General features: G+C 38.1%; 2 protein-coding genes, 2 long non-coding RNA genes and 2 pseudogenes across 19 annotated transcripts, besides 8 other annotated features; 4 read left to right on the top strand and 2 right to left on the bottom strand.

Annotated features, from left to right (window-relative positions):
- Positions 1–21,686: 21,686 nt before the first annotated feature.
- On the bottom strand, positions 21,687–27,613 carry LOC105374246 (uncharacterized). Its single transcript, XR_924771.2, has 2 exons — positions 26,933–27,613; positions 21,687–21,861 (listed from the first exon to the last, which is right to left on the bottom strand). It is a non-coding gene; the product is annotated as an uncharacterized LOC105374246 (long non-coding RNA).
- Positions 22,502–70,346, top strand: DCUN1D1 (defective in cullin neddylation 1 domain containing 1). 11 transcript variants are annotated; one of them, XM_011512915.3, is made up of 8 exons: positions 22,502–22,599; positions 27,485–27,585; positions 42,667–42,883; positions 44,371–44,539; positions 47,064–47,194; positions 60,788–60,870; positions 61,086–61,182; positions 67,881–70,262. In XM_011512915.3, exons 3-8 carry the CDS (start codon positions 42,709–42,711, stop codon positions 68,021–68,023), a joined length of 798 nt encoding a protein of 265 aa, XP_011511217.1. In that variant the 5' UTR covers positions 22,502–22,599; positions 27,485–27,585; positions 42,667–42,708; the 3' UTR covers positions 68,024–70,262. The 11 variants fall into 11 exon arrangements, with proteins under 11 accessions (XP_011511217.1, XP_047304296.1, NP_001295030.1 ...); XM_047448340.1 differs by having other exon boundaries at positions 22,502–22,628; XM_047448338.1 differs by lacking the exons at positions 22,502–22,599; positions 27,485–27,585 and adding an exon at positions 27,882–27,933 and having other exon boundaries at positions 67,881–68,061; positions 68,167–70,262.
- Positions 27,594–28,033: a silencer, noted in NCBI's record as "silent region_14935". NCBI's record gives its function as "represses an Ori minimal core promoter by ATAC-STARR-seq in GM12878 lymphoblastoid cells {active_cell/tissue: GM12878}" and the evidence as "EXISTENCE:reporter gene assay evidence [ECO:0000049][PMID:35858748]".
- Positions 28,094–28,213: a silencer, noted in NCBI's record as "silent region_14934". NCBI's record gives its function as "represses an Ori minimal core promoter by ATAC-STARR-seq in GM12878 lymphoblastoid cells {active_cell/tissue: GM12878}" and the evidence as "EXISTENCE:reporter gene assay evidence [ECO:0000049][PMID:35858748]".
- On the top strand, positions 52,827–53,382 carry C9orf85P2 (C9orf85 pseudogene 2; annotated as a pseudogene).
- Positions 82,872–82,931: an enhancer, noted in NCBI's record as "active region_20883". NCBI's record gives its function as "activates an Ori minimal core promoter by ATAC-STARR-seq in GM12878 lymphoblastoid cells {active_cell/tissue: GM12878}" and the evidence as "EXISTENCE:reporter gene assay evidence [ECO:0000049][PMID:35858748]".
- ATP11B (ATPase phospholipid transporting 11B (putative)) lies at positions 86,791–214,916 on the bottom strand. 6 transcript variants are annotated; one of them, XM_011512593.3, is made up of 31 exons: positions 214,634–214,916; positions 188,044–188,160; positions 180,211–180,300; positions 178,668–178,748; positions 172,278–172,385; positions 171,950–172,078; positions 171,246–171,349; positions 166,298–166,345; positions 162,898–162,962; positions 159,863–159,944; positions 150,392–150,542; positions 149,061–149,258; positions 142,722–142,964; positions 141,977–142,152; positions 140,976–141,044; positions 139,269–139,342; positions 139,089–139,192; positions 135,883–136,064; positions 134,405–134,608; positions 128,771–128,924; positions 127,439–127,541; positions 123,522–123,667; positions 122,410–122,469; positions 120,707–120,834; positions 118,872–119,010; positions 111,655–111,720; positions 111,014–111,117; positions 109,648–109,813; positions 105,854–105,939; positions 102,501–102,626; positions 94,495–94,559 (listed from the first exon to the last, which is right to left on the bottom strand). In XM_011512593.3, exons 1-30 carry the CDS (start codon positions 214,658–214,660, stop codon positions 102,542–102,544), a joined length of 3,489 nt encoding a protein of 1,162 aa, XP_011510895.1. In that variant the 5' UTR covers positions 214,661–214,916; the 3' UTR covers positions 94,495–94,559; positions 102,501–102,541. The 6 variants fall into 6 exon arrangements, with proteins under 6 accessions (XP_047303740.1, NP_055431.1, XP_011510899.1 ...); XM_047447784.1 differs by lacking the exon at positions 102,501–102,626 and having other exon boundaries at positions 86,791–94,559; NM_014616.3 differs by lacking the exons at positions 102,501–102,626; positions 105,854–105,939 and adding an exon at positions 86,791–90,397 and having other exon boundaries at positions 94,426–94,559.
- Positions 94,239–94,378: a silencer, noted in NCBI's record as "silent region_14933". NCBI's record gives its function as "represses an Ori minimal core promoter by ATAC-STARR-seq in GM12878 lymphoblastoid cells {active_cell/tissue: GM12878}" and the evidence as "EXISTENCE:reporter gene assay evidence [ECO:0000049][PMID:35858748]".
- On the top strand, positions 163,800–164,847 carry EIF3EP4 (EIF3E pseudogene 4; annotated as a pseudogene).
- Positions 205,705–205,999: a silencer, noted in NCBI's record as "tiled region #857; HepG2 Repressive non-DNase unmatched - State 23:Low". NCBI's record gives its function as "represses a minimal TATA promoter and a strong SV40 promoter by Sharpr-MPRA in HepG2 cells {active_cell/tissue: HepG2}" and the evidence as "EXISTENCE:reporter gene assay evidence [ECO:0000049][PMID:27701403]".
- Positions 208,547–209,047: an enhancer, noted in NCBI's record as "H3K4me1 hESC enhancer chr3:182517161-182517661 (GRCh37/hg19 assembly coordinates)". NCBI's record gives its function as "activates a minimal SCP1, AML or CMV promoter by ChIP-STARR-seq in naive H9 embryonic stem cells {active_cell/tissue: H9 hESC(naive)}" and the evidence as "EXISTENCE:reporter gene assay evidence [ECO:0000049][PMID:30033119]".
- Positions 209,048–209,548: an enhancer, noted in NCBI's record as "H3K4me1 hESC enhancer chr3:182516660-182517160 (GRCh37/hg19 assembly coordinates)". NCBI's record gives its function as "activates a minimal SCP1, AML or CMV promoter by ChIP-STARR-seq in naive H9 embryonic stem cells {active_cell/tissue: H9 hESC(naive)}" and the evidence as "EXISTENCE:reporter gene assay evidence [ECO:0000049][PMID:30033119]".
- Positions 214,332–215,081: a silencer, noted in NCBI's record as "silent region_14932". NCBI's record gives its function as "represses an Ori minimal core promoter by ATAC-STARR-seq in GM12878 lymphoblastoid cells {active_cell/tissue: GM12878}" and the evidence as "EXISTENCE:reporter gene assay evidence [ECO:0000049][PMID:35858748]".
- Positions 215,056–225,821, top strand: ATP11B-DT (ATP11B divergent transcript). The gene is made up of 3 exons (NR_187316.1): positions 215,056–215,340; positions 219,994–220,270; positions 223,555–225,821. It is a non-coding gene; the product is annotated as an ATP11B divergent transcript (long non-coding RNA).
- Positions 225,822–251,302: the final 25,481 nt, after the last annotated feature.

Genomic DNA, 251,302 nt, shown 5'->3' with positions numbered 1-251,302 from the left:
GCTGGTCTTGAACTCTTGGGCTCAAGCGATCCTCCCATCTCGGACTCCCAAAGTGTTGAGATTACAGGCGTGAGCCGTTGTGCCTGGCCTTTTTATGATTTCTTGATTCACAGGGAGAAATGTACCTCTCACTCAAATCAGAATATTTATATTGCTCTGGCTTGCGTGTTTCCCCCGGGGTGAAAAGAGGATGGAAGCCAAATTATAATGACGAGGTTCCTTGATGAGAAGGGGCCCGAATAAAAGGAATACGGTGTATGGTTTGGTTCTGCAGAGGATACGACAATTTGATAACATCTCTCTCTGCAAAAGGAACGCATACGGGGGCTACAGGTTGAAGACACACGCTAGGAGTTCTCTCCCCTCAGATTTCCCATCTTCCTCCTTCACTTGCTCATCTCCATTTTGTTGACATATTCTTTCTTTAGATGTATTAATACCATTAGCCTGTTTTCCCTAAAATTCCCTGATGACAGGAATTACCTGGAGTGCTTGCCAAAAGTAGATTTCTGAATTAGAATCTCTAAGGGAAAGGCCTGGCATTCTGTAGACTCAACAAATGCCCCAAGTTGTTTTGACCAGGAAGGTTTGGGAACAATGAGTTGGTCTAGTGCATCTGAAAATTTCACATTCCTACTAATCACCTGCAGCCCCCCGATTCCACTGGTCTAGAGAAGGGCTGAGAGAGTCTCCATTTCTAACAAGCTGCCAGGCTTGCAGCCCGATGACTGCTTTTTTTAAATTAAATTAAATTTTTTTTTTTTTTGAGACGGAGTTTCACTCTTGTTGCCCAGGCTGGAGTGCAGTGGCATGATCTCGACTCACTGCAACCTCTGCCTCCCAGGTTCAACCGATTCTCCTGCCTCAGCCTCCTGAGTAGCTGAGGTTACAGGTATGCACCACCATGCCCGGCAAATTTTGTATTTTTAGTAGAGACGGGGTTTCTCCATGTTAGTCAGGCTCGTCTCAAACTCCCGACCTCAGGTGATCCGCCCACCTCGGCCTCCCAAAAGTGCTAGGATTACAGGTGTGAGCCACCGCGCCCAGCCTGAGGACTGCATTTTGAGTGGCATGCATCAGTGATTCTCAAAAGGTAGTCCAGGGCCAGCAGCAGCAGCACTACCTGCGAAGTTATTAGAAATGCAAATTCTCAGCCCCACCCTACATCTCCTGCATCAGAATCTTGGGGGTGAGGCTCAGCAAGACGTCCGGTGAGATTTTTATACGTATGAAAAATCAAGAACCACAGATCAGATCTGTAGTTAGTTAGGCTTAGCTGCTTCTTACTGATTCTGGCTGGAAAGTTATTTCACTGGAGATGAACATTTGGATATTTCCAATCTTACTTGTTTTGTGTACATTTACATAGTTTAACTCCACTTGGGGAGGTGCCTTGCTGGCCACTTTGTAAAGAGTTCAGGGAATATTGGCAAGAAAGTCATCTTGGGGTATTTTGAGGGAACCTGTTCCTTGTTAGCTTCAAATTTAATGTTTAAAGATCACTACGGAAACCATGTTAGGTTAGAACAGGCTTTGCAAATGCAAATGTGAAAGGGACAAGCACACAGACAGCAGTGAGTGAGGTAGCATGGGGGAAAGGGGAGGAGAGGTTTGGCGAGCAGGGCTCTTGGAGAGCAGCTACTCCTCAGCCCCACCCAGCTAGTGCCAGGCCAGGCGGGAATGTGGGCCCAGGGCGGTCACATCTTCCAACTTTTTGCGTGAAATCTCCTGATTTTGAAATTTTGGCAAACTCTTAGATTCGTGGTAAATATTCTGTGTGCTGAACCAAGTTGGCCTTGGTTGGCAGCTCTGCCTTGGAGGAACTAGCCAGGGAGGTGATTCACCAGCCTTGCTGCCCCTCCGTGGGCCACCCTCACAAAGAAGCAAGCCAAGGCTGCTCTGCCTATGGAGTACTGGTTCTTTTGTTTCTTTACTTTCTTAATAAACTTGCTTTCATTTTATAGATTCGTCCTGAATTCTTCCTTGCGCGAGATCCAAGAACCCTCTCTTGGGGACTGGATTGGAACCCCTTTCCCATAACACTATTACTTACTTCTGGGGTTTTCATAAGAATTAATTTATGTATGAGAGTTCCCTTCTCTCCCCTGGACACTTTCCCCAAGAGTCCTTTGCTTTCTGTTTTTTGTTTGTTTTTGTTTTTGAGATGTAGTCTCACTCTGTCCCTCCGTCCCCCAGGCTGGAGTGCAGTGGCAAGATCTCCGCTCACTACAACCTCTGCCTGCCGAGTTCAAGCGATTCTCCTCCCTCAGCCTTCCAAGTAGCCTGGGACTACAGGCGTGTGCCACCACACCTGGCTAATCTTTGTATTTTTAGTAGAGACACGGTTTCACAATGTTGGGCAGGATGGTCTCTATCTCTTGACCTTGTGATCCGCCCCCCTTGGCTTCTCAAAGTGCTGGGATTACAGGCGTGAGCTGCCACGCCCGGCAGGTCCTTTGCTTTCAAAACACTATTGAGTGTTTCATTGCTGTCAAATTAAATCCAGAGGAGTATCTGAGATTCCATGTCAGTCATCTAACATGCTGTGGAAACCACAGTCTCCAAACAGGTTTCTACAGAGACTACCACTCTTTCCCTTCCTCAATTAATTACACAGAAAGGACGGGAAAGGTGCACAGGGTGAAGGGGCAGATGGGGAAAATAAAAACAAAGCAGCAAGCCAAGCTGAGGTATCACCCAGCTCTGGTGGTCCACTGCTGGGAAACTCAACCACCAACTACTTTCCATGCCCCATGAAAGGTAAGTCAGCTCTTCTCTCCAAGTAGCAACCTGATCAGCCAAAGTTTAGCGCCCATGGAAATAGTTGGAACACTTCATATTGGAAAATGAAGTTTCAGATTGTGTAATCCCTCTAGAAGCAAAGAATACTTAACAGGAAAGTAATTCCAGAGGCACATCCAGGTTTTGCAGGTCCTGAAGCTTATACAGTTTGGGGAGAACTTACTTAAGAAAAAGAGTGTGAAATGACATATACAAAAATAGTTTTGAAAGTACAAGGCAGTCTTAGCCAAATGTGGTAGAATGTTTACTTTTAAAATTTTACAAAAATCAGATGACCAGGGCCTTGGAAGGGGCCCATACAAGCAGGGGTCCTGGAGGTTTCTGAGTATCATGGAACATAGGCCTGTGTCCTGGTGACCACTGGAGGGCTGGGAGGGGTAGTGTCCGGAATGAAAGTGTTGGTGCTCTGGGGAGCTGGTGATGTTCTGTGTCTTGACCTAGGTAGGAAGGTGACTACGCAGGGGGTTATTTCACAACAATCTGTTAAGCTGCACACTTGGGTTTTTGCTTTTTTTTTTTTTTTTTTTTTTTTTGAGGTGGAGTTTTGCTCTTGTTGCCCAGGCTGGAGTGCAATGGCACAATCTCGGCTCACTGCAACTTCCACCTCCCGGGTTCAAGTGATTCTCCAATCTCAGCCTCCTGAGTAGCTGGGATTACAAGCACCCGCCACTAACGCCCGGCTAATTTTTGGTATTTTTAGAAGAGATGGGGTTTCACCATGTTGGTCAGGCTGCTCTAGAACTCCTGACCTCAGGTAGTCCACCTGCCTCGGCCTCCCAAAGTGCTGGGATTACAGGCATGAGCCATGGTGCCTGGCCTAGTTTTTGCACTTTTATGTATACTTGTTATATTTCATAATTTAAGAAATCATTTGGCCCTTTTCTAAGTTAGGGAAAATACTCATTGGATCAAATAGGTCTTCAATAAATACTTGTTGAATGAGCTAATGAATGAATGATTTTCAAATATATTCAGAAAATATACAGTAAAGGCCTAAATGTGTAAGGACATGTTATTAAATATGTGATAGTGGCCAGATGTGGTGGCTAACACCTGTAATACCAGGACTTTGAGAGGCTGAGGAAAGTAGATCACCTGAGGTCAGGAGTTTGAGACAGCCTGGCAAACATGGTGAAACCCGGTCTCTTCTAAAAATACAAACATTAGCAGGGTGTGGTGGCGTTCACCTGTAATCCCAGCTACTGGGGAGGCTGAGGCAGGAGAATCACTTGAATCCGGAAGTTGGAGGTTGCAGTGAGCTGAGATAGCACTGTTGCACTCCAGCCTGGGCAACAAGAGTGAAACTATGTCTCAAAAAAAAAAAAGTTATAGTATTATTATAGCATAGTATATTATTTTAAGCAAAAAGAGAAGTAAGATTTAATGAGAGAAAATTATATTTTACTTCATTTTTGCCTTTTTTTTTTTTTTGGAGACAGGGTCTCTGTCGCCCAGGCTGGAGTGCAGTGGTGTGATCATGGCTCACTGCAACCTCTGCCTCCTGGGGTTGGTGATCCTCCCACTTTAGCCTCCCTAGTAATTGGGACTATTATAGGTGTGCGCCACCCCACCCGGCTAATTTTTGCATTTTTTGTAGACATGGGGTTTCGCCACATTGCCCAGGCTGGTCTCGAGCCCCTGGGCTCAAGTGATCCCCCACCTTAGCCTCCCAAATTGCTGGGATTACAGGAATGCGCCATTGTGCCTGGCTCTCAATTTTGTTTTTCTACAAACCCGTATTTGTCCACTCTAATAAAGAACTAGGATTGGAGGAGAAATGGACAAGAGAAACAGGTAGAGGGAGGTACAGAAGGGAACATCCAGCATGTGTGTAGATATTTGAAGTTATTTATCTTGAGTTAATCCAAGGCAAATCTTCAATTTTTGTATTACAATTTATAAAATGCATCTTTCTCCTAAAAGAAATGTTCCCCTACTTTTCTTTGATGACGATAGATATTGTGCCCAAACTGACACAGTACGTCACTCTTTGGAAAATCAATTTCTCAAGTAGTCAGAAATTAGGATAGCCACATGAGAGATTTTTAATAGCCAGATCTTTCAGATTTGCAATTACCTAATTATACTACATGCGCCATTTTCATGCCAATTTAATTCAAGAAATTAAGGATCTATATTATCCCTGTTTTCAATATCAAAATGTGAACAGGTAGTGTGATAATTTTTCCTAATTTGTGAATGTGTAGTTTCATAAAAAGTTATTAAAGAGCTATTTTATTATACATTTAATTAATTACCTTTGCTGTGAAATCTGGGCATACATACGGGCAAAGCACTCAGAAGGAGGCATAAACAAAACAGTCCCTCGGCTCAAGCAGTTAATAATTTACTAGGAAATCGGAAACATAAACCGGAATCAATTAACTTGCTGAATAAAGTTTATGTTCTTAAAAAAAATGTATAAAACATCCAGGGAAATGTAAATACAAACTAGATATTTGAAGATATTCAGGAATTATTCTTAATTTTGTAGGTGAGTTAATGGTATTGTAAGTTCTCTCCCCAGAGCCCCCTTCTTTTAGAGACATATCCTGAAATATTACAAATCAAATGTTATGATATCTGAGATTTGCATCAAAATTATGCATATTGGCTGGGCGCCGTGACTCACACCTGTAATCCCAGCACTTTGGGAGGCTGAGGTGGGAGGATCACTTGAGCCCAGAAAGTTGAGGCAGTAGTGAGCTGTGATCAAGCCACTGCATTCTAGCCTGGGCAACAGAGCAAGACCCTGTCTCAAAAAAAAAACATGCAGATCATGGGGAATGAATAGGGTATAGATGAGATGAGACTGGCCTTGAGTTGATAATTGTAGAAGTCGGGAGATGGGTATATGGACAGGAGACCATTCAGTCTACTTTTGCATTTGTTTATAAACTTTTAGCATAAAAATTATTACACCTTATTTAATCTTTCTTTCATTGTGAAATGAAAACACTAAATACTACTGGAGCCTCAGTGATTCGCCATCACCATTTGAAGCTCTCTCAACTTTAAGATCCCAGCAAGCCTGCCTCTCATTTCCTCCATTGCCTCTATGCGGGTCTCAGTATCTGCCCTGCGGTTCTTAGAAGCGTGTACCTGGAAGGGACACAATGACAATGGTTTGGTTAGTGAAAAACTGTGACTGCTTGACTCTTGCCTGAACTTTAAAATCCATGTTTATTTAGGAATAAAATGGAAATGTTTCATCTTATGAGTTTCCTCATAAGATGTTTCCTCAGAGGCCAGTGAAATCCTGAATTCTCTTGGATGAGAGAAACCTACAAGGATGAACTAACTAAAAGATGTGTCAGTTCTTCTTGTCTCTGATCTTGGTGTCAAGGCTATTCTGCAGAAGCTAGGGCCCTTTATCAAATAACTGAACACTTAAACCTGTCCTAAGAGTTGGAGAAGCTAAAGGAAGATCCAAGGGAAAGAAATTTCAGGCTTGGCTGCCGCTGCCCTTGTGCCCTTCAAATCTCCCAAGAATCTTCCTCATGGCCCTTCCTAATGGGAAACATACAAGAAAAGGAATACAAGGAAATATAGTTGAGATGCATTCCAAGCCAGCACGAGTTGCGTCCAGACTATAAAGTTCCTGAAAGTCAAGCTAAAGAGCTTGGTTGGGCCTGGCACAGTGGCTCACGTCTGTAATCCCAGCACTTTGGGAGGCCGAGGCGGGTGGATCACCTGAGGTCAGGAGTTCTAGACCAGCCTGACTAACATGGTGAAACTGCATCTCTATTAAAAATACAAAATTAGCCGGGCATGGTGGTGCACGCCTGTAATCCCAGCTACTCGGGAGGCTGAGGCAGGAGAATTGCTTGAACCCAGGAGGCAGAGGTTGCAGCGAGCCAAGATCATGCCATTGCACTCCAGCCTGGGCAACAAGAGCGAAACTCCATCTCAAAAAAGAGAAAAAAAAAGAGTGGTTGATATAGACAATGAGCAACCACTGAAATCTTTTTCGAGCCAGAAGCAACATGAGCGAGGCTGGGCATGATGGCTCATGCCCGTAATCCCAGCACTCTGGGAGGCTGAGGTGGGAGGATTGCTTGAGTGAGGAGTTCAAGACCATCCTGGGCAACTTAGGGAGACACTATCTCTACAGACAATTTAAAAATTAGCTGGGAGTAGGGGCGCGTTCCTGTAGTCCCAGCTACTTGGGAGGCTGAAGCATGAGGATCACTTGAGCCCAGGAGTTTGAGGCTGCAGTGAGCTGTTACTGTGCCACTGCACCCTGGCCTGGGTGACAAGATTGCAGTGGTGAGTAGTACAGATTGGAGGGCCTGGTTCTGGTGCCCTGTATATATTTCAGGTGAGGGGTAGCTAGGTGATCTGGAAGGCTCATGTGGAAAAGGAAGTGGCAGAGCGATGACTAGAAATTTGCTGCTGGGGGCCAGTATGCAAAGCTTGCTTTTGTGTGTTTGGGGGATGAGAGCAGATCTACACACAAAGTATTTGCTGTCCTTCACATTGCCTTTGTCCCTCCATGTTTTAAGCCTAGAACATTTAAACTGGGTCAACATCCCAACTTTGTGACCCTAAACACGGTCCTGAAGGAGAGGATACCAATGGACGTTTGTCATGTTTTGTGACACTCAATGATAGCAACTGAAAACCCTTGCTGTGAGGGAAGGCACTGAGTGGGTGGAAAGAAAATACAAAAGCTGGGCTGAAGCAGGAGAAAGCTGGGAACCCTACACAAGGCTAAGCACACCTGGACTCCTTCCTGGCCCCCAAGAGCTCTGGGGGAATGGGTGAGTTGAACTGGCAAGGAGCAATCCACTCTCACCATGGGCCTCTGGAACCGTGGCAGGAGGAGACCCCTGGACCACCACAGATACTCAATTTGGCAGGGAGAGCTGCTTAGAGAAGTGATAGGGGCAGCACACCAGCTGATGTGGAGCCCAAAAGGTTTCATGTGGGAGCATCTGTAGCACAGCATGACCAGGATGTCCATCCCCCTAGATTCAACTTGCTCCCATAAGAGACTTCTGCCCTAGGGGAACTGACGGACCTGAATTCTGCAGGGCGGTCTTGTCCATCAGACAGGGCCAGTTGGACCCGAGCACTCCTTGATCTGCTGGCACTGTCTGATGGGCCCCAGCCTGGCTACGTCTGCTTGCAAGTCAGCTTCAGGTGCCCTGGGGGCCCACACCATAGATTCTGTGCTGGTGGACTGTGTGTGACTGGTGGAGAGCTCCAGAGGGGTGGCCCCTACAGCCACACACCAGCCCACACACTCCCTACCCAAACTGCAGCTTCCCTGGGGTCCGCGGCAGCTCCCCACATCACTTTGCTGGCACGTGTCTGCCTGGGTGGGTTTTGCATTCCTCGCCCTGCCAGTGTGGGAATGCAGCCACTTCCCATTCCCCCACTGATCACCATTGCAATCGGAGCCTTGGCGAACACAGAGCCCGCCAGCCCAGCCCCTGTCAGCACCCCACCCTTGCACTAACACTGTGTAGAGAAGAGCAGATCCTCCTTCACCCTAAGTGACCACTCCTGTTTGTGGGGCACAGAGAAGGTACCCAGACCTGCACCTGCCAGCATTCTGCCCCCAAGCCAACACCACCTCCAGCACAACCACATGCACAGTCACCAGCAGAGGCCCCCTGCACATCCCCAGCTGTGTTGCCTCCACCACTGTGGTGAATGCCTGCGGGGAGGCAGACACCCTAGCATCTGCTAGCTCTTTGCCACAGCTGCCACTACCACTGCTACTGGCATGTGCAGATGAGGATGGATCTGCTGTCACTGCACTACTAAATGCTTTGGCTGACACCATCCATCAGAGTGTAGTGACCAGTGGTCCAAGAGCACCTCACCCCACCCCCTTACAGTGCAGAGAAATTCCTAATCTTGAGGAGCCAGAGAAGAAAGTCAGGGCCCAATACAAGTCCCCTAGAGTTAGAGCATACAGTCCAGGAGTTGAAGGCTGAGCACTGGGCCCCTAAAATCTTCCAGAAACAAAGCCAGTCAGCGGAATCCACCTTATACCACAATCAAATCCTCAGGGTCATCAAATAGGATAAAAGAAAAGTATATATACGAAGGTCAGCAACCTCAAAGATTGAATGAAGATGAGGCCACAAATATGAGAAAGAATTAGTGCAAGACAGCTCAAAAAGCCAGAGTACTTTCTTTCTTCCAAATGACTGCATCCCCTCTTCAGCAAGGTTCTAAACAAGGCTGAGATGGCTGAAATGTCAGAAATAGAATTCAGAATGTGGATAAGAATGAAGATCATTGAGCTGCAAGAATACATTGAAACCCAATCCAAGAAAGCTAAAAATCATGATAAAACAATGCAGGAGCTGACAGACAAAATAGCCAGTATAGAAAAGAAAATAATCAATCTGATAGAACTGAAAAACATACTATAAGAATTTCATAATGCAATCACAAGTATTAATAGCAGAATAGACCAAGCAGAGGAAAGAATCTCAGAGCTTGAAGACTGGCTTTCTGAAATAAGACAGTCAGACAAGAATAGAGAAAAAAGAATGAAAAGGAATGAACTAAACCTCTGAGAAATATAAGATTATGTAAAAGAGACCAAATCTATGACTCATTGTTGTCCCTGAAAGAGATGGGGAGAATAGAACTAACTTGGAAAACGTATTTCAAGATATCATCCATGAGAATTTCCCCAACCCAGCTAGAGAGGCCAACATTCAAATTTAGGAAATGCAGAAAACCCCAGTAAGATATTTCACAAGAAGTTCATCCTGAAGACACATAATCATCAGATTCTCCAAGGCTGGAATGAAAGAAAAAATGTTAAAGGCAGGTAGACAGAAAGGCCAGGTCACCTACGAGGGGAAGCCTATCAGATTAACAGCAGACCTCTCAGCAGAAACCTTACAAGCCAGAAGAGACTGGGGGCCAATATGCAACATTCTTAAAGAAAAGAAATTCCAACCCAGAATTTCATATCTGGCCAAACTAAGCTGCATAAGCAAAGGAGAAATAAGATCCTTTTTGGACACCTTTTCAGACATGCAAACGCTGAGGGAATTTGTTACCACCAGACTTGCCTTACAAGAGCTCCTGAAGGAAGCACTGAATATGGAATGGCAAGACCATTACCAGCCACTAAAAAAAACACAATAAAGTACACAGACCGTGACACTATAAAGGAACCACATAAACAAGTCTCCAAAATAACCAGCTAACATCATGATAATAGAATCAAATCCACACATATCAATATTAACCTTGAATGTAAATGGGCCAAATGTCCCAATTAAAAGGTACAGAGTGGCAAGCTGGATAAAGAATCAAGACTCATTGGCATGCTGTCATCAAAGGCCCATCTCACATGTAATGACGGCATAGGCTCAAAATAAAAGGATGGAGAAAACTCTACCAAGCAAATGGAAAACAGAAAAAAGCAGGGGTTGCAATCCTAGTTTCAGACAAAACAGACTTTAAACCAACAAAGATAAAAAAGACAAAGAAGGACATTACATAACAGTAAAAGGTTCAGTTCAACAAGGAGATCTAACTATCCTAAATATATATGCACCCAACACAGGAGCAGCCAGATTCATAAAACAAGTACTCAGAGGCCTTCAAAGGGCCTTAAACTTCCACATAATAATAGTAGGAGACTTTAAACCCTGCTGACAATATCAGACAGATCATTGAGACAGAAAATTAACAAGATATTTAGGACCTGAACTCAGCACTGGACCAAATGGAGTTGATAGACATCTGCCGAACTCTCTGCCAAAACCAACCGAATATACATTCTTCTCATCACCACGTGGCACATACTCTAAAATCATCACATAATCAGAAGTAAAACACTCCTCAGGAAATAAAAAAGAATTGACATCATAGTAATTCAATTTCTTAGACCACAGTGCAATCGAATTAGAAATCAAGGCTAAGAAATTCACTCAAAACCATGCAGTTCCATGGTATTTGAATAACCTGCTCCTGAATGACTTTTGGGTAAAGAATGAAATCAAGGCAGAAATCAAGAAGTTCTTTGAAACTAATGAGAACAAAGATACAACATACCAGAATCTCTGAGACACAGCTAAGGCAGTGTTAAGAGGGAAATTTATAGAACTAAATTTATAGAACTAATCAGGCTGAGCATGGTGGCTTACACTTATAATCCCAGCACTTTGGGAGGCTGAGGCAGGCAGATCACTTGAGCTCAAGACCAGCCTGGCCAACATGGAAACCCTGTCTCTACTAAAAATACAAAAAACTAGCTGGGCATGGTGGTGCGTGCCTGTAGTCCCAGCTACTCAGGAGGCTGAGGCAGGAGAATCACTTGAACCTGGCAGGGGGAGGTTGCAGTGAGCCGAGATTACGCTACTACACTCTAGTCTGGGCAACAGAGTGAGAGACTCTGTCTCAAAACAAACAAACAAACAAATAAACAAAACAAGAACTAAATGCCCATATCGAAAAGTTAGAAATATCTCAATTTGACAACCTAACATCACAGCTAAAAGAACTAGAGACCAAGAGCGCACCAATCCCGAAGCTAACAGAAGACAAAGAACCAAAATCAGAGCTGAACTGAATGAGATTGAGGCATGAAAAAACACTCAAAAGATCAATGAATCCAGGAGCTTTTTTTTTGGAAAAAATTAATAAAACAGACCACTAGCTAGACTAATAAAGAAGAAAAGAGAGAAGATTCAAATAAACACAATCAGGGCCAGGCGTGGTGGCTCAAGCCTGTAATCCCAGCACTTTGGGAGGCTGAGGCAGGCGGATCACTTGAGGTCAGGAGTTCAGACCAGCCTGGCTAATGTGGTGAAACCCCATCTCTGATAAAAATACAAAAATTAGATGGGCGTGGTGGCACTTGCCTGTAATCCCAGCTACTTGGGAGGCTGAAGCAGGAGAATCACTTGAAGCTGGGAGATGGAGGTTGCAGTGAGCCAAGGTCATGCCACTGCACTCTAGCCTGGGCAACAGAGTGGGACTCTGTCTCAAAAAACAAACAAACAAACACAATCAGAAATGTCAAAGAGGATATTACCACTGACCCCACAGAAATACAAATAACCATCAGAGAATATGATGAACACCTCTGTGCACATAAACTAGAAATTCTAGAAGAAACGGATAAATTCCTGGACACATACAGCTTCCCGACTGAATCAGGAAGAAACTGAATCCCTGAACAGACCAATAACAAGCTCTGAAATTGAGTCAGTAATGAATAGCCTACCAACCATAAAAAGCCCAGACCAGATGGATTCACAGCTAGATGCTACCAGCTATACAAAGAAGAGCTGGTACCATTCCTGCTGAAACTATTCCAAAGAATTGAGGGCCAGGTGCGGTGGCTCACACCTGTAATCCCAGCACTTTGGGAGGCCGAGGCGGGCAGATGGCAAGGTCAGGAGTTCAAGACCAGCCTGGCCAGCATGGTGAAACCCCGTCTCTACTAAAAACACAAAAATTAGCTGGGCCTGGTGGCACGCGCCTGTAGTCCCAGCCACTTGGGAGGCTGAGGCAGGAGAATTGCTTGAACCTGGCAGGCGGAGGTTGCAGCGAGCTGAGATCGCGCCACTGTACTCCAGCCTGAGTGACAGAGGGAGACTCTGTCTCAAAAGAAAAAGAAAAAAAAAAAAGAATTGAGAAGGGAGACTCCTCCCTAACTCATTCTTTGAGGCCAGCATCATCCTGACAGCAAAACCTAGCAGAGACACAACAAAAAAAGAAAACTTCAGGCCAATATCCTTGATGAATATTGATGCAAAAATCCTCAACAAAATACTGGCAAACTGAATCCAGCAGCACATCGAAAAGCTTATCTACTACAATCAAGTAGGCTTTATCCCTGGGATGCAAGGTTGGTTCAATATTATTCAAATCAATAAATGCAATTCATCACATAAACAGAACCAAAGACAAAAACCACATGATTATCTCAATAGGTGGAGAAAAGGCTTTCAATAAAATTCAACACCATTTCATGTTAAAACTCTTAATAAATTAGGTATTGAAGGAACATACCTCAAAATAGTAAGAGCCATCTATGACAAACCCATAGCCAACATCATACTGTATGGGCAAAAGCTGGAAGCAATCCCCTTGAAAACTGGCACAAGAATGCCCTCTCTCACCAATTGTATTCAACATAGTATTGGAAGTTCTGGCCAGGGCAATCAGGCAAGAGAAGGAAATAAAGGACATCCAAATAGGAAGAGAGGAAGTCAAATTATCCCTGTTTGCAGATGACATGATCCTATATCTAGAAAACCACATAGTCTCAGCCCAAAAGCTCCTTAAGCTGATTAAAAAAAAACTTCAGCAAAGTCTCAGGATACAAGATAAATGTGCAAAATCACTATCATTCCTATACACCAACAACAGTGAAGCTGAGAGCCAAATCAGAAATGCAATTCCATTCACAACTGCCACAAAAAAACATAAAATACCTAGGAATACAGCTAACCAGGGAGGTGAAAGATCTCTACAAGGAGAACTACAAAACACTGCTCAAAGAAACCAGAGATGATACAAAGAGAAAAATATTCCATGCTCATGGATAGGAAGAGTCAATATCCTTAAAATGACCATACTGTATAAAGCAATTTATAGATTCAATGCTATTCCTATTAAATTACCATTGACATTCTTTGCAGAACTAGAAAAAACTAGCCAGGCATGTTAGCATGTACCAGTAGCCCCGGCTACTTGGGAGGCTGAGGCAAGAGAATTGCTTGAACCCAGGAAGTGGAGGTTGCAGTGAGCCAAAATTGTGCCACTGCACTCCAGCCTGGGTGACAGAGTTAAACTGTCTCAAAAAAAAAAAAAATACTAGAAAAAACTATTTTAAAATTCATACGGAACCAAAAAAGAGCCCAAATAGACAAGGCAATCCCAACCAAAAAGAACAAAACTGGAGGCATGAAGTTACCAATCTTCGAACTATACTACAGGGCTACAGTAACCAAAACAGCATGGTACTGTTACAAAAACAGAAACACAGACCAATAGAAAAGAATAGGAAGCGCAGAAATAAGACCTCAAGCCTGCTAACTATCTGATCTTCAATAAACTTGACAAAAACAAGCAATGGGGAAAGGATTCCCTATTCAATAAATGGTGTTGGAATAACTGGCTAGCCATAAGCAGAAGATTGAAACTGGACCTCTTCCTTATACCATATACAAAAATTAACTCAAGATGGATCAAAGACTTGAACATAAAACCCAAAACTATAAAAATCTGAAAGACAAACTAGGCAACACTGTTCTGGACATAGGAACGAGCAAAGATTTCATGACAAAGATGCCAAAAGCAATTGTGATAAAAGCAAAAATTGACAAATGGGATCTAATAAAACTAAAGAGCTTCTGCACAGCCAAGGGTACTGTCAACAGAGTGAACAGACAACAGAAGGGGAGAAAATTCTTGCAAATTATGTGTTTGACAAAGGTCTAATATCCAGCATCTATAAGATACTTAAATTTACAAGAAAAAACCAAACCCTTTAAAAAGTGGGCAAAGGACATGAGCAGACACTTTTTAAAAGAAGACACACATGCGGCCAATAATCATATGAAGAAAAGCTCAGCATCACTGATCATTAGGGAAATGCAAATCAAAACCACAATGAGATACCATCTTACACCAGTCAGAATGGCTATTAATAGAAAGTAAAAAAATAACAGATGCTGGTGAGTATACAGAAAAAAAGAAATGCTTATGCACTGTTGGTGAAAGTGTAAATTAGTTCAATCATTGTGGAAAGCAGTGTGATGATTCCTCAAAGACCTAAAACAGAAATACCATTCGATCCAGTAATCCTATCATTGGTCATACACCCAAAGCAATATGAATCATTCTATTATAAAGACACATGCACATGTATGTTTATGGCAGCACTATTCACAATTGCGGAGACATGGAATCCTCCTAAATGTCCATCAATGGTAGACAGGATAAAGAAAACATGGTACATATATACCATGGAATACTATGCAGCCATTAAAAAGAATGAGATCATGTCCTTTGCAGGAACATGGATGGAGCTGGAGGCCATTATGCTTAGCAAACTAACACAGGAATAGAAAACCAAATTCTCCATGTTCTTACTTATAAGTGGGAGCTAAATGACGAGAACACATGGACACATAGAGGTGAGCAACACACACTGGGCCCTATCAGACAGTGGAATCTAGGAGGAGGGAGAGGATCAGGAAAAATAACAAATGGGTACTAGGCTTAGTACCTGGGCGATTAAATGATCTGTACAACAAGCCCCCATGGCGAGGTGGCTCACACCTCTAATCCCAGCACTTTGGGAGGCTTAGGCAGGCAGATCACCTGAGGTCAGGAGTTCGAGACCAGCCTGGCCAACATGGTGAAATCTTGTCTCTAACTGTAATCCCAGCTACTCGGGAGGCTGAGGCAGGAGAACTGCTTGAACCTGGGAGGCGGAGCTTGCAGTGAGCCAAGATCCTGCCACTGCACTCCAGCCTGGGTGACAGAGCCAGACTCCATCTCAAAACGACAACAACAACAACCAAAAAAAAAAAAAAAAGACCCAAGTTTACCTATATAACAAACCTATACCCTTGAACTTAAAAGCTAAATTTTTAAAAATGTAAATTAAAACAGCAGGATATTGTTATTTTTACCTATTAGATTGGCAACAAGTAAAGGGGATTACAAAACTATGGATTTGGCAAGATATGTAGTAAATGTATAATCACACACTGGTAATGGGAGTATAAATTGGCATAACTTTTTTGAAGGTCAATTTGGTAAAGCATTAATATCTGTTAAAATACCCTTTAATTCAGACATTCCTCTCTAGATAGGTTTTTGTTTGTTTGTTTGTTTGTTCGCTTTTTTTTTTTGAGACGCGGAGTCTCGCTCTGTCGCCCAGGCTGGAGTGCAGTGGCGCCATCTTGGCTCACTGCAAGCTCCGCCTCCTGGGTTCACGCCATTCTCCTGCCTCAGCCTCCAGAGTAGCTGGGACTACAGGCGCCCGCCACCACGTCTGGCTAATTTTTTTGTATTCTTAGTAGAAATGGGTTTTCACCGTGTTAGCCAGGATGGTCTTGATCTCCTGACCTCGTGATCCGCCCGCCTCGGCCTCCCAAAGTGCTGGGATTACAGGCGTGAGCCACCGCGCCCGGCCTTGAAGAGTTTTTTTGTACGGATATATCCACACAGGCACTCCAGGATGTACGGCTAAAAATATTCATTGTAATATTGCTTGGAAAAGAAATTTTTAAAATAAAATGAATAAAATAAAATAAAATTGGATTTCTTGTCTTACTATTGAGTTTTTAAAGTCTTTAACATATTCTGGATATAGATCCTTTACTGGTTATATGATTTATAGTCTGGCTTGTTTTTTTTCTCTCTCTCTCCTTTTTTTTTTTTTTTTTTTTTTTTTTTTTTTAAGACGGAATCTCACTCTGTTGCCCAGGCTGGAGTGCAGTGGCACGATCTCGGCTCACTGCATCCTCCACCTCCTGAGTTCAAGCAATCCTCCTGCTTCAGCCTCCCGAGTAGCTGGGACTACAGGCTTGTGCCACCGCGCGCAGCTTATTTTTTTATTTTTAGTAGAGATGGGGTTTCACCATGTTGGCCAGGATGGTCTCAATCTCTTGACCCCGTGATCCGCCCGCCTCGATCTCCCAAAGTGCTGGGATTACAGGGGTGAGCCACCTCGCCCGGCCATTATTTCACTTTTTAAGTGATGTATTTTAAAGTGCAAACTTTCAAATTTTGATAAAGTCCAATTTATCTATTTTCATTCTTTTATGTATTGCGCTTTTGGGGTTATGTCTAAGAACTTTCGGACTCACTCAAGATCATAAATATTTTCTCCTATGTTTTTCCTAAAGTGTTATAGTTTTAGCTCTTATATTTTGGTCTCTGTTCTATTTTTTGGTTAAATTTTTTGGTATGTGATAGGTTTGGATCTGTGTCCTCGCCCAAATCTCATGCCAAATTGTAATCCCCGGTGTTGGAAGTGGGGACTGGTGGGTGGTGATTAAATCATGTTGGGGGGGTTTCCCCTTTGGTGATGATGATAGTAAGTTCTCGTGAGATCTGGTTGTTTAAACGTGTTTGGCACCTCCCCACACTGCTTGGTTCTGCTCCTGTCATGTAAGGCACCTGCTCCCAGTTTGCCTTCTGCCATGAGGAAAAGTTTCCTGAGGCCTCTTCAGAAGCAGAAGCCGTCATGCTTCCTGTACAGCCTGCAGAACCATGAGCCAATTAATCCTCTTTTCTTTGTAAATTACCCAGTCTTTATAGCAGTATGAGAATGGACTAATACTCTATGGTACAAAATAAAGTCTAAATTTAGTCTTTTAAATAAGATTATCCAGTTATTCCAGCACCGTTTGTTGAATAGACTATCCTTCCCCTCATTGAATTGTCTTGATGCCTTTATTGAAAATCAATTGACCACAAATATAAAGGTTTATTTCTGGATTCTCAATTATTTCCAATTAATCTATGTCTATTTTTGTATTTTTAGTAGAGACGGGGTTTCACCGTGTTAGCCAGGATGGTCTTGATCTCCTGACCTCGTGATCTGCCTGCCTCGGCCTCCCAAAGTGCTGGGATTACAGGTGTGATGCCAGGACTATAGTGTTTCATTATAGGTTTACAGTAAGGTTTGAAATCAGCAAATGTAAGTCCTTGAGCTTTGTTACCCTTTTCCAAAGTTGTTTTGCTATTCCATGTAAATTTTAGGACAAAACTTCTCTTTTTACTGCCAGATAGGGAAATTGAGGCTCAAAGAAGGCAGGGATGAGTTGCCCATATGGTGACAGCCAAATTGGAAGCCAGTCTCTTAGACCATGACTCTTTCATGTAACCCATAGGCCTTTTTCAAAAGTTTCAAAGCTGATGTCACGCCTCAGTTTTTAAGTTATATAAAAATAAAACAAACTGGCCTGGCGCAGTGGCTCACGCCTGTAATCCCAGCACTTTGGGAGGCTGAGGCAGGTGGATCACGAGGTCAGGAGTTCAAGACCAGCCTGGCCAAGATGGTAAAACCCCATCTCTAGTAAAAATACAAAAATTACCCAGGCGTGGTGGCAGGCACCTGTAATCCCAGCTACTCGGGAGGCTGGGGCAGAGAATTGCTTGAACCTGGAAGCCGGAGGTTGCAGTGAGCAGAGATCACTCCACTGCACTTCCAGCCTGGGCGACAAGAGTCAAACTCCATCTCAAATAAATAAATAAATAAAAATTGAATTAAACATAAATAAAACAAACTGTAAAAAGAAAATATCAAGGGGTTTGAACTTCAAATAATGTAGAGATCACATTATGGGGGGAAAATTCCAACTACGGTGAAGTTACAAGGTTATGGTTATCAATATTATCCATTACTTCTTTGAAAAATCATCCCTCCAGGCACGGTGGCTCACGCCTGTAATCCCAGCACTTTGGGAGGCCGAGGCAGGTGGATCACGAGGTCACGAGATCGAGACCATCCTGGCTAACACAGTGAAACCCCGTCTCTACTAAAAATACAAAAAATTAGCCAGACGTGGTGGTGGGTGCCTGTAGTCCCAGCTACTCGGGAGGCTGAGGCAGGAGAATGGCGTGAACCCGGGAGGCAGGGCTTGCAGTGAGCTGAGATCGCGCCACTGCACTCCAGCCTGGGCGACAGAGCAAGACTCCATCTCAAAAAAAAAAAAAGAAAAAGAAAAATCATCCATCTGAAGGATTGGGATCAACTCGTAGATCCTTCTCAGGCACAAAAACAAGCAACCCAGCAAAACACCTGGCTCATTGGTGGTGAACTAGGAAGCTGGGCTCTGTGCCATACACTTCACCCAAGGTATGTTGCTCTGTCACACTTGCACAGGCTGAGCGAGGGATTCTCTTACACATTTCACAGCTATGCTATTACTCTGTAGGGCTGTATCCTATCGATCAAGAATGAAAATAATCCCTTCCTCCCTCTTAACCCCTCCCAAGTGGTGGCAGTTGTTTCCAGCTAGACCTGATCTGCCTATTGTGCTGTCACCAACACCTCCCCAGAGCTCACCCTGGCAGGCTTGACATGGATCTTCCTGCCTCCTTCCTCTCTCCTCAGCTCCCATCCCGTGCATCTCCCTTCTGTGGCCAGGCTGTCCACAAAATTATTTTGCTTCAATGTGGTGATCTGTGGCCACAGCATTTTCCTTTTATACTTTTGGTCAATTAAGAGCTGCTATGTTACATTTTATCTCTATTCTCTTTTTTTTTTTTTGAGATGGAGTCTTGCTCTATAGCCCAGGCTGGAGTGCAGTGGCACAATCTCAGCTCACTACAACCTCTGCCTCCAGGGTTCAAGTGATTCTCCTGCTTCAACGTCCTGAGTAGCTGGGATTACAGGCGTCTGCCACCACGCTCAGCTAATTTTTGTATTTTTAGTAGAGACAGGGTTTCACCATGTTGGTCAGGCTGGTCTCGAACTACTGACCTCTTGATCCGCCCGCCTCGGCCTCCCAAAGTGCTGGGATTACAGGCGTGAGCCACCGTGCTGGGCCACATTTGATCTCTAAAGACCTTTGCCTTGTCATCTCCCTGCCCAAATACCCTGAAGGAGTCTCTCTGACGCCCCACAACAGATTAAGCTGTCTGGACTGCACCTTTATTTGCGTGTGTGTGTGTGTGTGTGTGTGTGTGTGTGTGTGTGTGTTACCTTTAGATTCCTTCATTGATTCTTTTTTTTTTTTTTTTTTTTTTTTGAGATGCAGTCTCACTCTGTTGCCCAAGTTGGAGTGCAGTGGCGCAATCTCGGCTCACTGCAAGCTCTGCCTCCCGGGTTCATGCCATTCTCCTGCCTCAGCCTCCCGAGTAGCTGGGACTACAGGCACCCGCCACCACGCCCAGCTAATTTTTTATATTTTTAGTACAGACGGGGTTTCACTGTGTTAGCCAGGATGGTCTTGATCTCCTGACCTCGTGATCCACCTGCCTCAGCCTCCCAACGTGCTGGGATTACAAGCGTGAGCCACCGCGCCCGGCTGTTGTTTTTTTTTTTTTTTTTTTTTTGATACGGGTCTCACACTGTTGCCCAGGCTGGAGTGCAGTGGCGTGATCTCGGCTCACTGTAACCTCTGCCTCCCAGGTTCAAGCGATTCTCCTGCCTCAGCCTCTCAAGTAGCTGGGATTACAGGTGCCTGCCATCTCACCCAGCTAATTTTTTAAAATTTTTATTTCTAGCAGAGGTGGGGTTTCACTATGTTGGCCAGTCTGGTCTTGAACGCCTGACCTCATGATCCACCTGCCTCGGCCTCCCAAAGTGCTGGGATTACAGGCATGAGCCATCGTGCCCGGCCCGTTCATTGATTTCTTTTGGTGCATACATTCTCAAAATGCTCATCTCACAGTATTAACATTTTGTTATTTTTATTGTTTTTTTTTCTCTTTCACAGTGCTATAGGCTAACCTGACCCTGATACTAACCTTTTTTGGTTTTATAATATTTGCACAAAAACCTTCCCTTTCTCCAAACTCTTCTCTCTTCATCCATCCCAAATAATTTCTTTTAAAAGTGTGACGTATCACGAAAGAAATGGAGAAAATGACATTTCCTTATTTACTGTGTGCCCCACAAAAAACATCTCGAAACTCTAAAGTGCTTGTGAAATGTGTTTCTGGGTTTCATATGTCTTATTTTGATTGAAAAATCCCTGTGCAGAAATCACATTGAACAGGATAACATGTTCAGGGTCAAGCAAATTACAAATGCTTGGAAGATTTTACAAATGTGTATAAGTGGTTTTCCTAGTTTGCTACAAACACTGAAAACATTTATCCAAGAGATATTTATTTTTTAAGAATAATTATTATTTCCCCTTACCACATGCTTTTTTCCAATTGAACTATGCTAACTTTCCAAATACTAAATATTTCTGTGCTTACTCTTGGTTATATATAAATATTTCAGGTTTGTTTTGGTTTTTACTTATTTCTTGAAGGTTAGAGTACTATTACTCTCAATTGTTGAGCATCTACTCCAGCACAGCCACTGCTGAGGCACATGCTGGTCAATATGGTAGCCACTACCAAATGAGGCAACTGAACACTTGAAATATGGCTAGTCCAAATTAAGGTATACGTTAGGCATAATATACACATCAAATTTCAAAGACATACTTTGAAAAAAGAATGTAATATATGTCATTGATATTTTATATTGAGCACATGTTGAAATGCTGATATTTTGGATATCTTGGGTTAAATAAGATGCTAGAAACAGGCCCGGTGCAGTGGCTCATACTTGTAATCCCAGCACTTTGGGAGGCCGAGGGGGGCAGATCACTTGAGGTCAGGAGTTCGAGACCAGCCTGGCCAATATGGCGAAACCCCTTCTCTACTAAGAATACAGAAATTAGCCGGGCGTGTTGGTGGGTGCCTGTAATCCCAGCTACTTGGGGGGCTGAGGCAGGAGAATCACTTGAACCTGAGAGGCGGAGGTTGCAGTGAGCTGAGACCGAGCCACTGCACTCCAGCCTGGGCAACAGAGCGAGACAGTGTCTCAAATATTTAAAAAAAAAAGAGACGCTAGAAACAAAACAGGTGAAGCCTGTTGTTTCTTTTTACATTTATTTTACATTTGCTAGTTTATTTGTTTATTTTTTTTGAAACCGAGTTTTGTTCTTCCACCAGGCTGGAGCAAAGTGGTATGATCTTGGCTCAATGCAACCTCCGCCCTCCGGGTTCAAGCGATTCTCCTGCCTCAGCCTCCTGAGTAGCTGGGATTATAGGCACCCGCCACCATGCCTGGCTTATTTTTGTATTTTTAGTAGAGACAGTGTTTCGCTATGTTGGCCAGGCTGGTCTCAAACTCCTGACCTTGAGTGATCCACCAGCCTCGGCCTCCCAAAGTGCTGGGATTACAGACGTGAGCCACCGCGCCCAGCCCATTTGCTAGTTTATTTAAAGTATATAATAAAGGATACAAAAGACAATTTAGATGAAGAGAAGCACAGGGCAAGGCATTGTGGGAGTCCATGCGCCGTCCGGGGTGACGCTCTGCAGGCACCTCCACGTGTTCAGCAATCAGGATGCTCCTTACTTTGTAAAATGTCACTAAAAGGAAAGGTAAACTTTCTTATTTGCCCTGCATTTGTGACTTGCATCATATTTGTCAGACAGTGCTGGTCTCAGCACTTCATATATTTAGAGTGAATGAATTAGTGAAAAAATGCAACTGGCTGTACTTTTTCTGATCTTTGAGGGCAGCTCACAATAGTCTACCAGGAAGGAATCAAACAAAGTTACGGTTTGACAGAAATTTATTGTAATTCAACTCAATCTCATTTTGTAATTGAGAATGCTGAGGCTCAGGGCTATGTTCATGCTTTATATACTATTCACGGAATAGACAGGAAAGCGGTGGGTGATTCAATACCAGCATCCCTCTGTCATCATCGGTGGAAAATGTCTCAGTGAGGATTTCCAAAAGTATCCAGGGACAAACGTCCAGGATTCTAGAGGACCCTCTACCTTGCTACCTGTGGAACTGGATCACTCATTATGGTTTTCATGAATTCATTCTCTGCAATTGACCGGAGCTGTCAAGGACAAACACCCCAGGCTGAGCCTTGGTCTCATCTAGGAGTGGCCAAGCTGGGGTGGGCAGGGCGGTCCAGGGTAGACACTCTGGGACAGTGGGACATTGTGACATCATCATTGGTGGTCTTGGACAGTTTCTCATTGCTGGGTCTCCACTCCTAGCTGTTACTGCAAGTCCATGCCTCTACCATGAGGGTGGAGGAGTTAAGATCAACAGATCCACATGTACCTTGAGGTGACAGACTGGCTCTGGTGAATATTCCCATTTTCCTTTTTAGAAGGTGACCCACTGGAATACTGCTTTTGTTGGTTCTTTTGTATGAAAGGAGTACTGGTGCCCAACTTCCTAGGGATGGTTCCTGAGGTGTACCCCTTCGTTCTGATAAGAATCCCTTTTATAATGGTTCTTATTTATTTACTTTTAACTTTATTTTTTATTTTCTGAGACAGAGTTTCGCTCTTGTTGCCCAGGCTGAAGTGCAATGGCGTGATCTTGGCTCACCGCAACCTCCGCCTCCCGGGTTCAAGCGATTCTCCTGCCTCAGCCTCCCAAGTAGCTGGGATTACAGGCATGTGCCACCACACCCAGCTAATTTTGTATTTTTAGTAGAGACAGGGTTTTTCCATGTTAGTCAGGCTGGGTCACGAACTCCCGACCTCAGGTGATCCGCCCGCCTCGGCCTCCCAAAGTGCTGGGATTACAGGTGTGAGCCACCAAGTCCGGCCTTAGCATGGTTCTTAATGTGGATGAAAGAGGCCCAGGCAGTCATTCCTTTGGTATCACCAGTAACACTGGGGGGTGAGCCAAAAGGTTCTTCTGCTTCTAGCCTCCACTCTGGTAAGTTTGGTATGAGCTTTGGAACCGTGGCTTTCATGTTAGGCTTCCTGTGGCTTCACTAGGGCCCACTCTGACTGAGGCCTAGTCCTGTCTGCTTTACCCTTTAAAAAATGGTTATAATTCTGAATTCATAAGATCTAAATGCCATGTTTTACTGAAAACAAAATAGGTTCCATCAGTCAATCGCATTTACCCTTATGTATTTATAAATCAGCAAGCTTGAATCCAATAAGGACATTAGTGTAAATGTTGGGCAAAATTGAGAGCACCCAAGTTAAGTGTGGGAGGGTGGTGGCTGTGTATCTCAGACTAGTGGCTTTGAACTGTGTCTGTGTATAGTTTACCCTGCAGGCTTAATTTTAGCTAGATGAACTACCAGAAATGTTAGCAATCTGTCTTTTCAGATTACTTCTGCTCTTTCTGCTAAAGACAGATTCTAGAAGTATGAAATCTTTACTTTTACATGTTTCTTTGAGCAGAACTGCAACTATTTTATCAGTGAATATTATGTCTTAATATGAATTTTTAAGCTTTTGTGGCAAGAAGTATTTACGTATTTATGAGCACTATATTAATTTTTTCATCGTTTTAGGTATACAGTGAGAGGGAGTGTGTGTGTATGTGTTGGGGGTGGTGGGGTAGAGAGAGGAGGAGAGATAGACAAGATAGGCAATTTTGGCTAGATGTTTCCATCTTATTTCTTATTATTGTACTGAGATTGTTGCTATGGAAAATAGTCATTAGAACTCCTGTACTTGAAAAAACTCAAAGCCTTAACTTAAATATTTGAAACATGACAAAAAAAGTAATACGAGAATATTAGTTAATATTATTTTGTTAAATATTGTAATTTATACTTTATCTTCAGGATGCTTTTCCATTTAAAAAATAATCAGGACAATTTTAACAAATATGTTTATCTCACCCAATCATGATGATTGAGTAATAATTCTCCATTTCACATTCAGTACTGTAGCCAGGAAGTACAGTAATGGATACAGTTGCTACTACATTTACCATCTGACCATATGGTATAACATACATCTGCCAAGGAGAACAAGCATTCCTTTACAATAACAAACAATATAGGCACTGTCTTAAGACAGACATCAGTTACATATCTCTTTCTTTTCATTAATTTATCCCACTGTGACTATGTAGCACATATATGTCAGGCACTCACTTTGACACTGAAAACTCAAAGAATTGTGCAACCAGGTCTCTGACCTTAAGCAGTGCAGTCTGGCAGGGGAGATGGTCATGTTGGCAAATGCTTATCATATGAATGTCATAAGTGTAACAAAAGTATATGTAAGGTGTGGGGAGAAACTTGCCTAACTGCTGGAATCCAAGGATCAGGTCAGGAGACAATCATAGAGAAGATGGTCTTTGAGTTGAGTACTGAGATCTTGGTGGGAAATATAATGTGGTAATCAAGAGAATAGACTAACCAGATAGCCAGACTATCAGGTTTCAAATCCTAGCTCTGCTACTTGCTAGCTAGGGAATCTCTTTTTTTTTTTCTTTGAGGTGGAATCTCATTCTTCTTGCCCAGGCTGGAGTGCAGTGGCGCGATCTCAGCTCACTGCAACCTCTGCCTCCAGGGTTCAAGCGATTCTCCTGCCTCAGCCTCCGGACTAGCTGGGATTGCAGGCATGCGCAACCATGCCCGGTTAATTTTAGTAGAGATGGGATTTCGCCATGTTGGCCAGGCTGGTCTCGAACTCCTGAACTTAAGTTATCTGCCCGCCTTGGCATCCCCAAGTGCTGGGATTACAGGCGTGAGCCACTGCGCCTGGCCTAGCTAGGGAATTTTAGGCATATTATTTAATCTCTCTGTGCTTCCATTTTCCCCTTTGTAGGATGGGCGTAATAGCTGGGCATGCTCATAGGGTAGAAGTGAGGTTATATGAGTTAGTATGTGTCGCAGTGAGGATTACATAAATTAGTATGTGTCATGGGCTCAGTCAGTATTAGCTAGGAGGCCAGGGATAGGAGAATTGGAGAAAGCAAGGAAACATGCAGAGGTATGGCAGTCTTGGTTTGTGAAAACTGAAATATGAGGTGCATTTGGGTGGAGGGTGGTGGAAAATGGCAATGGGAATGGATAGATCAGAGGAGAGAACTTTAATGCCATTCCAGAGGCTCATGCTTATGCAGCTCTTGGAGAATTTTACGGACAAATTCACATTTGCATTATAGAAAGACAACTATGGAGCAGTGGAGAAGGAGTAGAGGCTGGAAGATTAGGTAAGAAGTTACTGATGAGGAGAGATGATAAAGAATTGGCTGGCCAGGCGCGGTGGCTCACGCCTGTGATCCCAGTACTTTGGGAGACCGAGGTGGGGCAGATCATGAGGTCAGGAGTTCGAGACCAGCCTGACAAACATGGTGAAACCCTGTTTCTATTAAAAATGCAAAAAGTAGCTGGGCATGGTGGCACACATCTGTAATCCCAGCTACTCGGTGGGGGCTGAGACAGGAGAATCGCTTGAACCTGGGAGGCGGAGGTTGCAGTGAGCTGAGATTGCGCCATTGTACTCCAGCCTGGGTGACAGAACTAGACTCCATCTCAAAAACAAACAAAAAAATACAACAACAAAAAGAATTGGCTAAGAAATAGAAGGCAGGGTGCAGATTTAAAAGTCATTTAGGAGGGAAAACTGGTGAGATGCGGAGTAAGGGGATGAGGCAGGAAGAGTGGTGGATGATTCTTAGATTTCTAGTTTGGATGATTTGATAAAAGGCAGGAGGAAAAGTGGGTTTGGGGATAAAGTTTTAGATTTGGTGAGCTTGATGGACCTGTGAAATGACCAGAATGAGTGTTTAGGCCTGTCACTTGGGGACTGGAAGTCAAGATTTGAGATTCCTCTTGATATGGGCAGTAGTTGACGTGGGAATGTGAGTGACAGCGTGACACAGGCTGTATACAGAAGGACGTTCAGGAATGGTCAGGAAAGCCTAAATTGAGTACAGCCAGCAAAGGAGAGTGGTCAGAGTAAAGAGGAGATGCAGGAGAAGGTGGAGTCATGGAAAATGAACAGGAAATTCAAGGAGGAAGTGTCCAAACGCAGGCGAGAGGTCAATTAGAATAACTAAGGCCTGTACCTTGGTAGAGCTTAGGAAAACCCACAAACGATTATTTCAATGGAGTAGAACAGATTGGAGTAAGAGATACAGTGAATCCTCCTCATTAACGCCCTAGGTGTTAATACTTTAGGTCAAAAGCTAGGTGAATTCCTGGAGAACCTCCGTGGATGTAGTCCAGTTTCAGGCTTGCTGCATGAGGCAGATCTGGCTTCTCCTTGCAGGACTATTTACCCAGAGCCCAGCAAGGAGCTTGGCACATTCACATGCATTCTTTAAATATTGGGGGAAAGAATGGATGAACGGTTTGTGGCCGCCAGAAACCTGCCTTGGTACAGCGCTGGGCGCTCCCAGTACATGGCTAGCTCCAGGAAGTTAGGAGGCCTTTGGGAGTTACCAAAGAAGTTCTGTTGTTTTGGTAAGAACAAATTCATTAGTTATAGGGTTGATCTGGTCGTTTAATGCCTGTGCTGGTGATGATGGTGATAACGGGTCTACTCAGGTGGGTCCTGTTCTGAAACGTAGGTAAGCTCTTGGTACAGTTTCAGATGTGACTTTCTGAGTGAGTTTGCTTTCTTAGCTGTTTTATTTCCTTCCTGTGTGAAGGTGTCTTATCTCTCCAACTGGATACTACATTTCTGAAGGGCAAGGACCACTTACTCCACAGGAGTCTTCTGTCCTCCTTGCAGCACGAATTTGTCCACTTGATCCTCAGCTCAGAATCCTAGTGCTCCTCAGCCTCAGTTGATTTAACGCCCAGGGCAGGTCACACCTGGACTGTCCGCCCTGCGTGACTAGACCCTCAGTGAAAAAATGTGTAGTTGCTTCCCGAAACTTATCCTGGGCGGGCCGAACTGAGGGGATACTGAGAGCTAGCAGTAGGCAGGCAACCTGGACTCCCGCAGCCCGGCCTTGGGTCTCAGTGCACCCCACCCCATCTCACTATAGGGTTACCCCAACTGTCTCCCAGTAGACAGGTCTGGGGAGAGCCTGGTCCTCACTAATGGAGTGACAGCCACCGCAGGGGGGGGACTAAGGTCTCCCCTGGGATGCCCACGCGAGGGAACTGATGTAGGTCTGATACTGAGATTGGGGGGAAAAAGAAGAAAACACGGGGCAGGGGGAGGTGTTTCCACTATCTTCTCCCTTTTTTTGATACTGATGGGGAGGGGAGGTCTGGGATGGATGAAGCTCCTCAACCATCCGTTTCAGCCGCCCCCAGCTGCTCAACTTATCCGCCGCCGCTCGTGCCCGCTTCCAGCCTGCGTAGACCCGGCCGTGGTCGTCCGGAAGGAACCGCGTAGGAAACGGAGGTGGGGTGTCCCCCGGCGCCCCCACCAGAGACCGCCCGGCGCGGCAGGAGGATGTCGGCGCGCGGAGGGCTTGCGTCGCCCGCCCCTCCCCCGCCGCGCCCCCCGCCCCCGCCCACTCCCCGGGGGACCCCCGCGCCCGGGGGAAGCCCCGCGCGGGGCGCCCTCCGCCTGCCTCCGTCCCTCCGCCTCCCCGAGGTCCGGGGCTGCCTCCTCGGGCCGCGCCGGGCCGCCCCGCACTGCGCATGAGCGGGAGCCGGGCAAGCCCGTGAGAGGAGCCGCCGCCGCCGCCGCCGTCCATTCGCTGCGGAGCCGGAGGAGGAGGGGAGAGGCCTGGAGGACACCAACATGGTGAGGCACTGCGGCCGCCCGCCCGCCCTGCCGGCTGGGGGCCGGCGCTGCCGCGCACCCCCGCCCCGGCCGCCCTCCGTCCCGCGGCGACCCTGCAGCCCCGAGCCTCGGCCCGCGGCCTCCGTCCCGCTCCCAGGCGGGGGCTCTCCTGCCTGCCTCTCCCTTCCTCCTTCGCCCCTTCCCGCCCGGGCGCAGCCGCTACGCGAGAGCCGAGGAGGCGGAGCGGAGCCGGGCCTAGTCGGGAGCCCCGGGGAGTTTGGGGCGCGGGGAGCGGCCCCGGTGCCCCTTGCCGGGGCCCGGCGCGGGTGGGGGAGGCGTTGGGGCGGGGGGAGGGGAGGGGGCAACGGCCTTGCCCCTGCCCCTCTGCCGGCTCCATTGTGTCTGGTCGGGGACTGGGGTCTGGGGTTCCGGGTGAGTAGCCTCCCCCCGCCCCGAAGCCGGGGCTTCCCTCTCCGCCCGGCCGGGGAGAAGGAAAGACTTTCCCGGCGCGCCTCTCCCTCCTCCGCTCCCGGCTCCAATACCCCGCAAGTCTCCCAGGCAGTTTTGCTTGGGGCGGGGTATCAGCCCTTTTCCTTTCTCCATCACCTCTCGAGGCGTCCCATGCTTTTGGAGAAGGAGAGTTTCCCCGGCCAGTTGGTGGAGGTTATATTTACCTCTCTACTGAAAACATGGGAGACTGCTGAGCTTGGGGGAGGGGGTACGGAAGTGCAACCTGTTCTCATTTCATAAAATTAGGGAACACAGACTAGCGAGCGCCCTTTCGAGCACCTATTTTATTTGCTTGGGGGTGGGAGGAGTAATTGCTTTATTATAGTAGTTAAGGGCCATTTGTGATTTTTTTTAAAACAGTTTGTCAAGTTACTCTCCTTTTTTGTTTGGGGGGGGGAAAAAGTCCTCTCCAGGCTTGCAGACCCTTGTGGTCGAGTTGTTTACTTTGGTAATTAAGTACCTGACTCTGCTGGACGCTCTTCGCGTTTCAGAAGCGCTGTTTGGCATTGTACAGTCTGAGCGTGAGTTGAATTCCGTGCAGGTTACTGTATGAATAGTAAAAATGATATTGTTGTCCTTTGCTCGTGGGGAACATAAAGGCCTCTTTGAGGAGGGTGTGTGTGCGCGCCTGTGTTAAGGGAATGCTCCAGTGTCTTTGTTTTTAGTTGGTCTTATTTTTGCTGAATGACACTTCTAGTCCCATCCTCCAGCTTGGCAGTATTTTGTTGTCATGTATGGATATATGGTTTAGTCTGACACATATTTAACACTTATGTTCTGTGGCAAGTTGTGTAGGAATTTACAGTTTGAATTGGTAAGAAAACTTTAAAGTGCAGGTTAATGTATAGATTAGTATTACAGTGTTCAGAGATCCACCAGGCAGTCTAAACAGTTTCTAGTTTCTTAAGTATTTAGATGGTCATAGACATTACTCCTGAAGTTTCCAGACTCTTAGCATTTAGATAAGTATAGTAAGCTCGAAGTAATGACGTTAATTCCCTGGGAAACACTCAGCCACAGCTGAAATGTGTGCTCTTCAGGATGGTCTCCAGATCCGCATCATCCCCTAGACAGTGGGGTCCCGGAAATACTCATCACCTGTTCAGGAATTCAGGCATCAAGTGGTTCGTAGGGAGAGTTCAGCTTGTAAGCTTCTATTCTTTTGGTTAATATTAAAATTAGCTAGTTTTGAAACTTAGCCATAACCCATGTAATTCTACCAGTGGTGACAAGATATTAATTTAAAACATATCCTGTGGCTGAACTCAGTTTATGTCATGAGAATTGTCGTGATATTCTCTGGTTTAGCTAACTCACCGTAGGGGCTGGGCACGGTGGCTCATGCCTGTAATCCCAGCACCCTGGGTCACCGAAGCAGGAGGATTGCTTGAGAGCCTAGGAGTTTGAGACCAGCCTGCGCAACATAGTAGTGAGACTCCATCCCAAGGAAAAAAAATAGCCAAGCATGCTGGTGCTAGCCTGTGGTTGCCCCTACTCCAGAGGATGAGGTGGGAGGATTACTTGAGCTGGGAGGTTGAGGCTGCTGTGAGCCCTGCCACTGCACCACTCCAGCCTGGCTAACAGACCTTGTCTCTTAAAAAAAATAATAAGAAAGGAAAGAGACTCACCACTGGCCCTAATCGAAGTTAGGCAGTAAGAATTTTATAGTTAAGAAGTTGTTTCATTATAAAGTTATCTTACATATATTTGTTTCTTTATGCAGTTTCGGGGCTGTGAGTTTTTTGGTGTCTGTAGCTGCAGCCCATTTCCAGAGCACATGTTATTGTCAGTTCTAGAGCAAACTTAAATGATGGGATATTTGAAATACTTTGTATAAGTAAAAAAGTTCTGTTAACTTCCTCCCTCCCCCCACACACAGACTAAAAACGACTCCAAAATTAGATAATATTCTGTTACTTTGGAACTTGTTTTTTGTTGTTGTTGTTTTTTTTTTTTTGAGATGGAGTTTTTGCTCTGTTGCCCAGGCTGGAGTGCAGTGGTGCAATCTTGGCTCACTGCAACCCGTGCCTCCTGGGTTCAAGCGATTCTCCAGCCTAAGCCTCCCAAGTAGCTGGGATTATAGGTGCCCGCCAACATACCCGGCTGATTTTTGTATTTTTAGTAGAGACGAGGTTTCACTATGTTGACCTGGCTGGTCTCGAACTCTTGACTTCAGGTGATCCACCTGCCTCGGCCGCCCAAGGTGCTAGGATTACAGGCGTGAGCCACCACGCCAGCCTGAAACATATTTTTAAAAAGTGTTCGGCTGAGTGCAGTGGCTCACGCCTGTAATCCCAGCACTTTGGGAGGCCAAGGTGGGCGGATCACAAGGTCAAGAGTTTGAGACCAGCCTGGCCAATACGGTGAAACCCCGTCTCTACTAAAAATACAAAAATTAGCCAGGCGTGGTGGTGGGGGCCTGTAGTCTCAGCTACTCAGGAGGCTGAGGCGGGAGAATCACTGGAACCCAGAGGAGGAGGTTGCAGTGAGCCGAGATCGCGTCATTGCACTCCAGCCTGGGCGAGAGCGAGACTCCGTCTCAAAAAAAAAAAAGTGTTCAAAACGTGTGGGTTGTTTTATTTATAAGATGGCAGGATTGGACTTGATGATTTCTAAAGTTTCATCCAGCATAGACATTTTATGATTCTAATGATTTTTAGACTCATAGCATCATAGAATTTTTAGACCTGAAATAGACTCAGAGATCATCTAATTACTCCTCCCCATTTTTACACAAGAAGAAATTGAATATCAAGGAGGTTTTGAGGTTCAGGTTTGCAGGATTGTTGGTTGCAGAACTGAAACTATTTTCTCCTGGTCTACCATTTCCCCCAGTATTATCTGTTAACTCATATGAAATCCAGAAAATTACATTTGAAATTAAATCATATCCATCACTTAAACACAGGAAACCCCATGTTATTTATGAATATGTTAAGTAACAAAATTCATATTAATGGGTGATCAATGATGTTAATGCCTATGTTTTCAATGGCTTTAAATATATATGAACTTTGAAATTTAAGATTATGTTGTCAACAAATACTAGAATTTGTAAATTCAAATACATGTAGGTCTATTCAAGGTTGTCTTTTCATAACTTGTTGCACATTCTTTGCATGTCTACAAATAAAGGAGGTTATCAGTTCTTTTCAGTGATTATTATACGTCTGCTGTGTGCTAGAGATAGTGTTAGGCACTGAAGGGATGTATATATCACAGAAGAGACAAAAATCCTCACTCTGGTGAGGGGTACCTTTTAGTAGGGAGACATAAATAATAAACATAGTATATAGTTTTCTTCTTTACTATGTTAGAAGGTGTTAAGTGCTGTGGGAGAAAGCAGTGTTAGGGAAGGGGATTGGGGGTGCTAGGGCATTGATGGAAGTAGGGTTGCTAAATATCTGTATCACCAATGAGATAATTTTGAACAGAGTAGGGGATGAGGGAATAAGCCATGCAGAAATGTAGAAATCTTGAGGAACAGTGAGACCAATGTGGCTGGAGCAGTGTGTGTGTGTGTGTGTGTGTGTGTGTGTGTGTGTGTGTGTGTATGTATGTATATGTACATGTGTATATACAGGGGGTCGTTGGAGCAGATGAGGCCTAGGTGGCAAGGAGTGGGGGTAGGCATGGGTGGACACTGTAAGGATACTGGGCTTTTATCCTAGAGAAATGGAAATCCATTGAAGGATTCTGAGTGGTACGATATACCTTGTTTTTTTTTGTTCCATAGTGTCCTGTGACAGTATTACAGATAATTATTTTTAAAAGCAGTTTTTTCAGAAGACCCTTATTACAGTTTTCTTTACCATGCAGCTTCTATGTACAGAGTTTTGAATTCTGTTTAAGATGACTGTCTAATGTTCAATAAAAACTAATGGATTATCAAGTATACCTAGCCACACTAGGGTTAATAAAAACACAACCAAACCTCTTTGATAGATTGTTGAATATGTTCTAGTGGTTTATATGTAGTTCAGTGACTATATGCAGAAAACTGGGCCTTTGGGGACAAAGAAACGAAATTAACATTTATCGAGAAGGTACACTCTACTAGTCAGACAATTTACAATTGTCATTAATCTCCACTCCCACTTCTGAAATAGGCATTATTACTACTTTTTTTTTTTTTTTTTTTTTTTTAGCATATCTGGGAATGAAGGCTTAGCGATTCTAAATGATTTCATGCTAGTATGTGGCAGAGCAGGGGTTAGGACCCTGGTCTCTGGTTCCACACTTTTATCTCCCCCTGACCCTCACCTACTCCCATTTTTCTGTTTTTTGTTTTTTGTTTTTGTTTTTTTTTTTTTTTAACCCAGCAAGCACTCCTTCAGTGTAGATGTGGAATCTTTGTTTAGTTTTACTCTGGTTTCTTCCTTGTCATGCTGAATAATAGTGACCTAGTTGTTTCCATATCCAATCAAATGATCTGATGTAAACATTAAGTAATTGAAAAATTATAACTTTTGGTGCATATAGTAAGAAAGTTGGAGGTACAGTTAATTCTGTGTTAATTTTTGGCTGGGCGCGGTGGCTCACACCTGTAATCCCAGTACTTCGGGGGGCTGAGGCGGGCGGATCACAAGGTCAGGAGATCAAGACCATCCTGGCTAACACGGTGAAACCCCATCTCTGCTAAAAATACAAAAAATTAGCTGGATGTGGTAGCAGGCGCCTGTAGTCCCAGCTACTCAGGAGGCTGAGGCGGGAGACTGGCGTGAACCCAGGAGGTGGAGCTTGCAGTGAGCCGAGATCGCACCACTGCACTCCAGCCTGGGCGACAGAGCGGGACCCTGTCTCAAAAAAAAAAAAAAAAAAATTCTGTGTTAATTTTTTTAAAAAAGTTTTAAAAGAACAGGTCATTTGGGTCAAGTGGCTGCTTTGATTGTGCTCTTATAGATTGGGTCAAGCATAAGGAAAGTCTGGGAGAAAACTCCTTTTAAATTTCAGTATTAAGTTGTTCAATACTGTGTTTGCCATGAAATTTGATGAAGAGAAATAGTTCCAAATAGGATTCAGTTGCTTTGTGGACAGAAACAAGCTCTTGACTAATTTATATAGCCACTTTAGGTGTGCGCCCACCCCCACAAGAAAAAGCAAAACAGAAGGAAAAAAAATCACTGAAATAGTCTTTTATTACTTTATTGAATTTGTTTTATATAATTAGTACCTAGTCACTGAGAGTGATTAGGCTGCTTGTCTGCATTATGGGATTTAGTTTTTTTTTTTTTAAAGTCTATTATACTTTTGAATCACTCAACACAGAGATAAGTTGCTGAAGTACACAGCCCATTCCCTTATTAGAGTATTTTCATTTTAATAAACATGTGGAGTGTTTATTCAGAGGATTCTAATACTTCCTGATTTAGGATTTGAGAAAATATCAAATATTAGAATTAGATTTTATTTTTCAAGGATCATTTATTCTGTCTGTGAAACAAATATAGTATGTTAGAACTTAACCGTGGAATTTTAAAAATCTCATTTAATTTTTCATTTTTTGTGTGTTGGTTTTTTTTTTTGGCCTCAGTAATCTTTTGTTAATTTAAGATTACTTTAGAAAACAATGTTAAAGGAAAGTAAATTTAAATTAGCTACTTGGATTTCTTGTTAGAAGTTCAAGAAACAAGTTTGAGAGAATCAATTGCGATATGATGACTAATCCAGGTATTTTAAGATGGTTATTTTTTATTTATCATAATCAGAAATTAGCAAAAATAACTTTTGTTTTTTGTTTTTTTGAGACAGGGTCTCACTCTGTGTTGCGCAGGCTGGAGTGCAGTGGTGCAATCTCGGCTCACTGCAACCTCTGCCTCCTGGATTCAAACGATTCTCCTGCCTCAGCCTCCTGAGTAGCTGGGATTACAGACATGTGCCACCATGCCCGGCTAATTTTTGTATTTTTAGTAGAGACAGGGTTTCAGCATGTTGGCCAGGCTGGTCTCGAACTCCTGACCTCAAGTGATCCGCCCCTCTCAGCCTCCCAAAGGAGTGCACCTCCTAAAAGGCCGGGCGCGGCTGGCCTTTTGACTTGTAATTTTGACTAGTAATTCTGAGGGGTGGAGAGAAAATCTTTTAAATTTTCATTAGTTGCCTACTTTTTAAAAACCTGTTAAGAAAAGTATACAAAAGTCTACAAAATCTATTTGAATCTTACAGATATACTTCTGAATTTTTTTTTTTTTTTGAGCCGGAGTTTCGCACTTGTCACCCAGGCTGGAGTGCAATGGCACAATTTCAGCTCACTGCAGCCTCTGTCTCCGGGGTTCAGGTGATTCTCCTGCCTCAGCCTCCTGAGTAGCTGGGGTTACAGGCGCACGCCACCATGCCCAGCTAATTTTTGTATTTTTAGTAGAGACGGGGTTTCACCATGTTGGCCAGGGTGGTCTCAATCTCTTGACCTCATGATCCGCCCGCCTTGGCCTCCCAAAGTGCTGGGATTATAGGCGTGAGCCACTGCGCCCGGCCACTTCTGAATTTTTGAAAGGTAGATTGCCATAATGTATCATTGTGCACAATAATTACGTAGTATGTATATCATTCCTACTGGACTTAGTAGTACAGTAATACCCTCTTGTCTGTGATTTCACTTTGCTCGATTTCAGTTACCCGCAATCAACTGGTGATCTGAAAATATTAATGAAAAGTTCCAGAAATAAACAGTTCATAAGTTTTAAATTGTGCGTTGTTCTGAGTTAGCATGATGAAATCTCACTGTTGCAGCCGTTGGTCATCCCTTTGTCCATCTTATTCATGCTGTATTCACTGCCCACTGTTAGTCACTTAGTAGCTCTCTTAGTTATCAGGTCAAAAAAACATAGTGTATATGTGTATATATAGGGTTCTATACTATCTGTGTTTTCAGGCATCCACTGAAGTCTTGGAACGTTCCTCCCTCCCCCATGTGGATAAGAGGGGACTAAAGTAATACAGAGCCCCCCCCTTTTTTTTTGAGACGGAGTTTCGCTCTTCTTGCCCAGATTGGAGCGCAATGGTGTGATCTCCGCTCACCACAACCTCCGCCTCCCGGGTTCAAGCAATTTTCCTGCCTCAGCCTCCTGAGTAGCTGGGATTACAGGCATGTGCCACCATGCCCGGCTAATTTTGTATTCTTAGTCGAGATGGGGTTTCTCCATGTTGATCAGGCTGGTCTCGGACTCCCAACCTCAGGTGATCCGCCCCCCTCTTGGCCTCCCAGAGTGCTGGGATTACAGGTGTGAGCCACTGCGCCCAGCCTCTTTTTTTTGTTGTTGTTAAGACTGGGTGTTGCACTGTTGTTTAGGCTGGAGTTAGTGATGTGATCATGGCTCATTGCAGCCTCAACTTTCTGGACTCAAGTGACCCTCCTGCCTCAGTCTCCTAAGTAGCTGGAACTACAGCTGTGCGCCACCAGATCTTGCTGTGTTGCCCAGGCTCGTCTTGAACTCTGGGCTCAAGCAGTCCTCCTCCCTCGACCTCCCAAAGTGCTGGGATTACAGGCGTGAGCTGCCTTGCTCAGCCTCAGCACCTCTTAAAAAGGAGTTAATTTCAAGAGTTATTCAAAGTGCAGGAAATTTAAGAATGAATGAATAATCGTTATCCATAAGCAATTATTTTAAACTTCAAATTATAAGAGTACTATGAGGGTTTTGTTCGTTTTGCTTAGTATTTGAAATTGTACATATTTCCATATATTTTCTGGCCATAACCTGTACAAGTATTTGTATTTTCTCTGAGTTTCAAGCCTTCTCTTTGGAAAAGGGAACCCTGACTTAGAGTGCCCTGTGATTTTTTTTTTCAACCTGTGTACATTTAAAACTATAGATTATAGCCATCTGTTTTTAAAATAGACTGACAGGACTATAAATACATTTTTCTTTCTGTTGTATTGCTTGTCTTAAAAATAACTTATACCCTTCCTTTTCTCCTTCTTACCCCCAACCAAAAAAAAAAAAAAAAAAAAAACCCTAAATAGAAGCTCCATCCCCAAATTATCTTTTTAGTTAGGTTGTGAGAGAATGCTTAATGGGGAATTTTTAGTTGGAATGCAAATCGTTCACATTTGACTACTTTTCCATTAAAATAGGTGAAGAAATATTGCTCACAGTTTTCCTCCCTTCAACAGTCAGTGGTTGCACTTTTGCCCTTTTTGTTTTTCTTTTCACTTGAAGACAGTATGTAGTAAATGGCGAGACTGCATGCCTTGAAACCAGGCACCAGGGTTTCATTCTGGCTCTGCTACTTTTTGAATAAGTAAATAAATGATGCTGAAAGTTTGGTTCCTCATTGGTAAAATGGAACCATCTTGCAGGATTAATAAGTACCTAGCACAGTGCCTGGCACACAGTAGAAGCTCAAATGTTAGTTGCTAGTTTTATTATAGCTGTTGTTTACCATTTAAATTTTTTTTTCTGGAGTTTTTTTTTTGTTTTTTTTTTTAAGATAGGGTCGCATGCCTTCTCTTGTCCAGGCTGGAGTGCAGTGGTGCCATCATAGCTCACTGCAGCCTCTATCTCCCGGGCTCAAGTGATCCTCCCACCGCAGCCTCCCAAGTAGCTAGGACTCCAGGAATGCACCACCATGCCCGGCTACTTTTTTGTTGTTGCTAATTTTAATACAGATGAGGTCTTCCTGTGCTGCCCAGGCTGGTCTTGAACTCCTGAGCTCAAGTGTTCCTCTTGCCTTGGCCTCCCAAAGTGCTGGGAGTACAAGCCATGAGCCCACCACACCTGTCCATCTTTCTTCCTCTGTGGACTTCTGTGGAGTCCTTACCATGTGCTAGTTACAGTTCTAAGAGTTTAACCTGAATTGATTCGTGTAACCTCAACACTCTGTTTACAGATGAAGAAATTGAAGCACAGAAAGATTAATTTTCCCAAAGTCATACAGCCATTAAGTGGCACCAGTAGAGTTAAAATCTTGACAGTCTGGTTTGAAAGTCTGCACTCTTCACTAGTGAATCATATTATATTGCCTCTGTACAGGTAGAAGGAAAGAGATAGAGCTACTCCTACCTAGATTCCTATTCTGACTTTCCTGGAGTAGAACTTTGTTTCTAGGTGAAAGTCTGCTCTGGGAGTTGTAGGTAGGCTCATTGGCTGAATTGATTTTTCCTGCACTTTTGACTTCGGACCTGTAGTCTATTGGAGGGCCTTTTGTGAGTGAGTGATTTTGGATATTGGTAACGTTTTGCTATGTCTGCTGAATACCGTGTATTATGTATGGAAAGTATGATCTTCTAAAGTTAAAACTAGCTCTTCTAAATTTCAGATGAAGTTAAACTGTCAATATGATAATTACATAACAACATACAGAGCTTTTAGTGAGAATTATAGGTGATCGTAAAAGTGTTTTGATTTTGAAAGCATTGACTTTTGTGAGCTAGATTCATCAAATCCTGAGATAACAAGAATTGAGTTAGAAAATTAATTCCTTTAAAAATATAAAGGCCTAAGTGTCTGTTTCTGAAGTTCAGGCTGAAATATAAACTTAAGGATGAGAAGGTGAAAATTCAAGATAATGGAAATAATAAAATGGATCTTATTTTTTTGCTGTTAAAAAATCACTTATTAAAATTACTTCTATTTTGCAATTGTTAGGACTTAGTTGACTAGAAAGTCATTTTCCATGTTTATTTTTCCTTGGGGAAATACTTTTAATGGGAAGGCTTTTTAAACTTTATTATTTTTTCTTCAGATAAACTATTATTTAAAATGTGATTCTTAAATTTCTTTTCTTTTCTTTTTTTTGGGGGGTTAAGATTTCGCTCTGTCACCCAGGCTGTAGTGCAGCGGCGCTATCATAGCTCACTGCAGCCTTGAACTCTTGGGCTCAAGTGATCCTCATCTTCCCACCTCAGCCTCCCATGTAGCTAGGACTATAGGTGTGCGCTACAACAACCAGCTAATTAAAAAAAATTTTTGTAGCGACAGTCTCATTGTGTTACCCAGGCCAGACTAGTCTTGAACTCCTGGCCTCAAATAGTCCCACTGCCTCCGCCTCCCAAAGTGCTGGATTACAGGCGTGAGTTACTGCACCTGGCTGATTCTCTTAATTCTTGAATTTCTTGAGTGAAAAAAATAATGCAAATATGCTAGATTTAAGAATAAAACAATATGTGTTGATAACTTGGCATGTTATATTTTGGAAAGATGAACAAATAAATTCATTTTACTGTTCAGATTATGACAGTATTTCTAATTTTGGTAATCTTTGATACCGTTGTAATTAGCTTTCTGTTACAAGAGATAGCATTTCTCCTCCCCCCTGCTTTTTTTGCTGGGGTTAAAAAGCAAAATATATTCTGTTTTATGCATTTTACAGCCTTACAACTATTGCATTTCTTTGAAAACTTGATAATACCTAGGTAGTTTTAACATTGGAATACTGAAGATTATATTGCCTGATCTTATTTAATTATTACTCTAGTTTATTCCCTTTAAATAAGTATTTAAATAAATGGCATATATTACATTTGAGTGCTGAATCATTGTAGCTGTCACATGGTTTTGCTCTTGGGAAGTTCCCCACTGGGTTTGTAGTAGAAACAGAGAAAAAATCCATCTGTTTTTTCTTCCACCTCAATTTTCTATCCACCCTCTCATCCCCTATAAAATCATTCTTCTCTGGTTAGTCACCTTTTTCTCTTCCTTGTGTTGATAAAAATTTAAATCTTTAGTGCCATACTGTCAAAATCAGAACACTGCCTGGTACACCTTTGTGGCTTAGGAAAAGGGGATGGGAGTGTTACAGCTCCCCTAAATTGGTCAGGTATACTCCAGCTTTATTCTAGGATAGCCTTTGAGACTACAGAATTGAATTCCCTTAGTAGGGAATCAAATGTTACAATGTATTCTAGGAACAGAGAGCTGACAGAGAAGTGGTAAGAGTGCATTGTAAGTGTAAGAAGTGGAGGGTACTTATCAGACTTTATAGGAATGGGATTGTCAATATCACTTGGCTTAGCTGGAGTCCGTACTGTCAGTTCTTGGCCTGGTAGAACTCAGTAGCCTTTATGGTGTTGGAAGTGGGTAGGTACACCCTGTTTCTTCAAATATGTTGATATTGCCCTATATAGTGGAAATTTATACCAAACCAGTTAAAATAGTTTACATTTGGCCTGGCGCGGTGGCTCATGCCTGTAATCCCAGAACTTTGGGAGGCTGAGGCGGTTGGATCACCTGAGGTCAGGAGTTCAAGACCAGCCTAGGCAACATGGCAAAACCCCATCTCTACTAAAAATACAAAAATCAGCTGGGCGCAGCAGTGCGTGCCTGTAATCCCAGCTACTCGGGAGGCTGAGGCAGGAGAATCGCTTGAGCCTGGGAGATGGAGGTTGCAGTGAGCTGAGATGGTGCCACTGCATTTCTGCCTGGCAACAGAGCGAGACTCCGTCTCAAAAAAAAAAAAAGTTTACATTTATATATATATATCATTTATTACATAAACATTTTTCAAATAAGATATGACATGGAATTAATTCATTTGTATAATTTTGTTTTTAGTTGGTGTGGGTAAGACAGTTTTTTATCTTTGTTTCCCTGGTCTTCTATTATCTTACTTTTTGATAGGAATAGTATAGTAGAATGAATAGTTCTTTTTGGCTTGTAGAAATGACTTAAGCTATGATTTTTCCTTCCTCCCTTCAACAAAGGTGATTGACCCTGCAGGGAACAGAGCACTGGATTTAAAACTATATGATAAAACCCCAGACAAATCTGATTGTTTTGCCACTTCCAACTTTTAGGAGGATGGGGGAAAAGTTATGCCAATATGTTATATCAGGTTTAATTAAAAAGTAATTTCCAGGCCAGGCACAGTGGCTCACTCCTGTAGTCCCAGCACTTTGGGAGGCTGAGGCAGGTAGATTGCTTGAGCCCGGGCGTTTGAGACCAGCCTGGGCAACATAGCGAGACCCTGTCTCTAAAAAAACAAAAAAACCTACGTAATTTCCAGGATATGGTCTGTGGTTGGTGTACTTGCAGGTTAATCTCCAACACTTCCTGCACCATTGTGCAGTGGTCACTGACAGTCACAGTGATCCTTTGGTACTTTACTTTGTTCCTCAGAGGAGGATTAAAACATGTTAGGGTACTCTGTCACTCAAGGGAGAAAGGTATACTGAGTTTTAAAATAAATTTCAGTAACAAAAGTTGGAATCAAAATGGTTTCCTTGTTAACTTTCATTTAAGCAAAATTAGGACAGTTCTCTTCCTTGGCATTTGATTTCATTGTGAGTTTGTTGTCATTGAACAGTAAATCTCAAGGAGGAGATAGTTTTCAAAAGGGAAGAATCCTAGACACTTGAGGGATGTGTTTTGCAATGGGATATGACTTATCTGATGTGCAGATGTTGTAGAGTTACTAGTGAAGTAGCAGAAGAGTAGTGAATTTATAGTTTCTTAATTTTAGTGGAGTACAGAGGTTGAGATTTTAATCTGTAATCCTAACAGTAACATATTTACAAAGAGAGGAGTGTGGCTGACATCAGATTCTAGAGCATAGATATTTTTCATATTGCAAGAAAAAGGGAAATAGGGCTAGTTTTCATATTTGATTTTGCATAGTCTTGTTTTTACTGTGATCGGTAGAAGTATGTTGTAAAATCTCAAAAGCTATGTAAATATGTACAGCAAGCAGTATGATTTATGGAAAGATTACTCAGATTCATGAGACCTCTTTGTTCTTGTCTCATTTCTACTAATAACAACCTGAGTGATTTTTTTGAACAAATGCCTTAACCTTCTGGTTAAGGTTCTCTGATCTGTCTAATCTGGAAGTTGATGTTTACGATCTGTCTGTTTGGGCCAGATGAGGGAATCTGGGGCTCTCAAATGTGTTGCTTAAACCACAGAAAATATATATATATATATATATATATATATATAGTTTTTTTGTTTGTTTGTTTGGAGGTGAAGCCTCGCTCTTGTCCCCCAGGCTGGAGTGTGATGATGTGATCTTGGCTCACTGCAACCTCTGCCTCCCGGGTTCAAGCAGTTCTTCTGCCTCAGCCTCCCGAGTAGCTGGGATTACAGGCACCTGCCACCATGCCTGGCTAATTTTTGTATTTTTAGTAGAGACGGGGTTTCACCATGTTGGGCAGGCTGGTCTTGAACTCCTGACTTCAGGTGATCCTCCCGCCTGGGCCTCCCAAGGTGCTGGGATTACAGGCGTGAGCCACTGTGCCCAGCCAACCACAGAATATTGTGTCTATTCATGAGTACCTCAAGTTTTCCCTCTTCATTTACAATAGTAGCTTAGGAAGAACCCAAGTATTTTGCTAGAAGATGGTATTGGAGCTTGGGAGGAGGAAGAGTAACAGTGGTGAGGCTGCAGTTGCTAGGAGGCCGGCTTGGGTGAGAGGGAAGGGAGAACATGGTCTTTGATACTGGGAGAGAGTATCCTGCCTTCTTTTCCTGTGGGTTTAGGTCAGATGAGAAATGAATCCTTGACAATGTGCAGCAAGTGAGAAGAGGTGATTATCTCTTCACCTCTTCCCCTCTCTGAGAAGAAGTAGAAGGGCTGTTTGGAGAGACCAAGGGTCTCTGCTAGGCTCTGGCTAAGGGAATGAAGTGATTCTTTCAGGGGAAAAAGAAAAAAAAATTATTTTGATAGGATATGAGGAAATTTTGTTGATAATTTTCTTGGTTCCTGGATACAACTAGGAGAAATGTCGAATACTCCTATTTTATTGCTTTCTCCTATTTGGTAAAAACAGCAAGAAAACAAGGTAGGTGGTGTTGGGGAGGGAGGATCCCCCCTCTTCCCACGCCATATCCTTTATAGTGGGTATTAGGACTGCAGTAAACACCTGTTAATCTCATGGTTCCCCAGGGGCATTTGCTGACTGGGCAGATCATGTCATCTTCTTCCCTGCGTCTGATCATGTCACCTTCTTCCCCGTGTCTGCTTGTGCATCCATCTCAGAGCACTGTGCTTGGTCGGGGTTTGGAGGGTAGCGCGGCTTCCCTTCTGCAGCCTTTCTGTATGCTCTCAGGACCCACTGTAGGAGAAACGCTGGGTGGTTGAGCTTCCTTCGCTTCTGTCCTATTTCTCTTCCAAAACTGTACCATATTTTCTGTTTCATATTTTTTAAAAGTTAGCCTTTCTGATGAATAATAGATCAAAAATAAATCTTAAGCTAAAATGTTTTAATGTTTTGTGAGGAAAAAGTATTACTAAGAATGTTTAGTTAGCCATATAGAAATATTTAGTCTTATGTGATTTTACATAGAGTTTCAGTTTATTTTCTGGTTTCAATAGAACAAGTTGAAATCATCGCAGAAGGATAAAGTTCGTCAGTTTATGATCTTCACACAATCTAGTGAAAAAACAGCAGTAAGTTGTCTTTCTCAAAATGACTGGAAGTTAGATGTTGCAACAGATAATTTTTTCCAAAATCCTGAACTTTATATACGAGAGAGTGTAAAAGGATCATTGGACAGGAAGAAGTTAGAACAGCTGTACAATAGATACAAAGGTGAGTGCTTGCTTGTGACTTTAAGTAAATTTTGGACCAGATTTTCCAAAGAGATGGGCTTATGAGAAATGAAATACTATATATAACTTAAATTGGGTGGATGTGTCCAATAGAGGTCTGTAGATCTTAGAGTTATTTCAAGAGGTCTGAGGAAAAATTATTTTCTTTTCACTAAAATTTCTTCTTGGCCTCTTTATTTTCCTCCCCCATTGTGCAAGTTGAGAATGGGGATGGGGAACTGTTTTTTCTGCCCTCATATGTATAAAACTCAGCTGAACCAGTCTAAGGAAACCTGCATACTGAATCTTTAAAGAATTATAAAGTAATGCATACTTTTAAAAAAGTTCAACTGCATAATAGGTGAATAAGAAAAGGTTAATAGTTTGTCTTTTCTTATTCATTCTCCTGAGTAACCAGTGCTGTGGATCCTTCCATATCTTTTATGTTTATGCAGAAATATATTTACAGAGTTTCTTTCAAAGTTTTTCTGAAAATGGGATATTTATTTTATGCATAACTTGTGCTCCAAAGTCAAATTATGTTCATGTTTTTTATTGCTGGAAATATTGCCAGATTACTTTTAGAAAGGTGTTAGCAAGGCTGGGCGTGGTGGCTCACACCTGTAATCCCAGCACTTTGGGAGGCCGAGGTGGTCAGATCACAAGGTCAGGAGTTCAAGACCAGTCTGTCCAATATGGTAAAACCCTGTCTCTACTAAAAATACAAAAATTAGCTGGGCGTGGTGGCGTGTGCCTGTAGTCCCCGCTACTCAGGAGGCTGAGGCAGAAGAATCACTTGAACCTGGGAGGCAGAGGTTACAGTGAGCTAAGATCATGCCACTGCACTCCAGCCTGGGTGACAGAGTGAGACTCCGTCTCAAAAAAAAAAAAAAAAAAAAAAAGAAAGGTGTTAGTAAATCATATTTGATAGCAGTCTATGAGTGCCTCTTTCTCTTTGTTTTTGTTATTTAAAATTTTTGCCTCTCTGATAAGTATAGATTTTTTTCTTTAAACAAGAGATATTTACATTGTTGAGATTAGGGTTGAATTGCATAGTTTAGGTCACAGTTTTTCTGATACTCTTAAGAAGTAATTGTTGTGGTAAAATGAACTTTGTTCTAAGAAAAAAAGAATTTCTGTTCAGAATGCCTACCTAAGCAAAATATGGATATCTTGAATTAGAATCCCATGTCCCTATATACGAATGTCTGATTTTCTGAATGTGTATAAGTATGGGACATATTTCACATGAATAAATGAGACTTTAAAAAATCATGTCTCATCTGCATATATCTCTACACTTTAAGAATGCTGTTAGTAAGGAGAATGGCTTTAAATAATGGGAAAGTGTATGTTAGAGTAATATCGTTTCATGCCTTCCATATATTGTGGTCATTTAAAAAATGGCATATAAAGCATTACCTTTTTCAGTTTTCATAATGTAGCATAATATGACACTACTTTAATATTGCATTGTTATTTTTAAAGACCCTCAAGATGAGAATAAAATTGGAATAGATGGCATACAGCAGTTCTGTGATGACCTGGCACTCGATCCAGCCAGCATTAGTGTGTTGATTATTGCGTGGAAGTTCAGAGCAGCAACACAGTGCGAGTTCTCCAAACAGGAGTTCATGGATGGCATGACAGAATTAGGGTGAGTATATAATTACAATAGGAAATTAGATATGTTACTGTGGAACTGAATTATGTCATGAACTTTTTAGTGTAAATTTAAAGATTTGCTGGCCCACAAACATTGGTATAAATAGAAATGGGTTAACTTGCTAGTTTCCATGTTATACAGTTTTTTGGGTTTGTCAAGTTATTTATATAGTTAGTACAGCCTATTCTATTTGGCTATATTCTTATCATTTACTTCTAAGGCAGGTTCATTAGTATTAAAATTATGCATTAATATTTACTATGGAAAAGTGAAATGACCAAGTTTTAAAGTTATTTCCTAATGTGAGACTTTGAACCCTGCATTTATAAAATCCTAGAATTTAAAAACTGGAAGATGCCTTAGAAGTTACTACTTGTTTCACTTAACACTTTGACAGCTGATTAGCTGAATGTCTTTGGATAAATTGATTGAAAAGTCATGGGTAGAGGTTTTACCTGTGACCTCTAGTTGTCCATATTTAATGAGGTTGCAGACAGAAGTAATCAGTCTGTTGGTAGGTAACAAGCTGCCCTTTCTGTTTTTTAGTGGGCCACTATTGAATAGTAATAGCTAACATTTATTGAACATTATTTTATTTCAGTTAACTGTGCTAAGTACTTCTCCTACCTCTTCACAGCAACTTTTTGAGAATAGTTTTCTATCCCCATTTTAGAGATGAAGAAATTGAGGTACAGAGAAATTATAGAATTAGGTAGTATTAGAGTCATGATTCGAGTCTGAGTGACATTGCAGTCAGTCAGCGTCCAGTCAAGATACAAAAACCACACCAGGGGCTAGGCGCGGTGGCTCATGCCTGTAGTTCCAGCACTTTGGGAGGCCGAGGTGGGTGGATCACCTTAGTTTGGGAGTTTGAGACCAGCTTGACCAACATGGAGAAACCCCGTCTCTACAAAAAATACAAAATTAGCTGGGCATAGTGGCACATGCCTGTAATCCCAGCTACTTGGGAGGCTGAGGCAGGAGAATCGCTTGAACCCGGGAGGCGGAGGTTGTGGTGAGCCGAGATCACGCCATTGCACTCCAGCCTGGGCAGCAAGAGCAATACTCCATCTCAAAAACAACAACAACAAAACAAAAACCACACCTGTAATTTTAACAGAGAAAATTTAAAGACTTGCTTTACTCTGTCAAAGGGATAAAAGGAAACTCCAAGGCATAACAGGTAGCAGTTGCAGTAAGCTGCTACCACCTCTGGGAAGTAAGGGAAGGGAACAGACAAGGAAGAAATTTAGAAGCTTAGGAGATCCCCACAAGGCTGAGATTCAGATCTGGGGTTTGGGGGGAGAGGGTGTGGCCAGCTGTGATGCTGGTGAAAAAACTGCCTGGAGACCACTTGCTGCAGGCTGTGAGATTGCTACCACTAGTGGATACTGCTGGGACCTTCCCACACACTAAAACCCTTGCCCTCTGGTGAAAACAAACTGGGATAAGAAAAGTTCCTTCTTCCTCTTCCAGCCTTTCATTGGCTCTTGGTAGAACCTAACACAGAGCCAGCTGGCAAGAAAAATGAAGTCTCACAGTTTGCAGTCCAATATCACAAAGTAGGGCAAAGAAGGATAGGTTTAAAGCTGAGAGGCAGTAAATTAACTGGCCTGGACACTATGTCCTTCAGCCAAAGCCAGGCCCATCCTGAACTTGCTGGGATTTTCTGTGCTAGGACAGGTTTCATCAGAACTTAAGGAAGCAATGTTTTTAAACATTTGAAACTGAATTCATGTAATATGTAATGAACTTTCAAATCAAAATTTTAATTTACAAACTAATGATCTGGAAGGTGTTACAAAGAATGTAGAAGGAAAATGAAAGCAAAAAACGATTAGAAGGAAAAAAATTGAATTGATTTGTTTGTGGAATCTATAAGAAATAGGGTATTTCTACCATAAGGCTCTATGAGGAAAGTAAGGCTTGGTACTTAGAGCTTTTCAAACTCTTCGAAAGTTGAATGTTTTGCACATACAGAAAAAGCTTAATATTAATTTGAGATGATTCAGTTGGAGGTGGTAGGAGGTTCACCTGTTTACTCCTGTACTGTGTATATAACAAGAAGCAAGTTTTCAGAAGGAATGTTTCCTCATAAGCAAGAGACCATACTTTTAGTTAATTTAGATAGTAGACGCGATTAATTACTGTGTCAGTAGTGTCTAATACAGTTTAAAATGATTGTTATGCTGATTACTATACATTCTTATTTATCCACTGAAGCTGACTTCTACTAGTGAAAGTGTTGATAGTCTAGTGAATTATGTAATTAAAACGAATAGCCTGTTTCTTTTAAAAGTAATTATTTAGAACATTTAATCACTCTAGACCTCTTCTTCCCGCAGCTAACCCCCATGCGTGTTTATATTTATGTAATATAAAAAGACTGAATTCGAACTATTTGATTTTTAAAAAAGTAGTTCTAGGAAATAAATGTAAGCCCTCATGGGAATAAGTAAGTTATTAATTTATAGTGAAACAGTTAATCTTTTATAAACTTAATTTTACGACGCAGATGTGACAGCATAGAAAAACTAAAGGCCCAGATACCCAAGATGGAACAAGAATTGAAAGAACCAGGACGATTTAAGGATTTTTACCAGTTTACTTTTAATTTTGCAAAGAATCCAGGACAAAAAGGATTAGGTAAGAATTTTTAAAAATTATATTTGGTGTTTCAGATATATTCAAATACATTGACAGTGTCGTTTTTGTAATAGAAAGTTATGTGTTTTGAGCATAAAGTCATGAAAATACCAGTTATTGAAAAGTAATTAGAAACAGGAAATTTTTAATCAGAAAATACCATGCACATTGAGTAAGTTTACCCTGGGTACTATATGTGAACCACTGACTTTTGCTTTATGAAAACTACAGTCAATATAGAAGATAGTTGTTAAAATTCCACTGACAGTTATTTATTTATGCATTCATCCATTCATTCATTTTTTCATTCATGACCCTGAAGATATTTTAGGATCTTAGGATCTATAGAAATAGCACTATAAGATTTCTGAGTCATAGAATGCCAGATAAATTTATTCTTTTTTGTTATGATTTATTTGAAAACTATAAGGATGAAAAATGAAGTGCTTATCATTCATAGTCTTATTATCCAGAAATAACCACTGTAAAAGTTTAGATCAATCCATTTGTATTTGTACATTTGCTTTTGGGATAGTTAAGGGGATATGAGAGTAAAAGATACAGTGTAATTTGCAAATTACCTAAAAAGATTAGATAGTGCTAGTAGGTAATTACAAAATAATAAAAGTATGTAAGGGTTTTAGAGGGAGAAATGAGTAAAAGCAGGAGTGGTTGGGAAATGCTTCCTGGACAAGGTGGGATATGAACTAAAGGATTTGGTATTTGGCTGAACGAGGGAAGATAAAAGATGTTCCAGTGAGAAGATAGTTATGAATGAAGGTCTAAAATTTCAGCAATAAGCTTGGCTTTGTGCAGGAGAGAAGTTGTTGGTTTGATTTTAATGAGAATGCTTGTTTGGAGATGAAATTGGTGAGACACAAGAAAGCTGAATAACCACAGGCTTCTTTTGAAATCAGAAAGGATTTTGTTTTTATTTTTTTTTTTGGAGACAGAAAGGTTTAAATTGGAATTTGTGGGAAATGGGGACCCAATGAAGATTTTGATGATGGTGATAACTTCCATTTAATGTGAGCTTTTAGTATGTCTGGCACTGTGCTAAGTACTGTACTTTACATATACTACTTGTCTTGTATGTAAGTCCATTTTGTGTTGCTATAACAGAATACCTGAGACTGGGTAACTTACAAAGAGGTTTGTTTAGCTCATGATTCTGCAGGCTAGGAGTGGGGCATGGCCCTGGCTTCTGCAGAGGGCTTTTATGCTGCATCATCACGTGGCAGACAAGGTCAAAGGGGAAGTGGACTCCTGTGAGGAGAGAGACCAAACAGGAGGGGAAGCCTCGCTTTATAATAACACACTCCAGGAACTAATCCATTCCCTCTGGCAAGAACTCACTGTTGCAAAAGGAGAATAGCACCAAGCCATTCATGAGGGATCCACCCCCATGAGTTAAATGCTGCCCACCAGGCCTCATCTTCCAGCTCCACCACAGTGGGGATAAAATTTCAGTACGAGTTTTGGTGGAACAAACCAACTATATCCAAACCATAGCACTGCCTCATTTAATGTTTACCAATTTTTTGAGTGATTCATCCTTTCATTCAGTAATTTACCACCTGCTATGTGCCGTGCCAAATACATAGTAATAAAGTGCTAGCAGTTTATTATCCTTAATTTGAAGATGAGGAAATTTAGGCACAGGAAGGTTAAGTAACTTACCCAGTGAAGGTAAATGAGGTTTTTTTTTTTTTTTTTTTTTTTTTGGTTTTTGAAGATATAGTAGTTGGAGAGGCTAATAAGGGGCCTTCTGCACTAATTCCACTTTATTTTTTAAATTGGGGGGAAAAAGTATTGAGAAACAGATTATATGAACGGATTAGATTGAGGAAGTGACGGAAAGGTAGAGAGGAAGGGATAAATGTATAACCTTTGTAATGTGGTATGGCCCCACGAGTTACTAAACATGACTGAATTGATGAAAGATTCATAACATATTTGTAAAGCGAAATTCTCAATAATAAAGCCTCCTTTCCAACTTGATTGCTCAATATAGATAGGATTTTATTCTTAAAGGAAAAATCCTCATTTTGCAGGCAGAATAAGCCGGGATACCTACAATTAGTTTTTCTGTCTGGGGCCACCAGTTAACTGGGATGTTTTTTCTGTTTTTCTCTTTCCTTCCACAAATAATAATCTGTTAAAGTCTTTGAATTTACATGTATGTGTAAAATAATTATTTTGTCATATTTAGAAGTGTAGTACAATATTTTGATAAGATTAAATATAATGTGAATGTCAAATGTTGATTTAAAGGGACATAACCTATTTCTTAGTTATATCGCTACCCTTTACTGGAGCACAAAATAAATGGTGTTTTGGGTGAATATATAGTTTTGAGACTGAATCTTAGTTTTTATTACTTGTGGTAAGAATTGAGCAAAATTAAATTTTTATAACTATTGGATATATTAATATGGTAAATTGGAATTTTAGATTACAGGAAAAAATTGAGAAACAGATTATGTGAAAGCATTATGTTGAAGAATTATGTGTGTTTATTCTGTTATCTAATAAGTATTGTGCTTAAGAAAAAATGTAATATTTAAAGGATGTAGAGTTTTTGTTTCATAAGATGAGCATTCTGAAGATCGATGGCACAGCAATGTGAATGTACTTCACACTGAACTGCACCCTTCAAAAAGATTCAGATGATAAACTTTATGTTATATGTATTTAACTACAATGAAAATGTTATTTAAGACCCCCCCACAGCCATACAGTGTACAATACAAAGAATGAACTCTAATGTAGAATATGGACCTTAGTCAATAATAATATATTCATATTGATTCATCAGTTATAAAAAATATACCACACTAAAGCAAGATGTTAAAAATAGTAGGAACTGACTAGGGAAGAGGGTATATGGAAATCTCTACTTTCTGCTCAACTTTTCATAAACCTAAAACTAAAAAAGTCTATTAATTAAAAAAAAGAAAAATGTAGTAAGAGACAAATCATAGTTTTTTTTTTTGGTTTGTTTTGCTTTGGTGTTAGGTATCAGGAAATGTAATGACTTGCTTATTTGCAGAGTTTAATTAAAAAGGAAACAGTTTTTTATAACAGCCTTTCTAAGGGTTCACAGTGCTCTTAAATTACAAGATTTGGCAGAGAGGAATTAGAAGATCATAGGAGAAGAGGTAAGGCCCAAAACAAATTGGCAGAGAGTGAGTGACAACCCTGTGGTTTGTTTATAAATAGCTGTGCTAATTAAAATGAGAACTGGTGTATTCCATGTTTCTGTTTTTTTTTTTTTTTTTTTTTTTTGATGCAGGGTCTTGCTCTGTTGCCCAGGCTGGAATGCAGTGGTGCAATCGTGGCTCACTGCAGGCTTGACTTCCTGGGCTCAAGTGATCCTCCTGCCTCCGCCTCCCGAGTAGCTGGAACTATATAGGGAAGCACCACCATGCCAGGCTAATTTTTTAATTTCTTGTGGAGCTGGAGACTTGCGGTATTACCCAGCCTGGTTATTTTTTCACTTTTTATAACCTTACTTCTTGTGATACCAGGATAGGGTGCTTCCTCTGTTGCCATCTGCTTTAGTAATCTGACTTAAACATTTTTTTTTGATTTGTTTTAGATACAGGATCTGGCTCTCTTGCCTAGGTTGGACTGTAGTGCCATGATCGTAGCTCACTGCAGTCTCAAACTCCTAGGCTCAAGTGATCCTCCTGCCTCTGCCTCCGGAGTAGCCAGACTACAGGCGTGTGCCACCATGCCTGGCTAATTTTTACATTTTTTGTAGAGATAAGGACTCACCGTGTTGCCCAGGCTGGCCTCAACCTCCTGGCCTCAAGTGATCACCCCGCCTTGGCCTCCCAAAGTCTTGGGATTACAGGCATGAGCCACCACACCCAGCCTGCCATTTTCTGATAATTGCCTGAATCTTAAAATTTGAAAAGGATTTCATAAGTCCTCTATAAAATTTAACCTACCCAAAGTAGCATCCTTACCTGATGCTCATTCAGTTTCTCCTTTTGAACATGCAGGGACTGGACACACATTGTTTTAGGAAGTTGTCCATTCCTATCACAGAATATCCTTACTTGTTATTACACAGTTCTTCCTTATTAAGCTAACATCTTTGTCTTTATTACTTCTATCATTGCTCTTACTTGTCCCCCAGTGCAACACTGATAAAGGCTAAAATTAAAGATCCACTCTCAGTTACCTGTTGTTTTTCTCCAGGCCAGCATTCCAATTATTTTAACTATTCTTCTTACAGGAGACATTTGTTATTCCCACTACTATCCCCCCAAACACATTTCCAATTTCTTTCAAAATAGAGCCCATAAAGTTGAACATCATATTTCAAAAGGAGCCTAAGTAATATAGAACACCGTGGGTCTGTTAATTTTTGTGAGACTATTCATTATGTTAATTTGATCAAAGATTATATATGTTCTTTAGCAGCCATATCATTTTTAGGGCCATACTGAACTTTTATTAGACTAAAGTCTATGAGTCACTTTCTTGTAGGTTGTGGTTCAGCTGGAATCTTATACCTCTACAATTGATTTAAATGATTTGAACATTATTTGTTAAATATTTAGTTTAATATTTAGGAACAATTGTATAGTGTTTTAAAGAACACGATAATCTGTATAATCCCATTTGGTTCTCATAACAACCCCTTTGAGCTAAGTAAAAGCATATTATCTTCTCCATCATATAGATGAGGAAACTCATAGCCAGAGAGACTGACTTGTTAATAAGGTCGCCTAACTGGAGAGTGGTTGGACTGGCACTGAGACTAGATCTCAGGCCTTATGACTCCACATTCTGTGTTTTATTGTTGTTGTTGTTGTTATTTTGTGTTAGCCGTAGATATTTCTAAGTAAATTAAGACATTGTGGCTTTTGCCTGCTCCCAGTGAGGGGTGATTGGGGTTTTGGTGATGAGCTCCCAGAAAGGCAACGTGCCTCATTCCAGGCCTCAGAAGCACCAGAATATATTTAGCTTCAAAAATGACAAGTTCAACTGGGCATGGTGGCTCACGCCTATAATCCTAGCACTTTGGAGGCTGAGGTGGGTGGATCACTTGTGGTCAGGCGTTCGAGACCGGCCTTACCAACATGGTGAAACTCTATCTCTACTAAAAATAAAAAATTAGCCAGGCATGGTGGTGCCTGCCTGTAATCCCAGCTACCCGGGGGGCTGAGGCAGGAGAATGGCTTAAACCCGGGAGTCAGAGGTTGCAGTGAGCTGAGATTGTGCCACTGTACTCCAGCCTGGGCGACAGAGCAAGACTCTGCCTCAAAAAAAAAAAAAAAAAGTTTGATAAGCATGTTTAGACCAAGAAAAGTAACACAAAACCATGGTGCGGCTGGGCGCGGTGGCTCACGCCTGTAATCCCAGCACTTTGGGAGGCCAAGGCAGGTGGATCTCCTGAGGTCAGGAGTTGGAGACCAGCCTGACCAACATGGTGAAACCCTGTTTCTACTAAAAATACAAAAATTAGCCAGGTGTGGTGGTGGGTGCCTGTAATCCCAGCTACTCGGGAGGCTGAGGCAGGTTCACTTGAACTTGGGAGGTGGAGGTTGCAGTGAGCCGAGATCGCACCACTGCACTCCAGCCTGGGTGACAGAGCGAGACTCAGTCTCAAAAAAAAAAACCCTCCTGATGGAGTATGTCAGCGCTGTAAAGAAGTTCTTGAGTGGCATGTAAAATATAGCAAATACAAACCATTATCCAACCTAAAAAATGTGTTAAATGTTTACAAAAGACAGTGGAGGATTCTTATCTCATAACGTGTAGACCATGTGCCTATGAACTTGAAGTTTGCGCAAAATGTGGGAAGAAGAAGACATTGCTATTCTGTTCAATAAAGAACCAGGAAAAACAGAGAATATTGAAAATAATCTAAGTTCCAACCATAGAAGAAGCTGCAGAAGAAGTGAAGAAAGTGATGATGATTTGGATTTTGATATTGGTTTAGAAAACACAGGAGGAGACCCTCAAGTGAATTAATATTACTGTATTAAAAGTCAGTTTAAATTAGCCGGGTGTGGTGGCGCATGCCTGTAATCCTAGCTACTCGGAAGGCTGAGGCAGGAGAATCCCTTGAACCCTGGAGGCAGAGGTTGCAGTGAGCCGAGATCGCACCATTGCACTCCATTTTGGACAGCAAGAGCGAGGCTCAGTCTCAAAAAAAAAAAAAAGTCAATTTAAGAATGTGAAATTCTGACCAACTTCTGACTATTTCACAAAAGATACTGTGAAATCCTAATGAGGAAATCAGAAAAACCTTTAGAAAAGTAGACAAATTTTAGACACGAACAATATAAATTGTGTATGATGTATTATCTAATACCAAACTAAACCAGATTCAGAATTGATGGTTGTATAAGAAAGGAACCACCTCATGTAAAAATAAAATGACATTATTATATTGCTAGCCTCAAAAATTGGTCCTCAGTAAGTGCCTTTTGGTAAATGATCTCAAGTAAATGACTCATAGCAAAAGCCTCATACTTATGTTTGCATGTTAAAAAGCAGAAGCAGCATTCTCAAATACTAATGTTTAACAAGTGTATGGCGATTTTTATTTGTATTTTTATATACCTCATCACATTGTTTTTACCTTTTTTCTCGTGAAATGTGCACACAGAAAAAAATGCATAGAATTTATATAGATAATTTAATAAATATAAAGAAAAGTTCATGCATTTATACAGCCAGGTGAAGAAACTGCCGGCATCAGAAGATCCCAGCAAGGCTCTCGTTCAGCAAAAGCTCATCTTTCTTCCCAGAGTTGGAAATTATTCTGAATTTTGATAATTATAGTCTTAATTCTTTTACTACCCATGTTTCTGTTCCTAAACGATATAAATTAGCTTTGTCTGGTTTTTTAACTTTCCTCTTTTTGTTTTGAAAAATATCAATTGAAAATATCAATCAGAAAAGGTAGCAAAATAGTTCTGTGAACTTTTGCGTATTCTTCACCTGGATTCCCAATTGTTAACATTTTACCACGTTTTCTTTATATCTCAGTAGATGGATGTACACACATATTTTATTTGCTGAACCATTTGAAAATGTGCACTGGTTTTGAACTTTGTATGAACAGACTTATACTATATATGTTATTTTATATCTCTTTTTTCATTGTTATAAAATTTGTTGAGATTGATTAAAAAAGACATTGTGAATAGGATTTTTAATCACCATTCCATCCTCCCCAGTGAGCTGGCAACATTTTGTTTCTTTTAGGGACTGTGATTGGGTCTAGTCTCAATTCATTTCCATGTTCATCCTGCATTCAGCTGATCATCTGTTGTGAAATACCACATTATTCTTGTTGATTCTCTTTGAAAGAATAACATGGGGAGTATCTCTGTTTGCATTTTACATTTTACCGTAAGGACTTAAGGATTTATTCTGCAAGGATCTCAATTTTATGCAATAGCTTGTTATTAGGACTTAGTTATTTCTTTTTCTCTATATTTGCCTTCCATTTATTTTAACTGCTGTTGCTTCTTGTTACCTTATCACTGACTTTGTTGTCTTTTCCAATACTGCTTCAGAATCTAATAGTTCTAAATGATTTAAAATAATGATAATAGTAAGAACTGATATGTTATTTACCAGGTACTGTTACGAATGCTTTGTTATGTATTAACTCATTTAGTCCTTAGAACAACCAGGTAAGGATAGGTACTATTGTTATCTTCATTTTAAACTGAATCAAGGAGAAGTCAGCCCAGTTGCCCAAGGTCACTTAACTGGTGGTAGAGTAGGGGTTTAAGAGACTAAAACTCATACTGTAAACTACTATGTTAAATCACCTCTCGCTAGCTAAGCTGCTCTCTTCATCACTTATAAATTTCTTTCTGAGGGCTTCTTTTCCTATACCTGTGACAATTAACATTTTATCCTTGTTTAATCTTATGTATTTCAGCTCTTAGTTATAACTTATTAATCTTTTTGAGTTAAAGTCTTCCTTTTTTATTCAAAAACACTTGACTGCTTTCACTGAGAGCATGGAGTCAAGAGCATCTTTAGTCTGTCTGGGGTAGTTTGCAGTACCTTCAAAAAGGGTATAGTTTTTGAGCCTTGAAGAATGAATGCACATTTTCAAGACCAAAGGAAAAAAGAAGCCATTTCAGGTTGAGGGGTTAGCATGTTCACTTGCTCAGAGGTGAAAGAACATTCCACCTTTGAGGAACTGCAAGTGAGTTCATTTGACAAGAAGTGCAAATTTTATCTAAAGGTAATTGGAAATGATTGAAGAATTTTAACATGGAAGTGACACCAGATTCATGCCTGAAAGGTCGATCTCAAAGCACTGTGGTCCTTTGAAAGGAGTGAAAGCTGAACTAGAAGAGAGATTGGTTATGGAGCTATCCCAGTGATTTAGTTAGAAATGAGGAATATCCTAACATAAGCCTTCCCAGTGGGGATGGAGAAGAGATAGATTTAAAAGGTACTTTGGTTGGTTGTGTATGATGAGGAAGGAAGGAGCCTTTCTCAGGGATTATCAACACTTTCAGGAGACATCTGGGGAACCTGTGGGGTTTTTGTCGTAATGACCTAAGGTTTCTACTGGCCATGGGAAGGGGGTGCAGGGTGGTGGGGATGGGGGTGGTGCTAATGAGAAGTGTTCCATTGAGAAATACTATAGTGGGTGGTGACATAGAAGGAAGAGCAGGTCTATAGAGGTAAGATAGAGTTCAGTTTGAGCCCTCCTGAGTTGAAGTTGTTCGTGGATACCAAGTTGGAAGATGTCTTCAGGCAGTTAGATATCTGAGTCTAGAATATAGAGATAGGTTTCAGATTTAGGAGCTGTTAGGGGCGGTTGAATGTATAACATGAAAAATGATATAGGTTTGAAAATCTGAGGGAGGTTGGAAAAGTGGTTATTGTTGACACACGTTGTTACAAAACACCAACATGTAATGGACGAATGGAGGAAGAGGAGCCCCAGGAAAAGAAAGTGAGAAGCCTAGATTGAATGGAGGAAAATCAGTAGAGTGCTTATCATTGAAGCTGAAGGAAGTGACAGTTCTATCAGGAGGTATGCTCAGTTCTCTAAGATAAGGCAGAGAGGACATAAGAGTATTCATTTAGTAACCAGAGGGTCTGATGACCCTTCAGAGTTTAATTTCATTGGAGTGGATGACAGGTAGACATTGGTTAACAGGATTAGAATGTGTGGGAAATGGGGAAACCGGGCAATGAGTGTAGACTATAAGAAATTCCCTTCTTTTGGACGTGCGTGGTGGCTCACACCTGTAATCCCAGCACTTTGAGAAGCCGAGGTGGGCGGATCACCTGAGGTCAGAAGTTCGAGACCAGACTGACCAACAGGGAGAAATCCTGTCTTTACTAAAAATAAAAAATTAGCTGGGCATGGTGGCTCATGCCTGTAGTCCCAGCTACTTGGGAGGCTGAGGCAGGAGAATCACTTGAACCCGGGAGGCGGAGGTTGTGGTGAGCAGGGATCGCACCACTGCACTCCAGCCTGGGCAACAAGAGTGAAACTCCGTCTCAAAAAAAAAAAAAAAAAGAAATTATCTTCTTTTACAACCTGAACTTTCTTTCTTTTGTGTGTGGTGGTTTTTTTTTTTTTTTTTTTTTTTTTTTTTGGGAGACAGGGTCTCTCTCTGTCACCCAGGCTGGAGTGCAGTGGCACAATCATGACCCACTGCAGCCTCAACCTCCTGGGCTCCATCACTCTTCCTGCCTCAACCTCTTGAGTAGCTGGGACTACAGGCATGTACAACCATGCTCGGCTGGTTTTTTTGATTTTTAGTAGAGACCAAGTCTCACTATGTTGTTCAGGATTACAACCTGAACTTTTACTTTTGTCAAATTCTTATTTTGGTATATCAGCTTGACATACTGGCATTTATAGGTGCCACATGGTTAGTACTTATTTGAATATTTCATCATCATCCTTATTTTATACAAATTAGTTGAAAAGGAAAAAAATATACTAGCAATATGCTTAGTTCTGATAAACTTAAAGCATTTAAAGTGAAGTGAATTAAGCACACTAATAACAGCAAATATTTAGTCACAACATTTTTGGCACTTAAGCCAGACAATTGTATGTTGAGTTGGTAAAGAAAAGAACAGAATTGAACAACCTGGAAGGAATATTGGCTTTACAGATTTTACACATTGCAAAGATTAAAAGGGAAGTGCCATTAGAAATTGGTGTTATGTATTTTTTTTTTTTTTTTTTTTTTTTTTTGAGACAGAGTTTTGTTCTTGTCACCCAGGCTGGAGTGCAATGGCGCCATCTTGGCTCACTGCAACCTTTGCCTCCCGGATTCAAGCGATTCTCCTGCCTCAGCCTCCCGAGTAGTTGGGATTACAAGTGCCCACCATCGTGCCGGCCAATTTTTTTGCATTTTTAGTAGAGATGGGGTTTCGCCATGTTGGTCAGGCTGGTCTCGAGCTCCTGACCCCAGGTGATCCGCCCACCTTGGCCTCCCAAAGTGCTGGGATTACACCCGTGAGCCACTGCGCCCAGCCAGTATTATGTATTTTTTAGTTCTCTTAAAACATGGGCATCAGAATTTGATTTTCAAACAAATTATGTATAAAAGTAGAAGACTCTGAGTGCTATTTCAAGGTTACCTGTGAAGGGAAGGAGAAAAAGGGTATAGCCAGTAAAGGTGATCAAGAGATCCAAGAGAGCTACAGAGTGAGACCGTGTCTCAAATAATAATAACAATAATAAAAACAAACCTATTTTGATTGGTCAAAAAAAAAGATCCAAGAAAGATTTTTAAAAGATAAGTGATAACTTGGCTGGGCGCGGTGGCTCATGCCTGTAATCCCAGCACTTTGGTAGGCTGAGGCAGGCGGATCACAAGGTCAGGAGATAGAGACCATCCTGGCCAACGTAGTGAAACTCCGTCTCTACTAAAAATACAAAAATTAGCCGGTCGTGGTGGTGCGTTCCTGTAATCCCAGCTACTCAGGAGGCTGAGGCAGGAGAATTGCTTGAACCAGGGAGTCGGAGGTTGCAGTGAACCGAGATTGCACCACAGCACTCCAGCCTGGTGACACAGTGAGACTCCATCTCAAAAAAAAAAGATAAGTGATAACTTGAGCATGTTTCTTGATGGAGTTCGAAATGCCAGAGAACAAGGTAAAGTTGGAGATGTTGAGAAGAGGGGAAAGCAAATCAACAGACAAGATTCCTTAAAGAGGTAGGATGGTATTGGATTTAGAATAGAGCTATAAGGGGCTTATCCTTGGATAGAAGAAAGGAGAGTTTCTTCTGTTGAGTTTGAAGGAAGATGAGGATGATGGATTTGAAGGTAAGTATGTTTGTATGTGAAACCATAGGAAGTTTGTCGACTTAGCAGTTTCTGAATGCCTACTGTGTATTTCAGTCTGCTAGTTGAGGAATATGTAGTCTCCATCATTGAAGAAAGTTAAGGGTCAGTCTTGCAGGTTTCCAGCTACTGTGTGTGTATGTGGGGGTGGGGAAGTAGGTATTGTTTTTTATGTTGTTGTGTTGTTTGTTTTTAAGAGATGTCACCTGTCACCCAGGCTGGAGTGCAGTGGCATGATCATAGCTTACTGCAGCCTTGATCTCCTGGGCTCAAAGGATTCTCCCGCTTCAGCTTCCTGGAGTAGCTGGGAATACAGGCATGCACCACCATGAATGGCTAATTTTTAAATTTTTTCTAGAGATGGGGTCTTGCTATGTTGCCCAGGCTGGTCTTGAACTCCTGATCTCAAGCAGTCTTCTCGCCTCAGCTTCCCAGAGTGATGGGATTACAGGCATGAGCCACTGCATGCAGCCTATAATTGATTTCTTACAAATCATCTGTTTTTGACAGTGAATTAGCATCAAGTTTGCTCTTTTTTGTTTGTTTCTGAGACGGAGTCTTGTTCTGTTGCCCAGGCTGGAGTGCAGTGGCATGATCTTGGCCCCCTGCAACCTCCACCTCCCAGGTTCAAGAAATTCTCCTGTCTCAGCCTCCCAAGTAGTTGGGATTACAGGTGCCTGCTACCACGCCCAGCTAATTTTTTTGTATTTTTAGTAGAGACAGGGTTTTGCTATGTTGGCCAGGCTGGTTTTGAACTCCTGACCTCAAGTGATCTGCCTGCCTCGGCCTCCCAAAGTGCTAGGATTACAGGCGAGAGTCACTGCTCCCAGCCTACTCTTTGTTCCTTGTTTTTTTTTTTTTTGAGACGGAGTTTTGCTTTTCTTGCCCAGACTGGAGTGGAGTGGTGTGATCTTGGCTCAGTGCAACCTCCGCCTTCCGGTTTCAAGCGATTCTCTAGTCTCAGCCTCCCGAGTAGCTGGGATTACAGGTGCCCGCCACTATGCCCAGCTAATTTTTGTGTTTTTAGTAGCGATGGGGTTTCACCATGTTGGCCAGGCTGGTCTTGAACTCCTTACCTTGTGATCTGCCCGACTCAACCTCCCAAAGTGCTGGGATTACAGGTGTGAGCCACCCCGCCTGGCTCTTTGTTGCTTTTAAAAATTGGGGCAGCACTTGCCTCAATTTTTGTCTTTCCTAATCACTCATGATTTCTCAATTATAAAGAATGGTTTCGAGATGTCATCTATCAATAAAAGGACTTTTAAGTTACTTAGGATGTAATTTTTCTTGTGCTGGAGAAGTAAATTCACTCATAAAAACTAAACACTTTCTTAACTGCTATGGTTCCTTGAAAGAGATCATAGTTCTCTGTCATGTGATAAGTGTAGTTCTCTGTCATGTGATAAGTGTAGTTCTCTGTTGTGTGGTAAGCGTAGTTCTCTGTTGTGTGATAAGTGTAGTTCTCTGTCGTGTGATAAGTGTAGTTCTCTGTCGTGTGGTAAGTGTAGCTCTTTCTTATGCGGCATTATTGCCTTCTCTACCCTTCTCTGGTCCATGCCCAGTTAAAAAGTCATTTATATTGTCTTTGGCAAACTTTAAGAAATTCTTGGTTTCTTATTAATTTTAAGTTTTAGATCAGTATTTTTAATGATCTCTTTGTGGTCAGGATCAGTCAGTAAATAATTTAGAGCATAAGGTTACTTAGGATTGAAGAGCAGTCCTTCACCTTCCAACCTGTAGGTGTACATCAGGGATTCTCATCTGGGTTGGCCCTCAGGTTGTCTTTGGCAATATATGGAGACATTTTTTATTGTCACCAGTGGGGGCTGAGTGAAGCTGCTACTGGCATCTAGTGGATGGAGGTCAGAGATATTGCTAAATTTCCTACAGTACACAGGACAGCACCCTACAACAAATAATTATCTGGCCTAAAATGTTGGAAGTGCCCAGGTTGAGAAACCCTGGTGTACAGTAACTAATATTTGAACACTTTTGTGAGCTACTATGTTTAACTGCATTCTCTAATTTAAAACACAGAATTCCCCCGTGAGATAAGTAGTATCATTTTTTGCCCTAAAGGCCCTGGTCATTTTTGAAGAGGGAGGATACAAACTTTGGACTCATTTGTATAGGAAATTTTTAATACATAAGTATTCAGGATACAAGTTTTTTATTTTTAGACTTTCTTTGGTCATACCTGTTTTTTTGTTTGTTTGTTATTTTTGCAGGGACAAATATTTATAGCATTTAAATACATAATTCATTTTTACTATTTCAGATCTAGAAATGGCCATTGCCTACTGGAACTTAGTGCTTAATGGAAGATTTAAATTCTTAGACTTATGGAATAAATTTTTGTTGGTAAGTTCACATTTTCTACATTTCTCTCTGTTTTCTCAAATTCTGCTATGTTTAAAGATAAATTAACATAATGTATTGGATATAGAATGAGAAATTTGATTACCAGAATTTTGTTACATAATTGTTTTGCATTCTTGTATTTCAAATTGTCCAAACTGTTTTTGTGCAGCTCTTTTTAGTGATACAAATGTATTTTGTTTTTGTTTTTTAAATAGGAACATCATAAACGATCAATACCAAAAGACACTTGGAATCTTCTTTTAGACTTCAGTACGATGATTGCAGATGACATGTCTAATTATGATGAAGAAGGTAATGAAAATTTTTGCCACACCACTTTTTTTTAATGTGCCTTTTTATCCCATACCCTTGAACTTCTTAGGTACTTTTGTTTTTCTCGGAGTTGGAATTCCCTCCGCTGAGCTTTTGTTTTGTTTTTGTTTTTTTTGAGATAGAGTCTCATTCTGTTGCCCAGGGTAGGTGCATTGGTGCAAGCATGGCTTATTGCAAGTCTTCAAACTCCTGGGCTCAGCAGTCCTCCTGCCTCAGCCTCCCAAGGAGCTAGGACTACAGGCATGCGCTGCAATGCCTGACTAATTTCTTAATGTTTTATAGAAGCAGGGGTCTTGCTCTCTTGTACTCCTGGCCTCAAGCAATCCTCCTGCCTTGGCATCCCAAAGTGTTGGGATTATAGGCATGAGCCACTGTGACCAGCTCCAAGCTTTTTTTAATGCTCTTCTGAATGTATGAAATACCTTCATACATTTACCAATCCATATTCTTCTGTTTCCTTCAATTCCTACTCAGCATTCATGTCTTCCAGAAAGGCATAAGTAATTTTTATCCATGTTTTAGGTTTTCAGTTTAGGAACCTTTTTACTTCTTGATGTACTTTTGTACTTATTTGTATCTCTTTTTCATCTGTTAGTCTTTTGTATAAGCTTGGTTGTAAATTCCTTAAGTTCAGTGACTTTTTTTTTTTTTTTTTTTTTTGAGATGGAGTCTTGCTCTGTCACCCAGGCTGGAGTGCAGTGGCGCAGTCTCAGCTCACTGCAACCTGTGCCTCCTGGGTTCAAGCGATTCTGCTGCCTCAGCTTCTCAAGTAACTGGGATTTCAGGTGCCTGCCACCACGTTCACCTAATTTTTTGTATTTTTAGTAGAGACGGGGTTTCACCATGTTGGCCAGGCTGGTGTTGAACTCCTGACCTTGTCATCCACCCGCCTCGGTCTCCCGAAGTGCTGGGATTACAGGCATGAGCCACTGCGCCCAGCCTATTTTTTTTTGAAACTTACTTCAGCCGCCTAATATAGTACTATTGGCATTCAGTAAATAATCACTGAATACTTTTCTGCTATTTCTTCATAAATGTATAAAGATGGTGCTACCATCCACTACTAGGATGTGGACTTGTATTTTTCTATATGTAGAAGTGATTTACATTGATTTCTTCATACATATTTCCCTAGTCCACTTGAGAACTGGCAGGATGCAAGATGGAGATATTTTTTGAAAAACCCCCTGTGATCTCGGTGTCCTGGAATCATTTAAAAGTGTCCTGGAATCATTAAGGCTAATCAGGGATGATGTTATTTCTTTTCTTCATTTCGTTGTCGTTTATAATCTTCCCTGCAAAGTGAGAAATGTTTAATCCTGCATATACCTAATAATTGTGTCTTCTGGTAGGTTTTACACAAAAATGGAGAGCTTTCTGACTTGGTGATGGGCATGTGAATGTGTAGAGGCATGCATATATGCAATTTTACACCTTTTAGTAACGTATTAGCATGAAATAGGATGGAATTTGACACTTCCTGTTAATCTCCTTTGTGAGATGGCCACAGAATGCTTGAAAACTTGTTTCTCCTCCTATGCCTTCAGCACTGGCAGCATGCTATCATTTCATAGCTGCTCCTTAGGCTGCCAGTTTTTTGTTTGTTTGTTTGTTTGTTTTGAGAGGGAGTCTCGCTCTGTCCCCCAGGCTGGAGTGCAGTGGCGCGATCTCACTGCAAGCTCCGCCTCCCGGGTTCACACCATTCTCCTGCCTCAGGCTGCCAGTTTTGACCAAATTACTTCCATTGGCTGACTGCAGTGGCCTTGAGAAAATCATATTATTGATGAGTTGCCAGACAAGTTACTTTTATCACTCAAGGAACAACCAAATGTTGGAGTAATAAATCACAAGGAATACAAGGAATATTTGGGGTAAAAACTCCAAAAAGTTTGAGTTTTGAAAGACTTAATCAGTGGGAATAGATAAGAATGATATACTTTAACGCTTATGAGGAAGTCTTAAAAAAAGGATTCTACTAAAATGTTAGCCTTATTTCTGCTTTTTTCCCCCTTCTCTTTCTTTCATATTTTTTCTTTTTTCCAGGAGCATGGCCTGTTCTTATTGATGACTTTGTGGAATTTGCACGCCCTCAAATTGCTGGGACAAAAAGTACAACAGTGTAGCACTAAAGGAACCTTCTAGAATGTACATAGTCTGTACAATAAATACAACAGAAAATTGCACAGTCAATTTCTGCTGGCTGGACTGAACTGAAGATCAATCCTCACAATTCAGACTGAGGGTTGAGACAAAACTTTAAGGATACATCTTGGACCATATCGTATTTCATTCTTCTAATGGTGGTTTGGGCTTGTCTTCTAGTCTGGGCCGCTCTAAACATTTATAATTCCAACATTGTGGATTTCATCTTATATCTGTGGACCATCCTAGTTTATTCTCCCATAAGTCTTAGAAGCTTTATGGTGATTATTTTGAGGTTTTCATTCTCGCATAAAGCACAATGCTGTCTTCATCAGAAAACAGTTGGCATAAGAATTAAACATATGAACATCACAAAACAATTTATAAAAACTTCTTAAATATACGCTTTGGGCTAGTTGCAAAGACTATGCTAATAGCACTTCCAGTGAGAGTGATATATTTAAGTGTACTGGATCTGGAATGGTGTTTTGGTTTGGGGGGAATTTTTTTTTTTTCCTGGCAAATCACATGTGTTGTTGATGTGAGTATCTGATGAAAAAACAATGTCAGAATAACCGACATGAAAATTTTTTAGGATAACTTGGTGCCTACCTGAAAAATGTATTGTGTTTTAGACTCTTGATTTCAAAAGGTTCCACAGAACTAGTCTGCGCTTACCTTACCCATGTTTATATATAGCTGTCCTACAGGGAGCTTTTATTTAGAAAATGTCTGCATAATGTTAGATTCTTCTCCTGTCTACATTATGCACTACATAATTGGACTTCATTATGCTTTTGAAATGCTTATCTGCCTGTCACATAAGTTAAACTATTTAATTTGTTTTGAATGTTTTGGATTGCTACACAATACAATATTCTAAATTTAGGCATGAGGGTTTTTTTGTTTTGTTTTTACTTTTTTTTTGTCATCGCACTATGGAACACAAATGGAATTCTCTTAATTTATAAGAAGATAGTTGCAGTTAAATTTTGAAAATGGTTGTAATGAGCCATGAAGTTCAATCTTTATAATATAGGTACTGCTCTTTCAGACAAATAGTCCATTTTCGATGACTTATTATTTTGTTGAAATTGCTTTAACTGCTAATCACTGTGGTTGCCAAATATTTACTTCAGGAGCAAAGATTTTCAAACAAGCATACACGATGCAAAATACCAATCTGGCTTCTAGTCTCTTTACTGTTTTCGTTTCACTCAGATTAGCTCAGTTTTCTCATCAAAGCAGAATGCTATCTTGTATGTATTTTTTTCATTACAAGCCCCATGAGCTGCTTTTATGCTGAAAATGGTCATTTCCCTGTTCACTTACTGACATGTGAAGAAGGGTTTCTTGCTTTCTTAAACATTTCCGTAAGGCAGGCTAGAAATGTAATACTTCAAATGTTTGATGATTATGGTCTTTTGATAGGAATAGATTCTGCTTGGGATATATATCCAGGCACTCTCTAAGGTCTAGGGTTGATATTAACAAAGGAATGTACTTAGAATAGCAGTACATTTTATGCAAATATGGAAATTATTTTAAGAAACAATGACATATCAAAACTGCTTTTTACATGATTTTGAAATAGACTAGAAAGCTTTCCCTATAGACATATTAATATTCCAATCATAACTTTAATTCAAGAATGCAGTTTTACCAAAAGAAAAATTTGAAAATTTCTATTCAGGCTACTGGAATTGGTTATTAAAAGAAAAAGGAAAAAGAAGAATCTTGCTGCTTTCAGTATTTCCTGATTTTTTTGTAAATATAAAGAGGAACTTCAATTATGAAAAATTTTTAAAAGATATATATATCTATATATCTATATATATGTACTGTTTTGTTTCCTGTCTTGAAGATTTTGAGTTATGGTTATTGGTTTCAGATTGATTAATTCACATATGCTGTGTTTTGAAATGAGATCCCATTAGCTTTTTTTTTTTTTTTTTTTTTTCAATATAAAGTGTTTTCTTTAAAAGTCATATTGGTTCGTGGCCTAGTGCCTTGGATTTTACATATTTTTCTTTTTAAATGCAAAACCTTTTCAACAAAATAGTGTTTGTCATCAGGTTGGTACTAAACATTTATAATTACTGTGTAATTATAAACAAAAATACATAAAGCTTTGAATATAATTATGTAGCATAAAAGTTAAGGTTGTTCACTATGATGGCATCTTAGAATTAAACAAAACTTTTACTAGGGCTGAAAAGAGAAGACTGATTTAATGTGGTGTGATTATTCTGAAGATAAATGTCTGGCTACAGGGAATATTTTGTACTAAAAAATGATTACACATATGGCTGTGTGTGTTTGAGTCTGTGTCTGTGAGAGAGCCAGAGAGAGTGAGAGAGATTGACAGAGAAAGGGAGAGACACACACACGCCCCTTGAATTGCTTTAACTCCTAAGTGTTTCAGTCCTCATTCCGGTAAACTCCCCATGCTGATTCTTTGTTTTAAACTGAACCATAGGTACAGTTTCCTTTTTGCCAAATGTCAAAACAGGTACAAATTTTAAAATGTAATGCTTTTTAAATAGAAAAATGTATAAAATTAGAAGTGCCCACATATAAAAAATACTTGAGATGAAGATTATCTTTAGTGAATATCATCTGCATATCTCTGTAAGTTCAATTGTGTTTCTTACAGTCCCTGTCATATTACCAACAGAGGCAATAAAAGCTGCAGTGAAATTGCCATGACTAAATCTTTTCACATATTTCAGTGTATTTTTTTTATAGATTTAAAATATACCTGAAAACTTTTCTAGGAAGAATAATTATTCATGGAAAGAGCATTGTAATGGCATGTTTTGGGGAGAAAAGACATGCCAAGTCTTGTTTACTACATTTAAGATGTTTACAACTATACTGGGCTGCTTTATTAACAATACTGTACTTGCATAATATGGCATTATAAGTACATGTCCTTCCTTAGACTTTTAAAAAGTTTTAATGAGAGAAAGTAAATTTACTCAACAAAATAACATGAGAAATCCTTTACGTAATATCTTTACTGGGGAATTCTTATTTAAGCAAGGTACACTATTTTTTCCTCAGACTTAAATGAATGAAGTGTTCATTTATTTTTTATTTGATGATAATCAAGAAGTGAGTAGTAGTAGCTAACTTAATGTACACTTTGCTTAGGTTTTTAAACATGTTACTATTAAGACTACGTATTGTAAACCTTCTGTAATTTTCACATATGAATGACAGGAGAAAGTTAAACCTAATCGAAGGAGTTTTGGAATAAAAAAGTGGTGCTGGGGAAATTCACCATGGTTCACAAAGTATGCCTTTGTAAAACTGAATCAACTTTTAGCAAGAATTAATTTATGTAGTTTTAAATGTTAAATTGTGTATATTTAACAGAAAATACTTATCTGGCACCTCAGCAGTTTTAATGTTACCTTATACTTTTAACAGTATGATTTATATTGAATACTTAGATGTTTTCATAAGATTTTATCAAATTTGATAATGTAATGATAAAATGTTTTTTTAAATGTGAACTATTTAACATATAAATGGGGACACAAAACCTGAATTGTGATTTCTACATAATGTGATAATTAGGGTTCAAATTATGACTCATCATTTAATTGATTATAAATGAGTATATTTCTGAACTCTTTATTGCCTCCATTTTTACAATCATAATATAGCAATAATTTCTATTTTTATTTCATAGGACTGTGGTGAAGTTATTTATCATGACACCTTTATCTTTGATTTCTGAGGGAAAGGGGTGTATATTTTGTAGTTAAGATAAATGAGAAAGTTCCTAATAGTACAAATGCCCTTTTCCAGGTTTATCTTTGCTATTTGTTGCCATTTTTCTTAAATATTTGCTTTATTTGTACCCGATTTCTGGAGGCAAATAGTGCTGTTTTTTCAAACTCATAATATAGTTACATAAATGATTTTATCAGAGCATTCTTGCTATCTTATTTTCTTTCCTACCTGTTGAGTAAGTAGCATTTCTTGCTCACCAACTCATTTATTTGACTAGGTTCAGTGTTTCCTATTAATGTGTTTTTTTATTTTCCTTTGGTTGATTTTGAAAAATCTGTCACAAATAAGGAAGTTATGGTAAAAGATGCACAGCCTTTGTAGTTAGTGGAATTCTCAATAAGTAATGTCTTTATGGAGTTTTAAAGGGAAATTATTTAAAGGGAATCATGTTATAGTTGTCCATTTTTTAAATTGAGATTTTAAAAGTGTTTTTAAGTATAGCCCAATTTTCTATTTACTTACAAGTGCTTCATGATTGTTTTCTTTTTTATTTTTTGCCATCATGCTGTGCAGAAATCATAATGTAGCTTGTAATACTTCAGAGCATTGGTCTTGAAGCTGTAACTTGGGGCTGCTGTCCTTCATGAGGTAGGGCCATAGCAGGCAGGCCCTTTCCCACTTCCTTTATGGCATTCTACTTTTATCTGTTGTAGGCTGTTAGTGTTTCATATTCGATTTGGTTTGGGGAAAAATACTCAGTTAAAAAAATTTTTTTTAATGATTGGCTTTAGAGGGACTGTTACCTCTTTGGCATATCTGTCAGCGGAATGGAAAGAAATGGAGTCAGACTGAAATTCATGCCAGCTTAATCACTGAAGGCAGCACTGCTTTGAAAAGAAGAATTTTCAACCCACATCGTAAAAACAAAGCCTGATTGGAAACAATGAAGTGTTTGAAACTTAGGGGCAGCATGTAAGTGGCTTAATGAGCAAACAAACGGAACATACTCATTTTATATTTAAAAAGTACATATATATTCAAATGCATGTTCATATGAATATTATAATTTTATTTCAGGTTATGAAATATTCTGAGAAAACCTTATATCTGATGGAAAACTTGGGCAATACCCAATACGAAGCAAGAGATTTTTACAAAAAGAAATACTATAGGGCATAAGGTTGGGGGAAGACCAATTAATGAAATGGCTAAGGGACAATGCTAATTAAATCGTTAACAGTGATTTTGTCACATAATTACATGACTTATAGCTAAAAGAGCAATATTTAATCAGTAAGATTTAGAGATGGGTGTACTTGGAATCCTTTGAAAGCAGCGTGTTTAGTTTTCAAGCAAATGCTAATGTTCTTAATCCTAATAGTATATTAGACTTCGTTGTGTTGAATATATCAAATGAACGAACTATGAACCAGAGCTTTAAAATAGTGATTTGTAAGACTTTGTTACAATGGTACTTAAAAAATTGCTTTGTATAATTTACACACTGTAAAATTCACCCATTGTACATGTACAATTAATTGTTTTTAGTAAACTTAAGAGTTGTGCAGTCCAATTTTAGAACATGTCCATCAGCCCCCAAAATTTACTCCTGCTGCTCTGCGGTTAATTTGCTCCTGCCTCCAGCCCCACGCAGCCACACTGATCTGCTTTCTGTACAGATTTACCCTTTCTAGAAATTTCACAGAGGTAGAATCATGCAGTTAGTCTTTTATATCTGGCATCTTTCACTTAGCATGTTTTTGAGGTTCATCCATGTTGCAGCTTATACCTGCGTGTAGTTCCTTTAGTTGCTGACTTAGTGTTCACTGTTTGGATATACCACATTTTGTTTATCCATTCACCAGTTGATAGACATTTGGCTGGCCTACAATTAGTTTTTTTAAATTGCGAATAATAATGCTATGAACATTCATAAATGTCTTTGTGTGGACATGTTTTCATCTCAGATTCCTAGTTGTGGAATTGTCAGGTTGTGTGGTAAATTTATACCTAACGTTTTTAAAAAAACTGCTGAACTTTTTCCAAAGTGGCTGTACTTCTAGAACTATTCCTGCCACAGTGCATGCGGACTGCCGTGTCTGCACATCCTTGCCAATACTTGTCTTTTTTATTGCAGCCATCCTGGCGGGTATTTACTTTATGTGTGTGAGTTATACCTAGGCATCCCAACTCGTGTATCGATTGGATGTGCAGTTTGAGTGAGTTTCAAGTGGCCTCAGCGATTGCTGTAAAATTAGTTACTCTAGTAGACATGTACTCTCTTGGAGGTAGTATTTTCTGTAGTCAGTGAGGGTAATAATAATACTTCCAGTGGGGGTTCCAGTCCCTCAGTGATCTCTGGTGAGAAGAAATGTGTCAGCGAAGAGTGGTGCTGATGGCTGGTGCTTTGGCTCTGTTATTGTTTGTACCAAGGTTGATACAGCTACTCGACTAGCCTATGACTGACTGGTGGTGGTAATTAAACTTTGTACAGATTACTGTGTGCAGATAGTTACTGTCTTAATATTAAGTTTCCCAGAGATTTTACTTTTGAGATAGCTGAGAATTAACGACTCTTGGAATTTATAAAAATTTAGTTGATACCATTTAGTTGCTGCCAGCTGCCTGTGTTCTTATACATAGGAGACATCGGAGTGAGTGCTTTTTAAAAAATTAATGGCGTATGTCAGGTATATGTAAAAGGACAATTGCATAATGAACTCATGTTAACATGATCAATCCATGGCCAATCTTGATTTATCTAAATGCCATTCATCTTTGAACCCCTATTTATTTTGAAGCAAATCCCAGATAGCAAATCATTTCATTTGTAAATATTTCAATATGTATGTCTAAAAGATAAGGACTGTTAAATAAAACCACAATTCTGTTGTTAGACTTAACTGTTAACAGTTTGTTAGTGTTAATAACTACCCAGCAGTGTTCAAGTTGTGCCTTTTTTTTTTTTTTTCCAATTCAAGTCAGGATTCAAATAAGATTCCTACATTGCATACATCTCAAATGTCCTACCCAGTGGATCCCCACACTCTCCACTCTTTGGCTTCAAATTCATTTTTTTGAAAAAACAATGATTGCTTTAGCACTTTAAATTTCTATGCAATTTCAAATGTAAGGTGAAATTTTGATGTACTTAATAAAAAAATTCTAACGAATATATTTTTCAAGTTAATGTAGTATATAAGAAGCTATTATATCAACAGATTTTCCTTTAACTTAAAAATACATCGTGACTTGTATCCAGAACTCTTACAACTTAATGAAAAAACAACCCAATTTATAATTGAGCCAAGGATTTGAATGGACATTTCTCCAAAGAAGATATACAAATGGTCACTAAGGGTGTGAAAAGATGCTCAATATCATTAGCCATTAGGGAAATGCAAATCAAAACCACAATGAGATACCACTTCCTGCCTGCTAGGATTGCTTTAATCAGAAAGATAAACAGTGACAAGTGTTGCTGAGGATGTGGAGCCCCTGGGTCATCTGTAAGTTGCTGATAGGACTGCAAACCGGTGCAGCTGCTTTGGCAGACAGTTTGGCTATTCCTCATTTAATAGTTAAACAGAGTTAGGATATGACCAGCAATTCTCCTAGTTATATACTCCAGAGGATTGGAAACATGTTCATATAAAAATTTGTGTGTATTTACAGCATTCATAATTGCCAAAAATTGTAAACAACCCATTACATGTCCATTAACTCATGACTGGATAAGTGCAATCTTAATAGTCATTCAGTGGAATAATATTTGGCAGTAAAAAGGAATGAGGGAAGTACTGATACATGCTGCAACGTGCATAAATCTTGAAAACATTATGCTCAGTTAAGCCAGTCACAAAAGGGCACACATTGTACTATTCCATTTGTATGACACATCCAGAATAGGCAAATCTATAGAGAGAAAGATTAGCGGTTGCCAGGGGCTAGGGTTGGAGGTGGAGAATACAAAGTGAGAACTAATAGATACAAGTTTCTTTTTGGAATGATTAAAATGTTCTAGAATTAGTGGTGATGATTGTACTACTTTGTGAATATATTAAAAATTTTAAGACAGTCTTATGGCATATGAATTACATGTCCATAGTGATTTTAAAAATTAAATATAGGCATGCATATCTAAAGACAGTACAGTGGAACTTCATAATACGTTCTTTGAAAGCATCAGGAAAATACATAGTTCCCCATTTTATCTGATTTTGGAGAGAGAACTGATTACACATAGGATTGTTGCATTTCTATTTCATACACATGTAGCTGTAAATTTTCCCTCTTCAAAATTTCCCCATTTAAAAACAGGAAACACTGCACCTTCTATTAATTTTTGATGAATGGAACTTGGTAAATAAGTAGAAAATCCAGCTAATAATATTGAAGATACAAGTATACTACTTTTGTCATGTCTGGAAGGAGTGTGTAGGGAATATGTTTTCAGTGGTTTTTGAAAGTAGTTTAAGGCCAAGCAGACTGTAACTTTGCAATATTTTCTTACTAGCAGGAGTGTGTGAAGGGGCTGCTCTGCATAGCATTCCTGTCTGAGAGAGTTACTGCCCAGCCCACGCTTAGCTGGATACAGGCAGTTTTTGGGCCTCCTTGTTGTACCTCCACTAAGCTGCGAGGGAGAATAGGTTGGTAGTTTCTGTGTGCTATCCTTATCGGGGGGAAAATAATGACATGAAGTATTGATACCCTACCTAGCTGACAGAAGAATTTGGGAAGCCTGAATTCAGATGGAATAGAATTGTTTCCTTTGATTTTTTCACTTTGAGCACTCCCTGGCCTACTTTCTTCCCTTAACTTTTAATAGTGCTATGACTTTACTCAAGGGAGGATGTGTTCTTTAGACCAACCCTATCATAGCTGGAATAAATCTGTATAACTCTCTTCCCCTGGATTTAGGTAGCTGGATCAGGTTTCCTAGCTGTAGCCAGTTCCTTGTTCACTAACTTGCTTGAGCTGATGAGCTGTGGGTCTTTCTAGAGAGAAGTAACCCTTGATATTTATATCTGTGAAAAAAATATCAATAAATTTGAAATGTTAAATGATCTAATTGGCGTTTATTCACAATTTATGAATTGGGCAGCATCTTATCTAAAAATCTACACTGGGCATGGAAGAACAGTCAGTTTTTATAAGGTATCTTGAGCAGGAGCAAAGAAACAGCATAATACAAAATGCAGTTGGTTAACATTAGGTTACTTCAGGTTACTTCCCTTGTAAGGGTAAAATAGAGGGGACTTTCTCATCATGCAGGCTAAAACTGGCCTGTTTGGAGATTTGGCTGTTATCTCTCTCTCCTGATTTATCAGAAGCTCAGATAAACAACTTAGTTTTGGTTTGGTGGCCTGGAACTTTAGCATGAGTGACTTCATTTCGGTTTGGTCTGTTGGGTATAATGCAGGAGCTCAGTCCAAATCCATGGCCTGCTGTAGGTTTCATTTAACGTTTATAGAACTTGAAGTGTGTTCCATTCTATAAGTGAAAGTCAACGTTTACATTCATTTCAGGAAAGATTTTATATTTATTTCTAGAGGGAGAGTGATTGAGAAAGTGGTTACTTTAAAATGTTTCCTAAAAGCTAATTTATGCGTTATTGCCAGCTCCTCTCAGAGAGTCTGTTTGATTTGTACATTTACTTCAGAGTGAGAGATCCCGGTAAATTTGTATAACTGCTTTGGAGAATGTCTTCCTCTTTAACCAGGCCTAGGAAGAGTCTGTCCATTGGTCTAAAGACACCAGTGCCAGGATGTGCCTTTGAAGGCAAGTTCCCAAAGTTGCGTAGGAAGGAATTCAAGTTCTAAATCCAAATTATCAGTTTAGCTATTAAAGCTCTGTTAGGCAGGATCTTCTCTGATGACTGTTTAATCTTTTCTGGTAGAGCCTTATCTCTTCAGAGATCACAACCTATTTCCCATTGCCAATTGCATGTTTAAGTAGTAATTGGTTCAGCATGATATCCCCGTTTTGATGAGCACTTTGATTCTGTTCAATTTGAAGAAGTCTTCTGTAAAATGACAATCCACCAAAAAGATGGATCCCTTTTGAAACTGTTAGCCTGTGACTAGAACAGGCTGGCTTCTGTGCCTATTAGCTGTGGTTAGCAGGATCCCATGTTTCTGTTACCTGCCAACGTTCCTCCTGATGGGGAGGTAGGACATATCAGTGCTTTATGGATAACTTTATTCAAAGTATTTTGAGATAGCAGAGGACCTGGTCTGTTTGCTGCAGTTGCTCTGTTATAAAAAACACCCACTTTTATACTGAGAGATCCTTGAGGATATTAACTCAAGTGCTGTCTTAGAATATGTCTTCTTTTTATTGGGTTATAAAAGATTTAAAAAATATATTCTGGATCAAATCTTAGATATATATTTTGTATTTACTTTTTCCTGGTTGGTGGCTTGTCTTTTCATTTTCTTAATCGTGTTTTTTTTTGAGACAGGGTCTTGCTCTATCAGGCAGGAGTGCAGTGGTGCAGTCATGGCTCACTGCAGCCTCAACCTCCTAGGCTCGAGTGATTTTCCCATCTCAGCCTCCTAGTAGGCAGGACTACAGGCATGTGCCACCACATGTAGATAATTTGTAAAGTTTTCATAGAGATGGGGTCTCACTATGTTGGCCATACTGGTCTTGAACTGCTAGGCTGAAGCCATCCTCTTGCCTTAGTCCCCCAAAGTGCTGGGAGTACAGGTGCGAGCCACTGGGTCCGTCCTTATTTTCTCTATAAGTTTTATATTTGTAGGTCTTCATTTTAGGTTTCTCATTGGATTTGAGTTAATTTATACATGTGGTATGTGAAGTAACGGTCTAGGTTCTTCTTTATTTTTTTTACAAAAAGATATCCAGTTTTTCCAGTACTATCCATTAAAAAGACTATCCTTTCCCCACTTAATTATCTTGGTACCTTTGTCAAAATCAGTTGCCCGTGTGTGTGGGTTTATTTCTGGGCTCCCTTCTTTTCCATGGATTTCGAGGTCAAATCTTAAACCTATGGCACACTGCCTTGGCTGCCAGAGCTTTCTGTTTTCACATCAGTGCTTTCAGTTCTCCAACTTTGTGATTTTATGAAATTTTTGATCACTTTAGGTCCTTGATACTTGCATTTGATTATTATTATTACTATATTTTTTTGAGACAGAGTCTTACTCTGTCACCCAGGCTGGAGTACAATAGCGTGATCTTGGCTCACTGCAACCTCTGCTTCCTGGGTTCAAGTGATTCTCCCACCTCAGCCTCCTGAGTAGCTGGGACTACAGATACCCACCACCACACCCAGCTAGTTTTTGTACTTTTAGTAGAAATGGGTTTTTTTCATGTTGGTCAGGCTGGTCTTGAACTGCTGGCCTCAAGTGATCTGTCCGCCTCAGTCTCCCCAAGTGCTGGGATTACAGGTGTGAGCCACCATGCCAGGCCTCTACGGCCTCTATGTACGAATTTTAGTGTCAGTTTTTCTTAGAAAACGACAACAACAAAAACCCAAAAACTTTTTTAAAAAGTCCTGCTGGGAATTTGATGGAGATTGTAACCACTGTTGAATGGTTCTCAATCAGGGGCAAATTTGCACCGAAGGGTCATTTGGCAATGTCTGGAGACATTTTTTATTACAACTAGAGTAGGGTGGAGCTACTGGCATCTAGTGGGGCCGAGGATGTTGCTAAACATTTTTTAATGCACAGGATGGCTCCATATAACAAAGAGTTGTCCTAAGTGTCAATAATGCCAAGGGTTAGAAATCTTACATTAAATCTATAGATTAATTTGAGGGGGATTGCCATTTTAAGAATATTGAGTCCTCCAATCCAGAAACACAGGATGTCGTCATTTATTTAGATGTTCAATTTTCCTAAGCAGTTTTATGATGTTCTGTTTGCAGGTATTGTACTTTGGTTTAATTTATTTTTTTAAGTATTCTTTTTTTTTTTTTTTTTTTTGAGATGGAGTCTCGCTCTGTCACCCAGGCTGGAGTGCAGTGGTGTGATCTCAGCTCACTGCAACCTCCAGTTCCCCTGGTTCAGTCGATTCTCCTGCCTCAGCCTCCCGAGTAGCAGGGATTACAGGCATGCACCACCATGCCCAGCTAATTTTTGTATTTTTAGTAGAGATGGGGTTTCACCATGTTGGCCAGGATGGTCTCGATCTTCTGACCTCATGATCCGCCCGCCTCGGCCTCCCAAAGTGCTGAGATTATAAGTGTGAGCCACCGCGCCTGGCCTTAAGTATTCTTTTTGATGCGTTGCAAACTTGTTTTTTCAGTTTTATGTTTTGTTTTGTTTCTAGTGTGCATAACTAAAGTAAATTTTCATATATTGATCTTGGATCCTGGAACTGTGCTACACACTTTTATTAGTTCTAATAGTTGTTTGATTTCTTAAGATTTACTATGTACAAGATTATATAATCTGTGAATAGACAGCTGAATTCTTCATTTGTAATCAATGTGCCTTTAATTATTTTTTATTGTCTTATTGCATTAGCTAGTACAATGTTGAATAGAAGTGGTGAAGATGTCACTTTTGCCTTTTTTCCAGTGTTAGGGGGAAAACATTAAGTTTTTCCATTATTAAGTATGATATTAGCTGTACATTCTCTTTTAAGCCTTTGTTGAGGATTTTTATCATGAATGGGTGTTGAATTTTTGTCACATGCTATTTTTTTATCACATGCTATTTGTGTATGAGATAATCATGTGGTTTTTGTTCTTTATTAATATGTTATATCACTTTGATTTTTGGATGTTAAACCAACCCTGCATTCCTGGGGCAAATAGCACTTGATCATGGTATATAATCCTTTTTATATGCTGCTGAATTGGGTTTGCTAATATTTTTAATTGAGGTATAATTCACATAAAATTCACCCCTTTATAGTGTACAATTCAATGGCTTTTACTATTTTCACAAGATTGTACAATGGTCAGTACTATCTAATTCCAGAACATTTTTATCACCCCAAAAAGAAACTCTGTACCCATTAGCTGTCACTCCTCATTATCACCTCCTTCTAGTCCCTGACAACCACTAAAATACTTTCTCTATAGATTTGCCTATCTTAGATATTTCACATAAATGGAATCATTCAATATGTGGCCTCTTGTAATTGGCTTCTTTCACTTAGCACGATGTTTTCAAGGTTTACGGGTATTGTAGGATATATCAGTATTCTTTTATATGACTGAATAATGTTATTGTATGGATATATATTTTGTTTATATATTCATCAGTTGATGGACACTTGGGTTTCCTTTTTTTTTTTTTGACAGAGTTTCGCTCTTGTTGCCCAGGCTGGAGTGCAGTGGCACCATCTCTGCTCACTGCAACCTCCACCTCCTGGGTTCAAGTGATTCCCCTGCCTCAGCCCCCTGAGTAGCTGAGATTACAGGCACCCACCACTATGCCAGGCTATTTTTTTTTTTTAATAGAGACAGGGTTTTACCATGTTGGCAAGGCTGGTCTCAAACTTCTGACCTCAGATGATCCACCCATCGGCCTCCCGAAGTGCTGGGATTACAGGCATGAGCACCACGCCTGGCCAGATTTGCATTTTTTTTACTGTTATATTGAGTAATGGTGCTATGCACATTCATGTACAAGTATTTGCTTGAGTATCTGTTTTCACTTCTTTTAGGTATATGCCTAGGATTGGAAGTGCTGAGTCGTATCGTAATTCTGTGTTTAACTTTCAAATGAGGAACGGCGAAACTATTTTCCAAAGCAGTTGTACCAGTTTACATTCCTACCTGTAGAGTATGAGGGTTCCAATTTCTCCACATCCTCAGCAACACTTGTTATTGTCTATCTTTTTGATTAAAGCAATCTTAGTGGGTATGAAGTGATAACTCATTGTGGTTTTGATAAGCATTTCCCAAATGTTGAGAAGCTTTTTCTCTTTTTTTTTACTCTTTTCTTTTCTTTTCTCTTTTCTTTTCTCTTCTCTTTTCTTTTCTTTTCTCTTTTTTCTTTGAGTCTTGCTCTGTTGCCCAGGCTGGAGCACGGTGGTGCGCTCTCAGCTCACTGCAACCTCTGCCCCCCGGGTTCAAGTGATTCTCCTGCCTCTGCTTCCCAAGTAGCTGGGACTACAGGCCTGTGCCACCACGCCCAGCTAATTTTTTATATATTTAGTAGAGTTGGGGTTTCACCCTGTTAGCCAGGATGGTCTCTGTCTCCTGACCTCGTGATCCACCCACCTCGGCCTCCCAAAGTGTTGGAATTACAGGCGTGAACCACTGCGCCCGGCAGAGCATCTTTTCATGTCCTTATTGGCATTTGTATATCTTCTCTGGAGAAATGTCCTATTCAAATCTTTGCCCATTAATTTTTTTTTTTTTTTTTTTTTTTTGAGACAGAGGTTTGCTCTTGTTGCCCAGGTTGGAGTGAAATGGTGCGATCTCGGCTCACTGCAACCTCCGCCTTCCGGGTTCAAGCAATTCTCCTGCCTCAGCCTCCTGAGTAGCTGGGATTACAGGCACGCACCACCAAGCCCAGCTAATTTTTCGTATTTTTAGTAGAGACAGGGTTTCTCCATGTTGGTCAGGTTGATCTGAAACTCCCGACCTCAGGCGATCCACCTGCCTTGGCCTCCCAAAGTGCTGGGATTACAGGTATGAGCCACCGCACCCAGCCTAAATATTTTTTTGATTGTGGTAAAAAGCATAACATTTACCATCTTAATTAACCATTTTTAAGTTACAGTCAGTAGTGTTATTTGCACATTGTTGTACAACAGATATCCAGAACTATTTCATCCTCCAAAACTGAAACTCTGTTCCCATTAAACAATTCCTCATTTTTCCCTCCCCTTGGCTCCAGGTAACCACAAATCTGCATTATTTTTCTATAAATTTGACTACTTTCGATGCCTCACATAAGTAGAATCATATAGTACTTTTTGTGATTGGCTGACTTCACTTAGCATAATGTCCTCAAAATTCATTCATGTTGATGCATGTGATAGGATTCCCTTCACTTTTATGATTGAATAATATTCCATTGTAGGTATATACCACATTGTGTGTATCCATTTATCCTTTGATGGACATTGAGTTGCTTTCATCTCTTGCCTATTATGAATAGTGCTTCCATGAACATGAATGTGCAAATATCGCTTTGATACTCTGTTTTTAATTCTTCTGGTATATATCCAGAAGTGGGATTGTTGGATCATATGGTATTTCTGTTTTTCATTTGTTAAGGAACTGCCATACTGTTTTTCACAGTGGCTTCACCATTTTAGTCCTGCCAATAGTGCACAAGGGATTCAGCTTCTCCACATCCTTTCAAACATTTGTTATTTTCTGTTTTTGTTTGCTTGTTTGTTTGCTTGTTTTGACAGTAGCCATCCTAATGGGTATGAGGTGACATCTCATTGTAACTTTGATTTGCATTTCTCTGATTATTAGTGATGTTGAGCGCTTTTTCATATACTTGTTGGCCATTTGCATATCATTTTTGGAGAAATGTCAAGTCCTTTGCCCCTTAAAATATTCAGGTTATTTGATATTTTTTTTGTTGTTGAGTTGTAGGCATTCTTTATGTATTCTGGATATTAACCCCTTGTATATGATTTATAAATACATTTTCCTATTCCATAGATTGCCTTTCAATCTGTTGATTGTGTTCATTGATGCACAAAAGTTTTTAAGTTTAATATAGACCCATTTGTCTATCTTTGCTTTTGTTGCCTGTGCTTTTGGTGTCATATCCAATAAATTACTGCCAAGTCCAGTGTCATAAAGCTTTCCTCTTATGTTTTGTTTTGTTTTCTTTTTCTTTTTTTTTTTTTTTTGAGACAGAGTCTTGCTCTGTTTTCCAGGCTGGAATGCAGTGGTGTGATCTCAGCTCACTGCAACCTCCACCTCCCGGGTTCAAGCAATTCTCCTGCCTCAGCCTCCTGAGTAGCTGGGATTACAGGTGTGTGCCACCACACCTGGCTAATTTTTTTTTTGTATTTTTAGTAGAGACAGGGTTTCACCACGTTGCCCAGGCTGGTCTAGTACTCCCGACCTCAGGTGATCCACCAACCTCGGCCTTCCAAAGTGCTGGGATTACAGGTGTGAGCCACCGTGCCCAGCCTGTTCCCTTTTTTTTTTCTTAATTGTTTTGGCTATTCAGGATCCCTTGATATTCCATATGAATTTTAGGATGGATTTTTCCATTCTTACAATAAATGCTATTGGCATTTTCATAGAGATTGCATTGAATCTGTAGATTGCTTTGGATAGTATTGACATCTTAACAATACAAAGTCTTCCAGTCTTGAACACAGAATGTCTTTCCATGCATTTGTCTTCTTAAATTCCTTTTAGCAATTTCTTTTCCTTGGTTAGGTTTATTCTTAGGGTTTTTGTTGTTGTTTATTGAGGCTATTGTAAATTGCTTTCTTAATTTTCTTTTTGGATTGTTCATTGTCAGTGTATACAAATGCAAACAATTTTGGTGTGTGGGTTTTGTATCCTGTAACTTTGTTGAACTTAACAGTTCAAACAGTCTGTGTGTGTGTGTACTATTTAGGGTTTTCTAACATAAGATCATGTCATCTGCGAGCAGAGATAATTTTATTTCTTCCTTTCCAATTTGAATGACTTTATCTAGTTTTCTTGCCTAATTCCTCTGCTTAGGACTTCAGTACTGTGTTGAATAGAAGTGGTGAAAACTGGCATCCTTGTCTTGTTTCTGATCTTAGAGGAAAAACTTTCTCTTTGACCATTGTGTATAGTGATGGGTATGTCATATAGGACCTTTATTATATTGATGTACTTTCCCTCTATTCTTAGCTTGTTGAGTGTTTTAATCATGAAAGGGTGTTGAATCGTGTCAAATGTTTTTTCCTGCATCAATTGAGGTGATCGTGTGGTTTTTGTCTTTCATTCTGTTAATGTGGTGTATTTTGATGATTGAGTTTTCTGTGTTGAACCATTCTTTCATTCCAGGTAGAACTTTCACTTGTTCATGATGTATAATTTGCTACTATTTTGTTGAGAATGTTTGCACCAATATTCATCAGGGATATTGCCCTATAGTCTTATATTACAGCCTCTTTGGCTTTGGTATTAGAGTAATGCTGTCTTCACAGAATGAGTTTGGAAGTGTTCTTCAATTTTTTTTGAAAGAGTTTGAAGATGATTGGTGTTAATTTTTAAATGTTTGGTAGAATTCTCCAGTGAAGTCATCTTGTTCCTGGGCTTTTCTTTGTTGGGAGGTTTTATGCCCATTTTTTAATTTTTTTTTTTTTTTTTTTGAGACAGAGTCTCACTCCCATCACCCAGGCGAGTGTGCAGTGGCATGATACAGCTCATTGCAGCCTCGACCTCCTAGGCTCAAGCAGTCCTCTTGCCTCATTTTTTTGTATAGACAAGGTCTCACTATGTTGCCCAGGCTGATCTCGAACTCCTGGGCTCAAGCGATCCTCCCACCTCAGCCTCCCAAATTGCTAGGATTACAAGCGTGAGCCACCATGCCCAGCCTAATTTGGTTCTTTTATTGTTGACTTGTAAGAGTTCTTTATATACTCTAGATATTAGACTTTTATCAGGTATGTGACTTACAAGTATTTTCTACTATTCTGTGGATTGTCTTTTCACTTTCTTGATAGCATCTTATGGCATAAAAGTTGAATTTTTTTTTTTTTTTTTTTTTTTTTTTTTGAGACAGAGTCTTGCTCTGTCGCCCAGGCTGGGGTACAGTGGTGTGATCTCAGCTCACTGCAACCTCTGCCTCCCGGGTTCAAGTGATTCTCCTGCCTCAGCCCCCCGAGTTGCTGGGACTACAGGCAAGTACCACCATGCCCGGCTAATTTTTTTTTTTTTTTTTGTATTTTCAGTAGAGACGGCGTTTCACCGTGTTAGCCAGGATGCTCTCAATCTCCTGACCTCGTGATCTGCCCACCTTGGCCTCCCAAAGTGCTGGGATTACAGGCGTGGGCCACCGCGCCTGGCCAAGTTTAATTTTTATTAAGTTCAATTTTATCTATTTTTTTCTCTTGTTGCTTGTACTTCAGGTATCACACCATTGCCTAATCCAATGTCAGAAGATTTTTACTTATGTGTCTAAGAGTTTTATAGTTTCAGATTATTGTTTGGTATTTGATTTGTTTAGGTTAGTTTCTGTATAATGCCTGAGATAGGGGTCCAAATTAATTCTTTTACCTGTGGATATCCAATTGTCCCTGCACCATTTGTTGACAAGATGGTTCTCTCCCCACTGAATGTCTTGGCACCCTTGCTAAAAATCAGTTGCCTGTAAATGTGTGGATTTATTTTTGGATCCTCAATTGTATTGTCTATGTCCTTCCTTATGTCAGAACCACAGTCTTGATTACTATAACTTTATAGTAAAATTTTAGAATCAAGAAGTGTGTCTTCCAACTTTGTTCAAGATTGTTTTGGTTTCTCTCTGAGTCTCTTGCACTTCCATATAAATAATAAGATCTGCATGTCAGTTTTTGCAAGAGAAGCCAGCTGGTTTTTTGATAGGGTTTGTGTTGAATTTGTAGATCAGTTTTGGAACCACTCATACATTTTGCCTCACTATTTCATGTGTCAATCTAATGTTCTTGATTCCTAGTGCCACCGCCTTCATTTGAATTCCCATCACACGTTGCCTTGATGTTTGCAGTGGCTTTTTATATATTCTCTATGGCTTTTGTCTGCTTCTCTTCCAACCACTTTTTCTCACTGTTGTCAGGATGATTTAACTAAAAGGCTTAAGATCCTCTAGTAACTCCCCATGGCTTTCAGAAGTGATTCACTAACTTATTCAAATAAATGTCTCTTAAGCCCTTAATGTGCCAGGCATTATTCTGGGAATACAGCAGTCAACAAAACAAATAATAATAGTTGCCCTCATGGAGCTTACATTCTAGTGTTGGGGATGTAATAAACAAAATCAGTCAAGTATACAGTGTCATGTATAGTGCTGCAGAGGGAAAATGAAGCAGGATGGGGTAAGGAGAATATGCAGTTTTAAACAGGGTGGTCAGGTAGGGCCTCACTGACGCATCTGAATAAACACCTAAAAAAATGCATATATCTGAGAAGGCTTTGTAGGCAGAGAAAATAGAAACTGTAAGGGCTCTGAGTTGGCAATGAGTCTGGCGTGTTTAAGGAATATCAAGGAGGCTAGCAGGCTGGGGAGGAGGGGGTAAGGAGAGTAATATATGAGGTCAGAGATAACAGGAAGCAAATTGTATATGGCCTTGTAGGCTATTATTAGTGCTGTGGCTTTTACAGTGAGGTGGGAAGTCATTGGAGGGTTTTAAGTAAAGGGGTAACAAGTCCTGACTAAAGTTTTAATAAAATTGCTTTAGCTGATGTGTTGAGAAAAATCCTGTTGTGTCGGGGGGTAGAGTGGAGGTAAGATGAAAGTAGGGGATCAGTTGTGGTAGGCAGCCTCTAAAATGCCCCCAATGGTCCCTGCCTTCTGGGATTCACACTCTTGTGTAATCTCTTCCCCTTGCGTATGGTCTGGACTTACTGACTTGCTTCTAATGAGTAGAATATGGCAAAGTGATGAGGCATCACTTCTGAGATTAGGTTATAAATAGCTTCCATCTTGCATGCCCTCTCTTGCTCACTTGGTTGCAAGCCAGCTGCCATTTTGTAAGCTGCCTTTTCGAGAGGTCCGTGAGGGAAGGAACTGAGAGCAGTCTCTGGCCAACCAGCCAGTAAGAAACTGAAAGTCCTTAGTACAGCAACCCATAAAGAACTAAATAATACAAACAATCACATTAATGAGCTTGGCTGCAGGTTTAATCTCAGTTGAGCCTTCAGGTGATACTGCAGCTCTGACTGACAGCTTGACTGCAGCCTTGTGAAAGACCTTGAGGCTTTGGTACCCAGATAATCTGCACCCATATCCTGGATCCACAGAAACTGGGATAAAGTCTATTGTTTTATGATGCGAAATTTTGGGGAAATTTTTTATGCAGCAATAGGGAAGTAATATGTCAGTTAAAGAGTTACTGCAGTTATCCTGAGATGATGGTGACTTAGACCAGGATGACGACCAGGTTGACAAACACTCTAAATATTAATGCATTTGAATTCTGGATATACTTTAAAGGCAGGTCTATTTTCTGAGGAAGTAGATATAAATGGGGGTGAGGGGCGGTGGTCATAGTGTAGTAAGAAACATCACAACCAAGTGGGATTTATTTTAGGGATGCAAAGTTGGTTTACCATTTGAAAATCAACCAAGGTAGACTGGGTATGGTGGCTCATGCTTGTAGTCCCAGCATTCTGGGGGGCTGAGGTGGGAGGATTGCTTAAGCCCAGGAGTTGGAGATCAGCCTGGGCAACATAGTGATACTCTTGTCTCTACAAAAAATTTAAAAATCGGCTGGGTGTGGTGGTGAGTGCCTGTAATCCTAGCTACTTGGGAGGCTGAAGTGGGAGGACTGCTTGAGCCCAGGAGTTCCAGGCTGCAGTGGAGCCATAAGTCTGCCACTGCACTCCAGCCTAGGCAACAGGGGGTGACTCTGTCTCTTAAACAAAAAACCAAAATCAGCCAAGGTAATTCACTGTATTATCAAACTAAAAAAATTAAATCACATGATCCTCTCAGTAAATGGAAAAAAAAGCATTTTTCAAAATTCAACACCTATTCATGGTTTTAACCATGCCTATATAACACTGTACCAGTATTAAGCACACTGTACTAGCCAGTGTGCGGGGCAGTAACAAGTAATTTTAGGCATAAAGATTGGAAAGAAAAAAATTAACCTTTTAGTTCTCAGATGACGTGACTGTGTATGTGAAAATCCAAAGGATTCTATACAAAAGGAGTAAAAAACCTACTGGAACAAATGAGTGAATATAGAAGGGTTGTAGGTTAACAAAGTTAAAATTGATTTGTCCAGGATCATATCCTTATTTTTTTTTTTCGTTTTTTTTTTTTCTGTGAGACGGAGTCTCGCTCTGTCGCCGAAGCTGGAGTGCAATGGTGTGATCTTGGCTCACTGCAACCTCTGCTTCCTGGGTTCAAGTGATTCTCCTGCCTCAGCCTCCCAAGTAGCTGGGACTACAGGCGTGCACCAACACGCCCAGCTCATTTTTGTATTTTTAGTACAGACGGTGTTTCACCATGTTGGCCAGGATGGTCTCGATCTCTTGACCTTGTGATCTGCCTGCCTTGGCCTCCCAAAGCGCTGGGATTAGAGGCGTGAGCCCTTGCGCCCGGCCCCTTATTTCATATTTTATTTCTGTGTTCTAGTAAGGCTAATAGGAAAATAAATTTGAAAGTGATTCCCCTTACCATAGCATAAAAAAATCATAAAAAATTAGGACTTTAACAAAGTATTTGCCAGATACCTAAAGACTACCAAACATCACTGAGATAAATTAAAGACAACCTAAATAAATGGATACACCATGTTCATGGATTGGAGGACTCAATATTGTTGAGATGTCTGTTCTTTCCAAATTGATGTATAGATTCAGAGCAATACAAATGAAAACCACATCAGGTTTTCCTTTTTTTTTTTTTTTTTTGTAGAAAAGTCAATTCATTTTAAACAGAGGCACCATACAATTCGATGGAGGAGGAGAATATTTTAAAGAAAGAAATGGAGTTAAACCAGATAACCTTGTGGGGTGGGGGGGAGTTGCAGGGAAGGAAGATCCTCATTCCTTGCTGCCTTGCATCATACTCAAATGAATATGAGATATCATCTTTGACCTAAACATAAAAGTTAAGAAGACTAATGCTTTCAGAAGAAAACATGGGAAAATTTCTTCATGACCTTGGGGTTGACAGAGTTTTTAGAAGTCATGAAAATCACCTAAAACTAACTAACTAACTATAAAAGGAAAAAAAATTGGACTTCATCAAAATACAACACTTCTGCTCCCCAGAGTGACAATTAAGAAAATAAATAGGCAAGCCACAAACTGGGGGAAAAATGCTAGCAATACATACATAAGACAAAGGACTTATATCCTTACCTTAAGGATTCCTACCATTCAGTAACAAGAAAAGTAGCCTAATGAGAAAATGGCCAGACTTGAACAGACATTTTGAAAAAATCATAAATCACCAATGAGCATACGAAAAAAGGATTAAAAACATCATCATGGAAATGATAACCATAGTGAGATGCTTTATTAGAATGGCTAAAATTAAAAAGACACCACCAAATGTTGGCAACTGGAACTCTCATAGTTGCTGGTGGCAGTGTAAAATAGTACCTACAGCCACTGTGGAAAACTTTTTGATAGTTTCTTATAAACAAACATAAACCTACCCTATGACCCTGCAATTCTACTCCTAGTTATTTCACAAAACAAGTGAAAACATAAGTCCACAAAGAATGTTCATTATAACTTTATTTAACAACAGCCCCAAACTGTAAAAGAACAAATGTCCATAAAGAGGAGAAAGGACAAATTGTGGTACATTCATGCAATGAAACACTACCGAGTAGCAAAAAGAAAACTATGGGTCCTGGCACAACGTAGATGAGTGAGTCCCACAGAGACGCTGAGCAACAACGCCAGACACAAAGGTGACACACTGTGTATTTCATTTACATAAAATTCAAGAGTAGGCAAAACTAATCATCTAAGACAACAGAAATCAGAAAATGGTTGCTGGGACAGGACCAAGAGGGGAATAAATTCACTGCAAAAGGCACAAGGGACCCTTGAGGAATGACGGAAGGGTTCTTAACCTGGATTGGGTTAGGGTTACATGGGTGTAGAGAGTTATCAAAAGTGAGTAACTATAATCCTAAAATCGATACATTTTACTGTGTACAAATTACATCTGAATACAAACCATTTTCCCTTAAATTAGTATTTAAAAATTTGATTTATCACAGGGCTCTCTGGCTGTTCATAGAGAGGTGTGGTGACTTACTTATCTCCATTTACAATAGCCTTTCCTTTGAGTCAGTTAGCTCTTCAATATAAAACTTGAATTGTTTTTGAATTCACTAATTAATTTTCTAGTGAGATGCTTCTAATAAAATTTTTTTGTCCTAAATAATTTATTCATTATTCATCATGTTCTACTTGTATATTAGAAGTTAAAGACAGTAGTCGCCCTAAAGATAGTCCAAACACTCCTTTTTAAATATAAAAACAGATGCCTAAACTGATTTGTCTAGGATCGTATTCTTATTACATCTCAAAAATACATTACATAAATCATGCATTGTCATCCTTTGCAAATACTAAAAACTGGGCAAAGACAACAGCTTAACTTTTTAAGCAGATGTAGATTAGACAATTATGTCTGTTCTAACTTGCAACCGAGGAAGCAGTGCAAATAACTGGTTGTCAGGAAGCTGGAATATTTTATATGGACGTATACATTCTATTATCAATCAATCAATCAGTCCTATATTTTTAAAAAAGCACATATTTTCTATGAACCAGGCCATTTCCAAATTCACAAGTGCTCTTGGCTGGCTTTTCATGAATGATGCAATTTCTAGTTGAGGTATGCTGGTATCTACAGCTGGCACATTCCTATCAGAGCCTTTTCCAGGAGTTGTACTGATGATGATCTATAAAAGCTGGGTAAGAACTACATTTTAAAAAACTGCAGTCAGTGAAAGGCATAAATGATATCCCTGTGCTATAATGAAGGGTAAATACAGTAAAACTTAACTTGAAACAAGTTTGGCAGTGCAGGTTGTGATAAACAGAGACAGGCTTAAAATGCTTAAATAAAGGAACACTTTTAATTATATAGGAAAGTTTTTATTTGATAAATATAACTTCATAAACTTTAAAAAATTATGAGTAGCTGTACAATAATATACTACATTTACTGACAATGCAGAGAATTTTTAAAGGATTACATTAGACAGCCACAGTGTCTCAGGTCCAAAATTTTAAACCAAGTATTGCTACAATATTTCCAGATACTCATTCCTCATAAAAATCTAAATTACCATGATTACAAACATATCATGAGTTATGATCTATTTTTTATAGGAACAACATTCAAGTTATTTCACATAAAACAGCACTTTAATAGTGTTTTACTTTTATGAAAATAGATAACTCATTTCAAAATAGAAATAAAATGTCTGTACGTGGGGACCAAAATTAATAAAACATGTTTTACGTAACTCTTTGGTGTGTTATTTTTATTAATACCTGCTTATATCATACCCCAAACTGATCTTTACAGGAAAAACACCAACATGGAAGATTCTCCCTTTTCCTACAGCCTTCACGAGATTTTTCAGAGTAGCATATTTTAAAAACTTTTGGCTCTTAACTGTCAATTTTCTAGTGGCCTTGACTCCTGCCTATTAGGAGTCTCAAGCGATCAGATAAGTTCAATCTCACAATCTTTTCCAGTAGAAATGACCTCAGTCCTGGTACTAACCGTAGGGCAGAATGCAAGTATTTCCTAGGGTTGATTTGCCTCTGTTTAGTCTCCTGTTCAGGATAGGGCCTGGGTGTGGCTCAGGTCTGGAAGCCTTTGTGTATTATGAGCTTTAGACCCAAGAAAGAGGACAGTTAGAAAATTCAGACCATAAATTCTCCCCTTTTCTCAACTCGACAGCAGGTCTTCGTAGCTGTAGTTCTCCCTGGCCCATACTTTGCTCCGCCCAGGGTGAGCCTACGCCTGCTGAAGCTGAGGCAGGGTGCTGAGTCACTTAAAGCAGCTGAGGGGCAATTTTGGAAACTGACTTGGTGCTTGCCACTATCTTCAGGCTTACAGCCCTCAGACGAGGCAAAGGGAGGCAAATCGATTTGAGACCACTGATTAGCAATAACGTATTTAGCATTTTGCTCTGGTTTTGGCAGATAAGGGTAAGTTAATTATCAACATCATACTTTCCAAAGAAAGAATTTTAAAGAAATATGCAAAGGGGACACTTTCCTTGTGATTACTGGTTACGTAGTAAGAGTTTTACAGGATGAATATAGCACTAGAAAACTACTGAAAGCTTGCAGACTGCATTGTTACTTTCTTAAATAAATAGAAAACTCTTTTCTTAAAATCACAAGATAATTTTGCTTTAAAAACGGAGTGGATTTGGAGTAACAGTTCAGGATGAGCACACTAGTGGTTGCCATTTACTTTTTTTAAAAAAATAAAGTTCTCCTTAACTAACTTCAAATGGTGAGTACAGAAAATTACATCAATCACACTTTAAGCACCATTATAGGCGAGCTGACCTCCTGTCTTGCTGCAGTTGGTCATAGGCTATTTTATGACTTTGGAGTCTTTGTCTGGTGTCAGTACTCAGTTTATTTGATGGCAAATAAACACGGTCATGTAAATGTAATGCAGGCCTACTGGGTGTCATTTTGTTATATGCACGTTTTATAAGAGATTTTATGAGCAAATTTCCATATCCTCCCACCTAGTACTCTACTGAGTATATCTTCATTATTTCCTCTTCTGGAACATGAATTAGTGAATGCAGACATTGTACGTTGTATTATTCTTTTTAGTACTTCCAGAATAACAGATCTTCCTAAATCCAGCTATGAAATATCTAAGTTAAAGAAGGACTATTTTTGAAAATTAATATTTAGCTTAATAACTTAATATCCTTACATCACTGGAACAGACAAATGTTACATTAGCAAGAAAATAATAGTTTACAAGCAAACAAGGATAAAGTCTTAATTTCTGTCTCTACCATTCTTTCCCCTGCCAGTCCAATTCTAGAAGCCTTATATTCATGAAATGGGAAGGAAGCTTAGGGCTGCACAATAAATCTCCATAAAGGAATTACATTTTCAAGGGAAAACTTGGTAAAACCGCATTTAACCATTATCTTAATATGTATACAATCATTATTTGCTTAGAGCTGGGTAATAGTTCTCAAGCTAATAATCACTTCTAAATCTTAAGACAACATTACTTTTCAATAAAACAAAAACAAATGACAATACTGAACTACTTGATAAATTCAGGATGGAAGTTAGGTTTTGAAGTGCAATGAGTTAATTACAGTAACATGTACCCGATTAATCATTCTTAGCATTTAATTTATTGCTAACATTACCTGATACAAGTTGAGCATTTTTACATTCCACAGCCACACCTGAAATATGCCTTGTACTGGGACACTGGCAGAACTCACTGTATTGTGGTAGTTTGCTATAAGTTAGATGACATAACCTGAAAATAAGATTATTAACTGAAACCCTTTATTCTAAAATCTAGCTTATAGAAAGGGAAGAGCATGTCTAAGTCGGCTGCAGAAAGAGGCTCTTCTTTTTGTATTCATTTAATTACCCATACTATTCTGATTTGTATAATTAAACATATTTGCAATATTTAAATACTGTCCAAACTTTTTATTGATATAGTTAAACTGTACAACGATGTCATGAAATACTATACACAGAGCCTTCAGGTAAAGAGAAAAAAAGCAAATTTAAATATGTTAACCAGATTAAAGCATGCAAAAGATCCAATGATAAAGACATTAAATTAATAATATGCTAATAGTATCTAATTTACCCACTATAGGGTCTTTATACTCTGTCACAAAAATATTAGTAAACATCAATTTGAAGTTCGGTGAACGGACCTGATTCCTGATTTGTATATATGATATACCCTTGCATTTATATGGCTAACTTTACAGGCTGTGTTACAGTACAGTTAGAGGAATTGGTATAAATTTACTCCCCATACTGCAGTAAATAATGGTTGGAAATGATTCTCCTAATTTGCTCTGTGAACTCAGAATGCATTAATGAATTAACAACACAGGTCACTGAGGGACCAAAATTCCTCAGTATTCACATTAACTTTTCCCATGAAAAGCTTTAAATATAACTCTAATAAAAAAATAGAGTTCTCAAGGCAAACTTTCAGCATAATTTACAGAAGCAGATTTAAATAGAAGAGTCAATAATCAAGCTAATACTAAAAAATACTCTTTACTAAGATTTCTCTCTTTTTTCTACATTTATATTAAAATATAATGGCCTCAGCAACAGACTGAAATGCCATTAGGAGTCCCATAAGCACAAGGGACAAACCAGACAAAGAGATGAAAAATGTCTCTTTATTCTCAAATTTTAACATGTTCAGATTCAAATTAAGGGTGTTGGGAGGGGCTTGTACTAATGCTTTCTGTTTGTTTGCCATTATAACTCTGAGTGGGTATGAACTACTACAAAGATTTTGGAAATTAATTTCAGAGCTAGTGTGGCCATTAACAGGGTGATCACACTGAATTTTAGGAAAGGAGGTGAACTGGCTCCCACAAAGTACTACTGCCCCTTTAACAAGTAGATGAGTCCATTGTGGAGAGAGTCAAGATGCTCCTGTCGTTGGTATAGAAAGGATCCGATGCACTCCATGATCTAAAGTAACAATAAGAGAAAAGTTTGGCTCACCAGGACCTATGTTTTAATTGAGAAAAAAATTTACTCTAAAACTTAGGACCCAAATGCAATCACTGATTGATTCATTTAAATACTAAAGAGAGGTTCTTCATACTAGTATCGAATGCCCAAACTTTCTATTTATATTATATAAAAACTTGGGAAAAATAATGCTCTAGTCATCATATAAAAATATTAGCCAAAATTCAAACATTCATTAGCATTAAAACAGTTTCTATATGTAGTAAAGCATGAGCTGCTTTTAAAGTGTTAACAATTCAATAAGAAGTATGTTATTAAGAGTTATGCACATTGTTTTACTGAAAAGTTCAGTTTACAAAAACAAACCCAAATCCCACTTACCAAAGGCTTTGGAATGAAACAGTAGTATGTTCCTATTATTGATCATTTCATTTCAGCTATAAATCCTATTCTAAAGACTTCCGCATAATTAGCTTGAATGTAGCGAATGATGTATTCAAAAGGCATCAAAGACACCTGTAGGTCACTAGCGTTTTCACTTAATAAGGACAAACGATCCTCTACTGGTCTGGAAAAGTTAACTGGTGTTTGAATGATAAGGCCCTAAAGCAAGTCATTACATAATACTTTATGTGCAGCTGTAAACTTAAATTAGCTTGAGTTAATTTAAGCTAAAATAACTCAAGACCAAAAGTAGCCTGCCATGCTTAAAATAGACTAACCTAGTTCAAGGACAGTATTAGGATTACCAAGTGAAAGACTGCTTTTCTTATGAGACTAAACACATTTAACAATAAATACATTTTATGTAACTTTTTCCAGGGTTCCCACCTTCCCTAAACAGAGATGTTACAGGAAGAGATGAGCGTTAAAAAAGGCCCCAATTCACCTTTGTCAAATATTTTCTCTTTCCCAGAGATGCTAAGTTTGTATGTAGCTCAACTTTAATTCGACTAGTTTCTAGAAAAGCTGGAACAGTATCTACCTTAGGTTAGGGAAGGACTTGTTCACTACTGTCTCCCTAGCATCTAGAACTGTGTCTGACATATATTGGGCACCCAGTATTTGCAGAATAAATGAATAAAATGAGAAGATGAAAATTTCTTAAAGAGTAAGTATTTACAGGGGACAAGTATGCTTTTAACTATAACTTTTAACTATAACAGCTATCAGTACTCCAATTATCCGGAGTCAGATGTCCAATTCCAAACTGCCAATACTTTATATTAGTTTTTCTTCTTTCCACATTGCTTACACAGAATAATCTTATTAGGTAAAGTCTCCTTCATTTTAAATTTTTTTTCAAAGCACACATGTGCATTCATATGTTAAATATAATTTTTGACAGAACATTAAACACTTGAACTACATATTACTTTCTATTTAGAAGATAGTTTTGATGAGGATACAGTAGCTTAACTGTTAGTAATACACGAACAGAAAATCTTTTATTGCTAAAATCCAGCTCTTTAGGGTGCAACATGGCATATTCTTTATATAGCACCATGATGCTCTCTTTGAAACTGAGCTTGCAATATGGGATACTTCATTGACAACATCAATTAATAAAATGTAAGTCAAATTTTTGTGCCTGGATGGTACAAATGTAATCACCAAAGAAATCTGTCACATAAAAACACTGGTGGCATTTCTCAAGTGATGCCCATTACTCTTGACTTTACTATGTCAATGGAACACACAGCTAAGGGCTTCTACATCTTGGAATGGCAGTCTCAGACTTGCCCCACCTCTTAAATTAGACATGAAATAGAAACATAGAATAGATGCTACTCTAAAGTCACAATGGAAATGCCCAACACATTTCACAAATACAATTATATGTAAACAAAAAGAGAACTCTATGTATCAAAATGACTTTGCAAGTTTAAATACAATATTGATGCATCTATGGCAATTTTCACATAGCCCTTGAAAAGCACCAGGTAGCTTGGTGTTATTATATGACTTTATCCCCTAGAAAAGAATGAACAGGTCTGAAAAGACCTTCTAGATTATTCACATGAGAAAAAGGGTAAGAAAATAATAGTAACCAATAATATAACCTGTGATGTTGGAGAAACCTGGAAGGGCATTTATAGTCTAATATGATATTAATTACTAAGTTAAACATTTTATTAGGAGAATAAAAAAATTCAGAAAAAAACAATATGGCGCAATTTTAAGTGAAAAGAAGTATAGATGATAATAGCTACCTTCAAGAGAACATGTAAAAGTAAATTCAATAACTCCTGGGGCAGGTTCAAAAGAGGTAATGCTGCATCAAAATGGCTATGTAAAGAATAATGGGGGCATATTACCATAATCGATATCAAGAAAATGGATATATGTATATAGCAGAAAAAATCTGGGGCTCATTTAAAATTAATTCTAGTTTTAAAAAAATCATTAACAAAAACGTATATTGTCATTAAAGAGAAATTTCCATTGAAGGAGAAGTTGAAAAAATTCTGTAGAGGTTCTATTGTATCTTAGTCTAACTCCTATCTTGATTCTGTGCAATGAAGCTATGTTATTAGGTAAAATAGTATTATAAATCAAGCTCTTTGGGAAATTTGCTGGCCTAGGTACATGACAGAGCCACATTTTATAATACAATTATGTAAATCATAACAAAGTCCCAGAGTTTAAGTGCTCATCCTTCTACGTGGAATGAAATTACTACAAAATGGTATCACAGCATTATGGAAATATTTCAGATCACGTTATAATCAAGTCAGAATAAACGGGGATTGAAACCACAGACATTATGTTAACATAAGAATGCTATTTATAAATTCAATTGTATCATAAAGGCATGGCTAAGCTAAAGCTAAAGTGAGAACTAACAAGTTCACCAGTAAAAGTTACCTGAATTTTATAACAGATGAATGATATCATACTCATCATTTTTTTAAAACACAAAGCTAACCAAATAATAAAAATCCTTTTTCCAGTAGATAGGAGTAGTGCCTTCTTCACTCTTTATAACCTGTTCCTGGGGTAATTTCCAACCTTTTCCAAGCCCTGGCACATGTAGAAAGTGCTAATATTCATGTAGCACATTTGGGACAATGGCAACCAACATCTCTCCCTGCCCATTTGTACCTCCATGCATACCGTGTACTGCTGCCCTGATTTTGAGAATATGGTATCATTCACCTAAAGAACACCAAGTGTGGAAAAAGCTCTTTCTACCCCCTAACATCCTCTAAATAGTGATATAACTCTTGGGGAAATGTATGAATAAATAAATCCATTGCAAGTTTAAATGAATTTTAAATGGTGTTTACCAAAAGGTGTTTTTTTTCGTTATGGTGCACAACAGCAGGCATGGTGATAAATCTCATTCAAGAAACAGATTTAGGAGGGGACAAAAATGCTAAGATTCTTTTACTCCATAATTTAAAAAGCCTGTTCTAACTCATACACTTTTAATTAGGCAATAAATACCAAGCAAAAGAAACTTAAAAATCATGACTCATTTCAAAACTTCATTACAGACATAAGAAGAGGTAGGGGAGCAGAAATACAGCCTTTTGTGTTTATAAATACCTCAAAGCCTCAAATAACCAACTGGAAAATATACATACAGAGTAAGAAAAGGAAAGCCTTTGACTTCACTGTTATGTTGAGATTATTTTGTAAAGACAAAAAGCAAAAAAATTTTAAAAAAATAAAAAGGAAATAGTATATGTATAATTTAAAAAAGAAAGTTATACAAACCATAAAAGAGTACCATAAACACACTCCTACTGAGCACATTTTAGAAAGATTATGAAACAAAATTTTTTGTTCATTAGATGAAGTCTCTTCAAAGGTGCTTTCTCTTCCTTTGTGAGTGAAAAAGCCCTTACCCCAAAGCCACAAAGTGAAATCTACCACCAAAGAGTGCTAATAAATAGCAGACTTCCTGCTTCAGTTGGTAAAACCAGCTGCTGATTTATTAGGTATCTAGAGCGGCAGGTTCATCCTGTTCCAGATAGGATACTCATCTGCAGCAAAGGCTACTTAGAGAGATTTCACACCTGCTGATGTGGGTTGGACTACATCTTCCTATAACTCGTTCCAGCATTCTTCCAACAGATGCACACGCTGCTTCTCCTTCCGGGAAACAGCACATGGAGTCCAAGCACTTGATACCTGCATTTGTTTCAGTAAGCTGCGGGAGGTGAAGCAGAAAACATCAGTTGTTTAAAGATATGGACTTCTGAAAAGCATTAGAACATTACAACAAGCACTTTCAAATCAAAGGTAACATATATAAACCTACATGTTTTTCTATAATATGGGAAACATATGAAAGGCTTTAATTTACTAGAGTATAACCATCCAAAATTATTTTAAAGCCTTGTATCCTAAATTAGAGGTCTAGTAAAATAATTATATAAATTAAGAAGCTGGATATTATGTAAATCTACTTTTAATGTTTCATTTTAATCATTTATTATGGTCAAAATGATTTCCATCAACCACTCAGGAATGTAATGAATTCCAATTCTGCATGGAGTTTTTCTTTAGGTGAAATGCTCCTGCAATTTCAATTAAAAATGTCTAGCCTGCAATTTCAATGAACAATGTCCAACAATTGAGATAAGTGGAGTATGAATTATCTTTAAGACTGGGAAATAACAATCAGGCAGGACCTCACCCCAATGTTCAGTAACAACAACAATGGCAGCAAACACTTTACGTATGCTTTACTATGTGCCAGGTTCTAAGCACTCTACATAGATCCACTCCATACTTATCTTTGAAAAAAGCATCATTTATCATAAATTGCTAAAAACTTTTAAGTGGCAATCATCCCATCATCAGCTCATCCTGCTTTGTAACAGTTAGCTGACAGTTTAATAAATTAAAATTTATTAAACAAGTGAATAAGTAGTACTATCAAGATTTGAAACTGAATTACTTTCTGAAAGTATGCAAGATTTATGTTGATTCAGGCATAAATAGCCCAGCAAGATAATTTTATTCCACACGACTAACAATTTTAACTGAGTAAAAATGAGGGGGAAAGATGGTATGACCACGTAGCTCGATGAATCCCAACCCTGGTTTTGTTTGTCAAAGATGCTCCGAAATTTTTCAAGGGCTGTTGTTTTAAAAAAAAAACACCTTATTTCAATTCACCTTCTTTTACATATATAACATCCTACGTAACACATCTTTTGAGGATAGAGAAGGAGAATAAATACAGGGCTGCACTTCCACGAAGGTTGGGAATCACCATGTGCTGGGTGCAGGCAACAGAGGATGTTTGTGGAGATGCTCACAATGAACAGAAGAGACGGACGTGATGGAACAGAAACCTGGCATTCTGAATGTAAACAACTGCTGATGTCCTGCAAGATCCATGCTCAGAAGATTCAACACCACACAGTGTGAAACAACATGGTTCTTATCTGGCAACTGCCTGATGACAGTGTCCTAGGATCAGCTAAGCACTGAGAAAGAGCCAAACTTGACTTGTTCTTTCGTTACAATACTCTTGGTTTAGAATTGTTTAGGGCACAGTTTCTTAAACTGTGTTTTGTAAGATATTTACAGACATTTCATGAAAAAAAAAAAGGGGGTCAGTGTTCAATTAAATTTGGGAAACACTAATTTAACAAAGTTCTAAACAGACTTTTAAAGTAGAGGACTGTGAAGTCAGGATACATGGTCATCTCCATGGGGGAAGCCTGAGATATCATAATTCTCCACTCATTTTCTTAGTGGGAGAAACCATACACCCCCACCCACCAACCAGCAAATATTAAGCAACACCAGGAGGATCATTCATATTCAGAGGAACAGTTTAGGAAATGCTGGTTTAGGTAACAGGATTTCATCAGTTTTCCAGTATTCTCTTTGGGTCCCTGGACTCCAGTTTTCCCAATCTCAAATTTACCCCTTGTAGCAACCCAGACTCCAGGGCTCCTACATGCTCAAAGGATAAAGCCCCACACCGCATGAAGCCTTGAAGGCCCTTTACAGCCTGACCCCAGGCTGCCTTTCCTGCTCTGCTTCCCAATGCTCTGGTGCAGTCTCCACTCCAGCCAACCAATGTTCCCTGCCTGTGGGCAACGTGTCGGGGCCTGCCATCAATCAGGGTCAGAATGCTGACCCCTACATCAGCGTTCAGCTTAAATCCTACCGTCTCCATTAACTTCCCTCACCTCTCCAACTATGAGTCATCTCTTTCTCTGATTCTATTTCACTGCTTATTTGTATCACTTAATTGGCACAAGCACTTAAACTTCTATTTATTGAGCAAGGTACTGTGCCACTTTCCACAGGGGATAGTAACCCTGTGCTCAATCCGGTGAGCTAAAGGTAAGGAAGAAGGTGGGAGAGAGGACAAGTCAGGAAGACATACCAACAGCAGTTACATTAGTGGAGTGCTCACCACGTATGCCCCAGTGACTATGTAAGATGCTTCTCATGGATTGTCTCACTGAAAACTTAAACAGCCCTTAGGAATAGGCATCATGATCATCCCCAGTTTACAGATGAGGAAACCGTTAAGAATTTGTTCAAGGTCACCCACTTAATCTGGGGCTTGAATCTTGGTTTCTTTGCTTGCAGAGCCCAAACCCCTTTACCATAGCACTTCCTGCCTTATGATTATAAGAGGCAGACTACTCAGAAAACAGGAGGGAAAGCTCAAACCCAGCTGCTGTTAGTGGTACTGGTGGGAGGGCATGAAGATTTGATGAAAAAGGTGGCATTTAAAATACATCTTAAAGGACTTAGCGGGGGGGGGCATTTCAATAGCAGGAGATGGGGGGGAAAAGATATTCCAGGCTGAAGGAGGAGAAAGAGTGGCTATGTGTGGGCAGCAGTGTGGTGTGTATTCCGCAGAAGCTTAGCCTAAGTGTAAGGGAGTGGTACTGTCCCCTTGCAAAAAGACCAGTTGTGACTCACAGTGTGGTCCATAGATCAATGCTGATCCATAAACACTATTACTGGCCCATGAAGAAATAAGCATTTCTAATCTGTGAGAATAAGAGCTTAGAAATTTTTACAGCAGTTGGACAAAGTATGTTTATAACTGTTAAATTCAATAATTTAAAAATTGGGGCTTATTTTATATATCTTTTAGATTTAATTTTCCTATAATTCATTTTTATTGTATTTGTAAAAGCACTGGCTCAAGATAAACTGGAAATTAAAACAAAACAAGAAAATAACAAACTGGTCCTTCACCACATTTACTTGGAGAGAACTAAACCAGAAACTCAAAAGAGCAAGGATCTTGTCTGACACTTTAGTTTAACAACATGTGCTTTGCTCAAAGCTGGTGCTCAATCAACTGGGAGAAATTCATCGAGATGACACCCAGAAGGTAGCCAGCGCTTGAGTATCCATATATGTGCAAGACACTGCCTTGGTCTGGATCTGACCCTGGTAATCATCTTGCTTTGCATTCATCACCTTTCACCTTATTTTTATTATTTTTAGAGACAGGGTCTTGCTCTGTCATCCAGGCTGGAGTGCAGTGGCACAATCGATCCTAGCTCACTGCAGTCTCAACCTCCTGGGCTCAAGCAATCCTTCCACCTCAGCCTCCTGGGTAGCTACTACAGGTGTGCGTCATCATGTCAGGCTAATTTTTAATTTTAGTAGAGACAGGGTCTTACTATACGGCCCAGGCTGGTCTCAAACTCCTGGCCTCCAGTGGTCCTCCCACCTCAGCCTCTCAAAGTGCCGGGATTACAGGTGTGAGCTACTGAGCCTGGCCATCCTTTGCTTTAAAACTGAAGGACAGTTATTAAAATATGGACATCCCAACAGAGAAGGTAAACATCTTGAAATGTCAAAAATTTTAAGAAATGACTTCTTCAGATCACTTTTTGAACTAAGTGTATATATATGTGAATATATAGTTTGTATGTATATGTTTCCTTTTTTCTCTAAAGAAAAAAAAGAACTCAGCTGCTTTTTTTTTTTTTTTTTTTTTTCTGGAGGCCGAGTCTCACTCTGTTGCCCAGGCTGGAGGCTGGAGTGCAGTGGTGTGATCTTGGTTCACTGCAACCTCCGCCTCCTGGGTTCAAGCAATTCTCATGACTCAGCCTCCTGAGTAGCTGGGACTACAGGCACACACCACCACGCCCAGCTAATTTTTTGCATTTTAGTAGAGATGAAGTTTCACCATGTTGCCCAGGCTGGTCTCAATCTTCTGAGCTCAGACAATCCGCCCACCTCAGCCTCCCAAAGTGCTAGGATTATAAGCATGAGCCACCGTGGCCAGCCTCAGCTGCTTTTAAAATGCTGAATGTTGGCTGTGTTTCTGTAAAGCTATCTATAGAAAATGCTATACTGTTCTCTAGCAAACCTCCAAGCTCTACTACTTTCCCATATATACATCTTTGATCTCAATATTCAGGAACTGGGAGCTCGGGCCAGAGTACCTGTATAGACATAGTTGCCAGTATAATTGGGTGAGGAGAATGGGAGTGGAGCATTTAGAGCCCATTTCATTCAAAGTAAGGAGAGGAAATCATTACATTTTTGGGGGAAATCATTACATGTTTTGGGAGACCACTTTTAAATAATAGAAAAGAAAAAAAAAGCATAGTAATGGGAGTGAGACCCCACCTAGTGGTACCAAGAGGTAACTTTTAATTTACTAGAAGTTGTGATTGGTAAGCCTCACTTTCCACCACACTTGCTCCCAGGAATGACCACATAATTTAGTGCTAGAAAGGCTGTCAAGCAAAACAACTATGTCTATTCAACATGACTATGCACAGATAATAAAAATGCTCATCTTCACAGAAATTGCCTTTTGAAATAAATTCTGGCTCACTGCTTTTATTTCCATTATTTTCATGTCAATGACAATAAACACTAAGACATTTCTTATTGCTTATACAAAATATTTTCCTGAAACCTTACAACCTTCCTTAAATCTTATAAATTTTAGAAAAATGTCTCACATTTCTAACATTTTTTAGTCACACCTATGACATTCTATCAAATCAAATAAAGGTTTTTGTTTTTTAAAGTTTAGATAATAACTGTCAAACAATTAACCATGCTAGGTCTTTTGCCCTTAAAGGTGTTCTATATACTGGATAATCAAAGTGAGCACCTTGCATGGCCTTCAAGGAGTTATTTGGAAAGAAGGCTTAAACTCTAATTTTAAAAACAAAAATGAAAAAAGAAGAGGTTTGTGTTTAAGGAAATGTTTTTCTTTTTAATGTAAAATCAAGTCATCAAATGTTACTGATTTTCAAATCTGATTAAGAATCATAAAATCTCTAAAACAAGTAATGAGCTTCATCTCATAATTCAGAACTGCAATGGAGATAGCCAGGTAGTGATGAAATCTGGGTAACTGGTATATCTTACTCAAGGCCTGTTTCTCCAAAACATTCTTCAAGCTCATATTCACTCTTCTAAACTCCCTTTCCTCTCTCCTTCCCTCTAAGTAAAATAAACAACTTAGAAAGATTGTTATAAAATACTTCCATACTGTCTTTTAGGGATTTCTTAAGAGAAGGAGATTTCTGTATGTATTACATACCTAAGAATATGGGCCAGGTGCGGTGGCTTACTTCTGTAATCCCAGACCTTTGGGAGGCAAGGAAGGTGAATCACTTGAGGCCAGGAGTTTGAGAACAGCCTGGCCAACAACGCGAAACCCTGTCTCTACTGAATATACAAAAATTAGCTGCGTGTGTAGTCCCAGCCCGTCTGTAGGCTGAGGCAGGAGAACTGCTTGAACCCAGGAGGTGGAGGTCGCATTGAGCCAAGATGGTGCTTCTGCACTCCAGCCTGGGCAGCAGAGTGAGACCCTATGTCTAGCTCAAAAAAAAAAAAAAAAAAAAAAAAAGAAAATAATAATATGAGAATTATATTGATTCGGTAAATTTATTTTAATAATCTGGCTTATTCTTAGTTTGAAAGAGGACTAAGGGCCTTTTGTTTTAATGTATTCTACTGGTTACATAAATAACAACATATGACTAGGAATTTGTAATTTAGGTGAGGAAGAAATTAATACCTGTGAAAAATGATAAAATCCCCAAATTTAATGCAGACGGTAAATTAATGTCACAGGCTGTAAGAGAGAATTCACTTATCATTCCTTGGCAAAAGTCACCATAATAAGGCTCCTGTTATTTAATGGGAACATTCTAAGAACCCAATTCTCAGCTGTACTGTACATTTAATGGACATATTAAAGCAAAGCAGTACCAGATCCACATCATATGAAATATCCACTAGAACTTAAATGTGTGGGGACCTTTTATTACAGAGGACACAATTTTATAGTTTTAGTCAGGTCTTAGGAGATTATCTGCTTTGTAGACTATCCAAGGCATAACATAAATCCTAGGCAGCAGCAAGCTCTTCACATGAGCTTTCTTTGGCGCTCAATCAGAGCCTATTAAAAAAGCCTAAACATCTTTCTATAGCAAGGCACAATGCAACAGAAATATACTGTAAATATAATCATATGAAGCATACCAAAACACACAAAAATTCAGGATTCTTTTGAATATCTTTTCAACTGATGATATTTAATAACAGAGTTGATTAATTTTTCATTTAGGGTAATCCACTAATCTAATTTAAAACTGTATCTTATAGAATAGTCCAGATTCTTCAAATTATTCTACCTGTTCCAGGGTCTGATTTATAGTGTGGTTAAAAGATTTACAATTTTCAAGTGGCTTTGTTACAAAGTTTCATCACTGCTTCTCCCATATGAGACAACAGCACTTTCTTGACTAGTAATTACAATAAATAAAATAGCAATTAGTCCAAATAATACAATTATTAGTGGCAGGAAATTTTATCCTCCATCATTACTACCAATCCAAATATTCTGCATATCCCTATTAGGTCTCGAAATGGTTGTCAGGGTTATTCCTCGAGAGAAGAGAAAATCAAGCTCTCATCAATTCTTCTTTCTTTCTTTTTTTTTTTTTTTGAGACGGAGTCTCACTCTGTCGCTCAGGCTGGAGTGCAGTGGTGCCATCTCAGCTCAATGCAAGCTCCGCCTCCCAGGTTTATGCCATTCTCCTGCCTCAGCCTCCCGAGTAGCTGGGACTGCAGGCATCCGCCACCACACCTAGTTAATTTTTGCTTTTGTATTTTTAGTAGAGACGGGGTTTCACCGTGTCAGCCAGGATGGTCTCGGTCTCCTGACCTCATGATCCACCCGCCTCAGCCTCCCAAAGTGCTGGGATTACAGGCGTGAGCCACCATGCCCGGCCTTCTTCTTCTTCTTCTTTTTTTTTTTTTTAAAACAGATACAACTATGAAAATTTATGAGCCAGGTGTGGGGGTTCACGCCTATATCCCAGCACTTTGGGAGGCTGAGGCAGGTAGATCGCTTGAGCCCAGGAGTTTGAGACCAGTGTGTGCAACACGGCGAGACCCAGTCTCCACAAAAAATACAAAAAACTACCTGGGCATGGTGGGATGCACCTGTAGTTCCAGCTACTGGGGGAGAGGGGTCGAGGGTGGGAGGACCGCTTGAGCCCGGGAGGTCGAGGCTGCAGTGAGCCATGATCGTGCCACTGCACTCTAGCCTGGGAGATGGAATGAGGCCCTGTCTCAAAGAAAAAATTTATGAAAAGAATGGAAAGTTTGTTGAATAGCAGCAGTCAGCAGAAAATTTCTCAGTACTAAGTCTAAGCACCCTACTCTTTGATCATTCAACTTAAGAGGTGACTTAGATAAGTAATTCAGTATCCAACTATATTAAGATGGGTAAATGATACACAACTACAACTTCAAGGGGGAAAATGATTTCAGAGATAACAGAAATAGCATGACATTTTCAAAAGGAGAAGTAAAAAGGAGTATTTTCTTGAATGTAAGACAATAGGTTGTGAGAATATCTTCACAGCTTAGAATGTGAGGTGAAGTCTGATTTATCTTTGGAACTCTAAAGAGAGATTGACAAAATTTTCAGGGATGGACATATGAAAAATGTAAAGACCACAAAAAAGGAAAACAACGAAACTAAAACAACATATGAGGAACAGTGAAGGAATTAGTAAAGAAATGGAAATGTCAGGTCAGGTGTCCCATGACATGCCCCCCAAGCATGAGAACTTAGCGGATGAGTGCCCGGGAAGGTCCAGCGCAGTACTACCTAGTGCACGCAACAACTGTCCTGCTGGCTGCAAGCCTCAGCTAGCAGGTGCCTACTGTCCTCCCCTCTGTGCTGGCTTTCAGCAAATTCATATGCTGAGCTGACTGAACCCTTATCTTCTTCCATCTGGAAGGACAGAAAAGCAACAAGTCTCATATTACAGAATGATACTCTTCACCATATAGAGGTTTAAGATCAAAGCAACAAGTTGGCATTCACAATCTGAGGCACAAAAGAATGTTCAAAGAACAGTACATTTACTGTCACAAAAGAGGGCTAATGGGAACTTCTTAAGGGGAACACAAGCACACAAAATAAAGCCATGATTTTTCAGTGCACGAAGCTCTAACTAAACATATATTACAGCTAAGTTAAAACCAAATTTCTTTCAATAAAATTCAGTTTCTTCTATTAAATTCATTTGCCACCAAGATTTAGGGTTCTTATTGAAAAGGTATGTCCAATTTCTCACCTTTCCTGCTTCCCTTCTCAGAAGACTTCTCTACTCTAACTGGACTTCATGGCCTTAGAAATGTTGAGCATGTGTGCAAAGGGCTTCACCTGATCTATTTGTTAACAAAAGAAATTTAATCCTTAATTTGAAACAGATTTTTAATGAGGGTCAATAATTTATATAAATTTCAGTTCTTTTTCTGTATTTGTATTAGAGATCTTCTAAGGAAGTTTAAAATGTTTCCATAGCCATCTTTATTTTAAATCTTATTATAAGACAATGTCCTTAATGAATAAAAAACAATTTTGCCTCATCTCTATGTATTTTTCCAGGATTAAGACTGACCAATAATTATTTCTATGAAAGATGCAATGCTGAATTTCTGACATAAACAAAAACTAAGCAGAATTTTTTGGTTTCAAGGGTATACTAAGTTTATGTGAAGATACCTTAATAGCTTTGCCTATAACACAGGGGAAGAGGGGAAAAGAAAATACTCAAAATGAGCTTTGTTTATTCAAAAGAAAATTGTTAATAAGTTTTGAATTAATCCTTTTTTTTTTTTTTTTTTTTTTTTAAGAAGAAGTCCCACTCTGCTGTCCAGGCTGGAGTGAAGTGGCATGATCTTGGCTCACTGCAATCTCCAACTCCTGGCTTCAAGCGATTCTCTTGTCTCAGCCTCTTGAGTAGCTGGGGTTACAGGCGCCTGCCACCACACCCCAGCTAATTTTTGTATTTTTAGTAGAGATGGGGTTTCACCATGTTGGCCAGGATGGCCTTGAACTCTTGACCTTAAGGGATCCACCCATCTTGGCCTCCCAAAATGCTGGGATTACAGGTGTGAGCCACTGCCTGGCCTTAATCATCCTTAAGAAGTACTAACTTGATTAAAGATTAAAAAGCTCTTAAAGATATCTGATATCCATACAGTTTTCCTCTCTGTCACAGGCGTAAATAGTTACGCTATTATGGATCACACCCACGGAATATTGCTCAATGCAGTTTAAAAAACTGATGCATTCAAAATTTAGAGGCTGCATCAGCAGAAAGATGTATATGGGCACTTGTTCTCCATGCAGCTATGAACAAATGCCCACCTAGTGGTCACTCACTGCTCAATGTGAGTAACTGTTTTCTCAGCCTGGCTTTTAGTGGAGCACAGTATTTCTTCTTTTTGCTCTTCTATGATGCTGATGGTAAATAAACAGACCACAATATGTAAAATGATCATGTGACAGGTGAAGAACCTGGAGGCCCAGAGGTGAAGTGACTTGGTTAGGACCCACTGGGAGTAGCACCAACTGCAGCACCAGCATTCAGGTCTGCCGCTCTCTCAACAGTGTTCTTTCCCACTTGTTACACCACCTGATTGGAGAGTGGCTTGCAGAAAGAACATCTCACCAATATCCTGTTCTCACTGTGATCTTTCAGAGATGAATGTTCAGCTTACTGTTTTATTAGAGTATTACAGAATCTGTGATTTCTTTGATTTATGATCTCCTTTCTCCATTATTCTTAAATCTAGCTTTGCTAAAAAAAAGTGGTTTAAGCCAGTATGATATATGAAAATATGATTTCATAAAAATATAATTAGTCACAATACGAAAGTTATATTTATATGACAAAACAGTTGGCCAGAGTGTGCTTTTAAATAATGAGCTCTCCTTTTGCTTTAAACAATTAGATGCTCAAAAATGTGATAGAAAGCCACTGTTTTTAAAGTCACCTACTGATAAAATTGTGATACACATATTTGGCTCAGACAAAAGTGAAGGTAAATCTTTAAGTTTGTTTTAATTTAGTTCTCATTTTAAATATAAAATTTAGTTGACTACAACTTAAACACCCATTTGTATACTCATCTGTAATTATTACACCATTGTAATTTGAAATAGAATATTTTTTAAAGTTGAAGCTAATAATAAAAAACCTGAAAGGTTTAGTAAATCTTTAAACAGCTCAATATTATGAACTCATAGAGTTTTATAAAAGGCTATTTAAGTGGTGCTTCGTAAAAGCCATTCATTTGATCAGATGAACACAGAAAGATTAGAAACCTTGAGAATAAAACAGAATTTAAAATTCAAATGAACATAGAGAAAGATTAGAAACCTTGAGAATAAAAAATAATTTAAAAAATACGTGATTAAGAATCTGTAAGAAACCAATAGGGCAAGAAATGGAAAAGTGTCAATTTCTAAAAAGAAAAATAATAACTTATATTACTTTTCCCCTTCAAACCATACTTAATACATAGTTATAGTATCTTAATATAAACAGTTCTAGAATTTAAGCTTTCATCCCTTTTTATCAAAAGGCATCCCTAAACTATTATTTTTTGTACAAACTGACAGAATGAATCTGTCTGTGGAGATAAAGATAAGACATACACACACATTGTTCGATTTATAGATGCACTAAATAGTAGCCAGGATATGAAATGCTTCAGCAGCCATTACAATACACAAACATAAATATGCACATGTATTTACAATACAGATTAAGGCAAGATAAAAAAAATGGGCAACTCTCACTTCCAAATATGTAGCTTTAATTACTCAACATGCAGGAGCATTCATAAATATGAATAACATGACAAGCAGAAGCATTAGAATTGTACTAGAAAAGGTAGTTAAGGTGTAAAGATATATTAACAAGGTATAGATCTCTGTTCTGTGATCACGTTGAATTTTTATCTGAATTTTCTTCTCAAAGAAGAAATGGATTTTTTTTTTTAGGTTTTAACGTATATGTTAATAAAGGTCAAATTATTCAGAGACAGGGCCATGCTAACAAAAATGCCCCGCTCTTTATTTATGCCTCTGCCCATCTTTTGATATTGTTTAATTGACCTTTAGCATGCAGAAGAGTTAATGAGGCTCTACTCCTCCTACTCTACCTAAGTTTGCTCAGCTGATTCCTTGCCCTCGACAATGGCTGCAGTGCGATGAACTCGTCACTTAAAGCAACTGTGTTGGAGTACATCTATAAGTGGACAGAAAAGGGATGGACACACAACAAGTCAGTGAGCTGTATTCATCACCTAAGAGACAGACACAGGACAAGCTTTGTAAATACATCTGTTCCTACACGAGGAGTAAATATCATACGTGATACACATACATGACTAACATTTGTAGGGCTGTTGGCTGTGCCATCAAAAGAATTTATTCTTCACTCTTAACACCACATTGTTACTCTGGAGAAAAACAAGGCTCAGAAAACATGCTGACAGCTCTTCCTTTGATATGGTTTTTCCTGCTACTTTTGGTAAACAATGAAGTAGCTGATAGCTTTCTAGCCATTTCTCCATCATTTGAAATCAGGAATGACATAAAGCTAAAATAACGACTACTGCCTGTAGCAAAGGAATAATGTTACATACAGGATTTCAATGACCATATACTGTTTCAGCAAAAAAAAGGAAAGGAAAAAACACACCAACCCCAGCAGGCTAGAAGATCCCTGAGTAGAAGTAGAGACTTCCTTCTTGGATTAGACCACCTAGAACATCCAGTTAAGTCATTTAGAAATAAATTTAGTGAGCCAAGAAGGAAGACTATACTAGCTTTTACACATAGATAAAATGATTGATGCACTGTACATTCCATTTTTAATCAAATAGACTAAATCAATTTTTAGCTTTATAGTGAAAGAACCAAAATATATAAAAGCACTTTTAACTTGTCTAATGGCCTACCTTAAGGTAGCCCAAATATTTCCTATGTATTCCTTTAAAAAGAGGCTATAGGAAAGGTAACAAGAACTGATATTATCACCTTTTATATTATTAAGAAATATCTATGAAAACATGTAAGTTTGCAAATGCTCTGCCTAAAGTAGAATTTCTAAGGATAAATATAAATAAATCTGATTACAGGTTGAGTATCTCCAATCTGAAAATCCAAAATCTGAAACTTTTTGAGTGCAGACATGATGCTCAAAGAAAATGCTCATTGAAGCAGTTCAGATTTTGTATTAAGGATGCTAAATCAATAAGTATAATGCAAATATTCTAAAATTTTAAACAATCTGAAATCCGAAACAAGCACTTTGGATAAAGGATACTGAACCTATATTTACTCTTATAAAGAATTAAGGTTTTTTTTTTGTTTTTTTTTTTTTGTGAGACGGAGTCTCACTTTGTCGCCTAGGGTGGACTGCAACCTCTGCCCCCCAGATTCAAGCGATTCTCATGCCTTAGTCTCCTGAGTAGCTGGGACTACAGGAGTGTGCCACCATGCCCAGCTAATTTTTTTACTTTTTAAAAATTTTTATTTATTATTATTTTCTGAGATGGAGTCTCGCTCTGTCGCCCAGGCTGGAGTGCAGTGGCGCCATCTCAGCTCACTGCAACCTCCACCTCCCAGGTTCAAATGATTCTCCTCCCAAGTAGCTGGGACTAGAGGTGCCTGCCACCATGCCCGGCTAATTTTTTTTGTATTTTTAGTAGAGACGGTGTTTCACCATGTTGGCCAGGATGGTCTCGATCTCCTGACCTCGTGATCCACCTGCCTCGGCCTCCCAAAGTGCTGGGGTTACAAGCGTGAGCCACCATGCCTGGCCTATTTTTTTAATTTTTAGTAGAGACAGGCTTTCACCATGTTGGCCAGGCTGGTCTCCAATTCCTGAGCTCAAGCCATCCACCCGCCTCGGCCTCCCAAAGTGCTGGAATTACAGGTGTGAGCCACTGCACCCGGTCTCAAGAATTAAGTATTTAAAATAATGCCATCCATATATTTTGGTGAAATATAACTGTATTTAGGTCAAAACAGGGAGACAAATTATTCTCCATAAAGATCTAGAGTAAGTATAATGGACAAAGCCTTAAAAATAGTACTCTTTTATTGTGAATTTTTTTTTCAGAAGATTAGGAATAATAAGATAGGCAAACTTTCTGATATATATTTAAGTAATATATTGCAGAGTGGAAAAGTCTGTCCACACTGATATAAATATATACGCATGGACAGATAGAGGAATCAGATTATGCAAATTGTTTTAGCCCCATTTGGAGATCAGTATAACAGAGCAACATTCTCAACCTCATTTTACTTATAATGATAACTGTTTTACTGAGGATCAACTATATACAGGCTCAGTGTGAGGTACTTCATACTCGTTATCTCTAACAACCATGTAAAGTAGCAATTATTTTTCTGATTTTATAGAGGAGGAAACTGAGGCTTATGAAGTGATCAAGGACACAGATATGAACTGTTGAAACAATATCTGAATTCAAGTTTGTCAGGCTTCACAGGCCTATGCTGTCTCAATGGTGTGAATGTGTATATTGGCTAGGATTCGGTTATCAAAGCAAATGAATACTAAAGAAATGTTGTGGACACGAACTACTGAAATTAAAACTAATGCACTGGTCAGGAAGCCTAACTTACATCACCAAATGTTTAGGAAGTAGTTTTTCTATTTGTAGGATGAATATACAACTAAATTTCCAAAATTCATTTGGCATGTTACAAGCATGTTTAAAAAATCTCAACCTGGGAAGAACTAAATGATTAATAAGCTCAGGGCATAAGAGTTGACTAGAATATATTTTTTAGAGTATTTATCCAATACGATAGAGTTAAAAGGACAAACTGAGAGATTTCTAGCTCACGTACTAGTCAAATATATAAAAAAGACACAGTCAACTAAATAGCTACTATCCTTGAGCACCTACTAAGTATTTGGAAATTATTTCATTTAATCTTCACTAGAAAGGTAACAGAAGAGGTATTTCTATCATAATTTTACTAATGAGGAAACTGAGATTCAAAGTCACAGAGATACCAAGTGGAAGACCTGGGATTTGAACTGAGATCTATCAGGCCCCAAAGATTCTTAAGCACTATGTAACATACTGCTAATATTTGCTGTAGTTTAATATTTATTAATAAATGTTTAGTGAGATAATGTAATTTTAAAAATTCTATTCTGTACAAATTATTTAGGTTAAATAATTCATTTCATACTTTTTTGGTGAAAATAATATAATCAGAAAAAATATTACTCGGCCAGGTGCAGTGGCTCACACCTGTAATCCCAGCGCTTCGGGAGGCCAAGGCAGGCGGATCATGAGGTCAGGGGATCGAGACCAGTCTAGCCAACATGGTGAAACCCCGTCTCTACTAAAAATACAAAAAATAGCCAGGTGTGGAGGCAGGTGCCTGTAATCCCAGCTCACAAGGCTGAGAGAGGAGAATTGCTTGAACCCAGGAGGCAGAGTTTGCAGTGATCCAAGATCGTGCCACTACACTCCAGCCTGGGTGACAGAGCAAGACTCCGTCTCGGAAAAAAAAAAAAAAAAAAAAATTACTCAAATTCTGATGTTTCTAAAGACATGGCTATAGATCTTCATTATATATATATGATAGAATGCTGTGATATTACTTTAAAAATATTTACTATTATTATCTGGATATAATTTGATAGTTTCATACCTAAAAACATAAAGTTTTATTAACAACACAATGTAATTAAAAAAATAACTTATCAGTAGTCATAAAATTAATAGAAATAGTAAGAAATAACTTCAAAAATATCACACTGAACAATGTTTATGTTACAAAATAGTTGAAACAGGAATGGCTAATTTCCTATTTTCTGACATAATCAAATTATAATGACAGCTATTCATTATTAAAGATCCCTAACTAAAAAGATATTGAATTTATTATAAAAAGTGGTTACCTGTGCCTTTTCAGTACTTGTAGGGTGGAGGTGTCGGTCAAAGACCTTCTTTATGATATCAAGAAATAGACATGTAACAACCATGAGGATTATGGCAAACCAAGCAGAACCACTTGACAGGAGCTGAATAAACACAAAATACATATTCTGGGAGCCCAAAAATGGCCTGCAAAGAAAGAAAATGTGCTTAATAAAAGTGGAAACTGAAAGACTTAAATCAGGACATCATATAAAGACACTACAGTTGAAAGTAACAAGTACTCCAAGAAAATGTTCAAAACTGAAATCAGTATAATTTAATTAACTGAACTAACAAAACAAGATAAGCTTTAATTGTTAAAAATAAAACAACTATAGTTTTTATTAGGAAAATGGCAAGCAGTTGACCAGATAACCCTATCTTAGTGGTAGTGGATCAGAAGAATAATGTAGTAATACAGACTTAAGGGACCAAGTAAAGCAAGAAAAAGTGTGTAATAAAATATTTTAGAAGGCCGATTATCCAAATCTTAGAATGAAAGCTTTATTCAGAGGCTCTTCTTCAAAAACATATTTTAAAATTAATGTACTCACGAATACTAGTTTTACATAGTAGTAAGTGTTATAAAGATATTCTTTTTGGGTTTTTGTATATACTACCTCAAAAGAATATGGTGAAATATAGAAATATTCATAAGAGTATCCTTTTATGATCCTAAATAGAAGTTAATATTTAGCTAATCCAAATTTTTTTGGCCTACCTTCAGAAGCTTTTTTTTGTCTGATAAATGGATCAAAGACATAGCAGGCAAATGTAATATAAATTCTCCAAAAGAGAGCCCTCAGTTGTCCATCACTTACCAAAGAATCTTAGGAGAAACATTAATTTTTAATCTATCTGAGTAGCCAGTTGAATATCTGATTCTATCAATGAAGATGATGCATACTACTTACTTTTGTGAGAAAAGTTAATGATTAATATTTAATGGTTCTATGTGACTTACTTTATTGTATATATTAACACATAATACATTAATACATAATATAACTAGTGTAAAGAAAATTGTGAAATAAGACAATTGGGGTTTAAATCTTGGCTTTGGTACTTTTTTGTCTTTGTGATCCTGAGGCTCAGTTTCTACACAGAAAAAAACAGGGATCATTATTATGATGAATCAATATCTTATATAAAAAAAATCTAGAAAAATTGTAGATATTCAATAAATGTTAGTTTTTTCCTCTCCATATCAGTAAGATCAACTGAAGAAGTAAACTTACCAGGAGTCTGAAATCTGTTATGAGCAGAATATGTTCATAATGTAACCTATCACAATAAATGTTTATTATAGTTGAAGCAATCCAATTAAAATACAATATATTCACTCACCAGAGAATCCCTCCATAAAACAAGGAAAATACAAAATAAAATATAATAGATCCCCAGGTAACGAGATGGTTGATCCAAGTCCAAAAATGAGTTTCCAGAGCCATCTAAAAAAAAGTTTTTATATCCTTAGAAATATAAACAAATAAAGCTTTACCTTAACCTTTCAGATGAAACTCAAGAATAAACATAAGTATCTAAAAGTCTCTCAGAAGACAGATACAATCCCTCAAAATCCCTCAGAGATAAATATGAATGAAAAGGTCCTAGTATAAAATGAAATAATTTCAAGTTTATAATGTTTTTCTTCTTTGAGGAAACAGCATTCAAATTTCATGTGATTACTCTATTTTCAACTCCATGGCCTAAAACAAATTACGCTGTCTTGCACTATACACAGAGAAGCAAAATTTTTAGAGATTTTTAAAAATGTGATCATAAATATCAGCTGAGGCTTCCCAAAATAATAAACTTTAAAAATAATTTTTTGACAAAAATTTAACTATTAAAATAGTAACCAGTGAAATTAATCGTTATTGAAAATGGAAAAAGGGAAAGTATCTATGGCTAAAGAAATGAAGAAAGTTAACTAACTATGTAAACAGTTGCAAAATGTGTCCACATTTCTAATTTCAGTACCATACCTTTACTGTGACTGTAATAACCATGACTGTGAAGACCAAAGTGCCAAATGTCCAGTTTCCAAACATCTAAACAGAAAGAATACACTATTACATTACGTGTTAACATAATGTTAAATGTCAGGTAAAAAGTCATTTAATTCTCTACTAAAAATCCCTTGAATTATTTAAGTCAGGTACATTTGAAACTGGTGACTATACTCATAAAGTTAAAAGTATGAGAAGAACAGCATAAAGCATTATTTACATGTGTTATTATTATAGACAATGATCTTTTAGATATCATTATCAGACTGGAACCCAAAGATGGGTTTAGAATGGTGTGGCACAGACTATTTTTAGTTAGAATAATGTAGTCATTAGGGACTGCTTTATTGCTGTTGCACAGTAAAAATGGTAACAAAATCCTTTTCAATCACAAGTATTTTCAGAAACCTTTCCAACCAGACGTTACAGCAGAGCACATGCCACGGTATTTTTGGATACAGTACAGTAGAGCAGGAGAAAAGAAATTTACACTTAAAACCTGTATCTGAAAGGAAGGATAATGGATCATGGAATTACTCCTCAAAGGATTCCATGTAAAAATGCAGTTATTGCCAGTCAGAAAGTTTCCCCTGGGCTTTAGAGCCAAAACTTACTAAGGTATTAATCACGCAGAACCCCAAAAGAGTTTCAGGATTTTATCTCTACAAGAATACAACCAGAAGTTTAATAATTTAGTTTACAAAGTAATCATTGTTAGTCCAAACTGCATCGTTTTGTAAGCTCCCTGCTATTTTGCAGACCTTGGTCAAAGTGCAACATTTCACGGGGGTTCGGGACATGAGAAACATCCTGCCTAACCACCTGACCACTAAAGAAAGAGCCCTATCGTATCTTGCTGGATAAAGGTCCAAGGAACACCACGAAGACATCCTGCCAGAACAAGGGTCAGAACTGCCTCATCATGGGAACATCTTATCAATATCCTGCCAGGCAGCGAGCCATACTGCCCAGACCCCTCCCGCCCACACCTGTAAGTACCCTAGCCTGTAAGCAGCCAGTGGGCTCTGGCATTAGGCTGGTCCCTGACTTCTGTAGGTTTTATGCTAGACAAAAAGCCTGCATGCTGTTGAGCCGCCCTCTTTCTGTGTGTGTGTCTTTCTTTAACTCTCACCTTCCCTTCCAAACCTAACAATCATTATCTTAACACTGGTTCAAAAAAATTAATAAAAAGCCTGTTTTTTATTACAGATTTCTAACAATTATCATTTACTTAACAAATTACTTAACCTCTCTATATCTCACTTTCTTCATTTGTAAAATGAGGATAAATCGCAGTTTTCTATAAGAATTGGGGTATACAAAAAGAATGGGGTACCTGGTATATAATAGGCAATCAGTAAATAATAGTTATGATTATCAACAATGAAACATCAATTAATATTCCTTTATTTGAGAGCATTTGGGGAATGTATTTGTCAAGAGGAGAATCAAAAGTCATACTGAACCTGTGCTTATCTGTCTGCTGTCTGCTTTTATCATCTCTAGAAATGACCCAGAAATACCGATGATCAGTGGGTCTCAACTTAGCTCTCTCAGGAGGAGTGCCATTCTCCTCTTTCATGGGTATGGACACAGATACTTTCCTTTTTTTTTTTTTTTTTTTTTTTTGAGTCAGGGTCTCCATCTGTCACCCAGGCTGGAGTGCAATGGCATGATCTCGGCTCACTGCAATCTCCACCTCCCGGGCTCAAGCAATCCTCCCAAGTAGCTGGGACTAGAGGCACACGCCACCACACTTAGCTAATTTTTTTTTTTTTGTATTTTTTACAGAGATGGGCTTTCACCATGTTGCCCAGGCTGATCTTGAACTCCTGGGCTCAAGTGATCCACCTGCTTTGGCCTCCCAACATGCTAGGACTATAGGTATGAGCCATGTGCCCAGCTGGGAGAGATACTTTGATGCAACCGGGGACCTGGGCCTGGAAGTGGTAAGGACATGTCCATCCTTCAGTATCTGGTTTTACTGGGCCTAGACTGGGGTATGTTACACGGTATTTTCCTTAGAGGAGGATTTAGGGCTTCCTCTTGCATAGGCCCCATTCAAGGTCCTAGAAGAAGCCATACAAAAGCATTCACATAGCTTTTTGTGGGTAAAATTATACGAAGTAATGTATTTCAACTGTAATCAACTGGTTAAGACTGCTGTCTCTTTCCATTCTGACTTGCCCTTGAGCTGGTAGGTGATAATGTGAGTGGCAAAGGCATTTTGGAGATCTGGCTGAAGATGAGCTTACAGGCTGGGTGCGGTGGCTCACACCTGTAATTCCAGCACTTTGGGAGGCCGAGGCAGGCGGATCACCTGAGGTTGGGAGTTCGTGACCAGCCTTACCAACATAGAGAAACCCTGTCTCTACTAAAAATACAAAATTAGCCTGGCGTGGTGGCCCATGCCTGTAATCCCAGCTACTGGGGAGGCTGAGGCAGGAGAATTGCTTCTATGAAGCTCTGTTTAAAAGCAACTACAAAAAAGTTGACCCTGTCAGATTACAGAAATAAAGTATTAAGCTCACAAAAACAAAGATCAATAGATGGGACTTAATTAACCAAAAAGCTTCTGCACTGCAGAAGAAATAATCAGTAGAGTAAACAGACAAGCACAGAGTGGGAGAAAATCTTCGCAATCTACACTTCTGACAAAGGACTAATATCCAGAATCTACAAGCAACTCAAACGGATCAGCAAGAAAAAGATAATCTCATCAAAAAGTGGCCTAAGGACATGAATAGGCAATTCTCAAAAGAAGATATACAAATGACCAATGAACATGAGAAAATACTCAACATCACTACCTGGGAAATCCATATCAAAACCACAATGTGATACCACCTTACTCCTACAAGAATGGTCAGAATAAAAACATAAAAAAATAGATGTTGGCATGCATGTGGTGAAAAGGGAACACTTTTACACTGTTGGTGGGAATATAAACTAGTATAACCAAAATGGAAAACAGTGTGGAGATTCCTTAAAGAACTGAAAGTAGGACTACCATTTGATCCAGCAATCCCACTCCTTCTATCTACCCAGAGGAAAAGAAGTCATTATACAAAAAAGATACTTGCACACCCATGTTTATAGCAGCACAATTTGCAATTGCAAAAATAGGGAACCAGCCCAAATGGCCATCGATTAATGAGTGGATAAAGAAAATGTGGTATACATATATACCATGGAATACAACTCAGCCATAAAAAGGAATGAAATCATGGCATTCACAGGAAACTGGATGGAATTGGAGACCATTATTGTAAGTGAAGTAACTCAGGAATAGAAAACCAAACATCTTATGTTCTCACTCATAAGTGGAAGCTAAGCTATGGGGACGCAAAGGCATATGAATGAGACAATGAACTTTTGGGGCTCAGGGAAAAGGGTGGGAGGGGGTGAGGAATAAAAGACTACACATTGGGTACAATGTACACTGCTTGGGTGCACCAAAATCTCAGAAATCACCACTGAAGAACTTATTCATGTAAAAAAAAAGTAAATAATAAAAAAACTAAACAAGAAAATAAAGTCTTAAGCTTATTTTTAACTTTAAAAAATAAAAAGATTACTCAAACAACATATTCAGTGAATTACTAATCTATGACTTCTTGACAAATGTCCATGGTAAGACAATACTACTGTATTATTAAGACAAGCCCTACTTTTTAACTAATACTTAGATTCAAATACTGTGACTACTTTAAGACTGGATAAGGGCTAGGCAAATTTTATGTGAGAGATTAACTCTTCTACTATTTAGGAAAAAAACAAAGTTAAAAATTAGTCACTAGTTCAGCCTTCTCATTAACATTATTTTTGCTCTCTGGCAACTCATTAAGGAGTAATAGTAAAGGAATATCTTTTGTATAGTGCTCTGAAGGTAAAGATGTACCCATGGAAAAGCAGTTTTAGAGACACACATGACAGGAACTCAGGCAGGTCATACACATTCTTCCAGTCTTTCCAAATCTTAGAGAAAATTGATCAAGACTTATACTTTACTAAGAGAAAGAAAGGCCTGTTAAAAAGATTTGAGATAAATACATGAAGAATGACTAGTTCTTTCCTAAGCTAAACTGAAAGAATTAGTGAATACTTCAAAAGTATTTGTTGAAAATTAATTAACATAAAATTGCTAGACCCTAATACAAAAAAAAAGGGATAAAGTCTTAACTTTCCCTGAATTGTTCTACCCTTAAACCCAAACTATTACAAGTCTTCCTCCTGCTCCTCTCCCAGGATCACTTGGTTTGCAATGACTTCATCTTTGCCTCCAGTCACTCCTCTCAGCACTTCCCTCTAGTAACTTTTTCTGCTCTAGGCCCTCAATTGTTTACTGATAACTTGGGCATGCAATAACAATATTTAGAAAACAGGAAGCATTCAACAAACTCAGTGCTAAGCAATGAGACGCGGCCTAGACAGATGTCTAAAAGGATTTTTAGCACAGGGACACATAAGAGGGAGCTGGACCAACAGGAAAGGCGTCTGTGGGCTCAACTGCGAAGAATAGGTGGTGGTGAGGGAATCTTGGGGAAAGGGAAGCATGAGCATTCTAGAGAGGGAACATAAGCAATGTTTTAGAATTAGAGATTAGCATGGCACATTCTGAGAGCCAGCAAGGTGATTTTCACAGTTAAGAGAGAGTTTCTGGGAGAATTAGACCGGGTGGGATTGAGTAGGACATGATCTTCCAATATAATGACTTAATAGTAAAAATAACAATGAACACTGCTAAGACGTAGTGAATACTTCTATATGCTAGCCACTATGCTTAATGCTCTACAAATAATATGTCATTTAATCCTCACATCAAACCTATAAGGTGGGGATTATGTGCCTTTTCACAGGTGAGAAAACTGAGTCTGAGAGAGGTTAACTCATCCCAAATCACTCAAACGATGACTACAGATGCCAGGGTATGAATCCAATTCTGATTCTAACATGTGCTGCTTTGCTACTATACCTAGTATTGGAGGTAGGGAGTGGCAGATTAATTTCAATAGACAGTAAAGAGAAAAAAGCTTTTATACTAATGGCCAATAACAATTTATCCTTCAAGGTTTTATCTTCTGTATAAAGAATGTTCAAGATTTTATTTTAAAAAGTTACTAAAAATTAGAAACAAATCCTCAAATTAAGGGAATACTTACATTATGACAATGTAATAGAGTATTACGTAATCATGAAAAATGTTCTTGAAGCATTTTTAATAACATACAAAATCACTTAGGCTACAATGTTAAGAAATAAGGGGATACAAATTATGAGGTTAATGAAAATAGCAAAAAAGAATTGAAACAAGTATGTAAAAATAATAAAAGTAATAATATCTGGGTAGAGGGCCACCATGTGATTTATTTTCTTTATACTTTTTCCTACTAACTTCAAACTTATCACAATGGGCACATATTACTTTTAAAAATTAAAAAAAGTAGTGACTAGCAATACAAGATCTTTAACATCCTTTTCATCCAATGATGAAGATCCAAATTTCCTTCTTCTTAACTCTCCTCCCCTCTTAATTCTGTCCGGTTTTCACCCCACTATTTCAGGTGGAAGTGAGCATACTCACTCATATGTCTATATATTTGGTGGCACTTGCACTGATGGTAAGACTGTGCAGAAGGGCACCAGGCTAACAGCTGTTTCTCAGAAGAATTGAGAATCATGACTAAGCATGTAGGTTTTTTTTATTATACTTTAAATTCTAGGGTACATGTGCACAACGTGCAGGTTTGTTACATATGTATACATGTGCCATGTTGGTGTGCTGCACCCATTAACTCATCATTTACATTAGGTATATCTCCTAAAGGCATGTAGGTTTTAAAGTCAGATAGATCTGAGTCTGAATTCTATTACTGTAATTTGCTTACTGTGTGAACTTAGGCAAGTTTCTTAACCTCTCTGAGGTTAATTTTCTAACATGCGAAAATTAATAATGATATTTTTCTCATACAGAGTTATGATTTAATGAGCAAATGCATGTAATGTACCAGGCATAGAGAAACAAACTCAACAAAAGGTAGTTATTATTTGGGAAGTGCTGTAACCTTTATGCTACAAGATTCATATTTTCATCCACATCAGTCTAAATATGTCCTCAAAAGTGAAGTGGCAATTATATTTATGTCCCTACTCTATAAGGTAAAGGGATTTTGCAAGGTTAAGGCCTCTACATTTGAAACCCATTTCCTTTATTACACCGGTGTATTTTGTTATTAGTTTACTTGCTCATTTTCTGTATCCTTTTCAAGATTCTAAGCTCCATGACCAAGTTACTTACCAGAGCCTAGTATAGTACTTGGGAATAGCTGGCCTTCAATAAAGATCTGTTGAGCAGATAAAACTTTATATTCTTCCAATTGCAAATTTGTATGTCTGTATCTCCAAACATATTTTGCAATACTTAAGTGATGGGAATGGAAAAGGGAAACTAAGAGTGACAACCATTTCCAGTCCACCAGAGTCCCTACCACTGCTGTCATTTCTTTCCTTCCTAACCCATTTAGTTAAGCCCCGAAAGAGAGGTCTAGCTCTGCCAAGAGTCTCTCAACATGAGCACTCCAATCAGAACACAGTGTAACAGTGTACTGTTTAAAATGCACTCTTTCCTAATTTCATGCTTCGGAAAAGTGGCCAAATTAAACAGTAAGTTATGACATCTATTTAGAATTGTGAGTGTGCAATGAAGAATGTGGTAGCATTTCCTAGGCAAACAACAATGCAATTAAAAGCAAACAAACACTAAGTCCTCATTTGCCATCTGAAAAATGGGAGTAATAATACCTCTCTAATAAGATTATTGGGAGGACTAATGGAGATGGGGCATATTAAAGTACTTAGCACAAAAGTAAGTACCAGATAAATGGCAGCTATCAATAAAACACAATACTAAGGTGAAGAGCATGCAGGGGCAATAACATATCCCCTGTGTGAGCTAATTTTTGAATAGCAAAACTGTCTAGTAACTTGAGTTTCATTTCGAGATTACACTGTATTGCCTGTCAATTTTCACTTGTATGAAACTTTATTATTTAACCACAAAATTTAAACCTTTTTATATTTGCATTTTAATACTTGAAGTTCTGTAATTTAAATTAAATTTTACTTTATGACAAAAGCTATAAAAAACCCATAAAATATTAACAAGCATTCTTTAAAAAAACTATATACTTTACCTGGCCATTTCCAAGCAGAGATGTATCTTTCCCTATTAGTAAATAGGATCCAAAAAAGAAAATAAAGGCATGACTGAAGCCCAGGATGGTCCAATAAAGAAATGTTTTAATACTTAAGAGGCGGTTTTTACTAATGTCTCTGTTAAAAAGAAGAGAAAAAGAAACATATTAGGGATCATTTATTATTTGCCCACTAAACAATTAATATAATATGATAATTAAAAAACAAGATAGATTTTTAATTTAAAATTGCTTGAAAATATTAGCACAAAGAATAAATAAATCCAAATTTATAAACCACTGCTTATAATATCATACATCTGTTTAATAGCTTATAGTTCACATACTACATTCAAACATATTTCTTCATTTGATAAAGAAATAGGAAGACTGGGTGCGATGGCTTAAGCCTGTAATCCCAGCACTTTGGGAGGCCAAGGTGGGCGGATCACAAGGTTAAGAGATCAAGACCATCCTGGCCAACATGGTGAAATCCTGTCTCTACTAAAAATATAAAAATTAGCTGGGCATGTTGGCACGCGCCTGTAGTCTCAGCTACTTGGGAGGCTGAGGCAGGAGACTCACTTTAACCCAGGAGGCAGAGGTTGCAGTGAGCTAAGATCACGCCACTGCACTCAGCCTAACGACAGACTGAGACTCTCTCTCAAAAGGAAAAAAAAAAAAAAAAAAGAAATATGATAGGCTGGGCATGGTGGCTCATGCCTGTAATCCCAACACTTTGGGAGGCCAATGCAGGAGGATCACCTGAGACTAGGAGTTTGAAGCCAGCCAGGGCAACATGGCAAAACCTTGTCTCTACTAAAATAAATAAATAAATAAATAAATAAAAAGTTTAAAAAATTAGTGAGGCATGGTGGTGTGTGCCTGTAATCCCAGTTACTCCAGATGTTAAGACGGGAAGATTGCTTGAACCTGGGAGATTGAGGCTGCAGTGAGCTACGATCTTGCTACTGCACTCCAGCCTGGGTGACAGAGCAAGATCCTGTCTCAAAAAAGAAAAAAAGAAATATGACATAGGCATAATACTTCACTTTAATTTTGAAAAGTTGATTTATCTGTTATTATATTCTTCTGTTAACATTCAGTCACTCTGCCATAATGGTCTCTTTTTAGTGAGGTTATCTGAGTTAGGTTCAGCACTGATGCTCCTAACTTCCCTTCTAATAATAGCTATTATGGGAAGAACAATCTATGCCAATCTTAGGTCAAGCCCTGTCCTAGATAACCTGAGGAATTGAAGTAAATTAATCCAAATTTAGATAATGAGATGACTCTATAAGTGGTACTTCAATAGCTATCTCTATAAGAGCTTATGGTGAATACCATAGCTGGTCCTGAGGAACAGGTCCCAATCACATCTCTGTGATTACTTGGTTCTGGGGAAGCAGGAATAAAGCAGAGAATCTGGGGTGGGAATTAATGTCCTCACCTCTGGATTTTGCACTAATTATTACTCATAAATTTCGCTAATAGTAGAAAAAAACTTTTAGGAATTCTAGAGACTACCAATTATGAATAACTTCTTTTGTGCACACGAAATAGAATATTACTGGTTTGCGAGAGTAAGTGCAAATTACACAACTGCCCAGTGCATTCCCAGGATGAAAGTGCTCATTCTTAAAAAAACACCGGAAAAATTATTCCAATTTTCTCTTTGAAAGAAACCTTTTTTTCTCTGATATTCAACAACTGTAAATCATACGACAACTAAAGAACTTTCCTTAGTAAAGCATTAATCACCAAGACATAAATAAATCTGCTTATTTTTTACTTAAAAAAACTGATAAGGCCATTTAATACCAGAAAATACTTACCGATAAAGGGTGGGCTTATTTTGTAACACATGAGGGTCTACATGCTGTTCCAAAAGACTATATATCAGAATAGGTAGGGAAGTAAAACAAATATTGTATAAAGTCAGGTACACGCTGTCATACAATGTCTAGAAAGAGAAATTGGTAGGAATGTTGAGTTTCTGAATTATGCATTACTATTATGCATATGACAACTATGCATATTAAAAACAAAATTAAAGTTTTAAAAATTTATACTGAAATCCATTTTAGTAACTCCAATTAAATAATTCTAATTTGTTTTTAATACTGACATAAACATATAATGTTCCTAGGTTGATATTCTTTGTGAGAACTGGAATATTTTGCTATATCAGGTGCTTCTGGAATTATCGTGAGTTAGATCAACATTTCAAGGTTCTCCACAATTTGATCACTGTGAAGTAATTTTACATAATTCTCCTCCATGTATTCCAGGCATCTTACTACTCCTTCCACATGCAACACATACAGTTTACCTTTCATGGCTTTGTCTCCCTGTCTACACACTACACTTCCTTTAAGGCACTGAACAAGACTATCTTCTTCCATGAAACTCTGCACAATGGCTTAAGTCCTTAACGATATCTTGCTCCTCTAAACAGTCACAGGTACCACTGTTGGTACTAATCACTTAGCACTTTGCCTATGCTTTACATATTGTTTTTATTGTTATTAATACTGCCTCCCAAATTACACTATAAACTCTCCAGAAAACCTAATCAAAATAGGTCAGTTTTCCTTGTCGTATTGTCTTAGCATATTCTTTAGTTCATTTAGGTAAACAAACTTTTATCGGTAATCAATGCCCAAGCAAATATTTGGAATTTAGAGTTACAGGTTGTAAACAGGATAAAACAGCAATTAAGAATAGGAAAAACTCATGAAAAAGTTAAGATAATTAAGCTCTTGTTTTTTCAATAAATTAGAACTAGTGTCTTGATCAATTTGAGATGTATAGTATGGTATGTAAAAAGGGTGCCTGCCACATTAGTCAGAAGCAGTAGGTCAAAGTTATGGTTTAGTCATTAAGTTAGCAAGGCAAGTTACTTAATTTATGTGGATTTCATTTTTCTTTTCTAGAAATTAAAACAAAGTAGATCAGGACTGGTAAATATGTGACATGCATGCAAACAAAGACCCACCTTGTGCCCATTACAACTATTGCTAACAAATTACATTTTCCCTCTGAGCCTGCAGCTTTAGAAACCTTTTCAATATACTCTAGGTGCCCCATCAATTATTTAAAGGTAGCTTCTGAGATAAAACCTATATGCCATCCCTGGACTAAATCACTACTGCTCCTTCCAAACCTAAGACATTTCGAATCAAAAATAAAAATGAGGTGAACCTCCAAGTTATCTGGCCTGGCTTGATTTGGATTTTACAGAAATATCACAAATAAGTTATCAAAATTCTCTCATAAGCTGTTAAGGGTTATTATCTATTTTTAAAAGCATCCAGAATTACATTTTGGTATTAACACTCACCTCAAACTGAAAACCAGAATAAATAAATATTCTGAATGTCATGCTGGTTAAATATACTAAACAGAAAAGTTCTGTCTGGTTCCCTGCAGGACTAAGAAAAATGAAAAAAGTCCCTTCAAACGTCTATCAAAATCTGAACATACATACGTTACTCTAAAAGGACAAAACACAAAACACAAGTTTCTATTTACTTACTTGCTGAGAAAACAAACAGTAGAACTGATATAAAAACTGGGGTGTGATAAAGCACACATTCTGAAAAACAAGATTAAATGGAAAATAATTAAAATATTTAGGTTTCAAAGACAAAATAAAAAATAAAAAAAATGGCTGTTAAAGTGTCCAAAAACAATCTCAGTTGGTATGGTAAGTAAAGGATAAGGACTTGTCCATATATAACAGGAATGCAGGATTCCCATTTTATCAAAAAATGTCTAAAAACATTCTAAGCAACAGTGCAGACATCAGAATGAAAAAACCCTTGACTCCTCTCACTGCCAAGCAACACTATAATTTTGAATTTACAACCTTCAAACTATTACTCAATACTTTTCATATATAGTACAATAAGTAAGATTTACTCAAACTTTAGGGCTATATCTTTACAACACAAAAATGTTTAAAACACACAATAAATCAAACTATCGAAACTTCTTTCCATCTCAATATACTCATATTACAAGTAAAAGCTAGAAAAATAAGTTAGAAAAAAACTGCCATCATCTTATAGCAATATGCAATCTACTTGTGTTCTATCACTGGATTGTAGTTATCAATTATAGAAATATATGCAACATAGTACACTCTGGTGTTATTAAATGTATTGGTAACAGGGGCTCTTAATGTGGGTTCTGCAAACTCCCACCTTGTACCAAAGGACCCAAAGATAGGACAATATTTCAACATAATTTGTTTCTTTGTAACCCTATGTATTTCATTTTATGCATATAAAAGCTCCATATTGAGGAGCTCACACATTTCACTAGACTACTAAAAGGTCATTCATGGCATAAAAAGGCTAAGAACTCTACTTAAAACCATTATATTGGTGTTAAAACTTATTGCTGGTTCAGGACAAAATAACTTTAAAGATATCAAATGTACTATGTTCTAATTTGCATGGAACCCCTGGGCCCCAGGCAACCACTGATTTGCTTTCTGTCAGTATAGAATAGATTTATGACAAAATACTGTTATTTTTACTTATTGAAACTATTTTAAAGAGAAATGTATAAGGTTATAACATTCCTTAAATTGAAACTTCATATTACTATATCAATAATTGATTCTAAATACATGAAACTCACCTTATAAAAAAAATACTGTACAAGGGTAGCTATTCTAATATAATAAAAATGACCATGAACAAAAAGCAATTTGGAGAGGAACTTAAATCTGGCTATTGCATAGTCACTGTTTCTTGCAGCCTGTCTTCCTTCTTTACCCATGATTCCTATAATAAAAGGGACAAAAGACATGTTCACTGATAACTGTAATTTTCATGATAAATCTGCAAATATCTTAATTATTTATAATAGTTGAACATGCACTTAGGAACATTAAATCCTAATATACAGCAGATAGCAGATGTCCAAAAGGTTGTTCTACTTAAATATGTAATTAATATAAGGCTACGATATTTATCAGACACATAACACCAATTTCCAAAGAATTAGAATATAAAAAGATAAAATACAATATAAAAAATAATATTGAAAGTTAAGGATTTAGCAGGAACATCAATTATTACACTAATAAGCACAAGTACTGGGTAACAGACTTCTGATGGACAGAATGCTATAAAATACTTAACTTCACTATTTTCACTGAATATAAAAAATATTCAAATTGAGTCATTTGAGTTTAGCAAAATGAGTCATTTGTTTGCTTAACACTTCCATGAATAAGTCAAAGTGCACTTTTTAAAAGGAAAATATGAATTTAAAATAAATAAATTTTTAAAAATAAGCAATATCATTTGAAATCAGTGCAACATTTCCTCTGATAAATATGAATACTTTTTTAATGGTTACAATAATCCTTAAGGTTTCAAAAGAGAAGAAGAGTCATTGCCAAGTTTTTATTTTCAATCTAGAAGCAACTTAAAAAAATTATTTTTCAAAACTAAAACTTTGTCATAAAAGGATGAAAGTGTTCCAAAATGTATAAGCGATGAAAAAAACCTGTATTCATAATCCCTAGAGAAAACTGCTGTTTTTAGTCTGCATTCTTTTTTTTTTTTTTTTTTTTTGAGACGGAGTCTCGCTCTGTCGCCCAGGCTGGAGTGCAGTGGCGGGATCTCGGCTCACTGCAAGCTCCGCCTCCCAGGTTCACGCCATTCTCCTGCCTCAGCCTCCCAAGTAGCTGGGACTACAGGCGCCCGCCACTACGCCCGGCTAATTTTTTGTATTTTTAGTAGAGACGGGGTTTCACCGTTTTAGCCGGGATGGTCTCGATCTCCTGACCTCGTGATCCGCCCGCCTCGGCCTCCCAAAGTGCTGGGATTACAGGCGTGAGCCACCGCGCCCGGCCTAGTCTGCATTCTTTTAGAAATTTTCTTTCTGCTTATTTCATGTCTGTGTGTGTAAGTATTTCATACATACAAAAACACGTATAAAAATGTGGCTCAGGCTGGGCACGGTGGCTCAGGCTGGGTGTGGTGGCTCACGCCTGTAGTCCTAGCACTTTGGGAGGCCAAGGCAGGTGGATTACCTGAGGTCAGGAGTTCGAGACAAGCCTGGCCAAAATGGTGAAAACCCATCTCTACTAAAAATACAAAAATTAGTTGGGCATGGTGGTGGGTGCCTGTAATCCCAGCTACTTGGGAGGCTGAGGTAGGAGAATCGCTTGAACCCAGGAGACGGAGGTTGCCGTGAGCCGAGATTGAGCCATTGCACTCCAGCCTGGCAAACAAGAGTGAAGCTCTATATCAAAAAAAAAAAAAGGATTGTTTTACAACTTGCTTTTGTTGCTTAACAGATTATGGACACTGCTTCAAATGTATACTTGTAATGTACATCTTTATCAACATGCTCAATTTTTTTTACTAGAAGAAATTCCTGCATTCATAATTGCAATGTCAATAGGCATACTTTAAAATTTTGTTTGGAGTAATAATGCAGGGTATACCAATTTATGCTCCTACTAACATTGTATAAGATCATTTGTTAATCTATACATTTACCAACTCCAGGTTTATCAGTGTTTATAATGGATGCCAATCTGACAGGCAATTTTAACTTCCATTCCTTGGAATGTTAGAGAGACTAAACATTTTTTTCATACATTTAGTATTCTTTTTAGATTTCTCCTTTCATAACAATCGATTGCTCACATCCTTCCATATTATTTCTACTGGAACGTTTTTCTTATTCTCATTAATTTGTTAATACTTTGTATACCAGGATTATTACAACTTTGTCATCTATTTTACAAATATTCTTTACTAGTTTGTCCTTTGTTTTTAAAATTTGTTTTGGGAGCTTTTACCTCTGCATGATCTTTTCCCTATAATTAACTATAGTTCCTTGCTTTGGTGTTGTCCTCAAAAGATTCTTCCATACCGCAAATAACAGAATTATTCATTAAATTTTCTTCTATTACTTTTTAGGGTCTTTATAAGTTACTTAAATCCTAATCCATCTTGAATTTGTTTTGTTACAAATAATAGAAAGAGACTCAACTTCTCTTTTTTTTTTCAAATCACTAACCAGTTTTATCCATTTTTTTTCTACTAAATAATTTGTTTTCCTACTTATTTGAAATATCTCCTTTGTTATATTCTAAATTTCCAGATGCTTGAATGTATTCTAGTCACTGGTCTGCCTGTTATCATTACAGAATTAAACTGTTTTAAATACTGTAATTTTTTTTATAGCCTTAAATGTATGGTATAGGAAGTTATCATCAAATTGCTATGAAAATTTATGGAAAATAACGGTATACAAACTAGAAGGAGAATTAAGTTTTCAAAATGAAGAATTAATTATCTGAAAGAGGAAGGAGTTGATCTAAGAGGCACACAGAAAATATCAGACCTGATAACTTCCCATCCAGCACATTATAGAGACTATTCCAGAACAGGAATTAGCTTAACTCTCAAATTTTATCCTTCCATAAAAAATCCTATGCCCACACTTTTCATTTTGCTCTGTATTTATACAATAAGAGTATATGGCTAAAAAGGAAAGGATTAATAAATTCAATATAATGAAATGACATTAGCAGTCTGAATCTAATAAAAGTTTTAGGCAAAAATAGAAAAGAATAAGGATAAAGGTTATTAAAATGAGAAAACTACTTGAGATGTTGTGTTTATCGCAGTTTAGTACAATTTCCTGTCTTTATAATGATCTTTAAAATGCGCTGTAGGATCTTTAGATGCACAAATACACTGAGTAACGGTAAGATTCTAAAACAAGAACCAGCAGTGCAACTATGTAAATCACAAATTTAGAATTTAAAAAGGATAAAATAACATGTGAAAGTACTTTAAAAGGTACAAAATGACATGTAAAAATAAAGCTACTTTTATTATGAAAAATAATCGGCAAAGATAAAATTCACTAATGTGGTATTTATTTCCTTTAAAATCTGAAACTAAAATTTGGAATGAAAATATATTAAATAGTGGGCTTAATTATAGGAAGTTTCTTTTTTTTTTTTTGAGACAGAGTCTTGCTGTCGCCCAGGCTGGAGTGCAGTGGCGCGATCGTGGCTCACTGCAACCTCTGTCTCCCGGGTTCAAGCAATTCTCCTGCCTCAGCCTCGGCTCACTGCAACCTCTGCCTCCTGGGTTCAAGCAATTCTCCTGCCTCAGCCTCGGCTCACTGCAACCTCTGCCTCCCGGGTTCAAGCAATTCTCCTGCCTCAGCCTCCTGAGTAGCTGGGATTACAGGCACGTGCCACCACGCCTGGCTAATTTTTGTATTTTTAGTAGAGACGGGGTTTCACCACGTTGGTCAGGTTGGTCTCGAACTTCTGACCTCGTGATCTGCCTGCCTCAACCCCCCAAAGTGCTGGGATTACAGGCGTGAGCCACCACGCCCGGCCTAATTATAGTAAGTTTCTGATGGGGCACACTGTGCTATATTATTACCATGTTGCAATTTTCATTCACAAATTTGATACTGTACTTTAATCTACAAAAAGAAAATTAAAAACCACCAAATAATACCACCAACTTTAAAAGTTCAGGAAAAACTTTTCAGGAAGAATCAATCACCTATGCCAACATGGGCTTCTTGTATCATGCTTACGTCATTAGCACCATCACCAACAGCCAATGTTATAGGTTTCTCAGGTGATATTTTTATTAGTCTTATTACCTGAAAGACATAATGAATTGGTTATTTATGACGCAAGTTCAATTTTCTTGCATTCATATAGTCATTTATCTGAAATGACTATAGTAAGAACACTAATGAAAGAAATATTTAATTTTTTATTAGACAATAATATGCAGGTTCATTTTTTTGAGGGTATCTCCATTAAGATTTTAGAGATGTCTTTCAGAAATGTTATAATAAAACAGAGAATTATCTTTGGATTTTATGATGAGAAACAAGAATCTTTTAAATATAGCTTAAATATTTAGAAGGTTTAATAGTAATTGTGTAAAAAATGACTACTTAATTGAACTGTTAGGCAAAATTTTTTCTTAAGAAATTATTTTTTCATTTGATATGAAAGAAATAATTGTTTCCTCTTGTAGTAAAATTTTAAGACTTTAAAAAAATCAATCAAGATTAAATTCAATGAACTCAAAAGAAATATTTCTTTGGAATTCTTGAATGTACTTTTATAAAGAACCTGGGTATTTGCTCTGTTTGGTCTCCAGTTTTAGTCTCCATAGACTGGGGTACATGAATTGTCATAGTATCAGTACTGTAACAAAATTCCAGGAAGCCCAAAAACTTAGACGTTTAATTTATTAGACCTATATGGGAAATAATCAGTATTTAGATGTGCACTGCAAAGGATATTTGTGAAAAACAGTCTAAGATCTCAAATTCCAAATTTAGAATTATAAAAAATGTTTATATAGGCTTTCACTTGAATCACATAGGTAGCTGAAATTTAAATATTTCCTATATATAAGCTTTACAAGTTAATTGGCTTTTCAACTTTTTATACTAAAGCTCTATTTATCACTTTATAGCTAAAAGTAACAAAGAATTATCACTTCATGAGAATGCAAGAATAAACGGAGATCAACAGAACCATCTGAAGGTGCAAATAATTGATGTCTCCTAGGCTCCTTCACTCGCTAAGTAGCTAACTTGCGAAACATTAGTTATCACAGTTTAATTTCTGCAAGATCACAAACTGCTACTCATCACAGGTTTTCTGGGTCACTATGAATAGTTGAAACTCACTCTGAGAATTCCAAAAGTCTGATGTACATGATTAAAATTTACAACATGAGATGTGACTGACTCCTAGCAAAATGTATATATTGCACATCACCAAATGGAACTATGTAAGGCATTAACTTTAAATAATATGTTTATATCTAAATAGCTTTATGGGACTTTTTTATAACATATATACATACTTTTGCTTTCTGCAGTGGAGCCATACGACAGCATAATACAGCTGAACAATTTCTGCAAACTTCCATAAATAGTTTTTCATGCTCCCTGAGTGCAAGAGATAGGCTGGTCCCATCCACTACCAGCCCATGCTGAATCACATGATCCTCTGTAATTCTAAAAGAGAAAATAATTATATTCTCTGTAAGATACTTTGAAGCCATATTATTTACACTCATATAGAACAACACATTCTTACTGAAAGATGGATCTTTTACCCACAGCCCTTACTGTTACAAGACTGTTATGTCAGGAAACAAACTGTTTTACTACCTTAAATTTAAAATTAAGCAGAATTGAGTCACTGATGAGTAAAACAGATAATATTCAATTTTTCTTTCTTTCTCTTTTTTGTGAAACAGGGTCTTGCTCTGTCACCCAGGCTGGAGTATAGTGGCTCACTGCAGCCTTGACCTCCTGGGCTTAAGTGATTCTCTTGCTTCAGCTTCCTATCTTGGACTATAGGCATGAGCCACTATGATTGGCTAATTTTTGTTATTTTAGTAGAGATGGGGTTTCACTATGTTGCCCAGGCTGGTCTCAAACTCCTGACCTCAAGCGATCTGCCTGTCTCAGCCTCTCAAAGTGCTGGGATTACAGGTGTGAGCCGCTGTGCCCAGCCTAATATTCAATTTTACAATGAACTGATATATAGATACAGTAATTATATTTTCTAAAATGTGAATTGTAATACATAATCTGAGGATATTCTCCCAAATTAGATGAAAAGTCTTACAAAAATCGAAACATTATTTAAACATTCAGCAAATCCTAATTAAAAAAAAACTCTATGAAATCAAGATGTTCAGGAAAACCCATGAGCAAGATTCACGATATGCATAACAAGCAAGGAAAAGAATGAAGGAACAGCACTGTCTTGCAATAGGAAACCGATGATGGATTGTAATGCCAGATATTACTATGGTAGAACATGGATAACACCTCACATGTGGGCATATGCTACGTAGGTGCTACTCCAAGTACAGTCTCACTGCTGGAAAGTGGGCAAACTATTTGTTGCCAGGAAGAGATAAGGAGCCTACACCAGAATGTAAATCAACAAAATCACTAAGCACACTATTTTATTAAACTGCTTCCCCCCACAATTCTCCTTTGGTAATAATACTTTCTTGATGAAGGAAGTATACCTAGATTTACATTTTGATGTAAGCTCCTTTATGTTGCTGAAAGCCAGTACTCAGTGTAGCACTGTGCTATATACACCACAAGAAAATACCGAAGGTTCACAGAATATCAGACTCTGCTGAGAACTATCCCTCCACTTAAAAATAAGAAGTGAGAAGACTATTAAATGAGCACACTATAAAAGCTAAACATATATTGATAGATTTTAGTCTTATAAGAAACTTTCGTAAGTTAAAGCAATGTCTTTCATAGTATGCCTAATCACTGTTGTGTTGTACTGTAGCTATAAGTGGTAAGCAATTCACTTTATACCATAAAGTTTTATAAAATGTATTTTTCTCATTACTACTAACTCTCCAATATCTGAAATCAACACCTATATAGACAATTTTTCTTCCCTATTGGCCAAACTTTATTTGGCAACTTGTGCTGCCTCCAATGTCTTCAGCCTGTCCAAAGCACTACCTGAGGAACAGGCCTCAGAAATGCTAGCAGTCAAGAGTGGGACAGAGCAGATCAGTTTTCCTAGGAAAAGTTCCCAAGGCACATGAAATTAGGTTTTCCTCTGGACAGGCTTCATGAATCACATTATGATCTTACAATCCATGGGATAATATTTAAGAAATATGGAAAAGCACCTACATCTCTGGCACGTAGGTAGCATTTACTCATCTCTGTAGCCCTCATGCATCACTACTCTTCATACCCTGTCCCATCTATACCACTCCCTGGCCATACTTTATAATTATTTCCTTGAATATGCCCTCCTCTCTCTCAGCTCTGGGAATCTGCACGCACTGCCCCCTTTGCTGCCTTTATTTTTCTGACACAGCAACTCACTCTGTCACCCAGGCTGGAGTGCAGTGGTGTGATCACAACTCACCACAGCCTTAACCTCCCTGATTCAATACATCCTCCCACCTCAGCCTCCCAAGACGCTGGGACTGCAGGTATGTGTCACCACACACGTCTAATTTTTGTATTGTTTGTAGAGACGGGGTTTCACTATGTTGCCCAGGCTGGTCTTGAACTTCTAGACTCAAGTGATCTGCCTTCCTTGGCCTCCCAAAGTGCTGGGATTATTGGCCACTGTGCCTGTAAGTCAGGATTATGAGCCACTGTGCCCAGCCTCCCGTTTGCTTCTTAGTGTCACTCTCTGTCCAGTGAACATTTCGCCCCACAGGAGGCAACACAGTCATTGGTTGTTCAGAGCTCTCCCTGGTACCCCTGGTCTAGGCTAGGCTTCTCTCTTCTGTCCTTCCAGAGCTTCTGTTCTTGCCTCAGATACAGTTCTGTAGGGATAGGACTATGACAGTGTATTTACTTTTCTGTTTTCCCTACACCAAGTATCCAAGGCATAAACAACACACCTTATGTCTCTGTTCCAAATGCCTAGACAGGTGACAATATATCTTTGTGAAGGAATGGATATATATACTAAAGCTTTCAAAGGCATGAAATTCTTTGTGCGACAGATTTTTATCAAGATTTAGGATACTTCCTGAAAGTCTGTGAATGAATGGGCCTATTGACTTCTATGGTTATCTCATAAAATATATTCCATCAAAAGATACCTCTAAAATATAACATAAATTTCACATAGAAAGTGCTATGGTTTGAATGTCGAATCCCTTCCAAAATTAATGTGGAAAGTTAACCCCCATTGTTATGAAGTGGGGCCTTTTCGGAAGTGATTAAGTCATAATGGCTTTGCCTTCATGAATGGATTAATGCTCTGATAAAAGAGGCTTCAGAGATTTGCCCTCTCTTGCCTTTCGTCCCTTCCACCATGTGTGGACACAGTAATCCTCCCTTCAGAAGGATGCAGCAATAAGGCACCATTTTGGAACAGGGAGCAGCCCTCACTATACAACTTGCTGGTGCCTTGATCTTCAACTTCCCAGCCTCCAGAATTGTGAAAAATAAATTTCTGTTCTTTATAAATTACCTAGTCTCAGGTATTTTGTTACAGCAGCACAAACAGACTAAGACGGCAAGCCTAAAATTCACTTTAAGAGTGTACTCTACGTTTTATAATACAGCTTTTGTACAGAAAAGAAAACAAATACTAATGATTAGCATATTCATTAAAACCACCTATATACAGAAGACTTAAAGAAAATAGCCTAAATTACAAATAATAATCTTCTGATGACTTTGTTATTAACCACTGCATAAGCTTTACAATTTTCAGTATTTTTCAAGTAGACATTTATTATTTTTATAATCAGAAAAATATTTTTTAAAATTATTTTTATTTTTTAGGCAAGAGCACAGTTCACTGTAGCCTTGAACTTCTGGGCTCAAGTGATCCTCTTGTCTCAGCTTTCGGAGTAACTGGGACTACAGGTACACACCCCCACACCTGGATAATTTTTAAATTTCTTGTGGGGACAGGGTCTCATTACATTGACCAGGCTGATCTCAAACTCCTGGGCTCAAGCGATCCACCTCAGCCTCCCAGGGTGTTGGGATTACAGGCATGAGCTACTGTGCCCAGCCAGAAAAAAATATTTAAAAAGGCATATATAAAGTAAATGATTCTGAGCAATTAATTTCTGTGTTTTAGGGAGTTCATGATATTGCAGTATTTAAACGTTTAAATAGCCACAATGTTGTTGACACTGTCCCCAAATTGTAGTATAATTACCTAAATTAATTGTCTTTTTGCACTCAAAGATCCAGTGTGACCCTATTTAAGAGATATTTTAAGAAGACCCTATATGGGCCGGGTGCGGTGGCTCACACCTATAATCCCAGCACTTTGGGAGGCCAAGGCAGGCAGATCACCTGAGGTCAGGTGTTCGAGACCAGCCTGACCAATGCAGAGAAACCCTGTCTTTACTAAAAATACAAAATTAGCTGGGCACGGTGGTGCATGCCTGTAATCCCAGCTACGCAGGAGGCTGAGGCAGGAGAATCACTTGAACCCGGAAGGCGGAGGTTGTGGTGAACCGAGTGCGTCATTGCACTCCAGCCTGGGCAACAAGAGTGAAACTCTGTCTCAAAAAACAAACAAACAACAACAACAACAAAACAACAACAACAAAAAATCCCCTGCATGGTCTTTTTAAAATATCTCTTAAATAGGTTTTAAAAAGATGAAATCCAGACTTGGTATCACATAAATGCCTGCATAAAAAATATAAATAGAAAACACTGAATGTATATTAACAACTATGGTATTTGTCTCTTGGTATTTATTTTTCTGGATTAGTATCACAAGACAGCAAACAACAGAAACCTGCAGGAGACCTAATATGCTTACATACAAGCAGCTCTGATGGTCAAATGAAGCCCTTCCTAGTTTACTGTGAAAAATTAGACTGTGTTAAATGGGGCATCATTTGCCCCCATACAGGGCAAAAATTTGATATGCCTATAAAAGATAGATTTACAAAAAAGACAGAATTTAGAGTATAAATTCTTATGAAATAATCTTGAACAATTAAATGCAGCTTAATTTCCCAGTTTGGTCATGCAAACTAGATCAGGGGTTGGCAAATGTTTTCTGTTACGGGCCAGAGAGTAAATATTTCAATTTTAGGTTTTGTGGGCCAAGAGGCAAAATTGAGGATATAGGTAGTTACAGAATGAGAGGAAAAAATCTCAACAAAATTTTCACTAAGATAAAAATGTAGTAATCATTGAGTATAATTTTTTAAATAAGAGAGGTTTACTAATGAGAAGAATGAAAATACTTCTTTTGGGCAAGGGATAGTACTTTGTTTAATTGGGGTTCAAAGTTAACATTGCAAATGTTCATCTGTTAATGTCCATCTGTAACGAGATTTTTACATTTCCATACGATAGAACTGTATGTAATGAGATTTATAATTCATCTTTGAAAATGTCTTTTCAAACAGGTAGCACAGCTAACATATCAATGCATAATAAACAATGCTTTGCCATCTAACTCAAAAATAAAATAATCCCCTATCCACAGTGCTTCAAAAAAAATCGTAATGTTAAAAGTCCACTTTTCTTTTCTTGTTTTGACATGATGGCCATATACTAATAAAAAACAGTAAAATGTCGCAACATGGTGCTATGCATGGCACTCCAAACACTATCACATTATATGTATCTCACTGTGATTTGTAGAGTATCAAACAGCAGTGTAAAGCTGAAGAGAGAGTATTTTGTAAAGTCTCTGCTGCAACTACTCAATTCTGATGCTGTAGTGTAAAAGCACTCATTGGTAATATGTAAACAAATGAATGTGATTGTGTTCCAATCAAACTTTATAGACACTGGAATTTGAATTTCATATACTTTTCACTTCATGAAATATTCTTCTTCTTTGGATTTCATCTATCAAAAAATGTAAAAACTACTTTTAGCTGATAGGCTGTAAAAAACAGGCAGTGACAGTGGGCTATATCATCGGGCCCAGGGAACCATAGTTTGCTAACCCCTGAAAGGTATGATACAGGTTCCTATATTCTTACCTTCTGGCAAGCTGCCTCAATTGTTCAGCACACTCGCTGTCTGATTTCTGGTTTATAAGTTCAAGGATGTTCATGGTTCTATGAAAATGGCCACATGATAAACTCACACTAACAGCTGTTTCATGTTTATCCCCAGTAAGTACCCATACTTTGATACCAGCCATTCTCAATGCTTCAATAGTTTCTCGAACTTTATCTTGTAGTCTGAAAAGAACAGAAACAAATTAGTAGTAGAGAATACTTTTATGACTGTATTTTAAGTTAAACTACATAGTATATTTAAGGATAATTCTAAACTCTTTGACTTGACCTAGGAATGTTATTATACAATATAGCAATATAACTGGAATTTTCTCTCATTAGGAAGGAAACACGAATAAACAGATTGGTAATTGTCTGGTTAACACAAAATCAACCAATTAAAATCTACAATTTCATATTTTAAGAATGTATCTTCAAAGTTGCTATTCATAGGATGAAACTATGTGCTCTTCATAAACTCCTGTTTTATTACGAAGTCTTACATTTCAAACAAGAAGATTTTTCTCCTTTTGTTTTGATTTAAAAAAATATCTCAAACCACTCATATAGTTAAAAAATCAGACTGTAGAAAATAAAGGTCTAGCTAACTTTAGGTGAGTCTCAGAAATCTCGTAAGGACAACCAAAAAGTAAATGAAAACATAGATTTTAAAAATATGCAAACACCCTTAGGTCTAGGTGGTGGAGGCAAACATAACAACAAACTTAATCTGCAGAATTCAATCTCAGAATTCAGCTAAATTTAAGAAACTGTGAAACAGACATTGAGATAGGTTCTGGGAACAAAGACAAAGAATAAATGGACTTCAAGGATTTCACAGGTTAACAGAGGAGAAGTCTTTAAACAAATAATTATAATATAGTGCCACAAAGACAACAACAGAACTACCTACAATGAGACTTCACAAAGAAGAGAATTTTTAATCCTCTTAGGTGTCAGGAAAGGTCTTACTGGACTGGAGCTAATATCTAAGCTATACTTTATGAATAGGTAGTCACAGAGGGATGGTGAAGGGAAGAATCACCCAGGCAGAAGGCCAACATAGGCACAAAACAGAATAGTTTTAGCTACAGGTGGCATGCAGAGACAGTTTGGTATTGTTGAAACATAAAGCGGAAGGAGACAGTGGTAGGAGGGAAGGCTGGAGAATTAAGCAGGTGCTTCAAGTGTTTGCATGACATGCTGAGGAGTATTCTAAAGATTCAAGCCTATAAGAAAAAACTATAGAGAGCTAGTTTCTTTCATCCATTTCAGGTATCTAGCTAGAACAAAAATTGTACATACTGACCGGGAAAAATTAAGGCTTTAGTTCTCTACTTTGATCTTAAATATATCATGGGATGTTAGTAAAGAGAATTTATGTCACATATTAGAATACTTGGTTACAAAAATTCCTATGAGAGAAAAGTAATATTTTTTAATTATCTGATACTTACCTGTCTTCTACTGCTGTGGCTCCAAGTAATATCAGGTCTTTCTCTATGAACTGGAAAACAGCTGCCAATTTCTCTTCCCGCTGCTGCAAGGCAGTCCTGGCTTCAAATATGCGTTTATCTATTTCCTCATACTCTTTTGATGTAAATTTTCTATATGCTATACACAGAGTTCTTAGCCCTTTCTAAAACAAACAAATAAAAATTAAAGACAAAAATTGAACACAAACAACAAACAGAAAATCAAGAAGTCACTATCAAAATACACTGAAGACCTAGTACCAAAAGTCAATCACAAATCATTTAAAAAGTACTATCACCTAGTGACAGGAAATAAATAATGTCACAAAGCTCTACTGATCTGAGTTATGGGACACATATACCTCTTTCAACTTCTGATGTTTTCTTAAGAAGTTGCTCAAAATAGGCTGGGTGCGGTGGCTCACGCCTGTAATCCCAGCACTCTGGGAGGCCAAGGCAGGCGGATCATGAGGTCAGGAGATCGAGACCATCCTGGCTAACATGGTGAAACCCAGTCTCTACTAAAAATACAAAAAATTGGGCGGGCATAGTGGCGGGCACCTGTAGTCCCAGCTACTCAGGAAGCTGAGGCAGGAGAATGGCGTGAACCCGGGAGGTGGAGCTTGCAGTGAGCCGAAATAGCATCACTGCACTCCAGCCTGGGCGAAAGAGCGAGACTCTGTCTCAAAAAAAAAAAAAAGTTGCTCAAAATAATTAAGGTCACTGAATTGTAGAATATTAGAGCCTAGAATAGATCATAAAGACTATCCTATTAGTGGTTTTTAAACTGTGTTACATGGAAAGCCAGAAAGTTCTTAATACCTTCAAGACTGTCAAGAGAGAGAGACAGCTGCAGGTTCTACCTTCCTGTTTTAACTTACAATTCCATTTTTTACCTACTTCGTACAATTTTCTAAAGCAAAGGAGACCATAATTTCCTAAAGATTCATTGCATGACAAAATTTACCTTTCAAATAAGTCAATAAAATGGCCATTATAAAAAATACTTTTTAGATTTACCAAATAAATGATTTTAAGTAATATATCTTCACCAGTGAATTGGAATCAGAATTGATTATCTGGTTCTACTAGGGCCAAAGTTTTCTTATAGTATTCATCTCTGAAAGTTGATATCTAAATCTAAAGACTTATAAAAGTTCCTTTTCTTGCTACATGCATTTTCCTCAAGAAAACCAATAATAAATATTCTTTTTTATTTTTAGAGACAGGGTCTTGCTCTGTTGCTCAGGCTGGAGTGCAGTGGTGTGATCTTGGCTTACTATAGCCTTGAACTCCTGGGCTCAAGTGATCCTGCTGCCTCAGCCTCCTGAGTAGCTAGGTCTACAGACATGTGCCACCACGCTTGGCTATGTTTTATTTTTTTGTAGAGATGGGGTCTTGCTACATTGCCCAGGCTGGTCTCAAACTCCTGGCCACAAGTGATACTGCCTCAGCATCCCAAAGTGCTGGGATTACAGGCATGAGCCACTGTGCTGAGCCCCATAATAAATATCCTAATAACAACTTGGAAAGCGTAGACTTAAAAATACTATATAACATTATTTAGCAGATTTCTTTTTTTTTTTTTTTTTCAGACGGAGACTTGCTCTGTTGCCCAGGCTGGAGTGCAGTGGTGCGATCTTGGCTCACTGCAAGCTCCGCCTCCTATGTTCAAGTGATTCTCCTGCCTCAGCCTCCCGAGTAGCTGGGACTACTGGTGGGGTTTCATCCTGTTAGCCAGGATGGTCTCAATCTCCTGACCTCGTGATCTGCTAGCCTCGGCCTCCCAAAGTGCTGGGATTACAGGTGTGAGCCACCGCGCCCAGCCCTATTTAGCAGATTTCTAAATATTGCCATTCCCTGACTTATAAATGACCCATACCTATAAATGTGCTTCTTTTAATTAATAGTTAAAAAACCATCTGTTATTAATATATGAATTAATTCATTCTATAACAAATACTTACTGAGCACAAACTATGTGCCAGCATTATTTTAAATATTAAAATGGTGATAAGGTAGAACAATGTCTTTGTTCTCACAGATGTTACGATGTGGTGGGTAAACTGGAACATAAACAATTAGGAAACAAATAATGGGAAAAAAATCATAAACTGTTAAAGAAGGCAGATGAGCAGAGGTGAGTGTGGAGCACACATTCACAGAAATGCAAAAATGAGAGATCATGAAGTTCTAAGACTGAGAGAGAACTGCATAATAATTTTGCCATTTACATGAATGATGGCTCTTTGTTTTAACAAGATTCCCCTATATTTTTAAATTTTGTAAATGAGAGATATAATTCACCTCTTCAAACAGTACAAATCAGTGTTATATCGCATATTCACAGAGTTGTGCAATTATCACCACTATCTAAATCCACAATATCTCATTGCTCCCACGAGGACTCTCCTTTTTCCCCTTCCTCCAGCCCCTGGCAATCATTAATGAGCTTTCTCTGTGAATTTGCCTATTCTGGATATTTCATATAAATGTAGTATTAATATAAGGCCTTTTTTGACTGCCTCTTTCACTCAGCACACTCTTTTCAAGATTCGTCCATGTTGTAGCATATATTGGTACTTCATTCCTCTTAACAGCTGACTGATATTCCATTATATGGATATACCACATTTTGCCTATCCACTTGTTAGCTGGACATTTGGGGTTTTCCATTTTTGTGGCTATTGGAAATAATGCTGCTTATGAACATTTCGTGTATAAGATTTTTTTGTGAACATGTTTTCAGCTGTCTTGGGTGTCCACCCAGGAGTAGAACTGCTGTGTCATATAGTAACTCAATGTTTACCTTTTGAGGAACTTAGCCAAATTATTTTTCAATGTGGCTGTACCATTTATAATCTTACCAGCAATATGTGTATAAGGGTTCCAGTTTCTCCACATCATTAGGATTCCCCTATGTTTGTTTAATAAACACTCTTCTAAAATAGCATAGTTTGAGTAGACCTTGTAACCAGAAATGCCCCGACTGTAGAGTAGGTTTGAAGAGAAGATATATTTTTGCTTGCGTTAAAAGTCAGTTTTCACAAAAGGAATGTGGAGCCAACACACAGTGTAACACAACTGCAGAATGTCCACAATTTTTGATAAATTATAAGAAATAAAGTCCAAAATATTTCATAAATATATCTTTTAGAGTTTTTTAAATCATAGAAATTTGCACTCACCAAAGCAAATTCATCTACATGAATTCTGGTTTTTTCTATTTCTCCACCTATACATTTAGGGAGAATTGATGACTCAGCTCCTTTAGCAAATAATAACTTCTCACCTAGAGACAAAAAAAATGAGTTATCAGACTCTTAATATTACATAAATAAAAATTCATGAAAGTTTAGATTGGTTACCTGAAGGTGCCTGAACAATTACACTCATTCTCCTACGATCTGAATCAAATTCCAGAATATGAAGCAGTTTGTACCTAAACAAAAGAAAGTAAGAAAGACAAAAACTTTACTTTTTTTAAAATAATATTAAGTGACTATATGGAAATAATCCATATATAAGATAAAATGGCTAATTGAGAACAAGAATTAATACCATTTTCATGATGATAGGTTACATGCCATTAATAACAAAACAGGGAAGAAATAGAAGAGACTGACATTGAGTAATTACCAAATGCCATGTATTTTACACACCTTATGTCATTTAATATCCATGAGAGGCCAAGAAAGTAGGTCTTATCTCATTTTTATAGATGAGGACTATTAACCTCAGAAAGATTAAGTAATTTGCCTAAAGTCAGGTAAGCTTGTGAGTGGCAGAGCAAGAACTGGAATCCAGATCTGCCCAGCTCCATGTTTTTCTGACTAAAAAAGGTAACTGATTCTCAACGCTTTTTTCTGTCCTAATACACCTGACAAACACAACACACATTAATATCAAAGGCTCATTATAGCAGTGACTGTGAACCTGGGTGTGTGTGTGCGGGGGTCCATTCCCTCGTGCCTCTCTAGGGAGCTGTAAAAGAATTTGTGTGGCTACATGAGGTGTGGCTTAAAGTCTTCCAGATGAATCTTACACAGTGATTTACATATGAAATCTTTACACATCTCCAAGAAAAACAGTGAGTTGAATAATGGTTTATAAGTTGATAAAATAAGCTAGACAGGCTCTCACATGAAAGTAGCCAAAGAATGGGCCCTATCTAGTATGGAAAAGCATAGTTTGGAAAAGCACAGCTGGAATTGACATATGATCAGAATTGCTAAAACCATGAAAGGAGTAAGTATATTAAGCATGAACTAATTTATCAAAGAATGGAAAAACTAGATATAGACAGCTGTTCCTTCATGTTTGAAAGATAAAAATCACAGGAAATACAAGGAAAGTTTTCTTTATTCAGTGAGAAGAACCTATAAAACTCACTACCCAGAAGCATCTAAAAATAAACATACAAGTAAATTCAAGAATCATTAAGTTAAAATATAGATGAAATATTCAAAGCATACTATTGTTATAACTATGATGAGATACAATATAATGTTAACATCATTCTAGAGCAGAGTTCAGTAACTTTTTCTGTAAAGGGCCAGAGAGTAAATATTTCAGGCTTTGCAGGCCATACATGGTCTCTGTTGCATATTTTACCTCTTTTTAAAACAACCCTTTAAAAATGTAATGTGGGCCAGGCACAGTGGATCACACCTGTAATCCCTGCATTTTGGGAGGCCAAGGTGGGTGGATCTCTTGAGGCTAGGAGTTTCAGACCAGCCTGGTCAACATTTCCACTAAAAATACAAAAATTAGCCAGGCATAGTGGCGCATGCCTGTAATCCCAGCTACCTGGGAGGCTGAGGCACAAGCATCACTTGAACCTGGGAGGTGGAGGCTGCAGTGAGCCAAGATTGTGCCACTGCACTCCAGCCTGGGTGACAGAGCAAGATTCTGTCTCAAAAAAAAAAAAAAAAAAAAAAGTAATGTGACTTGTGGGCTGTAGAAAAACAGAAAATATAGGCCACATTTGCCCTGTGAGCTACAGTTTACTGATCCTTATTCTATACTATATACACTTAACACAGAAAACATTCCAATATATGAAAAAAAATTACCGTTCCAGTTTTCCAAGAGTTTTAACCTCCATAGTTTCTTCAGAATTGCCAATAAACACAATACCAATCCTAGACATCAAAAGGATAAAAAAGTGAGACTTAAGAAATAATACTGCATATTTCACAATGTCACTATAGCTTAACTTGAATAAAAACATTTAAAATCAAAGTTCAAAATGCATTTAAAAATATTTCCTTTTAATATTACAACTTTGGTGCCAGGAGTGGTGGCTCATGCCTGTCATCCCAGCACTTCAGGAGGCCAAAGCGGGTTGATCACCTGAGGGTAGGAGTTCAAGACCAGTCTGGCTAACATGGCGAAACCCAATCTCTACTAAAAATACAAAAATTAGCCAGGTGTGGTGCCCTGTGCCTGTAGTCAGTCCCAGCTACTCAGGTGTCTGGGTCAGGAGAATGGCTTGAACCCCAGAGGCTGCATTGAGCTGAGATCACACCACTGCACTCCAGCCTGGGTGACAGAGTGAGATTCCATCTCAAAAAAAGAAAAAAAAATATATATATATTTTATATATATTCTTATATATTCTTTTTAATATATATTTTTATTTATATATGTTATATATAATAATTTTTATTTATTACTTACATATTTTTATAAAATGTATATAAAAATATATAAATATATATACACATACACAAACATATATATATACTTTTAAGGACTAGAAGGATTAGAAGGATCAGAGTAGGTGTAGTACAACATATGCACAAGCATTTTTAATAAATTCTATTACACAGATTTTTATAGTAATCAGATTTTCAAAGAGATCTTAAAAAAAGACTCAATGCAAGCTTGATAATAAAATGACTTCAAATTGTCATTTAAAATTTAAATTGTACTTCTATTTTTATGTATTTATATGAATTCTGACAACTTAAAATGACGAATTTATGTTTGAAAATTTTAAATGATGATTCTAATATTGTTACATTTATTTAAATGGTGTTTTTCCGAAGATTTGGAAATCAGACTAAATTACCTTGCAGCAGCTTCTACTAGAGCCTTTTCATCTGGTGAAGATGCATAGTACTCCAACTGCGATGGTGCCAGGTTGGATTGCCAGGGACCATCACCAGTGCAGTCAGTTTGAACATTGCTAATCTGTACAGTGTGACAGAGACTGACTGCTTTAAAGAAGAGATCATGTTCTTTAATCTGTAAAAATGTAATTAATATTCATGATAAAAATATCATTTCCACATACCATTTAGGAAACCAGAGGCAAAATTCTAAGATCTAGAACAAGAGTGCTACAACCTTGATTGCCTGAATAACAGTTGGTTGTTTCTGCCTTCAAAAAGTAAAATGTCACATTTGCTTAGGACCCTTCAACACGTGAGCATCTTTTTAGGAGGTACAACCACATTGCAAGTAGAGGGGAACACTTTTTTATAGAAGAAGTGAGGTCTCAAAAAGTATTAAATAAATTTAAGCTCTATTTTTCAAAGAAAGTCTTCTTCACTTCAAGGCAGTAAGGGCTTTTCTTAACTACGTTCCATTTAAATACTCAAAGAGCTAAGGCAGACACGTATTAAATAACAAGTTAAACTGGGCTGTAACAACAAATTCTTAGGATTATATTTTATATTGTTGAATCAAATATATGAATTTCAAATGTATATTCCTTGCTCTACTGACACAAACTTTTTTTCCTGCAACTCATCAACTACTGAAGAGAATTATTTCATATGAAACCCTTATTTATTAATTTAAAAATTACTTACTAGTTCAGTTTCATTTTCAGGACTGGTTCTGAAAGAGGAACTGGTTGTAAGATGGGATAAGTTGTTAAGATGGGATAAACTACTAAGATAAGATAAGTTTCCTTCTGAAGAGTCTGGTGTTGGTCCTTCGGGTACAAGTCTACCATTAATTTCTTGGTATTTCATGCCATTAATTGAACATTCCCGAAACTGCATCTCATTTTCTGTCAGTGTACCAGTTTTATCTGTAAACACGTACTCTACCTATAGAGATAGAAAACAAAAGAAAATAAACCTTTGTGTTCATGGTCCTATGTTAAACAAGAAAAAAATCTCTGTCCTCGCTCTCCTGAAGTCCAGTTTATCTATTAATATTGATATATGGATGCTGAGATTCTTATAATCCAAGCACAATTAAATAAATATAGATGCCAAGGAAAGAAAACAGGGTAACACAAAATAGTTTAAAGCTACATAGATTTTGAAGTTTGTGGCATCTTTACGTACATGTTTATCTGTAGAATTGACGAGAATTTGGTATTAATGCTTCTTTTCTTTTTCTTGGCTAAGGTATTTTAAGTAGTAGGACTCTAAGAATTATCTCTAAAGCAGGGTGGAAAGGATGCTTAATAATGTAGAATGGGAAAGGGTATCCGAGTGAGGAGAAATAGTGCAGAGCTAGGAATAGGAATACACAGTGATAGTGACAGCAACACAAGAAGTTAGAGGTGCGAATTGTCTAAAACAGAGAGAAGTTGAAACTGAGGACAGAAAACAAATTTAGTGAAAAAAATCGATGTTTAAAAGAAAAAAACATATTTTTAAAAGTAAGTAAGACAAATTATTTTATTACTTTTGGAGACTAATTCCAGAAAAAGTACTTTAAAAGAAAGTATGTCCATGAAAAAAGAAGGATGTAATAGTCAAGTCTTGATCCAACCAGGATCATCATGAAAATCTGATTACTGCAATAATGACTTGAGAAAGAAGTCCTTTAAAAAGGGATGTAGAAATCACAAGAAAAGAAGCTACAGATCAACATCCCTTATAAAGAGATGCAAATCAAATCCAGAAACATATAAAAAGGGTTATATACTACAAATATGTGGGATTTATCCCAGAATTGCAAGATTGACTCAACACTTAAAAAAATTAATGTAATCCATCATATTAATAAAATGGTACCTGGCCTTCATTTTATTGATAAAATAACCACCAAAATAGGTACAGAAAAAGCATTTGATAAAAATCCAATACCCTTCATGATAAAGGCGTTCAACAAACTGGAATAAAAAGGAACTTCCTCAGCCTGATAAAGGGTATCTATAAAAAACTCACAGTTAACATCGTACCTTATGGAGAGAGACTGAATGCTGTCTTCCTAAGATCAGGAATAAGACTGCTTTTGTCACTTTTACTCAACATTGTACTTAAGGTTCTAGCCATGACAATTAGGCAAGAAAAGGGAAATAAAAGTTAACATGATTGGAAAACAAGAGGTAAAACTATCTCCATTTGCACATGATATGACCTTGTATACAGAAAATTCTAAAAAACTGACTAAAAAAAATAGAATATATAAGTTCAGCACAATTCCAGGATAAAAAGATCGATATCCAAAAAGAAAGGTAGGGTTAAATTTGGCAAAAAATTACTTAACTTACCTAAAGTCAAAAAGCAAATAAATGGTGAAACTGGAAATAAGAGATAGAATACTTTATCTTTACTATTTGATATTAAATGTTGCCCAGTATTTATAGCAATGTTGAACTGGAATTTAAAGACCCCATGCAAGTTAATTAAAAAAAGCCCACACATGTAGATCAGGAAGAATGAGGGATGAGTTATACAGAAAATATATAAGATACATTAGCAATCAAACAGAAATAATACTCAGAGGTTACTAGAATACAGACTGCACTATCAGTCATGGAGGATTCTTTAGAAAAAAGATTAGATGGTAGGGATGGATAAAATAAATTAACTTTGATTTAAAAGTATATATATATATATAAAATCAAGAAGTTTAATCTTTTAACTTTCATGATAAACAGGTCATCACTGTAAACCTTCCTAAGAGTTGTTTTTTGGATAATATGGAAATGAAAGAGCACAGAAGAATATGAAATAAAGTAGATTTCATTGGTAAAAGACAAAATAGGAATAGAGGCAGTAAACATACATTAAATACTTGTAGTTTCAAAAGCAAAAAGAGAGGCTGAGAAAATCAGTAATTAAAGAAATAATCACCAGAAGTTTCTTAAAGACAAAGCAGACATGAGTATGCATACACAATGTGAGGTTCCAGGAAAACAAAAATTCTATCATGAAGAAAAAAGGAGGGGAAGAGAGTTGAGAAAGAAAGGTCAAAGGCAGATTGGAAAAATTTATTCAGAAAAGTAAAAATGGGCCTTTAGGCCTTACATATATAATATGTAATTAAAGAAATGTGACATGAATTAATATTTAACATAAATTATTAAGGCCTCCTAAATGTTACTAAAAATAAATGGATTGGCCAGGCGCGGTGGCTCATGCTTGTAATCCCAGCACTTTGGGAGGCCGAGGCGGGTGGATCACGAGGTCAGGAGATCGAGACCACGGTGAAACCCCATCTCTACTAAAAATACAAAAAATTAGCCAGGTGTGGTGGCGGGTGCCTGTAGTCCCAACTACTCGGAGAGGCTGAGGCAGGAGAATGGCGTGAACCCAGGAGGCGGAGCTTGCAGTGAGCCGAGATTGCACCACTGCACTCCAGCCTGGGAGACAGAGTGAGACTCTGTCTCAAAAATAAATAAATAAATAAATAAATGGATCAACTTGTGGTTAAACATGACAGGTTGAGCACATTTAATTATCTCTGGTTCTCTTAAAACTTCACCATGAGGATAAAAAAAAAAACAGAAAAAGAACAAAAATAATGGTAAAAAAGTCAGCATGAGAGGGAAGATTGACACAAGTTTGGAAGATGGAAAAGGAGATGAATGAGTGGTAACTGATGTACCAGAACTTAGAATCTGAAACCCAAGTGATGAGAAAACCCATTCTCAGAAACGCTCAGGAAGTAGACCTACCAGCTACCCCTGAATGTGGGAGTACAGGATGAGGCTGAAAATACAAGCTATCAGGAGTAGTTTAAATTCTGAAATCTCTTTAAAAGTTGCAAACTTCAGAACGCCCCTCATTTATTGGAGCAACAGCTGGAAGGTGTATTCCCCTAGTAGGCTGAACTGGACAGAATCTGGTCTCCGCAGACAGCTGAACACAGAAGGGAGGCAGTGCACTAAAAACAGGTATCCAATGGCCAGCTCTAGCAGCCATAAGCAGCAGAAATATTACCTGCTGGGCCTGTCAGCTCATTACCTTAAGGTGTGGCCCACTGAATCAATAGCTTCTGATAAGCATATTAGTGCCTGAGGTTTTTTTTGTTTTTTTTTTTTAGACAGGGTTTCACTCTTGTCACCCAGGTTGGAGTGCAATGGCACAATCTGGGCTCACTGCAACCTCCATCTCCTGGGCTCAAGTGATTCTCCTACCTTAGCCTCCCAGGTAGCTGGGACCACAGGCACACACCACTGCGCCCAGCTAATTTTTGTATTCCAGCTAGTATTTGTATTTTTTGTTTTTGTATTTTTTTGTAGAGATGGGGTTTTGCCATGTTCTCCAGGCTGGTCTTGAACTCCTGGGCTCAAGTGATCTACCCACCTTGGCCTCCCAAAGTGCTGGGATTACAGGCATGAGCCACTGAGCCCAGCCTTTCATTTTTTTTTTTTTTTGAGACAGGGTCTCACTCTGTTGCCCAGGCTGGAGTGCAGTGGTGTGACCAGGGTTCACTGCAGCCTCGATTTCCTGGGCTCAAGTCATCCTCTCACCTCAGCCTCCTGGGTAGAGTACTTTTAAATTTGAAATGATAGCCAAAGATTAGCATCCATTTGAGGATCACTCCTTACATAAAAGGTAGAATCTGAAACAAATTATAATCAGTTCTGTTGTAACACTGTCTTGAAAACACAAATTTATCCCAATGCAACTGATACAATAAGAGACAATTTGAGCATAATCAAAACTTTGTGCAAATTTTGCCCAAAACTCAGTTACTAGCTATCTCAGTTCACCATGTGTTATGAGTCACACTCATCCACATCTGGTATTACAACCTTCCCTCTGATTTCAGATAACCTTCCCTTTCACACTTCACAGTAACACTTAAGTTGCAACCCTTCTGATGCCTATCTTCCACAGGCAAACTTCAGGTCCAGGTAAGTGCCGTATTTATTGAAGCATTTGTGTATTCATGAACAATTTGGCAAGTGCTGTTTTTATTAGGTTCCTATCTTTTAAAAAATGTATTATTAGGCTGGGCACAGTGGCTCACACCTGTAATCCCAGCACTTTGGGAGGCCAAGGTGGGAGGATCACCTGAGGTCGGGAGTTTGAGACCAGCCTGACCAATATGGAGAAACCACGTTTCTACTAAAAATACAAAATTAGCCGGGCGTGGTGGCACATGCCTGTAATCCCAGCTACTCGGGAGGCTGAGGTAGAAGAATTGCTTGAACCCAGGAGGCGGAGGTTGCAGTGAGCCAAGATTGCGCCATTGCACTCCAGCCTGGGCAACAAGAGCAAAACTCCGTCTCAAAAAAAAAAAAAAAAAGTATTATTGTTTTTGTGTTGTACCCCTAATCCCATTCTCTCATAAACCCTGTGGCTTTTACTAGGCAATTTTGCATTATGCAGTGAATTTTAGGAACGCATATATCACATTATAGCAGAACTGGCTGTTCTGGAAAATGCACTACAAGCAAAGATAATAGAGGGAGCAGAAGAAGACTTCAATTGACTGTCATTAATATCCTCGGGGAGGTAAAAGAATAGATTATGTTCAAGAAATGGGATAAGAGGCAATTTTAAAAAACTATCCAGAGAATACCAAAATATTAGAAATTAAAAATATTATAGCAGAAATAAATCAAAAGATACTGAAAAGATAAATCAGAGGCATTCTACCAGAAAGTAGAATATAAAAACAAATAAATAAAAACTGAAAATTGAAGTCAGAGAATTAAAGGGTCAATATAAGTGGTAGGACATGCAAATAGTAAGTTTCAAAACAAGAGAAACATAGAAAGACATGTTATCAAAACAATAGTACAAGAAAATTTCCTAGAATTGAAAGACATGTATTTCCAGGATGAAAAGACTCACAGAGTTAATTGCCCATGAAACAAAAAATAAAAAAGGAAAAACGAACACCAAGGTACACCATCATGAATTTCAGAACTATTGCATAAGGAGATCCTAAAGCTTCCAGAGATAAAACAACAGATCATACATAAAGAATTGGGAATCAGAATGGAACTGGATTTCTCTAACAGCAACACTGGAGGCTAGAAAACAATAAAATCCCTTCAAATTTCTGAAGATTTCAATCTGCAATGCAATAACAGCTAAATTATTAATCAAGTGTGAAAAGAGAATAAAGATATTTTCAGACATGCCAAGTTTCAAAACATTATCCTCTGATACATCCTTTCTCAGGAAGTTATTAGAAGATGTACAGCACCAAAAGAGAATAAGCCACAGGTAGGAAGACATGGGATGCAAGAAAGAGGAGATCCAAAACAGGAGAGAGGCAAAGGAATTTCCAGGGTGATGGTAAAGTGAAGTCCAGAGTGACAGCTGAGAAGCAAGCCCAGAAAGAGTAAAGAATAATCCAATCGGAGCAGAAAGGTGGAAGCCTCCAAAAACATTGCTACCAAAAAAAAAAAAAAGGAAGGCAGGGAGGAAGAAAGGAACTTCTAGATTACCTGGTATGTTTGAATATATAGACAGATGCTGCACATATTATCAGAGACTTGTTTGTGGCACATGGAAATTGAGGAAATGAAAAAACAGAGCAAATAACTCTTGGGAAAACAAAATATATAAGAAGGGAAATGTAATTATGGTATTACAGGACACATCTATAGAACCGGGAATTAGTGAACAATATTAAAACAATCATAATAATGTTAATAAAAATATTTATTAAATCCCAAATTGTGATATGATAGTATTAGGGGGCTATGGAGAAGCAAAGGGATATGTGTCTGGGAAGAGTAGTGTAAGAGTTATGTCTTTATATTCCATAGTAGATAATGTCTAAAACTTAAGAATAAGAAAGAATATCAAATAGAAATATAGTGGTAAATAACAAAAGAAACAACTTAGGGTTTAAAAATTGGGAACAGCTAGGAGTGGAGCAAAGGGGGGTTGTTTTTGGTATAAGCATCATAATACCTTGTTACATTAATCTTTGTCCATGTATTGCTTTGATAAAAATAACAAATTAGAGAAACAAAATATTAGGATCATTTTCACCTGTCCAAGCTCTTCATTCAGATCGGAAGTATTGACTTGAGCTTTCTGATCTGATTCTTCATGATACAGATCAAGATCCCAGCCAATAAAAAATGATCCAAGAAATTTCTGCATTTCGACTGTCACATATAATGAAATTGGAATGATGAAATTGTAGAGAACCAAAAAAGCAAGGAAGTCTGAAATAAATCTCAGAATCTAGAAAAAAGGAAATAATTGTTTGAAAAGAAAAAATAAACTAGAATTTCTTCAGTATTACTGATGAAAATTACCAGAAAGTTTCATGCCTACATAGACCATCAACTATATTCTGAGGTAGAATAGTCTCATGAATTGAAATTCATTTATTGAATTGTCTTTTTAACATTACATTTCCTCTGGTTATTTTATTGCTCATTAGAATCTTGATAAAGTAAATGATGAAAAGGTTAAATTCAAGTAACTTAATTCGTTACTTTCAGAAGCTAACAAAAAGCCTGGTATGACTGAAACTACCTTTGGCAAAATTATAATTATAATATCTGCAGTGTATTTATCCCATTCTACTATTACCCTTCAAAATCAGATAACTACTAAAAGTTGAGTGTAACTTTACAAAGTTATAAAATAACTGCGAGGTTAAAAGTGCCAGAAATTAAAACTCTTAAGTGCAGATTATATAGGAATAGCCTACTTTAACGGCTTTAGCGGCTCCATATTTCAATATGCATTGGTGAAAGGAAATGTACCTAATTGTGAATGATATTAAAAATACGACCCTGTGATTATTTGCTTTGTAGTTTCTTGAGATCCAAATTTGTCTTCCAATACAAAGATTTTAATCTAAAGTGAAACCTGGAGAACAATTATTTACCAAAATTATAGGTTAAATTCTCTTGGTAGTCCATGTTTAATCAATTTAAAATATATGACATAATTTGCATATTACTTCATATTAAGACTGATAACAAGCATCCTTGAATTATTAAGACAAAATTAAAAATACATCCATTTACTCTTTGATTCATTTATAAGACACAGTAAGTGGAAGAGAAAATTGAGTTTGTAGTATTAATGTGAAATGCAAATATAGATGGATTTAAAATTTTGTGACCTCTTTGAACTATTCAAGTCATGCCACAGGGAATACAACTTTTTATGCCGTAAACTACAAAAAGCGTATCAGTACAAACACGCTGGCTTCTCTGCATTTGCAATGCCATTTCTGTCACCCTTCAGTACCAACAGTTTTAGGATTACAGTGGTCTCTCCAATCAGAAGTCACTACCAAAGCACTAATCGTGCCAAGTAATAGTTTCCTTTATGACACAGTCAATAACACCATAAAATACCTTACTGCTATTTCTTTGATGTTCTGTTTTTTGGTTATACCAAGGTTCATCCCATTTTTCTTCAGCTTGCCATGTATACTTCAAGATAGTGCTGATGACAGCTTCAGATATAAGAATTACTAGATAAATTATCAAAAATGTATTCATTGACCTTAAGGAAGAAAAAGAGAATATAAAACATACAACTCATGTATTACTATATTCATTTGCTTGAAAATTAGTACTTGTATTAGAGAAGATATTAAAACATAGAGGGTATTACTGTAACTATTTTAAAATACACAGCTTTTGTTTTCAAGAAATAACCGTTAAATAGAATTTATTTATTAGCAATAAAAGAACCAGTGCACACAGGTTACAAGCCTATTTAATATAGCCATGTTACCATTAAAAATGTTTACAGTAAATGACGGTTTTAGTCAGTTATTTTTGCCATAAGTAATTATTCTAAGTTTTTTTTTTTTTACATTTTCAGCACCCACCTTAAGTGTAATAGCTAAAAATAGCATTTGTATAGCATTAAAATTTTATAAAATGTTTGTCACATCTACTACCTTACCTAATCTATATGAAAACCCTGGCTGGGTGTGGTGGCTCACTACGCCTGTAATCCCAGCACTTTGGGAGACCGAGGCGGGTGGATCACGAGATCAGGAGATTGAGACCATCCTGGTTAACACGATGAAACCCCATCTCTACTAAAAATACAAAAAAAATTAGCTGGGCGTGGTGACGGGCGCCTGTATTCCCAGCTACTCAGGAGGCTGAGGCAGGAGAATGGCATGAACTCGGGAGGCAGAGCTTGCAGTGAGGCGAGATCGTGCCACTGCACTCTAGCCTGGGCGACAGAGCGAGACTCTGTCTCGAAAAAACAAACAAACAAACAAAAACCCTGTAAAGGGGAAATTATTATATACTTTTTAACTGACAAAGATCAAAGCCCAAAAATAATTCTGTAAATATCCCAAAATCACACATGTCAGGAATTGACTTCAGAATCCCTCTTCTCTTTATTAGGTAAGCTTAATGCCACATGTCTTTAAGTTTAAAAACATATTAATACAATTAAAGGAACTCATCATTATAAATTCAAATGTATGCAAAACAAGTTATGTTATTATAATGAACTCTCACATCCAACAAATATTGAGGGAAAATGTGAATCACAAGCTTTGTAAAAACTCTTTAAAAGACTGAAAAATGCCTGAATTCTGATTTTTCTCCCTAGGCCTTTCATAATTGAACCTAATCTTAACTATGGAGTAAGCTGATATTCCACCATGTTCCAATGTAAACTCTATATATTCTGCTGTGACAGTAAATAAGGAATGTAAGAAAGGAACTGGCTTTCGTTTGGTTATTATGTATTAGGCATAGTATTCAGCACTTCACCTATAGTACTGCTCGCATTTTTATACATGAGAACACCCGGATCAAGAGAAGAAAACAACTGGTCTAAAGCCCCATAGAGCTAGTAAGGAAGGGATATGACATTCAAATCTACATCTGTCTGAGTCTAAATTTTGACCTCTTTTCACTAAACTAGTCATGTCTCCTTGTGGCAACAAAATGCCTGGTTTATTTCCATCTTTCTTGCTCATGTCTACCCTCATCAGACATATTCTCCTTTTTCCCTACATTACTAACCTATTTTTCAAAATTTAACTCAAAATCCATCTCCTTCCTAAAGTCTGTCCTAATTACATTGGTTTACATTCAACTTTCCCTTATTTAAATTTAAAACTAGTACCACAGCTCCTATTACCTAATTTTTTTACTGTGTATTAGTTTTAACTTCCAACTTGATTGAAATCTCCAAAAAGAGATGGAATTACATCTCAGAAAACCTACTACAGCAACAGATACACAAAAAAGCTCAATAAAGATTTCTAGGACATTAGGCTGTTTCCAGTTTTTTGCTGTAACAAATAAAGTGGCTATGTACATTTCTGCTTGAGGTTTTGTGTCAGCATAAAATTCATTTCTCTGAGTTAAATGCCCAAGAGTGCAACTGCTGGGTCATATGGTAAACATGTTTAGTTTTGTAAGAAACTCCCAAACTATCTTCCAGAGTGGGTATACTATTTTTAATTCCCACCAACAACATATAAGAGATTCAGTCTCTCCACCTCCTAGCCATTTGGTATTATCACTATTTTAACTATTCTAATGGGTGTGGTGATATCCCAATGTGGTTCTAATTTGCTTCTCTCTAACAGGTAATGATGCTGAATATCTTTTCATGTGCTTATTTGTAATCTGCAGCTTTTCTCTGGTGAAATATGTATTATGCATGTGGTGAAATATGAAGTATGCCTTTTGCTCATTTTCTAATTGGATCACTGAATTACTATTGAGTTTGAGAGTTCTTTATGTTTCTAAACATAAAGCCTCTGGAAGATTTGTGGTTTGCAAGTATTTTTCCCCAGTCTGTAGCTTGTCTTTTCATCCTTTTAAGAGGGTCTTTCACAGCACCAAAGTGTTTAACTTTGATTAACTACAACTTATTAATTTTTTTGATTTAGGAATTATGCTTTTAGTGTCATGTCTTCTAGCTCTTTGTCTAACACTAAGTCCTGAAGATTCTGTTTTCTTCTAAAAGTTTGTTTTACATTAAATCTATACTCTAATTGAATTAATTTTTACATACAGTGGGGGTTTGGGTTTGTTTGTTTTGCTATGGGTATCCAATTGTTCTAGCACCATTTGTTGAAAAAGATTACACTTCCTCTATTGTATTGCTTTTGTGCTGTTGCCAAAAATCAATTGGGCCTATTAGTGTTGGTCTGTTCTGGGGTTCTCTATTGTGTAACACTGATCTATGTATCTATTCTTTAACCAACACCAAATTGTCTTGATTACTGTAGCTTATATAGTAACACTTAACATCAATAGCAATTCTTCTCACTTTATTTTTCATTTTCAAAACTGTTCCTTTGCTTTTCTATCTAAATTTCAGAATAAATTTTCTACTTCTACAAAAAAACTTGCTGAGATTTTTATAGAAATTGCATTATACCTATTAATCGATTTGGGAAATCTGGCATCTTTACCGTACGAATCTTTCAACCCATGAACATGATATATTGTTCCATTTATTTAGATCTTTGATTTCTTTCCTCAGTGTTTTGTAATTTTCAGCTGAAAAGATGACAAAAGGTGGTTACCTTCCACCTTTTGCCCATTTTTTTTAATTAGCTTCTCTTTTCATTGTTGACTTGTAGGCAGGTGTGTGTGTGTGTGTGTGTGTGTGTGTGTGTGTGTGTGTGTGTGTGTAAACACATGCACATATATATTATATACTCAGGATACAAGTCTTTGGTCAGATACATGTTTTGCAAATATTGTCTCCCAGTTTGTAACGTGTATGTTCATTTCTTTAAATGTTTAGCCTGATGAGCAGAAGTTTTTAGTTTTGAGAAAGTGTAATTTATCAATTTTTAATTATTATATTTGTTGTATCCTAAGAAATCTTTACCTACTCTAAGTCATAAAGATATCTTTCTAAGTTTTCTTCTAAAAGTATTTTTTGTTTTGTTTTGTTTTGTTTTGTTTTTTTAGATGGAGTTTCGCTCTTGTTGCCCAGGCTGGAGTGCAATGGCACGATCTCATCTCACCACAACCTCCGCCTCCAGGGTTCAAGTGATTCTCCTGCCTCAGCCTCCCAAGTAGCTGGGATTACAAGCATGCACCACCATGCCCGGCTAATTTTTGTATTTTTAGTAGAGACAGGGTTTCTCCATGTTGGTCAGGCTGGTCTCGGACTCCCGACCTCAGGTGATCTGCCCGTCTCGGCCTCCCAAAGTGCTGGGATTACTGGTGTGAGCCACCGCGCCCAGCTCTTCTAAAAGTTTTGTAATTTTAGCTTTTATATTTAGGTCTATGACTTGTTTTCAAAACTTTTTGGAGTACAGCATAAGGCAGAAGCTAAGTTTCATGTTTTTCTCATTTGAATATCCAATTGCTGCATCATTTGTAGAAAATACTAAATTTTTCATTGAATTGACTTGTTACTTGGTTGAAAATCAACAAACCCACACATGAATGGTCTACTTCTCAACTCTCTATTTTATTCTATTGAACTATCATCTTTGTTAATACCATACTGTAATTACTGTAGCTTTATATTAAGTATTTAAATCAGGTAAGGTAAATCTTTTAGCTTTCTTAAGAGATTGTTTTTGCTGTGCATCTGAATATGCATTTTGGCTATTGCATTTCAATATACACTTTAGTATTACCTTGTCAATTACTACAAAAAGATTGCTGTGATTTTGAGACTGAGGGAATCTACACAGTAACTGACAGCTTAACAATACTGAGCTTGACAATCTATTAATGTGATTTCTCCATTTATTTAGTTCTTAATTTATCTTGCCATGTTTTGTAATTTTCATTATATAAATCTTGCACAAGTTAAAAAAAAACTTATTCCTAAATATATTACGCTTTTTGATACTACTGTAAATATAACCTTTTAAAAATTTCATTTTCTTAACTGTTTCTTACTATTATAAGATATAAAAATGATTTATTGGCCGGGCACAGTGGCTCACACCTGCAGGGAGGCCGAGGTAGGCGGATCAAGAGGTCAAGAGATCAAGACATCCTGGCCAACATGGTGAAACCCTGTCTCTACTAAAAAATACAAAAATGAGCTGGGTGTTGTGGCGCGCACCTGTGGTCCCAGCCACTCGGGAGGCTGAGGCAAAAGAATCGCTTGAACCCGGGAGGCGGAGGTTGCAGAGAGCCGAGATCGCACCACTGCACTCCAGCCTGGTGACAGAGTGAGACTCTGTCTCAAAAAAATAAAAATAAAAAAGGTTTCTCTTTATTTACCTTGTATTCTGAGACCAACTTGCTTATTATAGTTTTCTTATTGAATACTTATGTCTGTTTACATGAAAAATCATGTGTCTTCCAGTAGGACAATTTTACTTCGTGCTTTCTAGTACTTATGGCTTTTAATTCCTTTAACTTGTTGCACTGAATGAGGCTTCTAGAATAATGTTAAAAAGTAGTGAGACTGGATAGTCTAGGTACAAGTCCTTTACAAGATATATGCTTTGCAGACATTTTCTCTGGTCTATGGCTTGTATTTTTAAATTTTTTGTTTTAGTTTCTGGCATCTTCACAACATAAACAGTGCCTTTTTAAGTGTTTAAGTCTTACATTTCGATGAAGTTTAAGCTATCAATTTTGGTGGTTCCTTTTCCGTACATTTCCCATCTAAGAAATCTTTACTTAACCCAAAGTCACAAAGATTTTCTCCCATGTTTTACAGATTTAGTTATTATGCTTAGATCTTACACTTTGAGTCAGTTTTTGTATATGCGGGAGACGGGTAAGGGTGAAGATTGAATTTTTGACATACAGACGTCCACCTGTTCTAGCACCATGTGTTGAAAAGGCAAATCTTTAGCGTGGAGACATTTTTAAATAATAACTTAAAGCTATTTGACAGACTTAAGGGTTATTTAGACTTTCTGTTTCATCTTGGGCCAATTTTGGTAAGTTACCTGTGTTTTCAAAGAATCTGCCCATTTCATCTAAATTGTAAAAGTCAGTGACAAAAAGTTGTTCACAGTAGTTCCTTATTATCCTTGGATATGTGTAGCATCTATGGAGCTATCCCCTCTTTCATCCCTGACATTCGTAATTTTTTAGTTTTTTTCTCTTATACCACTTCTCTTTTGCTTAATCTGTCAATCTCAGCAGGAATTTGTCAACTTTATAGCTAGAAATTTCCCTCTAAGCTGGGCTTTGCCTTGAGTCTGCAAATGTAGATGTGTTGGGTTTCAATTACCATTCTATTTGAAGAAATTTAAATTTCCTTTGTGATTTCTCCTTTGACCCATGAGTCAGTTAAAAGAGTTGTTTTTTAATTTCAAAATATTTGCAGATTTTGTTATTGATTTTTAATCCAATTCCCTCATTGTCAAAGAACATACTTTGTATGATTTCAATCTTTTGGGATTGGTTTTATGGCACATCATATGATCTGTCTAGATGAACTTTCCATGTATAATTATGGAACTATTCTAGTGTTCAGTTTTCATAGGCTTACAATATACATAGTATATCTTTTGATGTCAACCTATTTATATCTTTGTATGTAAACTGTATTTCTTCTAGACAGCATATAGTTGGGTCTGGCTCTTTTATCCAATCTGACAATCTCTGACTTCATTAGACTGTTTGATGCATTTATATCTCATGTAATTTTTGGTCAAATTTCGGACCACCATTTTGCTATTTGTTTTCTATTCTCTCATTTGGTTTTTTGTTTCGCTGTTCTTCCTTTCTTGCTGTTTACTGTGTTTACCAAACATTTTAATATTCAGTTGCTCTAACTTATTAGCTATAAATCTTTGCCTTATTGTTTTTAATGGAAGCTCTAGAGGTCAGAATATGCATCTTTACCTTATTGTAATTTATAGATGCTATTGTATTATTTCATGTAAAATGTAAGACCTTTGTAACAGTTCATTTAAAGCCCCCCATCATCTTTTGTGCTGTTTATGTAAGGGAAAAAGAAAGCTTAAAATTAATCATTTGAGTTCATCTAGCATCACAAGAAGTTAAAGAGAAATAATTAGACCCAAATTGAGAAGAAACGGAGGAAATTAATTGAAGATGTGAGCTGAAGGCAATGGAAAAGAGAAAAAAAATACACAAAATTAAAGCCAAAAGTTGGTTCTTTGAAAAATATTTATAAAGAGTCTTTTTTTATTTTTTGAGATGGAGTCTCGCTCTGTCACCCAGGCTGGAGTTCAGTGGTGCGATCTCGGCTCACTGAAACCTCTGCCTCCTGGGTTCAAGCAATTCTCTGCTTCAGCCTCCCAGGCAGCTGGGACTACAGGCGCACACTACCACACCCAGCTAATTTTGCATATTTAGTAGAGACAGGGTTTTGCCATGTTGACTAGATTGGCCTTGAACTCCTGACTTCAAGTGATCCACCCACCTCAGCCTCCCAAAGTGCTGGGATTACGGGTGTGTGCCACTAATGAAGTGTCTTTCTGTGCTTGCTTGTATCACTTAACATAATGATCTTCAGTTACATCCATGTTGCTGCTAATGACACGATTTCATTCTTCTTATGGCCAAATAGTATTCCATTGTGTGGGTATGTATACCTTTTTTTTTAGGTATGTATACATTTTTTTATCCATCCGTCTGCTGATGGACCGTTAGATTGAATCCTTATCTTTGCTATTATGAATAGTGCTGCAATAAACATGCAAGTGCAGATATTCCTTTGATATACTGATTTCTTTTTCTTTGGATAAAACCCAGTAGTGGGATTGTTGGATCATATGGTAATTACGTTTTTAGTTTTTTGAGACATCTCCAGGCTATTTTCCATAGTGGCTATCCTAACTTACATGCCCACCAACCACGTATAAGAGTTTTCTTTTCTCCATATCCCTGCCAGCATCTGTTATTTATTTATTTATTTATTTTTTGTCTTTTTAATAATAGCCATTCTGGCTGGCAAGATGACATCTCATTGTGGTTTTGATACACTTTTTTTTTGTTTTGTTTTGTTTTTTGAGATGGAGTCTCGCTCTGTTGCCCAGGCTGGAGTGCAGTGGCGTGATCTCAGCTCACTGCAACCTCTGCCTCCCAGGTTCAAACAATTCTCCTGCCTCAGCCTCCTGAGTAGCTGGGACTACAGGCACCCGCCACCACACCCGGCTGATTTTTGTATTTTTAGTAGAGACGGAGTTTCACCATGTTGGCCAGGCTGGTCTCGAACTCCTGACCTCAAGTGATCCTCCTGCCTTGGTCTCCCAAAGTGCTAGGATTACAGGCATGAGCCACCGTGCTCAGCGTTGAGTTGATTATTTATATGGTGAAAGATAGGGATCCAGTTTCATTCTTCTGCATGTAGCTATCCAATTTTCCCAGCATCATTTCCTGAAGAGGATGTCCTTTCCCCAATGTCCTCCGTTGTTTCTGATGAGAACTGGTTATCGCTTATATTGTTATTCATTTACATGTGATGCATTTCTCTTCGGCTCCATGAAATATTTTCTTTTTCTTTGGATTCTAGTATTTTGACCATGATGTGCTTTGGTGTGGGTTTCTTTATATTTCTTTATATTTTTCCTGCTTAGAGTTTGCTGATCTTGGTAGCGTAGGCTGAAGTTTCTTCCTCAAATTTTAGAAATTTTCAGTCATTATTTTTTCAAATATTTTTATTCTGTCCTTTTTTCTCTTTTTTTGGGAATCAATTACACATATGCCAAACAGCTTAATATTATCCCACATGGCTCTGAAGCTCTGTTCATTTTTCCTAATCTTTTTTCCTCTCCATTCTTCGACTGAGTAATTTGTGTTTTCTTCAAGTTCACTGGTCTGATTTATTCAGTCTGGTGTTGAGACCCACCTAATGATGTTTCCATTTTAGTAATTATGTTTTTCAAGTCAAGAGTTTTCATTTCTCTGCTGTGTTTTCCCATATGTTCATTCAAATTTTCCTTTAGGCCCTTAAACATGTTTATAATAAATTTATAATATCTGCTTTAAAGTTCTCGTCTGCTAAATGCAAGATCTGGATCATTTTGGAGACAGTTTCTATTGAGTGCTTTTTATCTTATGGATGAATTACATTTTCTTCATATTCTGCTTATTTTTTATTGCAGACTGGACTTCATAATAATACATTGTAGACAGTCTGTATTCTTTTATGTTCCTCAGAAGAGTGCTATTTTTATTCCAGTAGGAAGTTAACTTCACCTAGTTCAACAAACTGTGTCTCCAATGCAATGGGCAGCAGTAAAATTCTGTTGAGTTCTTTTGTCTCCCTTGCACATGTATAGTTCTAGCAGTCAGCCAAGGACCTGGGCAGAATTTATGTGCAGTTTTTAGAGTTAATTCCATTCTGTAGCTTACATCTCATTGCTTACAGAAGGGAATTAATGCTAATCCCCTTACATTATTTTCCCCTAACTTTCCAGCTGCTCTTCCAGCTATTAACCTTGTCCTCTGATACTTCTATCCAGTAAAGTTCAGACTTTTTGATGTCCCAAGCAGCACATAAACTGGGGAGTGCCCTCAGGCAAAAAGCTATACTCTTAAATTTTCCCCCTTGCTGCTATCATCTTTCAGGATTACACTCCTTGCCCATTTCTATTCGATTCTGGTTTGTCTCCAATGTTTTCAAATAGTTGTTTATTTAAATTTTTTTTTCAGTTTTAGAACTGTTATCTGCGTTAGTGTGATTAAGTGATTCCACCATTTATTCAATAGTATTTATTTTAAAAGTCATACTATAGAGCATTTACTACATGTCCAATACTGTGCAAAATGTTACTTGTATGTAAAAATATAAGAAACTATCACTGTCCCCAAGGTTTTCATTCTGTTTACTTAATATATATTATATATATAATATTTTATACCAAACGAATAAAAAATGTAGAGTTATAATTACATATAAATAAATGAAAACAGTTTTCTTACTTTTCTACTGCAGATCGTTTCTGTGATTTGCTCTTGTAATTTAATGCCATCTTAGTTTCCATTCCAGTGTATACCGCAACACCTGTAAAATAAAACAAAATTGTCTCTTAAAATAATCCTCTAGCATGTTTCACAAGAAATAAATATATTTACCAGCATGAAAGCTTTTAGTGTACTGTCTGACAGTTGTTATAATTTTGCTTTTCTTTAAGTATTTTCAGAGTACTAAAAGGCTTTCTGAGTCCAATTTTGGGAAGCCCCAGTCACTCAACTGGCTAAATGGGGGAGGGCATGGAGTCCTGTTCCTGAGTTGTAACAGATACCTGAATGAAAAATTTATTACTTGAATTGGAATTGATAGAGGAAAAGAATCTGGAAAGATAAAAGTGTCAGGGAAGGCCATTACAAATACAGCAGTGTTAACAAAGACAGATATGGAAAAGCACTTTCTGTTAGGTTGGGACAATGGACTATGGCCACAGTGTGAAAAGCCCTGAATGCTGGAATCGGGGGTCTAGACATTATTCCATAACCATTGGAGAGATAACATGGAAGTCTGTCAGAGTAAATCAAGTAAGCACATGGAAAGTGCTATTTAAAAAATGTGCGCCTATTGAATGACTTTGAGATGAGCAAGGATGACAGTAGTAATGGGACTAAAACTGGACAACAAATGGAATTAGGTGAGACCAGCTTATCAAAAAACTTTGCAGCTAGACCTTGGTTTGAATTCTAGCTCTGCCACTTATTAGTTCTACATCCTCGGGTAAGTAATTTCTGTGAGTCTCAATCTTCCCATCTTTAAATGGGAAAAAATACCTCATAGAGTTGTGAGGTCTGTATGACAAATTAACAAAATGCCTAAAAACTGAGAGATGATCAATAAATATTCATTCCCATCCCTAAATAGTACAATTTGAAAAGCAATATAGAACCTTTCATGCCCTCTTCCTAAATATTTGTCCTGGAAGTTTTATCTTGACTTATTCCTTAAAGGCAGGGTATTATAACTCAAATAGAGATTATAGAAACGTGGTAAAATAGCCAGAATGATCCAATAGGGAGAGGTGGTACTGAGGCAAAACAACAGAAGACAGACCCATCTAAAGGCATTCAAATTCACATTTTCTTTTAAGAGTGTACAAAATTTGGACCCCATTCATTATGGTTTACTTTAAAGTAAACAGGAGTGACGAAGTTACTACTAGAAAGATGTGTTGGCCGGGCGCAGTGGCTCACGCCTGTAATCCCATCACTTTGGGAGGCCAAGGCAGGTGGATCACTTGAGGTCAGGAGTTCGAGACCAACCTGGCCAACGTGGTCTACTAAAAATACAAAAATTAGCCGGGCATGGTGGCACATGCCTGTAATCTCAGCTATTTGGGAGGCTGAGGCAGGAGAATTGCTTGAACCCGGGAGGCAGAGGTTGCAATGAGCCGAGATCGTGCAACTATACTCCAGCCTGGGCAACAGAGTAACCATGTCTCAAAAAAAAAAAAAAAAAAAAGTTTTAAAGTACAGTGTTATATTAGAGGATCTAAAAGCCCTCAAGGTTTACTCTGGTTTCTGCTATTAGAATATTTTTACAGATTTCTTTTTAATTGTGGAAAAACATATGTATTTACCAGTTTAAAGTGTATAATTCAGTGGCACTTAGTACGTTTATAATTTTGAATTTTCATCACCCCCAAAGAAAACCCTGTACCCATTAAGCAAACATTCTCCATTCTCCTCTACTCCCCAGCCCCTGGAAACCACTAATCTGTTTTCAGTCTCTATGAATTTGCCTATTCTGGGTATTTCAAATAAATGGAATCATACAACATGTGGCCTTTTGTGTCTGGCTTCTTTCACTCAACATAGTATTTTCAGGGTTCATCCATACTGTAGCATGCATTAATACTTCATTCCTTTTTATAGCTGAATAATATTCCATTATATGGATATACCATATTTTGCTTATTCATTCATTATCTAATGAACATTGGGCTATTTCCAACCTTTGGCTATCATGAATAGTGCTGCTATGAACATTCTTGTAGAAGTTTTCGTTTGAACACTCATTTTCAGTTACTTTGGGTATATATGTAGTGTGGGATCATTAAGTCATATAATTCTATATTTAACTTATTGAAGAACTGCCAAAACTATTTTTCAAGGCAGCAGCTGCAACGTTTTACATTCCCATCAGCAATGTACAAGGGTTCCAATTTCTCCACATCCTCACCAACACTTGCTATTTTGTGTTTTTTTTTTTTTCTCGACATATGGACTTCTTTATCAGAGAGTCTAACACTGAGAGATAAGATATAGTACAGGTAACAGAAAAAGAGCAAATGGGAAAGAAGATCTCACAAGCTGCAGACAGCCAGTGGGTAACACAGTGGGCCAAGATACTAAGGGCCATTCCTGAAATGTGAGGAGCTAGCTAACAGCTAAAGGTTATCATCAACTTCACAATTTGCTTATAGTTGACTCAGAGTGTACTGTATTAATTTAGATCTCCAAGACAAGAGCAGTACTTATTCATCCTTTTGATCCATCTCCAAGGCAAGAGCAGTACTTATTCATCCTTTTGATCCAATCAGTGTATGTTCCAATAGTACCTAGTATATATTCAGATATCAGTAAATTTGTTGAATGAATGTATGAATGGATAAATCTGCAGTTATTAATCCAATCTAATAATCATAATGAAATTATAGAAGTGGTTTACTGTACCATGATACCATATTATATTGGTTCTCACCCACCATTACTAGAAGTGTTATATAAATTATCTGCACTCAGTTTCACAAGTATCCGTAAAGATAACATAAGATCAAGGTTCTAGTCTACTATTAAAAAACAGGGATCATCAACAAAACAAAAGTTCAATACACGACTACTGTAATACAAACTTTATAAGAAAATTATCATAAATGACAAATAATTAATAAATTATCTAACCAAAAGACCACATTGTACTTTTAAAAGTACTTCATATAAAGCATCAACACAAATCAATAATTTAAAATGTTTAAATATGTACAAACCAAAAATTTCTTTTGTGTTTTTTAATCTGGCTCCACGAAGCAGGAGACTCTCCGGCCCCAGAGGTCTAGGAAAAAAAGAAAATAACCATAAAGCACTGAATATATTAAAAACTCTTCAATTCTGAAATGGCATCTTCAGCAGAAGGTACTTAAGCTATAGCCATAACACCACTTTCATATAAAACCAAAATCCCAGCTACTATAAAGCTGCCCAGGGGCCGGGCGTGGTGGCTAACGCCTGTAATGCTAGCACTTTGGGAAGCTGAGGCGGGTGGATTGCCTGAGCTCAGGAGTTTGAGACCAGCCTGGGCAACATGGTGAAACCCCGTCTCTGCTAAAATACAAAAGAAATTAGCCAGGCGTGGCGGCATGCGCCTGTAGTCCCAGCTACTCAGGAGGCTAAGGCAGGAGAATTTTTTGAACCGTGGAGGCGGAGGTTGCAGTGAGCCGAGATTGCGCCACTGCACTCCAGCCTGGGTGACAAGAGTGAGACTCCATCTCAAAAATAAAAAAAAATAAAAAAAAAAATAAAAAAAAAAAGGCTGCCTAGGCTAATCATGATGTTAGTTACTGTAACAACAAATACCTGCTTTAAGATTAGTGGCTCAGAAAAATGATTATGCATGTAAATACAGTCACAAAGCCACTAGTTTCAAAATTTTAAACATAAAATTCAGCAAAATCAAAGAGTAAGCAGCGATTTAAAAATGTGTGGCAGAAGATGAAATTTTAAAATTTTAAAGCAAAGTTAATAAACAGCTTTGAAAGGGAAAATAAAGAATTAGAACACAACGTAAACATAAACTATAGTATGATTTGCATATAAATGGATGAATTCTGCACAATTATACTGAATTATAAAATACAAAGTACAAGGTATGTTAGTGCTTTTTCTAGGCAAGATCGCACAGTATAACTTGACTACTTGCATTGCATACTTCTTGAAGCACAGGTCTTCTTGCTGTTTGAATTTCTCTCCATAAAGGAGATATAAAACGACAAGGAATAACTAGAAAGGAAATTGATCTTCTTAGTGATAGCAAAATAAGAATCTTCTATGGAAAAGTTAAAAAGCAATTATTTTGTTGCTATTCCTTATAGTTTTCTGAAATATGCATACACAATTATCCAAACCAAACAGAATCTGAACCATTTATGAAGACACCTGCAAACCCAAACACTGTAAAAAATTGCAATGAAGCAAGGAGAACCAATACAGTCATATTTGGAGTACACTCCATGGATAGTCCAAATCAATATGAAAACTATTTTAGGAGCTATAAAATAGCTCTTTTTCACTCAGTGTTGCTTCTAACAATAAACAGAAATACTTTTAGCTCACACTGGCATGTAAAATTGGGATATAATGACAACTTCAGATTAAAAGATAATTCATCAGTTTGGTCAGGTTGTTTTAGTAGAGAACATGGTTCATTTTTTTAACCATTCTAGGGGCTGAAGTAATATAACTGCTATTTTCCTTTACATATTAATGCAACTCAGACTATGTATCCACACATTTCTCACTATTTCCCTATAAAAATCAAAATAAACCTAGGCATAGTTATTCAGCAGGGATCGTACACATACAAAGATCTTGCTACAGTGTTTACTGAACATGCTCCTATGTTAATGCTTATTAAAAATGTGAATCAATGTGAATGTATGGTATTTTTGCTGGCTTGTCTTGAGGATTTCATTAAAAAATGCTCAACTCTTTCTGTTATAGTGACTTATTTCATGCAGCCAGTATAAACTGAACATGTCCCCAGAAAAGAGGTAGAATGTCAAATGCGATTAGAAACTCAAGAGCTGATTCCAAGATTGATTCCAAATAAGGTTAACGCTCATGAGTAACAACGTAATCATATCCTATCAGCATGTCTTTGAACTGACACAAAGCCTTTCATTTAGGAGCCATTCATTAACCCAAATATTGAGGGAAAACAATCTGAAACAACCAAGAAAAATAAAAATCAGAAAAGTAAGTAAGCGGTTCTGGATTGACCACTAAACACCCCAGCTTGCACTGAATGATTCTGAAGTGAAGAAGAGCATAGCACTTATACTTGTTAAACATCATATAAAACATTTTTCATATTCTAGACTTACTAGGCATCGTCGGTTTAAATGTATAAGGAGTGCAAAAAAGCAGCTATGTTTCCTTTTAATATTACTACCTAGTATTATCAGAAAAAGAAATGCAAAAACACAAATAATCTTACTAAATTATTCTGATATCATTTCATGGGATTTGTTTCATCCTCACTTGCTGCTGCCACAAATTACTAGCAGATGAAATGCAAAGTGCTTTTAAATTAACCCTTTCCTGGAAAAGTTTGGGTATTAATGGAGAAAAGGAGAAATAATAGCTGAGGGTAAATGAATGAATAAATGGGTTACAAGTTGAGGGAAATCTAACATTACATTAACACCTTGAAAGAGGCTCAGAGCAAGAGATTACATTGTCTCTTAGCTCAATAATACCAGATGCCTGAAAGAGTGAAGCTGTCTGTTTGCTGAGACCACAGCTGCTTTTGGAATCTGAGAGGACTGGTAAGAAGCCTGCAAACCTGAGTGACCTTACTCTGAGAGATACTTATCCACTATGATAGACTGGACTAATTATTAACAACTGAATGGGATTCTAGTAATGTGGCAATATCTTCTGAATTGTATATTCTTTTGATGTAAGGGATTTGTGTTTGAAAACTAGGGGATGGCCTGTGATGTTATGATACATACATTAGTTTTCATCCGTGGTCCCTGGCTCATAACTCCCATAGCCCTTGTTACAGTCTTTTGTTATAATGTTGGGTGTGTTCAGCCTCAGGAGCAGGCTTCTGACCTTCTCCTGCCCTCCTTTCACCCCAAGGTAGGACTCTACTCTTCCCCCACCTTTCTAATTGTGGGTCTTAAGGCCATCCCCAGAGAGGGTCCTTCCTGCCCTATACTCTGGAGTAAAGAAAGCTGATGTCATGAAGCTTCCATAAAAAAACCAAGAGAAATGGGATGGGAGGGCTTCCAGAGGTTTCTGGAGAGTGGCACGCCCAGGGAGAGCACGGAAGCTCCACAACCCTTCCCCAGTATCTGGCCCTGAGCATCTCTTCATCTGTATGCTTTGTTTACATTTAGTGGTTTATTATAAAGGATATGATAAACCAATCAGAAAAGTAAGCAGTTCTGGGTTGACCACTAAACACTCTAGCTTGCACTGAATGATTCTGAAGTGATATAATAAACCACTAAATGTAAACAAAACAAAACAAACAAAACACAACAAAATTAACCCTTTCCCATGATGGGCTGCTTATTTACATAATCTCCCTTTGGAACTTCTAGTCCCTCCCCCAAACAGTTCCCATTTAAAGGTAATTAGATAACACAAATTAATTCTTACCTTACAATTTCTTCCATTTGTTGGGTTATGATCATTCGTCCCATGAATCTATCAAAAAATTCACATTACAAAAACATATAATATCACTTATGACATCAATGGCTGTTTTTTTGCACCATCCTTTGTTTTTTTTTTTTTTTTTTTTGAGACGAGTCTTGCTCTGTCGCCTAGGCTGGAGTGCAGTGGTGCGATCTCGGCTCACTGCAAGCTCTGCTTCCTGGGTTCATGCCATTCTCCTGCCTCAGTCTCCCGAGTAGCTGGGACTACACGTGCCCGCCACCACACCTGGCTAATTTTTTTGTATTTTCAGTAGAGACAGGGTTTCACCATGTTAGCCAGGATGGTCTCGATCTCCTGACCTCATGATCCGCCCACCTCGGTCTCCCAAAGTGTTGGGATTACAGGTGTGAGCCACTGCACCCGGCCTGCACCATTCTTACACATGAAACAAAAATCAACCATTTGTATATATGAATGGTCCAATATTCTTGCTATAAATCATTTTAAAAACACTTATCAGTCCTTAAGCTTTAAAAAATTTAGAATTCTTGCTATCTCTACTCCAGCTATGAATGAGGTAATGAATAAATGTTTTCAAAATGGCAAGAATCTGGATCATTTTGGATTTTGAATTTTTGGATTAGGGATATTCAACCTGTAATTCAATCAAAGGGTATACAATGTTTACTCTATCAACTGTCGACAAATACACAGTAAGGCCTGCAAGATGACAGATACTGTTCTAGGTGCTTGAGATCCATCAGTGAACAAAATACACAAAGATGCCTGCTCTAGAGTTTACATTCTAGTGGGAGAGATGGTAAGCAATGAACATAATAAAAAAGTAAATTACACAGTATACTAGAAAATATTATGTATTATGAAAACAGAAGAGCAGAACAGAATAAGAAGGATCAGCGTGCGTACTAAGTAGTTAAGGTAGGCCTCCATTGAGGAGGTGATTTAAGCAGACTTGAAGGTGTTACTCAAGAGTTAGACAAGGGCTAGGTCTAGTGACCAGGTGGGAGTAGACATGGTATGTTCAAGGAAAACTAAGGAGGTCAGTGTATGGGCAGGATGAGCTAGAGGTGGAAGGACAGCAAACAGGGCAGAGAAGAAAGGTTGGGGATGGGGGATGGGGGCAGATCCTAGAGATGGTTATAGACATATGGGCTTTGACTCTGAGTGACATGGTGAGCCACTACAGGGTTAAGCAGAAGAGTCACATGATCTGACTTACATTTAAAAAGGAACACTATGACTGCTTTTGTGAGAACAGACTATAAAATAGCAGTAATCCAGGCAGGAGATGGTACTGGCTCAGACAAAACTAGGAAAAGATGGTCAGATTTTGGATGTATTTTGAAGGTAAGCCTTCAGAATGTTCTGATGGGTTGGGGTGAGATGTGAGTAAGGAGGTGAAGAAAGACGAAGGGAGAGGAGATGTGAGGAGTCACGGCTGATTCCAAGGTTTCTGGCCTGAGCAATTGGAAGGATGGACTGTATCAACTGAGATGAGAAAGACTGCTGGTAGAAAAGGTTTCTTTCAGGAAGATTAGCAGTTTAGTTTTCAGCTTGATTATTAATTTGAGATTTCTACTAAATATCCAGGTGGAACTGTAGAACAGGCAGCTGAAGTTTAGGAAAGAAGTCTGGGATAGAGAAATAAATCCGACAGTCAGCAGCATGTAGACAGTCTTTAAAGCCAGGAGGTTGGGTGAGATCACCAAGGGAGTGAGGGTAGATAGCGAAAGGTAAGGTAGAGAAGGAACAGTGCAAGTCCTGGGGCACTCTAACAGGAAGAAGACTGGGACAAGAGGAAAAACTAGCAAAAGGGACTGAGACAGAGGGAATAGTGAGGTAGGAGGTAAACCAAGAGAGGGGAGTGTCCTGGAAGACAAGTTAGCAAATTGTATCAAAGAGGAGAAAGCAATGAACTATTCAACCACTAGATTTTGAATTGGTGAATTTACTTGTAATGAGGTACCATACAGTATTTGAAACAGCAAAACAACGAAAGGAGTCAAGTATGGAAAGGTTGGGGAATGGTTAGGTTCTAGTACATGCACTTGGACTATTCATAGCCATTTAAAATGATCATTAATTCAGCTTCCTGCAATATTTAAAAAAAGGTCAAGAATACCGTTCACTATAATGGAAAATACTTTTTAAAATCACAAAACCAATCCACATTCTTAAAAGAAATATTAGGCTGGGCGGGGTGGCTCACACCTGTAATCCCAGCACTTTGGGAGGCTGAAGTGGGCGGATCACTTGAGGTCAGGAGTTTGATAACAGCCTGGCAAACATGGTGAAACCCCATCTCTACTAAAAATACAAAAAAATTAACAGGGTGTGGTGGCACACACATATAATCCTATCTACTTGGGAGGCTAAGGCAGGAGAATTGCTTGAACCCGGGAGTCCGGGGGTTGCAGTGAGCTAAGATCGCGTCACTGCACTCCAGCCTGGGCAACAGAGCGAGACACTGTTTCAAAAATAAATAAAATAAAATAAATATTTAAAAAATGGAAAAGAAAAAGATGATTAAAAATCAGTAGAAATCCTACCACGAGAATATTACTAAATTTTGATCTACAATTCCTCCAGGTTTTTCTTTCTGCAGCTATCAATGATTCCATCTTGTCACCTAACTACCTATTTAGTACATATATACACACATTTATTTAAACATTTAGGTTCAGGGGTACATGTGCAGGTTTGTTATATAGGTAAACTTGTGTCACAAAGGTTTGTTGTACAGATTATTTTGTCACTCAGGTACTAAGTCTAGTACCCAACAGTTATTTTTTCTGCTCTTCTCCCTCCTCACACCCTCCATCCTCCAGTATGCCCCAGTGTGTGTTGTTCCCTTGTGCCCATGTGTTCTCACCAGTTAGCTCCCACTTATAAGTAAGGATATGCAGTATTTGGTTTTCTGTTCCTGTATTAGTTTGTTAAGGATAATGGCCTCCAGCTCTATCCATGTTCCTGCAAAAGACGTGATCTCTTTCTTTTTTGTGCCTACATAGTATTCTGTGGTGTATATGTACCTCATTTTCTTTATCCAATCTGCCACTGACAGGCATTTAGGTTGATTCCATGTCTTTGCTATTGCACACACATTATTTTTACATAACTGGGATCATATGAGAGCCCCAACTTTGTATCTTATTTCATTTAACATTATATTTCAGTATGTACCTATATCATTCAATTCTTTAAAAAGATTTTAAATATCTACATATATACCTATCTAAGCATTTTCCTACTTGGACATATAAAATGTTTGCAATATTTCACATGTAATATATGTGTGTGTATATATATATATATAATATATAGCACATATATGTGTTACAAGCACATAATAAAATGAAAGATATAATTTTATATAAATACTGTCTCTAACTTCTATGAGTTCCTCAAGGAGGGAAACTATTCCTTTTCATCTTATTCACCTATCACAATGAGCACACAGATGCTAAACAATAATTTGTTAAATGAATGAATGAATAAAAATGGCATTCAAAGATTTTAAGTAGTGATATAATTACGAGTTTTCTTTCTACTATAAAAGCCTGTTGCAATGATTACATTTTACTTATATTTAAAACAAAACACATACTTCCAATAAGAGAAAGTGTTTATTTAAAAAAGTTTTTTCAAACTTTCTCCCCATGTTCCAAGATAATGTAAAAACCATACACCAAAGCATTAGTTATACTTCATCTCATATTAATCTTATGCTTGCTTAGTTCTTAGTTGTCCATTTTCTGGTTTTTAATAATTATTTTACAATCTGCCATTGCCTCAGACCAGGATATAACAGCAATATAGAAATCTTAAAATTCTTCACAGTTAAATGTCTTACAGTCAGTCTATCAAGTGCTTTTAAAGCATATGATTCCAAAGTTTTTAGTTATTTGGCAAATTCTATACTGCATTTGACTTTGATGAAAGTATACAATTTTTATAACATCACATAGAGAAAACCTCCATTATAAAGATGGATCCAAAAAAAAGATACGTAAGTTTGGAAAAGCCAACGGCTAAAGACTTTGAAACATTTCAACCAACAGGGGGAGATATATAATATGACAAGAAGCTGAGGGTGATTTCTACAAATTTGCTGTAATTTATAGTCTACCACCACTTATTGAGTAAAAATGAACTTAGTTAATCGTTTAATTTTTTAATAATAAAAAGTTGTTTCCATTCCACAGCCCACATATAATTGGTAGGATTACTGAAGATGATCACTGAAGGTATACAACACTGTGTTTAGCAAACTGTAATGTTAAAAGCAGTTAGTTCCTCTGTTCCTTTCTCTCCTTTCAGAAACAAGATCTTTAAAAATCTAACAAACTAGAAAAATAGTTTTTATTTTGTGTTCACTGTGATAGATAATAAGATGAATAATAGTTTCTGTCTTTGAGAAACTCATAGCTGTTATATATTTATAGAAAATTATTTTTTACTTTATTATGTGCGTGTAAGTAAAATATTGAAAACTTTATAAGGTTATAATTTAAAAGTAGTATCCTCTAATTTAAAAGCAGTATCCTCTATAGTGGTAAAAACAAAGACATAGTCCCTGGCTTCATGGAGCTTACCAAAAAAATCATTATTTTCTTCTAAGAAAATAATCTTATGTCTACTATAACTACTGTTATAGCTACAAAGTGAGCATGCTAGTTCATAGCAAAATAGAAGGTAATGTGAAGAAACTTGTGAATATAAACTCTGGCTTTGAACTATTATCTTTTGCTTAGAATTCTAGCAATTTCTGCTCTTAGTTTTTTTCACCATTAATTGCATCTCCCACCAACCCACCCCACAAATACAGTCTCCAATTAGCTAAAGATTTCATTTTATGTTTATGGTTATTTAAAAATGAGGTCTGTAAATAGGACTTAAAATAAGTATACTGAATATCACACCATACCTGTATAAGTCTGCTTCTGGTTGCTGGCATTCTATTACAGCTACTAGAGTGTCCAAATTGGCAACTGTTTGTAATAATGCTGTTTCTGGAACTGCCACATGTGTCTGAAAAAAATGAATTAAACTGTAGAGTTTTCAGATCCAAATTGCGACCTTCAATATCAGTTATTTCAAATCTCTTTTATAGGTAAAGTAATGGCATACTGTACTTGAGATCACTCAGCTAGACAACAGAAGAGAAAGAAACATGTAAAATAAACAAGGGGCAAAGGAAGCTACTATCATTACCTGTCTAAAGAGGCCATTTGCACATAAGGAAATTAAGTCTGTGTGCATAGTCACTATTACTTTATCATAAGTAATTTAATAGGAAAAACTGTGAATTTTCACCTTTGATTACCCTCTGAAAACTGAGAAAATATAAATTTGTCCCTTATCTTTTAAAAGTACCACAAATAGTAAAAGATTATATTTTTCCTAAAAACACCTTCTGTTTTTAACTTGGATTAAACCCATGTGAGGCTACCCTTGAAATAAAGATATAACATCAATTCTTTCTTAAAACCTTTTTATTTTTGAAATAGTAATTTTAAAAACTTCCCCTTAATCTGGTCAAACTTTACTACTTTAACCAAAGTTAAGTATAATTATAATCCAAAGACACTTTGTTCACCAAGAGCAATACTCAAACATATGCAAGCAAACCTTCAGGTTAGTTTCTCCGTCCAAACTAGCAGTTGTAACGTGACAGGAACCATCCAGTCGATCTGAGGACAGAAGCACCAAGTCTGCAGGAAAAATTTCATCTTTGGCTATTCGAACAATATCACCCACCTATAAAGAATTTTGGGGAAGAGTGAATTTATAAATTTTAAAAGGCAAGGACTTACTTTTATTGGGCTCTAAAGAAGCAGCCTATCACAGTATTTTAGCATAGGAAAGTAGGCTTTTAACTAAAACGTAATATCAAGATTAGAATTATGTCCTGTGATATCAAGATAAAGTTGATTTCCATTATTTACCAGATGCATACCCGAATGTTTTTTGATCTAGTTTTTACAAGGCCACCACTTCGAACAACATAAACAGGAGCTCCATTTACTTCATTATCTGAGTTATGCCGTAACCAATCTTCATATCCCTGTAAATATCCAAAGGGTAAAAAATAATTTTTCAGTATAATTTGAAGATACTTTTATCAAATAAGAAAAAAAACTCAAAAACTTCCCTGGAACACTACATTCCAGAATCATATGAGGCTATTTGGATGCACATGCTCATAGGTATCTGATATTTGTTCCTACTGGAAACACTTGCTTCTTTTTTGTCATATACATTTTCCTGGCTTTCACAGGACCTCTAGTTATTTCTTCTCAATTTCCTTAAGGAGGCTCCTTCGATGTCACCTTTATGGATCCTTTTCTCACATTCCTCTTTCTCACTAAGAGATTTCTTCTATCCCTGTGTCTTCAAATAGTATAAATATGCTGGTAATTCCAAAATGTGTATCTCCAGCCATATATCTCTTTTGAACTCCAAACTTGAATACCTAATTGCTTTATTAATATCTCAATTTTGATGTCTCATAAATGTCTTAAACATATTCAGAACCAAACAGATGATGTCCTGAAAGTGTGCTGCATGTCCAATGTTTCCCATCTTGACAAATAACATCACCATCTACCAAGCTGTTCTTGCCAGAAATCTGGGGAGTCATTCTTAATTCCTACCCTTTTCCTAACATCTATGCAATCACTAAATTCTATTGTTTCTATGTACAAATGATATTTTAATCATAAAGTATAAATTCACAGAGCATTACAGACAATAAGTAGAAAAAAATGAGCAGATTTTTGGAACTGAGATTGTGTTCTTTTACTTTCTTAAACAACAGACTGACAGAATTATAATTAGTACAGTTGACCCTTGAACAACACAGGTTTGTACTGCACAGGTCCACTCATACACGGATTGTTTTCACTAAAAGTTATACTGAGTGTACCTAAATCATCTTCCTCCCTATTCACCTCCTCTACCTCTTGTACCTCTGCCACCCCTGAGACAGCAAGACCAACCTCTCCTCTTCCTCCTCAGTCTGCTCAATGTGAAGACAAGGATGAAGACCCTAAACACGATCCATTTCCACTTCATGAATAGTAAATATATTGTCTTCCTTATGATCCTCTTAAAAACATGTTCTTTTCTCTAGCTGACTTTAAGAATACAGTATATAATACATATAACACACAAAATATGTGTTAAATGACTGTCTTATGATATTGGTAAGGCTTCTGATGAACAGTAGACTATCAGTAGTTAAGTTTTGGGAGAGTCAAAACTTATACATGAATTTTCAATTGCATAAGGGGTTCCCCTAATCCCTGCATTGTTCAAGGGTCAATTGTGCTTAACAAAAATATGTTAGCCTGTATGGATCATCACTAGGAAGGAAACAGACACAAGCATTTCACAAAGAATCTTTTGATTAAATATTAAGGAATGGCGATCTTTTAAGTGGAAAAGACTTCCTATGCCATTTTAAGAAAATTCAAGAACTCAGAGATACGGCACAAGTATAGATAATGGAATCATATCTAAGAAAGAGTAAGTGAATAAAAAGGTAAGGTACAGAATAGGTTTTGTTCTATGTTACCATTTGTGAAAAAAAATGCTTGCCTATGTGAACACTTTGCATAGATATCTGGACTAACTTACAAATAATTGCTCCCTGGGTAGGAGAACTAGGAGACTGGGAGTTAGGAGTCTAAGACTTACTATATTCTATTTTGTGCTGTTTCCCTTAAAAAAATGTGCATCTATTATTTTTAAAATATTATGAAATTATAAAATAAAAAGCAAAATATGAAAGACTATTTTGAAGGTATACTGTTTTCAGATGGAAACCTTGTGGGAAAGCACTCTTAAGACACCTAAATTATGTTGGCCTTATTTAAGTTGCAGTATGTCATTTTAGAGAAATTTAATTGAAAGTCAAAATATTTTTTCTGAAACTGTCAAAAGCACACTTTTCTTTACAGTCAGATGACATTAATAGCAGAGCAACGATAATTCAAACATCTTTTTTTAATACAAGCTCATAAATTCTAATCCATCCTACACATTACTGCCAGATTAATCTTCCCAAAGCATTGTCTTGATTCACTATCCTGCTCAGAACCCCTTCAGTGATTCTCAATGCTTACAACAAAGCATCTTCTGGCTTCCTTAATTTAGAACCAACCTATACTTCTATTACCTTGTAGTACTTTCCTAAATAGGATCAAACATTAGTTAGACTTACAATTCCCCAAAATAGGTCTTGCCTTTTCTTGCACTTGGGCCTTTGCCCAAGTAGTTCATTTCTACCTCATCTTCTTCCTCAACTGTCATTTTACCCATATTCCAAAACTCAATAATATTTCCTCCATGAGAATTCATATTTTCATCTATTTATCAGCAATTTGGCAATTCTTTTCTTGGAGATGATCCATGCCTTTTCCTTATTTAGGTATGTGCTCTTGGTAAAATATCTTTTAAAATTAAGATCAGCTGGGCGTGGTGACTCAAGCCTGTAATTACATCACTTTGGGAGGCCGAAGGGAGAGAATCGCTTGAGCCCAGGAGTTGGAGACCAGACCCGGCAACATGGCGAAACCCTGTCTCTACAAAAAAAATAACAAAAATTAGCTGGGTGTGGTGGCACGCAACTGTAGTCCCAGCTATTTGGTAGGCTGAGGTGGAAGGATCACCTGAGCCTGGGAGGTCAAGGCTGCAATGAACTCTGATTGCACTACTGCTCTCCAGCCTGGACAACAGAATGAGACTCTAAAAAAGATAAAATTAAGGACATAGGCCCTTTGTTACACAGAACACAAATTTTTCAGTTTCATTTTTGCTTTTAATATTATTCAGACTTCTTTTAAACACTCACATTTTATTTTTCCTATATGATACCTTTCCTTTCTTACACCAGTAGATTAACTGATTAATTCCCAAATTGAAAATGAGATAAAATTTCATCTGTATTTACTTCTATTATTTTGTAGTTATGTATATTCAGCTTAGTAATCCAAATGTTTTATTTTCCTATATGGTATGAAGTATGAATCCAACTATTTTTTCTAAATATTCAAGTGATTATCATATCACAATTTATTGTCTGATATTTTACCTACTGATTTGAAATATGACCCTTACTTGAATAAATTCTTAAATTTATTTAAAAATAATAATAATAATATTTCCTCCACAAAACCGTCTCTGATCATCCAGATGAAGTGTTCCCTTCCTTCTCTGAATAGCTAGCTACAGCTCACTGGATTTTACTACTACTCTATTGAACCATAATTATTTTTATATTTGGTCTTACCTTCCTATTTCATAGGTTTTAGAATCGTGGAGGGCAAAGACTATCTTATTTCCTACAGCACTGTATCTTGCATTACACAATTGGAGAGAAGACTTAATATGTAAATACAGTTGGGAGAAGCTAAAAACAAGCAAACAACTGACAACCTCATTCATATTAAAGTGTAAGTAATTGATAATGGAGCCTTTTCCTATTTTGATAGAAGTACAAAGGGAAAAGGCAGACTAAAAGGGGAGAAGACAAGAAAGAAAGGTTGGAACATGGCAACTTTCACTTTTACAGTTTTTCCAAAATTTGTTCTATTGATCTACAGTAATAAATAGATACATAAATCTGAACAATATATGGAAGTATTCTGTGTATTTAAATGAGAAAAAGTTAGGAATAGTTGTTGCAAAAGAGAAAACTCTGAGTGTCAAAATTTTGTTTTGAGTTAAGGAGAAAATCTTTGTGGTTCAAATTTTCTCTTTGAAAACTATATGACCTTTTATATTTCCCCCTTTTGCCTTAGTTATGAAGCTCTCATCTAAATTTAGTACTCATATTTAATAATCATACTAACACAGGTTCTAGGCATAACCTTTTTGCTTTCTGCCTTTATTCACTTTTACTTAAACCAATTTTGGAAGGAGACTGATTGTCAATTATTATTATGATTATATTAAACTCTTACTTGTAGATAAAAATTCACCAACTTTTTTTCAACTCAGTTAATGGTATCATATTCCAGTTAAATGCAGTCCATATTTGGCCAAATATACATTGGGAAATAAGGACAAGAGGTATTGCAACATTTTACATGGCTTTAAAAATATCCAATAAGTTCATTCATTCATTTATTCATCTGTTAAACAACTACTGAAGGCCCAATATGTGCATGGTCTTGTTCTGCTAATGGGAAATAAGCAGGTATATAGAATAAATTATCTGGCACCGTAGAGCTAGACATTCAAATGAAAGTGACGGATAAACTAAAATACCAACTTTTATCAATAGAACAAAAGAATAAATGATATGAAGGAAAAAAAGGACAGACTAAGAAATAAGAGTGGCATGGTGGTCAAAGTTTAAGTATAGAGTAAAATGAATTGAGAATGCAATTATCTGGCAGAAGAACTTTCCAGGAAGAAAGTACAGCAAGTCATAAAATCTTGAGATAGGAGCATGCTTACTGTGTTCGAGGACAAGTAGAGGAGTGTAGCTGCAGCACAGTGAGTTTAAAAAAAAAAATGGTAGGAAATGAAGAAGGAACCAGGGTCTAGACTCTGTACGTCTTTATGTCTTTGTAGATCACTGAAAAGACATGTTTTGGTCAAAGTGGTGATGCAAAGCTACTGTTCAGTAGCTTTAAGTGGGAGGGTAGTGTGATCTGATTTTAAGAGATCAATCTGGCTGCTCTGTGAAAACCATAGGAGAGTAAGAGCGGAAATGAGAGAACTCTTCAGAAAAGAATGCAATTGTCCAGACAAAAGATGATGGTGGCTTGGACTAATGAGGGAGATCTTGAAGGTAGGGATAAAACAGAACAGTCAAAGGATGATGATGTCAAGGCTTGCGGTGGTTGGATGGTAGTGCCATTTAATAAACTGCAGAATAACAAGAACTAGTAGTATAGTTTTTGAGGGGGAAAAAAATCGAGTCATGTTTGAGATTCTTGTGAGATGACAAAGTTGAAATGTTGTACAAACAGTTGTACATGTGTGTTTGGAGTTCAAAGAATAGTTTCAGGATAAACATAAATTTGGGAACCATCATCATAGAGATGGTAACTTCATTCTGCTGGATGGGATGAAATTACCTAAGGTGAAAGTATATATAGAAACGAGGTCCAAAGGACAAACATGTTACTTTGTTGAAATAAATGACATCTGTTTGTCATTTATTTCATCAAAGTAAATATTCATCAGGTGAATAATTATATGGAGTGATTTAAATGCATATCGACTGATATACACACATTTTAATCTCCAATGGAAAAGTGAAGAAAGTAAAATCGAACTTAGAGCTGTGGCCTAGTATTCTCTGACATGTAGATGCATAATCTAATTGTTAATCTATAGGCTCCTCTATCTTTCTTATGTATGCAATAAAGAATATACTTCATCCCAGAACTGTAAAATGTTTGTCAATTTTATTTCCATGTCAATTTATGCCTTATCCCTACATCTTATAAAATGAAAAATTCACATTTGCCTGAGAAAATTCAGTTAATTCTCTTGCAGGTGGAAGGAATCATCTCTGTATAACTGAAACCCTGCCAAGACCTTTTTGAGAAGTAGTAGCTAAATCAACAGGACATTTCTATGAATTTCCTTCTTATTCTATATGTTTATCTAATAACCTTGTTTCTCTGTAACTAGATTTTAATGTCAATTCATGCTCTGATTGAAAATATTTCCCCAGGGGGAAAATACATAAAAACTAAACTCATAAGAGAAAGTTGTAAACAGCAGAAAAGGACTATACATTTTTTTTTTTTTTTTTGAGACAGGATCTCACTCTGTCAACCAGGTGGGAGTGCAGTGACATAATCACGGCTCAGGGCAGCCTCTACCTCCTGGGCTCAAGCGTTCCTCCCACCTCAGCCCACCAAGTAGCTGGGACCACAGGTATGTGCTACCACACCCTAATTTTTGAACTACATAGTTTTTACTCACAAATGTTCACACCAGAAGTATATACCCTGCTCTCTATAAACATATCTCTTTTGAATTGTATTTCCTTTAAATATCACCAAACTCTACAAAGATGATTATAATTAAGAAATCTATTTCATATATAAATGGTTTATACATATACAATACTTGTTTTTGGATGCTTTCTAGCTCTGTCAAGGGAACTACATATTTTAACGATGTTAATCATTCCATGAGTCACCAGGTACCTGAAATATAACAGAGTGGCTAATTCAGTTTAATTTTACTACGTATCAGACAAATTTGCTGCTTTCTTATGGAAATTATTTTCACAACAATAAATGTTACTTTGGAGTGGAAATATTTAGCAACTTCTAAATGACTTAGAGGAAAATTAAAAAAAGAAAGTATTTCATACCTGCTTTATGGCAGTTACTGTTATCACAAAGAATAATGGAAGTCCACTGGTAACTGGACTGGTAGGTGTATCAATCATAAGCTAGATTTATAAAAAAGAATACAGAATATTATATTTTTATATTGTGCACATCACACTATTAACATCTAAAATTTCACATTACACAGTGAGTATACTTTAGTTCACGATTTCACAACTTCACTTTGTTGGCTATTATGTGGGGTTGGAAGACTATTTAAATCTATTGCCTATCCACATACATGGCTAGACTGGACTCAGCAACTCTGTTTAAACACAAAGTTCTTCAATATTCGCCAAGGAGTGGAACTACAGCTACTCAGATCTCGTTTCACATTTCTTTGCACATCCTGATAAATGCTGAAGAGTCTGTCAGCAATTTTTACCCTTGGATTCAGAATGATATCAACACTAGGGAAAGAAAACTAGGAATGGGACTATGGAAAGAATTTTTTTCTATAAGTGATTTTGTTACATCCAACAGAGCCAGAGGTGGATAACTAGGAAAATGATGTTCCTTTACTCCGGATAGGCCCATTAAATTTGTTCTATTCCATGGACAAGCTGAATTCATCTTAGCTAGTGATTTCACAAATGTATGGATGTTACGTGGATATGGTTAGCATACATTTCTTGCTTTTCCAAGAAAGCCAAGCGAACGGTCTATGGGCAGAAAATCAGAAGTTCCTTGTCTGTTCATGAAAGAAAGCAATTTTTTCTTTTTAAAAAGTAAATGTTTCCTAAAGCATTAAAATGATTATTTGACAAGTTTCAATTTTTCATTTGAAATCCCAGGTTCTACTGAGAGAAGAGTTCAGAGTTTATATATTTGATGCTACACTGAAATTGCCAAGTTTTATCGGAAAAGAATAACTTCTTTAAAGGAAAATGGCCATCACTATTTTAAAATCTTGATTTATACTCAAGTTCTCTTGATTTTATATACATATATAATTTTTTTAAGCACAAGGTGAAAATTAAGAAACTGTCTAACAGCCTATAATAAACACAGACTTAAGCAAAGAAAACAGTCTCCTGGAAAAAAAAAAAACTTCACCCACAGGGATACTTAAAAATTACAATTCTTATTAAATAACTTAAATTTAAGTTAAATTTAAATTAAAAAATTAAAAGCCAAAGAAAAGTTTACTTTGTACAAAGATGATTCCACAGGCAGAAATGTACCGAAAATATGAACTATATATTAAAAGCCTAAACATTTATGTTCTGAGGCAGAATATCTGAAAGATATTAGGTTACACTCTTAGCTAAGATTATGGTTAATCTAAGTACTACAGCACATTATTGATGAAACAATATACAATTGATCTTAAAGTTTACAGGCTATTTCTTTTAGAAATCTAGATATGACAGATCATTGTATTCACTGAATACAATGCAGAAGCACTGCAGAAAAAATGGTCACATGGTCAAATGATTAGCAACACAATGTAATTTTTCTTTGTTCCAAGACATATTTTTAGAAACTATGTTTACAAACTTAAGATTGAGTAATAAAGCTTACCTGAACCAAAAATATAATAAGAAAATAAAAGTTTGCCACTCTTCTGAACTGTTCAAATAAATTTTTTGGAACAAAATTCCACACAGTGTACTAAAAAGAAAGAGATCAATAAATTAATATTTAAAAATAATATCAAGTATATAGACATAATATTAAGAAGTAAAGTAAAATCGGTTTTACTAACCCCTTAGACAAAATTCTGTAAGTCTATATGCTACAGAAACCATCTGGCTTTTAGAGTTCAGGACTTTTATTCTACTTCCCTTTTTTCTTCCTTTTACTATTTATTGGCAATTTTAGCTTAATTTTGAAAAATGGAATAAGCTGAAACCCAACAATTTTGCTACTAAATTCCAGTTTTTTTAGAAGTTAGAGAAAGCAGATCTAAAACAACATTTTAATAACTTATTTTGGATTTTGGTATACAAAACTAAACCTAATGCTAAAGATAAATATGAGTTGATAGAAATGCAGATACTAGATACAATTTATATTTTAGTTAGTTTAGCATCAGAAACAGAGGAAATAGTTTGTTTAGTATGAAATATGAGGAAATAACCTAGAATGTTAAAGAAATAGAAATGCTTTAGATAAGTGATCGCCGCGATAACCACCAAGAAAATTTCATAAAGGATACGAAAATCTGTCACAATATCAATTTTAAAAGGTAAGATAGTATAGCACAATGGTTAAAAGCATAGATGCTTGGGGTTAAACTGTGGTGGCCCAAATCTTAATTTGTAATACTCACTAAATGACCTTGGACTTAATCTCTCCGTGTCCCACTTTGCTCCTCTATAAAATGAGGATAATATTAATCATATCTTATAGGGTTCCTATAAACATTAAATCAGCTAACATACTGAAGAAGCACTTAGGACAGAACCTGGCTCATACTAATTGCTATAAAAGTGCTTATTATTATTACTCAGCTCAAAAACCTATAATGCTGTATTACAAGGGCAGAATAATATGCTGCAAATTTTATTTGTGTTACAACTCACAACATAACTTCATACATGAAACAGGGAAATTGATTTATAGAATGTTTACTTTATGTACATCCTCCCAGAAGAATATAAGATCCCTGAGGCCAGGGATATCATTTTATTTACTGTTCTATCTCTAGCACATATACTACTCCTTGGCACATAGGTAGAGATCAAATATTTTGCAGAATAGATTAATGAATAAATAAATATGGTTGACAACGGGTTTTTTCTGAGATAATATCCTGATCTCAGGCAATGAGGCCTCAATGGTTACTGACCAATTCAAGATTTCCAAAGAGGTACTTTACGTTACCTAGTGTCATGTCAGATGGCTCTAATTTTTGGATTTTCATTGTCAAAAGTTCACTTCTTAATTAGCTGTTTGAGACCTGAAACACTGTTTCCCACATGAACAACCTTATAAACAGAGTTAGGTTCCCAGAAAAGCCCACAAAAGCCTATCTGACCCAGGGATATGGAAAGACTAGTCCAATAGCAACAAACTTTCCTTCTTTGGTGAAATTATATTTTCAGTTTGAATCTGGAATATGTGAAACATATTTTCCCTGAGTAGTGGCGGCAGCAGTGGTTCCAGAATCTGAGGATGGGAAGTATGTTTAGGGCTCTAGAAAGAAGAGAGGTAGATACTTCCTGGAGCCAAAGGAAGTCAATGTTCAATGTATACACATGAGATGGTAATTGTGTGTCAAGTCACCTGCAGGTGATCTTAATTGGAATTAAAAATCAGTTGTCAGAGTATCTCAGTCACCAAATGTATAATACTTTATAAGGAAGGTTGGAAGTCTCCTAAGTTTACAGCAATCTATTTGAAACGTAACAGCAACAATATATTTTGTATTCCAGAATCCTGAAGAGAACAGCTATATAAATTGGCAGTAAAGTAATTGGTTTCAGGGTGTTTTCTTTGGCTAGTTCAATAATACAAGGAACAACTCAGAACAAATAAAAATTTCTTATGAAAACTAGCACATAAATGGTAGAAATTGTTTCTAGTTTTTCTGAAATACAAACATAATAGATTGTGAATGAGTCTAAATTCTGTGCTTGTCCTATTGTATAGAGAGGGAGAACTCTAGTAGCATAATATCAAACATTATGAAAATACTGCTAAGAAAATAATTTATTATGCTTTAAAGTTCTCTTTGTTATGTAATAATGGTTAAGACAAATGAATTAGAAGTGTAACTTCTCTATAGTCATATATGACTTTATAATTGACCTTATTTTCTCCTAAGAAAACTAAAACATGGCTATAAAATTAAATATTTTGCAAGAAGGTTATTTTATTTTATTTTTTTGAGACAGTCTCACTCTGTCTGCCCAGGCTGGAGTGCAGTGGCGCAATCTTGGCCCACTGCAACCTCCGCCTCCTGAGTTCAAGCGATTCTCATGTCTCAGACTCCTGAGTAGCTGGGACTACTTGCATGCACCACCACACCTGGCTAATTTTTCTGTATTTTTTTTTTTTTTTTTTGAGACAGAGTCTCACTCAGTCACCCAGGCTGGAGTGCAGTGGCTCGATCTCTGTTCACTACAAGCTCCGCCTCCTGGGTTCATGCCATTCTCCTGCCTCAGCCTCCCAAGTAGCTGGGACTACAGGCAACCGCCACCACACCTGGCTAATTTTTTTGTATTTTTTTAGTAGAGACGGGGTTTCACCCTGTTGGCCAGGCTGTTCTCAAACTCCTGGCCTCAAGTGATCCGCCCACCTTGGCCTCCCAAAGTACTAGGATTACAGGTGTGTGCCACTACACATGGCCAAAGAAAGTTTAAATTTAAGATAATGTAGTTACTATGGCCAGTTAAAGACATACCACACAACCACAACATGCAAGACACTTCCACAATAAGAGAAACAGAAATAAGATGTTTAATATTAAGTAGAGGAGATTAAGAACAAAACATTAATAGCTGTATTCAAAGGTAAAGTGTATGAAAAAAATTTAACAAGACAGTCATATTTGACATGTGCTTTAAAAGAAGAACATTCAACAGGCTGAAAATCCAGGGCAAATAAGGGAGAACATTTCAGGAAGCTAGGACAGCATGAGCAAAGGGACAGGAGAAAAGCTCATCATGGCTTTGTGAGATAGAAAACAATGCAGTCTGGAAGGAGACCAAGAGAATAACAGGGGAGTGAAAGGTAGTAAAATGAAAGTAATGAGAAGCAGGCTTCATTTATGCTCAGGAAAAAAGTGACAGTATCTGTATAAATATTTACATTCTTGAAATTATGGTCAAAGATATGAATTCTACCTTTCTACAAAAACATAAAATCTACAATGTCCACAAATACATAAAATTTACATTTTAAAAATTGTGGCTAACAACATGAAATCAAAGCAAAGGCACAGTGGTAGGAAAGTTCAACATGAGTTTGTGGAATAACAGGTAATCTGTTTTGGAAGGAGTTTATGAAAGCAATAGTGGCGTAATAGGTAGTAATGAGACAGTCCTCATTTACCGTAAACATTTAAAAAGGCAATACTTCTTTAAACATCCACATTTTAAAAAATATGGTCAAAAACATTAAACCAAATACTTCTGTGTACAGAGACAGTCATTTAAAGATACTTATTTAATCCCAAAAGCTTTCTAGGAGGACACTCAGTTTCCACTATTGACAAAGAGGTGGTCCTGTGGACTCCCAGCAGATAAGAATTATAAAGATTACATTTTAAAAACTATGTCAAATACTGGAAAATGTCCAAAATATAGATGGAAACGGGAAGAGAGTTTAATTTCAAAAAATTGCAAATGGAAGAAGTATAAATTGTGAATTTTTGGCTTCTTAGCTTGGAGACAGTATCCACCTACCACACACAACAATGGCTGCAAAACAGCTGGGGAAAACTACAGCCTCATCAACAACATGTAACCAAGATTAGAGTTCAGGGCTGGAAAAGCAGCTGGAAATGTAAAGGGAAAATACTGATTGTCAGAGAACCACACAAAGAAAATGGCTTATATTCAAAACATTAACTACACAATTCCAGGCTGACAGCTAAACTATGCACTAGAAAGGAATGAATTACTGATACTAATACTTGCAACAACAAAAATGAACCCCAAAAGCATTATGTTACGAAAAAAGAAGTCAGGCACAAAAGACTTGTGTTGTATTATATGAAATTCTAGAAAAGAAAAAACTATAGTTACAGAAAGCAGATCAGTGGTTGCTAGTGCCTGGGGGGTGAGGAGGAGGGGGACCTGCTGCAAAAGACCATGAAAGATTTTTTTTGAAGCAATGGATATATTCCACATCTTGATTATGGCGGTGGTCAGATTTGTCAAAACTCATCAAACTGCACACTTAAAACTGATAAATTTTACTGTATGTAAATTATACCCCAAGTTAAAAAAAAAACCTAAAGTTTTCAAGAGCTTTTATTTCTTGCATAATTTCTTAAGAACTGTGTCACTACAAACAAATGGATGAACATTCCATGGCCATGGATAGGAAGAATCAACATCGTGAAAATGGCCATACTGCCCAAGGTAATTTATACATTTAATGCCATCCCCATCAAGCTACCAATGACTTTCTTCACAGAACTGGAAAAAACTACTTTAAAGTTCATATGGAACCAAAAAAGAGCCCGCATTGCCAAGACAATCCTAAGCCAAAAGAACAAAGCTGAAGACATCACGCTACCTGACTTCAAACTATACTACAAGGCTACAGTAACCAAAACAGCATGGTACTGGTACCAAAACAGATATATAGACCAATGGAACAGAACAGAGCCCTCAGAAATAATACCACACATCTACAACCATCTGATCTTTGACAAACCTGACAAAAACAAGAAATGGGGAAAGGAGTCCCTATTTAATAAATGGTGCTGGGAAAACCGGCTAGCCATATGTAGAAAGCTGAAACTGGATCCCTTTCTTACACCTTATACAAAAATTAATTCAAGATGGATTAAAGACTTAAATGTCAGACCTAAAACCATAAAAACCCTAGAAGAAAACCTAGGCAATCCCATTCAGGACACAGGCATGGGCAAGGACTTCATGTCTAAAACACCAAAAGCAATGGCAACAAAAGCCAAAATTGACAAATGGGATCTAATTCAACTAAAGAGCTTCTGCACAGCAAAAGAAACTGCCATCAGAGTGAACAGGCAACCTACAGAATGGGAGAAAATTTTTACAATCTACCCATCTGACAAAGGGCTAATATCCAGAATCTACAAAGAACTTAAACAAATTTACAAGAAAAAATCAATCCCATCAAAACATGGGCAAAGGATATCAACAGACACTTCTCCAAAGAAGACATTTATGCAGCCAAAATACACATGAAAAAATGCTCATCATCACTGGCCATCAGAGAAATGCAAATCAAAACCACAATGAGATATCATCTCACACCAGTTAGAATGGCGATCATTAAAAAGTCAGGAAACAACAGGTGCTGGAGAGGATGTGGAGAAATAGGAACACTTTTACACTGTTGGTGGGACTGTAAACTAGTTCAACGATTGTGGAAGACAGTGTGGTGATTCCTCAAGCATCTAGAACTAGAAATACCATTTGACCCAGCCATCCCATTACTGGGTATATATCCGAAGGATTATAAATCATGCTAATATAAAGACACATGCACACGTGTATTTACTGCAGAACTATTCACAATAGTAAAGACTTGGAACCAATCCAAATGTCCAACAATGATAGACTGGATTAAGAAAATGTGGCACATATACACCATGGAATACTATGCAGCCATAAAAAAGGATGAGTTCATGTCCTTTGCAGGGACACGGATGAAGCTGGAAACCATCATTCTGAGCAAACTATTGCAAGGACAGAAAACCAAACACCGCATGTTCTCACTCATAGGTGGGAACAGAACAATGAGAACACTTGGACACAAGATGGGGAATATCACACACTGGGGCCTCTCGTGGGGTAGGGGCAGGGGGAGGGATAGCATTAGGAGATATACCTAATGTAAATGACGAGTTAATGGGTGAAGCACACCAATATGGCACATGTATACATATGTAACAAACCTGCACGCTGTGCACATGTACCCTAGAACTTAAAGTATAATAATAATTTAAAAAAAAAAAAAAGAACTGTGTCACTAATCTAAAGCTCATCCATTATCCTGGATTCTGACATCTCCTCTTCCTACTTTCTGCTTTAGAACCATCATCCAAAACGAGAGATGGCACTAAGGGTATGTTATACACATAAAGAATGTGAAGGCAGCAACATGGGGCAGGGCAAAGAACTGCTGACCTAAGACAACATCCTTGGGAAAGACGAGGTTAGGATTAGAGAAAAGATGTTAGTTGCTTTAGAAGAGAGGGAAGGAGCAATGCAAAGATGCTTCTTAAGGTGCCCTTTCAGGCAATAGTTATGATATAAGGAAAACTTTACCCTCAGTCTCTTTGACTCATATCCTCTATAACTGTACCGTCCAAGCCACTAGTCACATGTAGCTACTGACATTTAAATAAAAATTAAATTAAACTTCAGTTTCTGAGTGCACTAGCCATATTTCAAGGCCTTGATAACCTTGTATAATTTATTGGCCATCATATGGGACAATTCCATCATGACAGAAAAGTCTACTGCAAAGTACTATTCTACAGTCTTTAGCTTCAGAATAACCTAAGACAACTTAAAAATGCCACAGGAAAAAATGAAACAAGGAAGAATATATAAGAGTGAAGCTGTACTTTGGCACCATAAAATGTGTACAAATGAGTGATAAAATTGGAGGAAGCAGACTTTAAAGCAACACAGAACTGAGTTTAAATTCCAATCTATGGCCGGGTGCAGTGGCTCATACCTGTAATCCCAGCACTTTGGGAGGCCGAGGTGGGTGGATCATGAGGTCTGGAGTTCAAGACCAGCCTGGCCAAGGTGGTGAAATCCCATCTCCACTAATCATACAAAAATTAGCTGGGCATGGTAGCAGGTACCTGTAATCCCAGCTACTTGGGAGGCTGAGGCAGAGAATGGCTTGAACCCGAGAGGCAGAGGTTGCAATGGGCCAAGATTGCACCACTGCATTCCAGCCTGGGTGACACAGCGAGACTCTGTCTCAAAAAAACAAGCAAACAAAAAAAACCCCAAAAATCCAATCTAGCCATTTACTAGTGAGCAACCTTGGGAAAATTATTCCATTTCCTAGGACTTCAATTGAGGAAACTGATTTAAAATCAGTATAACACTGCTTTGTAAAATAGATTTCATAAAAGCTATCTCATAGGGTTGTTGTAAGGATTAAATGATATGAGAAGTACTTAATATAGTTTCTGGTACATAGCATAAATATTAGTTCCTTAGTTTACTAGCAACTAAAGATAATTTTTTGGCATGTGGGCTACTGATATCAGCAATTAGCCACTCCTTGTATTCTACAGTTAACCATTTTGGTTAAGATAAATCGACCACCGTTTTCTTGAATTTGTAAGGATATAAATAAATACACACACACACATATAATCACTTTTAAAAATAAAATGATCCATATCTACAGTTTTAATAATAATTTTTTTTTTTGAGACATGGTCTCACTCTGTTGCCCAGGTTGGAGTGCAGTGGCACAATCACAGCTCACTGCACCCTCGACTTCCCAGGCTGAAGCCAGCCTCCAGAGTAGCTGTCAGTAGAGGTGTGCCACCACACCTGGCTAATTTTTTGATTTTTTGCAGAGACAAGGTCTCATTATGTTGCCCACACTGGTCGCAAACTCCTGGGCTTAACCGATCCTCTCGCCTTGGCCTCCCAAAGTGCTGGGATGATGGGTATGAGCCACTGCACCTGGCCTAACAATAAAAATTTTAATTCTTACCTTAGATGAAATGATCCTGTTATCTATAAATTTCTGAGGTGTGTAAAGGCCATTCTGAGGAAACCTGTTGGCTACGTAGATGGTTCTTGTGTCACTCTGATGTGGTGGGTCAAAACCCTAAGACCAATCAAGCAAGAGAAAAAGAAATACTAGTCAACCAGGTTAGTTATGATACTTTACTGTTAGCTTTATTTAGCTGGTCAGATTACATATATTACTATTGCCCTTAAAATGCATATAGACTCAATCCATCTAATTAGAAGAGCTATGCCACCTATTTTTTTTCTTTCACAGGTAAACAGGTACATTATCTCCAGATAGAAACTTTACTATTTTTTTTTCTTTCACAGGTAAACAGGTACATTATCTCCAGATAGAAACTTAACTAGGTAATGCCTTTAGTAATGAAAAACAGTTCATTCTCTGTCAGAAATACTACTATATTGAAAAAAAATCATATGGGAGACCTATAGAAGTATTTGAGGACAAATTTTCTATCCCTACTGCATTCCTTCCCTTTCATTTCTATGGATGGATTTCTACTCAGTGATGTGGAAGTCCTGTGTAGCTACAGCCTAATAAGCACCTACCACATCTGATGGCAAAGGTTTATATTTATTTTACTTTTTCCATCCCCAGACTGACTTGGTTGCAAAGAGCTTTGTTCCCAGATGACTTACAGTGCATTAGGTAGGGTCTTGCCCAGACTCATTCCACACAATCACTTATTTGAGCCATTATAGTATCAATTGACTTACTGAAATAGAGATATGAATATGCTGTAATTCCTGGCCTTTGGGAACTCATATCCTGACCTCAGATTGAGAAGACCATCTGTCAAGGCATATTAGTAATCACCTCTGGTAGAAAAGATTTCACGGGTAACAAGAACACTGAAACTTTATTCTTAGAGGACTGTATTTCCACTTCCACAGTTGCAAGTGAACCTTCAAGACACTTTAACATTCGGCATATTGTCTAGGGTTTTGAAATATTAGAAAAAAGACGCCGGGCGCGCTGGCTTATGCCTGTAATCCTAGCACTTTGGGAGGCTGAGGCGGGCGGATCACGAGCTCAGGAGATCGAGACCATCCTGGCCAACATGGTGAAACCCCGTCTCTACTAAAAAATACAAAAAAAATTAGCCGGGCGTGGTGGCGGGCGCCTGTAGTCCCAGCTACTCTGAGCAGGAGAATGGCGGGAACCCGGGAGGCGGAGCTTGCAGTGAGCCGAAATCGCGCCACTGCACTCCAGCCTGGGACACGGGGAGAGACTCCGTCTCAAAAAAAAAAAAAAAGAAATATTAGAAAAAAGAAAAAAAGACTCTTTTGGCAGATCTTGGGAACCCACTGATGGGCTGAAAGCAATATCCAAATGAAAGACTTTCTTTCTTTGGTTCTAACAGGAAAACGATTCAAAATTCCTTAGGTTTTTTTCTTTTTTTCTTTTTTTTTTTTTTTACATAGTGGTCATGGGCTATTTACTAGTACTACTAAGCAGTTATTAAAAGGTCAATAAAACTTGGGTATTCATAAGCTATGATGATCCATTTTTAGATATTAGTAAACGCTCTAATTTAGTAACCTACTACGTAAGTAATTTGGCTACCATTCAACACTTAGCATCCTTGTAGCATTTCCATTAAGCACAGACATACACAGATAGTGTGAGATCCCATGTAACTTAGAGGGATATTTTGCTTAGTCCATTGGAATATTAAGTGTTATGTACGGTATTCAACTGTTATTATTCTTGGTTTTAAACTTTTATTCTGTGATCTCAGAAACAGCTAGTACAGGACTGTACAAATGCATTTGTATGCATCATAACAAACATGTTTATTTGTTCAGACTATTTAAAGTCCTAAGATTTTTCTACCCTGCTTTTGCAACATTTTGCAATAGTGATGAACACACTTTGTAGATGTGAATGTAGCATTATGTGTCTGATTTCAAAAATCAGTCTCTTTAAGGAAAAAATATGGTGGCATAAATATTTATTTTCCTCATAAAGTGTCTTTAAAATTTTTCACAATTTGGTAAACAGATGAATAAGTGAACAAATGAATGAACAAATAGTTTCAAGGCTACTCCTTTAGTCTAGGGCTGTATTTCTCAAAAGAGGTTCACAGGAAGTTTACCTATAAACAGGTATCTGGAGCATTAGACTGCAGGAAGCATATTTATTCAGCATCCACTCCACAAACATGTTAACATCTCCCCCCAAACACTAGCTCCTGCCTCTTAATATGCTTTCTGCCATCTTTCTCTCCAGCATCACTCTGCTTTCAGCTCAACTCAACAGATTCAGATGGACACCTTTTTAAGAGCCCGTTAAAACAGATAAAATATTACTAATATGTTACTACTTCTCTTTAACACTAATTTAAACACTGATTTATAGCTTCTGGGATAAAGTTTTTTTAAAAAAGAAAGTAAATTTCAGGGCCTCAAACAGTACGTAAATCTTTAAGATGTCAAGACAACTGAGACTGAGAACCACTTAAAGAAAAGTTTAATTTTTTGCTAAATTCTCACAAGACCAGAATTTATGTACATCTAAAGTTAAGAAACAAAAAAAAAAGGACCCAAAATAACAGCAAGATAACTACAGCAACACCTCAGTTATGACTAGAATTTATATTAACATATAAATGCACATACTTTACATGAAGCAAATGCTCATCATTTCCCATTTATCTCTACTGGATGATAAGAACCAATGACCACATACTAAAATTTTGGAACTCCTGAGGGTTCTATAATTATTTCAAAGGGATATATTAAAACGTTCCCCCTGGCTGGGGGCGGTGGCTCATGGCTGTAATCCCAGCACTTCGGGAGGCCGAGGCAGGCAGATCACGAGGTCAGGAGATCGAGACTGTCCTGGCCAACATGGTGAAACTCCGTCTCTACTAAAAATTAAAAAATTAGCTGGGTGTGGTGGCACACACCTGTAGTCCCAGCTATTTGGGAGGCTGTGGCAGGGGAACTGCTTGAACCCGGGAGGTGGAGGTTGCAGTGAGCTGAGATCGTGCCACTGCACTCCAGCCTGGCAACACAGCAAGACTCTGTCTCAAAAACAAACAAACAAAAAAAAAAACGGTCCCCCCAAAATACATTATAAATTAAACTGAATTTTAAAAATCCTATAGAGCAATTCTATATTCCAATTAAAAATAAGATGACAAATTTAAAAGGAGAATGATGACAAACTTTTCCATATTCCCAATGATGATATAATATCTACCTATGCATTCTGAGGCTTTTTATTAATTCACATAATCTCATTCAATCATATTATAGTCAATGGCCTGCATTTGTGGGCACGTACGTGTGTTATTTTCTTTCATATGCAAAATAGGTAAATTTAATATATGTGTCTATAGTATAAGTACAGCCAAATGTCCCTTACGGAAATTAAACTTATAACTTCAGTTCATTAGTATTTAATATTAACTTTGCTGCAACAAATTAAACTAGCCACAATCTAAATAAAAATAAAAGAACAAAACTATCCAAAAATGAAGAAAGTGACTTAGAGCAGGATCCATAAATGGGCTTTAGTTCTGTGAATCCCTGAAATTGTGTGCAAATTTGCATATATGTGCATTTTTCTGATAAGCGTATACATAGGTTTCATGAGCTTTGCATGATGAAAAGAAGCTTAAAAGTACTTAACTTAAAATCTTGCTTTGTAATTAGTTCTGTAGCTTGAAATTCTATATTTAAAACTACCTCAAGAGAATCTTTATGTTTCAGTAACACCTTTATCTTCTTTAACAGGAGTCAAAACAAACTATTAACAAAATTATTTGTGTAACTACACGTTTAGTATGAAGTTCAAGCATAGTTTCACACTATTTCTAGTAAGCATTATCAGCAATTCTATGACACTGGAAAGGAAATATAATCTGAACTCTCTAATTACTAGGTCAAGGCTACATGGCAAGGTTCAGAAACCTTTGGCACATAATACATTTTCTCTTGTTATCCCAGGCTACTCATTCACACCCTCAACCCCTTAATGCTTGCCTGCTCCTTTCTTCTCTGATTTTATCTTGTCCTGGGCAAAGGACCTGAGATAGATCAATGCTATTCCAGCCACCCTGGCTTTATGTTAATGTCTACTAAAAAGTAGAGTTTAGGTATTGTAGGCACACAAATTTAAACTATTTGAAAGCTATCATATTCTTAAAAATTATGAAATTCAAAATCCCTTTTTTTTTCTTACTGGACTTGTGAGCATATGTTAAAGCCATAGGTACTCAAAAAAAAAAGTGGGTGAATATTTAAAGGGGAAAAAGTCTCATGATGGCAGACAGGGGAAGTACTGTTAATACACAAGACAGGATTGATTTGAACGGGACTCCTCTTGTAACCAAACTGAATGAGACCTGGAGAAATCAAATCAGCAAACAGCTATATCAATTTTAGCAGGAGGTCTCTGGCATAAAACAATACTTAGGAATGAATCTCAACATTTTCAATTTCAGGCCAAGTATATTAGCCTCTGCATTATCTTAAAATCCCAAAGATTTTATAAGCATTACAAGTAAAAGAGCTAAGAAGAGACTAAAACTATAGTTATGAATAATTTAATTAGTCATACTTCTTTAATATAACTAAGAAAACATCATCCTTAGAGTTCACAGCGCCTTCTAGCATTCCTACATATGATCTATTTGCTCTATGACAGAAAGAAAAAGCATCAAAACAAACAAAAGACCTCAAAACAACAAAAACAAAAAGCAGCTTCAGGGTCAAAACTGTATTAGGTTATTAAAATAAATGAACAGAATTTTATTTAGATCACATTCATGACAGAAAGTGATTTTTGCTGGCTATATGTTTCAAAGTATACAGGCACATGAAAATGCCTAGGGAAAAAAAATACCAATGCTTCTGGGGAGGAATTATTTAACGTCTTTTACTGAAACCTACAAAGTTAATTGTGAATTACTATTTCCTAGACATAAACTTTCAATAAATTATACCTATTCAGTAAAATATACCTATATAAAGGTACCATCAGGGCAAGATAATGTGACACTGTTAACAGACCAGACTAAGGTGATAGAGAAAAATTTAAAACACCCACAATGTAAACAGTTATAATTTACCTCAGCTTTTTGCTTTGTATTACATAACTTTCACTTCAGGATTTAAGTTAGTTTGCCATCTATCAGACCAGTCCGGTCTTCCAAGAACCCTGGCTTAGTGCAGGGGTGAGTTGGGACTGGATTTTTTCAAGCTGTAGGATATAAAATCTAGAGTAATCTTAGCGAAAGATAACTCAAAAATTCTCAAATCATTTGCCAAAGTTTTACTAAAGGTAGCTCATCTCTGGCTCCAGGAAAAGCCTACTCATCCTTCATTTTTCAGCTTAAGAGCTTCCTTCTCAGTGGAGCTTTAGCTGATGCCCCTCATTCCCCAGAGACAAAGGAAGGCATGTGTTATGTACTACTCCCACCAAACCTTTTATACGGTTCCAGTATAGATTTCATTACACTGAATTCTAATTGCTTGTCTCTGTATCTATCTCCCCCTCCAGACTATAAGATTCTTTTGAGATCAGGTCTTGCTCGGTCACCCAGGCTTGAGTGCAGTGGTGTATTCACGGCTCACTGCACTCTTGACTTCCCAGGCTCAAGCGATCCTCTCATTTCAGCCTCTGAGTAGCTGGGACTACAGATGCACACCACCATGCCCAGCTAACTTTTAAAATTTTTTGTAGATATGGGGTCTCACTGTGTTGCCCAGGCTGGTCCCAACCTCCTGGGCTCAAGCAATCCTCCTTCCTCAATCTCCCAAAGTGCTGGGATTACAGCTGTGAGCCACTGTGCTCTGCTCAGATTGTAAAATTCTTAAGGGCAGCATGTGCTTAGATGTCTGACACAAATTAATTCTTTAAAGAATATTTACTCAATGGATTAAATTCTCTAGTTTTCACATTCTGAGTTTCAAATTCTCTAGTTTCACATTCTGAATTTGGCTTTAAAATATCACTAAAGGCTGGGCACAGTGGCTCACGCCTGTAATCTCAGCACTTTGGGAGGCCGAGGTGGACAAATCACCTGAGGTCAGGAGTTCGAGACCAGCCTGGCTAAAATGGTAAAACCCCATCTTTACTAAAAATACAAAAAATTAGCCGGGTGTGGTGGTGCGTGCCTGTAATCCCACCTACTTGTGAGGCTGAGGCAGGAGAATCACTTAAACCTGGGACGCAGAGGTTGCAAGTGAGCCAAGATTGCACCATTGTACTTCAGCCTGGGTGACAAGAGCAAAACTCGTCTCAAAATAAATAAATGAATAAATAAATAAATATAAAATATCACTAAAAATAAATGTCAGTCAGGCGTGGTGGCTCACACATGTAATCCCACCACTTTGGGAGGCCAAGGCAGGTGGATCACTTAGGCCAGGAGTTCAAGAACAGCCTGGGCAACATGGGAAAACTCTGTCTCTACAAAAATAGAAAAATTAGCCGGATGGGGTAGCATGTGTCTATAGTTCCAGCTACTCGGGAGGCTGACGCAGGAGGGTCACTTGGGTCCAGGAGGTCAAGGTTGCAATGAGCCACAATAATGCCACTGCACTCCAGCCTGGGCAACAGAGTAAGACCCTGCCTCAAAAAAATAAAAAATAAAAATAATAAAAAACAAATGTCTACCAAACTGAATTTAACTTTTATGTTATTTAATTTGGAAATGGAAAAAATTTTAAAGCGGTTCTGTAGAGTGAAATATACCATTACTAGTATAAGAGGGGCTAGCAGGAAACTTTTTATTCTGGTGTTCCTAGATATGTCTTATTTTTATCAAGGCTATTTATTACAGTTTTACAGTTGGTGGGGATCCATTCCTGAAGGTCAAACAAATCAACTTCCATTAGGGGAATACAAATCAAAACCACAAGGAGATAACACTTCACATCCATTAACAAAGTTATTACAAAAACAAAACAAAACAAAACAAAACACCCCACAAAACAGAAAATAAGTATTGGCAAAAATGTGGAGAAACTGGAACCCTTGTGCATTGCTGGGGGGAATGTAAAATGGTGAAGCTACTGTGGAAAATGGTATGGCAGTTTCTCAAAAAATTAAACACAGAATTAACATAAGATCCAGCAATTCTACTTCTGGGTATATACTTCAAAGAAGTGAAAGAAGGAGCTCGAAGAATATTTCTACACCCATGTCCAAAGCAGCATTATTCACAATAGTCAAAAGGTGGAAGCAATCCAAGTGTTCATCAACTGATGAATGAATAAACAAAATGTGGTATTATACAGGCAATGAAATATTATACAGCATTAAAAAGGAAGAAAATGTTGGCACATGCTGCAATATGGATCAACCTTAAGGACATTATGCTAAGTAAAATAAGCCAGTCAGAAAATGACAAATATTGTATGATTCCTCTTATATAAGGAATAAGAGTAGTTAAATTCATAAGACAGAAGCAGAAAGTGGTTGCCAGGGGTTGAGTAAGGAAGGGAATGGCAAGTTTATGAGTACAGAGTTTCAGGCTGGGAAGATAAAAAAGTTCAAGAGATGGATGGTGGTAATGATTATATAACAATGTGAATATACTGAATGCCACAGAACTGTACACTTAAAAATGGTTAAAATGGTAACTTTTATATTATGTATATTTCACACAATTTTTAGAAATCAACTTCATCCATTTGGGACTTCACTGTGGACTTTCTGCATCAGGCAAGTCCTATTTGGCCATAATTCAACCATGATAGTAAATATCCCTTATATGCTGGACTGGTAGTTTCCATGTATGGAAACACAGAGGTATTTATGATAAAAATAAATGTGTAAGGTTTAGTTTAGATCAAATTTAAAGATCACAGGTTTTAGTAAGGGAGAATTTAAGGTTTCTATAAGCAAGGACACTAAATTTGAGTTCTTTGCCTATCCAGTTAACCACTGTCTGGATAAGGAGTGAAACTAGTAAATTTTATGGCTGCAGTATCCAGATTGGAGATAAACGGGTAAAAATACATTTCCACTCATATCTAAAACACTTCTGAGCTTCCTCCTTCTCCCCCAACAATCATAAACAAAACTGGCAATGAAAATGGCTTTCTAAATCCTCCTTGGTATATCAGCAACAGCTGGCTACAACTCTGCAAATAGGCTGGAGACACAGTCAATGAATAAACATATCTTTTTCACAATATCTTCAAAGTTTACTATTTAAAAAATATACCAGTCACAAATGTACACCACAAAATTCTAAACAACATTAAAAAATGTATTGAAGTAAAAAAAGATGTCCTGGGTGAATCCTATTTGGTTATTTAGACAAGAATTAATGCAAAAAAAAAGTAGAAAAAAGGTGGATGGAAGATATGCAATTGTGCTATTAATTTTACACGCTGGAAACCTGTTTTCAGTAATGTCTGAACCAAGAAACCATTACTAAATAAATAACAGCAGCAGCAACAACAAAAACCAACTACTTTGTACCAGTCTCACCACAATCTAGTTGTCCTACTTTTCATCTTGCCATAAACATTTTTAATGTTTATCAAAATACATAATGCTCTTACCTACAATGAAAGTATATGCTGTTCCTGTTATCAGATACATACAATGTAATATAAACAACTTAAATTGGGCAAACCAACCAAAATAATAATATCACTGAAATAATGTTCCCGAATAATCATATACTTAGTGTTCTACAGGCTTTTCTATCCACCTATTATTTTCCGATTGGTTGCTATTCTCATATAGAAAACTGTATGTACTAGTTCTATTATAGCTAAGAGGTGTATGCCTCAAAAAACTCCTTCTGGGGGGATGAGCCAAAGGAAGGAAGGTGGACTTCTAGGAACTTTTCAGAAATAAGGTTGGTATTGATTTTCACAATGACTGGGGGGTGCTAGTGGCATTTAGTTACTGGGTGGGTGAGGCAGAAGTATTAGACATTCTGTAATGGATTGCAGAGCCTTGCCAATGAAGAACTGTCCTATGAGCATCACAACTTCCAGACGCCATGTTTGCAAAAATCCCTTTGAAATAATCCAAACCTTCTATTTGAACATAAACAAAAAAATTTTATATGGATTTATGAATTTTCCAGGAATGCAATTACCAGGAAAATTGAAGAAAGATTATACTTTTTGTCAGAACTTTTATGAAGTGCTGTTTACTATTTCAGAAAATCACATCACCAGTGAAAATGCTATGAGTCACCATAACAATATATTTTTAGCAGTATATTTTAGAGCCAGAGCATTCACAATGACTTCAGCATCTGATTATTCATTATGTCCAGTGTAGTCATGATTGTTTACATACTGAAATAGATTTTATTTAATATAAATGTATTCATTTATTTTTCCTTCATATGACAATTAGGGTGGTAATGTGGATTTTTTAAAAAATTACTTGTATAAGCAACTTATTTAAATTTTATTTCAGGATTTTAAAAAGGAAGAAATATTTATAAAATATTTGATACGAACAGGGGAAATATGTCTGACAGCGTTGAGAATCAACTATGTATTTGGATGTTAAAATGTAAGTTATACCACAAGTATTCACTATCTCTCAAGTTAGAAGGTGCTGCTTATCTCACATGAGCAGTACAGACAGTACTCAAACCAGGAAACTACTGTACAACAAATATTTCCAACTACAGATTTAAAAGTAGGATAAAGTATAGGTAAAAACATTCTCAACAGTAGCAGCACAAAAAACGCACTGAGGTCAAAGAATAAAGATGCTAGGTGAATCCTACTCACTTAGAAAAGAATAGACACAAAGGTAGAAAAAAGTAGGGTGGGAGGAAGATGCACAATTGTCTAATTAATTTTATATGTCAGAAATGTGTTATCAAGAACCTGGGAAATATGCTTCGAAAGAAAGTAAAGCATGTCTACGCAGGGTAAAGAGAAAAAAAAAAGACTCAGTAAATCCTAAACTATTGCTATGAAAATTAAACTTTAAGCAGAGAAATGATTACTTAGCATCACTGGATCACACTAACATAATTCTGAAAAATTTATTTATTTATTTTGAGGTGGAGTCTTGCTCCATCGCTCAGGCTGAGGTGCAGTGGTGCCATCTCGGCTCGCTGCAACCTCCACCTCCTGGGTTCAAGCAATTCTCCTGTCTCAGCCTCCTGAGTAGCTGGGATTACAGGCACCCACCACGATGCCAGGCTATCTTTTGTATTTTTAGTAGAGATGGGGTTTCACCGTGTTGGCCAGGCTGGTCTTGAACTCCTGATCTCAAGTGATCTGCTCGCCTCGGCTTCCCAAAGTGCATGAGCCACCGTGACCGGCTGAAAATGTATTTTTAAAAAACAGAAGAATTTTAGCTTATTTTCAGTTATTTCAAAAAGCAGCTCATTTACCCTGCATAATAACTAAGAAAATTCTACTGCTGATCTGCAATTCTTGCCTTTTAATATTTTCCTGTATTCGATTTTTTAAAAATGTACTTTAGCAACCAATCAAAGAATACTTACTGAATACTTACTATGTGCCTTGTAATGTGCTAAGGACTAATGATGATGAAAGAAATACATGATTTAGTCCCTGCCCATATGGAATTGATGAAATCTTAGTGATTTATGCCTTAAGCTATTTCATCTCACATACTTAAGATCAAATCAGGATTGTTTCCTGTTTTAAATGTGAGACAACTAGCATGGATATCTAACAATCTGGAAAGCAACTGGATATACTTGCTTAGAGCTTAGAAAAGAGGGCTGGACTTGATATTGGAACCCAGCAAGCAAAATGGTGACAGTTCAAGCAAAGGATGTGTACAGGATTGCTTATTAGTGTACAGAGCGGGCAGGGCGTGGTGGCTCACACCTGTAATCCCAGCACTTTGGGAAGCCAGGGCAGGCAGATCGCTTGAGGCCAGGAGTTCAAGAACGGCCCGGCCAACATGGCACAACCCTGTCTCTACTAAAAATACAAAAATTAGCCAGGCGTGGTGGAGCATGCCTGTAGTCCCAGCTACTTGGGAGGCTGAGGCAGGAGAATCGCTTGAACCCAGGAGGCGGAGGTTGCAGTAGGCGGAGATGGCACCATTGCACTCCAGCCTGGGCGACAGACCAAAAGTCTGTCTCAATAAAATAAAATAATTAAAATTAAATAAAAGAAATAAAATAGAATATAAATAAAATGTAATTAGGAAACTTAGTCTTTAATTGTTAATGGTTATCACACTAACTTCTAATAACCAAAGGCATTGGTTCTCAGAGTTTTGGACTTCTATTTTTTTAATCTCCTATAGGAGGGAACAGTTTTGGATTTCACAGATCGGTAAAACTTTTTTAAATTAGGAAACTGGCATAGGGTTGCCAACTTTTTATTTTTCTAACCAAGAATATTAATAAAAAAGAAAGCAAGGGAAACAATCTAAGACTTTAAATTAAAGTCTGAGAAACTAAACCAGAAAAAGAACATTAGGGAAAAACTAATAAAATTCAAATAAAGTATGCAGTTAAATAACAACACATCAATATTGGTGTAACAAACGCTGCACAGTAATGTAAAATGTTAACAATAAGAGAAACTGGGTGGGAGAGAAGGGTACAGGAATCCTCTCCACTATATTTGCAACTTTTTTGTTAATCAAAAACCATTCTAAAATAAAGTTTATGTTTAAAATGTTAAAAAAATTACTCAAAAACAAGGACATCTATAAATTTATGCAAACACACAGATTACACTGACCTCATTTTTCTCATTTTGCCATAGACCACTGAGAGCTTTATCTCAATCTACATGAAACATCATCATTATGGAACCCATGGCCTGGGAGACTACCAACTAAAAAAAACTGTTAAAAGCATTCTTTACAAATTTTGACTTTCCCTTTCTCATAATACATTCCTAAGATACTTCAGCTTTTCCCTCTTTAAAAAAAAAATACTACAAATATATGCTGGAAAAAAAATGTTGATCAACATTGGCAGGTTAGCACTGCATCAATTCCCTTTAACTTTGCATAAAGATTTGGATCCACAAGGTATGAGGGTCTCCTGCATATCTAAGTTAGAAACCAATTCCTTTACAACACTGGAACTTCAACAGGAAAACACAAGATTAGAGAACTACTTTACAGTCTCTCCATAGTAAACAATCAGGTTCACTCTCACTGTTTCTGAACTTATCGTACCTTAAAGAGCATAGTGGAGAGCTAAAATAAGCAAGAGTATCTACATTCCCCTTGTAGTTCAGGAGATGAAAAAGTGAAGAAACAACGTTCTAGGTAACATATGATTAAGACTTGGACTTACTATATTGTGCTCAAGCTTTATCCGCCAATTACACTCATTGCAAAAGACTCTTCAAAGCAAAATCTTACAATACCTATGTGTATCACTTATAAAGAAAAACGTGTTTGCTACTCAGTTAAGTTAAAATGTTTGATCATTCTGAAATATCAAGCCACTTAGTATTTGATCTTATAATTCAATTTATAAGTATCATGAGCAAGGTAATATGCTTAGAACTATGGAAATACCAAAATGAGAAAACCACGCCCCTCCCCTGAATAAAACTTCATTTTTAAAAAAAGCCTTTTTAATAAGCACAAAAAGTAAAATATGTAGAATAAGTACAATTTTGACTAAAATAGCATTAAATCATAGATGACTCACTTATTTTCCTACAGAATATTATAAAATATAACCTTAATAGATTTAAAAGTATGACATAATTTCCTTATGGATATGATAAAAGCTATTATTAAAAATGGGCACCACCTTATCTCTTTGCTGCAATTCTAATTTCTATTTCAAGGTCACAAATTTCTCAAATGTCAAAATAATTTTTGAGCTCCCAAGGAATTTAAAACTTTTGAAAACTCTAAAAAATAATTTGCCACGCTGTTTAAAATCAATGTACACATTGCCATTTACACTATATAACATGTGTAAGAGGAGATACACATTAAGATATAAGCCAGGCCTAACTAATAAAATATATTTCACCTTGAGAATGGCCATGGCTGGACTAGAAACTCTTGATCATTTTTTTTTCTTTTTCCTCTACAAACTTGTCACCACCATCTCCAGAATACCACTGCTAGACTTTCCTTCCCCTAATGCATTCTGTAGTCTTATCACACTTTCAGGCAGATTTAAGAGATAACGGTGGAAGCTACTGTTATTTCATTCTCCCTACTATGGCTAATTCTATTCCACACTACTAAACTCCCTGGAAAAACTCTCTAGGTTCAAGTCCTGGCTGTGACACTAATTGGCTATTGGCTTTGGGAAGGTCTACATTTTGAACTGTTCCCTTTACTTCACAAAAGCAAAGACAGATAGTCTTTTTTTTTTTTAAATTAATACTTAGCCAAGCTTAACATAAGATAATCATTTCTGTAATCAGGAGCTGAGCCTCTGGGACTCTCAGTGTGGAAATAAGCAGTTTGAAGTTCAACTCCTATAGGATAAGAATAGCCGGATAAGAATCAGCAGTACCCCCTCTGCACCATGGTTCTAGAGTCAGGTTCAATTAGTAGTATTGTGCTTGGGTCCAGGCTTGCTCCCACCTTTGAAAGAAGCCTGGAAAAAGCTGGGTACCTTTAAAATAAGTATGTTTAAGATCTCCAAAGGAATAATGGAATAATATTTTTAATGAAAAATTATGAAACAAATCAGGCACATATGCAGAAAGAGCAGACAGAAATGAACAAGGTCCAATAATAAATAAATGCTGAAAATGAGAAATTGTCATTTAAGTAAAAATTCAGAAGACAGGATAAACTACAGTGAAAACAAGAGAATTGGTGGACTAGAAGCTAGAAATAAAAAATTTCTGCTGAAAACAGCACAGATAGAAAATGAGATGAGAATAAGAAAAGAGCCATAGAGAACAAATTAAGAGGCTTCAACATATGTCAAGCAAGAGTTCTAGAATGAGAAAACTAAAGGCTGAGAAATAATATTTTAAAGAAAAAATGGCTAAAAATTTTTCTGAATTGTATAGTCTTCAGATTGAAAGCACACGCAAATGCAGAGCAGGAAAAACAATATGAAAAAACATGATGGATACATCACAGTAAAATTACAAAATATCAAGGACAAAGATAATCTTAAAAATAATGTGAAAGATATTACCAACAAAGTAATGACAATTAGATTAAAAGCATATTTCATAACAGCAATAATAAATGTCAGAAAGTAATGGAATAAGTAGTATCTCCAATACGTAGAGCTAAAGTAACCATTAATCTAGAATTCTGTATCTAGCTAAATTCCCATTCAATAGTGACTATGAAATAAAAACATTACCACTCATGAACTCTTGCTTAAAAACAACTAAAGAAGTTATTCAGCAAGAATAAAATTAAATCCAGAAGAAAGAGGTGGTATGCAAGAAACAATAATGAGTAAAAGATATCACTAAATCCTTGTGCTAAATAAAAATTACCATATTAATTAAAAACTAATGCTAAAAAACATTGAGTTTAAAAAGAAGTAGGACTACAACCCACATTATGGGAGAAAATATTTGCAAATCACATCTCATAAAGGTCTTATATCTAGAATATATAAAGAAGTCTTACAACTCAAGAATTTTTTTTAAAACACAAGAAATAACCCAATTAAAAACAAGCGGCCCAGTGCGGTGGCTCACGCCTGTAATCCCAGCACTTTGGGAAGCCAAGGCAGACAGATCACCTGAGGTTAGGAGTTCGAGACCAGTCTGACCAACATGGAGAAACCCCATCATTACTAAAAAAAAAAAAAAAGAAATTAGCTGGGCCTGGTAGCACGCGCCTATAATACCAGCTACTTGGGAGGCTGAGGCAGGAGAATCACTTCAATCTGGGAGGCGGAGGTTGCCATGATCTGAGATCGTGCCATTGCATTCCAGCCTGGGCAACAAGAGTGAAACTCCGTCTCAAAAGAAAAAAAAAAAAGCAAAAATATCTGAATAGGCATTTCTCCAAAAATGATACACAAATGGCCAACAGGTACATAAAAAAAATTGGATATCATTAGTCATTAGGGAAGCACAAACCAAAATCGCAGTAAGATACTATTCATACCCACTAGGATGACTATAATCAAAAAGACAGACAAAAGTAAGTGTTGGCAAGGATATGAAGACATTGGAACCCTCATACATTGCTAGTGGGAATGTAAAATGGTCCAGATAGTTTGGAAAACACTTTGGCAATTCCTCACAAAGTTAAAAACAGAGTTACTATATGACCCAATAAAAGTCTACTCTTTAGGTATAAGCCCAAATGAAAATACACATCTACATAACAACTTACAGATGAATGGTCAAAGCCGTGTTATTTCTAATACCCAGAAGGCAGAAACAACCCAAATGTCCATCAATTGATGGATGAATTAAAAAATGTGGTATATCCATAAAATTGAGTATTATTTGGCAATAAAAAGAAATGAAGTAGTGATACATGCTACAACATAGAAGAACCTTGAAAACATTATGCTAGGTGAAAGAACACTGTTACAAAATACCACATATATGGTACGATGACATTTATATAAAATGTTCAGAGTAGGCAAATCTAGAAACAGAAAGTGGTTGATTTAGGCTGGGGGCTTGAGGTTTGGGAAAATGGGGAATGACAGTTAATGAGTATCGAGTTTCTTTTGGGAAGAAAAAATATCCTAAAATTAGAGTGTGGTGATGGTTACACTAACCTGTGAATACACTAGAAAAAAACTGAATCATATACTTTATAAGGGTAAATTGTATGTTATGTGAGTTGTATCTCAATAAAGCTGGTCAAAGAGAAAAAACAGACTACTATGCAACTGTAACGCAGAAGATGAGAAAGAACACTGGAGTTAAGAAATCTAAATTCCTGCCAGGTGCGGTCGCTCACACCTGTAATCCCAGCACTTTGGGAGGCCAAGGCGAGCGGATCACGAGGCCAGGAGATCAAGACCATGGTGAAACCCCGTCTCTGCTAAAAACACAAAAAATTAGCCGGGCGTCGTGGCGGGTGCCTGTAGTCCCAGCTACTCGGGAGGCTGAGGTAGGAGAATGGCCTGAACCCTGGAGGCAGAGCTTGCAGTGAGCCAAGATCACGCCACTGCACTTCAGCCTGGGGGTCAGAGGGAGACTCTGTCTCAAAAGAAAAAAAAAGAAAAAAAAAAGAAATCTAAATTCCTATGTTATTTGTAGATTATGTATAGAGATGCTCAATGACTATAGGCATAACTAGAAAAATAAATAAAAATGAAAATACAATCCATAGCTTATAATCATCAAAGGGAAAAAATATGAAGAAACTTAACTTCAATGCAAAGCTAATCAAAATCTAGAACTATTTTCCATGGAGCTAGACAAACACTGTAAGTGGCATATGGAAGAATAAAGTTCAGTATAATTGTAAAAAGAAAAAAAAAGAAGGTGGGGGTTCTGCCTGCCAAATACCAAGACTTATCATTAAAATACTATAATTAAGACAGAGCATTATTTGTGCACCAAGAAATGAATGAAATGGAATACAGAATCTAGAATGAGACCAAGGTATATGAAAGAGAATGCTGGTATATGACAGAGTATGTGAAAGAGAATGCTGGTACGTGTCCTAAATGTGTCACTTATGACAGAGAAGGCAAACAACACAGACTCGTGGAGGAAGGATGCCTCATTCAATAAACAGCATTGACACAACTTTCTATACGGGAGAAAACAAATTCCCTTCCTTATTCCATATACAAAAATTGATTCCAGGTATCTTTAAAGATCTAAATGTTAAAAAACTAATTTTAAAACAATTTGAAGAAAACGCTGGAAAAACAGCTTTATGATCCTAGTATAACAAAGGAATTGTCAAATATGTAATAAAAAGCAGAAATCATATGTCTAATAAATTTACCTACAAATAAATTTAAACTTTCTGTATAAAAAAAGATACCATAAACTAAATTAAATACACGGAACAGACTAGAAGATATTTACAACATATACAACAAAGAATTGGCATCCAGGCTATAGCAAGAATTAGGAAAGGCCAAACTACCCAATGGAAAACGGGCAATCTATTCATGTGAATGAAATTGAGGATACCTGCATCTCACCAGCAATCAAGAAAATGCAAATTAGAACAAAATGAGACACTATTTCACACCCATCAGACTGGTACGTTTTTTCAAGTCTGACAGTACAAAGTGTTGAGCAAGATGTAGGGAAAGGAGAACTCTGTTTTAGAAAATACTTTGGCAATATTTAGTAACAGTCATAATGTACGTGACCCATGACCCAGCAATTCCACTTCTGGGTATTTAACTTCAAAATAAATAAATAAATAAACAATAATAGTCATTGTAACACTTTTTGTAACAGGAAAAAATTGGCAACAATCCGAATATACATTAGAAAAAAAGAACCCCCCATAAGATTGGCTGGGGCAGGGATTACTTCATTTTGGTAGTTCCAAAGCCTAGCAACAAATATGCTATCACAGAAAACTAATTCACTTACAGAAAATGACTCAATTCATCAATACATGAGAAAGAAATGGTGTCACCTAAAAGGGGATGCAGAGTTGAGAAATGGCTTTTGTTAAATGGAGAACAAAACTAAAGCAGACAAAATCCCTTCCTTCCTGAGATAAATGAGACTAGCAAGTTTTGGAGTAGGTTAAATAGCATTAAGTGCTGAGAAATCAAGCAAGGAAAGGCAACAGGGAAGTAATGGGGAGGGTCAGAACATTATACTGAATGGCTGGAAAAAGCTTCACTCATGAATAACGCAATATTTGAATAAAGACTTGAAAGGAGCGAAGGAGCCAGCAGATGTCTGCAGGAAGAACATTCCAGGTAGAGGTAGTAACAGTCAGGACAAAGCTCCTAAAACTGAAGTATGCCTGGGACTTCTGAATTGCAATAAGGCTAGTGTGAATAAAGAGTGAGAGAATAGTGATGGAGGATGAGAAATGGATTGGAAGAAGTGTAGGGGTTGGCATACAGATCAAGCAGAGACTTTGGCTTTTACTCTGAACAAAAGAGCAAGCACTTGGAAAATCTTAGGCAGAGGAATTATATGATCTAACCTGTTTAATAAGATCACTCTGGTGGGTATATTGAAAACAGACTGCAAGGACAGAAGGGGAGAAACAATGAGATGAACTAGGAAGCTTTTGCAATAATCTAGGTAAGAGGTAGCAGTAGTTTAGTTGAGGGTGGTGGCAGAGAAAGACGAGAGAAATGGTTCTGGATATATCATTTTTAGCAACAACAAAAAGGGAGATACGATTTGCTCCCCAAACACTTAGATGTATTCATGTTATAAGTAAAACACTTTTTAAAATGCATTTTTTAAAAAATTGACAAAAATTCTGTATATTTATGGTGCACAACATGATGTTTTGAAGCAAAGCATTTTTTGATTCATGTGTCTTTCTTTGATTTCTTCTCCCCACAGAGGTATCCATAGAAAAAGAGCAGTTGACTTTTAAAGAACTACATCTCCTGCTTAGAATTTGACAGATTCTTAGTAAATTTATTAGCAATACATATTATGCATGTACCTTTTATTATTAATATAACTGAATTAAATCAAGAGTTAAGGGGAGAGTTTTACATTAACTTATATTAATAATCACTGATGTAACTGACATAAAATAAAATTTCTACACTTGTAAAAATAAGAATTTGAGAATGGAAGGAAAGGAAGAAGCGATTTTGGAGATAAATACAGAAATATTTATGGGTAAAATTATATAATGTCTGGGATTTGCTTCAAAATCACTAAAGGGAGTGAGGATAGTGGGTGGGGGGAATAGATAAAACAAGATTGGTCATGTGCCGATAACTGTAAAAGTTGGGTAAAGGATAAATTATACCATTTGCCCAACTTTATACCATAAAGGGGCTCATTATACCATTATCTCTACTTTTGCAGGTGATTGAAATTTTCTATAACATAATGCTTAAAGAAAGAATAAAAATAACCTGTACCAGCTTTACCGGCTTCACACAGTAAGAATAAGCTACATATATACAACATCTGTTTCTGTTCCTAACTTTTCCAAAATGTACGTGAATGAATGAATGATTGATACCTATGCATATCATCCTATTCTTCCTCCTTTCCTGAGGGGGAACTTCACTTCCAATTAAAATGTGGAGACAGACACAGCTTAACTAATTAATATCCTTAATTTGGTATTTCATCTAAATTTTGGACAATCTAATAGTTTTAAAGAGAAACAAGTATGATTATCTGCATAAGCCATAACTTAATGTTAAGGAGGATAAACTACATGCTAAAAATTTCAAAGGAAGGCCTGGTGGGATGGGTCACACCTGTAATCCCAGCACTCTGGGAGGCCGAAGTGGATTGATCATCTGAGGTCCAGGGTTCGAGACTGGCCTGGCCAACATGGCGAAACCCTGTCTCTACTAACAATACGAAAAAATCCGTTGGGCATGGTGGGACGTGCCTGTAATCCCAGCTACTCAGGAGGCTGAGGCAGGAGAATCACCTGAATCTGGGCGGGGCTGGGGGGGGTGGGGGGCGGAGGTTGCAGTGAGCGGAGATCGCGCCACTGCACTCTAGCCTGGGTGACAAAGCGAGACTGTCTTAAAAAAAAAAAAAAATCAAAAGAATTTGCCAATACCATGTATAGGATAAGAAAATACGAAAATTAAAAATTGTACAATTTTAAGTGAGCCAGTCAGCAAAAAAATTTGTGTTCTAGTTTTCTCCTAAGCACACCCAAGAGTCAAACAGTTCCCTCAGAGCCATTCCCAAGTGCTGAGAAGTAACAGAAATTCAATGCATGTCATTCACAATACAGGTGAATGTTTACTGAATGCATTATAACCATATATGCAAAAAAATTAAATACAAACATCGTCTGGGCACAGTGGCTCACACCTGTAATCTCAGCACTTTGGGAGGCTGAGACAGGAGGATCGCTTGAGTCCAGGAGTCTGAGACCAGCCTGGGAAACATAGTGAGACCCCCACCTCTACAATTTTTTTTTTTTTTTAATTAGCTGGGTGTGGTGGCAAATGCCTGAAGTCTTAGCTACTCAGGAGGCTGAGGCAGGAGGATCATTTGAGCCCAGGAGTTTGGGGTTGCAGTGAGCTGTGATCACATCACTGCAGTACAGCCTGGGAGACAAAGTGAGGCCTTATCTCAAAAAAAAAATTATATATATAATTTCTAACTTGAAGTATTGGCTTAAAAATAAGTCTCATAGTATTTCCCATATAAATATCCAATCAAGAATGTTTTTGTTTCTTTCTTTTTTTTAATTTTTATTTTTTAGAGACAGGGTCTTACTCTGTCATCCAGGCTGGAATGTACTGGCACAATCATAGCTCACTGCCGCCTTGAACTCCTGTGTTCAAGCAATACTCCTGCCTCAGTCTCCCAAGTAGCTGGGACTAAAGGCAGGCACCGCCATGCCCAGCTAATTTTTAATTTTTGTAGACACAGGGTCTCACTATGTTGCCCAATCTGGCCTTAAACTCCTGGCCCAAAGCAATCCTCCTGTGTGTCTCCCAAAGTGCCGAGGTTACAGGTTTGAGCCACCACACCTGGCCTAGAATGTTTTTCTTATACTAAATTTTATAACAGAGAAACTCCAGGAAAAAAAGCAAAATAAAGAATATCTGAGAATAAAATCTTTCAACTATGTTTATAAACTCAAATCTTGAGTTTCATTTTGATATTTTTTAAAAAATACACGTTTACTTCCTTTTGAGAATAAAAAAATTAAAATTAAACAATAAAAATGCACATTTCTAGTAAAAACTAAGCTAATTATGAATATTATCTTGCTTAGAATGATCAGCACTCGGGCCGGGCATGGTGGCTGACGCCTGTAATCCCAGCACTTCCGGAGGCCGAGGCGGGCGGATCATGAGGTCAGGAGATCGAGACCATCCTGGTAACACGGAGAAACCCCATCTCTACTAAAAATACAAAAAATTAGCTGGGCGTGGTGGTGGGCGCCTGTAGTCCCAGCTACTCCGGAGGCTGAGGCAGGAGAATGGTGGGAACCCAGGAGGCGAACTTGCAGTGAGCTGAGATCGCGCAACTGCACTCCGCCTGGGCGAAAGAGCGAAACTGTCTCCAAAAAAAAAAAAAAAAGAAAGAAAGAAAGATCAGCACTCAGACAACTGCAGAAACAAAATGAAGAATAAACAGCATGGCTAAATCTAGAACCCCACAGCAGTCGATGTTGACTTGATAAATTATTTCCAAGGGACCAGATGCAGTTAGTCTATCAGGCAGCTTCTAGTCTCTTAGATATAATGCAGACCAACACTCTGAAAATAGAAAACTCACAGAAAAAAAGCCTGGGTAAAGTCATAAAGTCCTTAGAATCAAAAACTTTCTTGAATCTGCCTATGCCAGGCATTATATATTGTTACCATAATCTAAAACAATGCTGTAGAACAGAAATATGGCCTAAGCCACATATGTTAATTTTCTTAGTTTCCACATTTAAAAAAAGGTAAAAATAAACAAGTAGCATTTAATATTTAACCAAATACATGTATATTTATATAACCCAATATAATTTCAACATGTAATCAATTAGAAAATGAATGAGATATTTTACATCCTTTTTCCAAACTAAGTCTTCAAGATCCACTGCATATTTCATTCACACACATCTCAATTCAGAGTAGACACACTTCAAGTGCCTACATTTCGACAGCCATATGTGGATACCATGTTGAATAGCACAGGTCTAGAAAACATTTAATGACAATAATGGTAATCATAAGGCTCTTTAGAGGATCTGGAGCAAGGTCCCTACTTCAGTGTTGCTGGGAATACCTGAGTTTCCTCTAATGCTTTATCCTCTTCCTAACCAAATGCAAAACTGCGTATCTAAGAATATATGTCTGAAAATAGAGATAAAGCAGCACATACTCACAGATCTAGGTTCTTAAACATTAATTCTTGAGGTTAAAACTTATCCACAAAAAAAATACCACCCTAGGCCAGTGCTTCCTTTTTCTATTCCTTCATTCATTCCTTGGAAAAGAGGCAGAGAATGCAGGTATTTTCAAACTGATGCTGAATTAGATCTGATACTCATTCATTTATTCAACCAACATTTGGCAGGTGAATACCTACAATGGGCCAACTGCTGTCTTGAGTGTAAGGAATATAAATACAAGTAAGATATGGTTCTTATCCTAAGATATTTACAGTCTAGTCTAGTAAGTGAGATATCTAGACTTCCACAATGTGTTCTGTAAAAACAGGAGCTCACTATTCTTTTCAGACGGTCTCACTCTGTCACCCAGGCTAGAGTGTGGTGGCATGATCATGGCTCACTGCAGCCTCAAACTACTTGGGTCAAGTGACCTTCCCACCCTAACCTTCCAAGCAGCTGAGACTACAAGTCAGTACCACAATGCCCAGCTAATTTTTTTTTCTTTCCTAGAGACAGGATCTCACTATTCTTACCAGGATACAGGAATTCACTTTTAATGTTATACAGCAGCACTAATAGAAATAGAACATGAGCAACAGATGCAAGTCACGTAGGTAACTTTAAAATTTCTAACCACTTTAAAAAAAGTAAAAAGAAACAAAATTCCAAAAATTTATTTTACTTTACCTATATATGTAAAATATTATAATATCTCAACATGTAACTAACAAAAAAATGAGAGTTCTTTTTTCTTTTTTCTTTTTTCTTTTTTGAGACAGAGTCTCCCTCTGTCACCCAGGCTAGAGTCCAGTGGCATGATCTTGGCTTACTGCAACCTTTGCCTCCCACGTTCAAGTGATTCTGCTGCTTCAGCCTCCTGAGTAGCTGGGATTACAGGTGCCCATCACCACGCCAGGCAAATTTTCGGATTTTTAGTAGAGATGAGGTTTCACCATGTTGGCCAGGCTGGTCTCGAACTCCTGACCTCAGGTGATCTGCCTGTCTCGGCCTCCCAAAGTACTGGGATTACAGGAATGAGCCACCTTGCCCGGCCAGGTTTTACATTTTTTAATACTGTTTTTGAAATCCAATGTGTATTTTATACGTAAGAATAACTCTACTCAAACTAGCCACATTCCAAATACATCAGCCAGCACAGTTTTATAGATCTGTTTTTCAGAAAATTAAAAAGAATTTGCCAGTTACAGGTACAGGAAAAAGTAGCAGAGAGGCTTGAACATGTTCACAAGTTAAGAGAAAAAGTAAAGAGAAAGAAAAGAAACATACTAATGATAACTGATGGAGTATGGACAGCAGAATGAAAGAAAAGGATCAAAAGCTTAAGTGGAATTGTTATCTTGGAAAAGAGGGTTGCATCTTCCTTGTGACTGTGAAGGGAAGAATTAAGTACCAGTATAAAATATAAGCAAGTTCGGTGAGTGTGAGGAAGAACAGAAAGTTGAGGGAGTTCAGATTAAGACCTTCTCATTTTTCTCAGTTAATCAGAAGACAATCTTAGCAGCCTCCTACCACCATCGCCAATACAATCTAAAGGGATTACATTTATGGAACAGTTTAAGAAACAGTTATCCTAGTAATACTGTTTTTGTGTAATTACTCATTTTCTAACTTTTTTCTGGGCTAGTCAATCTTAAATTTGGTCATTTTTGTCTCTAAACACAGAAACAACACTACAGATTCATTCTTTCTTTCCTCATCTATTAATTATTTGTTCAGCAACATGTATCCAATGTCTACTTATGTAGAGTATGTGTGACCCTGACCAACATTTGTATCCCTGGTATTCAGCATCTGTTAATACCAGCACACAGCAAGTGCTTTAAAAATGTAGTATTACATTCAAATATGTACTGACACAGACTTTCATTTAAAAGTCTAAATTGGTGCTGTCCAATAGAATTTTCTGTGATAATGAAAATATGAACTGTCCAATATGGCAGCCAATGGCAGCCAATAGACACATGAATTCAAATTTTAATTTTAATACCCACATATGGCTCCAATTTTAATTTTAATGGCCACTTGTGGCTAATGGCTACCGTACAGGTCTAAATATTAGAATACAGTGAGTAGCTAATGGCATTTCCATAATTATAATCAAGGTATTGTCATCTCTAATGAGTTAATACATAAAATATGGTACTGAAAATGAGTATACTTTGAATAATACTAACTGTACCACAAAGACACCATAAGAGAATTTTCTTAGTGTCAAGTAACTTTAACATTGTGTGCCAAAAAGAAAAACAAAAAAGGATATTCCAATCTTTTTATTTTCAGCCTACTTTCCCAATAGAAAAGATCAAGCTTCTGTCAACTTTCTGATTTTTCCATCTTCTCAAGTAGTGAAAATATTTTGTCATAAGGAGTCACACTTTTTTTTAATTAAAAAGAAATTACTAGAACATAGGCATTGTTTCTGTAATAAAAGGACTTTTTTGTGAGACATTAGTTGAAAATCGGGATTCATATAACGAATTAAATATGCTTATAACTCCAACCTGTCCTTAGGATTTGCTTGTCAATTTCCCCAAATTTGTCCTAGTTATCTGCATTTTAAAATAAACCCATTGCTGAAAGTCGTGGTGATTCAATCCATTAAGCCACTGGAAGTATAATCTAAACTAGCTTTTACCTGAGTTGAATAATTTCTGGTGCAGTAATCAGAATAGCTGTCTATGACTGGGATAGCAAAATATACTTTCATTACTCTGTATCCAGGGTCCTTGATGTTTAATTTATGTGATCATACAAACTTAACCAGAGACACAAAGTCCTACATTGGCCCAAGTATGATTACATACTTAGAGGATCTGATAACTTAAAACCAGTGAGGTGAGCAACTAAATGTCAGAGATAGCATTTTTTATGCACAGGAACTTGTTCAACTCGTTAACCATCCCTGTTAAGACGGCTGCCTTGTAAAATAACCACACACAACTTCCGGCCCTTCCTTTTAGCTGGGTTCATTTGAAGCCATTTTAAAAAACATTACCAGGTTTTCTGTCTTGAAGATGAGCATGGTTATACAACCAGGATTTTATTCTGGCTAAAAAATACCTAACAGTGAGAAAGGATGTCTCAATACATTTTTAAAAAAGCTTCAAGAGAACCACTTTAAAATGATCTTCCTACCACACAAAAACACCATCAGGTAAATCAGCCCTCTATACAAGAAGATTTGGCAAATCAAAAGCATAAGATCAAATCTGTAATAATTAACTTTCTGAGTAAAATTACTGTGCTACAGCTTACTGCAACAAAGCCAAAGTATTACAAGATGGTATTATAATGACATCATTAGCTTGGTTTCCTAATAAAGCATATATCTGGGATATCTGAATTTACAATGCTAAAAACAGAGACCCAACATTTGTAGGAGGGAGTGGTAGGCAGTTCTTATTTATAATTTTTTTTTTTTTTTGAGAATGATGCCCGCTGCAAAACGAAGTAACAGAAGGCTGGCTCTGAAACACCACACTTCTTGGTCTTAACGTTAAAATGCTTTTCTAGAGCAGAAGGGAAAAAGAGTTATCAGTGCTTTCGTCCCACAAAAATAGTTCCTGTTTCACTAAATTTTACCACTGCCTTTAGAATTAGTAAATGAAAACGCCAACTTGTAGAAGCATTAAGTTAATGCGATTTAGAAATTAAATAGTAACCGGCCTCATCACACAGATAAGGTTAGGCTTCTTCAGCCAGGGGCAATTTCTGTCCTAATTGTCACAGCTGCCTTAATGCTGTACTTTCTGCGCTGTAGCTGCCAGGAGGCAGATAAGATTTTTCTCTCTGAATTAATTCTGGGAAAGGTGGCACTTTTTATAGGCCTTAAATGACCCTTTTCTAAGATTTTTTGTTGGTGGTGTCCAGATGTTCCAATAATACTGGAGAGTTAACTATTCCTTCCAAACCTGTGTCGTTCAAACTGCCTTGAGGAGAACGGGAAAAAAGTAAGGTTCACACTCGAAAAGTTTCACTCGGGGTGGGGTGAGGACGAGGTAGGAAGGAAACGACAGTACGTATCGTTCGTAACTATCGTACAATACGTATCGTTTCCGAAGCTAGACCGGCAGCTGGCACAGTCTTTCCCCTTTCCAGGTCCTGGGGAGAAACGTCTCTCGCTGAGGGGGCTAGACACCTACGACAGCCTCCTCCTCGGGAATCAACACAGCTCTGGATCGTGACACGCTTCCAGAAGTCCGTGACGAGTGGGGGCAGAAGACAGGTTCTTCGCTTCCCCTTCACCCAAACACGTCCCAAATTGTTCGAGGCAGGAAGAGCACGCCTCTCTCATCTCCCCAAGACCTACTCTCGCTCAGCTCCCTCGCCCTGTTTCCTCTGGGGGCACCGCCACCCCGCTCGGGACTCCCGCCTCTGGCCACAGCAGCCCCGGAGCGGCAAGGGGGAAGAAGTAACGGAGAAGCGCCGGCTAGAAGCGGCCGCCTCCGGCCGCTCGGCGCCAGCCTCGGCGGCCCGGGCTTGGAGGCGAGACGAGCCCGGGAGCCGCACGGGGCTTCTCCGGCTCTGGGCCCCGCGCCCGTCTCCGCTGCGGCCTAGCCGGGCGCCCACGCCCTGGCCTCCCGGCTCCGCGCCGCCGGCCTTTCCCCGCCACCCCGGGCCGAGAGGCCCCGCGGGGGCGGACGAATGGAGGTGGAGGGGCGGGGGCACCTACCAGCTGCTGCCGGATCCAGCGCCACATTCCCCCGTCGTCGCCGTCCGGGTCCCGCGGGGCGCGGGGGCCGCGGGGCTGCAGGTGGAGGCCGACAAGACAGAGGCGGGAGCGGGCGAGCCCCTCGGGCCGAAGTTCCGCTTACCGCCGCCGCCGCCACTGCCTCACTCCCCGCGCCGCGTCCCCATCCCGCGGCGTCGGCCCCGAGTCCTACAGGCGCGGCCCCGGCGCCGCCCCCGCCCGGCGCAGCTGAGCCTGCCGCCGCGCCGCAGCCACCTTCATTATTGACCGTTGTCACCCAAAGCACCCCCGCAACCCCACCCCCGCCCCGCCCCGCCCGGCCCCCCGGCTCCACCCGGGACCGCCCCCGGCGCCCCGGCCCGCCCCCGGACGTGACGAAAGGGGGTGCGCGGACCGAGGGGGGCCTGGCGCGCCCCGCCGCCGTTCCGAGTTGGGGGGTTTCTGTGTTGTGGGTCCGGGAAGAAGCGAGCGTGGAAAGGTGCCGGGTTCTCGAACGCTGTTTCTGTCCACTGCCACCCTCCTCCCCGTTCTGGGAGTGGGATTAAGTCGTGTCTGTGGGTCTGGCCATCTCCGGAGTCTGCAGCTTGGGGCCGATTCCTCGGTCTCTACCTCCTGTTGCAGGTCTTTTTCGGGCTCTGTGGCTTCTTTGGTTCACGCGTCTCCCGACACGCATACGCACAGTCCTGAACGTATGTGACTGAAAGTTAATCCCCCCAGAAGTCCCAGTTTGGGTTCCATCAAGCTGTAAGAGCTTTCGTCTCAACACAAGTCAGGCCTCTTCTTTAGCAAATGGCTGAGACGGGGCTAGGGAAATCTTGATCACACCCATTAAGTGATTCGAAAGCGTTGCAAGTCCCCTGAGCCTGGTACAGCCTGGACCCGTGTTTCTAGGCGAATGGATGAGATATTCTGTCTTGCCGTGTGCTAAATTGGACAGGTTCAGGGGAAGATAATTTGTATAAAAAGGTAGTTCTTTACTGCTAACTGCCAAACTTCTGCAATCAAAAACACCCGTAGCAGTAACTTGACCTAGGTTAAAAAAGTGTGTGGATGACAAGCTCAGAAGGAATATACAAGCAACTGGAACAAGGCTTTGACTTAAAGGTTTGGCGTTGTTTAAAAGCAGCCCCGTATACATATTGTGTTATGTATATGTATTGAATGCTGTATTTTTGCTGAATTAAAGCACACTTCACCGACAGACGTTTGTGGTTAAAAAAAAAAAAATTAAGCGGCCGGGCGCGGTGGCTCACGCCTGTAATCCCATGTAATCCCAGCACTTTGGGAGGCCGAGGCGGGTGGATCACGAGGTCAGGAGATCGAGACCTTCCTGGCTAACATGGCGAAACCCCATCTCTACTAAAAAATACAAAACATTAGCCGAGCGTGGTGGCGGTCGCCTGTAGTCCCAGCTACTCGGGAGGCTGAGGCAGGAGAATGACGTGAACCCGGGAGGCAGAGCTTGCAGTGAGCCGAGATGGCGCCACTGCACTCCAGCCTGGGCGGCAGAAGGAGACTCCGTCTCAAAAAAAAAAAAAAAAAAAAAAAATTAAGCAAGAACAAATCTAAATGAGATTAGCATGACTAGGCAGGTCGTTGAATATGCATCCTCAATCTTCTAGTTTCAGTAGACATTTCTTACTATATAATGCTTATCCAGCACCACAAATAGAATCTTTCTTTGGGGATATTTATGATCTGTAAAACCAACATGGAATTTTATATTATAAATCATCCAACTTCAAAAAATAGCTAGATATTTGAAAAGTCATCTTACTTTTATTCTTGTGGCTAAACCTTACTTTATGACCCTAAAAGGAAGTTTTGAGATATATTTAGTGACAAAACCTTACTGCCATTCATGGAGCACTGTGTCCATTCATGGAGCACCCAGGTCCTGTATCAAGTTCTTTACTTGTATGCTGTAATTTAACTCCAATCAATCCCTTGAAGTAGGTATTATTCCCGTTTTGTATAGATGCAGAAATGGAGGCTCACACTAATTTGGCAAAGCTAGGATTCAGATTCTGGATTGTCAGGCAATAGTGCTCATGTTCTTAAGCTACGTCCAAAAATAAAAATATGGCCATGCCTACTTTTATTCATCTGCAAATGGTTTGATTACAAATTAGGCCTGGAAATTTTTATTTATATGCCGCTAAAATTTTTCAAGATAACATAAGAAATAGCGATCTGGAGAATACTTTGTGTATCATTATTTAATTGTGCCCCAAATTTCAAAAGGAAGAAGTTGGGAGAAGGAAGGGCTTGATTCCTAGTGCTCTGGTGGAATATGGTAAGAAGTAATCTCAGGGTAACTATGTAAAGATCAAATTGAAGCTCAAACTGTCAGGAACAGAATGAGCAGCCCAGGTAGTGTTTTAAGCCTTTTTTTTTTTTTTTTTTTTTTTTTTTTGGAGACGGAGTCTCACTCTGTCGGCAGGCTGGAGTGGAGTGGCCTGATCTCGGCTCACTGCACCCTTCGTCTCCTGGGTTCAAGCGATTCTTCTGCCTCAGCCTCCCGAGTAGCCGAGTAGCTGGGACTGCAGGTGCGCCACCATGCCCAGCTAATTTTTGTATTTTTAGTAGAGATGGGGTTTCAGCATGTTGTCCAGGATGGTCTTGATCTCTTGGCCTCGTGATCCACCTGCCACGGCCTCCCACAGTGCTGGGATTACAGGCGTTAGCCACCGTGCCCGGCCATTTTAAGCATTTTTTTAAGAGCAGTACTATACACCTCATGTTCTTACAAGGAGCATAAGATAGGAGAGCGTTTTTATACTGCAGGGGTCAAGGGAAAGCTCTCCCCTTGGCCCTCTGAAGATTTGAAGAAAAATCAACTTGAAAAAGGCAGATTAGAGAAAAGGCATATAAACTTAATGTGCACACAGTGTGCACATGGGGAGAATCATAGAGTGATTGCCAACCCCCTAAGTGGTTGACAAGCTAATATACCATCCTGGCAAAACAGGTTATGGGAGTGGGGAGAAGAGGAATTCTGTTGAGGAAGTTACTAGGGAAGATGAATGGATCAGGGAACAGAGATTAATTAACTTGTATGTTATTTTGTCAAAGGGTCTATTAGGTGTGATTACATTCTTGGTCTTACAGGAAGGGAAGGAAAAACAATTATTCCTTTTGATGGGTCTAGATCTTGGGCAGATAAAGGAACTTCAACTTCATCTTGTGCTTTGGGAGAGATGGTGGAGCAAAGAGGGGAGGCCAGAGAGATTTTGCGGCTTCTTCAGTTCAGCATGTCAAAACACTATACTTGGGATGTTGATTTCTGAGCCCCAACAATACTGTAAGTATAACCACCTGGTGGTGAAATCAGTTTAGTGTGTCATGATCTGTATTTTAAAAAATAGAATAGAAAACAGCAGAATACATGACACAGAGTAAGTACTTACACGTATTGTTTTGTGAATTTTTCATACACATGTACATCAGGTCACAATATAAAAGCAATTTCCTCCTATTGGTTATGGTTAGAAAGGTTTGAAAAACATTGAGATGGCTAAATACAGAACTTAAGGACTTAAGAAGGCAGGCACCAGCTATAAAGGAAAGGGAAAAAAATGCTTGGAGCCAGTGGTAATTCATTCAATCCACACTTATTTCTTACATGTGTTGAGCATCAAATGTATGCATAACAACTGCCTAAAACTAGGAGGAGACGCAAAGGCAACTTTTAAGGTGAGCCTCTTTTCCCTGGGTAGTTTAAAATCTAGTTAGAAAAAGAAGTTGCAGAGGGGAATCAGTTAAATAACAATCCAAGTCAGTATGGGATTAAGTCCTGAAGAACTATACTGACAGTAGACACTCATTTCAGAAAATTGATGTGAGCAATAGCAGTTGGGGAAGGCTTCAGAAGAAAGGAGCTGAATTTAAGCTGAACTTGAAGTGGGAGGATGAAGGTAGGAGGGAAAGACTTTCCAACAGGAAGAAATGCAGGAGCAAATACAGAGTCAAGAAAGCTCAAGATGTTTGAGGTACAACTAACTTGGTGTAATAAGAGGTGAGATTGGGTAAGTAAGGGGAGGCATAGTGTGGGGTGAGTTTCTGTCTAGTCATAAGAGTTTACAGGAAATGGGCAATCTCTGGAATTTTCTGATCAGGTTAATGGCAGGATGAAATCAGAGTACTAGTCCATTGACACTATATGTGATAGGTTGGAGAGAGAAGAAAGGTCAGATAGGAAGTTATTGCAAGAGTGAAACATTAAGTTGAAAAGTGCTGGACTGGCAAAGAACCAGAAGTAACAAACTGTTACAGGAAGCTGTGCTGTGATGCAGGGAAACTGGAAAGTTAAGCTGTACCAAGTGAAGTAACAGAAACTCCGAGAGAGTAAGTTTACCAGCATCTCATAACAACCACTGAATAAATGGTAAATATGGTTCTTATTGTTGAGTAAACTTGTTAATGTAATTCTGTGCTAGTTATACTGTGAGACATGATCATTCCCAAGAGAAAAACATCTCCTAGTTCAGTACAGTATTCTCAGCTATAACACAGACAAAACAAAGAGGGCTGTTTTTCTTGATGAGAACATCTTGGACCATCAATAGGAAGCACAGACTATGATCTTGTTAAGGTCGACATTTGTGGCTCATTCATTCTGGTACCCACAGCGTCTAAGGAGTACTCAGTAAATGTAAAATGAACTAAGAAAGCCAACGACCGAGTATATGGAGAAAAACATCAAAGTGATATAGAGCCAAGCACACTGAATAACTTTAGTAGATCCCAAACTATGCAGTGAGACCGGTGGTCACCATCATTTAGATCCAGGGCACTTCCTGTTGTGTGCCTTTCAGAACTCTTCAAGGGTCAGTCTGCTTGAAGGACACAGCCTCGCCAATCTGTTGCCCTAAATATTTCTATAGTGATGGAGCTATCAGATGGGCATCAGAATCTGCTCTATCTCATTTTTTAAAAGGACAACTTTTGGCTGGGTGCAGTGGCTCACGCCTGTAATCCCAGCACTTTGGGAGGCTGAGGCAGGTGGATCACGAGGTCAGGAGATCGAGACCATCCTGGCTAACATGGTGAAACCCCGTCTTTACTAAAAATATAAAAAAAATTAGCCGGGCCTGGTGGCAGGCACCTGTAGTCCCAGCTACTCAGGAGGCTGAGGCAGGAGAATGGTGTGAACCCGGGAGGCAGAGCTTGCAGTGAGCCAAGATCACACAGCTGCATTCTAGACTGGGTGACAAAGTGAGACTCCGTCTCAAAAAAAAAAAAAAAAAGGACAACTTTTCACTTCCTCAAAATCATCAATCTAGTACTAGGTTACAAATTATTCCATTTAAAAAGCATTTTCCTTCTGATTATCATTTCAGGATTTCCAGACCAGACTTTAGGCAAAGAAAGAACAGACTTCAAGCAAACTTTTCTCTACTGAATAGGATTATATATTTTATCACCTTGTGAAGAATTTCATCAGAAACAACATCTCATTGCATATTTGCATCTTTTCTTGAAAATTCCTCAAATATATCTATTGTGGGCAATTACATGAATTCATCTTTATTTTTTGGCTACTTATGCTTACACAGAACTGATACTCAAAGCCAATGTGAGAATTAGAACTCACAAAAATGATCACTTTTTTGAAAGGTGAGAAAGTACACAAAACATAAATATGTTCTGTACCTTCCTTCTTCCTTATTTTAAGTTGCCTTTCAATAACTTGATACTATCTTTGGATGAACTGGACGTGGGATTCTGTCACCTCTCTTATGAAAGACAGAATGGGGAAAAAATGAATGAACTTTGTTGTATACGTTTTTGGGTTAAGGAGGGAAGGAAGTTAAATAGCCAAGTGGCTTCTGATTGAATTACTGACAGAAATATTGGTGGCCTCAGATCAGCTGCAGCAGAACTAAAATTGTTAAAACTGTTATCGTTGAGACAGTCTGCGGCGCTTAACCAACTTTTGGGCTATCTGTGCTGCACCGTAGATCAAATTGCTTACCGTCTAGGAGGCGTTAGTTTTACAATAGTTTATCTTATAGATGTCACAAGTTTCATTTTTTGAGGTTAGATATTTTATGAGGTTTTTTTTCTGATTAAAATGACTGTATTAGGTAGGTATTTGCTAACAGCTGCTTCATAGATTTTCTGGGCTAAAGCATTCCCAAGTTGTGTTCAACGGCAAAAACCTTTGGAGTCACATTGCCCTCATATTTCTATTGGAATAGATCCAAAATTGCTGTCTAAGGAAAATCTTGGCTTACCCCACAAATATTTCCTCTGTTTCCTTAATTTTTATAACACAGCGTTAACCCCATTCCTAGTTCCCATGACTGCTAATGCAAATGAATATGCTCTAAATCGTTGACACGACTCTGCTTTTTGGATATTTTCAGAAATGCTGAGTCGCAAGAAGTAACACTTAGGGAAGATTTCCTGAAATCTGCACTGTATTTGGGTGTTCTAATTTTTATCTTTAGATTAAAAAAAATTGTGAGAAGTCTTTTTTTTTTTTTTGGATAGTCTTCTTTTGATTCCTCCTATGATTACTTTTACCAAACTGCTGTTTAGGATCACACAAATACCCTAAGTCTAGGGATGGTAGGAGACGCAGCCTCAGAAACCCCTGACTGACTGTTTTTACTGTGGAGATGCATCTGAGAACGTGCTAACTTATCACATTGTGTTCTCTTAACAAGAGCCTGCAGAAATTTAGTACCACAAATAACTGGTTTTTTTTCTTTTTTTTTTTTTGGAGACAGGGTTTCACTGGAGTGCAGTGATGCAATCTTGTCTCACTGCAACCTCCACCTCCCGGGTTCAAGCTATTCTCCTGCCTCAGCCCCCCAAGTAGCTGGGACTACAGGCATGAGCCACCACACCCAGCTAATTTTTGTATTTTTTGTAGAAATGGGATTTCACCATATTGCCCAGGCTAGTCTCGAACTCCTGAGCTCAAGCAATCTACCCACCTTGTCCTCCCAAAGTGCTAGGATGACAGGCGTGAGTCACTGCTCCTGGCCAACTGCTTTTCTTGAGCAACTAGTTTTATAATCTTGTGGGCATTTTGAATTATATAATTGAATGTGCTTCCTTTTGTTGTTGTGGTGGTTGTTCAAAAATTCAGAGGCTTACTTTTAGCCAGTGCCCAGACCCTATGGTGTACATTTTGTGAATTACTTTTACCCCAACTTCTTATTTTGTCTATTCTTAATTTCTTTTTGGTTGGTTACTTCACTTCCTTTATATCTTATTATACTGTATATATATTTTTAAGCCACCTTCAATATTTTTTGAATAGAAGAAATAAAGGAAAATGTAAGACATAATTATTCATGATTATGCCACAAAGACTAATTTTAAAATGAGGTAATGAGCTTCAAATAATCTAATCTGAAGATTATTCAATTTCCTTACCTCCACCATAATTACATGTATATTTTCACTATTTTACAATGACTGTACATGTAATTTGTATGAGTAGGAGATTGACAGGAAAGAAACAAAATGATGAGTAAAGGCTGAAGCCAGGTAAGCCAGGGTGTGGAAAGAGGGGAAAAAATGTAAGAGAGAGGGAAATATGCTGAATCCAAGAGAAAACAAGCGCCGTTCTTTCAGGTTGCAAGAAGTAGCATGGGTTGGAAGTGGAGAACTGGGAAATACTGATTCAAAGAGACTGCTGTATGGGAGGCAGGAAGAAAGTGGCTAGTTGTTCAAGAGATTAGCATTCCCACAGTATCCAGTATCTCTCCAAGTACTTTGCACACTGGTCATCATATAATTGTTTGCTGTAACCTCTTTAATGTCTGTCTTCCCCATGAGACTGTTCTGGAGGGCAAGGACTCAGTTTGTGGAATTCATCAAGAGCTCAAGTGTTTGTTTGTGTGACCAGCTGTTCTATAAAGAATAAGGAAATTTTATGGCTAGGTGTGGTGGCTCAGCACTTTGGGAGGCCACAGCAGGCAGATCACTTGAGGTCAGGAGTTCAAGACCAGCCTGGCCAACATGGTGAAACCCTGTCTCTACTAAAAATACAAAAATTAGCCGGACATGGTGGCGGGTGCCTGTAATCCCAGCTACTCAGGAGGCTGAGGCAGGAGAATCGCTTGAACCCGGGAGGCAGAGGTTGCAGTGAGCCAAGATCTTACTACTGCATTCCAGCCTGAGTGACAGAGTGAGACTGCATCTCAAAAAAAAAAAAAACCAAAAAACAAAAAACCAAAAAACCAAACTAGATTTTAAGTGATCAGTGAAGAAATCAGGGAATTTTCTAGACATCAATGATAAAATGGACTTTTATGAGTAAAAAAGGGTAAAAGAAGATGACTTACTAGTTGAAAAGACCAAATGAAGTAAGAGGTGTTTTCCTATACGATACTGATTCAGTCAGAGACTTCGCAGACTATTCAGTGTTGCTATTCTGGTGAGGTAAATTGGTTTCCTGTAGATAATTCCTAGTGAAATACAACATGAATGTGTCATTACAATCAATTGCTGACAGTTTTATGTGGCCCATTCATAAAATCATACTAAGCACTTTCCTATTCTGGTGTTCAGATACTAACCTCTGGACCTCTCTCTCCACCATCACCTTTTCTGCCACCATTCAGTTATTCCACAAATGTTTGCTAAGCACGTAGCAAACACTAGCCATTGTCCTAGGTGCCTGGGCGAAGAGTCCCATAGGCCTTGCCTTCAAGGAGTTCATAGTTTAAGACCTGGGACACTGCTTCAGAATTAGGTTATTAACAGCAACACAATTTTATGTCTACCATCTTGAGTATAATAAAAATATTGTAGGTGAGAGTATTCAGAAAGGTACCGACCATACCTGTGTTGGAAATTACAGACACATGGAGTAAAAGATAAAGTTTAGAAATTGTTGGTTTTGTCAGCTCCCATTTAAGACTTTCTTGTTCACTGACCAGGTCCTTAATCATTCAACAGAGACATAATAACTTTATTGGATGGAGCAATACTTCTTGCTAATCAGCATATACACACCCAGTGACCTTGCATGAAGAAGCAGCCTGTCTGCAGAAGATTGCATCTCATCTATACAAAGCAGGAGTGATGTTGTCAATGTGTGTGTGTGCATGCATTTATGTATCTGTATGCTTGTGCAGAGAGGGGAAGATGGGGGAGGGGATGTGGCTTTGTTACTTAGCTTGCTTGATTTTTATCCACAGTTATTAAGAGGTAAAACATTGTAGCTCAACCCCTAGAAGTGGTCGTTTGCTTTACAGAGAGGAAAATCTCTGCCCCCTTACCATGGCTTGCATTTCCAGCCCCAAAAGGCAAAAACAGGGAGCACGTAACTCAGTGGAATCAATAGCACGACCAGAAAGTCAATTCAGTCATATGATGGTGGATCAGTATCATCATTGTAAAGGAGAGGAGATCACTGTACTGTCAGATGCATCACTCTGACTTTCCCCCATCACTGTGGAAAAAGGAGGGAAAAAAGCCTTCAATCATAATAGGAAAGGTAAACAGTTTTTCAAACTTACAAACATATGTACATGTCTTCCTCTGTATCATTTCATGTATGTTGTTTTTATGTATGTACCTGTACAAAAAGATGTAAATATCACTTAACCTTGAGTAATATAATAATACATGTGAATTCTAATTTTAGTTCCACTAAGTATTAATAATTAATGGTAACTTCGTTGAGTGTGAGAATTCCACAAGGTTGCGTTAGAATTCTGAATGACATTTTGTTTTTGCTTTATTGGGCTTTGATATGTCAGACAAGAGAATTCAACTTTTCTCCTGTGTGAATGAATTCAATAGTCTGTTGAGAGAGATGCCAGTTTTTAGGTTGCATCCACCATTTTTATTTTTAGCTCCATCTGTTGTCTTTAATCAAGTTGCTGTTAAAACTCTGATAAAATACTTGGTTTGTAGCATTGGTATTGTCCCCACCAGCTTCCCTAAAATGAGCGCTCCGATTCTAATCCCCAAAGATGTTTGAATTTGTCTCCAGTTGACATCCAAAAGTCTCATCTTCCTGGATTTCCTTCCTCCTCTTGCCCCCTCTGCCCTTTCCCACTATCCCAGTTCCTAGCATCTCCCTGACCCTTGGGTTAGAGCCCAGGGAGATGGACCACTGAATCCAACCTGGGAAAATGACAGGAAGTACGTGCATTCTTCAAAGTGAGGCATTTGCTGTTATTGAGCATCTATTTTAACATAACTCAGATGCAGTGGTATTAATTTGTATATGAATATTTCATTTAATAATAATGATTGAGACTGTCCTCTATATCAGAGGTAAGCATATACAGTACAGCCTGTTCTTTAACTCCTTTTTCCTCACCTGACTCAATTTTCTGTTGATTAAATGTTAGACTGAGAATGAAAGTATACTTGTTAGATTTGGCTACTTATTGAAAGCTGCAGTTTTGGCTAGGCATAGTGTGGCTTATACCTGTAATCCCAGCACACTGGAAGGCTGAGGTGGGAGGATGGCTTGAGACCAGGAGTTTGGGACCAGCCTGGGCAACATAGCAAGACCCCGTCTCTACAAAAAATGAAAAATAAAAAAATGAAAAAAAACTGCAGTTTAAATGTGACTCTAATCACACTATTAAACAGTGTACATTCTTGTAACTAACACAGAAGTTTGGTTCATAACAAATTTAGTTATTAATAAATGAGGCCTCTATATGGTATTCAAAGAAAATGCTTGTGGAATGAAAGACATCTTTTGTGAATATACAGTGAGGGGAGTCTCAAAGTCTGTTACTTCTTTATAGTTCTCTCTCCAACAGAATATTATCTCTGTGGATGACAGTAGATCTTCAATATCTTGCTCTTACCTATCTTTATTATCTTTATCCCCAATTGGTTTCAGTTTCCCTCCTCTGCAAGCAATTGTCTTTATTTCATCATTCAGATAGACTGAGCTGATGGATCAACAGAAGCCAGAAAATTATATATGCACACTGTATGTTTAATACTGGTGTGCAATCTCATTACTGTAAGCACAATGTTTTTAAAAAAATCTGTTCAAACAGAGTTTATATGAATAGCAACCTTTGTTCTCTCAGGCTTACTTGAGTGGAAAAAATCCTTTTGAGGCTATAAAAGAACTTGTGGTACAATATTGATTAATCAGTAATGCAAATTAGCTTTGAGTTTACCATTCAAATGTGGAAAAATATCTTTGAATAAAAAAGTGAGACCCTCACTTCTGGCTCTGTGCTGCTTTCGGTGGTTGATTCCCTCAGACATACTTCCCTCATAATGATGGTGAGGATTATTACCTTATGAATTTAAAAAAATCATCTGTTGACCTTTACTATCATGCCTGAAATAAAGCTCCTAAGAAGAAAATATTAATTTCAGTTGAAGGTAAATTCAATAGAGTTTCACTTCATCTCAACCACATTTTCCAAACCACTAGACCACTAAATGTTCACTGGAGACTTTAAGATCGTGGTAAAATTAGCAGTTTGGTAATAATTGATTTGAGGGCCAAGAAACAATAGAGGCTCAAAACCCACAAACCCCAAATCTATTAAATTATCCTGTTTTGAATGTTTACTTTAAAAAAAGAGTAAGCAGATGATTTTAAAACAGTCACTTCATTTTGGATTGTATACCCTTCTGAGGAAGGATTAAATTTTATAGTTTAACAAAGCTTTCTGAAGACTCAAGATTTGAGCTGATATATTTTAATAAGGAAAAATTATTACCTGCTTGTTAATTTAGTCAAAAATATTATTTATCTATTTTTTAAAAATTACCTGGGCGTGGTGGTGCATACCTGTAGTCCCAGCTACTCAGGAGGTGGAAGTGGCAGGATCGTTTGAGCCTGGGAGGTTGAGGCTTCAGTGAGCCAAGACTGCACCACTGCACTCTAATCTGGGTGTTAGAGCAAGACCCTGTCTCAAAAAAAAAAAAAAAGTCTTTTATCTCTAAAGTCCCAGAGATGTGAAAATGTATCATTAAATTTTAAATTATCAGTAACAATCAAGATTCAAGTTGCTTCAAGAATGCTAAAATTGACTTTATTTTATTGTCAGTTCCTTTATATTGTGCCTTTTCTGGATTTGTAGCCAATAATTTGTTAGATCCAGTTATGCTTATTAATTTAATTTTCTTTTTCACTATATGGCAAACAAGATGTATTCCCAGATTATTGTTTTGTAGGAATTACTCTTTGTTTTTCTTAAAACTATACACTGTTTTTTTATATGATTTTCCATGATCTTATTTAATCTCACAGCATGAGTTTAGCAATTATTTAGTAGCTATATGTCCACATTTTCTTGGCCCTGATTGGCCTTGTAATCCACTGTATACAATTTAATCCACATACCAGGCATTAAACAACAACAATAGAATCAATAATAATAATGCCTACTATTTGTTGAGGACTCACTAGGAGCCAAGCCCTGAACTAAATACGTAACACATTATCTTATTTAATCCTCTCTAATCCCAATGAGGGCATTATTTTATTCCTATTATGACACTATTAACTATTATATAGCTACCATTTGTTAAGCTTGGTGGTATGAACTAAGTGCTTTACATGTATCATTTAATTCTCACAACAACTATATTTTATTTATAGTTACATCAGCCATATGGTTAAAATGGTTGGTAAAGTACTGAAATACTTCCATAGTGGTCAGTGAAGAACTCAGTGCCCTGAGTTCCCCAAGTATCCTCCATACCACACCCTATATCTCCAGTGGCTCAACTCTTCTCCTGCGGACCCCTCAACCTTGTCCTCAAATTCTGAAACTAAAGGGTTAACACTGGGCACAGCAGGTGCTCCCAACATCGAGGCAATACCAGAGTCCCTTCTGATTGGTTGGTGCCCAAGATGTACCAGGCATTAAATATTTTGACTATTAACAGGAACGTAGGTATTATAGTTCCCATTTTGCAGGTGACAAAAATCACATAAGTACACAAAAGTTAAGCAACTTGCCTAAGATCACCCATCTACGAACTGTCAGAACCAGAACACAAACCTAGGTCTCTCTCAGGTTAAAATCTTTGCTCTTAACTAGTATAGTATGCTAAAAAACGGAGAATACCAGCTCACCATTGATGGGCACTTCCCAGGCCCAATGTGAATAGCTTTGGAACTCTGTACTCTGTGTCCGGCTACTTGTGCGATGGATTTAATGCTTTTCATTCTTATCTTAAAGCTGTGAAAATACTGTTTTCTTAACTGGTTCCAAGACATAATAATGAGCATGCAAGTACTGGATTGATAATGGGTATTGCTTTGCATTATTTTGCTCTCATCCTATACTCACTAATTTAGCCCATGTTGTGTTATTTTGCAACAATCTCCCTATAAGTAAAAATTACCTTATTCATTTTATGCCTATGTCCCCACATAAACAGCCTTGGTATTTAGGCTAATCGTTAAACACATCAAGAATGGTAAGTTATAAAAGTAACATTTTAATATACTTTTAAACTGTGCTTACTTTTATATAATTTAATGTCTAAAATCCAAAGACCAAAGGCTGAAAATCTTTGTTATTATGTTTTGCTTCTCTACTTCTGTGTCTCATCTACCATGTCTTTCTCTCCATTCCTGATAAAAAGCTAACTTCCAATTTAATGTACATCATGTCCAAGTCATTTATATAATCTTGTCCTTAATATTTAAGAAAATTCTAATGCTATTATTACAGTTCTGTATATCTTTTGAAGTCAGTAACTTAGACCGACACAGGAACCAACAATTCTGCCGACTACAAAGCACACTTTTATTTAACAAAATGCAGCAAATTCCCAGAGCTGAGTATGCCACGTCCATTCACCAAAGTGGGAAAATTTGACTAGGGGAGAAAGCAGAATTACTGTGGTCATGGTGAAAGGGTGGTATTTGGAAATAGAAGAGGCAGATCTCTTGAAGATATGTCTGGCATCAAGTCACAGAGCCAAGAAGTTTTCTTTTTGTTTTTGTTTGTTTGTTTGTTTGTGACAGCGTCTCACTCTGTCCAGGGTCTATTCACTCCAGGCTGGAGTGCAGTAGCACAAGCATAGCTCACTGCAGCCTCGACCTCTTGGACTCAAGGGATCCTCCCGCCTCAGCCTCCTATGTAGCTGGGACTACAGGCATGTGCTACCATGCCTGACTAATTTTTAAATATTTTAGAGAAACAGGTCTCACTGTGTTGAGAACTCCTGGCCTCAAGTGATACTTCTGCCTTGGCCTCCCGGTGTTGAGATTACAGGCAGGATCCACTGTGCCAGGCCAAAGAAGCTTTCTTAATGGAGGCCTCAGCATTATAGCTAAAGGCAGCCTGGCTCTTTGGGACAGCGTGTACCCATCGGTTGCTCTGATATTACCCATCGGTTGCTCTGATATGGGACAGCATGTACCCATCGGTTGCTCTGATAAAATCCTGTGTGTTAATGAGATTTTATATATATATATAAATATATAATTTTTGTTTTTAGATGAGTCTTGCTCTGTCACCCAGGCTGGAGTGCAGTGGCACAATCTCTGCTCACTGCAACCTTCTCCTCCCGGGTTCAAGCAATTCTTCTGCCTCAGCCTCCCAGGTAGCTGGGATTACAGGTGCCCACCATCATACCCAACTAAGTTTTGTATTTTTAGTAGAGACCGGGTTTCACCATGTGGGCCAGGCTAGTCTCAAACTCCTGAACTCAGGTGATCCACCTGCCCCGGCCTCCCAAAGTGCTGGGATTATAAGTGTCAGCCACCGCACCTGGCCTATAGTATCCTTTATAATAAACCAGTATATGTAAATATGTATTTTCCTGAGTTCTGGGAGCCACTCTAGCAAATTAATTAAGCTGGGGCGGGGGGGCATGGGAACCCTGATTTATAGCAGGTCAGTCAGAAGCACAGGCCACAACCTGTGCTTAAAACTAGCATCTGAAATGGAGGGGTTTCCTGTGGGACTGAGCCCTCAACCTGAGGGATCTGATGCTATCTCCAGGTAAATAGTGTCAGAATTGAATTGAATTGGAAAAGCTACACACATACGGGGTCACAGAAGTCTTCTGTGTAGTGAGAGTATAGTAGGAGAAAATGAGTTTTTTTTTCCCCGCATATTCTTACACTTGCATTCAAGTTTGCTGTAGGATTTTGGCTCTATCTGAGGCTCCTGGGACAAGCAGAGGAGTCAATCCCCAGCAGCACCAAGCAACCTCACCCCAAAGCAGCAGCAGGGATGAAATACCCACCTGCTGTCTCCCCTGGGCCCTGAGCAACACCTGGGGCCCTAAGGTTGTGGCTGCACAGCTCTCTGGTGATGTTTAATCTTGGGACTTTTAGTAGCATTTGGAAAGGAATGCAGTGTGCCCCAACATCATCTTTGCACAACTTCAAGGTGGCTGCAGGAAGGATCTGAGCTCAGAAAGTCGTAGGAACACAACTGAAGCTGGAGTTTTTCCTCATCATTCTACCCAAAGAGATCAGGATTGATGGAGAGAAGCCAAGGTGGAAGCTATTTGATTGCTGAGTACTGGAGCAAGCACTTTGTGGGAATTGCTTGAGGACCTAATGGAAGGCAGAAGGGACTTGGAAGGGGAGGGCTGAATCTCTGGTACTACCCTGGAGAGGCCTGAGCCAGTGATGATTGTGGTATCCTTATTTCCTTGCATTGTTTTTTTCCTGGGAACCTCAGGAGTGTCTGGGGGAAAAAAAATCACGTGGAGGAGTTTTAAGATAGCTGACTAGATACATCTAGTATTTGTCTCTTCCACAAAGAGAACCAAAGAAGAACCAAAATAGCAAGTAGATAAATATGCTTCAAATAGATAATCTAAGAGAGAACACTAGAATTTAAGAGAGAAATGGTGGGAAATACCAAAGGCAAGGAAAGAGAGAGATGTGAGGCAACCTGCTGAGCTGGGATTCGCTGGGAGCCTGGAGAGACTTCCTAATGCAGGAAAGGGCAAGTTAGAGACCCCTCAGTCCACATTCCCATGGTGGATTCCTGCAATCCTAGCCACAGGAGAGCCCCTTGGCCCTTTTGGGCTGCCTGGAGACCACCCAATGGTACCCAATGGTACTACTCCAGAGAGAAAGCTCATACTGGGTCCCACAAACCCCAAAGTCCTAAGCAGCTACAGCATGGTGCCATTTTGAGAGCCCAAAACCCATCAGATTGCATCTTGCCCTGGGGCCAACACCCCTGCAGCATTGAAGGGTGAGAAAAGTGCACGTTCACCAGCCATCTGCCTATGGCTACCCCTAATTAGAACAATTTCACCCTCTCTAGTAGGAGGGCCACAGTGGAGCCAGTGCAGCCCCCACCTGAGCATATCACAGATGACTGGAAGGTCACCCACTTCTACCTACCATAGCTAGTGCCTGCATGCACAACTGGTGGAGGCACCTGAGGACAGGTTCACCCAGCCTGGCTCTACCACCCTCCCAGTGCCCAAGCATGCCATCCAGGGATCTAGGGATTGCCCAGCCCAGTTCACCACCATTTACAGCTGAGTAGTCCTCCCAGGGTCTGAAGTGAGGCCCACACAATCTGCTGCTACTACCACAGCTGGCACCTACCCTGTGATTCTGGGGATTGGTTCACCTAGCCCATCACAGCCACAACCAACACCAATGCAGACTGCTTGAGTCCCAGAGGGTTGTCCCACCACTGCTACTGCCATCACTCATGTCACACCTGCTGCCCCATGGCCTGAGAACCCACCCATTGCCACCATTCCTGGCATCCAAGCAAGCCACCTGGAGACCCAAGAATTGGCATGCCTGGACCCACTAATACTGGTACCAACTTGCAATGCCCTAGGGCCCCAGGACAGGTACCACTGCATCACTGGGGCCCAATGAATGTCCCGTCTAGTGTCCCAGTCCCCAGCAAAATTTTACCAGAGCCTCCACTGACAATAAGTACAAATTCAAATAAATACAATTCTAAAAGATCTTCTCCATAGCATATTGCAGTCAAATTGTCAAATATCGAAGGCGAAGAGAATTCTAAAACAGCAAGAGAAAAGTATCTACTCACTTATAAAGGAACTCCCTTCAGACCAGCAGATTTCTCCACTTGATCTCAGCCAAAAGGCTGAGAAGCAATAACAGATTTCTCTATAAGCAGAAACTTTACAGGCCAGGAGAGAATGGGATGATATAGTTAAAGTGCTGAAAGAAAACAGCTGTCAGTTAGGCACAGTGGCTCATGCCTGTAATCCCAGTACTTTGAGAGGCTGAGGTGGGCGGATCACTTGAGGTTAGAAGTTCAAGACTAGCCTGACCAACATGACAAAACCCCATCTCTACTAAAAATACAAAATTAGTTGGGTGTGCTGGCAGTCACCTGTAATCCCAGCTACTTGGGAGGCTGAGGCAGGAGAATCACTGGAACTCGAGAGGCAGAGGTTGCAATGAGTCAAGATGGTGCCACCTTAGTGACAGAGCGAGACTCCATCTCAACCAACAACAACAACAAAATAAAACAACTATCAACCAAGAATACTATATTCAGAAAACTTGTCCTTCACAAATGGAGAAACAAAATCTCTCCCATGTAAGCAAAAACTGAGAGAATTTATTATCATTAGACCAGCCCTTCAAGAAATGCTTCAGGGAATACTACAACCAAAAGTGAAAGAACAATATCTACCATCATGAGAATATAAAAACCATGGGTAGAGAAGACACACAAACAAGGAGGAGAAAAATGCTCCAATGTTACCACTGCAGAAAACCACCAAACCACAATGATAAACAATTAGAGAAAAAAAGTAATAAAGGACACATAAAACAACTAGAAATCAATTAATAAAACCACAGGAATAAGCCTCACATAACCCTCACATATCATTAATAACCTTGACGGCAAACAAATTAAACTTTCCACTTAAAAGATATACACTGGCTGAATGGATTAAAAAAACAACAACAGCATGGCACCCAACCATATGCTGCATACAAGAAACTCATCTCACCTGTAAAGAGACATATAGACTGAAAGTAAAGGAATGGTAAAAGATATTCCATGCAAACAGAAACCAAAAATGAGCGGGAGTGGCTATACTTACATCTGATAAGATAGACTTTAATTCCAAAACAGCAAAAAGAGACAAAGAAGATAATTATGTAATGGTAAAGACATCAATTCAGCAAGAAGATGTAACAATTCTAAACATATATGCACCCAACACTGGAGAACCCAGATATATAAAGCAAATATTATTAGATCTAAATGGAGAGATTCACAATATATAATACAATACAATAATAGTTGGGGGCCTCAATACCCCACTGTCATCATTAGATAGATCATCTAGAGAGAAAATTAACAAAGAAAGATCTAAACTGCACATTAGACCAAATGGACCTAATAGATATTTAGAGATCATTTAATAAAACAGCTTCAGAGTTCATATCCTCTGATTAACACATAGAACATTCTCCAGAATAGGCCATATGTTAGGACACAAAACAAGTCTCAACAAATTTTTAAAATTCAGATCTTTTATGGTATCTTCTCAAATCACAATGGGATAAAACTAGAAATCAATAAAAATGGAACTTTGGAAACTGTATAAATACATGTCAATTAAACACTATGCACTAGAATGACCACTGGGTCAAGGAATAAATTAAGGAAGAAACCAGAACAAATTTAAAAATGAATGAAAACTGAAACACAACATACCAAAACCTATGAGAGATGGCAAAAGCAGTGCTAAGAGGTAAGTTTATAACAATAAACACTTAAATCAAAAAAGTAGAAAGGTTTCAAACAACCTAAAGATGCATCTCAAGGGACTAGACAAGTAAAAATAAACCAAACCCAAAATTAGTAGAAGGAAAGAAATAACAAAGAACATAACAGAAATAAACAAAATAGAGACAAAAAACATTCAAAGGATCAATGAAATGAAAAGTTGATTTCTTGAAAAGATAAACAAAATTAATAAATCACTTGCTAGACTAAGAAAAAAGAGAGAAGATCCAAAGAAATAAAATCAGAAATGAAAAAGGCGACATAACAAGTGATACTACAAAAATGCAAAAGATAATCAGAACTATTATGAGCAACTATATAGGAATACATTGGAAAACCCAGAGGAAATGGATAAATTCTTGGTCACATATAACCCACCACAATTGAATCAGAAAGCAATAGAAAACCCAAACAGACTAATAATGAATAATGAGATTGAATCAATAACTAAAATCCTCCCGACAAAGAAAAGTCCAGGACCAGATGGCTTCACTGCCAAATTCTACCAAACTTTCAAAGAAGAACACCAATTCTCCTCAAACTATTAAAAACAAACAAACAAACAAACAAACAACCATGATAAAGTGGGATTTATACCAGGGATGCAAGGGTGGTTCAACATTTGCAAATCGATAAACATGATATATCACATCAACAGAATAAAGGACACAAAAAAATGATTATCTCAATAGATGCAGAAAAGGCATTTGATAAAATTCAACATCCTTCATAATAAAGACTCTCACAAACATCATGTAGAAGGAACATACTTTAACATAATAAAGGCCATATATGACGAACCCACAGCTAACACCAAACTGAATGAGGAAAAGCTGAAAACCTTTTCTCGCTAAGAACTGGAAAAAGTTAAGGATGTCCACTTTCACCACTCCTATTCAACAAAATACTGGAAGTCCTAGCCAGAGCAATCAGGCAAGAGAAAGAAATAAAAGGCATCCAAATAGGAAAAGAAGTAGTCAAATTGTCCCTCTTTACTAATGATGTGATCTTTTTCCTAGAAAAGCCTAAAGATTCCACCAAAAACTCTTAAATCTGATAAGCAAATTTAGCAAATTGCAGATACAAAATCAAAATACAAAAACCAGTACCATTTATATACACCAATAATAAACTGGCTGAAAAAGAAGACAATCCCATTTACAATTGGTACAAAAAATCACCCAGGAATAAATTTAACCAAGGAGATGAAAGCCTCTACAAAGAAAACTACAAAACACTGATTTAGAAATTGAAGAAGATACAAACAAATGGAAAGACATTTCCATGCTCATGGATCAGAAGACTTAACACTGTTTAAATGACCATACTATGCAAAGCAATCTGTAGATTCAACACAATCACTAACAAAATGCCAATGTCATTTTTCACAGAAATAGAAAAAACAATCCTAAAATATGCAAGGAACCAAAAAGCGGCCAAACAGCTAAACAATACTAAGCAAAAAGAACAAAGCAGAGACATCATACTACCTGAGTTCAAAATATATTACAAGCTTATAGCAACCAAAATGGCAGAGCATTGGTATAAAAACCAAGAGATGGACCAATAAAATAGAATAGGGAACCCAGAAATAAATCCAGATATTTACAGCCAACAGATCTTCCCCTAGAACATACACGGGGGAAAAGAAACTCTCTTCAATAAATGGTGCGGGGAAAATTGGGTAGCCGTGTGCAGAAAAATGAAACTGGGCCCCTATCTCTCACCATATACAAACATCAACTCAAGATGGATTAAAGACTTAAACATAATACTCAAAACCATAAAACTACTAGAAGAAGACAGGGGAAAAACACTTCAGGACAATGGTGTAAGGCCAAACTTGTCCAACTCACGGTCCGCAGGTCACATGCAGCCCAGGACAGCTTTGAATGTGGCCTAACACAAATTCAGAAGCTTTCTTAAAAGATTATGAGATTTTTTTGTGATTTTTTTTTTTAGCTTATCAGCTATTGTTAGTGTTAGTGTATTTTATGTGTGGCCCAAGACAATTCTTTTAATGTGGCCCAGGGAAGCCAAAAGATTGTACACCTCTGGCCTAGGCAAGGATTTTATTATTAAGATCTCAAAAGCTCAGGCAACAAAAACAAAAACAGACAAATGGGACTACATAAAACTAAAAAGCTTCTGCACAGCAAAGGAAACAATCAGCAGAGTGAAGAGACAACCTGTTGCATGGGAGAAAATACTTGCAAACTATTCATCCAATAAGGGACTAATACCCAGAATATACAAGGAACTCAAACAACAACAGTAAAAAATAAATAATTTCATTAAAAAGTAGGCAAATCAACATGGTGAAACCCCGTCTCTACTAAAAATACAAAAATTAGCAGGGCATGGTGGCGCACTCCTGTGGTCCTAGCTACTCGGGAGGCTGAGGTAGGAGAACTGCTTGAACCCAGAAGGTGGAGGTTGCAGTGAGCCAAGTTTGCGCCACTGCGCTCCAGCCTGGTGACAGAGCAAGACTCTGTCTCAAAAAAAAAAAACAAAAAACAACAACAAAAAAAAAGTGGTCAAATCATTATCTTAAGCAAATTAATGCAGGGTCAGAAAACCAAATACTACATGTTCTCACTTAAAAGAGGGAGCTAAACATTGAATACAAATGGACATAAAGTTGGGAGCAACAGACACTGGGGACTAGTAGATGGGAGAGAGAGGGAGGGGATGAGGGTTGAAAAATCACCTGCTGGGTACCATGCTCACTACCTGGGTGATGGGATTATGTATGCCCCAAACCTCAGCATCATACACTATACCCATGTAGCAAATATGCACATGTACCTCCTGAACCTAAAAGTTGAAAAATTTTTGAAAGTGGGTATCAGAAGAAGCTACACAAATGGCCAACAGGAATATGAAAAAAGTGTTCAACTTTTTTTATATTAGCAGGAAAATGCAAATCAAACCCACAATGAGATGCCATCTTACCCCAGTTAGAATGGCTATTAATAAAAAGACAAAAAAATAACAGATGCTGGCAAGGATATGGAGAAAAGGAAACTCTTATATGTGGTTGGTGGGCATGTAAGTTAGGAGAGCCACTAGGGAAAATAGTCTGGAGATGTCTCAAAAAACTAAAAATATGATTACCATATGATCCAACAATCCCACTACTGGGTTTTATCCAAAGGAAAAGAAATCAGTATATCAAAGGAATATCTGCACTTGCATGTTTATTGCAGCACTATTCACAATAGCAAAGATAAGAATTCAATCTAAGGGTTCATCAGCAGACGGATGGATTAAAAAATGTATACATATACAGTGGAATACTATTTGGCCATAAAAATAATGAAATCATGTAATCAGCAGCAACATGGATATAACTGAAGGTCATTTTGTTAAGTGAAATAAGCAGGCACATAAAGACACATATCACACGTTCTCATTTATACGTGGAAGCGAGAAAAGTTGATCTCATGGCGGTAGAGAGTAGAGTAATAGATATCAGAGGCTTGGAAGGGTGTGTGGGTGGGAGGGGGGATGAACAGAGTTGGTAAATGGATACAAATAGATAGTTAGATAGAAGGTATAAGTTTTTTTTTCCTAATCTGGTCCTTGATTCAGGATTTATTATTATTATTTTTTCCAAGGCATGAGTTCTAATGTTCCATAGTGGAGTAGAATGACCATAGCTAGCAACAACGTATTGTGTATTTCAAAGTAGCTAGAAGAGAGGATTTGAAATGTTCTTACACATAAAAATAATAAATACTCTAGGTTATGGATACCTCAAATACCCTGACTTGATCATTACTCATTCATTCATGTAACAAAATATCACATGTACCCCCATAAATATATAAAATATTATGTATCATTTTTTGAAGTCAACCAAATAGTGAGAAGTTCTGTTTTCTTTAGGGCCACATTCTGAGATGAAATGATCCAGTCATGTATTAGTAGTCAGGAAGATAGAAGATACTCTCAGTATGGCAAGATGCCTCCATCCCTCTTGTGAGAGATCATCATATTTGTGCAAGTGCAACCATCATTGTAACACATATTTATGAACATCTTCTATGTGCTAGGAGCTGTATTAGCTACCACATAGTTCAATGGAGATGGAATAAGTGAGGTCTACACAGCCTGAAGGAAACAGTGAACTTCCGGATGTCATCCCATACATACCCATCATGTTTATAATACATTCTGCAGCTGAAGTGTGACCTGGAGCACACCCTGTTCACTAGGTGTGAAAATTTTAGAATAGAAAAGGTTTCCTTGACATTCATCAATACAGAAGGGATTATCTGGGAAAGACTTGGAGTAATGACTGTTTATTATAGAGTCTGTTCCAACATCACAGGATTAGCAAACTTGTCTCATCAATATTTTGAAGTTGATCAGATGTAGAATGTTCAGTTTAGCAAACCTTCCAACAGAATGACATATGAAAACGGAAATATGTTTTGTTTTGTTTTGTTTTGAGACAAGCTCTCACTTTTTTGTCCAGGCTGGAGTGCAGTGGTAAGATCTCAGCTCCACTGCAGCCTTGACCTCCTGGGCTCAAGTGATCCTCCCACCTCAGCCTTCCTAGTAGCTGGGACTACAGACATACATCACCACACCTGGCTAATTTTTGCATTTTTTGTGGAGATGGGGCTTTGCCATGTTGCCCAGGCTGGTCTCCAACTCCTGCACTCAAGTGATCTGCCCACCTTGGCCTCTCAAAGTGCTGGGATTACAGATATGAGCCACTGCACCTGAACTTCCGTGTACTATTTTTCCCCTTATGTACTATTTATAAGAGCAATTGTTGAATGTTTAGCTATTAATTATTTTGATTTAATTTTCAATTGTATATTAGTTTCAAAAATAGAAGAAATGGGGATAATGAAAATACAGTGTGTCAATAACAGGCTAGGTTTAATATTAGAGTTTCCTAATACCTAAGCCTTTGATAAATTCACTAGCGTCAAAAGTTAATTCTGTATTATTATTACTGTTTTAATTAGCATGCTTGTTTAATTGGGCACTAAGGTGCCAATTAAAAGAAGAAAAGTCCACTATATCCTAGGGAAATAACTGATTAAATTTCCTAGAAATAAAATCTGTGGGAAATAGAAAATGTTCTGTAAAATCACTGTCACCTGGGCTTTCTATCACTGTGATTGTGTCTCTATGGGTCAAGAAAATTGCTAAAGCCAAGAAATTGTTCCAAATAGATAAGCAAGAATTCTGTCAGTTTTAAACAAGCTAAAGTCAATTTGGTTCCTTGCCAATGAGAACTCTGACTCCAATGCAAGGTCTAGACTGGGGTCAGGTCTGGCTAGCTGTTCTGTGAATGTCTTCCCCAGAACCCCCTTCTTCTCTCGTATGCCCCTCTGGATTCTGCCAGAGCCCTGGTTAGGCTTGGAAAATCACCCCCCACCCCGGAGGAGGATCCATTGACCCATATCTGGATTGGCCACAGGTTTGGTTGTCAAATCCACTGGGTTTTCTGACAGAAAAACAAAATGAGAGGGAATGTCATCATGTATTCCAACCCCCAGGGAAGCTTCCTCCCCAAAACATTACCCCCATTCCCATTCTCAAGAAATCCAATGAGATAATTAATGTTTGCTAAATAAATTGATTTTTAGAACTGCTTTTTTGTAAGAAAAAAAAGTTTAATTTACATTCACTCCATTTATCCCCCTAAATAGGAATGTATAGAGGCTAATAGTTGTGTTATTCCCAATTCCAAATGCTATGGTCTGAATGTTTGTCTCTCTCCAAAATGTATTTGTTGAAACATAACATCCAATGTGATACTATCAAGAGGTGGGGCCTTTGTGGAGGTGATTAAGTCATGACCAAGTGAATGGGATTGTGGTTAAAGTATATTCAGTTCAACTTTACAGAAAAGGAAATTAAAATGAGAAATACTTATATGTCTTCCTACTAAGCCAATTCATGAAAACTGAGAATTCACCAGATTCTGAAATGTCCTGCTCCCATTATAGTTATCTTGTTCAGCAAAAATATCTCTTCTACCCAAGAGGAAATATAATTAGTAAATAAATACATGGAAAAATGTTCATTCTTGATGGTAATCAAAGGAATGTAAGCAGAAACAACTTTGAAATAGGATTTTATAGCATTTTATAAAAGAGGCCTGAGGAAGCTTGTTTGCCCTTCCACCACGTAAGGATGCAGCAAGAAGGCACAATCTATGAAGGAAAGAGTGAATGCTCACCAGATAGGGAATCTGCTAGCACCTTGATCTTGGACTTCCCAGCCTGTAGAAATGCAAGAAACATTTCTGTTGTTTATAAGCAATCCAGTTTAATATATCTTGCTACAGCAGCCCAAACAGACTAAGACACAGATTCGGGGATATAATTAAATGTAAGAAGATTCAGGGATAATCTTGGGTTAATTTTTAGTCTGTAATGCTAAATATGTATTTTAAAGTTATGCTTTTAAAAATACCTAATGTAATTATTGGGTACATCCTTTTTCACAAGAATTTAAGGTATGCACACTCATGGAATTTTCTGAATAACCTTCTGTTGTGGCTAAAGTATATTCAGTCCAACTTTACAAAAAAGTAAATTAAAATGAGAAATATTTATATACCTTCCTACTAAGCCAATTCATGAAAACTGAAAATTTACCAGATTCTGAAATGTCCTGCTCCCATTATATAGTTACCTTGTTCAGACATGCTTTTTCATAGTTTAAGAAAAATATCTCTTCTATCCAAGAGGAAATATAATTAGTAAATAAATACATGGAAAAACGTTCATTCTTGACAGTAATGAAAGGAATGTGAGCGAAAACAACTTTGAAATATCATTTTATATCTACGAAAAAACAAAAACGTAGAGCTTTTTATTGTAACAATTGTCAATCAATGTTAAAGTGAAATTCTGTACTTTTTTTTTTTTTTTTTTGAGACAGAGTCTTACTCTGTCTCCCAGGCTGGAGTGCAGTGGCACCCTCTAGGCTCACTACAACCTACGCCTCCCAGAATGAAGTGATCTTCCCACCTCACCCTCCCAGAACAGTTGGGACTACAGGCACATGCCCCCACGCGGGGCAAATTTTTATATTTTTTGTAGAGATGGGGTTTTGCCATGTTGCCAGGCTGGTCTTGAACACCTGGGCTCAAGCAATCCACCCGCCTCAGCCTCCCAAAGTGCTGGGATTACAGGTGTGAGCCACTGGAGCTGGCCATGTACTCATCCTTGATGGCACTGTAAATTAATACATTCCTTTTGAAAAGAAATATGGCGATAAGGAACAATAGCCATAAATACAGTAAAGTCCTTTGTTCTAGTAATTCTACTTTGAAATAATTCAAAATAAATGAAAACATAGATACATGAATACCCCCATCCATTACATCTTTATCCATAATAATAAGACATTGGTGTAAACTAAATAATTAATATTAGGCTACAGATTAAAATTTTGATTGATCATCTACCACACTCCTTCATCAACCTTAACTGAAAATGAGTACCTATTTCATAGGCCGGGCGCGGTGGCTCATGCCTGTAATCCCAACACTTTGGGAGGCCAAGGTGGGTGGATCACCTGAGGTCAGGAGTTCGAGACCAGCCTGGCCAAGATGGCGAAATCCTGTATCTACTAAAAAAAATACAGAAATTAGCTGGGAATAGTGGCGGGTGTGTATAATTTCAGTTACTTCAGAGGCTGAGGCAGGAAAATTACTTGAACCTGGGAGACAGATGTTGCAGTGAGCCGAGATTGCGCTATTGTACTCCAGCCTGGGTGACAAGAGCGAAACTCTGTCCCCACCCCCCACCCCAAAAAAAAGAAAAAGAAAAAAAAAAGAAAGTGAGTACCTATTTCATAATACAAACGTGCATTATAGAGACTATAGACACAATTCAGCAGCTGACAGTGAGTAACTGATTCTACAAGGTAATGTCAAATTTATAAAATTTAGTTACCAAACTTTTAATAAGGGTATGGTTTCAACAGCCATTGATCCTAATATGACCTGTGCCTCAAAGTAACCTAATGGTTGATGAGAGAAAGTTTATGTTTTACAGCATCATAGCCAACAAATAAAGAAGGAATAGCAGAATCGGGATCTCACTAGGTAGACATTACTCAATATGGCTGCTAGCATCCCAGGGAGACAACCAGACACTATGTAGCTTCTGATGGAAGCACCTAAAACCTATGAGGTAATCTTGTCCTTCACCAAAAACAAAATCTAAAAATTATCAAGTTTAAGATTTTAATTTATAGAAAATACTCAGGCTACAAGAACATGTTTAATGTCTCCATAGATATTGTCAGCAAATTCAGACAGTGGAGACTTCTGTAAGACTATGACCCTTTTTCTTCAACAGTAAAATTACAAGAAAAAAAGAGAAAAATTTAGGGAGAAATTTATGGATTAAAAAAACAAACAAACTTCAAGGTATATATCTACCAATAACAGGCAGACTTATTTGTATCTAGATATGGACAAACTTTTTTTTTAAATGATTGTATAGTTACAATAAGGAAAATGTGAGCACTTGATATTTAGTAAGATTAAATAATTTTCCTTTATTCTTAGGGGAGTGGAGGCACTGTAGCTATTTGAAAAGGGAAGTCCTTTTTATAGATGGATATCAAAATATATATAGAAGAAATGATGTATCTTAGGTTTGCTTCAAAATAATCTGGAGTTTCCTTGAATAGAACTCACATCGATTTTGTTATGTGACTAAAGCCTGCAGAATGCTGTTAGTGTGCTCCAGATCTTTCCATTTGTGAATTTATTTATTCCTTTGAAGGTCCTTATCTTTCTTCACCAGGGCCTATTTAGAGCTTATTTCTGCTTCATGGATTTTGTCTAGCGTCCTCCACCCTTCAGTAGCATATGAGCTATTTTTTACATTGGTTTCTTTTTAAAACACACATACACACAAGGACAAATTTTGCTATTAAAATATACCCCTGACCCTGGTATTCTTATCATAAAAGTAGAGTCATAGAATCTGAGAGCAGCTAAACTTATCAAATGCACATAATGCATTAAGCATAGAGTGTGATTGAGAGAGGCTAAAAAAAATCTGCCTTGAAGAATAGAGCATTTAGTCAGAGGAAAAAATCATACAGAAACAACTATAACAACAATTAACATTTATTGACTTCTGTGTATGTGCTCAGTACTTAGCTAAGTGCTTTAGGTGCAGTTAATCCTCAGAACTCCATGAATAAGTACTATGTACTATTATTACTCCTCAAGTACAAAAGAGGAAACTGAAGTGTACAAACTTTAGATAACTCGCTCAGTGTCACACAGATAGTAGATTGGCATAGTAGATCCTAGACCCCAGTCTCTCTGAAGCAAAAGCTCATGTTAGTTACAACTGTACAAAACTAGCAGTATCCTCTTCAATTGAGATTTACTCTGAACCTTCATTCTGCACAGCAATACACAGCAAACCTTGCCTATTCAAACATTGACACATGAATGTTGTGATAGTTAATTTTATGTGTCAACTGGTCAAACATCCAAAAACACTCTCAAAGACCACCCAGAATAATGAGATTAACATTTTAATTGGTAGAGTAAAATAGGTTGCCCTCCATAATGTGGGTGGGTCTTGTCCAATCAGTTGAAGACCAGACTAGAATGTAAAGACCAGCTAAAGACCCTTGTAAGAGGGAATTCTCCAGAAGACAACCTTTAGACTTCATTTACATCATTGGGTCTTCTCTTGCCTCTCTGCCTGGTGGGCTTGCAAATCTGCCTGCAGATTTGGACTTGCCAGTCTCCATAATCATATGAGCCAATTCCTTGTAATATATCCCTTTCTAGAGATATAGAAGTATATTTTATGGTTTTATTTTTCTGGAGAACTCTGACCAATACAAATGTATTTCAAGAAACCCAAATAGAAAGAAGGTCATATAAATTACCACTAAATTTTGCAACACTGACATATAATAACTTTATAGGAAAGTGGTCTTTTCTTCCTATGAATCAATTCCTGAAGTAACGTGCTTCCAAAAATCATGAGCAGATGGTCCTACCTGCTATGTTTGATTTTGTCTTGGACAAAAGGCTAAAGGAAATAGGCTTAAGTTTTGTCATCACCATTTTTTACAATATAATTCCATTGATAGAAAGGCAGACCTTCTACTATTTCATGAAATAAAATTATTTATGAATTTAGTACACATTGGCAGACCCTATGCTAGGCACAGCAAATAGTCCCTGACCCCATGTAGCTTAGTTGGGAGCCAGACAAGCTAAAACCGTGACACTATAATACCTGCTATATTGGAGGCATGTACCAAGCGCAATGGGTACAAAGAAGTGGTGTCTAAATCTGTAGGAGAGTCAGGAAGACATCCAGAAACTAGTTTTAATACAAAAATATATTTTGGTAGGGTATCACAGACAGATTTTTTTCTTTCGGACCTTCACCTAAGGCAAGCTCCACGTTGCACCAACACAAAAGAAATACCTATTCTACTTTTTTTTTTTTTCTTGCTGCTTGGCCTTCTCTACCTAGTTGTAAAATTGATAAGGATTCTACTTTAATATCTATGAGGAACTCATGTTTTCCTAGGCAATTTCATTTTTTCTCTTTCTGGCCTTTGCAGAGTCTTTGAAGGGTGGGTTTCTGAGCAAAATTAATGCTGAATAAAAATATGCGTGTCCAAAATGGAGTCACAACCCTTTTTCGCTTATCTTAGATCAATAATGTCTGCTTCTGACTCCAGTGGCAGATCTCTGATAGTGATTCATTTCTCTATTGGTTTTTCACACACTAATGCAATTAAGGATTTCTCAAAATAATTAACTCCAAGCTCTTCTATTTTATCCCTTCTCTGAATTGGTTTTACTTGGGAGCCAAGCCTGAGAGGTCATATTTAAGAGTTCGATCTTTCCGGAAGAGAAATGTGGTTATATGAAAGGAAGGAAGGAGGGAGGGAAGGAAATAAGGATGAAAGGAAGGAAGGAGGGAGGGAAGGAAATAAGGATGGAAGGAAGGAAAGAAACAAGGAAGGAAAGAAGGAAGGAGGGAAGGAAGGAAGGAAAAGAAGCCACTGTTACCTTACAAGCAGCTCCTTTATGCCTACTTGCTCAATCATAAAGAGAATGCATGCTGGAACTAGACTGCTCTCAAATTGGACTTCTTGCCAATTTGTGTCTCCTGGAAACTTTCTTGAGCCAATTGAAATCTCCACATTAGAATACTAATACTTTGTTTACATCTACTGATAAGACAGTAGAAAATAAGCTGGGTGAGGTGGCATGCTCCTGTAGTCCCAGCTACTTGGGAGGCTGAGGCAGGAGGATCTCTTGAGGCCAGGAGTTCAAGGCTGCAGTGCACAATGATAACACCTGTGAATAACCACTGCACTCCAGCCTGGGAAACATAGTGAGACTCCATCTCTAAAAAGGATTTTTTTTTGGTTGGGCGTGGTGGCATGTGCCTGTAATCCCAGCTACTTGGGAGGCTGAGGCAGGAAAATTGCTTGAACCCAGGAGGCAGAGGTTGCAATGAGCCAAGATCGTGCCACTGCACTCCAGCCTGGGTGACAGAGCGAGACCCCATCTCAAAAAAAAAAAAAAAAAAAAAAAAAAGATTTTTTTAAAGAGAAAGAGAGTAGAAAATAATTATCAGATTTTAGGCATAATTCTATTATTTAAAACTGTTCTAATTATACATGTAAAATTTACATATAAAAAGTTTAAATCAAGAGAGGCTAGGGTAGGTACATTTCATTTTCATTAAAAGATTTCTGCCCCTCACTCTCCCTTCTTCTCTCACAGAATGGCATTCTGGATGAATGGCATTTCTGGAAGAAAACAGGAGCAATTTTGAGCTGAGACAGATTTGAGACTTACTGGCTAATGATATGCTGACTAGGGTGTACCTGTGGTGGTTTGGAAAACATAACAGCTCGACAATACCTTGCTGAGGTTGGAGGGTGATGGCATACAACAAAGACCGTTTGTTTTATGCAGGGGTCAGTGGCCGAATGGAATCCAATTTGAAGGGACAGAGCAGGCAGCAGTAGTTTTGGATGCTGTGGGGACTAGATTGTAAACCAGAGAGGTGTGTTCATGATGGGATGAGACATACCATAGTCCAGCTCTGGAAACGGGGCCAGCAGTACCCAGGAGACAGTGCGGTCCCCAGCCAGCTTCCTGGGGTTCAGAGCTGGGCTCCAATCCCACAGAGATTCAGGAAGGGGGTACAACCAGGCACCAAGGGCCAGCTATGAACCCGGTCATTTTTAGTGAAATTTCAGTCTAAAATTTTAGATAGAAATAGTGGCTCCTTGGTGCTCATGTGGGCATCCAGGGCTTGCTTTTCATCATGGGGAGCTCAGGGGAGCAGATGAGCATCATCCCCATGGGAGAAGCCTGTAGGAGTGAAGCTGAGGCTGGGGAGGGGTAAAGGTTTCAGCCAATTGTGATGGATTTCCTTTTTTTTTTTTTTTTTTTTTTTTGTTTTTTGAGACGGAGTCTCGCTCTGTCTCCCAGGCTGGAGCGCAGTGGCGCGATCTCGGCTCACTGCAAGCTCCGCCTCCTGGGTTCACGCCATTCTCCTGCCTCAGCCTCCAGAGTAGCTGGGACTACAGGCGCCCGCCACCACGCCCGGCTAATTTTTTTTTTTTTATGTTTTCTGTAAAGACGGGGTTTCCCCGTGTTAGCCAGGATGGTCTCGATCTCCTGACCTCGTGATCCGCCCGCCTCAGCCTCCCAAAGTGCTGGGATTACAGGCGTGAGCCACCGCGCCTGGCCTGTGATGGATTTCACAGTTGGAGTCATTCTAGTCAGGATGGCCTGGAACTAAGAACCAGTGCCTCAGAAAGGAGGCCAGTGATGCGAGTTGATGGTACACAGGAGAGATTGCTGTTAATACTTTCCAAAGTCCCATGTAACATTTCTGTTTTTTTTTTTTTTTGGATGGAGTCTCGCTCTATTGATAAGATAGTAGAAAATAAACTGCGTGAAGTGGCATGCTCCTGTAGTCCCAGCTACAGGGACTGGGACTATAGGCCGGAGTGCAGTGGCGTGATCTCGGCTCACTGCAACCTCTGCCTCCCGGGTTCAAGCAATTCTCTGCCTCAGCCTTCTGAGTAGCTAGGATTACAGGTGCCTACCACCACACCTGGCTAATTTTTGTATTTTTAGTAAAGACAGGGTTTCGCCACCTTGGCCAGGCTGGTCTTGAACTCCTGACCTCGTGATCCACCCTCCCCGGCCTCCCGAAGTGCTGGGATTACAGGCGTGAGCCACCGTGCCCGGCCAACACTTTGTATTACAATCCCTATATGCTTTGTAAGAGCATTGCCCTTGTCTTTTTAAATCCTAACTGCCACTTACTAGTAGTATGATCAGGAACAAGTTAATTAACTTATCTGAACCTCAGTCCTAGTATCTGTAAAACTGGCATATCATTACCTAGCTCACAAGTTTGTGAAGATTAAATAAAATTCATTTATGTAGACTAAATACGTGTTGGTTTCCCTTGTCATGAAGTTGGTCCTGCTTTTCTCTTGATCACGTTCCTTTACCATTTTCCTGGTGTTATTTTGATTCTTTGATCATGATTACTATGAGGGATTATCACAGCTAGGTCCTACTCATGCAGGCAAGGAGGAGGAATTATTCAATCCAATTAATCCCAGGCTCTGTATCCTCAAGGAATGGAGTTGGTAGTTTAATGAAACAGATTACATGAATTCTTTCTATTTAACAATTACAGGTTTCATGACAACTTTTGAAGAAATGTATTAACTTGGGCCCAAATTGGTATATTTCTAAATATGGAGCCATAAAAACAGTTACATATGTCATTCTGAAAACAAAATTAAGGTTGTAGCTTGTTAAAAACAATTATGTTTTTTGTGTCTGCCCTAAATGAAGTTCACAGTTTATGGAACCTAAACACTGCAATTGTCTTATGGCAGCATTTTTCTCTTGCCATGTGACATTCACCTGTTAGACCTCATTATAATCATGAACTCATAACTTTGGCTCCAGCTCTTGTTTGCTAGTGCAGTGTTGAACTTAGATTAGATATGAACTCTTTGCCAAGCTCAGTGGCGGAGAAAGTCCCTACAGAATTGCAGGACTTTTGTTCTCTTTTTGACCTCTTTGCATTTTCTTCCTTATCTTGGTAACCATAGAAACAACTTGGAGAGGTGAAGTAGCACCAGATCCATTTTTTTTATTGCATGGAAGGCGACAGTTGCATCAGTGCGTTGTCAATGATGATTTGACCCAAAAGGTGATGGACTTAGAACGGCAACTAGCCTGGCTTTTAAAGGCGTTTGGGAACAAGGCGGTTTATTACCCCTGCAGTCCGTTCCTGTACTCACGCATCCCTGAGCCCCTTCACTTCTCCCTCCGCAGGCCCCTGGTGCCCGCCCCTACGTGGTCACTCTCTCGCACTTAGACTCCTTTGTCCTTATCTACTTCCGTTGATGTGGCTACCTCAGTGTCCTTTCTCAAGGTGTGCAGTGAATGTGAACTTTGGATTATAGCAATCTCTTATGAACAAGGGCACCTGATTCTCAATTTCCTGCTGTATATAAAGGAAATAAACCCTACTTCTCAGAGTTATTTTAAGGATAAAATGAGGGGGAAAAAAGGTGTGTTTGGCCGGGCACGGTGGCTCACACCTGTAATCCCAGCACTTTGGGAGGCCAAGGCGGGCGGATCAGGAGGTCAGGAGATCGAGGCCATCTTGGCCAACATGGTGAAACCCCGTCTCTACTAAAAATACAAAAATTAGCTGGGCATGGTGACAGGCGCCTGTAGTCCCAGCTACTCAGGAGGCTGAGGCAGGAGAATCGCTTGAACCTGGGAGGCAGAAGTTGCAGTGAGCCAACATTGCGCCATTGCACTCCAGCCTGGTGGCAGAGTGAGACTCCATCTCAAAAAAAAAAAAAAAAAGTGTTTATGTATATTTTATGTATATATTTCTAGGCATACAGTAGGCATTCTATAAATGTTGGTTTATTTCCCTTCACGTTAATCTTTCTCCTCTGACATTTCCATGTTCTTTTTATCTCCGAAATTGTACTGCTTAGAGTGGTGTCTGAATCAACAACATTAGAAATGACAAATCTCAGGCCTTACCCCAGACCTACTGAATCAGAATCTGCATTGTAACAATATCCTAGATGTTTCATATACGCTTTAAAGCTTGAGAAACACTGCTCTACAATAGACATCCTCACTTTTTTATGGGAAAGAATAACGGCCACCACTGATCTGATTCCACGCCTTGTCTGTTCCAGATGCTAGCTTCTTAACTGCGCTTTTCTCATCCTCACTCTGTGAGCTTAGCACTAATGTCTCCTTTTACCTGTGAAGAAGTGGAGACAAACGGAGTTAACTCCTTAGCCCAAGACTATGTATGGCAGACACAAAAAACAATGATTTTTAATAAAGTGTAACTTTAATTTTGTTTTCAGTATGGCATGCTTAACTGGTTTTAAGACACCGTATCCAGAAATACACCAATCTAGACTCAAATTAGTAAATTTCTCTCAAAAGTTGTCATGGGGCTGGGCACGGTGGCTCACGTCTGTCATCTCAGCACTTAGAGAGGCCGAGGAGGGCAGATCACTTGAGGTCAGGAGTTCGAGACCAGCCTGGCCAACATGGTGAAACATTGTCTCTACTAAAAATACAAAAATTAGTTGGACATGGTGGCACACGCCTGTAGTCCCAGCTACTTGGGAGGCTGAGGCAGGAGAATCACTTGAGCCTGGGAGGTGGAGGTTGCAGTGATCTGAGATCACACCACTGCACTTCAGCCTGGGCAACAGAGCCAGACTCCAGCTCTAAAAAAAACAAAGCAAAACAAATAAACAAACAAAACGTTGTTATGGAAAGGTCCAGGTAAGACTCTAACTCAGGTCTTTTTTACCCTGAACACTTTGTGCTACTACCTGGGCCTACTGGCTTTTGTTGCTGGAGAAGACTGAAATGGAAAGGAGAAGAAGAAAATTAAAACCAAAAATCTCTCTAAAAGATGGAGACATAACAATATTAAAGGTAACCTTGGGTTTCAGTGAAATCAATAGAGAACCACTTCTTGATGAATGATTCCATCTGTCCTCAATTCTTTTCCAGGTTCCTTGCCCTTTATTTGATATTGACATACATTGGGCACCTAATAATTGATAATAAAATATTCCACATACACAAAACGGAACGGTTGTTTAATATGCAGGCTGTTTAGTGAAATGATGTATCAGCTGATTGTGGCATCTAATCTAGCATGTGATTGTGTTGCTTTGCTTATTAATTTTTTTCAGTTGTATTTTTTTCTCTCAATAAGATTGTAAGATTGGGCTGGGCACGGTGGCTGAGGCCTGTAATCCTTGCACTTTGGGAGGCCGAGGCAGGCAGATCACCTGAGGTCAGGAGTTCAAGACCAACCTGGCCAATATGGTGAAACCCCATCTCTACTAAAAAAAAATACAAACAAACAAACAAACAAACAAAAATTAGCCGGGCGTGGGGCGGGCACCTGTAATCCCAGCTACTTGGGAGGCTGAAGTAGGAGAATTGCTTGAACCCAGGAGGCGGAGGTTGCAGTGAGCCGAGATCATGCCACTGCCCTCCAGCCTAGGTGACAGAGTGAGACTCCGTTAAAAAAAAAAAAAAAAAAAAAAAAAAAGAGGCCAGGCGAGGTGGCTCATGCCTGTAATCCTAGCACTTTGGGAGGCTGAGGCGGGCAGATTGCCTGAGCTCAGGAGTTCGAGACCAGCCTAGGCAACACGGTGAAACCCCATCTCTACTAAAATACAAAAGAAATTAGTGCGGTGTGGTGGCCTGTGCCTGTAGTCCCAGCTACTCAGGAGGCTGAGGCAGGAGAATCGCTTGAACCCTGGAGGTGGGGAGGTTGCAGTGAGCTGAGATCACACCACTGCACTCCAGCCTGGGTGACAGAATGAGAACAAAAAAAACAAAAGGCATTGTAAGATTGTTAAGGCAAGGCAGCCCCTTCCTTTCTCCCTTTTCTCCTGCCTTCCTCTTCTCCCTTTCTCCCATCTTCCCTTCCTTTCCTTCTTCCTTCCTTCCATATAACTTTGTAATGCCAAGCGGAAAAAAAACCTACTAGTATTTATATTTCTGGAATGAGAAATGTAATTTAACTTCAGGTTATTTAATAATTTTAGTTTGTTTGCAATTAACAGATTACATTTTGTTAATGCTTCTGGTTTGGGTAAGGAATCTGTTCCGATTGATTTTGCTTTAGATCAAGAGAGAGTATCTCATACTTTGTCTATTGCACTAATCTCGATGTCTTAAATTTCTTGTTATGTTAAGAATAAACTCCCTAACTATGGCTTTTGAAATTACAAAGGCATGAAAACATTAGGTTTGGGAACCCCACTAAATTAATGAATTGAAAGTATTTGATGGAGTCTTTTAAAATTAGCTAAAATTTTTTTTTCCAATGTGAATTTTAATAATTATACTAAGGATTCTATACGGATCAAAAGAAATAAAATCTAATTGGCTCATGTAGAATATACCTTCCTTTCCTCTATAATGTTATTAAGCAATAAGAAGTATGCTGGAACCATGAATCGATTTTTGATCTTAGGGGGAGTTCTTTCTTAGAAGCAAATATACCTTCATAGTATTCTTAAATCTCTTGAAGTTCTCATGATACATACTGTAACTATAAATGCATTCCATATTTGAACTATCAGAATTAACAAACTGGACTGATTTACCTATTTTCCACACTTTAAACTTAATCCATCAAACAATATACCTAACTAGTCAGAAATGGGATGATAACTGCTCCCAATGAGGAATTACTTTTTAAAAACTTCTCCACTCCATTTATTCATTGAAATTTATTAAGACATCATTCTGTAAGAGGGGTCAATTATCTGATTTTTATCTCCACTGGACATGAAAACGGTGCCTGTGAAAGTCAGGTAGAATCCATTGTTCCAGATACCTGTCTGTTGTGGG

The sequence above is a fragment of the Homo sapiens genome, chromosome 3, assembly GCF_000001405.40.
Source record: "Homo sapiens chromosome 3, GRCh38.p14 Primary Assembly".
NCBI classification, from domain to species: Eukaryota; Metazoa; Chordata; class Mammalia; order Primates; family Hominidae; genus Homo; species Homo sapiens.
This window is presented reverse-complemented; position numbering and strand designations above follow the sequence as displayed.

Bases quoted from the DNA above. Each gene is read 5' to 3' on its own strand.
- DCUN1D1 (XM_024453601.2), top strand. From the start codon at position 27,931: ATGGTGAGGCACTGCGGCCGCCCGCCCGCCCTGCCGGCTGGGGGCCGG. The intron at 44,540-47,063 runs GTGAGTATATAA...TTTACGACGCAG, and splicing joins GATGGCATGACAGAATTAGG to ATGTGACAGCATAGAAAAAC. The intron at 61,183-63,246 runs GTAATGAAAATT...TCTTTTTTCCAG, and splicing joins GTCTAATTATGATGAAGAAG to GAGCATGGCCTGTTCTTATT.
- ATP11B (NM_014616.3), bottom strand. From the start codon at position 214,660: ATGTGGCGCTGGATCCGGCAGCAGCTG. The intron at 142,965-149,060 runs GTGAAAATGATC...CTATCTCTATAG, and splicing joins TGAATGAAGAGCTTGGACAG to GTAGAGTACGTGTTTACAGA. The intron at 127,542-128,770 runs GTATGTATATAT...TATGTCTTTCAG, and splicing joins CTCCACTGCAGAAAGCAAAA to GTAATAAGACTAATAAAAAT.